At 39.7% G+C, this 244,539-nt stretch overlaps 26 protein-coding genes, 1 long non-coding RNA gene and 2 other non-coding genes across 44 annotated transcripts; 17 read left to right on the forward strand and 12 right to left on the reverse strand.

The window, feature by feature from the left end:
* The first annotated feature begins 11,470 nt into the window (after nucleotides 1-11,470).
* Nucleotides 11,471-59,761, forward strand: LOC108045064. Its single transcript, XM_017124245.2, has 6 exons — nucleotides 11,471-12,281; nucleotides 44,935-45,329; nucleotides 46,225-46,446; nucleotides 50,323-50,552; nucleotides 57,848-58,297; nucleotides 58,612-59,761. The coding sequence occupies exons 1-6, from the start codon at nucleotides 11,816-11,818 to the stop codon at nucleotides 58,628-58,630; spliced, it is 1,782 nt and encodes a 593-aa protein (XP_016979734.1). The 5' UTR covers nucleotides 11,471-11,815; the 3' UTR covers nucleotides 58,631-59,761.
* Nucleotides 52,068-55,606, forward strand: LOC108045061 (titin). The gene is made up of 3 exons (XM_017124241.2): nucleotides 52,068-52,290; nucleotides 52,351-55,422; nucleotides 55,514-55,606. The coding sequence occupies exon 2, from the start codon at nucleotides 52,553-52,555 to the stop codon at nucleotides 55,394-55,396; it is 2,844 nt and encodes a 947-aa protein (XP_016979730.1). The 5' UTR covers nucleotides 52,068-52,290; nucleotides 52,351-52,552; the 3' UTR covers nucleotides 55,397-55,422; nucleotides 55,514-55,606.
* On the forward strand, nucleotides 55,668-56,147 carry LOC108045065 (neural Wiskott-Aldrich syndrome protein). Its single transcript, XM_017124246.1, has one exon. It carries the CDS (start codon nucleotides 55,703-55,705, stop codon nucleotides 56,033-56,035), a length of 333 nt encoding a protein of 110 aa, XP_016979735.1. The 5' UTR covers nucleotides 55,668-55,702; the 3' UTR covers nucleotides 56,036-56,147.
* LOC108045062 lies at nucleotides 59,755-63,224 on the reverse strand. Of its 4 annotated transcripts, none has more exons than XM_017124242.2 (7): nucleotides 63,171-63,224; nucleotides 62,408-63,114; nucleotides 61,937-62,184; nucleotides 61,539-61,875; nucleotides 60,868-61,475; nucleotides 60,302-60,803; nucleotides 59,755-60,022 (listed from the first exon to the last, which is right to left on the reverse strand). In XM_017124242.2, the coding sequence occupies exons 1-7, from the start codon at nucleotides 63,191-63,193 to the stop codon at nucleotides 59,766-59,768; spliced, it is 2,682 nt and encodes an 893-aa protein (XP_016979731.1). In that variant the 5' UTR covers nucleotides 63,194-63,224; the 3' UTR covers nucleotides 59,755-59,765. The 4 variants fall into 4 exon arrangements, with proteins under 4 accessions (XP_016979731.1, XP_044313924.1, XP_016979732.1 ...); XM_044457989.1 differs by having other exon boundaries at nucleotides 60,868-61,480; nucleotides 61,933-62,184; XM_017124243.2 differs by lacking the exons at nucleotides 62,408-63,114; nucleotides 63,171-63,224 and having other exon boundaries at nucleotides 61,933-62,040.
* Nucleotides 63,225-64,738: 1,514 nt separating this feature from the next.
* LOC108045040 lies at nucleotides 64,739-65,875 on the forward strand. Its single transcript, XM_017124212.2, has one exon. The coding sequence runs from the start codon at nucleotides 64,821-64,823 to the stop codon at nucleotides 65,706-65,708; it is 888 nt and encodes a 295-aa protein (XP_016979701.2). The 5' UTR covers nucleotides 64,739-64,820; the 3' UTR covers nucleotides 65,709-65,875.
* A 352-nt stretch (nucleotides 65,876-66,227) lies between these two features.
* LOC108045042 (protein PYRICULARIA ORYZAE RESISTANCE 21) lies at nucleotides 66,228-67,252 on the forward strand. Its single transcript, XM_017124214.2, has one exon. It carries the CDS (start codon nucleotides 66,324-66,326, stop codon nucleotides 67,020-67,022), a length of 699 nt encoding a protein of 232 aa, XP_016979703.1. The 5' UTR covers nucleotides 66,228-66,323; the 3' UTR covers nucleotides 67,023-67,252.
* Nucleotides 67,253-74,893: 7,641 nt separating this feature from the next.
* LOC108045033 (adenosine deaminase 2) lies at nucleotides 74,894-76,996 on the forward strand. Its single transcript, XM_017124203.1, has 2 exons — nucleotides 74,894-75,948; nucleotides 76,274-76,996. The coding sequence occupies exons 1-2, from the start codon at nucleotides 74,959-74,961 to the stop codon at nucleotides 76,883-76,885; spliced, it is 1,602 nt and encodes a 533-aa protein (XP_016979692.1). The 5' UTR covers nucleotides 74,894-74,958; the 3' UTR covers nucleotides 76,886-76,996.
* A 1,788-nt stretch (nucleotides 76,997-78,784) lies between these two features.
* On the reverse strand, nucleotides 78,785-80,032 carry LOC108045023. The gene is made up of 4 exons (XM_017124195.1): nucleotides 79,934-80,032; nucleotides 79,253-79,408; nucleotides 79,029-79,196; nucleotides 78,785-78,970 (listed from the first exon to the last, which is right to left on the reverse strand). The coding sequence occupies exons 1-4, from the start codon at nucleotides 80,030-80,032 to the stop codon at nucleotides 78,785-78,787; spliced, it is 609 nt and encodes a 202-aa protein (XP_016979684.1).
* Nucleotides 80,033-90,481: 10,449 nt separating this feature from the next.
* Nucleotides 90,482-91,387, reverse strand: LOC108045038. Of its 2 annotated transcripts, none has more exons than XM_017124208.2 (2): nucleotides 91,086-91,387; nucleotides 90,482-91,030 (listed from the first exon to the last, which is right to left on the reverse strand). In XM_017124208.2, the coding sequence occupies exons 1-2, from the start codon at nucleotides 91,284-91,286 to the stop codon at nucleotides 90,563-90,565; spliced, it is 669 nt and encodes a 222-aa protein (XP_016979697.1). In that variant the 5' UTR covers nucleotides 91,287-91,387; the 3' UTR covers nucleotides 90,482-90,562. The 2 variants fall into 2 exon arrangements, with proteins under 2 accessions (XP_016979697.1, XP_016979698.1); XM_017124209.2 differs by having other exon boundaries at nucleotides 90,482-91,027; nucleotides 91,086-91,386.
* Nucleotides 91,388-96,806: 5,419 nt separating this feature from the next.
* LOC108045041 (kelch-like protein 4) lies at nucleotides 96,807-98,591 on the forward strand. Its single transcript, XM_017124213.1, has 2 exons — nucleotides 96,807-97,700; nucleotides 98,014-98,591. Exons 1-2 carry the CDS (start codon nucleotides 96,832-96,834, stop codon nucleotides 98,252-98,254), a joined length of 1,110 nt encoding a protein of 369 aa, XP_016979702.1. The 5' UTR covers nucleotides 96,807-96,831; the 3' UTR covers nucleotides 98,255-98,591.
* Nucleotides 98,592-108,736: 10,145 nt separating this feature from the next.
* On the reverse strand, nucleotides 108,737-109,849 carry LOC108045037 (lambda-crystallin). The gene is made up of 2 exons (XM_017124207.1): nucleotides 109,397-109,849; nucleotides 108,737-109,327 (listed from the first exon to the last, which is right to left on the reverse strand). Exons 1-2 carry the CDS (start codon nucleotides 109,805-109,807, stop codon nucleotides 108,791-108,793), a joined length of 948 nt encoding a protein of 315 aa, XP_016979696.1. The 5' UTR covers nucleotides 109,808-109,849; the 3' UTR covers nucleotides 108,737-108,790.
* Nucleotides 109,850-116,712: 6,863 nt separating this feature from the next.
* Nucleotides 116,713-119,572, reverse strand: LOC108045031. Its single transcript, XR_001769326.2, has 12 exons — nucleotides 119,422-119,572; nucleotides 119,157-119,210; nucleotides 118,903-118,958; nucleotides 118,667-118,720; nucleotides 118,431-118,482; nucleotides 118,203-118,257; nucleotides 117,952-118,011; nucleotides 117,719-117,778; nucleotides 117,446-117,492; nucleotides 117,201-117,255; nucleotides 116,961-117,024; nucleotides 116,713-116,775 (listed from the first exon to the last, which is right to left on the reverse strand). It is a non-coding gene; the product is annotated as an uncharacterized LOC108045031 (long non-coding RNA).
* On the reverse strand, nucleotides 118,788-118,869 carry LOC123037018. The gene has a single exon (XR_006417309.1). It is a non-coding gene; the product is annotated as a small nucleolar RNA Me28S-Cm3227 (small nucleolar RNA).
* LOC123037017 lies at nucleotides 119,032-119,113 on the reverse strand. The gene has a single exon (XR_006417308.1). It is a non-coding gene; the product is annotated as a small nucleolar RNA Me28S-Cm3227 (small nucleolar RNA).
* Nucleotides 119,573-119,998: 426 nt separating the features above from the next.
* LOC108045081 (rRNA N6-adenosine-methyltransferase ZCCHC4) lies at nucleotides 119,999-121,725 on the forward strand. The gene is made up of 3 exons (XM_017124271.2): nucleotides 119,999-120,460; nucleotides 120,509-120,697; nucleotides 120,759-121,725. Exons 1-3 carry the CDS (start codon nucleotides 120,069-120,071, stop codon nucleotides 121,486-121,488), a joined length of 1,311 nt encoding a protein of 436 aa, XP_016979760.1. The 5' UTR covers nucleotides 119,999-120,068; the 3' UTR covers nucleotides 121,489-121,725.
* Nucleotides 121,726-121,995: 270 nt separating this feature from the next.
* Nucleotides 121,996-122,603, reverse strand: LOC108045082 (protein transport protein Sec61 subunit beta). Its single transcript, XM_017124272.2, has 3 exons — nucleotides 122,468-122,603; nucleotides 122,200-122,411; nucleotides 121,996-122,126 (listed from the first exon to the last, which is right to left on the reverse strand). The coding sequence occupies exons 1-3, from the start codon at nucleotides 122,468-122,470 to the stop codon at nucleotides 122,039-122,041; spliced, it is 303 nt and encodes a 100-aa protein (XP_016979761.1). The 5' UTR covers nucleotides 122,471-122,603; the 3' UTR covers nucleotides 121,996-122,038.
* Nucleotides 122,604-123,451: 848 nt separating this feature from the next.
* Nucleotides 123,452-135,669, forward strand: LOC108045055 (titin). Of its 6 annotated transcripts, none has more exons than XM_044457442.1 (9): nucleotides 123,452-123,760; nucleotides 123,829-124,152; nucleotides 124,220-124,585; nucleotides 124,637-124,783; nucleotides 124,863-125,111; nucleotides 125,228-130,693; nucleotides 130,778-130,849; nucleotides 130,977-133,051; nucleotides 133,107-133,251. In XM_044457442.1, exons 1-9 carry the CDS (start codon nucleotides 123,712-123,714, stop codon nucleotides 133,146-133,148), a joined length of 8,790 nt encoding a protein of 2,929 aa, XP_044313377.1. In that variant the 5' UTR covers nucleotides 123,452-123,711; the 3' UTR covers nucleotides 133,149-133,251. The 6 variants fall into 6 exon arrangements, with proteins under 6 accessions (XP_044313377.1, XP_044313307.1, XP_044313362.1 ...); XM_044457372.1 differs by adding an exon at nucleotides 134,896-135,669 and having other exon boundaries at nucleotides 123,455-123,760; nucleotides 130,977-134,836; XM_044457427.1 differs by adding an exon at nucleotides 134,896-135,669 and having other exon boundaries at nucleotides 123,455-123,760; nucleotides 125,228-130,630; nucleotides 130,977-134,836.
* A 256-nt stretch (nucleotides 135,670-135,925) lies between these two features.
* On the forward strand, nucleotides 135,926-136,622 carry LOC108045073. Its single transcript, XM_017124261.1, has 2 exons — nucleotides 135,926-136,007; nucleotides 136,068-136,622. Exons 1-2 carry the CDS (start codon nucleotides 135,968-135,970, stop codon nucleotides 136,553-136,555), a joined length of 528 nt encoding a protein of 175 aa, XP_016979750.1. The 5' UTR covers nucleotides 135,926-135,967; the 3' UTR covers nucleotides 136,556-136,622.
* A 16-nt stretch (nucleotides 136,623-136,638) lies between these two features.
* Nucleotides 136,639-137,250, forward strand: LOC108045074. The gene is made up of 2 exons (XM_017124262.2): nucleotides 136,639-136,689; nucleotides 136,743-137,250. The coding sequence occupies exons 1-2, from the start codon at nucleotides 136,686-136,688 to the stop codon at nucleotides 137,246-137,248; spliced, it is 510 nt and encodes a 169-aa protein (XP_016979751.1). The 5' UTR covers nucleotides 136,639-136,685; the 3' UTR covers nucleotides 137,249-137,250.
* An 84-nt stretch (nucleotides 137,251-137,334) lies between these two features.
* Nucleotides 137,335-138,119, forward strand: LOC108045075. Its single transcript, XM_017124263.2, has 2 exons — nucleotides 137,335-137,515; nucleotides 137,573-138,119. The coding sequence occupies exons 1-2, from the start codon at nucleotides 137,482-137,484 to the stop codon at nucleotides 138,037-138,039; spliced, it is 501 nt and encodes a 166-aa protein (XP_016979752.1). The 5' UTR covers nucleotides 137,335-137,481; the 3' UTR covers nucleotides 138,040-138,119.
* A 166-nt stretch (nucleotides 138,120-138,285) lies between these two features.
* LOC108045071 (transformer-2 sex-determining protein) lies at nucleotides 138,286-140,817 on the forward strand. Of its 6 annotated transcripts, none has more exons than XM_017124255.2 (7): nucleotides 138,286-138,574; nucleotides 138,643-138,692; nucleotides 138,748-138,822; nucleotides 139,240-139,393; nucleotides 139,447-139,575; nucleotides 139,935-140,307; nucleotides 140,354-140,817. In XM_017124255.2, exons 1-7 carry the CDS (start codon nucleotides 138,572-138,574, stop codon nucleotides 140,368-140,370), a joined length of 801 nt encoding a protein of 266 aa, XP_016979744.1. In that variant the 5' UTR covers nucleotides 138,286-138,571; the 3' UTR covers nucleotides 140,371-140,817. The 6 variants fall into 6 exon arrangements, with proteins under 6 accessions (XP_016979744.1, XP_016979745.1, XP_016979743.1 ...); XM_017124256.2 differs by having other exon boundaries at nucleotides 138,287-138,574; nucleotides 139,240-139,387; nucleotides 140,372-140,817; XM_017124254.2 differs by having other exon boundaries at nucleotides 138,296-138,574; nucleotides 140,372-140,817.
* Nucleotides 140,818-140,979: 162 nt separating this feature from the next.
* Nucleotides 140,980-141,683, reverse strand: LOC108045076 (biogenesis of lysosome-related organelles complex 1 subunit 1). The gene is made up of 2 exons (XM_017124264.2): nucleotides 141,548-141,683; nucleotides 140,980-141,491 (listed from the first exon to the last, which is right to left on the reverse strand). The coding sequence occupies exons 1-2, from the start codon at nucleotides 141,606-141,608 to the stop codon at nucleotides 141,130-141,132; spliced, it is 423 nt and encodes a 140-aa protein (XP_016979753.1). The 5' UTR covers nucleotides 141,609-141,683; the 3' UTR covers nucleotides 140,980-141,129.
* Nucleotides 141,684-141,751: 68 nt separating this feature from the next.
* LOC108045068 (DNA-directed RNA polymerase I subunit RPA1) lies at nucleotides 141,752-147,389 on the forward strand. Its single transcript, XM_017124251.1, has 10 exons — nucleotides 141,752-142,179; nucleotides 142,235-142,598; nucleotides 142,662-144,027; nucleotides 144,091-144,584; nucleotides 144,650-144,935; nucleotides 145,002-145,929; nucleotides 145,992-146,196; nucleotides 146,258-146,375; nucleotides 146,431-146,530; nucleotides 146,594-147,389. The coding sequence occupies exons 1-10, from the start codon at nucleotides 141,837-141,839 to the stop codon at nucleotides 147,316-147,318; spliced, it is 4,929 nt and encodes a 1,642-aa protein (XP_016979740.1). The 5' UTR covers nucleotides 141,752-141,836; the 3' UTR covers nucleotides 147,319-147,389.
* A 606-nt stretch (nucleotides 147,390-147,995) lies between these two features.
* On the reverse strand, nucleotides 147,996-153,531 carry LOC108045030 (cocaine esterase). The gene is made up of 3 exons (XM_017124201.2): nucleotides 153,223-153,531; nucleotides 153,066-153,158; nucleotides 147,996-149,837 (listed from the first exon to the last, which is right to left on the reverse strand). Exons 1-3 carry the CDS (start codon nucleotides 153,340-153,342, stop codon nucleotides 147,996-147,998), a joined length of 2,055 nt encoding a protein of 684 aa, XP_016979690.1. The 5' UTR covers nucleotides 153,343-153,531.
* Nucleotides 153,532-161,466: 7,935 nt separating this feature from the next.
* On the reverse strand, nucleotides 161,467-231,706 carry LOC108045053 (exostosin-1). Its single transcript, XM_017124225.2, has 10 exons — nucleotides 230,212-231,706; nucleotides 197,895-198,047; nucleotides 187,756-187,830; nucleotides 187,465-187,591; nucleotides 185,594-185,713; nucleotides 163,984-164,087; nucleotides 163,766-163,916; nucleotides 163,377-163,703; nucleotides 162,994-163,310; nucleotides 161,467-162,642 (listed from the first exon to the last, which is right to left on the reverse strand). The coding sequence occupies exons 1-10, from the start codon at nucleotides 231,015-231,017 to the stop codon at nucleotides 162,534-162,536; spliced, it is 2,289 nt and encodes a 762-aa protein (XP_016979714.1). The 5' UTR covers nucleotides 231,018-231,706; the 3' UTR covers nucleotides 161,467-162,533.
* LOC108045054 (lamin-C) lies at nucleotides 173,739-179,048 on the forward strand. 2 transcript variants are annotated; one of them, XM_017124226.2, is made up of 4 exons: nucleotides 173,739-174,318; nucleotides 177,015-177,609; nucleotides 177,680-178,485; nucleotides 178,545-179,048. In XM_017124226.2, the coding sequence occupies exons 1-4, from the start codon at nucleotides 173,918-173,920 to the stop codon at nucleotides 178,663-178,665; spliced, it is 1,923 nt and encodes a 640-aa protein (XP_016979715.1). In that variant the 5' UTR covers nucleotides 173,739-173,917; the 3' UTR covers nucleotides 178,666-179,048. The 2 variants fall into 2 exon arrangements, with proteins under 2 accessions (XP_016979715.1, XP_016979716.1); XM_017124227.2 differs by having other exon boundaries at nucleotides 173,740-174,318; nucleotides 177,680-178,402.
* On the forward strand, nucleotides 205,497-207,499 carry LOC108045018. The gene is made up of 3 exons (XM_017124190.2): nucleotides 205,497-205,511; nucleotides 205,618-205,691; nucleotides 206,140-207,499. Exons 1-3 carry the CDS (start codon nucleotides 205,497-205,499, stop codon nucleotides 207,497-207,499), a joined length of 1,449 nt encoding a protein of 482 aa, XP_016979679.2.
* Nucleotides 212,832-214,576, forward strand: LOC108045017 (G-protein coupled receptor Mth-like). Its single transcript, XM_017124189.1, has 6 exons — nucleotides 212,832-213,329; nucleotides 213,388-213,535; nucleotides 213,599-213,775; nucleotides 213,843-214,076; nucleotides 214,134-214,317; nucleotides 214,378-214,576. The coding sequence occupies exons 1-6, from the start codon at nucleotides 212,832-212,834 to the stop codon at nucleotides 214,574-214,576; spliced, it is 1,440 nt and encodes a 479-aa protein (XP_016979678.1).
* A 9,753-nt stretch (nucleotides 231,707-241,459) lies between the features above and the next one.
* On the reverse strand, nucleotides 241,460-241,936 carry LOC108045022. Its single transcript, XM_017124194.1, has one exon. It carries the CDS (start codon nucleotides 241,934-241,936, stop codon nucleotides 241,460-241,462), a length of 477 nt encoding a protein of 158 aa, XP_016979683.1.
* Nucleotides 241,937-244,539: the final 2,603 nt, after the last annotated feature.

Raw genomic sequence — 244,539 nt, forward strand, 5'->3', positions numbered from 1 at the left:
TATAATAATATTATATAGAAACTTTTTGATAGTTATTTTATTAGTTTGTCCAGTAAATTTTTCTTTATATTATAATGCCTTCTGGTGGAGTGTTTTAAATAGGTCCCTTGACATTGTCGGTTTTTCTTTTAAATACTTATTATTAGGTTATGCATGACAGACACTCGACATGACAGATACAATTGCTTAACCACTCACTTCCCCTATATAGTATATGCCATTCAAAAACACCTTTTTCATTTGCCCCTTGCTGCTGTAAAATGTTTAAAAAAAAGCCAGCTGCCAGATTTTCAGGGGCTCTTCCCCCACATTTTTTTCATCCATAAAATAAAAACTAGCGTGTCTAATGAGCAATTCAGAAAGTTTTCATTTTCATTTTCTGCGCTCTTTGCTTTTTCCGCGCATTTTGCCTTTGGCTTTGCCATGCCATCTTCACCACACAGAACCGCACTTAGACCTTCTTAAGTGACAACTTGAGAGCCAGCAGGCGGGGATGAAAAAATTTCCACAGCTCCACCCACTCACCCATTCACCCACCCATTTTCCGAGTCTTAGCTAATAGGCCTTGGTCTTGGTGCAGCAGTTTCCTTCGCTGGCCGGGGCGAAAATAGTTTTCCGCGCTTCGCTGTTGTTGTCTCGAGTATTTGAGTGAGTGATTCACGTCAACTGAGGCATGATTCTATAGAACTAAATGAGTTGTCGCTCTTATTTTGTTTATTTTCAGTTTTTATTTTGTCTTTTTCTTGGGGGTGAAAGAGGCTGCGAGACGTTCTTCAGAAGGTGACACAGCGATGGCTCGAGTAAGCGGAAGAAGAGCTAATTTCCAACATAATAGAATAGCTTTTAAGTTCCGCAAAACGTTAAGTTATTATACACTTTATTTTATAAATTATTCAATACATTATACTTATAAACGAAGAAGATTATTATTATTAAATAACTATGTTTAATTTTAGCCACATAAATTTCTGGTGATATTCAATGAATGAAATTGTTTTTATACATATTTAAACTATTCAAACAATTTAACTAAAATTAAGTTATGTTATGAATGATATATTCAATGCCAAAAAGCCAAAAATAATTGCTTAACAGCTATATGTATGAATTTGCTTAATATTATGAAACTATTATTTATTTTTTAAGTTATAGAAATATTAGTTTTAGCTGCTTAAGTTATTTATATTTACATATGTATTTAACTAACCCTCATGCTTAAAAAGTTTCCCTCTGCCAACAGAATGCACTAGAACCAGTTTAATAATGTATATTCCCTTGGACTTGTTTAGCCTTAAAATATTTGCGCATAATTTGTAGCTGCAGCGTTTATTAAATATTTGCCATATTTTCCATTCGCCCCCCTGTTTTTCTCCCAAAGAACCGTTTGAATTACAAGCAGCGACAACTGCAGGAAAAGCATCTTGAAATATGCCATGGCAAAATCACGGCAATCGCGTAATTAGCAATTTTCCCAGCACTTTGTTGCCGTTGTTGTTTCTGTGCAAATTTCGAAGATATTTTTGTGTATGCACTTTATATTTAGCTCGGTTCGGGTGCCCTGTTCCCCCATTCTGCGTTCTCAGTTTGCCTTGGATTATACGAAATTTCTTGGAATTATGTGGGGCGACAAGTAAATTGAGCGCACAGGCGGCATCCCCTCTTTTTCGCTCCATCTCTGTCTCTATTCTCTATCGCACTCTCTCTTTTGGCCTTTCTTTCTTTCACCTGGCACATGTCGTCGATGAACAGTGACCTAAAACGTATAGTTTATTAAATAAATTAATACCAGATATATCATAGAAATATTCCCATTTTATACCCTTGCAGAGGGTATTATAATTTTGGTCAAAAGTGTGCAACGCAGTGAAAGAGACATCTCTGACCTTATAAAGTATATACGAGTATATTCTGATCTTGAGCGTCCTGAGTTGATATAAACATTTCCGTCTGTCCGTCTGTCCTTTTCTACGCGAACTAGTCTCTCAGTTTCGGTTCCGCCCGAAGTTAGCTTTTCTTTCTTATTACATAAATTAAAATCATAACCATTCAGTACTAATTATCTGAGAAAAAGCGTCTTCAAACAAATAGTGCTTTAATGTGCCAAATTAATTATATTTTATTTATTTTTAATATCTATTTCTTGGTAATTTTGAATGCTCTACAAATCTACAAATTTACTCTTTAAATCTATCCTGAATCGGTGGTGGTGTCGGTGGAGTTATCAGTGGCACTATCAGTGGTGTTATGAGTGAAGCCATCAGTGGAGTTATCAGTCTAGATATCAGTGGTGTTATCAGTAGAGACATCAGTGGTGCTATCAGTGGAGCTGTTCTCGGTGGAGCTTTCAGTGGAGCTGCTCTCGGTGGAGCCATCAGTGGAGCTTTTCGTGGAGCCGCTTTCGCCGGTAGAGCTCTCGTTGGAGTTGGATGGAGTTGTGGCATGTCCGGGAAGTGGGCGACGTATGTGACCTGGGTGACCTGGGCGAACTCGTTGACCCTTAGGACCTCCAGACCCTCCAAAAACTCCAGGACCTCCAAAACCTCCAGGACCTTCACGATCTCCAAGACCTCCACGACCTCCAAGACCTCCAAAACCAGGACTTGGAAAAACGCCAAGACCTCCACGACCTCCAGGACCTTCAAAACCTCCAGGACCTCCAAAACCTCCTGCACCTCCAAAACCTCCAGAACCTCCAAAACCTCCTGCACCTCCAAAACCTCCAAAACCTCCAAAACCTCCAGATCCTCCAAAAACTACAGGACCTCCAAAACCTCCCGGACCTTCACGACCTCCAAGAACTAAAATAATAGGACTTGGATATCCTCCGCGACCTCCGAAACTTCCAGGACCTCCAAAACCTCCAAGACCTCCAGGAACTCCAAAACCTCCAGCACCTCCAAAACCTCCATAACGGCCGGGACCGTATTGACCAAAGCCACTACGGCCAACGCCGAAGCCACCACCGAATCCACCACCATAACCGCCATCTCTTTGGGCCACGACCACTGCCACCAGGGCCATAAGGGCAATCGCAATGTAGGCACGCATTCTCAGACTTGTGCTCCAATCGCTACTGATGACAATTCAGTCTACGCCAAGCCCCTTTTATACCCAAAAACTTAAAACATCACAAAAATGCAGCCAAATCCTACACGAGAATCCCCATTACATCAGCTTCATCTGTGTGTTTAGCTGGAATCTCCGAAGAATGGAGAATTGGGGGTTGTCGAGCTCAACTCGATTTGTTCGCCTCTAATTATTCGTTTGCATATTGTTTTCATGCAGCGTGTGGCAACAGCTGGCCCATATTTGAATTAATTCTATTGTTTCTATTTTAATCTTAAATGTTTGAGTTTTAAATGACTGTAGAGCTTAAGGGGAAGATTTGCTGACATCTATTTTGAAAATAATTAATAATTTACCTTTATAAAAAAACAAGAAAAAAAAAAGTTTATTAAATTTATAAAATATCTACATTGTACTGCTATTTTCCTGAAATAAACTGTCAGTAAAACAGAACATTTTTTATATCAATTTTTTAACGTTCTCAAAATTTAGCAGAAACAAAACTAACAATGAATATGGAACTAATTGTTGGGAATACGAAGCCTTTTTATACCCTTTGTAGCATGTAACCTGCAACATGGACGAGCTGATGGTGTGTGCTGGTTCCGGCTGTATGATCGGTATAAAATGGGGTTCTATAAATCCTAGAGCTATTTGCTCACAAATACAAATAATAAAACCACGTCCGGATCTTAACATCTTATCTGAAATTTGGTAACGATAAAAATATAAATATTAAAAGTTAAAGAAACATTTAGTTAAACTGCAAGTTAGGAAACTAAAAAGAACGTTACATTTTTAAATGTTTCGCATTTGAAATGCATATTTCCATAAATATTCTGATTAGGAAGTCAGCATATTAATTCGAACATGTATTATAAATTATTTTGAATATTCTATTTCTTATTCCATATAGAAAAGCATTAATTGTAAAACCAAAGTAAATGTTCAATTGGTTTGTGGCCCTATTACCATTTTGAACCACTATGCCAGTCCTTGGAATTCCCTTCCTTTTCGTTGTCAGGTTTCCCTCGTTTTCCCCGCCGCTTTCCTTCCTGCTTTGGCTTCCTTCTCGGCCTGTGTCAACGGCAATTTTTGCATTTTAATTGCCTGACAGGCTAATTGCTGCCGTAGTTGTGGTAGTTGCTGTTGTTGTTTGTGCCGACTCGATTGTTGTTTCAGCACTTTGCCCGTTTTCTCAAGCAGCCCAAGGCTTAGCCTACCAATACGCCGGCCCATTCATTTGCCCAAGGATTGTGGATGTGTGAGCTTTGGCGAACAGCAAAAAACAAAACGCTGCCAAAGGAACACAGCATTGCTCTAATAATAAATGTTGTTTTGCCAACCAATCGGCCCCTGTCAGTGGCAAGTGCGATAAAATGCGTGCCGAAGGAACTGCAAAATTCCAGAATATCCTTTTTATTGTCCCTGACTTTCGCCGGAAGTCACGTGCGAGGCATCAGTGGCAGGCGGTGCCCCAGAAAGCTGCAAAATGATTTGGAACTATTTATTGAAAATTATCGTGTGAGTTCGTTCATTCCGCCGAATTACTTGTGGGGAAAATCTGAAAAATGTGTGTGTGTGTGGATGCTTGAAAATGGTTTGTGAAAATGTCACAAGAATGTAATAGCTGGAAAAAAAATCGTTTTTCGATTTGAAAGAAACGATTACGGAAACATCTGAAAATCAACAATGAGAAAATGTTTACTTTTAAATTTGTTGAAGATAAGTATGTTTGTTTTCTAAAATTCCTAACATATAATTTTTTAGTACTACAGAAGAGAGAAGTAAGTTAGTAAGTTAATGTTAAATTTAAATATTTTAAAATGGCCATTTAATTTGAGGTATATATGTAGGTAAAACGAATAAGTATGGTGAACAAATTACCACCAAATGTGGTTCAACGAACCATAAAAGCTTTTGTTTTGTGGCTTATAATGTTTCAAAAAAGGTCGCCGATCGCTTATCATATATTTTCCAAACAACTAGCGCGGAACCAACTTAATATAATTCATTGATGGAAATATTCAAAAATTCATAAAAATGGAACAACAAAAAGTCAGGCGAAAAGCGCATTATTTCGCGGATGGGTGGCAACATTAAATTCTTCGGCCATAATGAAGAGCCTGGGAATCGTTTTAATAACGGTAAATTTAATATCCTGGCACTGGCAAAAAGGTGTAGTGCATTAAAAGGTGCGTTAAAAGGCAAAGGAATGCCGTCTCTTTTACTCCTGGAGGACGTGAATTTTAATGAAATGACGACTGATTTAAAGGGCGGCCGACGCCGGAGGACGATGGGCGTGGCAACAGGTTTGAGTTACATTTTCATAGCATACTTTTTAGCTGCGCAAAAATGCGTTATGCATGAGCACTTGGTGAGTGCAGGAAAGCAGAAAGAAAGCCAGAAGCTGACACAGTTAGGCATAAAATTATGACAGACAGGCGGTTAAAGAGGCGGTGAAAAAAATAAAAAAAAAACTGAGGGAAAACCCGAGAGGAAATTCGAAAGCGAGCAGTCAAGGGTGCGTGGATGTGACTACATTTTAATGACTTTTCCCTGGCTCTTTAAATTCCCAACCCTCGCCACACCGTCCCCTTTCAAAATTTATGCAATTAATGTTGCGCAAATGTTTGGAAATGCAATTCTCCATTTGGCATGCACTTTGACACAGTCGTCCGCAGCAAAAACGCCAACGACTGGAACCGAATGGCAGGCGAATGCAGAACGGAGGACCCAAATTAGCTTTTCGTTTTCCACATTTTTCCTCCTCCTCCTCCTTCTTTTTTTTGGCGCTCACACAAAGTAGTCAAATGCCATCGGGCATGAGCCAAGGAATTGCCAAAGTGACAGTGAGAAACAACAACAACATGGCCAGGAGTTCGGGCCCGGATTGGATTAGACAGTCGCTACGTGACCCTGCGTTTTAATTAAGCGCAGCCGGAAAGTCGCCTCAAGTGGTGGCTGACTAAGTGGGTGGTTCAAGCCATGAAAAGTCCAACAGGGGTAAAAAAAATGTAGGCTTTGTCAACGGAGCGCTCAAGAAAAAAGGATTCCTCTATAAGGATCGTGCATTTTTATTTCAGCTATTCTAAATCTCAAACGTGGTCTAAAAAGTGTATTAAGAAGTTTGTAACCCAATGATGGAGACATTTTTGACGCTATAAAGTAATTATATTCTTGATTAGCATCGCTAAGCGAGTAGATGTAGCCATGTCCTTATTTTATATGTGTAAGCAGATCAAGCTACAGGAATAAATGTGTAAAATTTTAAGTCTTTTGTTCTAAATAAGGCAAAATACAACGGACAGCCAAAAGAATGACATTTTTGTGGAGCTAAGCCCTAAATTATCGATTTCTGGTTGATTTAGACAAATTTAGTTTTTGATCGATTTTATATTTTCTTTAAAGGGTTTTTTCGATCATAATTTTTTGCAATAATTGGTCAAAAATAAAAATTTATAATTTATAGTTTTATAACGAATTCAACAAGGTATGGCACTCTAACATTAGACCATTATATTCAAGGGTGTTGATAAACAAAAAACCGAAACAAGATTTAATTATTTCGGAATTGTGGCAAAAAAATTTTTTTTAACCATTTCTTTATTTTAACTAAGCCTAAGAACGACGCATAGCCAAAATAATGATTCTTTTCTTCAGTATTCGGAATCATTTATATATGAATAATTTATATTTCCAAAACCAAATACATTCACGGGGTTTCTTGTAAATTCTTGGGCAAAGTGCATTTATACTTCGATGGCTTGATTTACATTAAATACGTTTTGAATAAGTTATGATCCCAGGATGTGATTAGAAGGGAAACGTGACCAGACCAACCACAGATAATTCATAAACATAGAGCTTTCGGTTTGCACCAAACCAATTTCCACTTCATTTAGAATCAATTATAGGGAACCCAGAGATGCAATCAATAGCCAGAGGGGAATTTTCGGTTCCCTTTGTTCGCCTCATTATACCGCGTGCAAAATTAATTGATTCAAAGCGATGACAAAAGCCAACTGGTCTTTTAAATCGGTCCAACTGCAATCGCCGCATAATTACCGCCAAATATTAAATGCGTTTTCAGTGTCAAAACTGCAAGGGCAGTGGGAGCCCCAAAACCTAATTGAAATTATATAATTCGCGGTCAGACAATTGTGCAGCGACTAAAACAAAAAAAAAACACAGAGCAGCTCGCTGCTCTTTTACACAAATATGTATTTTTAATTGATTTTCAATGGATTTTTGCACAGGCAGCTAATGAAATCCAGCCACAGACAGACTGACCGAAAATAAATGTTATTCCATTTAATTTGCATTAAACTATATCAATGGGCTTCAGTTTGCTGGAAGTAAGTGTTGCGTCATCAGCACACAAAAATCAAATACAATTTTCTGGCATCATAAAAATATTAGCGGATATATTTGGCCAGCAGAGCAAAACAAACAAATCTGTAAATTTTATTTATTTATATCACATCTATATTTGCTTATGGTTGACCGACGCCGAAGAACATAAATTATGCGTTAAGCCTTTGGAAACTGACAAATTTTTGGCGTTGCACTGGATTAGGTCGACTTAAGGGAGAATGATTTGTGGAATTAGAACGAGTGCCAAAGCATTTTTAATGAACTCGGGCACTTCCTTTTTTTGGCTTTTACTTTCCCCTCTTACCACAATATTTTATCCCCTCAGCGGATGGCCAAATTTTTTGATAAATTATCTACATGACAGCATAGTATTAATATATTTCCTACAAAATGAATTAAAATCAGAGGTGCCAGTTAAATCTCTGCAGGTATAAAGTCTCTTGATAAGGTGTAGTTTAGTTTCAATGAATGTCCATTAAGAAGAACCATTTGTAAAGCAAAAATAGATCATTTACTAATGTGCAAATTGCAATTAGGATTGCCTCATGACAGCTGAATTTTGAGTGAACAACTAGCTTCCTATTCGAAATGCCAAGCAGGAATTGAGTCGAAAGTCGGGAGAATTGTGTGGGCCAAATTGCAAAGTGGTCCGAAAATCAGAAGACAGAAAATGCAGATGCATTGTGAGGTAAGCACAACAGCAACTTGCAACATGCAAATGTGTTGCTCATTGTGATTTGAGTGACAATGAGACATTGCAAGTATTTTGACTTTTCGATGACATTCTATGCTCCCCGTCATGCACCCTTTGTTGTTTGTTTTCAGTGGATTTATTTATAGCAAAAAAAATGAGTAAAAATAAGAATATATGTATGTTGGATGTTGGGTGGCAAACACATGCATAGTTTTTATGCAAATATGCCATCAAAGCACCCACGAATTTCCAGGAGGAAATGCATTCGACGTATGGCAGATGCATCAACAGTCGCTGGGTGTCATTTTGGTTCTTTGTGTTCGATTTTCAATAAAAGCAACAACGAACAGGTAAAGGTGGGCAAATATTCGGGCAAGTGTGCTCTATAGGGTATACGTATACGGATCCTGTTTGTCTGCACGTCTGCGTGTCTGTTTGGCAAATGCCAACTTTATTAGGAATTTTTGCCGTTTGCTGGCTCATGAGGCGAACCATCAACATTTTTGGGGCCACAGTCTGCATTTTCTCCCCAATCTGTCCACCGCTTTTTCCACTGTCTCTTCTGCTTCATGTATTTGGAATTTTACTTTGGCTGAATGGATTATATCCGTATTTGGCCGACAATCAAACACAAATGTCTTGTCTGTTCAGGTGGGAGGAAATGAGAGCCAAACTAGAAAGCTGGGAAAATCCCGAGAGAAGTGGAAAAAATGAACGAGAGAAAACTCATGCGCTGTGCAGAGGAAAATCGGAGAAAATTTCCCATTGTCTTCTTAGCAAAAGCATTCAAACCCGACTTTATTGAAATATATCAATATATTGTATTATAGTGCTTGTTGAAAAAGATAAAATATTATATTATAAAAGAAAATTTGTTTTTTTGGTAAAATGGCTTAAATGTTTATTTATATTTGTTAAAAACTGGCCTTCTTAAAAATTACTGGATCAACTCGTATATTCTTAAAAAACTGCTTAAGATTCGGAACCAATTACTATTTAAATCAGTTAGAAGCCTTTTTTATTAGTCGGTTTCTTCAGTTCATTGAGCAAATTGATCAACAAGTCCTAGTGAATAAAAGGGTTTTTACTTTACAAATTATATAACGTTAAATTGATTTACTATTAAAAAGTTAATACATTTTTTTCTGTTTGCCAATTGCCCTAGAATTAAGTGAAATCAAAAATGAAAATTGTAGCCGTCTTCCTTTGGTAATAAACATTACCCAAAACGGACATTAGCACCTCATTTGAATAAATTCTGTTAGGGCCTGTGTATTTGTGTATGACGCACTTAACTAATAGCCCGACGTTTAAAGCCCCATAAAAAGGCCCAAAGGGCAGCTAGACAACGACAACCTGGCATTGACCACGTCTAAGACAAATGGCGGACTGTCCGCTTATAATTGACCACAGGCGGTTTGAGACACGGCAAAGTGGGTGGGGAAACACATTACCATTGTGGTCGTCGTTCAAGTAGAATGGACAATTATTATTAACTGCAATAAATTTCACGCACGCACAATTTACATACACTTTGCAAAAGTGTGCACTTTAAATATTCGTTGGAAATAATTTAACCTATGATGTTTTTTGTAAGGTAAGAACAAGTCTTATCAAATATTTGCTTATGAATGTAAGACTTAATAAATATTTAAATAAAACATAATGGTTAACAGCTTATATCCCACATCTCAATTTTCTATTTCTCGAAGTCTCTATAAGTCAGACTTGTTTTGTTGTGTAAATATAGTTTAAATACACAAAAACTTTAATTTATATTTTAAAGTCTTTATAATTCGAAGTTCGAGTCAATTGTAACTATAGTTCTAAAATTATGTTATAACATACCAAATATTCACAAACTATATTAAGGATTCCCAAGACCCTGGGCAAAAATTTAAAAAAGTAAATTGTAATTTCGATAACGTGTTCTTTTTTTTGAGTACAGAAAAGTACTCGAGCGTATCGCAGGACACGATCTATAATGGACACAGGATACGGGCAGTCGGTCAGGACACGTACAACTCATTTAAGTGCAACATAATTGTGTGTGTCCAACTTTCGGGAAGCTCCCACCTGAAGAATCGTATTTCTCGGGATGGAGGATGGAACCGGGGGAATAATTGCTACCGGGGGCACATGTCAATGGCAATTACCGGGAGTGGGTTCAAGTGAAGTTCTGAAAGAATGATAGACCGCTGCTCGCTGACCAACCCCCACTCAGTAAATCGATAGTTGTTGCCGTTCTGTTGCCATTAGCGTGTTGTTTAATTGAATTGTAGCAATTAAAGAGCTTCAATTGGTTTTAATCGGAAATTGTTCTCATTGTTCAAACACAATAGTAATGTCGCACACACACTTTCGTTAATGGTCGTAGATTGAGATAGATATGTACGTGAATAGTCGGCATATACATAAGCCCGCCTCATTAACGCTGACATTCAGAAATGGCAGAAAGGAAATGTGCAATAAATGCTACTAAGCCTGTGGCAATCATCAACAACAACGGAGTGGAGCGAAACAGCAGCACACAAGCCACGGTAATCACAGGGGGTTAATCGCAGTCGGGGGTTAAGCCAACAATGGGAGTTCAACTAACGTTCGTCTGTAGAAATGTCAAGTGTTTTGCGTCAGTCAAATTCCGTACTTCTACGTGATGGTCGAGATGTTGTCTTAGTTTTGTACGTTTGAAGGTTAAAATCTATCAAAATATGATAAGTGCTTTTTATTTTAGATAATTTTAAGTAAACACAAAATTTTTATCAATTATATTTAATTTGTATTAAGCTTGCTAGTTAGCTCAATTAAAGATATAACTGGATATGTAAAAGTTTTCATGTTAGCATCAAGAACAGGGAAAATGTTTTTGCCAAAGAAATTTGGTATTAAGATGTTGATAATGGTCATGCTTTATCGCCTATTAAAAAAAAATAATATAATTACGCTGAAGCTTTTCCTGAATGACCCTTAATTATAATACCTTATATAGATATAATACAAATTAAATCCTTGAATAACAATATAACTTGCCATTAACAGGATCCTTAAAAGTTAACAGCAGGATTAACATGGACCCACTAAGAAACAATAAAAAAAAGTTCCCTAGGCAACAACAGTTAAATGGGAGCTCAACAGGCTGTTCCTTTCTTTTTGCTCTATTCCCAACAACAGTTGGATAGGAATTTCTCTCGCTCTCTTTCTTTCTCTGCCAAAAGGATGGTTAATTTTCTCCGGCTTTTGCGCTCTCTCCCACTGCAGGGTTTCCCCGCTCTGCGCTCTCCGCGGCTGATGTTTTCATTGCCTGCCGCAACATTTGCTCAGTCCGCAACGAACTCTCAACGCGGGCGGTTGTCTAACATCTGGGCATTGAATTCCACTCATTTTCCACAGTTTTCCGCACCATATCGAATTTGTTGAGCTTGCTGCGCGCCAAAAGTCCAAAAAGTGAAGAAAACGCAGAGCGTACAAAGTTGAAGAAACCAAAAATAAATATGTGAGTGTCGCGAGTGTGTGTGCATTTATTTTTAAGCGACGGCCCGAAGGCAAATGTGAAGTGTAAGCGGCCAAAGAAATAAAAAAAAGCGAGAAATATAAATTATATCAAAACAAAAATAGCTCCGCACCGGCGAAGGAGAGAGCGAGAAAGGGCGAGCGAATTAGCACGCAACATTTGACGAAATGGGAGCGACACCGAAAACAGACTTTCTGGCCCACTGGCTGCTGTTTATCCTCCTGGGCCTCGGCTCCATTCCCTCGAAAGTGGATGCCGTTAGTGCTTATGGCGCCTCCTTCATTTCCAACCCATCGATATACGCCTATAGTGTGGAGAATCAGCAGGAACAGCGCCAAAACAGGGACAACATCAAGTTTGCCGCTCAGAATGGCAATTTGAATTCCAATTTGAATCTGAATCGTAATTACTACTACACCGATGATCCCAACCCCATTCCCAATACGAATTTGAATGTTGATCCGACCGCGTCGCCGGCCACGCCCCCCGCTACACAGCCCGCCCCCCAGACGGGCTGCACCTTGGACCGGCTGGCCGTCTACAAGGTCGTCCTGCACACCTACTGGACCCGCGAACTCTTCCCGAAACATTATCCCGACTGGCGACCCACCGCCCAGTGGACCAAGACATTAGGTGAGTCCAACTAAAATATATTGGAATAAGGAAGATTTAAACTATAAGATCATGAAAAATATAAAAATAAGACCGGAATAATAAATCATTCAGGTTATCTCTTCAGTAAAAAAGATTTCAACTCTTTATGGAATGAATTTTGAATGGATTTAACAGATGCAAAGGAAAACAAGAAAGGAAAGCTAACTTCGGGCGGAGCCGAAGTTGAAATACCCTTGCAGAATATTCTGCAAATTATATTCTCCAAAATTATTCATATGATGCATTTTTAATACTCATAAAAAATCCCACCTTCCTAACTTTAAAAACACCAAAGTTATTTCATTTCCGATCAATCAGTTATATGGCAGCTATAGGATATAGTCGGCCGATCCTTATGAAATTTAATATGTCGAATTGATTGGGCAAAAATAAAACCCATAGAAAATCCCAACTTCCTAACTTTACAAACACCAAAGTTATGGCATTTCCGATCAATCAGTTATATGGCAGCTATAAGATATAGTCGGCCGATCCTTATGAAATTTGGTAGGTCGGATTGATTGGCCAAATATAAAACCCATAGAAAATTCCAACTTCCTAACTTTACAAACACCAAAGTTATGGCATTTCCGATCAATCAGTTATATAGCAGCTATAGGATATAGTCGGCCGATCCTTATGAAATTTGGTACGTCGCATTGATTGGCCAAATATAGAACCCACAGAAAGTCCCAACTTCCTAACTTAACAAACAGCAGAGTTATGGCATTTCCGATCAATCAGTTATATGGCAGCTATAGGATATAGTCGGCCGATCCCGGCCGTTCCGACTTATATACTGCGTGCAAAGGAAAGAAGGGTGTGTGCAAAGTTTCAACTCGATAGCTTTAAAACTGAGAGACTAGTTTGCGTAGAAACAGACAGACGGACAGACGGACAGACGGACAGACGGACAGACGGACAGACGGACATGGCTATATCAACTCAGGAGGTGATCCTGATCAAGAATATATATACTTTATAGGGTCGGAGATGTCTCCTTCACTGCGTTGCACACTTTTGACCAAAATTATAATACCCTCTGCAAGGGTATAATGATCATAGAAATAATGTTTATTATTCTCACTTAAAATATTTACTTCTAAAGAACAAAAAAAAAACATAATAAAATTTAAAAGATAATTATTGCATGGACTAAATGAGTAGTTAATTTCTGAATAATTGGCTAGGAAAAGAAAAATGTATAAAATTATAAGAGAAATGTGTAATTAGCTTTTTATTACAAATGTATAGTAAATACATTATATTTGTGGTGCTTGCGCTTTCAGCTACATTCAATTAATTTTCAATAGGAAACCTAGTTTTTAAAATTTGGTGATTCATATGCCAAACGATACCTTTAGTGTGCATCAATATTTGAATATTTTGATAAAATGTTTCCAATATTTATCACAAACTTTCACTTAATTGAAATTTTACCAAAGCAAAATATGCCAAACATTTTCCGCAATTTTAGTCTCTATAAATTCTTCCAAACACGCAAATCCATACCAAATTGGCACGATTCCCAGGCCAAAATGGGGCAAACACATTTTGGCCATCCATCTGCATCTCACTCTCTGGGCAAACATTGGGAATCTCACTCGGGTTATTACTCAATCGTAGAGATGACGATAAGAATCTCATAATTTGTGCCAGCGCAGCAAGCAGCAACAAATGCCCACAGACTAATTTGTCACAATGCCTTACCTCTCTCCCAATTTGTCAGACATGCATATATACATATATATAAACAGACATACATATGTATAGAAAATAAATCGAAAAGCAATTTCGCAGCAAGTTGGCTAAACATTTTCGGTTCGTTTTGGTATTTTGGGTTAAATCAGAGGGGGGTTGTTGGAAAATGCCTTTGGCCGCATTGGCATGTCGCTTGTCTTATCAATGTTTTTGCAGATTTAGCTGTCGATTTATAGCACACAAACACACATACACACATGGCAAGCACCCAGGATATTCAGACGACCCAGTGAGACAAGTAAATCTGACAGCTAAACAACCAAAGCTTGGCCCACATGCAGGGGCAAATAAAAAAGGATAAGCAGGAAGCAGAAAAGCGGCAGGAAGGAGCCTAAGAAATGCGATTTGTACGTGCTTATGCGCGATGTGCTGGTCTCAGCGCAAAACGAGAAATTGGATAAAGTTGTTCAATATGAAGAGGAGGGCAAAGGACCTGCCACACAGCTCATTCTTATCCCACGAAATCAAAACATCCAACTTTTGATGTTTTTCAAGTTTATCAGTGAATAATGCCTCCTTCATATACGTAATTACGGTTTTAACATCTTTCGGTGAAAGTTTATAACCGAGACCTATCCACTCTTTTGTTGTTTATAGTATCGTCTGGTTTATTTATAGTTTTTACTCTTGCAGCAGGCAGAGTGCCACAGTGCGTATGCGTGATTTATGAGAGCTCTGCACTTGTGTTTATGCTTGCATAAAATATTGCCAAGGAGTAGTCCTTGTACTTTATCGTACATACACTATGGTTTTACTATATTGTGGAAAAGTGTTCTGTTGCTCATCCACTTAAAATGCAGTACAGTTTATCTGGGAAAAGGAAAGCTAGGGAAAGAAATGTGCCCTTGAAACACTGTTGATGTAGACTGATATATTATTTCACCACGTTTGTTAGCAATCTTATCTTTAAGAATCTTTGTCTCATTTTATTATCTGTGCGTAATCTTTTATATATTTTCTTGCCGAAAGTTTTTACCATTTTAAATGTATTCTTTTACTTTTTTATTAAAAAAATATTTATTCAAAGGTCATTTTAAAGAAATGCATGTACACATGAGCTCTAGTTAAATGGCTGTTGTGAAAGCTGACTAGAATTTTAAAGTCTTATAAATGTATTTACCTAAAAAAAAAACCAGCTTATCAACTATTTAAATATATATGACACATTTTTGCTGAAATATATACGTACCGCATAAAATATAAAATAATGCCTCCGGACACAATATCCTTTCCAGAATTCCCGTATTCCTGCTACTCTTGTCACTTGCGTCTCAACTTGTTTCCCCTGATAGCCGTTTAGTCCTGGCCAGCGGCATATCCGAAGCTGGTCTGATATTCCTCTGGTCCGAGACCAGGACCTGGCTCAATCCGGAATGCCATTTGGCATTAAAATTCAAGCAGCAGCAAAGGGGGCAAATGGAAGGCAAGGCAAAAAAAAAGTGAGGAAAAAGCTTAGCAATGCACTTCGACTTGGGGCGGTGGAAAGTCGTAGTAACTGTGGATGTTCGTGGGGTGTGGTGGGGAAGCGGGGGCCAACGGCTTCCTGCCTGTCATATCCTGTTTATATATAATTTTCAGTGCGCAACTCTAACATCCGTTACATTTCAACTGGTTGGAGGCGGCAGAAAAAGAAGTTATACCGGCAAAAAAGGATATATATTCAGCTCCTTTTGTTTTTTGCTATCGAAGGAGGTTCGCAGCGCAAAATTTATTATGAATGTTCAAAAACAAGCAGCGACAGCAATTGCAGCGGGGGAAATGCATCGCTCGTCTTTTGTGCCAAGTCGCCCCCAATGTCCTGCCTTATCCTTCTCGCCCCCCGGCCCCCAATTCCCCTTCTCATTGCACTTCCCATTTCCCATTTCCCATTCGAGTTTGCTCCTCGGCGAGTTGTTAAATTTCATTTGCCGCTGCCCTGGCGACTCTTGTCGCTGTTTTTATCGCAAATTGAAACCGAAATAAAGTTCGCCTCCTGCTGAATATTTGTTTTAGTCCTGCCATTTTTTCCAGCCCGTTCTTTGTGCCTTGTCACAGTTTTTGTTTGGCCTGAAACGAAACACACTCGCCCAAAAGAACCATTTTCGCAACAGTTTTATGCTTTTTTGTTTGTAGTTTGGTTTGGTTTGGTTTCGGTTCGTCTCTGTTTTTGCCATTTTTATAGCTTGTCGAGGTTTTTGTTGAGTCAATTCTCGAGCGTTTTGCAAGCCAAAATGAAATGTTGCACTCTGGCAAGTTGCATTTGAAATGGCAGCCACGGAGAACGGCCTCGGGGCACTGAAATAAATTTAAGATTATTGTTGGAGTTTCCAAAACATTACCCTGATAATATCATCTTAATTGTTAAAGCAAAATAAATCACGTATAAGCGGTATAAAACGCTTGCTGAAAGAACTAAAAGATATGTACATTTTAATTTGTAGTCAAATAGATTTCCCAAATTGTAAAGTAAATTAAACTCCTCTTTGAATTTAAGAAAGAAGAATGGAATTTAAAACTGCTGTTTAATCATTAGATTTTTATACATATAAGAAACTAAATAGTTTTAAACAGAAACGCAACCGTTTCTCTCAGTGTCAGCATCTAGGGCTTATCATCCCGGGTTCACTTGTTTAGCTTGATGGCTTTTACTGGTTAGATTGCCGAAATTAATTGGGCTACAAACAAACGGGGAAGTTGATTGAATTCTGGAGCTGGCCGGAAGGTAAGTTGGAAAATCCCCCGCCACATTGATCCGTTGTCAATGCCACTTTACGACCCACCACCACCAATATCCAATCCCCCCGAAATGTTTGCAATTTGTGCTGCATAACTTGCGGCCCATTGTCCATTGTCCTTGGTCCATGGTCCATAGTCCTGCCATATCCCTGTGGCTCACGGCCCGTTAATTGCCACGTCCATTGGGGCAATTATCCTGGCTGCCGCTTTCGCCGCTGCCCATTTGTTTTTGACTGCGACGGCAAGACGTGCGTGCTTTTGTAGTTGGTGTTAAATACTTACGCCTGCGGCATTTTCACGCCTCGCATTTTATTGTTCCCGAACTCCCTGCCTAATTTTTGACTTTCTTTTCCCTCTACTGGCTAAATAAATTAACAAGAAACAAGCAGCGCATAAATGTTTGCTGCATACATTTAACATGAGCCAAGTACGTTTATCTGACGCATATTTTATGCATCCCCCACAGACAAAAAAACACCGAAATTCACAGGCAAACATCGAAAGGCCCTTGTGTCTGCACCTTTTTATTTTATTTTCAAACAAACTTTAAATGCTTGTAATTTTTTTCAAGCACATTGGGGAGCAGGAAGCATAAGGCGCATGTTCAGTCAGAAAATATCGTATAATAAAAATGGCAACTACAGAAGGGGGATTATGTCCCTGGAGGATTTTTCGGGGCTTGCAAATGTTTTGCTAATGGGAAAACCATGTAAGGAAAACGATTTTTTTATAAAAATGAATTATGCTTGACATTTCGATAAAGATCTTTTGATAAATATTAGTTTATACCAAAAGAAGTAGGATGAAAATATCGTTATAAGCCAAACCTCGTATCAAAAGCTGAAAAACGCCATGCAATGTTTTCCGAGAATATTGATAATAATATTCTAGTCGTTTTAAAAATCATAATGTGTGCCATTAATAATCCTTAAGTATCTGATACCGTGAACCCCATTAGGTAAACATTTTGTGACCCCAGATTACAGCTTAAAGCATTTCGGATTCGCTCATTGAATATTTTTTTTCGGCTTGAGAGTTTTTCGCTTATATTTAGAAGTATGGAGTCAGACATTAAGGATTCATAAGACAAAACAAGGAAAACTCCTGGCACAGCCGTATATCTTGAAGCTGCTGCTGACAACGCAATTTCCTTGTGTCTGCCGCTGTTTCTTAGCTGGAGCATAAGTACATTAATAATAAATGTAAATACTTTTTCTTATTTTACCTGCTTTTTTTTTGGGGCGGAGAATCCACTTTTTTCAGGGGTGGGCTTTAGAGAGTTTTCCGGCCACTTGCAGCTACTTAGTGCCGGCTAAAGCTTAAAGTGTTGTAATTAAAATAAAGCAATGCTCCCCAGATTCTGTATTTTTGTGTGTTTCCCCCTCTGTAAAACCAGAATTCCCGCTGGATGTAAAATGAGAAGCGGCATCTAAAATCACGGCAAACAAAATTTTCTTTGCTCACTTTCCCAGTTCAGCCGTTTTCCGTTTTTTCCCGCATTTACTTGCATGAATAAATTTTTGTATGTCCTTTATGTTCGTCCCGCTTCTGCCGCTTTCTATTCTTCCTTTATACACTTTGTGCCTTGTCAAATTCATATCATTATTCATTCATACATGATTAGACAACGCAACAGAACACGAGAAAAGACAAGAAAAGCGAGCCCAGGTTTTGTATTACACAGAGAGAGTGAAAGTTTTCCAACGCGGTGTTGCCGAGGGAAAGGAAAATGGGAAAATCGCTGAGTCGGGGGAAAAGCCTGAACCCACAGAGTCAGACAGGCGTGGCATTGGCAAATGGAAATTAATGAATGAAATTTGATATAATGTCAGCTTCTCCCTTACTTCTAGAGTTTCCAGCGATTTTTTAGATTTTTACTTTAACAACGTTTACACAATGTTAAATTCTGTTCCGTAAATTGCACTTAAACCAATTTTAATTGTTTATTCATCAGGCATTAAAATTGCATTAACTTTATATCTTCCACACCTTACCATTCACTTTACGCTGGTATTTAAAATAAATTAATTGAACGACGTATGCTATGGTTATACCCACAAAAAATGACAAAAATAGGGGCATTTTTCACGTGAGCTAATTACCAATAAATTGCACAATTTGTTTCAGGCTTTTATTACTTTTTTAAACAGCAATTGGATCAAAAATATTGTAAGGATATCCGAGTGAGATTAATTGAATTTAAATTAGCCACAGAAAAAACACAAATAATTCGTAACAACATAATCCTAATTGCCGATCGATTTGATATGTTTATGAAGTTTTATTTATAAATTAGATTTGAACCAGTTTGGCTCTAATTGTTTTCTTTTTAAAAAATAATAAAACGTGTAACGAAAAAAACACGAGAAGGGCTTACATTTTTAAATTGTAAATGCGCTTGAAAAACATGAGTAAATTGTATTGACTTTTTGCATTATGGAATTAATTGTCAAATAATAAACAGTTTTTATTTGAACGCAATACTCTTACGAAAAAATGGTCATACATGACAAACAAAAGAAATATGTTAGCTTCTGAAAAGTTGTGTTAAATGTATCTCCTAATAATAGTTCCATACAAATATTCATAGTAATTTCCATTAAAAATAATCGTTAAACGTTACAAAGTTAAGGTATATATTTATTGTATTCAACTTTTTGGTTCATCATAACCAAAAATCGCTCGACCTTTTTTACTACATATCTTTCCTGTCACATCGCAAGGTAATAAAAAACGGCAATTGGAAATTCCGGTGAAATGCATTCTCTGAACATTTACTCATTTACATATAGTTTGGCCTGCCAAACACAATATTTATGCCGCTTATTTATTTTATTGTGGCTGCATTTTTTTTTGCATTTGTCAGCATAAATGACTGCAATTTGATTTATGTTTGTTTTCAGCAGTGTGAACAAAATCAATATTATATATAAAGTTCAAAAAACGAAAAATTAAAACCGAATACAGCTGAAAAGTAGGCAACGGGAATTGGGGCAGCAAATCGAGATCCTAATTAACTGCGGCACATAAATCAGAGGAGGCCCGAAAGAAATCCGCTCATTAATAATGCATTTGCATGGAAATGTGTAAGCGATATGATCACAAAACCCTTCAACACAAATTTATGGTCTACGCAAACACAGAGAGTTTGAAAAAGTACCCTGTGGTTACATTTTCCAGCCACATCGAGAGTTATGTCTGTGGGGCAGCTAACTGCTAATGGCAGCCTAATTATGCCGAGAGTGGGTGGGGCAAAAGGGACTTCCTCTGTTGTAAAAGGGTTTCCCGTCTGGCTCGTAAATTTTCCCTCTTTTACCTGCAGCTTTAAGACGCGCACAGCCACACACACCTTTTTTGGTCTACATAAATCTTTGCCAGGTGGCTGAACCCTCCGCAGTTTTTCCGAACAGAGTTGTCTCTTTCCAGACAAGCGGCAGACAACATGCGTGCCACCTCCCCCCATCCACCATCCGCAACAACATTTTTCCGCTTCCCCCTTTTCCCCCGGAAAAAGCACCGAAATCGGAAACGCGTCGCACAAAACTTTGTTTGTCTGTATTTATGTCTGCGTAATGTGCCCAAAATCGTGGGTGCGCCTTTTCATAGGTGGGCGGGATTTTTGTTTGCGCTGGGCTCGTGAGTGTTTTACTTTTCTTGTTATTTGTCTGGGCTCTCCTTTGGGGGCTTCACCGAAAGTCTGGCGTCTCCCCAAAGAATGTGAACAAATTACAGACGCATTCTGTGATTTAAATCACTGGAAAGTAGGTATTTCAATTCTGGAGTTGAACTTTGAAATCATTAAGCAAGGAATGCGAGAAGCATGATGATGAGAAATGAGACATCTAGGGGTGAAATTGAATATAAATTATTGTACAATGACTGTTTAAATAAAGAAATAAAGATACAGTATGAACATACAATAAATTTAAATTTATTTAAATGTGCCACAAATGTCTCTAGTGAGATTAAATAAATTCTTTGTTGTGTGCAGTGTGGCACTTTAGCTTTCTCTATTAGAAATTCATAATTGTATATTATAAAGTACTTCACTAAATATTTCTCTGGCTCTTCTTTTAATGCGTTCCTAGCTTTAAATTCTACAGTTCGTTATTTTCCAGAAATAAAATATATTGTTTTATAATTTTGAATGCTTTTAAGCTAAATTAAACTAATTTAATGATAGAGTAACTCAATTTCATTATGCCACAAATATGATTCTCCTTAGTTCCAATGTTTTACCCAACATGTTATATTTATCTATTTTGTATGACAGGACAACACGAGTGTATTGTTATCCTTTTGATAGCATCTTTTCCCCCTTGGCAACGGACAACAAGCCCGAGGCCTTAATTAAGGACACCGACAAAACGAACCGAGCCCGAAAAACTGTAAAAGAAAAGGAAACAAATATTAAGATAGGGGAAAATTATGATTGAGACAAATTGTCGGCTACGTGACAAGTCCGCATAAATTTTCTCGCTTTCCGTTTGAGCGACTGTCAATAGGACATAAAACTCATTTAATTAAGCAATTTTATGAGTTCAAGACGAAGGCGAAGCCATCAAAACCGGTGGAGTAGGAAGTTTCGTGGATAGTGGAAGCAATTTATAAGGATTGCACCCCTGGGATGGGCCATATTTTTGTTTTGTGGCAAGTTAATGGCAAGCAAAATAAAGTTGGAGAAACTGAAACAAGGGGAAAGATCAAAGCTGCGGTTTCTCAAACAATTTTTTATTTTTATGGATGATCCAATTTTTATGGTCAATCAGGCGTATAATGAGATAAAGTCAATGAGATTTTCTCAAGGCGCAGGCGGTGACCGATAACCGATAGCTGATAGCCCATGGCCAAATAAACCGCCCGCTGATGCATTCGAAATGTGCCGGCAAAGAGAAAAATGAAGGGGGAATTACGCGTAAAGCGAGAAAATAAGCAGGAAAATGAGAGCCAGGAGGGTGTCAATCCGTGGAAAATTGTAAACAACGTTCAGAAAAGAAAACAATCAAGGGACGGAGGCCTGCCTTTTCCCTGGGGGCGTGCCACTGCAGGCAATCTGTCGCGACAAGGACCTTCAAGTGTTAATAAATGCGGCGGCACATCAACAAACAACCCAAGAACCGAACTGAACCCAAACAACTTCAAAGCCCTGAAACCAAATCCAATGAAATACAATTTTTTGTTGGAAAATTAAATATGAACCGTAAGCTTCTTGAAATAAAAATAATCCTGAAAGAAAGATTACAGGCTACCTTTACCGTAACCTAATTAGAGTTTCGGCGAGGGTGGAACTTTATTTCGGGGGTTAAGGAAGCTGATTTGGGGTTGTTTAAATAGGGGGATTGTTTTTATACCCTTGCAGAGGGTATTATAATTTCAGTCAAAAGTTTGCAACGCAGTGAAGGAGACATTTCCGACCCTATAAAGTATATATATTCTTGATCAGCATCACCAGGAGAGTCGATCTAGCCATGTCCGTCTGTCCGTCCGTCTGTCCGTCTGTCCGTCTGTCCGTCCGTCTGTCCGTCTGTCCGTCCGTCCGTTTCTACGCAAACTAGTCCCTCAGTTTTAAAGCTATCTGCTTGAAACTTTCCCAAAAGTTGTCTTTCTATTGCAGGTAGTATATAAGTCGGAACGAGCGGGATCGGGCCACTATATCATATAGCTGCCATATAACTGAACGATCGGAAATGCCATAACTTTGGTGTTTTTAAAGTTAGGAAGTTGGGATTTTCTATGAGTTTTATTTTTGGCCAATTAATCCGACCTACCGAATTTCATAAGGATCGGACGACTATATCCTATAGCCGCCATATAATTGATTGATCGGAAATGCCATAACTTTGGTGTTTGTAAAGTTATCAAGTTGGGATTTTCTATGGGTTTTATTTTTGGCCAATCAATCCGACCTACCAAATTTCACAACGAGCGGCCGACTATATCCTATAGCTGCCATATAACTGAACGATTGGAAATGCCATAACTTTGGTGTTTTTAAAGTTAGGAAGTTAGGACTTTTTATGAGTATTAAGAATACACCATATGAATAATTTTGAAGAATATAATTTACAGAATATTCTGCAAGGGTATATCAACTTCGGCTCCGTCCGAAGATAGCTTTCCTTTCTTGTTTAATAGAGGAATTACGGTTGAATAAAGAAAACAATCTTGGGGATATTAAACAACAAGTATAACAATTTTAAGAACTTATATTAAATAGCAAGAAGCGGTGTATTTTACAAAAAAACTGAGTGGTATAAAGATTTATGGTCTTAATTCCAAACAAAAATATTGTATATTTATTTAAAAATAGTGCTTCTACCGAAAAATCTTGAATTTTCTTATTTGCCTGGTTGAAGTTTCTTTTCGTGTTTCCTAGAAAATGTATTCCTAATTAGTCTTAAGCAAAAACACTGGAGAATTTCATTTCTAAGAAGCGCAAAATGCTTAGCCAACTTGTATACACCAGATTTGAGTATTTTTTTGGGCGGCAAGAGGATCAAGCACTCTCTTTTGCATATTTAAAAAGCGCAAGACAAAAGTTTAGGCCAATAAAACAAAGAAAAATACATGGAAAGCAACTTTGAAGCGCCAGAAAATTTGCTAAAGCGTTAAAAAATGTACTCTGCCCCCCTGACTCGATTCGCAGCCCAAAAAGTGTAGAATAAGTAACAAATAAAAACAAAAAAAAAAACTTGGCTAAGCGTAAATAAACCAAATATAAACTTTGGCTGCTGTTGGGTGGATGGTTTTGCCTGGCAGACAAACTTGCTCTCTACTTGGCTTTCTCTTCGCGAGTTTGCTTAGTAGCCGAAGACAACAAAAACAAGAAAATTCAACCATCCTACGGGGGGCACTTTCTCTAGTCTCTATTCTCAGTTCCCCACTGCGGTTGTTGTTGTCGTTTCGGTGTGAATAATGTTGCTGTTATTTATGCCTCAATGCGCCACGCCCTGAAAGAAATAAACCTAGAAGAAATTGCAATTTCCACGCCCAAGTTTCGGGCACTTTCACTTGACGATGTTCCCTTTTTCCCCCTCCGTCCCCCCTCCTCTAAGGATCCAAAGCAACCCCAAAATGTTGCTGCTTTTTATTAAAAGTTTCTTTCTTTTCCCCGGAACCCCCAAAAAAACCCCAGAACAATGGGCTCATTTTTTAAAGTGTTTTTTATTGTCGCGTTAACCGACCGCAACGACTTATTGGTAGAATGGGTAGAGTTTCGCCAACTTTTGCGTAAGTGTAAATTATTGTTAAGGTCAGAAAGTTTCGCAAAAGTTCAACACAGTTGGGTTAGTTACCAAGCAGACAGTAACTTTGGCTTAATTCCTTTAACTAAGTCCTCGAGCTGCATAATTTTTGAGAACATTTAACTTAATTAACAGCCGGGCCCAGACGGTCCGAAAGTGTTAATAAAAACGCCGCACTAACTTTCAATTAACGTCGACGAATATATAGGTATATGTATATGCAAGCCACGACCGACTTAACCGGCGGTTAACCCCAGTAAATGTGTAATAAACTTTCCTTATTGTTGTTGTTCTTTAAATAAAAATTTATGTGGCACTTCTGCGCTGCAGAAAAGCGAGCAGAAAAAGAACACTTTCACTTAAGCTGCCGCACTGTCCTCCTTACACTATATATCCTTTGGCCCCCTTCTCTCTTGACATTTGAAATATGCTGGAGCTGTTTATGAAAGTCGGGACGGGGAAATACCATTTCGGTTTCCTTCTGGACAGCAATTAAGTGAGCAGTCCCAACCCGAAAAAAACGAATAGAAAGCTGAAATAATATTTGTGCCAGAAAAAAGATGTACTTGGGGAAAAAACTTAGCTATAATATTTTACTAATTTTGAGAAGAAATCTTTTTTTTATTTTCGATGGTAAACCTTTTTTAAAATAAGTCATAATTTAAAAGGTTTCATGACTATTTAAAAAATTCCTTACAGATTGTTTACAGGGATAATTACAAAAAATAAATAAAGATTAAGTTTTTAAAATGAATAACACTTATATTATATACTATACTTATTTCTTTTATTTTTACTGCAAGTATGAATTTAATAATTACAAATGTTACCAATTAGATTTTTTTTTATTAAATTTCATTTAGTTTTTTAATTATTTCAGTGTGCATAGAAGAATAGCTATATAACTTATTTCATTTCAAATGCATTTTCCCATTGTATGCTGACTTAAGCTTTCTTTTGTAATAATCATTAAAACGAATTTTTTCTAGACTATTTCTATAGGGAGAATTATTCTTTAGAATTTTTAAAAGACAACCGAAGGCAAATGGACTTTGACTTTAAATTGCATTCTTTGAGTGCCTGTGTTTTATGGCTGGCATTGATGGGGGTCGTCGACCCACTTGATTTGTTACCGACAATTGAATGCCTTGCAAATCCTTGCACACTCAAAATAAGAATGAAAAGTCAACTAATGCCGGAGGGCGGAATCACCCTTTGGGAAACGGCACACAGTCATCAAATTTTAATGCCACTCATAATTTTTTCAGCCAACCAATGCGCAAAGGTTTTCCGCCGTCACTAACCGAGCCGCCAGGATAAATGTCAAATCAGCAAATATGGGGGTACAGTTATGCCAAAGGGAATTGAGGATTGAAAAGTGTTTTCCGGTGGTCCTTTAAAGGAAAGTTCAACAGAGATGTGGCAACAAGAGGTGAATGGATTAATCGCGGTTAACTTTATTATTAATTAATCGATTTTATAAGTAAATTCTGGATACAAATACAAAGACATATCCATCTTTTAATTGCTACAAATTTAGCCAACTAGCTCTTAAAACCATATATGTAGACACCGTAAATGGTTTTCCTCAACCAAAAAGATCGACTAATCGAATCAGTGACATGTTCACAGGTTGTAGGTTGCCATCTCTGATATGTGAACCACTTACATGGCACACAATCCTCGAGCATCATGTGCCACTTCGCTTTTCCAACCTTTTTTGCCGGGCTCCTTTTATTTGTGGCCAACTTTTGAGTGCGGAAGTTCCTCGAGGGTTAGACATACAAAACAACAATACGAAAAAAAGGGCCTAAAAAGGGTTGCTCTTATTGTTATCGATGGCATGCGAGTGGGTGGATGCGAGGAAGCTGGCTCCATTGAATTATGTGCACAACATGAAAACAAACAAACAAATAAAACAAGAAAGGAAAGCTAACTTCGGGCGGAGCCGAAGTTGATATACCCTTGCAGAATACTCTGTAAATTATATTCTCCAAAATTATTCATATGATGCATTCTTAATACTCATCAAAAATCCCAACTTCCTAACTTTAAAAACACCAAAGTTATGGCATTTCCAATCGTTCAGTTATATGGCAGCTATAGGATATAGTCGACCGATCCTTATGAAATTTGATAGGTCGGATTGATTGGCTAAAAATAAAACCCATAGAAAATCCCAACTTCCTAACTTAAGAAACACCAAAGTTATGGCATTTCCGATCGTTCAGTTATATGGCAGCTATAAGATATAGTCGGCCGATTCTCATGAAATTCGGTAGGTCAGATTGATTGGCCAAAAATAAAACCTATAGAAAATCTCAACTTCCTAACTTTACAAACACCAAAGTTATGGCATTTCCGATCGTTCAGTTATATGACAGCTATAGGATATAGTCGTCCGATCCCGGCCGTTCCGACTTATATACTGCGTGCAAAGGAAAGAAGGGTGTGTGCAAAGTTTCAATTCGATATCTTTAAAACTGAGAGACTAGTTCGCGTAGAAACAGACAGACGGACAGACAGACGGACAGACAGACGGACAGACGGACAGACGGACATGGCTATATCAACTCAGGAGGTGATCCTGATCAAGAATATATATACTTTATAGGGTCGGAGATGTCTCCTTCACTGCGTTGCACACTTTTGACCAAAATTATAATACCCTCTGCAAGGGTATAAAAATGAGGAGCTGAATTGATTGTTGCACTGCATACTCCACCTTTCTCCACGATTGGAGATCATAAATATTTATGGGGCCCTCTTTTCGTGGAACTGTGATAGGTATATAAATATCAGCAGCACCTTCTTTATAACAACAACCCAGTATCAGTGTGGTGTAGTTGAGCGTGAAACGCAGAATTTATTATGTTATCGCTTCACCGATTTACTTTATCGATTTCACAATCAGCAAGAATGGGGGCCGTGAAATATATTTTGCCAGCTCTGATGCCTGATGCTCCCCAGATAATTTGCAGCCCTCTTTTTAGGGCTTGTTTGCCTTGGCGTTTTGCGAACCACCTTCAGGCCATGTGGCAAATATTGTTATTTGTCTTAAAAATTTAAAGCCATCTCACAGTTGACTTTGATTCGAGCTAAGGGCACCTTACTTATCTGAATTTTGCATTTTTAATGAGCACTCTTAATGGTTAATGCTTTACTTTGATGTAGGTTATGCAAAGAGTTATGTTGATAGGCGATGGCTGTGCAAAATTCCGAAAGTTATAATCAGCTTATTTTTTGCAGAGAAAAAATATGTTCAAGAAAGATAATACTTTTTAAAATTACTAAAAAGAGATAATTTAAGTAATAGTTTAAGGTTTATTTATAAGAATATAAAATCATATATATAAAATAAATACTAACGATGTAAAATAAGTAGTATTGTATTTATTTTGCAGGTATTCTTTTGCATAAAATTTCCAAAAGAGGTATTTTAAATTAATTCAAAATTACTTAATTCCTTTAAGTACTATATGAACTAAAATGTAATTGTCTATTTTGTATACCTACTTTTTCCTCTGTGTAAATTATCCACTAATTCACTTGTTTCTGTTTGTTTTCATTTCAGGTAAGAATATCGAGAAAATTCCGTTTGCTGACCAGGATTCGGATGGGGATGTTTATTTATAACGCCATTAGGGTTGCATTCGATTCGAAGGGGGAGTTGGCAACCCTGGTCCCGTCACTGAATTGATAATAATTGGATTAGCGCTTCTTTTAGCGACGTGGACGTGGACGTGGAGGTACGTGAACCGTAGACGAAGGGCCCGAAGCCCGGCGGTTGGTTAATAGTGCCCAAAAGGCTTACGCCACGTTGGCCACGCATCGAAGCATCACTGTGATATATGGGTTGGCCTGCTCGAGGGGATGTCTGCCTGCAAAATATTTTGCAAAAATTTTCAGCACTTGCCATATTTTTCAATATTTCTGCCGAGAGTTGGGGGCGTTTTGCAGGGTGATGTGTGTATGGGTTGCGCTTCAGCAGTTTTACATTTTATATGGCCGGCATGGCGACCTAAATCGACTTAGCCTCCGCCCCCTCCCCCTTCCCCCATACTCTGTATATATGTTTCCCTCTCTGTCGGGCACTCGCACTTTGTGGCAGCAAGTTTATACGCCCTAAAGTATTCATCACTTAATTTCCACGTGCCGCTGCCATTTTCAAAATTTATGACTTTACTCTGCAGCTATCTATGGCCCTCCTATACATAATTCCCGGCTCCCCATTTTCCATGTTGACAACTTTCGCAGAGGGTGATGTTTGCCAGAGGGAAACCCCTTTTTCGGGCTACATTTTGCCGTTTGCCATCTGTCAGCGTCCCCAAATAGAATTATGTCAGCTAATTGAATTTGACGTCGACTTGACATGGATTTATTCACTAATGCAGTTGCCCCGGAACCAGCGGAATAATCAAATTTCAGCGGGAAATAGTTTCCATTTTTTTTGGTAGTTGTCGCTGGGGTAAGATTTTGCTGCAAAATTGCATTTGGTTTGCTTCAGGGAAGTTACATTGATTGGTGATTTAACAACTCAGTTATGGTGGATCAAACAATTATTCTATATTCAACATGTCATATAAAACATAAGTTTTAACTTTTATTGAAACCTCAATTTTTATTTGAAATTCTTATTGCCCTTAAAACGCTCTTAAATTGTGAAATTCCACATTCAATCACAGTTTAGCTTTTGTTCCAACAATTGATGGTGAATATTTTTTAAGCTCAATTTGAAATTAATCAATGGTTTTGGTTGCTTTTGATTGGAAACGGGATCACAGCTGTGCGGTCTGTCGGATTTTTAAAATATCATTTATCTTGCGGCCTTCTGGCCTTTTCCATAATGATCTTTCATTCACTTTTTGATTGATTTTGTGGTCACAGTACCACAATTGCTGTCTATAATTCGATGTTCCTTTTTGGTGGCCGACAGAGAAAGCTCTGTCTGGTGTCACTTTGTGCAAGTTTTAACAACCGCACGCATATCTGTGGCCAAAAATAATGAAGATTTTATGGTTTACGGGTTGTCGATTTCCAGCCCCTGCTAGTGGGGTTGTTCAGTAAATCCGCAAAATAAAAACCAAACTGGTTGCAATTGAATTCTCACCCCTTCGAATAGATAGCTGCACAAATTGTATACAATTATATTTCGGCTGCTATCTGAAATAAGCATGAAAATCTATTGGAACGTAACGAATTGTATCGAACGTGCCTAACTGTTAATGCGGTTATAATACGCCAGAGGATTATCATTGATTATGTGTGGGTGGGTGTGTTGTTTGGGCTTTGGGGGTGGCGTGTGGGAGGTGTGTGTGTGTGCGAACACGCCCTCCAGAAACAAAAATAACTGTTTGTGCGCGTCGAGCCAGACAGAACCAAAACGCACAAAATCCGACTTATACTACGTTTATGCGCTGATTGGATTTAATTTCATTTACCATTATCACTAATAGCAAAACAAATCTTAAATTTCATAAAGATTACGATTTCCAATCCAATAAATTATTCCCTTTATTTTATTTTCAAATGGTTTTAAAAAAGTTCCTCTTAACTTACATTTAAATAGGCTCTTACTTATATGTTTATTAACTTAATTAATAAAAAAAACTAAAAATCTTGATTTTTTAACGAATTTAAGCCATTCTTATTTAGTTTATGAATTGTTCCTAAACACATTTTTTCAGATAACAAATTATCTTTCCAAAATCTTCTTCGTATAAACATACGTAGTCAAAGTTATCTTTGGTAAATAAGCAGAATTAATGAAATGGTGCTTCACACCTTCTGACAGCTATTTGCTAAATGATTCCGCAAATTCAGCCCCGCATGAACACAGAAACATTTCGGATTCCAATCCCCCGCTTAACTTCGCTCTATCTGACTCTGTTCTGCCATTAAACTTTGTCGAGTGTATAGACATAATTTCAATTTTCATTTGCTATTAATGTCTCTCCTATAACTGCTTATGTGTATGTTATAGCTGTGCTTGTGCACAAATTGCCGCAGCGTTGTCTGGGAAATGGATCAGAAGGTGGTGGGTGAACTAGTGGGTGGGGATTCAAGAACTCGACCGAGCCCCTCGTTATATATGACTGCAAAATGCGGTATTGGCAAAATCCCAGGAGCGCGCTTTAGTTGATAGCACTGGTAAAATGGAAGCAGAAAAAACTAGTTACCACTCAGTTAGTAGATACATAGGGGCGATTGCGTTAAAGAGGGGGAAAAACAGAGGCGTGAAGGAGTGGCGAAAAATCCCATTTAGTTTCTACGAGTATCGTAAATGTTTTAATAAATGAAATATGCCAGAGAACAAGTTTGAAGTGATGAAATATACTGGAATTTCATTTTATCGCAAAACTCTGCTGAGCACTAAGCGAACAAAATTTTGTGCTGAAAAATATATTGCAAGAATATGTAGTTTAATTGGGATGTCTGATATCACAACTTCAGCTAGCTTTTAATGAATAAACCTTTGACTATGAAAGCAATATATTTTTGGTGATTTTTTAAGGCAAAGATATTGCTCAAACAAATTTTTAATAAAAGCTTTATTTAATACAAAGAACTTTCCGAAACAAATACAGCCAATTAATTAATTCATCTCTCAAATGAATTCCAAACTTTATGGTAAACAAGAAATGTCCATCTCTTGTAATTGGGCTAAACTCAAATAATTTGCACACAATTAGTTTTTAATTAAAAATAAATATTAAAATGTCCCCGAAACCCAAACTGCCTGCTCCAAGTCCAGGATTACATTCTTAGACCTGTGAAGAAACCGCACAATCTAAATTTCAAATCAAAATCAAATGAAAAAAAACAAAAATGAAGAAAAGGCGGAGAAAATCTCAACGGCAGGCCGTTAAGTAAACCAATCAAAGTGGAAGACGTCCAGGCCGCAAAAAAGAATTTAATAATAACGCAGGAGGGTCCCGTCGAGGAGTAGGCCATAAAATGCCAGGAAAATGCAAAACACAAACAGATTGAACTGGCCAGCCACATCCGGCAGCCTCCACGGGGTTTCCCTCCAGTTTTCCCCTGGCTTTTCCTTTTCCCCCCACCATCCAAAACGCCGGCTAGTTGTACTCTTCGTTGCGTGCTTAATTAAATGATCATCATTTGCGCGCAATCAACGCACAAATAAATTTTCAGCCGCCATCTCTGGGTTTTCCCAGTTTCCCAGCTTTCCCAGCTTTCCCGGCATCCTGGTCCTGACCCAAGGCGTTTGTTAGTTGTGTTTGTTTGGCGGGTTTCCGCTTGAAATTATACCCTGGCTACTGGGCCTTTGCCTGGCTGTTGTCTTAATTAATTCCTAATTTTCCTCTTCGGCTTTGACTCCTTTTTGCGTATTTAATTGAAAATTTCTTCAAAGAAATTCATGACCATTTCCATTGTTGGCTTGTTTATTGGGGGAAAGCTGGCTGCCAGCTGTTGGCCATTTGACAGACGACGCGTTTTATTCATTTGCATATTGCTTTGGCACTTTCTTGCCTTTTCTTATGGCTTTGTTTATGGGGCCGCCTTACGTTTCCGTTTTTATTGGCGTCCTGCCAATTGCTGGGCATAAATTTGATTATTTTTCGGGCCAAGATTACAACGACTTTCGCAGACCCTTGGGCTGTCAATTAGCGGGGCCAAAATGCTAATTAAATTTCCACTGCAGCCGCAACAATCAAATAAAATGCATAACGCATACGCCGCGTTGTCCGTGACGTTATGGTATCTGCATTAAATCCCCAGCGATATATAATTGATTTCTCAACTGCCAACCGGTTAACCAATCGATCTGCCATAAGTATATAATGTTTATCAGCTTTTGAGCGATTCCCTTACAGATTGCTTGGCAATGTCATTATAATTCGATTGTGAAAAATACTTAACCGTCCGCTGCATAATTGAATTTGCAGTGGCATCGAGTCCATTGCATTCGCACACACATATTCGTGTCACTTGTGCATCGGTCGGCTTATTAAGTGCTGCGAGTAGCTGCTCATGCAATTAACCCAATTCGGACAAATGAGTTTTACATGTTCGAATGCGGCCACGATATGCCGCAGTTCCCATCATTTGCAGTTGGCTGAAGGCTGTTGCCACTTCTCTGCGAATTTCCGCCACCGTTGTCAGCTTGACATTTATTCGACCATTTTGGCAGCCGAATTTCGATTATTTGAAATCTGTTGGGTTAAAGTTTTGATACCCTCTTTTGTGTGTTCTATAGTTGAAAAAAAAATAGTCTAAAATATTTATATTTTCTTTATCCCAGTTTTCGTTGTGAAAAGAATATTTCATTTCAACTTGTCAAACTTTCTTTATCTATCAACAGCATTGAGGTCTTCATGAAAAGAAATCGACACTCAGAAAGTTCTTTGTTTAAAAGTTGTATACTTTTTGTTTTCAAAACACAACCATTAAAATTAAACAAAAACACGGAAAAATCTGACAAAAGCCAAACTTGCCGACGACAAAAACCCAAAACATTTTCCCCAGCTAATTTTCAGTGTGTCTTTTGTTTTTATCCTTATTTCTGCAAGGCCTAACACGCTTTATTTAACACTCGCAACTCTGAGCCCAAATGAAATACCAAAAATATATGTACATAAGCTTGAATCGGCAAAAACAGTGAGTTGGGGAAACGCAAAGCGGCAAGCAAAACAAGTCATAAAGATAAAGGAAATTTATGGAGGCGGCAAGAGCTTTGAGGGAAAACAACAACTTGTGGGGGGAGGGGAGAAGGGGGGTATATAGGACAAAAGGATCCAGAAGCTGGATAGTAGGAAAATTAGGTTAACGATTTTTCACTCTCGGCTGCAGCCGCAGCAAAAACAAAGAATATGTTTCAGAAGCCAAAACGTAGTGGGGACTATCTGGTGTGTTTTTGTGACTGAGTTCTGCACAATTTACAGTTGTGCCGTTACAGTTTAAAGTTATGGCCCCGCCCTTTGTCCAAAATGTCGCCTTTATCGCTAAACGATGCCTAAGTGAGGCTTCAATTCGCTCCACCGCCCACCACTCCCCTCCCTCCCCCATTTTTCAGGACACATTAGCCGGAAACGACATCGATATCCCAGCCTTGGCATGTTCCCTTTTTTTGGGTTAATGGCCTCCCTTTTGCGCTTTCCATTTCACTTTAAAGGCTGCCTAAGTCCACAGTTTGCGGTTACTTAAGAAGTCCTTTTTCCCTCCGAAAGCCGCAGCAAAATTAACAATCCTTATAATAAATTCTTGGGGCAAGCAAGGCATTAAGAAATCGATGAAAAGATTTTTTTTTTGGCAGAGAAACATAAAATTAATTAAAATTAATTGCCGCAACATATTTGCTTTTGGTTTGCTTTCGGGTTTTTAAAACTTTCATTCCGGGGAATTTCGTACTTTTCTGCCGTTGTTGTTTGCCTTTTGGCTCGGATTCTGTACCAGCTTGTTACAAAAATATTTCAACAAGCTTTGCACACAAAATAAAACCCAAAATCGCACACAACAATAGCGAAGAGGTGAGTTCCTGAGCAGATGGTCGGTGTATGGTTATGGTGTTGTGACCTACTTGGAGGTGTGCGGCATATGTTGTGGGCCAGCTCTTTGTGTTCGGGCCAAGATGTGGCTGAAGGCTTAGATAAGCTTCCTGCCATGCCAGCCTGCCAGGTCCTCACATTCAGCCTGATGAAGTGAGGTTTCAGGGCCGACTCTGTTTGCTGAATTGTATTCCTGCCCAAAAGCCAGAAGTGAATCAGCTCGAGATTGGTTAAGTAATATTTATAGAAAAGAAGGGAATTCCGTGGAATTTAAGCTTCAGATATGCTGAGTAGTATTTAGGGGAATCAACTGATTTAAGGGGAATTTGGGAAACAGATTGGCAAACGGTCTCTTAAACACGCTCATGATTTTTAATATTCTTATTACTTGTTTAAAACGTAGAGAAATATTAACTTTTTATGGGCTAGGAAACCAAATTGTAGTTGCATAACATAAATATAAATCAAAATAACCTAAGCTAAACTTGATTGACAATATTATCTAAAAATGTTTAGCTTAGTCGCTATTTATAAAATTTAAAGTAGAGTTATTAATGGATTGAATAATGGTTTTATGATAATCAAAATGATATCTCTTGCTTGTGCTTAAAAATTATTACTTAATGGTATGTATACATTTGAAAACTGATTTGAAAACTTTTAAAGACCAAAATGGTTTTTTTATTCTTATTCTTCTGAAAGTCTTTTCTCCGACTTAAATTTAAAAATATGTATAGGTTTAGTTCTAGAATATTTAGAGAGCATTAGACTATCGTCTGATTTTGGCGTACCATATTTTCTATCCAACTCGCATCCCGTTTTCCATTTCCCCTTACTCGTTTGTGGTTTTTGCCTACCATATTGTTGATGTTATTTCTCTTTCATTTTTTCGTTATTGGAAATTGAATTCTGGTGCTGTTTTCCCTATATATTTTCTTTTTTTTGTGGTTTATGCAGCTTGCGGCTTGCTCAACCAACGCTCTGTTTTTGTAGTCGTTTCCACTGTTGTTTTGCATTTATATTTATTTCTTGTTTTGTTGCTTTCGGGTTGCTATTGGCGCAACTTTTGTGCGGCCTCAACCTCAACTTCGCTCTGTGAGCGGATCTCTGGTCAAGCATTTGCCTTCTAAAATAGTTTATGAAGTATGGCAAGTATTTCCATTTGCCAGTTTAACACAGTTGTAAATGTTTTAGCACAAAAAAAAGAATTAGGGTTGGAGGTTGGCGAGTGAAAAGGTAACTACTTGTGTCGACCTGTTTCGTCCTTTGGCATGTCTAGCATTCTGTTTGTATTGCCAATGGCTGTATGGTCTAGTAAATAACAACAAAGTCAGAAATTGCAGCTGCCTGTGTTGTTGTTGTCTGGCAGTGCATAAATATGCTAAAAATGTAAATATTGCAAGAAAAATATTGCACAAGTAAGTCACGAATCGTGCATGTGTATTTGCTTGGCTGCAAGTCCGTTTTCTTGTTGGCATTGCCCCCTTTTTTCATTTCGCTAGCACACCGGGCGTATGCGTAATATTTCACTCGCTTCGATGCATTGATAAATATGCAGATTGAAAGCAATTTCATTGCAATTTTATCGAAGCTTTAATTAAAAGACAATCAAGTCGTTGAAAAATATGAAATATGTGTAAACATTTTTAAAGCTAGATGTGAATAGCGAAATTTATGTATGTAAACTTGGCAACTGTGTCATGTTTTATGATTTTTATTTTTACTTATGGGCAAAATGTAATTTTCAGCTTAAATATGAAAAGCATACTCAAAGCTTGGGGGAAATTTTCGTAGGTAAACTTGGCTTCTGTGTTATGCTTTTTCTATTATTTTATTTTCTTTTTTGTGCGTGTCTCGAGGGCGCAACGTGTAAACAAAAGTTTAGACTTTAGTGCGATAAGCGCTCCCGTGTGCTCATGTGTGTGTGGGTTTCCTTCGGTGTATGTGTGCAGACGCTGACAGTTTACATGGCAGCAAAGTTTCAAGAGTTTAGCCAACAAAACTGCCAAAGGAATTACATAAACATTGCGGGAGGAGAAAGGTAAATGTGGAGAAAAGGCAGAAGGCAAAAGACAAGCCAAGCGGGCGCCTGATTACGAGTGAAAAACAAAAACAAATGCCGGAAAAAAAACACATGATTTGCCCCAGCCTGAGGTAAAAAGTCTGCCTTCAACTTTAGCAACTTTGATTAAAAATTCCACTAATAAACAAACAAACCAAAGAGTATTCTTTCCACGTCGCTGCTTGAGTCGTCAAGAGCGCCATCTATCGTTGAAGACTGGAAGATACACATGGGCTAAGGATTTCTGACGTATTCTTATAAATAAGCTAGATAAATCAAAACAAATGCATAATACATGTCCTTTATTATATTGTATTATATTATATTCTATTAATACTCTTTCATTTTAAATATTTAAATCATTTTTATAATTGCAATTCCATTTTGCCTAAAAAGTCCGCCATTATTAATAAAAATGTACTAAAAATGTTATTTATGAATTAACAAACATTAAAAAATTGCGTAACAGATTAGCTTTTACTTTTTTTGCAAGGTGTGTTATTATTCTATTGGTTTACAACTAATAATAAACTTACTTTTTAATCATCATAGATAACCAGAATCCTCGAACTGAACAACCTGCCAATTCCTTTTATTTTCCGAACAAAAACGATTTTTATAAAACACACAATCTCCATTCCTAACCGTTTCACCTCAATATGACAGAGAGGGGATTGGGGGACGGGTGGGGGGCCTTTGAAAAACTTTGTGAGCTCAATAAACATTGCGTTTACCGAAAAAAAACTTTGTTACTTTCTATATATATATTTATACCCGTTACTCGTAGAGTAAAAGGGTATATTGTATTCGTGCAAAAGTATGTAACAGCTAGAAGGAAGCGTTTCCGACCCTATAAAGTATATATATTCTTGATCAGGGTCACTAGCCGAGTCGATATAGCCATGTCCGTCTGTCCGTCTGTCCGTCTGTCCGTCTGTCTGTCCGTCTGTCTGTCTGTCTGTCTGTCCGTATGAACGCTGAGATCTCGGAAACTATAAAAGCTAGAAGATTGGCATTTTGCATGCAGATTCTAGGAGTTCCTACGCAGCGCAAGTTTGTTTCAAAATGGTGCCACGCCCCCTCTGACGCCCACAATCGCTTATATACGATTTTAAAAATTTAAATATTTCGGAAAAGTAAAAATGCAGTTTTATTGTGTTTATCAATACCTATCGAAATGTAGAAGAAATTTTTCAAATCGGACCATTCGTTAAAAAGTTATGCGTGATCAAAGTTTCTATCTCCATCTCCCTCGCACTCCCTTTACCTGAGTAACGGGTATCTGATAGTCGGGGCACCCGACTATAGCGTTCTCTCTTGTTTTTAGTTGCTGTTTGCACTGCACTTCTGTGTGTGGGTGCGTGCGCCTGTATGGGTGCCGCCATTTTGTTGTGTAAACTTGTTGGCGCTTCCAAAACTTTTTACCCAGCAACACACACACACTCACACCCACACGACCACACACGTAAGTCCCACGCTTCTGCAGCCATTTTGTAAATTTCATGTGCATTATATTTGCAAATTTGCGTTGTTTATTTATGCGCGGCAATGCGCAGAGCACAGCGAACACAGAACATACAACACACAGGCAGCACAACAAACACACGCACAGCCTCACACACACACACATACACGGCAAACAAGCTAACGCACACACCCACAAACGACTGGGGAGCGTTATTTGCTTGTTTGTGGTTGTGCATAATGCACGAGTATATTGTTGAACTTTGCTCTTTAATTGCAATTGCATTTTAAGCTGGAACAATACTCGAATTGTTTTATACGTCTCTCCATGTGTGTTTGGATGTAATGTGCCCCTAAATAAATTTATTAATTAAATAAAGTTGCTAATTAAAGTTGGTCCCAGCACGTATCCGCCATGATAGCCCCTCGCTTTTCCCACTTTCCTAATTGCATATTTAATGGGCAAAGCTTTGCGTTTGACTTATTGATTGGCTTTCGCATGTTGTTCATCGTTGTTGCTTGTTTTGGATTTGTCCAAGGGTTCAACTGCTAATTAATTTTCACTTTGTCGCAATGCGAGAAATGGAAAAGTGTAAAAGGTAAATTGCATTCGGGGTCGGATCAAATGGGATCAAGTCTGGAGTGGAGCCATTCTGCTCTTTCTGTTGGCATTGGAGTGCAAACTTGCATTTGTGCGGCTGCAATTTGCACTGATATGAGATCTCTAGGGTTTATTAATCAACTATTTTATTTACACAGGGAAAATACGGTGGCTTTATGGGTGGCTTTCAGTTTCCACTTTTTACAGAAACATATTCACATAAAACATGAAAACCAACTGGCCAACATTGCCACAAATATTACCTAATGGAAATACTCCTGTGAATTTCAATGTTTAAATGTTGTCTTGTAGCCACTGCCCTAATAAATCTTGGTGTAAATTAAATGAGAAAACATTATAGAATCATGTTTGTTAGAATTCCAATTTAACTGATATTAAACTTTCATTGTAGGAAGTTAAGTTCTTAAATTTTATTTAAATATTTATTGAGAAATTCCCCACTTCAAATTGGCTTAAAAATAAATTGCGGGCATATTGTGTTTCCTTTAACTCCACCGTAGCACAATCAAATTGGCTTTTTCCTGGCAATTTGATGATTGTGCCTTGGTATTTGTTTTACAATTTTGTTCAATTATTTTAATGCAACAAATGTGTTGACGACAACAGAAATTTCGAGTTAAATGTGGGACTTCAAGTGCCCGTGCATGTGCGTTCCATTTCAGTTTGTTTTTATGACTTTGGCTTATTTTCGTTTGCCGCTTTACGAGCCAAGCGGCGGGAAATGTGTCAGTGAAAAAGGGGGAAGTGGGTGGAATTGGGTGGAAATGGGGCGGAAGAGTGGGTGGCTGGGCATGAGTGACTTGTGAAATGTCGCTGACTTGCCGCAAGAAATCAATCAAAAACTGTGGCAAGTATAAAAGAAAAGGAAGCGAAAAAATAACAAAAGGCTCGGCACACGCGATGCTCATCAATTTGTGTGTCGTTCGGAGAGTGTCCTTGCATGCCCATCTGTGTGTGTGTGTGTGGGTGTGGGTGTGTGTGTGTGTGAAGGATGAGCTTCTGTCAGTGTATGTGCTAGCGTGGGTAATGTCTGGCTTTTGTGTTTGCTTAGTGCAGTGCAAACAAAGGACAATGCATTCAGTCCACAATCATTGGGCTCCTCCTCTTTTCCGATCTTTCTCCCATTCTCCTCCGTCTCCCTTTTCCTTCTTGCTATTGCTGTCTAACATGACTGACACACTTTTCATGCTACAATAAGCCATTATAATGAATGTAGCCAGAAAGTAAGCCAAAAACCCAACACACATTCCATTTCAGTCAGCCGGAGGAACAGGAAACAGGCAACAGGAAAAAAACATTTTGAAAATTGTTAAGGGGGCCAAAAAGTGGGAGGGTAATACCCTTAGGTGTTGAATGCAGGGAATTGTAAGGTGTATATATGCCATCTAACAAGCAGTCTAAATAGACATTAAGGATATCAGCCAAATCAATACTTACCCTGCACATTTTGAAGGTGGGATGACTCTGAAATCTTGAGTTATTTCGAGAGCACAGATTTTCGCCCAAGTCAAAGAAAAGAAAATTTTGTATTGTCAGTACTCCAAAGTAAAAAATAATCATCATGTTTGTTACTAAGTAAAGGTAAAAATAGCATTTATAAATGCAATGCTTTTGTATTTCAACAATTGTCACCCAAAAACAGAATGTTTATGCAGAGGATTCCTGTAAAATTAAAACTTCTTTAACATCTTTAACAAATAGAAGCCATTTGGTAGACAATCTGTTGACTAAAGACCCTGTTTATCTGAGGAATTTTCTAAAATTATCTTCCAAGTGGAGCATTGTCATCCCAATAAAGCTGGAAAATGGCAAGTAATTGGCACTGCAATTTGCCACAGTGAGGCATATGTCATAAGGACCATGTGGCCATAGACAAATGACAGATGGACCAGACAGATAAATAGGAGACCCAGTCGGAGGACAGCTGACTGGACAACTAAGTAAGCTAAGCAACCCTCATTTGTCACATGATTTTATAAACTGTTGTTGCTCTCCTCGGCATTGTGATGGGGCTCTTTACGCAGGCAAACAGGCATCTTGTTAGCTTGTTATGTTTTTGGTCAATTTCGTTTGTAATCCCCTTTGAGCCTCACACAAACATTCGCTGGCTCATTGTGAGGGCGTCAATAGGGAGGGGCGTGCAGGAGAATGGGGCCAAGTGACAAGTCTAATGCCGGGTTGCTTGTTTGCCGACATAATTGGCCAACTGATGGCTTCTGGCCCAGGCACATCTTGGCCTAATCCCGACATGTAGCTGCACGCATTAATTAACACAGATAAAGCTGAGGACCAACCACAAACTGCAACTAAAAATCCTTCAACCCAGCAGCCATTAAACTGAAAAGGAACCTAGAAAGCTGATAATGAAACCACACACTGGGGGAAGTGCCAAAGGATTTCGGAAGTTCTCAGTGAGAATGAGTGAAAATGTCCTGCCGATGGTAATAAGTATTATAGTTTAAAAGTGTAAAGTCCTTTCTATCTTTTGTAAATAACATTAAGTAATTTACTAAGCTCCCTATTGATTATATTACTTTCTATTGTTAAAAAAACTTAAATTATTAAATATTTGTATACTATGTGTATATTATTATAGTTAATAACATATAGGAATACGATCTTACTATCATATTATCCTACTATCTATCTGAATTATTAAATATTTGTATACTATGTGAATATTATTATAGTTAATAACATAAAGGAAAACGATTTCCACATTTATTACTAAACGATATTTTCTTGCTCATTGCTAAAGGCGATAGTTTTGTCTAACCTAAACCATCCTATCCCTGAACTTTCAAGACTTGTTTTTCTCTGCAAGGCTGCGGTTGCCTGAAGAACAAAAGTGGAAGGTGTTGTTGTTGGAGCCTGGCAATCTCCCACGTTCTCAGTGTTGATGCTAGTGCCTTAACGAAATCTAGGTTACCACATCACAGGCAACGTCAAGTTGACATTTTATCGGGAGTCGTGACTGCAAGTTCCACTGGCAAATATGACAGAAATTACTATTAACAGGCAGTCGCATTTGCAGCTGCAGTCGCTCATTCCACTTCCTTGAGCTTATTGAGCGCATGAGAAATTCAGCATTCTGCAGCCAGCATATGCGGCGTATGCGTAATGTCACTGTGGGTGGTGTGTGTTCATCCCAGGATGTGTCTTAAGGTTTCTGCAGCTCCTGACATGTGACAATGTCACAGATTTGCTACTCACTCCGCTTTAAAATATTAATGCTGCGCACACGCCATGTGAGCCAGCTAAAATTAGGTAAAATGCAAATATTTATTTAGGGTAAAATGATATTTGCGTGTGTATAAAGCAATGGAGATTTACCGCATACATTACGTATACGCAGGTGTGCGCTTCTATTATATTTTCATGTGGCTCACAATTTTTTTTTATTGCTGTAATGTATTTATAGCGTGTCTGTCGACGTTTCGGATTTCGCCATTTGCCTGGACTGACAAGCCAATTAAATTTGACATACATAATTAAGTGTGCTGCGTGAGTAGAAAGGCAAATAACAGACAATCGCCGGGAGTGGGAAAAATTAATTTTTAATTAGCGGCTTGCTCAATAGATTGAAATAGGATTTAAAGAGTGAGAATTAGGCCGGTTATGGATCTAATTCTAGAGCAAATGAGTGGTTGGAGTGGATATCAATCAAGCTCACTCTACACCACTCTGCTTTCTAATTAAAGTAATTCATCATCCTTAATGGAAATATTAGAGTACATTATAAATTTCATTTAAAATTAATTGCATCACTCCGGACAGATATATGTGGGCATTATTCATTTTCCCCCAGGAAAATTAAGCATTGATGAATTTCTGTTCTGGGGCCTGACTTGCCCGAGGCTCAACATTTAAGCATCGGATATAACCGTGGCCACACATATAGCATTCCATCAAACGGCACACGTGCTGACACACCCATTTTACTGGCTTTTCCCCATTTTCCTCCCCTTTTCCTCACTTGTCGTGTTCAGCTGCTGCGTTAATCCTTCTTCTTTTGGCTTATTTATGTGCACTTTCCTTCTCTTATTTGGTTTTTTTTTTGAGTTCTTTCCCTGTGTTTTCCGAGGCGAGAGAGACAATGCCTGTGTCGCCGGCGACTTAATGCCTCGACTATTAAATTCAAATTTATTGCCTATAATTAAATTTTTTCGTGGCGGAAATCGCAGGAAATTGAGCATCCAGCCAAACGAAAACAAGCGCCAAAAAACAAAAAAAAAATCGACGACTCGTAATTCATTTTTCGCACAGAAAAACCTGACAAAAGTCAATGTGTGTGCGTGTGTGGGAGATAGTGTGGGAAAAATGTGTCAGCTGTGCGTCATAAATTGAATGAAATGTGTGTCATATTGGTTGGATTTATACATTTATTAATACCTTTCCCCCGGAGCATATTTTTCTGCCAATTAAAAAGCAATACGCCAGCGGAGGGAAAAGTTTGCCATGACTCATGGCAGCAGCAGCAGCATTTGTTTTTGGCCAGCTGCCAGATTGCACTTTTTAGATATTATGTATCAATGTTGTTATGTTCGAGCAAGGTTGGCGATTTTCAATTATGATATGACCAGATACTGTAGAATATCACGGGCAAACATTCTCCTTTGCCAGGGGCCTAAGGGGCGTATGCGCAATGTCTTTTCATTCGAATGCTAACTGAAATTTATGGGGCATACGTGGCATGCATTTATATTACGTGCCGTGCCATGCCGTGAGTTCTGCTTGGCAGTAATTTCCGCCAGCTTCGTGGCTGTTTTTGGCTTTTAATGTGCATAATTAAGCATTAATTACGCCCCCGCCATTCATCGCAGTAACCCAGAAATGGCTGTTTTTACAGCGCCCATTTATCTGGCCACCCGAACTCCGCCCGGAGATGTGCGATATGCGGTCGTTTAAGGGGCACACGGACTACGGACCATGGACCATGGACCACCGACGACTGACCGCGCGTCACCATATCGGGAAACCATTTGCACAATTTAAGCATTTAATTGCAAATTTATTATGCTTATTCTGTGGCCATTCTGTAATTGATTGAGCGCTGCGCTCGGTTGGGTTTATATATATGTGCTTATATTTTGTGGATTTGTCTGCGAAAGGGAAAGCAGCTGAAGGTGAACAGCTGTGGTCGACTGACCTTTATTTGGTGTATAATAAAATCACATTTTCATGATTTCCTTCACACTTTTCGGCTTACAGTGGTAAATTTTTGATACAAACTAGTTGATGACATTCAACAACTTCTAAAAGCATTGGTTTTAATAAAAAATGTTTTGTAAAAATAATAATACACATTTTTAATATTTATTTTTGCTTTAATAAACTAATGAATTTAAAGTTTTCTACCAAACTTTCATCACACATAAGCAAAAAAAGAATTTTAATAGAAATTTGCTACTGCATTCAATTTTCTTATTGATATGGGTACTATGTATGCAAAATGTGCATATCGAAGCAAAACATGAAAACTCGTTTGGCATATTTGACACAGTTTCCCAAAGTCAATTTATTAGCTCGATTTCTCCGTTCACTGGCATGCTGGAAAATCTGCTAAAATCCCTAGAAACTTTTCCGAATTTCTCCTGCAGACTCCCTCGCACCTTTTGCGGCAAGTTTGTCGCAATCCATTGGACAGCATTGACCCGAGAGTCTGCTACAGAACTTGTCAATTACCCGGAGTGCCAGGCAGGTGGAGGAAAGTATGCCGGCGAATAAATAATATTTCATTTGACATAGTTTCCAGAAAAAAATGAAGAATGAAAACGCAATGCTGAGTGCCAGCGGCAATGTTGAAAAGGCAGAAATATGCTTTGTAGTTTAGTCTTTCATTAGTCGACATCGCCGTCATGGCTTGTTGTCAAAGAAGTCCGCCGTCTTACACTCGCAGCAAAACTTGTAAATTAAAAATGCGCCCACAGAGAGCGAGGAAAACTAATAAATAAGCTGGCGGCAGCAAAGCGGAAACGGAACGAAATGAAAAGCGCAAAAAGAAATATCTCAGAATGAAATGGCAGATGAAAGAAGACAAAGGGGAAAAAGTGGCACAAGTGGCATGTTGCAATGTTAATTGAAGACAAATAAGAGCCGGCGTTGGGCCGTTGATGTTGAGGTTACTCGATGAGGCCGAGATCCTGAGACCTGAGAAGAGGAGAATGCAAACAAAAAGCCGCAGCCACAACATCAAAGGCTACTGCAGCGGAGGAGACCCTAAATGGGATGGTGGTGCTTCCGCCGGTGGTTTTCTAGGTGGTGCGCGGTTGCCTCGTGGGCGGTTCTTGTGTGACAGTCTGCAAAGACCCAAATGACTTTGAGGCCCAACGCGAATTGGAGCGCAGCAGTTTTAAATTACTTGCGGCCAGCTGGGGTGAAAGCAAAGGGCAATAACTATAGCACGGAAGTTGGCTGGCTGAAAGGATGAGAGTAAACTTTATCCGGGAACTAATCAAATAGATGGAGCTCCTGCAAAGGGGATTATCAGGGAGAGTAAGTGTTTCGAAATAAGGTTAATTAAATCAGTTAGCTTATTTAATTTTTTAATTTTTATTATATAATAGGAAGTGTACAAATAAAATAATAAAGTGCTTAAAAGGTGGGATTATGTTTCTTTTTTTATTCAAAAGCGAAGGCTTATTAAATTTCAATTTTCAACCTATTAAAGTTTACAAAATACTTACATACAAAATACTTACTGAATTTTTGGGTTTTAGACTAAAAAAGGTTTTATACATTGGAAATTTATAAAAGTGATTACAATTTTAGTGCATATACACAATTATAATAATTTATAAAAGTAAAGTAAACATTCGCTTAAATATGTATGAAGCTCTTGATTTAAAGAGCTCGATTTCAACGTTTACAGCCAAATATTGGTTTCCTTTTCCTTGCCACCAAGTCCCCTTTCATTATTGCCACGCTTTTACATACGATTAAGTATTTTCCCAATTCTCCATTCCCATTTCCCATGGCAACCATTTAACGAGCAGCTCTTTGGCTGAAAAAGTGTCGCTTTAATTCGACGCCACTGCGTATACGTAATCTGCCACTTAAGTTGACACCATTTTCAAACAGTTGAAAAGCTCTGGGAAAATCTTCCGCGCGAAGTGAACGGGAAGTGACAACGAGCTGCTAAATTGCAAATATTTGCAAATTTTCAGCATTTCTTTCTGTTTGGTTTTGAAAGCTCATTAAATTTTAATGACCCGCCACTGATGAGCTCGGTTGTTCTGGTTCTTTTCGCCCGCAGGTCGCACCCACAATGCCAACTATGCACTGTACCACATCGGGCAGCCGGCGACGGCGGCTGTCAAACAGTTTGCGGAGTCGGGTCGAACGGATCTACTGGACAGCAGTGCCGGCGAGCAGCAGCAGATGCAGATGCAGACGGGCAAATCGCCGCCAGGTGGAACAAGCTCCGCCGCTAGTTTCAACGCCACATCGCCAGCCATCAATGGTGGCACCACCAGCACCACCGCCACCACCGAACGCAGTGTGTTCGACGAGTTTAGCATGCCGGCGATTCCATTGGGCGCCGGACGCAGTGAGGCAAAAGTGTTTGTCGACAGCAATCACAGTCTGGTCTCGCTGATGACACGCATTGTTCCCTCGCCGGATTGGTTTATCGGCGTCGACTCTTTCGAGGTGAGAGCAGAGCGGGGCGCACATAGAACATAAGGCCCAAAATCACGAAAATCACAGTGTCGAATTGGCATAGATACCAAGAAATCAATAGGCAGTGCCACCATCTCGATAGGCCCACAGAAATGGTATCAGAATATAGTGGCATAATGTTGTTTCCACATTCAAGCAAATACTAATAGGTTGAGATCATTGTCATCAAATTGTCATGCAATTTGGTTATACAAAAACCTTATTAACGGTATATAATATATATTTATAAAGCCATTCTTACTTTTGTATTGCTTTAACTATTTATTGTTTTTTCTTAATTAAGAAAATCGGACTTAAAAAGTGGGTCATTAATAAATTTTATAATCTATTAATCTTTAATAAAATCGGCAACTCAATTTAATAGTTTTTTTGTAAATCAAACTAAGGATTTTTCTGCCAAAACAAATCCATTTTAAATATATATTTATGCAAATTTTTGTCCATACCATCGGTTCATTTAAAGCCCAGTTAAAAGCGGTTTTTATCACCTATCAATCATCTATGAAACCTAGTTAATAGAGTCGCCTGAGGTTTACAAATTATTCAAAAAAATGATTCAATTTATTATCTGGTTTATAATTAATTGCTTGGTTATTGGATATTTTAATTCAACTCACTTCTTTGTGTTCATTTCTTGTCAAACAAAATTTAATTTAATTTTAAATTGCTAGTCGGGTATTTTAGCTTGAGGGCCTAGGCTCTTTTAACTAACAATTGTGTTTCCTGTAGTAGAATACAATCAGTACGTTTTGATGAGTAAATAATTATTTTAATTAATTTAAAAGAATGAATCATTTTCTTTTATGGTTTTTCCCTGTTAAAAATAAACTACAGAACACTTAAACCTCTCTTAAATTTCCTTTAGCTCTGCGTTGGTGGCTCCTGGATCGATACGGTGACCGTGGAGCTGGATCCCTTGGATGCGGGCACGGACAATGGCTTCACCTTCACGGCGCCCAACTGGCCAACAGCTCCTCAGGGCGTCATCTATCGGATCACCTCCCGTTATCCTGGCCATCCTGCGGGCAGCTTTTATTATCCGAAGAGCAAGCGATTGCCGCCCATCGCCACGTTTCAGTTTATCAAGGTGAGTGGACGGTCCGAAATGACTCCCTGCCCCCGGGAAAAAAAAAAGGTTAAACAAGTTAATTAACAGCAAATTAGCAGTCAAAATGCCTTTTTCCCCACCACTTCCATCCAGTCGAAAAACCCTAATGACTTTTTCCAAAAACAAAAAAAAATACAGAGCGAAAAAATCAAAGTGCTAATGAGCCATTAGCATTACAATGGCGTCAACAGCATCTACCACGCTCGCACACACATAAACAAACCAGCCACTTTTCTCGCCATGCAAACATGTGTAATGGCTGTGCGTGTTTTTTTTTTTCAACGTGTGTGTGCGTGTGTGTATGTGATTGTGAGAGGGTGTGCGTGCGAAGGGAAAATTCCCTGGGCTGCGTGTTAATGCGCTTTATAAATCAGTTCAGTTCGCAGCTTGAATCGAGAAAAAAAGAATGCTCGAATAACGAAAATGGGGAAAACAAAAAAATACCGGAAATAATGCTAATTACCTTATAATTATTTGGGCCAGAATTTTATGGCCGTGCAAAAATGTGTTAAGAGGAAATGTAAACAAATTAAAGCAGTTTGACAGTCACGGGCATTGAAATTAATATTGGAATAATTTTGTAGCATACATTTGGGGGTACTTTTATTATTGTATGTAAAACTATTGCAAATTGTTATTGAATTATAATTTATGGAATTAAAAATGACTGCTATGGAAATTGCCTCAAATTCAATGACATTATTAATTCCTTTGAAAATGGCATTATGACATTAGAAAATTCAGTTATGATAATTATTTGCAATTTAATATCGTTTTTATATGCATTTCATAATCGACTTTGGCCAATTTGCATCCAATAGGAAGTTATTGAATTATCCAAAAATTAATGACGATATTAGCTGAAATTTATTATTGAAATTAGTAGGAAGTTCTAAAATGCATTTAATAAATATATTTGCAACCTGAAAATTTGAATGAGTCTGAAGATATTTATTTATTTACCTATTTGGGGATGCAATAGATTTTAGTTTAGGATAAAATATTACTCTTATGAAAATGCAATTTGTAATAAACATTTCGAGCATTGATAGATATAGTTATACTTTCTTTAAAATTTAAAAAGATTTAAAATGTATATAAACATTAAAATTACATTAATAATCTTTTAAAGGAATATTCGACATAAGCTGCGACTTAACATAAGAGAAATTAATGCCAACTGATTTAATTCCCATATTACTAGTTAAAGCTTATCATGCGTATTGCGTATAATTTCACTTAGCACGCTGAAACATGTCCTGCATTATCCTTATAGAGGCACAAGCGTTTTTGCCATTGTTTTCAAGCGCTGCAATAAACATTATTCTGCACTCCTTAATAAATGCCAATCCATTAGGCCTGCCAGACACAAAGGACAAAGGCAGGACCTCCACCGTCGGGCAGTGCAACAAAGAACCCTCAACGGCAGTAAAAACGCCCCAATAGAGCGGGATGGGGATAAGGATAAGGATAAACACTGAGGAAGACGGAGCAGGACGGTTGGAATTCGAGCATTGTAATTATATTGCTGGACATCCAAGACATCCAGAAAGTGGCGCACTTACGGCTACAATGCCTTGGGTCGCTCATCAAAATTGCTTTTATGTGTGGCCGAAGGAAGCGCACATAAAATTTATGCCTCGGGCTCAACGTCCATTTCCCCCGTCCACCCCCCTCTTTACCCATCGCCAGATGTTTCGACTACGTTTGCATAGTTTATTTCATAGGGGCAGTTTATATATAGAACGGGGAATTGCTACGTGGACATGGGCGGGTGGGCGGTTGTCCGTGTGGGCGTGTCTGCCCACTGTACGTGCGGTCATTATTCTTTATTTGTTGGTGGTGCTCTGTGCTCTGTGCCGTTTGTTGCTGCAGCTCGTATTATTGTAACGCCTTTTTGACACTACTAATTTTAGTTTTATTTTCTAGGCTTTTCGGAGTGGGCGTGTGAGAGCGTCTACTGCGTTTGTGGGCGTTTTTGGTCGGGTATTTTGGCTGCCTGGTGGCCTTTGGCTTATCAATAAATAGTGGGCCATAGAATCTGGCAAAGCAATGTTATTATCAAGAGATAATTATGTCACTTTGGGCTTAACATATATTTACATGTATTTTTGTTAAAATTTGATTTCCCTTAGCAACGAATTTTGAATGAATATATAAAAGTTTGCTTTATCAATAAATAGTTGGCTTTTGATTTTAAGAAATAAGGTATTATTTTGAAAACATAAATTAATTTAATAGAACTCTTTAAGTTAAACTTTAATATATGTACTTCTATGTATCCCATTTTAAATTTAACTTCCATAGCAAATAACTTTTATGCATTTTCATGAATCAATTATAAAATCCAATTAGGGCTTGGGCAAAATTAAATTAAATCAACTAATTTGGTGTTTATTTTTGACTGGTCAGTCGACCGTGTTTGATTCTTATAAGCTTTCTGTAAAACTACTTGCCAAGGGCAATCAAAGTTCGCATTTGTGAAACTAAAACTCTGCCATTTCGTTTTTGTGCAAAACACCCAAGGCTGTCGACTTTTGTTTATGGCCAACAGAATGGAAAGTTATTTACTTATATGCGTTATTTTATGGCCAGCACATGTCTCAGTTCGTAGTGTAATTATGTGTTGATTTGCTTCCTTAGAATTGCCCCAACAGCTGGATGTAGTTGGTCATTAAATTCTTAAATTCTGGGGCCGAGACCGAATTGCTGGAATATTTGTGTGTCATTTAGTGAATGGCAAAAGGCACGTAATCTCGGCAGCCAGGAATGCTGAGGGTTTCGCTCGCCGTCTGGGTAATCCACAAGGAATTTCACAGTTTTTCCAGCCCCCCCACCCCCTTCCGCGCTCTAGCTTTTTTTTTTGTGTGTGTGCGCTGGATTATTGTGTATTTTAATGCCACAAAAGCAACACGCGGCTCTTCTGCATTGTTTTCTTTTTTTTCTGGACTTTTTTTTTGTTTGTATTTTTAGTGCCTAAGGTTTGCTGTTTTCGTTGTGGTTGTTGGCGCCGCTGTCGACGCATTTGCAGAATGTAGGTACCAAAAGGTAGACCAAGATAAGCCAGCCAAAAGCGAAGGGGACAACAATAACAATGCGTATTGTGTATAGAAAATGACAGCGGCCCAAACAAATAAATTAAAATGCGCGACAGCGCACCAAACAAAGTTTTTCATACCCTCGACATGTCTTTGAAAAGTTGGGTATACTCCCGTGGAGGATTTGTTGGGTAGGAGGTGGTGATAAGGCGGAAAGTTTTATTAAATATGTATTCTATTTATATGCTGTCCCTATAGGTTTTTTTCCGAGAATTGTTTATTTAAACGTCAGTTCCATTACTTTCTAACAGTATTATTACTCTTTTTGCACACTTAAACCATTGCTTTACTTTGTTATAAGAAAGATTAAATGTTTTTAGATCGAACCCGACCATTCCTATCGATTCAAAGTCAATCTATCTATTTTGGCATTCAATTAAATTTATATCTGTGCGCTGATCAGCTCATAGCATGTATGATTTATAGCAAATATTTGCTGCGAGATACGTGAAGTCTAAGCCAAATCAATACTTTCGCTTGGTACCCTCTCATTCCATGGGGATTCGTGGCCATTCCATACCGCTGCTGCTCCCTGTGGCTGTGTCAATATTTGCCACAAATTGAAATTAGCAGCGCGTTAAGAGCACCTGTACTCCCGGTCCTTGGGTGCCGTGTCCCCCTGCTCGGCATTCCACATCCTGTACACAGCATACAGTGTTGCTGATGCCGGGCACATAATCCCCGTAAATTAATATGCTGCACATGTGTCTGGACCCGGGGACTAACATTCCGAACCCACTCCACTCCCTATTTTCAGCTGAAGGAGTACGAGCTGAGCGAGGTGTTCAACATTGCCGAGGACGATCGCAAGTACGAGACGGTCCAGACCCAAACCCACCTGGATGCGGAGCACAACCACGTGGAGATGAACAACGAGCTGTCCGCCAGCATCGAACGGGAGCGACAGACGGAGCAGCAACAGTTGCAACAATTCGACGACGAGAGGCAGCGAATCCGGTCCCAGTTGTTGGCCAAAATGAATCCCAAGTAAGTGCTGCAAATGTGCCATAAGCTAAACTAGAAAAAAAGTAGAAAAATCAAATGAAAATGAACACAACGTTGTAGAAATGTAATTTAGCAAAGAGAAACTTTTAATAGGTGGAGGGGGGAGGGGGTGGTATACCTACGAAGATAGCACAACTAAAAGCCAACAAACTAAGCTTTCATTTGGTAAGGGAACTTTTTTTGGTAATTGCAATTGGCTTTATACAACATTCGAGTATTCATCTGGATTCAGAATTAGTTTCATAGTTTATAATTGAAGGTTTATAATATTTTTAATACAATAAAAGGACACACTTATTTGGGGAAAAGTTGCAATTTAATTAAAATAAATTAAATTATATTTTTACAATGAAATGGATGATTTTGCTTATAAGATAAGATATCACTTACTCATGCTATATTTTTCCTACTTGGCCTAATGACAACCTGATTTCTATTGGTTTTTTCTAATTAATCGTAGGAAAGATTATTGATAACGTTTTATCGGACATCTTAAATCTTGTTCAATAAACGTTTACTATTTGTAAGTTTATAACGTGAATAGTTCAAGGTGGCGGAAGCTCTAGGTCGAATTTTAAGCTTTGAAATTGGGTAAAAAATGACAGTGACAACGCGTTAAGTGAACTATAAACAAAACGTAAAAAAAAAGGTTATCTTATAATTATCGATTGACAAAAACAAATGATTTATCAATAGATATGGCTGAGTTCGGATATCAGCAACCTTTGGTTGGCTGTTTATACCCAAGAGGTTGAAACCGTTTTCATTAATGTCACAGCTAACGGCTCCAACAGTTTTAGGCCAAGAGTAAGCTTTAAATGCCACATTTCGTATACGTAATCTGTTTTGGAGTGCAGAAAGCGCTTCAATTGGCCCTATTTAACATATGCGTAAAGTGCTTTCCCCCTAACTCAAGACCAACTACTTTCAACACTCCGTGTGTACATATGCATTCACATATTTAAAGCAACGTGCCAAGCCCGGAGCTGTTGGAAAAACAAGCGAGTGGGTGGAAGGAAAACAGCTTTCTGGCACACTTCAAAGCACATTACACCACTTTGGAGGCGTCGGATGGGGCAGAGCTAAGGAAACTAAAGAGCCAAAGGAGAGTGGCCCGACTGGCACGTACCTGGGTAATGCTGCATCTTTAAAAAGCCGCCCTATTCCTTAGATCCCCGAAACTCCGGACGACGGGGCCAAACTACAACTAATCCCTGCTAACAGTTCCAGTCCCACATCCACATCCGCATCCCCTTTCCTCGGCTAGTTGTCTATTTTCGTGCCACTTTTGGCCAAAGCCGAAGCTGCTGGAGTGGATTTTGGCACCATTGGCACTGGTAACCTGCATATTTAATGACAATCCCCACCAGTCCGGGACGTGTTCGAGTGCCAAGGGCCTGCGAGGAGTGGGCGTTGTCGATTCGCCATTTTCCTGGCACTGTGACAGGGTCGAAGACAAAGGCCGGGGACCCCAGATACCAGATACGGCTGCCAAATGTGCGGAGTACTCGGGGCCAGTTTCGAAGTAATTACTATCTTATCGAATGCCCTGTCGCGGGTGGCCTATAAAAGTAGAAGAATTGCCGGCAATCGGGCAAAGAGTTAAGTGCCAGCAACATGTCCGGAATCCCACCAGCCACCTTTACGGTAATCGCTGGCAGTGCAGCCCACAATCAGCGACGCAAGAATCAGAATCAAAATCAACAGAAGAGTGCCACTAGTAAGCATGCGGAAATCACAGTCAAAAATTCGATCAAACATAAGCCTTAACAATTTCCAGAGACCGATACACAGACGGCGGGGTCGAAGACAAATAGTTGCCACATTGCTTAGATATAGTAACTATCTTATCTGTACAAGGATTTAACGCATGAAAATACATTTCCCATGACATAAACACCGTGTATAAATGGGCCGAACAAAGCGTTTGGGGTTTCAGTTAATGGGCACAACGAAAACGAGACGGAATAATCAGCGACAAAATGAAAACGACCATTGTGGAGGAGAGAAGTGTTAATGAAACGATAGAAACGATAGCCACGAGCAGTGGCACAATCCAGGAGACCATCGAGATAGTCAACATCGAGGGTTCTCCGGCACCGAAGCAACGCCATCATCATCACCATCACAGGCATCACCATCATCATCAGGAAAGACAGGAGAATGTGGAAGTTGTGGAGCGAGAGGAAGTGATTCTGGTGGAGAATGGAGCAAAGCCCCGAAAGCACCATCACCACCACAAGCAAAAGACTTCGCCACCTCCACCTTTGCCAGAGACCTCACCGCCATTCCTCACACCCACCGAGGAGGTGGGTTTCAATGTGGTTTGGGAACCCCAGGCCTTTTGGAACCAGCCCTCACCCAATCCCTCCACGGATCTTGATCTCTCACCCGAGAGGGATGTTGTGGACACAGAGGAGATATTGGACACTACATCTGCTTCAGATGAATTCACCACCGTGGTTTGGCAAACGGAGACAAAGGAAACGTTTAAGCAAACCCAAAACCACACTAGGGTGGTGGAAGAGGAAATCATAATTGAACAATTGGATCCTCCACCCTATGCACCTCCACAGCTTCAAGTGCAGACAGGATTCTTCCCGGGAGCTCAGCAGCCTCCTCTTTCTCCCATCGCAGAAGTGGTTCAAACAGATGTTTTTGTGGAATCAGTGGAACCTTCACTGCCCCCAACAGGTTATATTCCCAGAATGAATATTAATCCACCGGAAACTATTGTGGAGAATGTGCAAGTTGACTTTTCTGCACAGATTCAACAGGAACCGGAGTTTATTCCTCAACCAGGTTTTGTGGCTAGGATTGTGGGGAATATAGAAGGAGCCGTAGCATCCATTTCTACACAGGCCCCAGCTCCAAAAGGCTATTATCCTCGATCAGGATTAGTAGAGACTACTGTGGAGGACATAGAAGTTATAAAAGTAGATCCTCCTGTGCAGAATATTGTACAAATTGGCAACGTTCCTGGAGATGTGGTAGTGGAATCAGTTGTGGAAAATATTGAAGCGGATTCCCCCTTTCTTCTTCCACCCGGTGGTTTTGATGCTGAGGAGTCGATTGTGGAGAACATCGAAGTCTCGACAGAAGTCGACGACTCTCCATTTCTCCTTCCAGCTAATGGCTTTGATTCTGAGCCAGTCTGCGTGGAATCAATTGTTGAAAATATAGAAGTAATACCACCCGAACCTGTTTTACCAATTCCAGTACAAAATTCTGTTCCTGGAGGCTTTGTAGAAAGTATAGTGGAAAACATAGAGGTCATAAAAGAAGATGATCCTCCTTTCCTGCTTCCCGCTCAAAAAGAGTTTACTCCCCAGCCTGGCAATGTGGAATCCATTGTAGAAAATATGGAAATCACTACAGAAGTGGATCCTCCATTGCGACCACCAGCGCAGAGTGGTTATCTACCTAGATCTGGATTCGTGGAGTCTATTGTTGAGAGTATAGAAGTCACTGAAGAAGTTAATCCTCCCCAACCTCCAGTGCCAATTGGCCTGATCCCGCAAACAGGCTTAGTAGAATCGATTGTGGAAAACATAGAAGTCAAAGAAGAAGTGGATTCTCCTGTGCAATCCCCAATACAAATGAGTTTTCCTCGTCGATCGGGTTTTGTAAATTCAATAGTGGAAAATATAGAAGTCACGGAAGAAGTCACGGAAGAAGTTGAAACTCCAATAAGGCCACCACTCCCAATTGGTTTCCCTCCTCGCTCAGGTTTTGTAGAATCGATTGTGGAGAACATAGAAGTCACAGAATATAGTCCACCCTATCAATCCCCAGAGCCAATGGACATATTTCCGCAAACAGGTTATGTTGAAAATATTGTGGAGGACATTGAAATCACGCAACCGTCACAGCCAGTTTTTCAAAATGGTTATGCGCCTCAAACAGGCGTCGTGGAATCAATTGTGGAAGAGATAGAAGTCACTCCCGACCCTCCACTTCGATCAATAGTGACAACTAATTATATGCCACGCGCAAGTTTGGTTCAAGAGCTGGTTGTGGAGTCCCTGGAAGTAACGCCAACATCATCGCCTCCCCCCGAACAGTTTCCTTTTATTTCCAGAGAAAGTCTAATCGAAGTTGATGACTATGTGACGGTTGAGGAAGTCACCCCTTACAATACCGCTCCACACAGTCCCACAGTGGAAGTGGATAGATTTAGCGAAGACGAGGCTTATGTGGAGATTATTGACGTTACACCCGTTAATACACCACCAAGGAGTCTATCAATTCAAGGCCCTATTGAAGTGGGTTTCGTTCCCAGGCCAAGCTTAGCGGAAACGGCGGTTATTGTGGCTTCCCTGGAGGTTACTCCCACTCCCACACCTCCACCCAGTCCACCTCTGAAACTCAGAATACCACCATCGAATCTGGCACAAACGGAGGTGATTGTAGAGTCTGTGAATGTTACACCAGTTCCCTCACCTCCTCCCAAGCCACAAGTGAAACCACTTAATAGTTTCATTCTAACTGATCTGGTTATAGACGATCCTCAGTTTGTAGAAGTGGTGGAAAGAGAGGTGGTTGTGGAGTCCTCAAATAATGGGCAAGTGACTGAGGTCATAGAAGTAACCGAGGAAGTTATAGAACCTGCCACACCCATTGGAACTGTTTTAGTGGGTGTCGTTTCCGAGCAAAGTAACGACAAGTTTGGCAAGCGGTATTCCCTCAGTGCAGCTTTGACTCAAGAACAGCAACAGGAGCAGGGAATACAGGAAACGAATGAACCACCACCAATCCAAAAACGAGATATTGCAGCAGAACCACCGAAACGAAAATGCTGCCACTGCAAATGCGTCATTTCCTAAATCGGAGGTCAGGGGCTTTCCCCAAGGCAAGTGAAGGGGCCGTGAATCAGAGCCCATGCATATCATATCGTAATATAAAACATCATCTTATCAATAATCGGGTGTTTCTCTTATCAGCCTGGGAATGTAAGCTCCGCCTATCGCATATCTAATCAGCGGAAACAGAAGCCACCCAAAAAAAAATCACAGTAATTGATAGTTAATTACCAGCGGACACTCGAGGCAAAAGTGGAGATAAGAACGAAGAACTCAAGAAGCCAATCGACCCGAAGGTGCTGGTCAGTCAGTTTTTAGCCATCGGTCGAGATGCCACCGCCAGGACGTGGATACGGAGGACCGCCTCCCAGGGGACCCGGAATCGCCTACGGACCACCGCCCCCTCGTGTAAATGTCGGCATCAATATCGGCGGACCACCACGTCCACCGCCCATGGGCGTGGGCGTGGGCATTGGGTTTGCACCGCCACCAGTGGTGATTGCACCACCGCCGCCACCAGCTGTGATCATTGGAGCACCACCGCCACCGCCTGTGGTCATGATGCCACCGCCACGACCCACCGTTGTGGTGGGTGGTCAAGCGCCAGTGGCCACTGTATATGCCCAACCCCAGGGAGAGGTCCTCTGCTGCACGATTCTCTGATGGCGAATTCAGATCTGAAAAATAGGAAACCAAAAACTGTGCATCTAACTATATAGATTTATTAACTACGTTTGTACGCCTTAAATTATTAAAATAAAATAGTTTATTCATAGAAAAGGTGAACTCGGTTTTCAAATTAAATTTACTTCATTTTGGTAACCTAAAACAGGCGTAACATGTTTATTTTACCAAATGAATTTTCTGCCTTAAATTTGGCGTATAAAAGTAGTAATAAACCAATTTGCCAACCATAATTGTATGTTTCCACTGACTGCATTAAAATAATTACTTGTTCCCCTGATGTTTTCGCCATGTCAAATTTTATAATCATTGTATTCAGGCCTGACAATTGTCACGTCAATTATGCAGTATGGGCAAACCGAGTTTTTAAATTAATACCAAATGGCTTTCGCTTTTCAATTTGGAAAACCAATTCGCTTCGGCCTGATGAGCAATTTTCCCGTCACATGTCCGATAGCTGAGTCACAGCCATTTTCCTGAGCTGTGGAAATGCAAATTGCTCCTGAAACAACATTTACTTAATACATTTTGATGTGCTCATCTAACAGTAATTGCCGTGAACATGATCGAAGCAAATTGTCGCTAATAACTTCCATGTTCCCAGGAAGAAGAACTCGGCAGAAACTTCGTGCAAAGAAGGGAAAGGTATTTGAGAAGGGAGAGAAGCTGAAATGTTGTATGTAATTTCAATTTGGGAATTTTCCTCATTATTTTCGTTGGGCCCATGGCGCTCGGCGCCTTCTCTTGGGTCTTTCAATATTTTTGCCAATTTATTTGCGCTTTTCCTCCTCCGGGTTGCTCGTCAGTTGTGCTGTGCCTGTTCGTCTGCCTTTTGATTTTTTATTATTATTTGCGCGATTTTGCACGCGGCATACGCGCGGCATGTGTATGCAAATAAACGAAAAACTGCAGGAAACAAAACACGGAAGTTGCCCAGGAAGGAAGGCAGGAAGGAAGGAAGCCAGGCAGCGCCACAGCCAAACGTCGTGGATCCGCGAAGTTCTGGGGGGGAGGGGTTTTTTTTTGGGGGGATTGTGGTTCGCGCGTGGGTCCGCCAAAAGTCCTGAATTCCGGGTACTCCGGGTATCGGGAGCTGGGCCTTTTGGGCTCTGTGTCTGTCAGCCAGCAACACGGCACGAAGGCTGGCAAAAGGCAAATTTAAATTGAAATTTTCCACAGTTGATGTGCTGAAATAACAAACGTGAGCAGGCAACGTGCACACCTTTTTGGCGAAACGTAGGTGGAGATGGGGGGCACACGGGTCGTATGTGTAATGTGGCAGTCTTTTAGCGTCGGCAAGTAAAGCTACTAAGGCAAATCAGTAAAGCAGGGAATGTCAGGTTGGGTCTTAGCTTATAAAGTCTACGCTCCGCAAATAGAACCATTTGTGGAGATTAAAAAATTGTAATTCAAATAAGTGTGGTATGTTTTTAAGAAACATTTAGAGAAAATGAAATTCAAGAGTATATAAGTATTTTCTAATTTCTTTAAATTTAAATTGTATAACAACCAAAGGTACATTTTATTTTTGATAAATATGTATATTGATATAATATCTATGTAGTTCATAGGAATTTAAATTACATTATCTACCCAAAATGATGTTTATAATAATCTCAAAGCGTCATAAACCATATAATCAAGGGATTTTTATTAAATAAATTTCTTTAAAACAGTGATTTAATTAACCAACTAACCAGGTAGATTAAAATCACCTTCAGGACATACCATTTTATAAGCCCAAGCTCCGTGAACCGAACTCAATGAAACGTTGACCTTATCCACTTGCAGCTACAGCAACAACAATAGCCTGCAGCCGTCACCTGGTCAGGTGGTCAGCGTGGTGCCGAAGAACGACAAGCATGCGATCCTGCAGAGCATCGCCAGCAGCTATCGGCGTTCCACAGATGCCAGCAATTTAAACGGCTCCAACCCGACGGCCCCGCAGTCACTCCCCGCGGGTGGCAAGTCCCCTGGTGTCGGGGGTGTGGGTGTGGGTGGCGCTGGGGTGGGTGGTGCAACCCGCAGGCGGAGCTCGGCGCAGCGGCGTCGCGACTGCCGCGTAAGCCACTGGTCCGAGTGGACGGCCTGCAGCAAGAGCTGCGGCATCGGCGAGATGCACCGCTACCGCAAGGTCATTAAGCACGGCAAAAGGGGCGGACGGCCCTGCCCGGCGCTCCAGCAATCCAAGTGGTGCGGCTCCGAGCGCAATTGTCACGGGTCACAGACCTATTTTAATTGGTAAGTTTGGGGCACATTTCACTTGGAGAAATTATAACCAATCAATCCAGAAAAAAATTTAATTAAAAAGCTCACAAAAGTATACTGAAATTTAAAAACAAAACCATTAAACAATCAAAAAATCTTTTAGTACCTATATAATATTTTAATTTTGAATTTCACAATTAGTTCCTTTGTTTTGATTTCTGACTTAATTTCGGAGGTTATCAACTAGTTTTGCTACACCCACAACAAACTTTTCTTTCTCTGTACATTATGACTCACCCAACAACAATGATATAATTTAAATATGTATTTTTACAATTCGATTGCAGGTCCGATTCCGACACATGAACGAGCCACGTCGAGGAGGGTTCAGGCGATATAAATATAATTTTAATTTAAGGCGTAAGAATTGCTTTTTCTGTGTGAACAAGAAAGACCAGCAAGGCCATAAGGAGTGTGGATCATCCCGGAATGAGATTTTAATTTAAATTTAGATTATCATACGAAATTGATTTTAATGCTACCGGCAAATGCAGAGACATCAACGGAAAGTGAAATAAATTAGAGGTGACAATGGGGAAGACTACTGACAATATTAAAAAAATCAAGAAGATTTAGACAGAGGACAAAAATAATTGGATTGAAACATTTTTACGTTTATGTGTTCACATTGATTTATATTTCGCTTTTAGTTGCTTTAGCTCTAAATAATATGTAAAAAATCATCATAAAATATTACAAAAGGAAAAAAAAAAACAAAAACATTGAACAGTAGACGTACAAAGTTTAAAAGCAAATCAAAGTAAAAAAGAAGCGTGAACATTTGCATACCCAAACAAGGAAAAATGGAAACAAAACCAAATGAAAAACCAAACACAACACACTTGAACCTATATGCATGGAGCCAAAGTGTGTTGTTCAGCAACTAAGCTAATATTAGATGTAAATTAAGCTAACTAATAACATTAAATGGATTGCAATAAAAGTCAACCCCTGAAGGAAAACTCCCGAATTAACTAACAAAGGCAAAGTTCTGGAAACGAAAGAATCTATAACTTTAAATCGCAGCTTGTCAGTCATAATCAAAATTTTGCACACTTTATAATCGAATGAGTTCGAGAGTGTCATTTTGTGGTGGTAAAAAATATCAAGGGTTTTATGAAGTCAAATTCCTCAAAAATAAAACTCTGAGGAATGGAAATTGCATTTTAATATTCTTTAAATTTCAGACCAACCTTTCTGAAATATGATTTGTATTCAGCCTTCTTGAAAAATCCCTTACCAAAAACAAAAGTGTAATATAAACGCATTTATTCAGAATTTCGAACACGGATTCAACCAAAACATAACCAGTAAAGTAGTCAATAACACTTGTGTATGTATTAAATGAGAAAACAAGAAGAGCGTAAGCCATTTTGTAAATTAAATCCCAAGTTCCAAGGAGGACAACCAATAAATAACGCGATTCCAGCAATCCGATTCCTCAATGGGCTTTTCGGTAGTGGCACTTCACTAACGCGGGTAGCATTAGTTTCAGTACTCCCGACACCATGAGGCACAGTCCGGCGAAGCAGAAGGCAGCAGTGTAGTCCCCCGTATTGCCCACCATTTCTCCGGCCACCGAGGTGCCAAGAAAGACACCTAATCCCATGGCCAAGGAGGTGATCCCAAAGGCGTTGGTCAGCTTGGACAAGCCCAGATACTTCACATAAATTAGTCCTCGCAAGGTCGCAAATACAGCTAAAATTAGATAAGATAAGGGGTGTTTATAAATAGGATTAATTTATTATTTTCTTTGTGGAAATATCTAGCTTTTGCTTATATTAAATGAGCAAAGCGGTTAAATATAATTTAGAAAAGGTGGCGAAAAAGGCTTTGTTGGAACCTTTTCAGTTTTATATGGTAAGATATTTTCATATTTATTAAAATATATAAAAACCGTATCGCTGATGCAAGCTTACATTACTTCAAGGTCATTAGAATCCTTTTAAGGTAAGATAAAAAAACTTATGTACCCACCTGGTGCCACACCGTAGCAAATGCCGTATAGAAACTGGAACCAAATCAAGTCCTGACCATAGAAGGCGCTAATGAAGACGAAAGATCCGCCGAAAACCAGGCCGCCGCCACAGATGAAGGTGGTCCACGTACTCCGCTTAAAAGCCAGAAACCCACAAATGTTCCGTATCAAAAAGTTGGTGGCTCCGATTATGGGGCCAATTAACTGGGCATATTCACGGGGAATTGTGGTGCGTGCGCTCGAGTAAACGTAGGGAATATTGAAGCCCATCGGATACAGAAAAGCGGAAGCGACCAGCACCCGGAACTCGAAGTTTTTCATCAAATGATAGTCGAAGAGCTTGACCAGGGTGAGCATAACCCGGCTATTTCGCCAGCTCTTGGCATTTTGTTTCTTTGGGGGCACCTTTTCCCATCTCTGCATTCTGTGGTGACTGCTATGGTCGGATTGTTTTGTTTCTTCTACGTGAATTTTCTTAATACCATAGTTCACCTGCTGGGTCTATGGATAAGCAATGGGAGGGGGTGGTTCCTTTAAAATGCCTTTTTTAACAGATCCGACTTACATTCTTATCGGATCCCATCAGGATGATCTCCTTGCCCTCCAGTCGCTCCTTGCTGTGTGGCCTTTCGTATTCGGCGGGTCCTGTGTAGAAGAAATCATCCCGCTCCATGGGTGCAGGACGAATGAGCAGATTGTGCTCCTCTTCGCGCATTGACTTCTTGTGCCTCTTTCCACAGCAGTCGGTGCAGCAGGAACAGAACTTGGCGCATCGCCGCTTTTTGCGAGGCAGCTCATACATGCTCATGAAACTGCGACTCTTATTGGTCTGGGTGGATAGACGCAGGTAGTCGTGCACGTAGAAGTTGCCGTAATACTCATCCGAACTGGTCTCCAAGATATCCGGGTGGTGGTACAGTCCCACCTGGGTGGGAGCCACTTCCACAAAGCACATGACCATTGGCAGGATCAATAGCACCAGTCCGCTCTGCACCCGGACCATGTTCCTCCACCCGATGATGGGCACTAGCCAACTGTTGAGCAAAGTAAAGAGCACTATCCCAATGCCACCGCCACTGCAGCAGAAGCCGTGGGCCATCGGACGATACCGCTCGAAATAGTAGCCCACGATCAGCTGCGAACTCGCCCAGATCAGGCTCAACGACATGCCACCTGCGCTGGGTGTCTTGGGTTTTTAGTCATCTTCTAGCGGATCACCACTCAAAGTCAACCTACCAAGAACGCTGTAGAAGCAGATCAGCATAACCAGGTTCACGCTCCAGCCGGAGGCCATAATGGCGGATGAGGAGCATAGTACCCCGGCGATGCCAGCCTTCCGGAAACCAAACCGATTTATTAGCACCGCGGCGAATGCTCCACTGGTAAAGTAGCAGCCAATCTGGACACTGGCCACGAACAGCACCGCCGTCCTCTCCACGCCCAGATCCTTGGCCATAAATGGCAGTAGGATGCCCACGGTGAAGATCAGGCCATCGATGATTAGCTGGGCCAGGAATGACAGCACCATGATCACCCAGCCGAAACCGCCGTCTGGTGGTATCACCATGTAGATCTGGATGTGGCACAAGTGGGTCAGGGGCCTACCATTATGGGGATGCTATCCACTCACTTACAAAAACCATACCAGAGCCCAGTCGTCCTCCTGCACGGCTCAAAGTGAAGGACTCCTTGGAACCGATACTCCTACTCCCAGTGTCCCACATATCACTGTTTTTCCGCTTTTCGGCATCGTATTCGCTGAACGAATCCGGCGATTCCGTATCGGACACACCGAGAGTTTCCACTATGACGTCCTGTGGAACAAATTCCTTGTTTATGGCGTATGAGTCCTCCGAGTCGTATCGAGGGACCAAGGGAGCTCCTAGAAGAAGAAATTCATATAAATATGTTACAAAACTATTAGCATATACAATAGGTGTTAGCCTATTGGATCTAATAATAAATGAAAATAATTTTTTTTGAAGATTAGGAAAAACTTAAAATATATTAAATATAAGCAGAAATAAAATAATAAATAATAATAATAATTCGGGAACATATTTATCATATTGCAAATGCTCAAATCGATTCTTTCGATTACTTACTTTTTTTATAGAACTTTTGAGTTTTTGTGATCAGTGGTTCTTCCTTATAGTACAGATCTGAGGAGCTGGTGGATCTCTGGAGTGATAGGATCTCATTAATGGAGGCAAATTTCATAGAAGGGTCGTCCTCAAAGGAAGACTGGTGAAGGCTGCTGGGCGAAACATCCGATGACACCGAAGACAATCGATCGATGTGGGGTCTTGTGAATTTCGTGGGCTCTTTGGCAGGAGAAAGGTCCTTCTCATAAATGGGTTCTTCAAAGGGCACTTCGGATATCGGCTCAATGGGAGTAGACGTTGGGGGATTCTCTTTCGGCTGCGAACTTTTGGGATCTGTATCGCTTTCCTTCGCTCCTTTTGTTGGCTCCACCAAAATGTGGGGATAATTTCGGAGGGAAAATTTGGGTAAATCGTGAAGACTGGAACCCTCGTAAAACGAAGATAGATCTTCTTCATTCCACTGATCCTGATCGAGGGACGGAGATGATGTGCTCCAGTCCAGGATTTCCGTTCTTGATTCAGTGCCGACTGCCACATCGACCACTTGTGGTGCCGGTGTCCGTGCCTCATTTTCAAAGACCGACGAAGCTTGGACCAAGAGCTCTTGGCTGGACAGAGATCGGGATCTCAAACTTGTCTGGCCATTTCCATTTTGCTCGACTTGGGCGGGCTGCTCTTCATCTGAAGGCGATGTACTGCAGGGCAAGCTGAAAAAGAAAGGGATTCTGTTTAGGGGAAGTCAGGGAGGGGCTGACACACTCACCTCCGCCTACGATTCCTGCTCATTTTTCGACTCTGTCGCAGCGTGTTCCTGACATCTTTCACAAATCTCTCTGTGTCCCGAACCCAATCCACAGTGGCTGGCTACGTGTCTGGCTGCGATATGAGAAACCCCAGCGACGAGGTGGTTTCGTGGGATTCGGGGACTGTCGCCAGACATTAGCCGCTCCTGGCTACCAAATGCTGCCATGGATGCCATGTCTGCCAGGCAAGCGTGACAGACAGTTGGTGACCCCCGGTGCCTTCCATGCCCCAGAAGTTTCCTTCCTGCAACTGTTACTTTTTGCCATCTCCTTGCGAATCCCCCAACTGCTTCATCCCGATCCCAGCTCAATTCCACCCGCTTGCCTGTTTATTTTGGGGGGGCGGGCCAAAACAAAATTGCATCAGTGCAATTTCATTGATTGCAAGTAAATGAAATCATTCCGAAGTCGTCTGAGTTGCCTGAAAGTAGAGTGGGGTAAAGTGCATCTCAGCTTTAAGCAGGCGGCAACTTTATTGGCAGTCACTCAAAGGCAACAAAAGATGAAGTATTGGGGTCGACTTTATTCCCCCAGTTGATTAAATGGAAAGTGATGCCCCAGCTCAGCTGTTGAATTCGGGGCAGTCAAGTTATCCTTTATGAAACACAACGCCAGCAAAGTTGAACTAAGCCAGCCCTGCTCGTAATGTTCTCGCAAAATGAATAACAAACAGAATGCACTAATTAATTAGTGCACAGGCCCCTGAACAGCGAACTTTGGACCAAGCACTTGAGTTTTCCCCCCAGCGGATTTTCCACTTTTCCCGTGGGTCAGCTGCGATTGCACCGGCTATTTTTCCGGCCAACAACTCTATGCGCAAATTGTTTTTTTTTTCAAAAGGTTCGCTCGTACGTGCTCGTTTTTTATGGGCCGCGTTGTTTTTCCTATTTCTCTTTTTGTTTTTTTCCCTGAGCGCCTTGAAATCGAAACGGCCAAAAGATTGCGCTGCCAAATTGTTAACAGCAATTGACCCAATTTTATGGGGGGTCCTCATGCATGGCCTTTCTCGTTGCGAATCCAATGAAAATATCGGCGTAAAAGCGAAAAGTGCCCCGAGAACAGCAAGCAGCGACCAACGCTGCGTATACTTATTCTAGTGGATTTCTGTTGTTTTTTTAGGGGAGTGGGTTTTCTCCTCTTTTTTTTTTTATTCTGGGCTTTGTCGTTTGGCTGGCTGCGCTCTGTTTGCATTTAACTTGCAAACAAGCTGGGAAAAATACGAAAAGTGAAGGTTGGCATGTCTATTTTTTCTTTATTATTGTTCGCCGGCAAATCAAGACAACAGGGCAATACGCTGGCATCGAATGCATTCGCAATTAACTTCAGAATAAACAAGGAAAACCCATTTGGTCCGTGGCCCGAAAAGAGTTCAATTCGCGACAGCTTCCGAAAAATGCACTTACATATGAGATCCGTATCCAATTTCCAGCAGAGAAACCAGCCTCAGAAATGTGAAACAAAATAGAGCCCATCAAGGGGGCTTTGGTTTAGGCTTCCATCGACTTAAAGAGAAGTGCCCAGCTTTTTGGTCAGATCAAAGTTGAACGTTCGCCTGGAACAACCTAAATTTCGTTTCTCCCAAACTGCCTGAGTTCCGGCTCCGTTTAGTAATGTTTCTGGCCAAAAGTTCCACAGGCCTCCGTCCGCAGCTGCTGAATGAGGCAAAGGGGCTAATCAAGAGCCATTTTTCGGCCGTGACGCTGGTCAACCAACGTCATAAACATTCGGATGCGGACAAGGGGTTGCAGAGGAAGTGCCCCAAGCATACCAAGGAGGAGAAGGCGAAGAAGTGCGTCAAGTATGTCGCCGCCAACGCCTTGAAGCCCGAGTGTGTTCCGGTGGAGGCACTGAAGCCGCGCTACTACAGGCAACTCAATCCCTGCAAGACGGACAAGGAGCTGGCCGTGCAGCATCCCAAGTACTTGGGTGTCTACGGACGATGCGACATCCCCTACAAACCGGAGCCCTACTGCATGGATCCCTGCGACCTGGCCGAGCGGCTGGACGACAAGCACTACAAGCCCAGTAAAAGTCTGGACCGCGACTTCGACCAGTACTGGGTGGAGTGCTTCTTCCGCAAACAGAAGCGCTGCTGCCGCAAGGTTCCGCCGGAGCGCACCCAACGGGTGGAGTACACCAAGTGCGCCGCCATTCCCAAGAGGAAGCAGTGCTTCATGGTGAACCCAATGCCGTGCAAGCAGGAAGCGAAGGAGGGGCCCTGCCCCAAGTTCTCGCTCTGCAACTGCCCGCCCCCATTTCCCTCCACCAGTTGCAAGAAGCCCCTACGGATGGGTCGTTGTCGACGCCGGCAGTGCCAGTATCCCAGCTTCTCAGAGTGCCAGCACGAGGAGCTCAACACCCGCAGACCCGTCGAGTGCTTCTGCCTGGAGGTGCCACCGCTCTGCCTGGTCTACCGCTACGGTCTCCTGAATCGCCGTCTTCCCTGCGAACCCCCGAGAGGCGCGACCCCTGCGAATCCTAGAATCGTAGAAACGTGATGGCGGAGCAATTGTTTGGATTCGCTGGCCACAGAGATGGATACTACCCCTGTTCTTCCTCTCTTGATTATTTATTATTTATTCCCGGCAGACAAATCACCAGTCCCTTTTGGAGAGTCTCGAAATTTTGATGAAATAAATTGGGCCATATGATCATTTAAAGAAAATACTTGCGTTGCTTTAATGGGATGGGGGTTATAGTAAAAGAACTATATCTATATACCCAAAAATAAGGTATCTTTTATTTGCCTATGTATGTATATTAAGAGGTTTCTTCGATTTTTGAATAAAGAAAAGATTTTAAAATTTTCAAGTAAATGCAATGAATCCCACTGATAGCCAAATGAAGGACCATATTAGTTTATCCATTAGGCTATAGCAATATTCAGTAGGTCTTACATTTTCCAGTACACTCGAAATGTGCACTTCTGAACAATATAGGACAATATTGTGAGCTTACTCCAAAGCAGGCCTTGAGTCAAACATCCAGCTGTAGTACGGACTTTAACTTGGAATCCAGGTCAGTCGCACGCTGTAGTTCGAGTGGTGAACACGTGGAACACCTCTGCCCGCATTTTAGGTTTCCGTTCAAAATTCCAGTTAAATTCAGTTAGGATGGGGGTGTTGCAGAACGTTCACCGTTCACTGTTGATGCAACACAAAGTGGTTCCGCTAACGATCAAGCGGATGTACGATACGCAGATTAGGATCGCGATACGTAAGAAGCGGGTGGAGTTTCAGAAGGCCCTTTTAGCCCCGTGCCCCGAAAGCGGTTGCAAGCAGCCGCCCCTCATGTTACCCAAGCCCGAGTGCCAGGACGATCCCTGTGCCGACATGGAGCTGCCCATGGACCTGGAGCACTACACCCCGAGTGACAAGGCGAAGCGCAAGTACCAGCGCACCTGGTGCGAGTGCTACTTCATTCCCAAGGCGGCGGTTCAGGCCAAGAAGAAGTATCCAAATCGACCGAGGAGGCCATTGCGTTGCGTGGCAACCGAGGTGTTCGAGTGCCGCGACGAGGACATGAATCCACCGGACAAGAGTCGCCTGAAGCCCGAGAAGCTGATTGATGTGCCCCGGATCGGGGAGTGGCCCTGCTGCAAGATACCCGCTCCTGGATGCCCCAAGTCCAGGAATCCGCCCTCCTGCGACGCCGGACGAATCCCCTCCTGCTGCAAGAAGCGGCGCACCCAGTATCCCAGCTTCTCCGAGTGCATCAAGGTGGGCCTGCTCGACCCCATCCCGCCGTGCGAGTGCGAGAAGAAGGTCAACCTCTGCGATGTCTGGGCTTATTGGCGTCGGAAGCACCACTAAAGTAACCAAGGAAATCTAGATCTAAAACGAGTAGATGCCCCAAATCTGCGGTGAAAGTATGCGTATACAAAGTGACTCGCATGTATTACCATTCATACTTTGTTTATGGGTTAATTCATAAAGCACGGATCCGCTGGCATCACCAATTACATCAGCCTTTAATTTACTTTTATCGATATGTGATGCGATTTATTGTTTATTTAGATTAAATAATTTTCTAAATCTTCAAATATTGTTTCATCGTAGGCTTTTTTAATAACTACCCAGTTATTAAAGCCAAAGTTTAAGGGGTGTTACGAATAGTGGAATTAATGGCTGAAATCGTTATTTGAAGAGTAGGAAGAATTGATTATGATGGAATCGCCAACTCAATTTATTCGATAAAGAGTTTCCCCATTGCCACTAATCTTAGCTAAAGCTTAATCCTGTTAAAGGATCGCATTGAATGCGACTTTCAGGAATGCTTGATGGTTAATTCTTGGCTGCCGGCAAAGTCCTTGTATTGCAGTGCCACACCCCGACGTCCTAGTTTTTCCTCCCGCTTTTCCGCCCGCAGCTCTTTAGTTGGAGTGCTCTCCTGTGCAATTCCTAAAAGGGATTTGCATGCCGCTGAGATGTTTATCGCAAATTGTTGCCGTCGTCTGCGTCGTGGAGGATGTTGTGACGTTGTCGTCTGGCGGCGCACAAATGTCAACAGCACAAAGCTCTGACGTTTACATTGAAAGTCACTTTGGGCGCCAGGCAGACAAACAGACAAACAGCAGGATCCTGGGGGCCAAAAGAGAGCGATGGCTAATGAAAAGCGCCAACAAAATCCAATGCATTTTTATTTAAATGCAAATGTTTAGTCTGCCAGCAAGTGTTTAATTGTGGAGCACGGCATTGACAAGGAGGAGAGGTCCTGAAAGAACCTAGTACTCTGAACTCGAAGGTCTAAAACGTAGCTGAGAATTTGCCAAACAATCGTCCTCGCTGTTGTCCTGCCCAAAGTATGCCCCTGAGTGACATTTCGCACAAATGAAATGTATGGCTGAAAAGTTTTCTTTTTTGTGCCCAAACAAATAATTATAGCCTTGCGGAGGGTATTACAATTCTAGTGAGAAGTTTGCAACATCGTGAAAAAGACATTTTCGACCCTGTAAAGTAAACATAAATTTGTTTTACTTTGCAAAATAATCGATTGGATATGATTTTTGACAAATGTTGATGACTTATTAAATATTAATCACTATTTCCAAGGTTTTTTATAAAAAAAAAGTAGAAATAAAAGTTGATTTTCCGGATCTCCGGATTTCTTCATTTTTCATAAGGGGTTACATTGTCTTTTCTGGCGAAAAACCGACCAAAGTGAAATTTTTGACCTGTAAATGCCACTCGATTGGAAATTTTATAACGAATCCAATGAGGTATGGCATTCCAACATGTGACCATTATTTCCCAAGGTTTTGATCAAAAAACCGAAATAAAAGTGCATTTTTCCGGATCTCCGGATTTCGGCTTTTTTCATAAGGGGTTACATTGTCATTTTTGGCGAAAAACCCACCAAAATGAAATTTTTTAGCTGTGAATGCCACTCGATTGGAAATTTTATAACCAATTCAGCGAGGTATGGCATTCCAACATGTGACCATTATTTCCCAGGGTTTTGATCAAAAAACCGAGAAAAAAGGGGATTTTTCTGGATCTCCGGATTTCAGCATTTTTCATAAGGGGTTACATTATCTTTTTTTGCGAAAAATCGACCAAAATGAAATTTTTTAGCTGTGAATGCCAATCGATTGGAAATTTTATAACGATTTCAACGAGGTATGGCATTCCAACATGAGAGCATTATTTCCCAGGGTTTTGATCAAAAAACCAAAATAAAAGTGGATTTTTATGGATCCAAGGATTTCTAGAGCTTTGATCAAAATACTGAAACTAGAGTCGATTTATTCGGGTTTTGGCTACATAAACATATTTCTTAGCCAAAATAATGAATTTTTTGAGAGCGCGCTATAAGCTATTTTCGGTATGACTGCAAGGGTATTAAATCTCCGGCTTGCGCAATCTACGTTCACGTTTTATTATAAAAGTTGTTCCTGCCTTTTTTGTGCGAACTTGTGGCTTTTCGTGAGTAATAGATACCATGTTTCTGTGGGTATTTTTGTAATAGAATTTACTTGGATGTGTGGAAAGGCAAAGTGAGATATATGTCATCAAGAGTTATGCTGAAAATGTGGATCCAAACTTGGCGAATAGAATGCATTATATCCTATAAATGTGTAAGAATAGATATGCTTATGGCATAAAAGAAAACCAGGATTTGATTAAAAACTTGTTAGGTCAGTTACTTTTCCATTTAGAAAACATAAGAGTTGATTACCAACTAGACTAAAAACTCACCGTGCATTTCCAAGGTTATGATTCCACAGTAACAAGCTTCAAATTGGCTATTTCTCTCAGTTATACAAGGATATAGCCGATTATGCGCAGCTCCTGCCATTTTTCTCCGCAGTCGAATAGGCTTTATGCGTCCCCCTAGTCATGGAGATTATGATAAGGCTTTACGACTTTGGCTGTCCAGTAGCTGGCTGGATTAAAAGCTTTTTGTGGCATGGATGTGGGATATGGACTAGCAGGATATCGGGTAACAAAGTAAAGGGGTTTAGTATAGACCCCTAGGCAAGGCAAACAAACAAATTTAGTTATGACCAACAAAGTTGCAAGGCCCCTTTGCTTTACCGCTCCACCAATTAGCTGGACGACGATGCTGACCTTAATTACACGTGCACTTTTAGTGCAACCAGTGTGCAGTTCCTAATCCCCCCAATCCCCCCTAACACCCCATTTGTTGCAGTTTAGCCCGTAAGCTGGACATATATGCTTGTATGCAGTGCATATACATGTGTAGCCGCACCCACATAACCATAAATGTAAAATGCCACGGCTATGCCATTCCATTCCATTTTTGTTTCCTGTTTTTTTTTTGTATTTTACTCAGCTGGCTACACTTTACACACTTTGTTGGCTCCGTGTCCGGCTCTAAATGCTGCTGCTGGATTGTTAATATTATTTTATAATTTCGTTTTATTACTCCTACTCCGCCGTAGAGCGCTGTAAACATGTTGTCGTGTCGGTACCCCCGGTATCCTGGTCCCATTTGGGTAGTCAAAGTGCGCAGTTAAACGTTAAGCAGGCAATGAGGGCCAAACGTTGAATGCCGAACGGGGATTTTGACGGTCAGAGATGAAGACATTAAAACCCGACCCGCTGAACACCTAAAAGCATTTAAAAACCCAGCTCAGATAGCTTTAAGTTTTTGCTGGTTTCCCACAATATTTTTCAGACCAATTAATAATTCCTTGTGAATTCATTGAGCGGAGAAATCGTTTACCATCAGTGCAAAAACAAAACAGAAAATAAATCCAACGTAAAAATTGGTTTGCATACAACAGCTTATGGATGTGCACTTACATGGCACTTTGTGATTTTTGTTACCTTCGCCTTCACACACTTTTGATCAATCTTTATTCTCTGGCTTTGTTTTTTTTTCCAATGGCTTTGTTTAGCTTTAGTTCCTGAGCTAACTAATGTGAAAACCAGTGCAATAAGCTTTTGTGTGTTCTTTTCTTGTTTCTGCATGGCTTTGTTTTCTTTTTGCTTGTAGAAAAAATATTACTGGGTTTCAGTAGTTATTTTTAATAACACAAGCTCAACTTTTATTTCGTATACCGACTATTTGGTTTTTAAGCAAGGTTTAAGTTTATAAAAGAAATGTTGAAGTCTAATTTATTGAGGTTTAATTTTCAATGTTCCTAATTATTTTCCATAAAAGAAAAGTAGTACTTCACGTATATATTATCAAGGTTTAACTCTTCACTACTTATTTTTAATAACACAAACTCAACTTTTATGTCGTATACCGACTATTTAGTTTTTAAGCAAGGCTTAAGTCTGATTTTTAATAGAAAATAAATGTTATGCTGAGGTTTAGTTTATTGAGCTTTAATTTTCAATGTTCTTTATTATTTTCCATAAAAGAAAAACCCCAAATACCGACTGTTGTCAGTAAATTCATTATTTTTATTTTTCCAACACTTCAATCATTTCCCATAAAAAACAAACAAAAACTGTTGCCTACTTTGCGGCGGTGCTGTAAATTTCGTCTTTCATCAATCGCCTTGCCTATTGACATTTATTGAAGACGCAATTCTATTGACATAATTCAAATAGGCAACAACGTGCCGCGCAATTCAAACGCGACAAAATGCAAATTGCCTGGTGGGGAGGCTACGTGCTGGGCGAGAAGACAAATCAATTTAAAGGAGCACATTTTGAGGACCAGGAGTACGTACGAAGCCGAAATGATAATGAAGGCACACAAATTTCTGGCTCCATTGTGCGAGTGACAATGGGCCAAAGATAAAAATGACAGCCACAAGCTGGCGGCTAAGTCGGGATGAGATCTCCGGGGATGCTATTGTCTCAGGAGCGGACTGATGGCCGTCGGGTTGCCGGATTCCCGGATTCCCAGATTCCTTGGTTCCACCGACTGCCGGAATGGGTAATGCACACATTGTGGCAAAGAGTTTAAGCAGCTGTTGTCTGGCCGGCGTCTAACTGTCAGACTGCGGCTTATCGCCAGCGTTTTGACAATTTTCCGACTACCCAGTTGCTTTTTCGCCATTTTGCCATTTGCCATTTGGCATAGCGGCTGCCAGTTTAATTATGACATTTAATTTCGAGTTCATTGTTGGCAAATCTCTGGCTGCGCACAAAAGCATGCAACAGTTTTTTTTGCAACTGCTGCACAACCGGAAGTACATTTGTCGTCCACTGCACAAACCGGAAGTTGTATGTACACATGTACACATCACACAATCAGCGGCGGCTTGTATGCCAAAAATATTTTGCGGAAAAAACATTTTAGGCAAATCAGAAAATGCCATTTCATAAGTCCCTCTTGTGTGCGTTGAATTTCTTTGGCATTTTAAGTGGCTCAAGTTTTTCTAGAGATTAGGATTAATAATCTTAGTGTTCCACTTAAACGCAATCGGATTTTAGTTACATATTATTTTTATTTAGTGAATTCCTTAGCCTTAAATACGAAAATCAATCCAAATTTCAGAAAATGCGCAATTTACAAAATGCAAATCATAAACTTAGAAAGTGAAGAGCACTAATGGCAATACATTATTTTTTGGGGTAGGTCTGGGAACCATTAGTTCAGAGTTGGGCCGGATAATGAAGCCATTTTCGGCTAGGGTGCCGCTTTAAAATGCTATTTATGAAACATGTGCCGGCATTTATGCATATTAAATTAGTCAGCTTAGGCAAATAAACAGGCCAGAGGCCCACCGAACCCTTTTTTATGGTCCCGAGAACTGCGTCATATTCCCACACATTTCGCTTAATATTCAGAGGTTCAGCTGGCCCAAAAAAAAAAAACACCACACTCCAGTGGCAAAAGGGTGGGATAGGGATCCATATAATAGTTGTTTGGGGCAACTTAAAAACGCATGTTGGAACTTTTCAAGTGTGAATTGCTCTTCATTTTTGCAGCAGACAGACCCAATGGAAAAACTGGGCAAGCTGAAAGGAGCTGAACTGAAAAGGCGTTCGTTGCCTACTTTTCCCAGGCACTGTATCTGTACGCCTGCGAATGTGGGTGTGTGTGTGTGTGTGGGCTGGGTGTGAGACGCAGTTGTAACAAAAAGAAACATAAAATAAAATGGCAACGGCAGAAATGTTTTATAAAAATTTATATGAGCATAATTTGTAACTGCAGAAAAAAGAAAAACGCACACGCAGAAAGAAAAGATGGAAAAAGAGATGTTACAACGACGCCTCCTATGGGGCGTATGAGTGTTTTTGTGGGTGTGGGTGGTGGGCGGTGGGCGTGGTCCTGTCAGACAATGGAAACTGAAAATGGGCTGCAGATGTAGAAAATGAACATATTTTCGGCTGTGGTTGAGTAGAGCAGCTCGATTTGAATTGCCAAAAACGCTGCGGGTTTCTGGGTAATGGATGGAATGTATTCCTAGAAAATGAGCGCTCACCATTTAAGAAATTCTTTGGTTATATCTGGCACATAATGGAGAAAAATTTCTCATTGAAGATAATTTTGATTTGATTTCCGGCTTAATTTTCTCAGTTTTCATTATAACTTTAAAAAATATATCATTTAGACATAACAAATTATTTAAGCTTAAAGCCACCGGAATTGATAAATTTGTAAAATATTGAAAGTAAATAACACTTTCCTTTGTAAATACTATAAAGATTTGGAAACCACAGAAATAAAACAATTTTTGTACCACCAGTCAACCAATTTCTCAGCACACAAATAATTCACAAGAACAAGCAAACACCCACAAGTATTTTAGGTAAATTTATGTATTGATAGATTTATATCTTGTGTTTCTAGCCAGGCGGTCATGAATTCTAGAAAATCTAGGCCAACTTATGTATGTGTATAAATTTTGAATTGACATAAATTCCAATATTATAAACTCGAAGAAATTGTAGTAAGCTGCAATAAACAAAAATGCAAACTATTTGTTGGTTGCTCTGTCGAACGAAAGTGATCAACAGTAATTAAAGAGAAATTTGCAACCAATACTGTAGTTAGTGTTTATCAGTTTTCCTACTTTTTCCAACTGCTTTTCCAGCTTTGGCATGTGGCACACAATTAAGATGCAAATTGTTTTTGCACAAAATCAAATTTCCCTCTCCGGCAAACAACAACAGGCATATCAGTTTGCCACTTGCCGAACTCTTTTCGTTTTTCTATCTCTTTGTAGTTTTTGTTGCTAAGTGACAGATACAACAAAGACAACAACAACAATAACAACAACAGCAAAAGCAACAACAACAATAAAAGGAGTAGCAACAACGATTGTGGAAAATGCTTAAATGTCGTTCAAGTTTGCGAGTTAAGTGCACTACGTATGCAATCGACACATGTGTGCAACAAAACTCGTTAACACTTGAAAAGTTTCATGGGCCCGAGGGCAAGTCACACACACACGCACACATCAAACACACACACACACATACCAGTACTGAAAGGACATGTACGTGCGAGTATCTGTGTGAGAGCAAAGTAATGCTGCTGAAAAAACACTTAAGCAGAATGTTGTATATATTCTGTAACCAAGTGAGGCGCAGAGTTCAGTTTGCCTCCATTTAGTTCGTAAGATAAATCTTTGCAACAGTGTATGGTTGTGTGTGTGTTAGCCAGTAGATGGGTGTGCGGCTGTATGTGTGTGTGTGTGTGTTGGCCTTTGGGCATCTTGTAATCGTTTGGGTTGAGACCCGATTGACAAGAGGATGATGCCTGGAAAACAGCGTCCGGAATGCAAATCGTAAGCTCCTTCAAAGAAACTCCTTGCAAAATGCTTAAAAGGATCACTCAGCGGTGGCCAGTGCCTCTAAGAGTTTCCAAAGGAACTTAATATCTTAATAGCAAAATGGTAATTAAATAGCAGCACGGTGAGGAAGTTTTACGGGTTCAAAGACTTTAAATTATGAGAGCTTTAAAAAGGAACATAATATTTTACCGTTTGTGTAAATAACGTTTTAAAATTAGATAAATATTAATCTCTAAAATTTAGTTAAATAATAGACAAATATTATGTCTAAGTAATGTTAAGCTAAATTTTTTAATTTCTTCAAATTTCATTGAGTATAAAATAAATAAAATACAATTTTAAAAATCTTTTATGTTCAGTAGTATCTATAAAGAAGTTGTGATTTAGGGTATGATTTACAAAAAAGAACACCTTCCAAATTAAAAAAAATATTCAATGTTTTTTTAAACCCAACTCAAGATTTTTAATTTAAAAAATACATGCTTACTTCTTTGTATCTTTTTATTGATTTTACTGTCGTTCTTTTCAAATTCCAAAAAATGTAAAATATTCTTTTTAAATTAATAAAAAAGGCAGAGGAGATGGCGATCCGGTTGGGTCAAAGGTGGCGCCTCCCGAAGTGTGCCACGCCCGCAGTCGCCCACTTTCTGCACCAGCACCCCAATGAAATGACGGTGTTTGAAATGCTGGGCTCCACCAATCTGCGGCAGAGTTCGCCCGAGGACTACCGCATCCTGCGCGAGATCGTCAATTCCTTTGAGCGCTACTCCGGAGTGGGCAATGACATTCAATTGACCTTGGCCGAGCGCTCGGCCAACGAGCTGATCATGTGCGAGAAGAAGCGGGAGTACGAGAAGGGCATCATGGATCCCTCCAAATTCGCACCGGGTCACCACATCTTCCAGGTGCTGCACACGGTGAAGAAGTCGCCTCTCTTCCAGATGCTGAGCAAAATGCCCAAGGGAGCGGCCCTCAAGGTGCACGACACCTCCATGTGCAGCTCGAGATCGGTGATCGAGATGACCTACCGGGAGAACCTGTGGGTCTGCACCACCCAAGAGGGCTGCCGCGTGGAGGAGTTCCGATTCGCCAAGGAGAAGCCCAAGGACGTCAATCACGAGGGCGGCGCGTGGCAGCCCATGAAAAAGCTACGTGAAATGCGAGGCGAGGAAAACCTTAGGAAATATTTACGTGTGCGGTTTAGTATGTATCCACTGGCCAGTTTTACCACCAATGCCCACGCCTGGCGCCACATGATGGGCATCTTCGACCTGCTGGACGGACTGCTACAGTACGCCCCCCTGTGGGGCGACTACTTCTACAACGGCCTCAAGGAGTTCTATGCCGACGGAGTACAGTACCTGGAGATGAGATCGGTTCTCCCGCAGCTCTACTGTCTGGATGGCAGCCGACTGCCCAAGCGGGAAACGGTGCAAATCTACAAGGACACTCTGGAGCGGTTCAGGGAGGAGAATCCGGGATTTATTGGATGCAAGCTGATTTATGCCCCCATTCGGCATGTGCAACCGGAAGTGGTGGGGCAATATGTCAAGGAGTGCACTGAACTTAATGTAAGTTATAATTGAATTTACTATTTTAGATTTAGGCATCAAATAGACCATTTATTAGACCACTTTTCATATTTTCGTCTTTCAAAAACTATAACCAAGCAATACAATTATCTAGAAAATTATTACATGCCCTACAATTAAGGAATAATGACCTACAAGATGCTACTAGCCCACATATATTACGCATTTTTGTTGCCTTAGGTTGGCTTTTCTGTTTAGGCAGTATTACTTAATTTTAGGACAATTAATAATTTATTACAATTTTGTTAAAAGATAATAAAATATTAAAAAGTATATTAAACTTTGAAATTAAATGCCCTTTCAGAAAGAGTTTCCCGGCTTTGTGGTTGGCTTCGATCTGGTGGGTCAGGAGGACGTGGGCCACCCGCTGAGTAAATTCGCGGAGGAGCTGCTCAAGCTGCCCGATAACATCAACTTCTACTTCCACGCCGGCCAGACCAACTGGTACGGATCGCATGTGGACCAGAACCTGATAGATGCCATTCTGCTGGGCACCAAGAGGATCAGCCATGGCTACACGATCACCAAGCACCCGCTCCTCATGCGACTGGCCAAGTACCTGAACATTGCCCTCGAGGTTTGTCCAGTGTCCAATCAGGTGCTCCAACTGGGCTCCGACTACCGCAACCATCCGGCAGCCACCTTGATCGCCGAAAATGTGCCCATGGTGATCTCCTCTGGGAATCCGGCTTTCTGGCGGGCGGCTCCTCTCTCTCACGATTTCTACATGGCCTTCCTGGGCATCGCACCCATGAACGCGGATCTAAAGTTCCTCAAGCGAACCGCCAAGAACTCCATACGATACAGCTCCCTGAAGGACGAGGGCAAGGCCAAGGCCATGGAGAAGTGGAAGAAAATGTGGGACAAATGGATCAAGAAGATTGCCGAACAGAAGAAAAAGGAGGACAATAAATAATTTAAGAAAAAATGTTTCAAATTACTAAAAATTTGTTTTTCTAGCAAGCATGTAAAACGAAATTTAGTTTATTTTCTGTTGAAATATACTGGTATTGACTGAAAAATTAAATTATTTTGTTTTATTTTAAATAAAGGAAGGACTTAGTAACAAAAAAAAGGGCGTTCATGTATAAAAGCATTAAAACCTTTTTAAAAAATTTAGTTTTCTAAAGTATTAAAAAAGTTAACGTACGAAAAAGATATAATAGTTGACTAAAATAGTTGCACCTTAGAGTAAAGTGTTGTATTTCTCTAATGATTGTCTTGCATCGAAATAAATAATTTTTGCATATTATTTATTAAAAAAAAAGTTATCATGACATACAACTGATAATTAAGCAAAGTGCAGTGGCTTTCAGGTATCCACCAACTTTTCCATTTGCCCAAGAATATTGATGGAAATCGTACCTGAAATTGCGCAACATTGTTTTGAGGGGCCAAAAACTTTTCCACTCACGCACAGAGAAAAGCCCCAAAGTCAATGACCAATAGCTAAAAAGGGGGAAATCTTGGGGATAAACCTTGAGCTGCACTTTCAGTCGCACCGCAAATTGTTTGAGTTTCCGCTTCTTGATTATTTCAGGCAAACCAATAAGTTTCTGGCCAACTTTTTATTGCGTACTTCGCTGCGGGTGATCGGAGGGCGGTGAAAAGGGGGCGTGGAGCCGGGGGTCATGCAAATGTCACAGAACTAACACTTCCGGTTCCTATATGGTTTTGTGCTGCTGGTACTAATTTCATTGACTTCCATTTTCCGCACACACACACACACACACACACACATGGAAAAGTTGCTCGAGGGCGGGGAAGTTGGAAAAGTCTTCGATACGATCAAGAGAATAAACTTTCTGCCCTGCCTGCCATTGCTTATAATTAAAAACTTTATTATTTGTTTAACTTTGCCCGCAGCTGTTGCACATTTGACAGACAGAGATGGGAAAGTGTATAAGAAAATGGCGAAAACTTGTTTCCCAGCCACACAAGAATTACCAACAATTATCGAAAAAGTTTCGCTTCATTTATCGCCTGAAAGTCATTCACAATTTTCCCCCATTTTGTGTTTTTATTTTTTTTTTAACTGCCCGAGACATACTATTAATACAGTTTGACATACCTGCTTCTCAAAACTTTTTAACGATGCGAAAACACATTTATGCCAGAGCAGCCCCGACGCCGTCTAATTTGCAAATTCATGAATATAAAGTGGTCTCAAAATGCCAAACAAATTAATCAAATATGCAAATTCGCTTTTAAAAATGCGTAAAAAAAGATATTCGCAATGAGCTGGGAAGCTGTGCATCTGCCGGAAATAAGAGATATTGGTCCAAAGCAAAGTACAATGCAGGTGGGAAAATGCAAAGGTTTTGTTATAAAATCTATAAAAAAAAAAAAGAAATTGATCTTTAGACAGTTTTTATGGAAATATCTGTTTATCATGCTTAAAACATTTATTTTAAGCAAAGCCATAAAAAAAACAATAAGCTTAACATTAAAAGATCAGCCATCCATGGTAGAAATTAACGCAACTACGATGATCGTTCGACTGAAACTAATGTGGTAAAGTGAATTACAATTATATGAGCCATTGAACTTGAAAAACACAAAATACATAAAATCAGAAAACTAACTGTTATCAATAAAGCGTGCTGTAAAATTAATATCAATTTAATGGTTTTTAGTTACACAAATTTAAGATCAACTAAAAAGAATTGTAAAACGAGCAACGAAAATAGATCCAAGCCAAAATCAAAAACCTTATTCCCTGAACCTGATCGATGATATAGCTCTTTTCTTTTGATAACCTTACAAAACTGATAACCTTAAAACAAGCAGAAATAGTGAAAATATATTTCCGGGTTTAGACACCAGGTTTCGTTTTTCTTTTTATCTGTTCCATGGCTTCCATGTAAAATTTCGCAGTGCCTACAAATTCGCTGTGGGTAGAATTAACATCGGTGAATGTCAAACTGACTTGGTAGAAGCCTTGAGGAAACGGAGGAAATAGACTAGAATCCAGATATCCTCCTCGTGCGAATTTGTGTCCCTAAAAAAGAAAAAATAAACAGTAATCACTCAAATAAAGATCCCAGCTGTAGAAATACCGAAAAGGGGCAGGAATGATTGGCATTGGTAAAACTCTTAACCAGCTTCCAAAATATGACGCCATAGGGATAAAAGTTCTTTTTCCCCTCGCAAATGGTGAAGGACGCATCAATTAGGAATGGCTTCCACTGATTGCTGTAGTCCTTCTTCAAAACCTGCAGTCGAATCTGGAAAATAAAGAAGAGCATATCAGATAGTATTAAGAATTCAAGCAAAAACTTACATATGGGTTTAGCATAGGCACAGTCAAATATGAATCCATGGTCACCAAACCCGTACTCCAATTGATCGGCTTAACGTAGCATGAAATGTTTTTCACTCGCACCGGATCTCCATCGCACTCGACTTTCTTAAGCTTGTAATTTAACTCGGCCTCAGTCTAGCAGCCAAACAAAAACATTTTTTTATGTTCCTCCAAGTTAAAATTCATTGAAAAATCTTACCAATTGCCAAATGAAAGAAATGCCGAGTAGCACAAACCACACATTTCCCATTGTTATAACTGACTGCGATCGAATGCGAATTTATTAAAAGCATTTTATTGTCCATGTTGCTTAATCGATAAATAAACGTTTTTAAATTGCAAAAATAAATTACATTCAATTCAAAGTTTTATCTGTGAACTTTGTTATATATGTTTAAAATATTATAAAAGGTTTTAAGGTAAGTAACAAATCAAAAGGTATTTATGGGATGAAGTTAAACTTATTTTCCAAAAAAAAGTGGTATTTAAAAATGTCGCATTGCCGTCTCATATTTCTTTTGGTGGACACCCATGACACCCACATGAGTACAGATTCCTACATAGAGATAAATCCTGAATTGCCATAAATCCACAAATCCTTCCCGCCAGCCAGACCACACCACCTCATTTCATTCTAACCAATTTCCCTTACACTCTCACTCCTTCCCTGTTGCATTTTGATGTCTTGCTTTGGCAGCTGAAGTCCGAAATCATCATCATCATGATGATGAAGACTGGGATGATGACCAGGATGGGCATCAGGATTGGAATGAGGATGGCATCATGACCGTGGAGGCATAAAGCGCACTTAGTTTGCATACAAATGGCATTTGGAAATGTGCAAAAGGATTGCGCAAAAATCAACGCGACATGCCAAGCAGGACAAATAATGTGCATAAATTTATCCACAGATGGGTAGACCAGCAGCCAAAGATTGGACAGATTGGTGAGGGGAGTAAGGGAGTGGGGGGTGAAGAGGAGTAAAAGCAATAATAAAAAAGCAAACAAGTGCCGGTCAATATGTTGCACTGGACATGAGGATGTGTGTGTATGCGGATGATGCTCCCGATGATGATTAGATTACTGCATGCGAAACTGGAGATGAGATTCTGGAAGGGAACGAGGAGATGGTCACCTCCACATAATAACGCTTATGTGCTGGACATTAGCATTGCCGAAGGACAGGATATCGGATGATGAGGTGGCTGCTGTGTGGACCGACTGATTGGCATCGTCGCTTACACTTTTCTTGTTTGTCCAAAACAGCTCCCTCCCCTCTCATCCGCCCCCCCGTCTCAATTGATCAAAGTATCAAATATGCAGACAGACTGGAATTTTTCGTATCATCGTATGCCGGTGAAATTAGGAGCAAAAGTGGGGGTTTCATCCCATCAAAGCATCCCGAATGTCTACACATTTCTGACCTGACATCCTCTATATATGCGTGTTCTATGTTAATACATCGATCCTTTTGGTATGTGCTGAAGTCCTTTGAGGGAATAAATTAGGATACATAGTGTAGGTAAGGAATTCAGCTGGGTGTTAGAACACAAAGGTGGTTGAGAAAAAGAGCCAGACATTTCTCTTTGATTTTGCATTTATTTATATTTATTCCAAATGAGTGGATTTATATTATGATGCTGAATTTTGTTTAATTATAAATGAGAATGTATCAAATTCTTTTGAAGATGGCACACTTTGATAAAATGTCAGTTACAGAAATAAAGAGCAAGAAACGTTTCAATCAATTTATGACTTTGATTGAAAATATTTGTAATTTAGTTACCTTACCGGATGCAACAATGATGGTTCCATCGCGAGTAATTTAATCTAAGCTCGCTAAATTCCTGCTTATAAATGTAAAAGATTGGATAATCCTTGAACATTTAAGACAACACTCACTAAAAAATTCGTCAGGAAAAATTAACAGGCATCGCATTTATTTTACCTATTTTGACTAACCATTTCTGTACCAATTACAAAACGTATTTTACCTTAGCAGCAATTAAACCTTCTCAATTAGTGCATGAATGTTCTACTTAGAATATTGAATGTAAGTGCAAGGCATATTGTTAAGCTATTGTTCATTAGACGCTTTGTTGACTCTGAACAAAACTATAGTTTATAAACTCAAATTAAGAGCATATTAGCAAAAGTAGAGATAGTGAATATGAGATAAGAGTGCTTTTATATGGTAATTAGTCGAGGCACCAAACAGATTATTTATTTGGAAACCAAAATAATAAAATTGTAGATCGAAAGCCACAATCTTTTTGTAATAAATAAATTTTTTCAGATTTAAAGTGTTGCCAATTATATATCTCGATTTATTTAGATGACCTTTTATAATTACTTTTGGAAATAAATTTGTATTAAATTTTTGTTTGTTTCGTTTTCCTGTCAAAATCAGCGTATTTGTGTGCTTGAGATTAATTTGTTTAAATATTATGTTGAACGACAAGCGCAGTCTAATGTTCAAATGTTTTCTAATTAACCCCATAAAAGATGAAGCTTTAAAGATAAAACTTTAATTGAACAATTTATTGACAACACATATAATCGCTTTTAGTCCGGATATCAATTTAACAATTAATATAAATCGTTCTTACTCACAGACGGCACAGTTTCCATGGCTGCCAGTTCGTGAGTGTGTGCGTAAATAGTTTATTGTTTAAAGGGATCAACACGACCGCAAGCGTAAATACACACGCACAAACACAGGCGGTATAATTGCATTATATTTCACCATTTCCCAGCAATTTGCCTTTTGGCTGCTGTTGTCTGCTTCTGCTGAATGGCGCCATCTGCCGGCCGGGCTAATGAACACTCCTGCAGGTTAAAGTGGCAGGACAATGGAAGGACTCCAACCGATTGCGATCCCTATTCCGATTCCAGCTAACCAGCAATGTGAGCAAATTTGCAAATCATCAAATATAATTTCTAAACAAATTACACACGAGCAGCCGCAGCCCGAAAGTTGCCAATGCAATTTTCCATACAAATTGCACACACGCACATTTGCATAGAACGCACTTTGAGCCCATGTTCGAGTGTGTTTGTATATCTAGTGAACATTTACAAATTATGCTATAAATGTATCCTTGCACACAGCACTGGCAAACACAGAGGGACGAAGATGATTTGCCGCTGGCATCAATTTCACAGAAGGGTTTTTCGGGCGGGGAGTGTGTTTACCCCTGCAGTTGCATGCCCGTTTAGTGATAGCTATTTTGCCGCCTACTCCTGATTCTGATTCCGATTCCGATTCGGATACGGATCCTGTTCCCGGCCTGGCTAAATCATATGCAAATGCATGCGTATGACATTTGGGCTCGAATTTTATTGTCCGCTCTGGTTGCTAAATTATTTAGAGCCCGATTCCTGTTGCCATGGCGATCCAATGCGGGACTCGGGAGGAGATGCAGTCAGAGAAAAGTCCAACTTGCAGTTAAGGTTACATAATATTCACAGTCCGAAAATCAGACCAAAGCTTATCTTTTTAAAATGTCAGCAGAAAAGTTTCAAAATAGATTGGTGATTCATCACACACTATTAAATTCTTCTTTTGTGCAAGACCTAATCAGTCATTTCTTTTGTTGGACTATATATTTTCTAAGCGTTTACTCAAAACTTAAAAAAATATTTCTTTACATATCTTTTATTTATATTAAAAAGAGCTTTTACCGAACATTATAATTCTCAACAGATTATTTCATATAATTTTTATAGCGCACACCAATATCTTTAAATTTTTTTTGAAGAATTAAAAGTTGATTTGCATATCTGATAAGTCATATTTTGTCTTGATTATTTTCCTGAGTGCAAAAACGGCAACGGGTCATGCATTTTGAGCTCTGCCCACCCCCACAGACAACCGCATAATTTATGCAAAATGCGTGTGCGAGTGCGTGTGTGTGCGTGGGCGTAACTTTGTGTCTGTGTGTGTGGGAGTGTCACAGGTTTTAGTTGCTTTTTGGCATTGAAATCGAGCCGAGCTTTTTGGGCCTGTCTTTCAATTTGACATAAAACCTTTGCCGGATCCTTTTCGGCTCACGCATGACACTTTATGCAAAGTGCTCTTCTCTTCCTCTCCTCCTTTGCTCCTTTATCTCCTTATTGGTCTCCCTTTTTGGCCGTATTTCACGCCCTTTTGCCGCCACACATCAAAATAAACATAAGAAAATTTATTTTTACATATACATGTATATATTGCCCTTGCAGAATGTCTCCCGCAAATGAGCCACGCAAATTTTCTTTTCTTCTTTTTTTGCGGCTCTTTTATGTGCAGCCAAGCGTGTGTAAAAAAAAAACATAAAGGTCGCACAAAAGTTCATTAAATTTCAAATCCTTTTCTCATTTTTGGCGTGACAACAAAAGGATGTCAAATTTTGAAAGCCATATATAATCATTAAATTTAAGAGAGATATTATCGTATATTTAGAATTTTGTATTACAATGCATTCCTTCAAAAGAAAACCATTTACTTACAAGTTTTATTTCTTAAATGGCTTTAATTTCGTTAGCAAGTCATAATCATAACATACCAGCTAACAGCAATATCCTTTTTTTGTGCATGACATTTTGAAAAATTGGTGAGAATATTACTAAATTTGTTTAAATAAATATAAAATATAATCCCTATTTTAAGTGAACTTTAAAGTGCCTCCATTGAGAGCTCGGTCGTTAGTGAACTGACGTTGAGCAGATAAGCAAACAGATTTATGACTGCATTTAGAGGCAAGCATTCGCAGTAAGCAATTTCCCTTCAACTTTTGACTCTGGAGGGCTTTAAAAATTCAGAAGACAACACTCAATTCGTACGCCGTCATTCGTAATTAAAACGAACCACTCACGTACTTTTGGCAACCAGACAAACAGATCCAACGACTGTCAAAAGTCGCCTACGACTGTCCGTCCGTTCGTCTGTCCGTTTGTCCGTCCGTCCGTCTTTCCGTCCGAATCCTCAAATTGACAGCCAGCCGAAGGGAGTGGGATATACGTATGTGGGGCGAAAGAGATGGGCAGGCCGGACATGGACACACAATAATTTAGTACGTAATAGACACGACCCTGCCGAACCGGAGTCCGTTGTCCGTAGCCCGGAGTTGGACCATCAGACAGATGCTAGACAGCTCCGTTTGCAGCCCTAGACTTGTTCATTAACACAAAACATAAGCCGCCAGACAGACATGTGAATGATAAAGCACGGGCGAGTCGGCTAGATGGAGTGGGTGACGGCCAGATGGACGGGGATACTCATGGAGTGCGTCCAGATATCATAAATAGTGGAACTAGAGATGTCAGAAATGCATGAGCTACAAAAATCCCCAGAGGAAAGCAATACAATTTGCTTAACTTAACTGGGATCAATTGTGCTTTTATCTTGCTTTTATCACCTTAATTAATATACACTTTCAATTCATAAGAAGTAAAAATAGATAATTTCGGATAATTTGAAAATTATGACTTTATTCTTATAAAAGATTGTATTTTTTAGTAAATTTTTATAACTCAATTTCGTTATAAGTCAAACTACTACTAATAAAGTGTATTAATACAGGAAACACTAATCCTATTAATTAATGTCCACACAACTCTAACTAAATATGGCTTAACTGAAATTCTACATGCTTTGATGTAAGGAAACAAACAAAAAGTCGAAGAAATATCCCATTTTGTTAATTTGGAAGTCGAGTCTCGTACTCATCTCTAGCTCCCCACATATCACGCACTTGAACAAAAAATGGGTTTCACTGTTTCAGGCCTTCGAAAAGACCATAGTTCAAGTGCCATTAAAATCGAGTCTTGGCACTCGGGCATCTGCCAATGTCAAGAAGGGATGGGATGGGCATGGAAATGGGGTGAAGTGGAAGTTTGTGCAACAAATTAGTAGCAAAGTTGGCTCCAACACCGAAACCCACTCCTGCTTTTACTGCTACTGCTACTCCTACTCCTACTCCATTGTCGACTCGCACTGGGCAAATATCCGGCTGCGGAAATTGCAATGAGACACGTGATCATGGAGACTCCACTACATCCGCCGGCCAGACAAATAAATCTTCATTTTGACTTGAACTTTTGCGGCGGTTCGTCGGCCAAAACGAGAAGTTGGTAGCAAATTAACAGCTGTTGCGTAGCTGTGGTTCCGAGCTCTGAGTTTCCGAGCTCCTGAGTTCCTGAGTTCCTGGGTTTCTGCGGCTTCTCAGGTGATTTACGGCCGAGTTGAGACTCGGCCAACGGCGTCTGCATATTAATATGTGACTTGGCATTTTACTTTCTACGCCATGGAGCTTGCAATCAAATCCGACTCCTGCACTTTCCCCCAGACGTATTCCTTACCCCTGGACTTCCGGCGTTGGACTTGGACTCCTTTGCTCGCAGCACGTTTTTATTGTTGTGCCGTCCAATTTGTGACGAGTGAGTGCATATAATAAAGCAAATTATATTTTAGATTCAAATGCTATGCAGTCGAGCGGAAGCCGTCTCAAGAGCCGGGCCTCAAACGATATCGTGACTGGAGGCCCGGACTACGTATACGCCATGTTGTCTAGTTGGGCCAACGTGACCGTGGCCTTTGCGACTGCTCGTTGCGAAAAGTATGTTACAATTATTTTCATCAAAAAACATCAAGCGAATTCCACGTCGCACACCAGACAAAATGGTGGATTGCATTATGGTTTTTAAATATATAGATTTTAATATGTTTGTTTAGCTTGTCGTATACATTTTTTAGAAAAAATGTTTATTTTATTATATTAATGAATTTTTTTGTATTTTTGGAACACTATGTTATTCAACTATCATATTGAACTAAAAAAATTACCTTATTATTAGAATTCAAATTTATTTAATTTAAATTTATTTAAATTGATTCGGAAATAGTGATTTGTATTAACCGAATTAAATACAATTCTAAAGAATAAACTTTTTAAGCATTTCATTTAATTGCATTTCAATCAAGAATGATATTGTTATGGTCCCGATTCAAACTAAAATGAAATAATGAATTCAGTCACAGGACAGCAAGAATATTATTCCTTAATAATTTAATATAATCCTATTAGTTTAATTGGTCGCCAGGACATCATTTCGACAAGGTTTTTTGCCATTGCTACTGCTGTTGTTGTTTTTCTATGTTATGTACTACAACATGAAAGGCAAAAAGCTGAACAAAACAGGAGTGCACTTGAAATTGTTGATGGCCAAAGTGAGTCGACTTGTATGTGCGTCGAAATATCCTTTTTTCCCCAGCACTTTTCTCCCCCTTTCCGACGACGGTTGCATCCGCATGCTTAAAGTTTTGTTTCGGTTTTATCATTTTTTTTTGGTGTGTCAACTTTTCCCTTTGTTTTGCATTTTAGTTGCCCCAAGCCCCCAGAATCGGGAAAAGCATTTCGAAAATGTGGAAAAATGGAAACTTCTGCCCGGTCTGCAATGCTGACCGATGTCGACATCGTTGTTGGCCAGCCGCATGGCATAAAGAGCGACAGTCCGCAGGACATTTTATATTTAATTTACAGTATGACCGCACTTGGTCTCTGTCCGTCTATCTGTCTCATTTTACCGACTATCCCCCCTCTCTTTCCCCCATTTTATCCTTATATAACGTCATTCGTTCGCTGGCCGAGTGCATTTAATAGAGTGCAATGCGGCTTTCGAAATGCAGGGGTAAAGCCTTCGTGGCGATGATTTTCGCTCTCTGGTCTTTCCCGCATCACCCTATTTGTTTATTCTCGCCACACGGTCAGAAATTAATTTCTAATTCCCATTATGGTGGTCCAGTTTCCCGAAATCTACTAAATACGCCATCCATTAAGTAAACACATACATTTTTAAACGAAAATTGCATTAAATAAAGTTTCAAATAGGCTTTCGGCCATCCAAAGTGGGGATTATCGAATGGGGCGGTGGACAAGGGACAGTGGCTGGGGGGCGTGGCACAATCAGAGTGCCCAAGAGTTGCCACAACAACAACTGAAATAAACCCAACAAATTCGAATGGGAATTAAAAAGGAAAACTTAAAAAGGAAACATTCAGTAAAGTTCTTTTAATACTCTTCATAAGAATTACATTAAATATTTATACATATTTGGTAAAAGAATTTCAAGTAAGCAATTCATTGAGAAATTATACAAAATTATATAGTCATTTAATACTCTAATAAATTTATGATTTAATATTACTTACAACCCCAATCTTTAAAAATGTTTTAGAATTTTATTTCATCAACAACTAACATTCATTTTAAATTTTTCAGGGCATTAACCCAGTCAACTTGAATTGTTCCTGCAAAAACAAAGTTCCATTCTCAATTATTTTTGCCCTGTATCCACTCGACAATTTTTTTTTTTTTGAGTTCCTGAACTTGTGGGGATTTGAGCTCGGGGAGAGTTAAATGGGTGGTAGAGGGTCCAGGCCGAATTGATGCCGAGGATTGGATGAACTGAAGCCGTCCATGTCCATGGCCATTCAGTGTGCATTCGTCCACACTTTTATTGCTTTAATTGCGCACCGAAGCGCAACAAGAATCGACGAACATCGCTCTCACATCTAGGACACACATGTTGCTAATGAAGTTTTCTAACAACATTTCAACTCATGTCAGATCATAATCTGTTAATCTGCGAGGCCCGACCGTCGAGTCCCTTCCCACGGCCCAGGATTGCTGAAATGACATCAAAATAAAGTAGAACATGTCGAAGCTGAGGACAACTGTACCAAACACATCAATCCGCCTCCCCAGGACACTTGGGTCCTTTCACCCCACCTTTGACACAACAGAGAAAAGAGAAAGTTAATGAAAATGGATTTTTAGTTTGTCATCGGAGGACAGGGAGTCAATTAGGCCAATATTTCCAGGCCTATAATGACTCTTTTTCAAAGGATAAGTTAAGATTCAAAAGAATCTTAAGATTGTCAAGGGGCTAAATAAAAGGGTTGCTAGGCAACAAAAATAACTAAGAACCCTTAGAAATACGAAAATTAATAGGGATTAAAGCTTAGGTTGCATTTCAACAGTACAACATTAAAAACTTTCATAAGAATACAAATTTGTAAAAAAAATTATTTTTATTTTTTTCATTAAGAGAAAATTTGTGAAGCTTCATAATTTTTCACGACCAAGATTGATAAACATTTTCAAATGCGTTTGGAACTAATACGCTAATAGTTTGAAATACTAATTGAGGCTTTCCACTGTTTTCCCCACATTAGGATTTCCGAATTCATCGATTGCTTAAGCTTCCATCGAAACGTAGCGCATTAATAATATCCTTTAGCAAATATAAACACAAATACTAGCACTCACACACACACATCTGCAATTTGAGCAACATGTCAGAGCAAACAACAAACAACAACGACGCCACTGTCAATGGGAAAACTTCAGATGGGGTGGGAAAATTAAGGGGGTGCGCCTGTCGAATTTCTATTTGTTTATGCTTACGCCTCGATTGTGCTGAAAAATCAACAAGCCCATCGTCTAAGCGCCAAATGGGTGTGTATTTTAATTAAACCTGTTTTTCGAAGGCACTTATCAGATGCAGACGTCCCACTATCAGGTGCTAAAAATAAAACTAAACAATGAGAACGGGAAAAGCGGCAAAGAACAAAATTGAACCATATTGAACCCTATATAAGAAAAAACCAGTATTTGTATGTTAGTTTTGATACTATTTTAAATCATTTTCTTGTGCAAAAATTATGCGAAAAATCCTACTTTTAATGATTATATTATGAGAAGGATTAATTTCTAACAAGGTTTTATTTATAAGTAGCTGTTTTCTAAATTTAAAAAGTCTTTGCCATGATATTTCAGCGACTTTATTTAAAACTATAGTTTCTTATAAGAAATATCTTTACCATTTAATAACTAGTGAATCCAAATGTCTCAAAAATATAGTAAATTCTCAAGTCCTTTGCTTGCATACATGTAACTTAAAACTTTACTCTTTTTGAAATGACAAACATCGAATCGTACAAAAAATTTCTCTGTGTGGATCCAACAGTCCTTTCAGCTAGAAGCTAAAATGTTTTACTGTTAATGGACTTTCGATATTTGCAGGAAGTTATGGCAGCTTGATTTATGTCCATGGCCTTTACCTTCGGCTGCCAGGTAAGGTCGTTTAATTATTGAACAAGAGAGGGCAACCGAATGCTTGTCTGGCAATCAAATTTGAAATAGTCTGGCATAAAAAATGTAAGAAGATTTTCATTGGCATTCTGCCATTGCTATTACTTACTAACATCAAATAAAACTCGAGTTTACAGCACGGCACATAAAGTTGTTCAAATTGAGGGAAAATCGGGAAAACACAGAAATCAAAGTAAGCACCTAAGCAGCTTATGCAAAAGACAATCGAAACCCACCCTGTCTTCTATATCTTTTTTGCATTTTATTCTTATTTTACAACGCCAATAGCCAAAAAGTGTTAAACAAAATTTGCGTCTGGGCGTTTATTGAGTGGAACGAACGCCTCAGTTCGGGCTAAATGGAAAATGTAAAAATGTAACCAGGCAGTCGGAGAGTAAAAGCAAAAGTTTAAATTACTTTCTAGTAAAACTTTGATCCGAGACAAGAAAAATAGGCTAAAAGAAGAATGCAAGCGAGATTAATGCTTAAAGCGAAAAGGGTAGAATGCTGAATTGTTAAATAACTAATGCATGGCCAATGAACTTGCGAGCAAAACTTTTCGCATATATCTTTATATTCCATTTGGCCTGCTTTGACTTTCTTCAAATTATATAATGTTAAATACATTATTAAAAACCATTTGGAATAACGATTAATGATCATTTGAATTTAATAAATGCACTGCTTTTTAAAAATATAATACCTTTTTTCATAGTATAAAGCGTATAGCTTGATAGCGAAACAATTCGGTGTTATTATTAATCCAGGTGTAATTATCTTTAATGAAGCGATTTATAGTATTGGCGACCCTCTGACCCCCTCCTCGCCTCACTGATTACGAAATATATGGAGATACCCTGAAAAAACATCTAATTGTATTAAAAGATATTTTCAAAATATTCAACCAAATATTCCGTTTGTTGAAGAAAAGTATTTGAAAAGTTTGCTAAAATGTAAAAGTTGCTATTCAAATACTATTAGAAACATATTTATTATTGTTTCCCAGAATTTAATATTGGGTATTACCTTTACCTTTAAAAGATTTGGAATAGAATTAATTTTAAAACACAGCATGTTCAATATATCATAATTGTACAATTCATGTTTTATTCAAACTCTAGTCATTATTAAAAACTAAATATATATGCGTTTCCTGTTAATTGTAGGTGGGAGCCCGGTCGATGGAAGCAGCCTCCAGAATTACCTTCATGATCTTGTCCTTGGCGAACTCGGAGGCATCGGCGTTCAACTGGCGGAGTCGGTCGGCCACAAAGTCCCCAAAGATCTGCGACGTATCCTTTTGATTGCGAAGGGCGGTGGCTACCGCCTTGTTGACCATGTCCTCGTCGATGATGCTAATGGTCGACACCTCGCCCTCCCCTTCGCCCTCATCCTCCAGCCGCTGCTCGCCGCCGCCGGTCAAAGAGCAACTGGAGAACATGACCTGTTCCGGTTCGTAAAGGGCCAGGTTCTCGATGATCTGCTCGTAGTCCACGGACTGATCCGATTGCCTGATCTTTTCCTTCTTTACCGGGGGAGTTTTGGGCTGGGGCTTCACTTTGACTTTGTATGCGGCGCTGGAGCTGCTGGCGGTGGACCTGTGCGCGTCGTCCGTGTTCTTCTGCTTGGGTGATAATATCGGGTTATCGGGGGTTACCAACTGGCTTAGTGCAACCTACCAAATGGGGCTTGAGATCTAGGTGCTTCATGTGCTTCTTGGTCGCCGCATGGGCACGCAGATCGCTGATTTTGGTGTTCACGCAGCACTTGCAGAAGCGGCAGTGCGCCCGATAGGAGTCGTCCGGGTCCCGGCGCAACCACGCCCGGAACTCCTCCATTTGCAGCCACACGTCGCGTAGTTTCTGCTTGTAAATTTTCATTTTTCACCCAGATAAACGGCAAGAAACGCAATGAAAACTAATAAAAACGCAGCGCACAGCAACAATGTCAATGCAATAGTGATGACAATAACAATGCGCATAGAGACGCCTGCCGCCAGTGTTGCCAGTTTGCTGGCAGAAAAAAGCTGTTTCTAGCGGTACAGAAAAAAAGCTACGCTACGAAGGGCGAGAAAAGCTTTAAAAAAGCTGAAACGTCACTAAGCACTTGTGTGCTTTCGATGCTGCTGGATATATATTTATGCACTAATTAAGCATTTAATTAACTATTTGTTTTGGTAATCATGTATGGAGTGGAATATATCTATTATATTCAAAATTGTAATTTTGTTGCGCATATTTGTTTGTTAAAAGAGTAGGCTGAACAAATTATTTTAAACACAATATATACACAAAGTAAATTAATATTTATTAGTTTGCTTTATAGCTTTAAATATTTGACGGGAAAACAGTTGATCTGGCTTCACTGGCATAAATATATATCACTAGTATTTTAATACGATTAATACCAACTATCGGACGCCACGCTCGATCACTGACGATCGATCACGACTTATCGATAACAACAATTTGTTAAAAGGCGCGAAAAATGTATCCCTTTGAATAATAAAGTCCAATTTAGTCTCACATTATGCTTACACAACCAATCAGGTTTAAATCCCCGGTGGGGGAGATTCGTTCTTCTTTGTGCAATCGGACGTATATACCGTTTGTCCATTACCTTTTTAGTAAATATTTGCCAAGACTTATTTAATAATTTTTTTTGCTACTATAAACAGTGGTAATTTTTATGAAATCGAGATATCTTAAATATGTATATTTTAAATCCACTTAAAATTTTGTGTTCCCCATCCATTCACGCTTTGTTTTTTTTTTAAGCAAGTTAATCGAAACTCACCGCAATCCGAATTATTTTTGCAAGTCATCAAATGGGCAAAACCTCGCTTATCTGCTTATATCAAGGCCCGCCAAATGATGTCCTTTGTAGTGGGCCTTCCGGGCATTGGCAAATGACTGTCGAGCTGGCAGACAAACAAAACTCAACCACAGACAACCCACTCAAATGGAGTTGCCTCCTTTAAAAGTTCATTCGTTTGTAAATAATTTTTAGCCCTCGGCAAAATCGATACTTCGTTTAAGATTTTTGCATATAGTATGTATATGCGGCCATAGCAGGGCTCTGAAAATTTTGTCAAGCTGCGGAAAACTTTCAACGGCAGCCGTCGAGCGAAGTTATATGAGCAGCGTATGCCGATAATGCATAAGAGAAAAGTCGGAGGGCGAACGGAGAAATGGCATAAGAGAAATGGCAAGCAGAAGATGGGAGGTGGAGAAATGAAAGCATAAGCCAAATGGGGAAGTTTTGCTATTAAAGTTTTTCATCAGCGCCTATTTGCCGAGCTCTTGAAACTTGGCCCTAAACCCGTTTGGTGATGGGGTGAAGGGCAAATATTTGTCAGGCAATTAAATGTTTACTGTTTTTATTATATGCTTTTCTTTGCTCAACCCTCCTGTGCATTTTTATTGTGACAAAGGAGGCGGCAAAATGGGCTGGAGTCAGCTCTTCCGGCTAAAATTAATCATACGCCTCGTTGCCGCAGTGCAAACAACTCGCCAAAAGGCAAAAAGGGACCGGCTAAGCCGGTTGCAGCTTGCAACCCCGATGCGGTTAATATATTGGGTTCAGAGAGGCTTAATTATTTAGAGTAGCGATGGAAATGTGAGTACATTTATACAAAAACGAGGGTTAAGGTCTTAAAACCAAAATATATTCCCTTTTTTTATTTTGTTTTTAAAACGTAATATTTAAATTTTGAAACACATTCAATATTACTTTGTGGCGGCAAATAAATATGTTTTAAAACCCTCATTTGTCGATTTTTCTCTTACCAATCCATATTTATTTCGTATTAATTAATATACCACCTCCATCGCCATCCAGTCGATGGTAATGCGATTTGCTGCGAGCATTTGAAGCGATTCATTGAGGCGGCTCAACATATTATTGCCACTCACTCCAGAAGCCTCAAGTGGACTCCACAATGCCCCCCATTCTCGGATTCACTGTATATGCATGCAAATTAATTAACAACACTCGTTGGGGCCATAGTAAATTAATAATTTAGCCAGACATTACGCATACGACGCATCGACTGAGTGGCAGTAAAAAGCTGTCCAAAAACGCGGCGGAGATGGGCCAAGAGTCATTTTAATTACCACATAACAAGGCAGCGGGCCACAAATGGCAACTGGGAAATGGGAAATGCGAAATTCCCGAGCAGTGGAGTGAGTGAGCGGAAAGTGGAGAAGGGAAAGCATGTCACGCTAAATGGGAAATGTTGCGAATACGACCTGAGGGCACAAGTGCCTGAATGTGTGTGCGTTTTATGACATTGCCAATTTACAAAATTTCATAAATATAAATTGGTTTTAAATGTTAAAATAAAACAATTAAAATCGCCCCTGGTAAACAGCAAATTGAGCGCTTCAACCTGCGCCGAAAACGGTCATGGATAATATTTGCGAATTTAGCAAACATTCGAGGAGCTCTGAATAATTTAGGAGAAATTATGATTGCATTTCCCCCGAGAGAGAATGAGTGCAAATCGGAAATTAGTCAAACACAATCTATTCACATTTACATCGAAATTTTATCCAAATCACAACCGGGAAAATAGCTCAATTCAATCGACGCAAACAACATTTTTATTTAGTCATCAACAATTTTTTTTGTGGACAGTTGAAAAGCATTAAAAAATTGTTTATGGTTGTTACTGTTCTTGAACATTTCATCGGTTGGCGATAAAACAGCATGACAAATGAGGGGAATTCGTTGGCCATTTTCGTTTACACTGCCCCCATAAATTTCGCACTAATAAAACTGCGGAAAAGCGTGCTACAAAAAAGCAATTGGAAAGGCATCAAAAGCGAGTGCAATAAATACGACTTGAACAATATGGTGTAATTTTGTTTTGAGTCAGCAATCAATGTGGAGTTCTCGAAGCCCAGATGAAATCTTTGACTTTAAGTCGGAGCTATTAAATGGCGCCGCATAGCTAACAAATCGATATTTAATGACAAAGCTTAGTCACACCCACACCCACCCAAAAACACGCCCCCAGACTAACACCCGCACACTCAAACAAAGCAAGCACATACATCATTGTCAATGTCAAAGTGTCAAAGCAAACTTGCAGTGCACAAAGCTAACGGCGCATAGTTATTACACTGAAAGAAACTAAATTTGAAGCTGATCATATTTTTACGGTGATAAAATCAAAAAAGTGATTAAGAAACTATTCGTTATCCTAATACATTTTTTCAACTTAACTATTTAACTCTACGAAACTGTTCTTTTAATTAAATGTAATTATATTATTATTATTATACACAATGTTCATAATCAAAATATTTAAAACAATATTATAATCGTATTTCTTTACGCAACAACCTTTCCAAAAATCATGAATAACTATATTTTTCGGTGTATCTCGCAGTTCTCAATTCTCAGTTAAATTCATCTCATCGGGCCGACCCAAGTCAAGTGCAATAAACCCTCGAACCGACTGCAGAGTTTTGCATTTCGGCCACGCCCACATAATGCTCTTTCCGCTTTTAGCCCCCAGTTATGATGTTGCAGTAAGCAGCAAGTAAACTGCAATTTGCGAACAAAAACTTTGGATGCGACAAACTTTCCACCCATATGTCCCACTCCTTCAAGCCCTCAGTTTCTCTCTCTTTCTCGCGCTTTGTTTTTATCTCTCTCACTCCGCTTAGCGAACGGGCAACAATTTCAACTGACAAAGTCCGGCGATAAAAAAAGTGTTTAAGTACTTTAGTTGCGCTCCGAATGCATCGCACAAAAGTTTATTAAACAAACAGGTAACGATAAAACTGAATAGCAGAGAAAAAATAAGAGGGGAAAACCAGTATGATTCACTTCCTCGGCTTTTCTTTTTAACAGATGTTTCAATGAATAACAAATTTATAGTTATTGATGTTGTTGGGGCCACCAAGGTTCATAACTAACAAAAGAAAAGAGAAACAAATTTGTATTGTTGGTGACAGTGGAAAAATGTATTTAAAGACAAATAAGTTGAAAAGGGTATTAAGTGGGTTATTTGTTGGCGGAAAGAATGTTATTTAAAATGTAAAAGTAGCCTACTAAATATTACCAAAATAAAAAAATTGGCTACAAGATTTTTTGCTACCCTTTATTGCTAAATGGCTTTTGTCTGAAAAAATTAGTGGCTTGAAATTTTATTTTAAATAATCTATTGGAGCAGTTGGGTTTTCCGGTCTTATCCTAAAAAATAATTTTACAAAAGGTGTGGTTTTAAGTCTTTACAAGAAATACAATCGTTGTTTTCGCACTCTGATATTATTTTGAATAGAATTTACAAGAGATTTTGATGTCAATCCTAATAAAATAAATTGATTGCCTACCTGTGCGGGAAAGGCAATGATTTCCTAAGCCGTGTCCTTTTGAAAGCTTATCACACGGGGCATAGAAAATCCAAAACAATCGGGTGTCAAATTGACGAGTGGCTTGTCTAGTAATAAGACCCTCGACCCGCTCACCATTAACAATGTACAGTCATCGCTGAATTGCTGTTGTCCTCTAGACCCCTCCCCCCAACCCGGCTGCCACGCCCCCTCCGAAGATCCCCGCCCACCAATTGTGTGTACGCCGCTCGCATAATCAATTATGCGTCTGCAGTGCGTCCGAAGTTCTCTCTAAACTTGGCAATTTATTTGCACCGGAAACTCAACATAAATCAAACTAATTTCTCCAGGGATTTTTCAGCACAACTTCCAACGTGTCCCATTCGCTCTATCTCTGTCCCGCTCGCACTGTTGTTTTCACCGTCACGTGTTTAACTGCGTGGGAGGGAGCGGGACGGAAGGGAGGGAGGCGTAGCAAATTGAATTTGTCGCGCTGTGTTGCATAATTTGAGGCGCATTGTGCGTCTAATTGGCCAACGAAAGGAAAGGAAAAAGTGAAAGCCCCGAAGACATGCGGGAAAATCGAGGGATGCCCTTATTAGACAGGTTTGGTTCTATATTATCAACGGTATTGCATGGCTATAAATGTTTATTATGCGCGACGTCCCTATTCAACTGGGCTACATTGTATTTTCGCCGCTTGTTGACTTCGCTATTCGTGAACATCACTCATTTGCGTTATTTTAATGTCACTGCCAGGAGCACTGATGAAACGGATTTGGGAAATAAATGGATAGGATTGGGAAAAGGTTTTTTTTTCATCTTGTATTAGGTGTTTTACTTATACAGTTTAACAACCTTAAGCTTATATTTTCAAGTTGCCGTGATAGATTTTTAGAAAAGGACAACTACTTCATATTAAATAAGTATTTCTATCATAATCATTCCGGGCTCCTAATTAATTTGGATTAAAGTGAATCTAAATTAGATCATCTAGTTGGCTTTGGGCAAATTGTCTGTATTTTTTCCTTTTATACTCTTTATTATATTTAAAAACTGTCAAAATTCTAGGTCTTCCAAAATGGGAAAGCAAACATTTGTTAGTGAGGCTCATGAAGATGGACTACCAATGGAACCACAATTACCAGAGCTCAGCTTGCGTAATTTTCGAAACAGCAACCGAATGAAGCCTCTGGTGAAGTTCAGTCGTTTACCAAAACAAAAGGACATTCTGGAAACGCTCAAGGACTTCTGGAGGGAAAATAAGAACCCCGATTTCCTAGTGCAGATCGGAGAACACAATTTTCCCTGCCATCGTCTGATACTAATGGTCTACGTACTGCAAGTCAGACAGAATAGGGAAAAATTGGAGCTACGGTTACCAGAGGATTCGGTTAAACCGGAGGTCTTCGATCGACTTTATCGCTGGATGAATGATAGGGAACCTCTGCTGAAGCGTTCAAAAATTCTTGATCTGCTGACGGCGGCCTATTACCTAAAGTTAGATGAGTTGTCCAATCAGGTTTGGCATTGTTTGGATCAGGACACGTTATCCGGTGAACATCAGGCTATTCAGGTGGCCCAAGATGCACTGCACGCCAAGGATCTGCTCTTTTTGCACTACATGATGCTGCTGCGGATTCAACACTTCTTCCTCACTTTTGTTTCCTCAGTTGAATTCCTTGCTCTGCCCCTCAAAAGCCTGTGTTACCTGTTATCCTCGGATGAAATAATGGTTAACTCAGAGGCAGAGGTATTCTATGCCGCCATCCGTTGGCTGAATCACGAATGGCCCACTCGTCAGATTCATATGATGGAGGTGATGGATAAGGTGCGACTCTCCAGGATGCCCAATAAACTACTTCTGATGCTGGAGTCCCCGGTGGACGACATACGCGTGGACCGCATCATTCAGTCGCCGGAGTTGAAGACACGCATGGAGAAGGCCTGGTGGGTACACTAGAAAAAAATTTGTGTTGGTTATTAATATTAGGACCTATGATGTATCAGTTTATAATGATTATTCATAATTTTTTGATATTTAAGCAGGGTTTAACATTCTTTAAATTGGAATACGCAATTTAAAAAGAACTATATTTATTATTTTATTAATTTACTAGTGTTTTAATACATTTTATTCTAACATTAATTAGCTTCTCGCTTCGAAAACCCTACATTTTAAAAAACATTTTGCTGAGTGCATCAATTGATTTATCCTGCTAATTACTCCGACTGTCAATTAACTGCTGTACCTCCTCATTAGCTTGGACCAAGTGCTGGAGCAGTTCAACGACGGGAAGCGTGTGTACCGGCAGATTTATGAGATCTTTAACGTGACTTTTCCGCAGCCGCGAGGATTCATCTGTCACGATTTGGCAACCTACCACGAACCGAAACCCAATTCACCCGTCCAGGTGTTCAGCTACGCCGACTTCCTCAACTACCTGGGCGTCCTGCAGACGCTGCCTCCGAACACTTTGCAGCTCCTCCGAAATCAGCGCTGATGGCCCAGATGGCATCGAACCCGCCAGGATGCCTCCTTCCCCCCTCCCCCTCCTCCATGCTCCTGCCCGACGACCTTGATGATGATGATGTGGCTGTGCAAAATGACAGCGATCGTGCTGCGTGGCAGTTACACCAAATTTGCATTACCCGTGCAGGTGTTTTCGTGGGGCGTTGTTTCTGCATCCACTCCTCCACTGAACTTAGTGCCAGTCGCGTTTTAAAAGCGAGTTGATTGAAAAGTTTCACCAGCCAAAGCAATTGAAAGTGGTCTCCTAAAAAATATTTTACTTCTTTTTATATAGATTTAATAAAGTGTCATGTTTGAAATCTCTTGCTTAAAAAAATAATTTAAAACTGTTTTTAATATGTGCTTATAAAGTAACCAATAAAAATAAAAAGCTACAATTTAGTTAATAAATATTAAACCTATTTTATAACTGTTTTAAAATAATTACAATTCTAACCATTTTTAAATACTCTTTTAATGTTAATCTATATATTTTTTTGGAATATGTATTTTCCATTTACATAAATTACCTAGAATTTATCAAACACACTTCGCAATCAGAACTTTGTAGCAGTACAGAGGCAGTGGTTTTATAGAAAAGGGTATCATTAACTAGTAGAAAAACTTATTTTCACTTTAAGGCATTTATAAGCTTTAGAATGAATTCCAGGCTAAGAGTGAAAGTTGTGCATAATATTGTTAGCCCAAATACCTTTTTAAAGCCACACCCCTGCTTTCCATCTTATTACACTTTCCCAGTGATTTTCGAAACAATTTCCTCATCAGCGGTAACTGTGGACCACATTGCCAGCATCGTCGTAATCCCGGCCACATCACCTTGTTTCGGTTTGGAATGCTCGCGGCGGTGCTCCTGAACTGAGCTCTTCACACACACACACACACACCCGACGGAATTTTCCACCCACACTACCACTACCACAGTGCAACACACCAGGCGTCGCTGGGAAATTGAAAATGTTTGTTGCTGCGGCAAGAGTCTGCAAAGTTGGCAAATCGAGATTGCAGTTTGCTGTGACGATGATGATTGCCAGGAATGTTTCTGCCTGCCTTGCGGCTAATAACTGCAAGCAGCGTCCTAAAAGAAACATTTCCATAATTAACAATGTCGTGGCGGAATAAATGCATGGCAATCCGCTAAAGCTATTATAAAAACAAAAAAACAAATGAAAAAAAAAGGAAAACACAATTTCCTAATGTGCTCAACACTTTGAGGTTTACAAAAAATGTGTGTGCATGTGGGTGCAACCTGTTATTAAAATCATAAATCTGCATTAAGCGAGTCTGTGTGGGCAAACAAAACGGCTTTATCAGCTAGGCAACGCATTTTTCATACTTTTTTGCCACACATAAATTTATTTTAGGGGCTCGTTCGTCTCTTTTTTAATAAACTCTCGCTGAATTTCCACCCTAAGCTTCGTGCAGGGCTTATGTGCTGAAAGGCGTCCTTTAATTCATTTTCCATACACACTCACACACACACGACGACGACTAAAAAAACAGCGGAAAATGATTAAAAACCACTTTAATATATCTTCTTTGTCACTTCTGCTGGCTGAGAAGGAGAATAGGATGTGGATGGCAGGCTTACGAAGAGCCCTTGTTGACTGACAGTGGGGGCTTTAAGTTCTGCTACTCTGAAATTCGCAAAATAAAGGGTTAAGAAGTGCCAAAATAAATAAATGTAAGTTTAAGTAAATTTCAATTTTGTTTTATTTAAGTTCTTCGGTTAGCCCTTGGTCGGATATAATGATGTGCTTTTATGATTATAGATTGGTGGTTGTTGCGTCCCAATGCTTCTGGCCTCGCAGAGAAAAGCTCCCACTAAAGCCATAACGATGAATAAAAGCAGCGAAAACTGAAGACTCTTCATGTTTATGATGAACTGATCTCAGTCGCTTAAAAGCAGTCCATATTTATACCCGATTTTGGGTTTGGAAAGGTTTTTCCCAGTCGATGATAACCTCAGAGTACTAACAGTAAAGTCCAGAGGTGAGTTTCTGACTCATTAATCAAAAATTTTTTATATTCTTTTGAATTTTTTTTAATTGCCTTTAGAGATTATACAGAAATATATACAAATAGGTAAAAATTGCCATTAGAGATTATACAGAAATAATTACCTAAATGTATATACAAATAGGTAATCAAATATTATAAATAAATTGCGCTACAATTTAACATACAAGTAGAGAGTAAATGCCTTTCCATTCCTTTAATTTGCAGAACAATAAGAGTATTAATTTTAGTTGTAAACTATTACAATGCATTTTTATATGTACAATTCGAACAATAGGTACCCCCAATCTGTACTGAAAACTGCTGGCACAATTACCCAAACTTAAAGTCCTCTATTAACGTGAGATTCGGTAGTAGCAATACACCCCCATCGAGGAACGACTTGTATTGTAGCTATCGATTTTATAGTTGCTCATTTTGTGGGCAAAAAGAAATGGAAGAGTGAAGGATGAAAGAGACACAAAAAAAAGTTCAAAATTACAACGCATAGTTGCGGTCAATTGTTAGTGCAAAATGCCCCAAACAATTAGAAACCACAATTGCTGTTCTGGCCAAGGGAGAACTTTTCATTTTTCCCGGCAGGAGTGCAGGCTGCAGTTTCCTCCCCACCGACCCCCGACCCCTGACCCCTGACCCCCCGAAATACGGCAGCTGCAAATGCATTCCATTCTGAGGTTAATGCTCGCAGCCAAACGAAGGGCGAACCCCAAGGCCCCCCCCCACTTAACCCACTTCAGCCCGAGAGTTCGGTTTATAAACTTGCCCGGCCATTGCTGTCCTGACAGTACATTTGGCAAATTTTCTTTCTCCTCGGAGCTCAACTTTCCTGCAGCTGCAGTTTTCCACTCCGCTCCTTGGATCCTTCGTTCCTTGTCCCTCTGTCAAGTGAGGCGGACATAATGCGATTTTAATACAGATTTCGCCCGACTCCCCATTGGCCCCAAAGAAGAAGAAGCAGAGGAAGACTGAAGTCTGTCATGTTGCATGACACTCCCCATGGAGGTGAAATATGAGTGGTATCCATGTGGCTATGTGTGTATGTTATTTATAAGCCCTTAACTGTTTATTTGCTGGCCAAAACCGGACCGACGTGTGCCACTTTTCGGTCCAATCGGTTGATAACTGCGTATCCGGCAGGGCACTTAAGCCGCTTACCGCTTTTCCTCATTTTCCAAAAGTTTCCCCTGACTTTTGTGCAATTGAATAATTAGTTGGTAGATTTGAAAATTAAATGAGTGCAGGTCGGTCTGGTAACTGTGAAATGTTGCAACTTTTGCAATAGACATCTGTAGATGTTAATTAGCTTTTATTGGTTAATTAATAAGCACCTGAGGTATATTTATGAGTTTCCGCAATGTAACGAATAGTCTCGTTTCATTAGTTTTGTGTTTATTTGACTAGTTTTAAAGGTGTTAGGAAAATGTAACAATTATGTTGCAGAAATATATTCCATTTATTTCAATTATTCTTAGGTATGTATTTCGAGACTGTAGTTTACATTTATAAATGTAAAATTTAAAAAAAAAAAAAATTTTTAATTTGCAAATGGCAAAACAAATATAGCTCTATTCACTCTTGCTCATCATGTTATTATTTTCAATCTGAAATTAAATTTGAGATTAGTTTATATAGTATAGCTTAAGCTTTGATGAAAAATATAAATGTCATGTATAAATCAATTAAAATAGAGTTACAAAATTCGGCTTCTTTTTATGGAAAGGTAAGGACCTGTTCTTCAAAGTAAACTCCACGATAGTTAGCCCACTTTTTGCTGCTTTCATCAAACGGCTGTCGTACTCCACCTTCAACTCTTACGCCTTTGTTTTTTTGTGTGTCGACGGCTGAGCACTTTAGCACACCCAAAGCCGAACTCAAACGCCAACGGTATCTGTGTGGGTGGGCATCATGGGTGTATGGGTGTATGGTTGTACGGGTGTGTGTGGCTCATGCTTTTACAATCCTATTAAAGTATCAGACAATCTAATCAACGGCAGGCGGCAGCTCAAAAACCGCGCGTCCTGCACACGCGCTAAACGTTGCCAAAAAGCGAGGACCGCAGACAGGACGAAAGCTCAGCTTGGTGGGTGGTGGGTGGTGCGATGTGGGTGGCACAATGGGTGGCAGAGTGGGTGGTGGCAGATCCGCAATTGCTGACGCCATGGCTGCTTGTTGACAGCCCCCTACACCCACCATATACCCCAATTCCCAAGCACTTGGTCCACAACTAAACACGCAGATAGACAAGCAGATAGCAACAACAGCAATCACAAGAATGCCAACAATGGCACCAAACAACAATCGCATTACAAGGCAAAATGTCCAGTAAAACAGGCTGAGGCAGAGTCGACTATTTGATGGGTTTTGGGGGCTGGCTGCCAAGGGAAGAAATAGGGAAGATGGGATCCACTTTCTCGACCAGAGCAGATGGCGTGAGAACTGAATTTCACGTTGTAGGGAATGAGTTACGTGGTTGATTAAGAAATTAATAAAACATATTAGTTAAGACAAAAAATGACAGTGGTCTAAATAAAATTTATTGGGAAAAATCAACCTACAATTATTTATAATCCTGAATTTTGTTAAATTAAAAAGCTAATGGATCAATCTTTTTTAATATCTTTCACAGTTGATTTGTTTCAAGCCTTTACCTCCCTGAAAAAAAAAACTTTTTTAATTTATGTATATTGAACTGTATTTTTTATTTTAATCAAAAAGTTTTTTACCGAATTTTAAAATTATTGGATTGAATGAGTTGAGATTCTAAAAGTGGAATGTATGTGTAATATTTTGGGATGCTTATAGGAAGTTTCTTAAAATACAAGTTAAGTGTCCAACTCTGCCTCTTAATTGAACCAATTCCCAAACTATACTGACGGGTATAAGGTATAATTCTCCAGTCTGGTCAACTACGTACAAAAACGTATTTAAAGCTATCTGTAATTATTTAAATCGCCACCATTCCACCGAATTGTTCAAGGCTCACGCACCCATCTCCGACTGTGACTGTTGCTGTTGTAGTCGCATTGTTGGTTCGGTCTGCGTCAGTTTAATTTGAATACACTTAAGTGTGTTGCGGTGTGCCAGGGAGCCGTTACGAGAATTTCCAATTGAAAATCACTTCAAGTTTAATTTGATTGCCGCTCCGGCAGCTGAGAGAAGTGGTTAGCCTCCTCTGTCTCCGATTCTCGGGCCCCCATCTCTGTCCGAGTCGCATTTCCATTCCATTCTCTATAGATGTCTCTCGATTTTAATCACATTTCGGCCCGGCATTAATATTGATGAAAACTTGTTGTGTTCTGCATAATTTCTGAGGCATCAGTGAAAACAGCAACATGTTTCAGTCCCTTGCCCAAATAAGGGGAATACTCTTACTCGAATTTCCTTAAGTTTCGGTCGGTGAAGTTTCATTACTTGATTATTTCTGCGTGGGGGAGAAAGAAAAGGAGCTGGAAAAAAAATGCACGGCAAACGAAATTAAATCTCCAGGAGGCAAAGTCAACGAAAAAGGGCAAATGGAATGCGCCACGCAGACGAAACGAAACGATTCGAGGGCTGAGAATGTAATGCAATCAAGAAGCCAGAAAGGAGAGCCCCAAAAATCAGTTCACCAAGAATGCGGAATACCCTCTACGAGTCGGCTACTTCACCTCGCCTAAGCCAACATAAATTGAATTTTTCAGACTTTGGTTCTGCGGCAATAACAAAAGGCTTAACACTTTATTAACTTAATGCCCCCATCCATCTTAGGTGGTGGATGACCCCTGACAAAGTGTGGAGGGTACCTACGTGCCCGGTCATAATCATCTTTCCGCCACAACGATGATGAACCCATTATGCCGCCCACAGCACACATTCCAGGTGAGGGTAAAAAGAAGCAACAAAAATTGGATTTTCATTATTTACAGCATATTACACACACATCCTCCTGGTCCTTGGGTTCTCGGTTCTCGGGTCCTGTTGCCTGTGTATCGTGTATCCTGTATCGTGTACCGAGTATCGATAGGCATATGTGCCTATATATGCATCAAGTGGGTGGCCGGGCCTTTATTCCCATGCAACGTGGCGTATACGTATCAACAAATAAAAAAGCCCAGGATGAGAGTGAGATAGACAGACAGGCTGACAGGATGGACCCTTTGGGCTAGGAAATTAATTAAATTAAGTCAACGAAAAGTGAAACGCCAGACGCACATAGTGGGTGGATCCCCCCACACACACACACACTTGTGCATTTCCTGTTATCCTGCGAGCAGGAAGCCCTTGCCCGTAGGACACAGTCTTTGACATTCATCGCTCTCGCCCCCCTCATCACTTTCAGTTGCGATGCTGCCGCCATCCGCGATAAGCTCGCTTCGTTATAATCCTAATTAAATATTTAGGTTTACTCTATGGCTGTATTTACTCAGCTCCCCCATTCCTATCTCGTCCTGCTTTCTGTTTTTGCCCTCCTCGCTCGTCTTTATCTGATAAGCCCTTTTCTGGCTGGGCAAGGGTTAATTGCATTAGAGTTATGACAATTGCCAGCAAATTTGAGTTGGCGAAAAAAACGAAAAAGCAAATAAGAAATTTGATTGCGAAAATAAACTCAAATACACAACGAGACTAATTAGATACGACTTGTCCTACTTGCTGAAAACATTGAGAAGCGCAGAGAGAGGCGCATTTCAGGTACAGTTGTGCTTTGCGAAACAAACAAAGCAGTTTTCATCATTATTGTTCAAATGTACATTATTAAGTAAATAAAGAAATATAAGTTGGAAATTTTTACTCATTATTAAAGCACTATGTAACATTTCCCCACTCTAGATTTTGCAGTCTAGCCAGGATCAAACAATTCACCGATCTGGGAGAGCTCTAAAGCCCCTCAAATGGTATCTGTTTCCACATTCTACGAGTATTTTCCACTCCATCCCAATATACTCCTACCAATTTCTTGACCGTCTGACGTTTGCCGGCGCAGTTGAGACAGGGCGCAATTTGTTTTAATCAACAAAGTCAAAAAAGGGGCACGTAGATCTCCATTCTGTGAGAAATTAAATAAACTTTGTGTTGGCCAAACAATTTGCCCATCGTCCGCCTCCGAAGCGTCTGCGGTTTTGACCGCCGTTCCAGACACAAAAAAGCGAGGGATAACAAAAACGCTGACGGGCTTCCAGGACGAAGGACCTTCGCCGGGGACTCGGACGTGACTTTTGGACAAGGATAAAGGCGTGCAGCATGCACTCCTTTAAAGCGGTTTAATAATGCACCAAGTTCGAGGCAAGGACATTAATTTTCTTGAGCACACAAATTTGTCATAATGAACTCGAATACTTGGCCTCCTCGATTAGCCAAGGGCCCATAGTAACCGACCGAGTAATAACAATACGTTCGACAGATAAATGAAAATTCCAGCCCAAGAACATAAATTATTTCAAAGGCACTGATTTATTGGCTGACCACAACAAATGCCACAAACAAACGAAAGGAGATTAGGAAAACGAAAAACGTTTTGCAGACATTTTTAGAGTTTCTACAGACAAAAAGCTTGGCCATTTTATGATGCTCTTCTTTTAGTATTTATTTAAGATTTTTTTTTTAAATTACTTTATTTGGGTTAGAGCATTCTTATTTCGCTTAACTTTGATCTGTTGCTGTGCTTATTGTGTGTCCATTGTGTGTTATCAATAAAGCAAATTGAATTTGCTGCGGTGCAAAAAACGCCACTGAGGTCGATCAAGATAAATGTCAGTGGGAGAGCGATGCCACAAATTGCGGGGCCAAGAAAATGGGAAATTGCCTCGAAGACAGTTTGAAGCTCCCGGCGATTGTTTGCTGTTGTTTGCCATTGTTTGCGATGGTTTGTTTTGTGATTTTTGGGTCGCACATTTGAGATGTCGGAGTTAAATGAATCGCCCCGGATTGTTTTGTCTTTTGGCCCCCAACGATGATAAATGAAAGAGGTTAGCTGATGATTTAAGGATCCCTTCTCCTTGTTCTCACCCGCATCCGAGGCTTTGACATCTTCATTCGCCTCACAACCTGCTTATTTATTTATCATCCTCACATACTTTGAATGTAATGAATCAAATCGAATCGAATGGGATCGACTAGGTTCGGTTCGAATCAACTTTGTACGCTCCGAGGCGTAAATGTTTTATGGAATGATTTATTATTCGGGGCTCTATCTGTCTGCCGGCTGCGGGGGCGTGGCCCTGCCCCCGGGCCATAAAACATGGCCCCTTATTTGTTGCCACTCCTGCTGGTCCTATTTGCCCCCGAAGGTCCGAGGGAACACGTCAAATCGATTGTTAACAACTGAGCTAACAAGAACAAATGTCGTTGGGATTGAAAAATTGTTATTTCTTTGTCTACGTGGTGTTTTTTGTTTTTAGGTTTTTGGTTTATTTGTAAGGTGAGGAAAAGCGAAGCCAGCGTGGATATAATTAATGATGCTGCGGCGACAAAGAAATCGGAGTTTTTCTTTGTGTCCGGAATTTAATTAGTGGTCGAGCAAATCCCTTTGAACTTGGTGGTGGCCAAACTTGATTGGAACGAATTCAAATGCCTTCCAACATCCTTTAGTGGTTTTTCCTGCCAATTCCCCCCATCTCAAACTCTCTTGAAATTAATTACTTTGATTGCGCTGGCGTTAATTACATGCATCCATCCACCTCTTGATTTTACATCGCTTACTCTCTGGCAAAAAAACACACAAATGAAATTGGGCATAAAACAATGCATTTCCGCTTTACCCCGACACATGGCTTCCTTCCGTTTCCGCTTTAGCGCCATTTTGCCATCACCCACCCACCGAGTTCAATAAACAGCAGGTCCTAACGTCTGGTTCAGACCAGGAATAAAGACAAAAAAAGAAGGAGTAGTGAGCCAAAGTAAAGCAAAGAGGACATTGAAATTGTTGCCTGCTTTATGTTGTCATTCCATTAATTATCGTTCGTTATTTTAACTTTTAGCAGCACCCCCACATCGCCATTGTGCACTGTCTGCACTTTACAAATACATACGTTCACCTCATAACGTTGGCCAACTCTTTTTGCCTTTTGTCATCTTTTTTTCGAATGTAATTTTTTGTCAACGCCTTTTGTTTGCACATTAAATGGCATGGCTGGCCAGCGCCATGTGCAATTGTCCCGCGCTCCACCTTCCCCTTCCCCTTCCCCTTCCCCTCTATGAAATTCCAATGGCTGATGGCCTGGGTAATGAATTACTAGCCACATGCTTTTTGTCCACCGCCCGCTGACTCGCAACAATGACATTGCAGTTTTTAGCCGACGCCGCCGCTGCCGGCGGCATCAACAATTTCAGGGCCGCAGACGATTCAGGATCCTCCACGGGAGCCTACCCCAAAAAATCCAGCACCCACAAAGGACCACTGCAGACTGGCTGAAATTATGCGACTTTAATTGTTATATGGCCATGGCCACTCTTTTAAATACTTGGCATTGAAATATGGCCGACGGTCTGCTGGGCTAGCATTTTAATTAAGAAGGCTTCGGAAAGTCGAATACCATCAGATAAAGAGTTTTATTAAATTGAAAATCATTAATACTTCATCAAATAAAATTAAATTGGTTACATAAATGTAAAAAATAAGCTGAATTGGACAGGGTAGATGTATGTTTCTCAGCATAGACCATAATAATACATAATAAATTAATTGTATAATTTTATGCAATATATAGTATTTATGTACGTTTTAAAGAAGCTAAGTTGCATAATTTGATATTTCAAAAAATACAAACTTACATTTGGTAATTATTTCAAATTGATTGATAGAAAAAATTTATTGTCCTAATTTTTCTATACTCTTACTTGTTCCTTTTTTCAGCAAACGATTTTATTTTATTATTATTTATTATTTATTATTTTAAAAACAAACTTTGGAATACTTGAATCCCCTTGGGGCAAATGTTTATCTTGTCTGAAACGTCTGACTTTTTTTAAACACTTAATTTTTGGTTTTATACATTTTCAAGATGGCTTTTATTATTAATATACAGCCTTCTTCTTTACTAAAATGAAAAGGTAATGGATTATTTTTAATCACTATCAAGCATTTTCACTCAAGCAAAAACCCGCTAAATCGTGATATTTAAAGCAATTGCTAAAGAGCTGCCAACAAGCCGCAGTGAAAACAAATCCGGCGCTCAAATAGAGATTTTTCACTTAAGCAGCTCTTAGTCCGGGGAGAATTCAGCAGCGCCCGAAATGAAAAATGAGTTAAGGCCGCCAGCATTCATCAGGCCAAGTGCCGAAACGGGGGAAAATTGTAATGGGAAAACTAAGAAAAGCGTCGAGGGCGAGGATGCCGATGCGGAAATGTGACACGTTGTACTTGAATGCTCCGCTTGGAAAAGCGTTTCCGGTTGCCGCAAAAATTAATTTCATTAATGCACGAAACTGGAGAAGCGAGGAGACGGAAAATGACACAGACCCATTTAGTTGATTCGCAGTTTATTCAGGGTACATCACAAACCCAGCAATTAATTTCCTATTCAAAGTGCTTTTTTAGTTTGGCCAGCTGGGTGAGGAACTCATCGCGGGTGGCGCGTCTCTCCTCCAGATTTTCCAGCGGCACCAACTGCTCACACTGCCTGGCAATCTCCTCCAGAGTCACTCGATCCTCCTGAGTATTTGGGGTTTCTCCATAGGTGGCACTTACGGCAGAGATTTCGCCGCCAAATCGCTGGAAATAATCAGCCACGCCACCAGGAGCATTTAGATGGGCCGTCTCCAGGGATCCGAGGAGGGCATAGCGCAATCCCAATCCCTGACTCAGCACTCGATCCACATCCGCCACGCTGAGTATGCCGGAACCCACCAAGCGCCACACTTCGTTTAGGATGGCATACTGAATCCGGTTGGTGGCAAAGCCCTGGATCTCTTTTTTTAGGGTCACCGGACGTTGGCCCAGGCTGAGCATCAGGTTGTGAGTTCGCTCAACGGATTCAGAGGAAGTCCAGGGAGCGGGGACAATCTCCACCAGGGGTATGAAGTACGGGGGATTCAGTGGATGGGCCACCAGCATCTGTTTAAGGAAGGGGAAATTCATATATATAATATTCCAGTGAAAGGAAAAGACTTTTCCCTGACCCACCTGTTGCCTCCTCTTGAATCCCTCGCTATATAGCGATGGCATAAAGGTGCTCGTGGAACTGGCCACAACGGTCTGCTCCTCCAGCAGCTCATCCAACTGGGAGTACAGAGACTTCTTCAGCTGAAGAACCTCGGGAACACACTCCTGTATGTGCACTGCCTCTCTGGTCAGTTCCTCCAGCCGATTGGTGACCTCGATGAGGGCGAATTGCTCGGAAGCCCGCAAATCGCCCCTCAACGAACCCTTCTCCTCCAGACTGTGCAGATCCTTGTCCAGCTCCTGCAGAGCCATGGACAACTGGCTCTCCAGAATGTCATACAACTGGACTCTATAGCCAGCTGCGGCGAAGAGCATCGCCCAGGCCCTGCCAATCAATCCACTGCCCACAATCCCAATCTTCTGGCTACTCATTTCGAACTGTGCAATGCGAGCGGACTGGAAGACCGACTTAGTACTTCGAATCTGAATGGGAACTGCAGATTTATCGCCCTCGGTTCAAGTTCAGCCAGCAATCACATCAGTCATGCGACATTATGGTTCTCTATTGATAATGAATTGTTTATTTATGAAACTACACTGCGGGAAAGGGTTAAAGGGGGAAATAATCATTATTAATTATTTTGAACTAATAAAATTAGAATACACAAAATTATTATCAGGAAATCCCTTAAGGAATAAACTTCCTAAGCATTTTTATTTTTAGATTAGCGTTTTTTAAATATCTGTCGCACTTAATACTCAAACTTTTAGCTTAATAATAGAATTAATAGCCCGCTTATTCTAAGTGTTAGCTAAATTGTTTTCAAATAAAAAAACAATTAAATGCATTTTTGCATTTAAAATTCAAATACTTCCTGTGAAAGCTAAGTACACACACTTTTCCTTACAATCACTTGACATTTAAGACCCTCCGACTATTTTATGACCAAGTTTGAATTTAGAACACAGAACTTTTACATAAGCACAATTCATTAAAGTCTTGACCAATTTACTTATTATTTTTCTTTACAATTTAATGTTCAAGTTCAAGCTCTGAGCACCTTCCACCTCTCCTTTTATAGTCTCATTAAATTTAATTGCTTATCAACTTCAAAGGCCCTGAAAATTTCTCAGCAGCTTATTAATTGATAATCCCATATTTTGTGATTTATTAAGGCTTAAGCTTTCACTTTCGGCTTCTCAGGCGATAAGGATGGGCTGTTGTATAGGGGATACACTCGAATGTGTGTGTACATGTAAGAGGCGGTAGTGTGACATTCCGGCCAGCTGACAAAAGCCTGCATGTAATACTTTTATGCATATTTCGCGCATATTTTTCTGACATTGTAAGTGGCTGAGGCTGCCAGCAATAAATTATTGAATAAGCACTGCCAACAACAACAAGAAGAACAACAACTACAACAGAAGCCGGAAGAGACAGCAACAGAGGCGGAGAAAGAGATGGAGGGAATGGAGTTCTGGGACGGAGTCTCGTTTTCATATGTAAACCACATTAATCATACGCCCCGTTTGCGTTTTCATTTACGCCACTGACATATGAAAAAAATGTGAACGAATGAATAACAACAGCAATAACAGGAGCAGAAGAATCAGAGTCGGAATCGGAATCGGAAAAGCGGTAGGGAAAACTGAATATACGAGTATATCCCCAGACGAAACTGTTAGGCAGCCGGGTTAAATCAGCCATGAAATGCCATCTACACTATGGCAAGCCATAAAAATAATTCAACAAAGGCCAGCCAGAAATATTTATACACAGAGTGCGTTCGCATTGAGAGATTCGCATTTCACTTCATTGCATTTAAATGCTTGTTAATAAAAACGGAAAATGTAAAATGGAAATCAATGCCAGATGCAAAGGGAGAGTTGTTGAAAGCGTTTACGTTTACGTTTACGTTTACGTTTACGTTTACGCTCAAAATTGCTGGTTTCCCCTTCCTTTGGCCAAGGACTCAATGGAGAGGAAGGAAAAACGTAAAAAATTAATCCGAATTTCGATACGCCAATTACACGCCATATTTTATTTATTTGCCATTTATTGCTATTTATTTTAAATTTCAAAGGAACAGCGCTGTCTTCATTCTCCCTTTTTATTTGCATGCTATTTTGATATATTGTTTAATTAATGATATTATTTTCCTACCACATTACTTGTTAGCTATCTAAATCAATGTAAAGATTTTCCATTATTTATGCCATCTCCAGGTGGTCTGAAATCGAAACTAATCTAATTAGAAATCCTGGGTCACCTTTAAGCCATGGTAACCTCTTTTCGGCTGCACCTACCACCGCCAATCAAATGCGGTCAACTGTGACAGAAGCAGAAATCAAAATCACCAACAAAAAAATAAAAACAGCTGCAACATCAGCAGCCGTAAAAAAAAGCAACCTCAAAATCAATTAATTTTATTGGCCATCTTCTCGTGCCCTGAAAAACTGTCCGTGTGCGGAAAACTGAAATGTCATTGTGGTGAAAAACTATTTCCCAAACAGATCGCAATTCCCCGTTTATTTCGACCTTTTTCGGGCTGTCACTTTCGGTGAGGGTATTATGGTTTAGCATCTACAACGAGTTTGTAATAAATTAAAACACTTTAAAGCGATTAGTTTGGGTATCCCCATATCTGAAATGCAAACGAAAAAAAGCGATTAATAAAAATAGCTATTCAAATGCTAAGGGTCTAATAGAATTCATATTGTATTGAAACTAGTATTAGTTTTTTGTTTTAGGACTGCCAAACTATGAAGATAGTTAAAAAAGAATTTAATAATACATTTAATTAGAGAAATACTTAAGGTGAGAGATAAATCCTATTAATCCAATAAATAAAGTGATATAAGTTTATACCTTTCATAACTTATTTATTACCTTTCCTCTGACTTAAATGAATCAATTTGATGCTATCAGGTATATTTCTCTAAGCTTTTCTGAATCGAGTGTTCTTTAAGGGTATTGAAACTTCGTTGACCAAAAGCAGAGCCACTTTTCCCTCTTTTTTATATTGTTTGTCATTGGGCAGAATCTAAATCTGAGTCTATCTCGTCTCTGACATTGACAAAAGTGCAAAGGATTAAAAGTTGTACACGGGGCCGAACAAAAGCCATTGAGAGGTAACCACATAGATACACACGGCTGTACACCCTGGTTTTTTTTTTGTATTTTGTGTTTTTTTTTCCAGCCGCACTGAGGAATTGAAGTCACGTAGTTTGTGTGCAAATTTTTTGCTCCTCCGTTCACAGGGGGAAATTGTTCGTGTCCGTGTTCCATGTCCATGTCCGTGTTCGGAGTGGTCCCTTTTTTGATTTGGTTATGTTGCTAAATTTAATTCTTGTTTAGCCGCCGCACTCGCACTCGCACTCTGTGATTAAATTTTGCCCCCGACACTTACGTGATTTCAATGCGTAATTTATGCCAATAAACCCGTAGTCTAGGCCATATGGACGACTGGCCGACCCGAAACCCGGAGTCTGACAAACTTTTAATTAGTTTAGTGTCACTCGAAGGGCCCGCATCCCATTGAATTTGTAGGGTATTTGTTTTGAAGAGGTGCCAAGTAGCAAACACACTCTGGGATTCTGAGATTTTGAGATCCAGAGATTGCGAGATCCCAGAGATAACCGCTCAACGCTCACGTGTTAATGTCTGTTTGCTCGCCTCAAAATGGTTGAATGCCATGTGTGTCGTGTGTCGTTTCCTCTGGCTTAGATTCTAATCGGCCTCCGCTGCCTTGGCCACACTTGTCACCCGGCCACACAGATCCGTCCTTTGGTCCTTTGGTCCGTAAGTCCTCCGACCCGAATGCCCACCGCCACCCCCAATTTTGCCATCCAATTAACTTGATGTCGTCGCAGTTCTCAGTTGCGAGGTGAAAAGTTGCAGCCAAATCAAATGTGCCAAAGCATGGAGAAGTCGCGTGACTGTCAACAAAGCGAAATCTCTGCCAGTGTAAGTCCTGACAAAAAGCGGCAAAAGTTTGCTTTTGAATACTCTTAGCAGGACACGGAATGTTGCAAGAGAGCGCTCGAATCCCACGAGGGGAATCATCAAAGGATTCACCTTTTAAAGGCGTTATTTCACATGGGTAACCCAGATACCGAGGAGCATAGCAAAGCAGTTCAACGAATCATGTAATAAAAATTAAGTTCATTATTTAAATCTACTTTTTAAAGCATTTGTAATTTAAAAAAATTTGCTATTTTTAATACCTCAATATCACATGAAGTAACTCAAAAGAAATATTAAAAAAAGTTAGTGATTTCCTATGGTAAATATTGGACAATGTAAAATTATATATTACATATTCATTAAGTTTTTATTTGACTTTTAAAATCACAATGATTTTTTATCATTTAAACCAAATCCCATCAAAACTCTACCAAAAATTCTCCAACAATAGTCCTCAAAGGATAACCAATCTGGAATCCTAATTACCCTACAAATAGGGCATACGGCTTTCAATATTTTGCGGAAATAAATACTTCTCCCTCATTTCTTTTGCCTTTATTTGTTCTTCTGGCTCTTTGGCGTTCGTTTGCTGGCTTTCAGCCCAATTTAATAGTTTTTCGATTTGTTGAAAAGCGAATGCCAAAGCACAGAAAATAAATTGTCACTGAAATGCCGGCCAACTTAAGCAGCTGGCCCGCTCCTCGCCAGTTAACCGCAAAAACCAGGGCCAGAGGGCCACAAGACAGAGCCCAGAACCAAGACAGGCAGAAAGGCAAAGTTTCCTGCAGGAGCCACTCGGAGCGGAGCGGCGACAGACTCCTTGGCCTTATCTTTATCAGTTTCGGGAGTGGAAAAGCGCAGCGATGTCCTTGTCGTCACATATCGAGTGCAAAAAGTTCGACGACTTGGCAGCGTCCGACGACGACACCCAGAACTTCCTGCCAGCCTTTAGTAAACTACGGAGAACACTGCGAAAAAGTTCGTTTACATTGCTCAAAAATGTAATAATCACAAAGCATTTCAAAAATATTTAAGATGTGACTAAGTATGTATAAAAAGTTTTGATAATATTTTTTATATCCAAAAAACCATCAACTCAGAAAAATAATTTTGCACCTTTTTATACCCTTGCAGAGGGTATTATAATTTTGGTCAAAAGTGTGCAACGCAGTGAAGGAGACATCTCCGACCCTATAAAGTATATATATTTTTGATCAGGATCACCTCCTGAGTTGATATAGCCATGTCCGTCTGTCCGTCTGTCCGTCTGTCTGTCCGTCTGTCTGTTTCTACGCGAACTAGTCTCTCAGTTTTAAAGATATCGAATTGAAACTTTGCACACACCCTTCTTTCCTTTGCACGCAGTATATAAGTCGGAACGGCCGGGATCGGCCGACTATATCCTATAGCTGCCATATAACTGATTGATCGGAAATGCCATAACTCTGCTGTTTGTTAGGTTAGGAAGTTGGGACTTTCTATGGGTTTTATATTTGGCCAATCAATCCGACGTACCAAATTTCATAAGGATCGGCCGACTATATCTTATAGCTGCCATATAACTGATTGATCGGAAATGCCATAACTTTGGTGTTTGTAAAGTTAGGAAGTTGGGATTTTCTATGGGTTTTATATTTGGCCAATCAATCCGACGTACCAAATTTCATAAGGATCGGCCGACTATATCTTATAGCTGCCATATAACTGATTGATCGGAAATGCCATAACTTTGGTGTTTGTAAAGTTAGGAAGTTGGGATTTTCTATGGGTTTTATATTTGGCCAATCAATCAGACGTACCAAATTTCATAAGGATCGGCCGACTATATCTTATAGCTGCCATATAACTGATTGATCGGAAATGCCATAACTTTGGTGTTTGTTAAGTTAGGAAGTTGGGATTTTCTATGGGTTTTATTTTTGCCTAATCAATCCGACATATTAAATTTCATAAGGATCGGCCGACTATATTCTATAACTGCCATATAACTGAACGATTGGAAATGCCATAACTTTGGTGTTTTTAAAGTTAGGAAGTTGGGATTTTTTATGAGTATTAAGAATGCATTATGAATGATTTTGGAGAATATAATTTGCAGAATATTCTGCAAGGGTATTTCAACTTCGGCTCCGCCCGAAGTTAGCTTTCCTTTCTTGTTTTTCATCATAAAGATTTATAAGTATTCAATACAATAACTATTTACATTTATTTAGTTAAATTTAATGTATTTTATTTTATATTAGTTATTATTTTACTTTAAATAATTCTATATAACTCAAATAAAAATCTCAAATATATTTATGAAATATTTTATTTTCCAAATGTTTCTTAAATTTAAAATAACCTTTACTTCGTTATTCTTAATTAATTTTTTAAGTATTTCAGAAAACATTATTTTAAAATTGTTAAGTGAAAATTGATTTTTCTACTGCACACAAAACCAGCCATCGAAAACACTCTTTCCTGAAGTCACAAGTAAAGTTGTAAATAACTTTAGCTTGAAGGGGAAATGGAAAATTCTCAATTGAATTCATTGCGTTTTGATTGCACACCCTCCTTACAACCGAGATAATTATCAACTTAATAAAAAACCAACTAACTGTCATTTAAAATGCCCCATAAAATCGCATAAAAGCGCATAAAGTGCATTGCACACATCATCGTAGCTGTAGTCGTAACTTGTTGTAAATATAGTATGCTCATGCTCAACATGCACTCAATGAATGAAATGTGTGCACAATGTTGAAAATAGTTGTGACACCGCCCCCCGTTTTCTCTGAAATGGGGGTGTTCCATCTTATTGTTCATGGTGTTGTTGCTTATACGGCTGGCAGGGCATGAAGCTCGTAACACTTTTGAAAAATAAATATTTTGCAAACTCGTTAATTTTGCATCTTATTTAAACACACTTTTGTAAAAAATTTAAGTGTATACCATACACTTGCAGCAACATAAAATAATAATAAATAAACATTTTTACACGAAATGATGTTTGCTTATTTAATGTGCCCGATTGAAGAATATATGTTTACCTACAATTTATCAAAAAGCATATTTTTCAAATGGGCTTAAATATATATGAACAAACAAAAAAAATAGTTGCCCGCGTAATTTTAAATTTATATTTAATTTTATATCAACCAGCTTTTGCTAAGATCTCAACGGCGTTGCCACATCTTAAACACATCCGCTTAGGTTTAGGTACGCCAGATGGCGCAACACAAAATGCTAAACTCAAGGCATTAGATGGCGCTAAAATTGGTTTATCATATTTTAAATTCCCATATAAAGTTGTTTGTTTCATTTGATTGAATATATTAAAAACTTTGCCAATAAAGAACCCCAAAACCCCCAATTAAATACATTTTCATTTAGATACTATAAGCTTTTATTTGTCAAAATAGTTTCAGATTTATACATTTCCGGGAACAGCCTGTAAAGAAGATAATAAAACAAACAAATTAATACAAATTCAATGAAGACAAATATTTAATTTTTGACATGAGTTATCAGTTGGGGAAATGACTTTCAAACAGCATGGTGTTTCTCAGTTAAAAAACCACGGACGGTATTTTCATCATTTCAAACAACTGTAAATACAGTTTTAAGTCTAGTTACCTTTTGATTCGATCAACATAGAACCGCCAAAAATCAGATTATAAATGCGATGTTTTAAAGCATTCTGTAAAAAGAAAATACAAATTAGTAATGGAAATGTACATGCTTAAAATCTCATTTTTGAAATGATTTATCAGTTGGGGAAATGACATTCAAGCAGCATGGTGTTACTCAGTCTAAAACCACGGACGGTATTTTCATCATTTCAAAAAAATCGAAATATATTTATTCATTAATTACCTTTATAACTGCAGGCTTAATAACAAAGATCAGGCTGACCACTTTTAAGAGAAATCTGAAAACAAATTAAAAGCAAATTAGTTTATATTGATATTAAAGTATAACAAAACCCATTTTTGAAATAATTTATCAGTTGGGGAAAGAAGACATAAAATGTCAGCATGGTTTATTCTTTGAAAAAATTCCACGGACGGAAAATTTCATCATTTCAAATATTTAAGATAAAAAACTAAGAGTATATTCACCTTATAGTTGGAGCAATGAAATCGTTTTAGAAACATTCCAGAAAGACCTGTAATTAAAATAGTTTTCGTTATAGCCAGTCTGTCTTCTTAAAATTTGAACAATCAATTCTATTTGTAAAGCGTTTGATGTCAGACAGGGAAAGTGAACAGCATGGTTGTTTTAGGGTTCTACTCAGAAGAGGGAATCCTGAGATAGGATATTATCATCATAGCAAACGCTTTTCAATTAAAATTTGTTTTCAAAACAAAATCAGACGAAATGTATATGCTTACCTTACAGCTGCACATCTATGTAGACGTTTTTGATATCGAATTACAACTGCAGGACTTGATCTAAAATAATTGAAAATATATATATTTTAAATTGATTTAATGAAAGGTCAGAAAAAAATAATTGAAAGCTTAATCAGCTTCAAAAAGTTTGTAACATGTTTGTTTCTAATGAACTATACTAGAAGTAACATCATAGAACCATTAAAAATATAGTATTTGAAATATAAACGTACCTTAGTTAACTGATGATATAAACACGACGATAAACAGTCATTCAACCATAAACGGCTAATCTAAAAATATACAAAAAAATTAATTGTAGGCATAAAATTGTATTCATTTTTACTAGCAATAATCTGCTTTAGTTAGAAGTATCAGTAATATTTCTCCGCATTTTCTACTCAGTAGAACGAAAGTTAATAGATAAAAGGTATTCATCATATAAACTATTGCAGCAAATTAAAAAATTGTGCATAAATCTCACCTTGATTGGCTGGATAAGATCATTTAAGCATAGTTATCAGAATGTCATGTCAAAACTGCAAAAGAGAAAATAAATTAACGAATCTGAATGCAAAAATTAAATTTTTTTAAATAAGAATTAAGTTCAGTTGCAAAAATTGCAGCCATTTAGATTTAATCACAAAAGTCGTACGGTAATTACATTCATCAAAAAAAAAAATATACACAAAACAAAGACACATTTCTTTACCTTGTCTGAAAGCGATTGGTTTCTGTCCGTTTTCTATCCATCAGAAAGAATTCTAAAAATAAGAAAGAAATTTAAATTATTAAAAAGCACCAATAAAACAACATTCTATTGATGAAAAGGATAATCAGTTACTATTAAATAGCAGCCATGGGGTTTAATATCACGGAAATCAAACGGTAATTTCTTGTCATCAATTAAATTTTATTTTTAGTAATTATATTTGAAATAAAACTTACCACATAGTGAGAGAACTTTATTTTGAAGTAGATCCACGAGTTACCAGCAAAATGCTAAAAATAAAGAAAACTTAGGTTAGGTTTTCATCGCCATTTTCTTTTTAACTAAAATATTAATTTAAATGTTTCAGAATCCTTTTGGTTTAATTTTAAGTTGTGAATCAACAGCACTTTGTTCAGATTGAACTTATCATCAGGAAATCTGGTTTAAATAAAGATTTATATAATTAAATTACCTCAATCACACATTCCAGACTACTTCATAAAATGGCGGCGTCATTATACGGTAGAGCTAAAAATAAAAAATAGAAATACTGTGGTTAATATCGACATAAATTCGGATTAAACCTCGGAGTAAACTTAATATTTTCTCAGAATCCTTTTGGTTTAATTTTAAGTTGTGAATCAACAGCACTTTGTTCAGATTGAACTTATCATCAGAAAAAATTAAAAACTATTAATGAAGTAAGAGCGAGAGGAGATTACATACCTATGGAGGGCAATGCCGGTTCTCTCTCTCTCTCTGGCCACGTGTTTTTCAAATCTAGAACAAAGTAAAGAAAGAAAAGGTTAATTTTTTGGCTTACACATTGCATTTAATATACATTCTAGTTAATTTATTTAGTTTATCAGTTGGCCGTTCTTATTCTTTCTACAGGAAGAGTGCCAAATCTTGCGACCTAGCACTCGACTCTTCAGAAAAAGAACATTCATCAAAAAACAACGAAAAAACAAGAAAAACACATTTCGCTTACTTTTAATCCATTGTTTGCGCTTGCATCCGACTGTTTTATTAACTCTTCTTCACTTTAAAAAATAAAACCTTTAGTTGGCTTTGCTCTGACGTCATCATTTAAAACTTTTTCTTCGCCACGCTACTGCTCCAAATTTTTTAGAAAAGAAATAATGAGCGTCTGCTTGTTGCTTTTATAGATTTTTTGGTTTTAAGAGTGACCAGGGAAAGCAAATGGATTTATCTCTTAATTTATCGATTTAGTATCGATTGGAATTTGTTTCGTTCAATTCTGGCGTTGCCAAATAGTCAAATTAACATGGAATAAAAATGTTTTAATATTAATTAACTAAAATAAATAATAATAATAATATAAATAAACTAATATACTGAAAATATCAGTGTAACTTGAAGTCTTTAACAACATTTACGTGTATTTTTATAGGAAAAACAGTGAGCCAATAATATAAGTATAACCAATTTTTTATCTGTAATGTCAAAAAACATAATTTTTTATTAATTATTTCTAGTTTTTAAGAATATATTATTTTTTTGAGCAATATTTTTTTTAATTCTTTTCAAAATTTCACCTTACAGAGACAGCACTGTATTTCTCTTCTTCTTCCACGGTTTGTTTACTACTTTGACGAAAATAAACGTTTTTGCAGAATGTTTGAAAATAAAGGCGAAAAATTACTGCTCGAAATAGAGGAGTATGACGCTGATCCCGAAAATCAGCATCCCCGCTGCGACCATGGACCCACGGTTTTATTCTACCGGGAATCTCAGCTTCCAATTGAGGGTTATTTCGCCTGCTCAGCTCACAGGGACTCAAAACTTTGCAATTTTCACCTGCCGGCGGATCAGTGGAAGGGTCATAGCCTTGGAAACTTAAATCCAGAAAAGGACTATCCCTCACCATCCGGGAAATTACCGATTTCCGCTTCCGATCCCACATTAAGCCTAACTGCGCTATCCCAGGACAAAGTTAATGCCCAGTATTTCTTTGATGAAGCTGCTCTAAACTTCCTGGCGAATCAGTGCAAAAATATAGGAGCTAGGTGAGTGAATGTACTAATTTCTCGAATCTTTCACTAACCTTCAATTAGCAAGATAATCTGCATGGGAGCACCACGATTACATTTCCACCTCCGCCAAAAACTGAAAAGTTTTCTACTGGATCTTGATGAGCGATTTGCAGACTATCTAGGACCTGAGGAGTTCTGCCTCTACAACATGTGCAATAATCACTTCTTCTACAATCGCAAGCCCTTTGAAAAGTTCCTGGAAGGTACCAGGTAATATATATCAACCCATTAGTATTGGTGGCTCTAATTTGGATGGTATCCCAAATTGCAGTTCGGATCAACTGCTGATTGTAACGGATCCACCCTTTGGTTGTCGCACTGAACTGATTTCCCACACCCTGCGCAGCCTAAGAAAACTCCACAACAGAATCAATCAGTTGCCCTCCACACCACTATCCATATTCTGGATATACCCCTACTATTCAGCTAATCACATCAGACAGGAAATGCCGGAGATGGAAATGTGCGACTACAGAATAAATTACACCAATCACCTGAGATACACGAATGTGGGTAAACAGAGTCGGTTTTGCGGATCACCCGTGCGAATGTTCACCAATGTGCCACTGAAATTGCTTCAATTGCCCGCGGAGGAGGGCTATAAGTACTGCCAAAAGTGTGAGTTACACACAGCCAAGGAGAACCTCCACTGCAATCGCTGCGGGAAATGTGCCTCGGTGAATGGTCAATCATATAGGCACTGTCAGTTCTGCGATGTCTGTGTGAAACCCAACTATGTGCACTGCATAAATTGCAGGAGATGCACTCAAAGAGAGGGGCACAACTGCTCCTTCTATCAAACCAAACAACACTGCTGGCTGTGTGGTCACAAGGGCCACATCGAAACCAGTTGCCTTAATTTCCGAAATAGAAAGTCGAAGCACTCCAAGGGCTGTTTGTTGTGCGGCAAACAAAATCACAGGGAACGGAGATGCACACACCGCACAAAGTACTTCAGGGAAAATCATTTTATGAACGAAACAACTATCCAGTCTGTCTAATCCCCATATTTTGTTAAAGCACTGCCAATAAAATCAACAAATATTTTTTGTTTTATAAGAAATGTATTTGTTTTGAGCACTTGTTGAATGGATTTATATACAGTTTGATTGTAAAGGTACTGAGTTCCATTTACTTTGTGTATTTTTTGATAAATCATTGATTTATCAAACACCCACTTCCAAATGCAAAACAAAACATTTGTTTAATACAAAATTTATTTGTTCTTAACACTTTTCGTTGAATGTCTTACAAATTTTGAATTGCAACGGCTGCGCGCGGAATTTCTGATGCACATGACCACGATAAATTGTGGAATGGATTCCCAGCCCAACAAGCGGGTGGAAAAAGTACGATTAATTTTGAAAATATGCATTACGCTTAAACACGTCTTTAACTTAAGCTTAGGTATAATTAATTTCATGCGGAAAACACCAATGCCTCAACAAGCGGAATGGGTCTCTTGTTATCTTGCCGCGAAAGAAATGGTGACGTCGACAGTGCTCACGTTCGTTGAGGTGAAAGTATTTTATTGGCTACGAATTGAATGGCTTAAGAACGATTGTATTTGCCCCAGATGTGCAGCATGAAGACGGAAGCGATGAAGAGCAGCGACATGACCAGCACGGGCACGGGTCCACTGTGGGATAACGCAGGGGTAAAGAGTGTCATAAGTAGGGGGCCTTTAAAAATAGTTAGTTAGCAGTACTTACACCTTGATTCCGGGCGAGTCGTCCGTGTAGAAGCGCCACATGCCACCAGTTCCAGCTCCGCCGGGTGCACGGCTTCGGGCCGCCGTGGTGCTGCTGGTGGTTTTTCGCTGCTTCAGGGTGCTGCCGCCTCCGGATCCGGCGCTACGTGGCGCCGACAATTTGCTGGGCGAGCGCGATCCGCTGCCCACGGACGTTGAACTTGCAGGAGCGGGCTGTGAATACGTTTTCAATTAGTCGGGGCCACTAATTGCTTCTCAGTTTAACTCACCATTTTAGGCTATTTGTTTTTCTGCACCGACCGATCTGGAAAATGTGAGCAGGCGAAGTGGAATCTGAATCTTGTGAAACTGACGTGCTCGCCTCGGCTTCGTGTGGCTTCGTCTTTTTTCGTTCCACGTCACTTTGGTGGTGACACTGCGGGCGATAGGTCGTGTGTCAGGGCTGACAGCTATCGCGTTTTTAGACAGCTGGGGATGGGACACTCAAATATCGGTTCATTTAAAATTTATTATGAGCTACTTAAAAATAATTAAATTACTTTTTGTGTTTATGTTACTGGCAAAGTGTATTTTATGTGTTTTTGATGGTGAAGCTATGAGTGTTTGTTAAAAGCAAATGGAATAAAAACGTTTGATGAGCCTTTTTAATTTGGTCTAAGGTTTCTTCAAGTTAAAACCTAGAATTTTGTGAATTTATTGCATGAATTTATTAAGCGACTTTAACAGGCTTTGAATGTTTATAAACTGACTGTATTTGAAAGTATTAATTTATTCGTCTGTGTCTTTGATTAATTAAGTATACATGCAATAAATTAAACGCCTCAATTCTTTCTATTGGATGTTCAATTGAAGTATTGAATTATTTATCTGTGTCTTCTATTATTGCAATAAATTTGAGGCTCTGATTTTAGTTACCATTAAGCAACATAGTTTACTATTTTTAAAGTCAATGAATAATATTAAGAGCAGTTTTAGGTATCAAATATATAATTATAGTTAGAAAATAAAATGCTTGACTCAGTTGTTTCTAATATCGATAGCAACGATGGTAACTGTGTGATTGTGGTATTTTTAGGATTTACTGCCGGGCAAGCGCAGTAAACTTGGCGCACATTAAGCAAATATTAACTTAATTAATAGTAATTAACAGTAATTAGAAACGTCCTACTTTATAAGATTAAGTAAATATTGTACTAGTCACTGAAAAAACTAGAGCACAAATTGAAGAACGCCCAACGGGCACACCGAAGCGCGGGCTCGACACACGCTTTGGCATTTTCGCACTTCGGCACTACGTTCACGTTAATTGCAGCGGCATCATTTTTGCTTGATTTCGAAGGGTTTTTTTTTGTGGTGAAAAAAGAGACATAAGTGCTTGGCTTGGTGCTTCTTATGGGTATATATCCGGTACCCCCAAGACTCCGATAAGTTTATCATAGTTCGCGGAGTCCCTTTGATGAAACGGGGTGCAGCCGAGAAATCGCAAATTGTCCGACGCACATGAAAGTGTAACATGGAGGACATCGAATATCTAGACGAGTACAAAGACTTGGTGCTGCCAGGTGCGTTTTCCCTTAGAATGCTATAAATATGCATGTGTACTATCTGTGTGTAATTTGTGTGTTTGCAGGGATCAAAACCAGTGCTCCGCCAGCTTCCTCGGCCGGCGTCTCCCGTCCGCGTCGCATTTCGTCAGACTCGAGCAACTCGTCGTCGATCGATGCGGACATCTTCCAAAAGCTCTTTCACGGCAAGTACAATGACGACGACGACCTGCTTGACGAGACTTCCGGCTCTAAGTCCAAGGACCGGCGTCGCCGCTCCCCATCCCCATACTCCTCCAGTGACGTTTCCAACGATGCCCTTGAAACCCTGTTCTGCCGGAATATTTTCAAGTCGAAGCCAAACAAGCGGCGCGAACGCTACGAGTCCTTCGATTCGGTGGACGATTTGGGTGGGTATCCTTAATGCCCCATTAAACACACATTCCCAAAATTACATGATGCTATTCCCAATCCCAGGTGCGGCCCTGATGCGTCCCTCGCAGAGGTTGACTGTACCCAAGCCTAGTACTTCCCAGGCAGGTGCCAGAAAATCACTCGGTGAAGCCCCACACAGGAGCGGCAGCAACAGCAGCAGTGGCAACTTTGGCAAGTCAACCAGCAACAAACCACTGCCTGCTTCCCCAAGTAAAACTGCTGCTAACCCTAGTCTAAGTGCTAAGAACAAGAATCCCAGCTCTTTAGTCTCAAAGCCATCGGACTCCATAAATGGGAGTGGCCTGTCATCCGCCAAAAACAAGACAGTGACCATAATAAAGGCCCAAAAGACAAATCTAACGCCTTCGCAGCACGAACCCAAAACAGATCCTTTGAGTAAGAACTGCAGTAAGTTATACCACAGCCATTTTAATACCTAATCCTTTATAATATCTATAGCGTTGGGGGACTACGATGGGGATTCAGAAAGCGACTCATCGTACGAGTACGAATCGGACTTCTACGGCGATCGCGACTCAGAGGACGAGGACGCCGAACCGGTCATCGACATTTCAACGGACACGAGCAGGACCACATCGGTGGCGGGTAAGTTAGCGCTAATAACTAGTTGATACTGCCAACCCTCTGATAATATTCATCATATGTAAAAACACAAACCGTGTAGACACCGTGACACCTGTTGTTTCCGACGACGAGAGCCAGGAGCCGCAGAGTAAACAGAATGACCATCCTGAGAATGATCAGGAGTCGGTACTGAGCGGTGTCTTTGAGCGCCTGCAGTCGTACTTGAATAATCTCAGTTGCGCCGAGGCGCCTCCAATTTATAAGAAACAGAGTAGTGCTAGGAAATCCCGCTCCAATGAAAAGAAACCTTCCTCCGAACAGGTTAAGCATGCTAATGAGCGATCAGCGGGTAAGTGTGCACCGATGTCCATTGGGGCGTCCATTCTTCGACCATGAGCGCCTCCGTGAACCCCTAAACCTGCCACGCCCTTACATTTGTAACTCTTTCTGCTTTTTGTTTCACAGCCAGTGACAAAGAAAAAGCGGAGGAAAAGGAGCAGGAGGAATATCTGGGGCCACTGGAGGCCAGCAGCAGTGCCAAATCCTCGGCCAGCAAGGCCAGCAGCAGTGCCAAATCCTCGGCCAGCAAGAACAGCGACAGTCGGAAGCTGAGTGCCGTGGATAAGACCGTCACGCTCGAGGCGGTGGAGCGCATGAGCCTTGACCTGGCCGAACAGATCTTAGAGATCGATGTGGAGCGTTCTAACGAGTTCGAAAAGCGCTCCGGCTCCAAAACGCGCAGCAGATCTAGATCTAAGAACCCAGCGGATCCCAGCACGTCCTCTAGCCTAAGCAAGAGCCATGTGCGCAAGCTTACCTACTCGAGCGAACGGTTGGAAACCTGTGAGCCCTCAGGGTCCAAGCTGCGGCGGTCAAAGAGCGAATCTTTTCCAAAACGAGGACGCTCCCGAGGGCAAAAGAATCGTAAAAGTCGAGCTGCAACCACTGAGGAAAAGATGGCTAATGTGTCGGAAGGGGAGCGAGACACGGTCAAAAGAAAACGCGGAAGGCCCCGCAAATATTTTCCAAATGAGACGCCAAAAGCTGAGTCTAGTAAAAATTCAAGCGAAAACTTGGATAAGGATTCTCTTTTATCAAAAACTAGCGAACAGAAAGCGGAAAAGGAGACGGTTAATCTGGAAGAGCATGATGAACTAAATACAGAATTAGATACAGCCAAAGAGTTATCAGGAGGTGATAACACTACCCAGAATGATATTAGCATGACTTCATGTCCGCACAAATCGGATCTCAAAAGTGCTCCGGACAGGGATGTGCAGCTGGATAAAGAGTCTGAGCAAAATCCCGAAAAAGAAGCGCTTGGTTTACTGGACACATCAACGGATACCTTTGATACGGCAGAGGATCACAACGAAATGATCGAAGATAAGGATTTAATTTTAGGAGAAGAGGAAACTCAAAAGGATTCTACCGTTGAAGCTACTAGGCAACCCAATCACGATGTAATAAAGGAATTGGATAAAATACAAAATGCAATTGAAGCTACTGTTGAAATCGAAATACCGACTGTGCTCACCCATGCAAATGAGGTTACTGGAATCATTATTGAAGAAAGCGATTCCCAGTTGGCTGAGGATATTAAGTTGGCTGAAGAGATTTTGGCGGCTGAAGTGGGCAAAAGAATTGAAGTAACTGAGGTATCAGAGGCAGTAGAAGGTGGACAAAATCCTGTAACTGAAATTGTCAAGGAGCTAGAGCAGGAAACTATTTCAGAAGTCGTAGGAATTGCTGAAGAAGACAGTCAACCCAAAGAAATAGATCCAGTTGAAAAACTTCCTTTAGACATTAAAGAATGTCCAGTTCAAAAACAGACTCCAGTTAAAGAACCACCTTCTTCTGAAGAACAGTTTTCTACGGAAAAACCGCTTTCTACTGAAGAACCACCCTCTACTGAAGAACCACCCTCTAATGAAGAACCACCCTCTACTGAGGAACCGCCTACTACTGAAGAACCACCCTCTACTCAAGGACCACCTTCAACTGAAGAACCACCCTCTACTAAAGAACCACCTTCTACTGAAGATGAGCAACCTGCTGAAGTCGAGCCACCTACTGAAGAGCAGTCTCTTGCTAAAGACCTGTCTCCTGCTAAAGAGCAGATATCCATTCAAGAGCCAAAACCTGCTGCAAAAGAAACAGGTCAAGAACCTGAAAAAGATTCCTTGCCTTGTTCCGAAGTTCCTCTTAGCCAAGTAACAACTACCAAGAAACGAAATAATTCTTCGCCAGCTAATACGCCCAAGAAATCGAGGGAGCTGGAATTTAAGGAAAGTTCGATTTCCAGAAGGGCTCTCAGGTCCGATAAAACAACTCCTATTAACCAACGGGAAAGTCGCTCCAAGCGGCCGCTGAAGACCGAACTCACTCAACTTATGGATGAGACATCGAGGCGAAGTAGTCCAAGATTGGGCAGATCTCCAGCGGAAAGTCACTCTTCCCAAGAACGCTCGCCGGTGGAAAAGAAAGTTATAACTTCCAAGTTGGTCAAGGAAAAGTTAACCACTGAAAATGTCAATGCGTTAGAAGACAAATCGTTTCCATCTGATACTGAAACTAAGGATGTAAATCAAGCTACAAAATCTGAAGGTGCTCCAGTTGAAGATGCTTCCGAAGTGGCAAAAATGCCTAGCTCCACGGATACTGAAATGGAAAAGTCGATGGGAGAGCCATCAAAGTCGAAAAAATCCAGAAGGACTCGTGGATCAGGAAGGAATAAATATACTGCAGATTTAAACGAAGAGCTTCGTTCTACTTCAAAGTGTGCTGAAGAATATTCGACCTCAAGCGAGACAGAGCAGAAAGACGAAAAGGAGGAAAACCAACCACCTTCAGACCGACCAGTAAATGTTTCCAAAATGGCAGAACAGCCAAGCTCTAGTGAGGCTGAAATGGAAAAGGTGATGGGTAAGCCATCAAAATCGAAACAATCCTTAAGGAGTCGTGGAGCAGGAAGGAATAAATATACTGCAGATTTAAACGAAGAGCTTCGTTCTACTTCAAAGTGTGCTGAAGAATTTTCAACCTCAAGCGAGTCGGAGCAGAAAGACGAAAAGGGGGAAAACCTTCACACTTCAGACCCACCTGTAAATGATAGCAAATCCCTTTTAGAAAACTCCGAATTGGAAGAGATTGATACAGAACATGTTGAGAAAAACTCGTTCAGTCCCAGGAAACTCCGTAGACCGTTAAAGGAAAAAGAAAAAGTTCAAGGCAAAACCGCCACCGACCATAAAGGCGCTGAAACTGAAGAGAATCCTTCCACAACAAGCAGTACGGAAACTGATGTAAAGTCAGAAATTCCGCAATCTGTTTCTGTCAACAATAAAGAGGAGCGAAACTCTGGCAGATTGAGTCGCAGAGACAAGGCGACTATTGATGCGGCCAAGTCCCAAAAGCACGAATCGCCTTCTGCCAAATCTCATTCTTCTAGTGAAAAAGTACTTTCGAAGGAAAGGCCTTCCAAAAAGGATCAGACCAAAGAAAAGTCATTGAAGGCATTAGAGCCAGATGCCAACAAAACCGTCATGGAAAGAAAGCGAAAATCGACAAAAGAGGAAAAGGAAACAGAAAAAAAAGAAGAAACAGAAAAAAAGGAAGAACCTGAAAACAAAGAAGAAGAATCTGACAGTGACAGCCAACCAAATGTCAATTCCAATGAAAAAGAACCAGATCCTGAGCAAAATTTGACTGAAGGCGAATCAATTAACAACATACAAAAGCAAGAGACTAAATTGGATATAATGGAAGCCGTTTCGAGCAGCACCACTGACCATACAGAAACTAAAATTGAGGAGAATCCTTTCTCGACAAGCAGCATCCTAACTGATGTTAAGTCAGTAACTTCGCAAAGTGATTCTGTTAACAACAAAGAGGAGCGAAGCTCTGGCAGACCGATTCGCAGAGACAAGGCGACTAAAACTCAAAAGCACGATTCGTCTTCTACCAAATCAGGAATTAAATTGGATAAAATGGAAGACTTTATTTCCAGTCCGAACTCAGAACCAATTTCAAAAGACTTGACACAAGATTCAGCCAAGAAGGATGAAAAGAAATACAATGAGCAGATTTCTGAATCTGATAAAGAACTGGGTTTAGATTTAAATACGGAAGCAGATAAACTAACATCTTCTGCTGAAAAGGACTCTGACACAATTTCGAAAGACTCGGCAAAGGATATTTCTAAGGCCAAGGTTTCAAAACAAATATCCAAGAGCAGGGGTAAAAAAGATAATAAGAAACCCAAGGAGAACATTTCTAATGATAATCAAGAGGCAAAAACAGTTCAACCTACTTCTTCAACAGAAAAGGACTCGATAGAGTTGGAAGATAAGCCCAAAGTCTCTGGAATAGAAAGCGGAAGAATCAGAAAACGTAGACAAGCTGTTACCGTTGAGGATCCAGAAGACGATAACGCCATTCTAAATACTGAACTAGACAAAAAAGATACCCCTGCCGGTTTAATTTCTAGTGAGCGGGAACCCTCACCATTAGTTTTTGAAACCGAACACCGTTCTCCTAAAACAAAAATACCAACGAAAACGTACCTACTGAGTACAAGAAACCAAGTACCCTCCATGTCCACTTTTGACACTTTAAAAAATGTTCAAAAACTAAGCGAATCAAAAATCACATTATCAAACATAACACCACCAGAACTAGCTACCGAACCAAATTCAGAAATTTCGGAGACTATTTCTACGATTACATCTACATCTGAAGATTTTCCAACAATCTCTACAGCAAACAGTGATCAAACCAAAAAGATAACTCCAGCTAAAGGATCTTCCAAATCCAAACGTAACGTCCCAAAGGAAACTGCGAAGTCGGAAAACAACTCGGAGAAAAGTCCCAAAGCCGTTGCCGAATCCTTGACCTCTACAAACCAAAGAGAACTAAATACTCCCTCAGTCTCCTGCCGCAAGCTTCGCGTTTTGATAAAGAGAACTCCCACTTCCAATTGGCCTAAAAGCACACAGAAATCTTCCGTCTTGAAAAAATCTCCAATTAAAATAAAGCGTTTTAGGAAAATTCTTGAAAGAATAGAAAAAACTCCATCTCCAGAGAAATGTGATATTGATCCGGCCATTTCTTCTGTTAACAATAATCCTGAGACTAATCCTGTTCCAGATTCGGTTCCCGTTACTGTTTCTGAGTCGGATAATGTTCCTGAACCTCAGCAAATCCTAAATAAAGAAGTTCCTAAGAAATCTGCTAACGACACTGAGAATGAACCAAAGGGTATACTAACAGATCCGAAAAAAGTATCTGAAGACAAAGAAATTTCTGCCGACGGTGATAAAGCTATCACTAAGTTTTCTTCTGAGGACGTCTTAGCAAAAGAGACAGCAGATGTGCTTCCTAACAATGAAACACTGGAGTCCAATTCATTAACTCATGCGCCTTTAGAGAATAGTACATTAAAAGAGGCAAATACAAAAGACGAAACGCCAAAAGAGCATAGCCCGAAAGAGGAAAAACTAGAAAAAGAAACACCAAGAGAAGGAACATCAGGAGATCAAAAGCCAGATAAGGAAACCTTAATCGAGGAATCAGCTCCCTCGGCGGAATTAGTTTCCTCAGCGGAATCAGCCCCGTCAGCGGAATTAGCTCTCTTAGCGGAATCAGCTTCCTCAGCGGATTCAGCTTCCTCAGATGAATTAGCTCCCTCGGCGGAATCAGCTCCTTCTGTGGATTCAGCTCCTTCAGCCGAATCCTTAAAGGAGGATTCTGAAAATGACCTGGAAAAGAAGATAACTAATGTAGAATCGGTTGACCCTCAAGAGCCCGCTCAAAGCCCAATACCAGACTCAACGGAAACAACTAGTGTCACGGACGAAGCCGAAGCCAGTACGTCAAGCATGGTGAAGCGCACCTTGCGCAAGCGGGAAGCGGATTCCTCACAACCAGATGGTTAATAGCTTGCCCAATCTTTTCATTTCATCGTCGTATCAGTATGGGAACCCTTCTAATGTATCTTTTCTTTTTCTCCTTTAGAAGCGGCCAAACGAAAGCAACTGCAGCAAAGGGAGAAGTCGGCCACGGAGAGGCAGGACCATGCTAAACCAGGTAAACATTATTTATATTGTTTATCAGTATCATAATAGCTTCATGATTTTGAAATAGCAGCTAATTAATTGTCGTCGAATAACTTGAACTTTAATGTTATATGAAACATTTTTAACTTTAATTTCAGTTCGCCGTCGTCACCTACTGGATGAAGAAGAGCCTCCTACTCTTAAACGTTCCAAAATTGAATCGGAGGCGAAATCCAATGTGAAAGGCAAATTCATCTCTATTATAGGTAATGAAACCATCATGTCGTCAACGACAGCACCTATAAAAGAAACCAGAAGCGAAACATCACCAGCTGTTACAAAGTCGGCAGTGAAGACACCAAAACAAGAATTGGTCACGAAACATATCATAGTAGCAACACCTGCCAGGAAGCAGTTGAACCCAGAAAGTCCAAGTCCGGCGACCAAGAAGCCTATGGTGCAGACACTACTGAGTTCTACTCTCAGTCTGCAGAAACCATCATCGGGAGACGATGTATCTTCTACTTCCACTAGAAAAACACAAAACAAGTCGGAAACAGAAAAGAACAGAGCGAGCGATCAGCCGATCCTAGGGAGCTCTATTGTGGTCACTAGGAAATCCTTGCCAGCCACTAAGAAAAATGAATCTCTCAAGGAGGAGGGCTCGTCGGCTGCTCCACGAAAAGTTAACATATCTGTTTCCGTGGTGCCTTCCAAGGAAGCAGCTGCAGAAGCATCGAAATCACCTGCCGCCACTCCTGAAACTTCACCCATTTTGCCTCGAAAGGCACAGCTGGAGACGAAGAAGATGGCCAGAAAATCTGAGGTCATTAAGAAAGTGGAGGCCAATAAGAAGGATGATGTCACTAAGAAAGTGGAGGCGAATAAGAAAGTTGAAGTCTTTCAAAAGGATGACGTCATTAAAAAAGCCGAGGCCAGTAAGAAAGTGGTTAGTGAGAAGGATGAGGTCATTAAGAAAGTTGAGGCCAATAAAAAAGCAGAGGCCAAGAAAAAGGCCGTATTAAATGATTCCCTAGATTTGGAGAGAGCTACTGAACCATCAAAGAAATCTGTTACTTCAGTTGTAAGAGGCCGAAAACAAAATTCACAGTCGGAGGCTCCAAAGAAACCCGAAAGCAGGAAGTCACAGGGATTGCACACAGAATCTAATCCTCGTAAAGCTGCGCCTCAAGCTAACCGATCCAAAAAATTTCAAGCCTTAAAATCTGAAGTAGCTGCGTTAGATTTGAATGACCCGAAACCACTTCCGCAAACAGATGTCACACAACAAACTGGAATGCAAATATCGACAGATGCTTCTAAAGCTGTTGTGGTCGGAGAAATTGCCAGGGATGTCAAAGCCGAGGAAATCGGGGCAACCGATAGGGGCCGCGGAGCAGCCAAAAGAGCCAAACAGGAGCAGCGAAAGTCGAGGGGCAAGCCTGGACTTTCCGAAACTACATCTGACTCAAGGGATTCCTCCCGCGACGACAGTGCTCGTAAGTCCCGCACGGATAAACAAGATCAAAATGTGTCAGTGACCCACCGCCAGTTTGCACTCGGCAAATCGGTTCACATGACTCGAGCTACCAGCAGCAATAGATCATTGGCTGCTACGCCAGCTCCCATGTCCGGAAGGCAGAGGAATGCTTCCAAGGACCGCTTTTCACCCTTTTCAGAGCAAAAACAAGAGCCTAAGGAATCCCAGTCCTTGCGTGGCAGACAAATTAGGCGCGTGCCAGTCGCACCAAAAAGAAAGGCAGTGGAAGTTGAAGAGGCAATAGAAGGAGTTAATCCGAAGCGACCAAGAGAGCTGCAGGGAGAGGATATGCAACATCAAGAAGATCCTGGCCAAGAGATCCTGCCCGTGGCTTTCCCAGTTAAAATAACAGCTGCCAGTTTGGCTTCTTCAGAAGAGCCTCTCGCAGTTCCTTCTACAGTTGAAGACGCTCCCCCGAAAGCTAAGCTACGCAAACTTTGCGTTAAAATCAATCGACGAATCTTCAACAATTGGCTATCGAAGACACGAGAGAAGAACCAAGAGAAACAAGACGCCCCTCAAAAATTACCGTCACCTCCTCCACTACCGGAAGCATCATCGGAAACGGATTCTGCGGCGGAGTCAATGTCAGAATCAATGTTGCCTCCTCAGACAGAGCCGGCGGCTGTGTTTAAGGCAGTGCCTGAATCCCAGCCTGAACCTAATCCTCCAACTACAGCCCCTGAATTGCCAGTAAGAAAAAGCTCAACTCTGCTCGCTCCCAAATCAGCTCATGTTCCATCGGCAGCTCCTGCTCTCCTTTCCGATTCTGCAGAAGTCCTGCCGGTAGTTCCAGTACCAGTCAAGGCAATCACGAAGACAGCTATATATCCACTGACTGAACAACATCTTTCCGACAAGGCACCGTTGCTGGACAGTGCGCAGAAGTTGGAAAACCAGCGAAGAGTGCAGATGTTTCACGCCAAGTCAATGCCACTTCCAGTGCCAATTCCAGAGGTGAAGTCAGAGCCAGAAGATGCTCCCCCGGAGATTGTGGAAGAAGATCCCTTTTCGGTATTGCCTACGGTTGCTGCAGCGGAAGAAGCACCTCAACCACTGCCGGTAATTGAAACCATTGGTCCTCCAGCTATTCAAAGCAACAACTTGGCAACGGTTTCCTCTGGCGCGAGTGTTTCCCATTCGATTCCCTCGGCCAGTGCCCCTAGCAATAATCCCAATGGCATTGGCCAAACCAAGATGTTCTCCTTCCTATACCCGAAGCGCTATAAGCGATCCTATGACGACGTGGGCCTGGACTTCTGCTGCCCAAATCTGGACGGACCGATGCGAGCCATTGATTTTACGCGTTTGCATTCGACGGCTGAGGTACCGGTGTTGGAAGTGCCACAGTTCCTGGTCATCACCACCAAGTTTATCTCCAAGGCGGACAAGAATATTCCAAGCAAGGTGCGAGCTAAGCTGGAATTGCTGGGCAGAAATAAGGTACAAGATTCCAGAGAGCCAGTTGCTTCGGTTTCCAATCTGGCTTCTGGAGAAGATGTTCCCGCCAACGCTCTGGATGGTTCAGTTACTCCAGCGCCTACTTCGATAATACAAAGTTTTCCTCCTGCTCCTCCTGGCGACTTGAGCCTACCTTCTCCTGCTGTCCCACCGATTCCAGCTCCCTCTAGTATTCCAATTGCTCTATCCAACCCCACTCCTGCAGAGGTTTCATCTCCAGCTATCTTGGATTCCCTAACCAAACAGTTGCCCCGTGGCACTACGCTGACCAAGAAGGTTCTGCATCCAGGGGCAACCCTCCCGCCAACAGCCAGCACTTCAATGCTGGCCACCCTGCCGCCGTCGCTCATCCAGTTGCCACCGATCTGTCCCACGGACAAGCAGCGCGTGGAGTTGCAGACGCGAGTGCAGGTGTTTGATATGGTGCTCCAGGCACTTAGCCGGCGAGTTTCCAACTTGACACTGGCTGAGAGACAGCGCACCATCGAGGAGATCGTCAGGACCAGCTCGGTGATGGCCATCGACGTGGATGTGGGTACCAAGCTATTGGAGAACTACGTGCGTTACTTGAACAAGGCCACCAACACGATAACGCCTTTGCCGCCGGTCCGGTTCAACTCGGTTATCACGCCGATGACTTCCGTCGGTGCTGCAGTAGAAAATCCTTCGAGTTCAGTGGCAGCTAGCAGTTCGCCACTTTCCAAAAACGTCGTTAGCTCCACCATGGCCTCCGTTACGCCAACGCAGGCCACCAAGAAGACAACGCAGCATGCTCAGCAGCGCAGTTCGCTCCCCGCCAGCGTTCCCCTTTTCGATGCCGAGAAAAACATCATTGGCTTTCAGTGTCCCAACCCGAAAGCGAAAACCGCAACACCGACTTCAGGTCGAAATGCCCTTCCCGCTGCTACCAGCACTCCACTGGGACCCTCAACATCCTCAGCAGCAGCGGCAGCTAATTTGGCGCCACGAAACGTCTCGATGGGAGCCAAGAAAAAAACAGGAGAAGACCCAAGCCAGGTAGCAATATTTTGCAAATAGCAAGTCTGCATTTTTAAAAACCATTCTTTACCCATTAGATTGTGAACTTGAAGACAACTGTTTCAATGACCATACCGTCACCAAAAGTAGTCGCCAAAAAGAGGGCCGTTCCTGGCACTATGTTGTCGATTAATCCGCCAACACCTGTGCAAAAACCGGTGCTATGCAAGAAGAAGACCACGCCGGTAAGGACAGCCACCCAGACCAAGACGATACCATCACCAGCTACGTCATCACCAGCCACGCGATCGCCGGCTACGCGATTCCCCGCTTCGCGAGCACCAACTGCGCAAGCTTCAGCTAAGCCAAAGGCGACACCAAGTACAACTCCAGGTGTCGCTCCCGTTGCCAAATCCTTAGCTCCCGCCGGAATGAGTCTCAGTAGTACCAGCAATCCGAATGTGTTTATCATCAATCAGGCCTCGCAGCCGGAGGAGAGCATCCTGCCCGACACGAACAATACCGTGGCGCCCATGGAGGCGGAGATCAAGGGCGAACTGGACGATTCTTCGGAAATTATTATCTAGTGGGGTGAAGACTATAATCTAGATGGAAAGTATTCTAAGTTACTTTAACACAGTTAATTAAGCAGAGTTAATTATTTCGTTGAACGCAAGAACAGAATTATATAATTCTATTATGAAGAATTTGTTAAACCTTTCGCACCATCCGGTAATTTTTCAAAAAATAAATGGATCAATATTGTAACCACTTTTCGTTTTTGTAGTGTATAGGTGCATATTTATATGTATATTATAACTTAACAAATTAATATAGTAACCACTTAAATGCTTGGTTATGAAAAAACTATATACATATTTTTTTGAGAAAATGGCGTTGAGAAGGGAAAAAAACTGTATATTTTTGTAGAAACGCGCTTTTAAAATAAATGGAAATTCAATCATTTTATTAAAAATCATGCATAATTTTTTTGCAAAGTTTTTTGAAAATCATAGTTGCATTGATGTTTTACGTTGCGCCAAAAAGCTTTTATCACAGCTTTTTAAGTTTGTGGCGAAATGGCAAAGCTGTTATGAAATATAAACAAGTTGTTGTGTATAAAAGAAGTTCAGGGGAAGAACCATATTTATTAAATACAAGATATCTGAGATGACAACATCTAACGAAGAAGCTATGAACACACCCAACAGTAAGTTTAAATAGGTTTTTGTGATAAATTGCATATTATAATAATAACTTTCTTTTGAAGGTGCCTATCCCGACTTGGAAAAGCGATTGGAGACGTATATGCGAAGAGTTTTCTGCCTTAAAGGAATCGAGACAACGAATGAGTATGATCCTCTGGAAGTGGAATATTTTGGGCTTCTCAGCCTAACAGATGTTCGGGCTCCCCGGCGTAAGTTGTGGTACATGTACTATGCAACAAGTGATCAGTTGGATCAAACTGTGGATCGAATTCATCGTAAATATGGCCAAAAGAACATGTACGAATTGTTTAGAAAGCCAGTATATTCTGGAGCCGGAATGCGATCCCGGGTTAAAAACCACTTTGGAGCTCTGAAGTGGTATGCAAAAGGAAATGTTTTGGAAGCTCCTCCCGACAGCCCATACAATGATGAGAAGGTGGTAAACACAATAGCAGATTTGTACCAGGCCGAACGAAGAAAATACTATGATTTTCTAGTATCTAGGAACAATGTATATAAGACATGGACCTATGTACATCTTAATGCATAACAGATGCTACTGTTATTATTACATAAGTTTTTTTCTACAGAGCTATAAAAACAAGACTGCAAATTAATGCTCACCAGTGTTCTGTTAAAGTTTGTTTGGGTTGGTAGTGACAATAACCGCATGATTTTCAATGGGTAAAGCTTATGAGTCACTGAAGATTTGAATGATTGTTAATGTTTAATTATAGCTGGAAATAGACCTGAACAAAAATTGGAAGATAAATTGGAAAAGTACTGTCGTCGTCTATTTTACATGCAGCCTGTATCAGAACCCACTCCGTTGGATCCTTCTGCGATGGAGTACTTTGGAGTCTTTAGTGTTAAAGATCCCCAGGCCACCGACCGAAAACTTTGGTACATTTATTATTGCTTGCGTCCTGAAATTTCAGGTGCGGTGGAAAAGGTACGCCAGAAATTTGGCAGGAAGAATGTGTATGAGATATATCAAAAGCTCACATTTAGCGGAGTGGGTTTTCATAAAATCGTTAAAGATTATTTCTGCCATCTAAAGTGGATAAGTAGAGGTAACCTGTTGGAAGCCCCTCCAATTAGCTATTATAACGATGAGAAGGTCGTGAAAACAGTTTCAGAATTGCATGATAAAGAGCAAAGAAGGCTGTTTGACTATATAATGGATCAGCACGATTGGTTTAAGCGTTATAATGATCAAAAACCACGTCCTGAACGGCATTAAATATGTAAATAAATAAAATTAAAAGCTTTGTGCTTATCGATAACCAGCAGAGTTGCTTTGAAAAGCTACATACATATATTTTCTATATTGTGAAATTGAACATCGTAAACAAAACAAAAGCTATTTATTACGGGAGAGTTGAAATATTATTTTTTGGCTATTTAAGCAGAGTGCGTGAGTAATTAGTTCTCATATAGAAGAAAGAAGCAAGAGCTACCTTATTGTAAAATAAAATGACAACCAACGTAATAAAAGACAAAAACTCAGGTAAATTATCATATATTATAGTCGGACACAGATGATGATTAATACTTGCTTTTGCAGGAACTGATTACGATCTGGAAGAGGAAATCGACTCTCATTTGAGGCACATTTTCTACATTAAACCAAAAGAATCCGCAACATGTAATCCATACATTGTGGAGTTCTTTGGCGTCCTCAGTTTAAATGATCTGAGGGCTCCAGAGCGTAAGCTGTGGGTCATATACTATTGCAAACAGCCGGAACTGGACAAAACCGTTGATGAGATCCACCAGAAGTATGGCAAGAAGAATATGTTCGACCTGTATCGGACGCCGGTATTCAGTGGAGCTGCTCTACGGGCTGCGGTAAAGAAGCATTTCTCGGAACTCAAGTGGTTTACGACGGGAAATCTGCTGGAGGCACCTCCCAAAAGTCACTTCAACGACGAGCGAGTGGTCAAAACCATAACGGATCTGCACCACTTGGAACAGCAGAGGCTGTATAACTATGTGATGGTGAAAAATATGTGGTTTGCGCGATATAAATAATGTTTATCGACTAACCCTGTGATATAGATTTAAAATGACTAAAATAAATGTGGCCTTAAAGGTATTAGCAGAACCAGAAAGTGAGTTCTTTGTTTACCGAAACCTGTAATATTAATAGGAATTTGAAAGCGTAATAAAGGTCAAAATTTTCTTTGCATGAAATCAACAACAACTTGGATTAAATTGAAAACGAACAATTAGCTAATCTTAGAGGTAGAAATTATTTAAAAATTGTTAATAAAATTATTATTTTAAAATGGTTTTGACCTGATCATAGCTCATATAGTTTTAAGTCAGTTTTAAAAAATTGAAAAACTATTTGAACTAACGTTTTTTGATTGTGTTCGAATTAAAGTACAAAGGCCAACAAGGGTTAAAAGACTTATCGATAACACGTCCTCGTCTATCGTCACCCCAGCCGAAGCGTGCGTCTTCTCAAACGCAGACAGAATAAATAACATTAACCAAGCCAACATTTAATTAATAAACACTGTCTGGCTGTGCAATATAGCAGGGAATCAAACCCTTAAAGATGGTGAGTGCCTTAAACTAGATTATTGCAAAGTGCAAACCCAATAACAATACGTTTTTTCGCCACAAAAGTCCTCGCGTTCCTCCGAAGAGCGAAACTATTTACCACGCAAATTTGACAGGTAAGCAAAACATTATTTACATTAAAAGACCAAGTGTTGAGAATTTTAATTGTAGCAATAGCTACAACCACAAACGGTCGGCGTCATCCTCATCAGCCAGGACAACTTCCTCCGGACACAAGGACCGCCGGTAAATGTGTACACACAGATGCATGTGTGCCCCCCTACACGATAATTTTTGACACCGAGCATCGAGTAGTCTGGCAGTTTAGAAAAGTATTCAATTGTCATTTACGGCCTTTCATTTGGATTCGCCTTTCATCAGAGAAGGTCCTTGCTCTAGCCAAAAACTAATTCAAAAAAGACAGCGGATTTCCTTTATTTTTGGAAGAAAACTACCTCGCTATGTAAGAAACCAATCCGCAGCACTAATTTGTTTTGCTCGCCCGACAGCCGAAGAATAGGTCCGAAATAGATCGAATTGAATTGAATTAAGCAATAGAAATTGTCAAGCCACACAAAATACACAATTTTCAACCTGTCAGTTAGCAAGACCTGCAAGAACGAACAGCAAATCTAATTTCATTCCATTCTACACAAAATCAAGGTTGGACTTCGATTACTATGTCGGCCGTCGCCAACAGCGCTCCGGCTCTCTACGGCGTTCCCGTTCGCGTTCCGTCTCTGGGTCGCCGGGTCCGGCACCTCGCCATCATTCCGGACGCACATCCCGAGATCGCCAGCGAATGCACAAGGCACGCGTAAGTGTTTCTGCCCTCTACTACAGCCTAATTAGAAGGTTTTTTTCTACCAGGAACACCCACAAGCAAGTCGCTGCATTGGAGTTTTCGGTCTGAACACCAACACCACGCAGCACAAGGTGCGCGAGCTTTTTAACAAGTACGGACCCATCGAGCGAATCCAGATGGTCATCGACGCTCATGTAAGAAATTTTCTCAGTCATCGTAAAGATACCTCCTGCCAGAATGCAGTTGAACATACTAATCGGCTTGAAGTCTTGCAGTTTTGTTCTCGTTTTCGGCTAGATTAAAGTAGACAGCGATTGTGAGCTTTTGTGTACTCCAAACTATAAGCTAAAGGCTTGCTGTCACATCCACGTATAAATTTTAACTATTTTTTTGTGGCTTACCGGGCCATAGTTAATAATTCAAAGTAACTTGCCCAAAGAGTATATTTTATACTACAGTTCAAGTTTTTTATTCATTCAAAATTCTCCTCTAAATCAAATTAATATATTTTTTTTTTTAACACAAATAATTTTCTAAATCTAATACTGTACAGACACATCGTTCGCGGGGCTTCTGCTTCATTTACTTTGAGAATCTCGACGATGCCCGTGTGGCCAAGGACGCCTGTTCTGGCATTGAGGTGGATGATCGTCGCATTCGCGTTGACTACTCTATAACCCAACGCGCCCACACACCCACTCCAGGTGTCTACATGGGTCGTCCATCGCGCAGTGGACACTCAGGCCGCTCCCGCTCGCCCCGGGCAGGCGGGCGCCGTCGGGACCGCTCTGTCTCACCGAATGACAACTATCGTCAGCGCAATAACTACCGTAGCGATCGCTATGACCGCAGCAACCGCACCAGTTCTAGTCGCATCCGCTACAATCGCAGCAGAAGCTACAGCCGCTCACGTTCTCCCCAAACTCGTAAGTAAAAGCTTCGATAATCTTCACGAATCACGAATTTATCCAGTATATATTTCCAAATAAGGGCGTATCCCAACGCGCTATTAGTGACCCCTGCAGGTAATGGGGCCACTTCCTTAACTCGTGCTCCTATATCGGCCCTGCTGGATTCTGTAAAACGGCCTGCGGAGGAGCATACGACTGAAATATTGTGTTTTTGGTGAAACCATCCCATCTATGGCATTTGGTTGGCGAGCAGCTCACAACTAGACTAATTTCCAAATTCATCATCCACCCAAAAACAGATTCTTATTATAATTATTCGTTAACGATTACTGTTGCTGTACAAAAACGTAGTTTGTAAATATCAAATCAATTACCATCATTACATACAGATGTCCGCATAGATTGTGATATGTATTTTAAAGGAACCGCAGCAAACTGATAATGATAACAAAACTAAACTAATTTTAATTATAATTGTAATTGTGCAGCAAGTACAAAATAAAATTGAAATTGTACAGAAATCGAGATAGGTGCTTCTATTTGCTATGGTTGTTAGCCTTAATTGCTAGCAGTACAGAAGGCACAAGGCATGGGTTTTAGCTTTATAAAATGTTTTGGCTAATAAAATTAAGTAGAGATCAGCAAAAAACTACTTAACAAAATTCAATTTTAAAACAAAAAGTGCCATTTCAGTTAAGATAATTCTGGCTACTCTTAATTTTCATTTTATTTAATTGTAGACTAACTGATTAAGCGCTCGTTTGTATACGAGTAGAATACAATAATTCCAATTATGAATCATCTGACAAAATGCTTTGAGAAGAAACCTATAAATTCTCATGTGGCATTTGCTGAGGCTGAAGTCGAGGCCTCCACAGGAGGACCTGTAGCCTGGGCCGCTCGCGAGGCTTTGTAGGCCAGCTCCAGGCTCTGATTTATTACATGCATGTCCCCCTCAATGCTGCGTGCCCAGTTCTCCACATCTCCCAGCTCCTTTAAGGCACTGCTAAAGTTGTCGATGAGCTGCAGCCACTGGTGCGTCTGTTTGGCGAAGTTGGTGGCACCCATGTGCAGTTGCTTGGCCTCCGCGTCCAGACGCTTTTGGTTCAAGTAGGCCTGCGCCACGCCTACATTAAGGGTGTCCACCAGGGATTGGGTTAGCTCATTGGAGGCTTCTATGGCCTCTTTGCGTCGCACCTCTGGAAAGACAGTTTATATTTACTTTTTAAGCTAGGTTCCTAAACAAACTCCATACCCTGCTCTTGTTTCCGCTTCACCTGCTCCTTGTGGTGCTCCTTAACCATGGAAGTTAGCATGTTTTTGCTTTTAAAAACAAACGCCAATAAAAAACAATTTTTGTCAACACAAAGCAGACCAGCTGTTTCGCTAGAGATGCGCCCTCCACGGTCGAAAAGAATTTTCGATAGGCCAGTTTATTGTTATAATCGGTGTGGTTTCACCTCTAATAGCCACACACGTGCGATCTCGTTGCGCTAGGATTTGTATTTGATTTAAGACTAGAAACGTGAATTAAATCGGTCAAAATGGGTTCCAGGCGGCCGATAAACGTGCACATGTTCCCCTCGGATCTTGAGTTTGCCGTGTTCACCGACCAGGAAATCCACAAGCTGAGCGTGGTGAAGGTGATCACGGGCATTACGTTCGATGCACTGGGACATGCGATGCCCGGTGGTCTGTACGACATCCGGATGGGCTCCTACGGCCGGTGCATGGATCCCTGTGGTACCTGCCTCAAGATGCAGGAATGTCCCGGACACATGGGCCACATCGAACTGGCCACGCCCGTCTACAATCCTTTCTTCATCAAGCTGGTGCAGCGTCTGCTCTGCATTTTCTGCCTGCATTGCTACAAGCTACAGATGAAGGGTAACCAAAGTATATAGCTCACTTTCATCAGTAGTTAACAGCTCCTATTTTTCAGACCACGAATGCGAGATCATCATGCTGCAATTGCGCCTTATCGATGCGGGCTACATTATCGAGGCGCAGGATCTGGAGATCTTCAAGTCAGAAATTGTATGTCAGAACTCCGATGAACTGGTGACCCTGAAAAACGGCGACATGGTCCATCCCAACATTGCAGCCATGTACAAGCTGCTGGAAAAGAACGAAAATAACTCCGGCAACTCCACTAAGACGAGCTGCTCCCTGCGGACAGCTATTACCCATACTGCATTGCAGCGGGCGGGCAAAAAGTGCAGGCACTGCAACAAATCAATGCGATTTGTGCGTTACATGCATCGCAGGCTGGTTTTCTACGTCACAATGGCGGATCTCAAGGAGCGGTAAGATGAAACATCTTTTACTTTAGTAAAGTTTGAAAACTGAAGATTTTTTTCTTTCAAAAGCGTTGGAGGTGTCCTTGAAAGCGGAGGTCAGAACAAGGTTATCTTTGCCGACGAATGCCGTCGATATCTGCGCCAGATTTACAACAATTACCCTGAGCTGTTGAAGCTTCTAGTTCCAGTTCTGGGGCTGACAAACACTGATGCTTTGCAGGGCGATCGATCGCCCGTGGATCTATTCTTTATGGATACAATTCCGGTGACACCACCTCGCGCTCGTCCCATGAACATGATCGGAGATATGCTGAAGGGCAATCCCCAGACGGACATCTACATCCACATCATCGAGAACAACCATGTGTTGAATGTGGTAATCAAGTACATGAAAGGCAGCCAGGAGAAGCTCACGGAGGAGGCTAAGGCCGCTTATCAGAACCTAAAGGGCGACACATCCCATGAGAAGCTTTATAACGCTTGGCTGGCCCTACAAACTTCTGTGGATGTCCTCCTCGACGTAAACATGTCCCGAGAAATGAAGTCTGCCGAAGGATTGAAGCAAATTATTGAAAAGAAGGATGGCCTCATTCGTAAGCATATGATGGGCAAACGAGTGAACTACGCTGCGCGCACTGTCATCACTCCGGATCCTAATATAAACGTTGATGAGATCGGTATACCTGACATATTTGCCAGGAAATTATCTTATCCCGTGCCCGTGACGGAGTGGAATGTTACGGAGCTGAGAAAAATGGTGTGCAACGGACCGGACGTGCACCCCGGAGCGAACTACATCCAGGATAAGAACGGATTTACCACCTACATACCCGCCGATAATGCGGTCAAGCGGGAGAGCTTGGCCAAGTTGCTTTTGTCGAATCCAAAAGATGGCGTTAAGATCGTCCATAGGCACGTGCTCAATGGAGATGTCCTCCTACTCAACCGGCAGCCCTCGCTGCATAAGCCATCCATCATGGCTCACAAGGCTCGCATCCTGCAAGGGGAGAAGACCTTCCGACTGCACTACTCCAACTGCAAGGCCTACAACGCCGATTTCGATGGTGATGAAATGAACGCCCACTATCCGCAGAGTGAGGTGGCCAGGGCAGAAGCATACAACCTAGTGAATGTGGCCAGCAACTATCTGGTGCCTAAAGATGGCACCCCGTTGGGTGGACTTATTCAGGATCATGTCATTTCGGGTGTGAAGCTCTCGATTCGTGGAAGGTTCTTCAACCGCGAGGACTACCAGCAGCTGGTGTATCAGGGACTGTCGCACCACATAAGGGATGTCAAGCTACTCCCACCGGCTATATTAAAACCAGTGAACCTTTGGTCCGGAAAGCAGGTCTTGTCCACCATTATTATTAACCTTATTCCCGACGGCTTTGAAAGAATTAATCTGGATTCCTTCGCCAAGATTGGTGGAAAGGTAAGTTAGTTTTTTGGAGTGTATTTTGTTTCACATATTTATGTTTCTATCAATCCTTTGCAGAATTGGAATGTAAACCGTCCACGACCAGCAATTTGTGGCACAAATCCTCAGGAAAACGAGCTCAGCGAGAGCCAAGTGCAAATTAGAAAGGGTGAACTACTTGTTGGAGTTCTTGATAAACAGCAGTATGGAGCCACGACTTTCGGTTTGATCCATTGCATGTACGAGCTGTATGGCGGCGAAGTTTCCACCCGTCTGCTCACTTCCTTTACCAAGGTATTCACCTTCTTCCTGCAACTGGAAGGCTTTACTTTGGGCGTCAAGGATATTCTAGTGACAGGCGAGGCGGACAAAAAGAGAAGAAAAATCATCCGTGAGTCCCGCAGTGTGGGAAACAGCGCAGTGGCTGCAGCTTTGGAATTAGAAGATGACCCACCGCACGATGAATTGGTTGAGAAAATGGAGGAGGCCTATATGAAGGACACAAAGTTCCGAGTGATTTTGGATCGCAAATATAAATCGGTTTTGGATGGCTACACAAATGAAATAAATAAGTATGTTTATATTGGTTTCATATATAATCCAACCATGACAAACTATTTTTTTTACCTTTATTTAGAACTTGCCTGCCTGGTGGTTTAATTACCAAGTTCCCTTCAAACAATCTGCAACTGATGGTTCTTTCCGGTGCCAAGGGATCCATGGTAAACACTATGCAAATCTCCTGTCTGCTGGGACAGATTGAGTTGGAAGGAAAGCGACCACCGTTGATGATATCCGGCAAATCGCTGCCTAGTTTTACTTCATTTGAGACCTCACCCAAGTCGGGAGGGTTCATCGATGGACGCTTCATGACGGGCATTCAGCCACAGGACTTTTTCTTCCATTGCATGGCAGGTCGTGAAGTGAGTTTCGAATAATTTTAAAACAAGAATTTATCTGTATTTACTATTTCCTATATTTTATTTTAGGGTCTTATTGATACTGCTGTTAAAACCTCTCGCTCCGGTTACCTGCAGCGCTGTCTCATAAAACATTTGGAGGGCTTGAGTGTCCATTATGATCTCACAGTCCGCGACAGTGACAACAGTGTGGTGCAGTTCCTCTACGGCGAAGATGGTCTGGATATCCTGAAGTCCAAGTTTTTCAACGATAAATTCTGTGCTGATTTCCTCACCCAGAATGCCACGGCTATTCTGCGGCCCAGTCAACTGCGGTTGATGAAGGACGAGGAGGATCTGGCCAAGGTGCGGCGCCACGAAAAGCACATACGCAGTTGGCAGAAAAAGAAGCCAACCAAGCTGCGTGCCGCTTTCACACACTTCTCAGAGGAGCTGCGCGAGGAGGTAGAGGTGAAGAGACCGAATGAGATAAACGCCAAGACAGGTCGCCGTCGCTTCGATGAGGGTCTGCTTAAGCTGTGGAAAAAGGCGGATGCCGAGGACAAGGCTTTGTATCGCAAGAAGTATGCCCGCTGTCCGGATCCCGCGGTAGCCGTCTACAAGCAGGATGTTTACTACGGTAGTGTCTCGGAGCGGACGCAGAAACTGATCGATGATTATGCTCGGAGGAAGCCAGTACACAAGGAGACCATAGCGGACATTATGCGGGTGAAGACCATTAAAGCATTGGCATCACCTGGCGAACCTGTGGGTCTAATAGCCGCCCAATCGATAGGTGAACCTTCCACACAGATGACACTGAATACCTTCCATTTTGCGGGTCGTGGTGAGATGAACGTTACCCTGGGTATTCCCCGACTTCGAGAGATCCTCATGCTGGCCTCTTCGAACATAAAGACGCCCTCGATGGATATTCCCATAAAGCCTGGTCAGCAGCAGCAGGCCGAGAAGCTGCGCATAAATCTTAATTCTGTGACTCTGGCAAATCTTTTGGAGTGTAAGTGGTTAAATTCCCGGTTTTTGCATAAACTTGTATTAAATAGCAAATCCTTTATGTAGCTGTCCACATCAGTACCAGATTAACTCTTGAACCGGAGCGAGCGTATGAGTATGAAATGCGCTTCCAATTCTTGCCAAGAGAGGTCTACAAGGAGGATTACGGTGTGCGACCCAAACGTATCATCAAATACATGCACCAAACCTTCATCAAGCAACTGATTCGGGCCATTTTAAAAGTATCCAACGCATTGAAGACGACGAAAATGTAAGAATAATAATATGCAGATGAAGTATTTTTTTAATCATTAATTTGTTTACAATTCCAGAGTTGTAATAGACGACAAAAAAGACACTGAAAAAGAGGATGATGATTTGGACAATGCAGATGATGTGGGTGGTCGAAAAGCAATGGATAATAATGATGATGATTCATCGGACGATGACGTGAGTTAAGCTAAACATTATTTTAATCTTTATTTAATTGGGTTTTTATCTAAAGGGCGATGACGATGCGACTGGTGTGAAACTAAAGCAACGCAAAACCGATGAGAAGGACTACGATGACCCAGATGATGTTGATGAGCTCCATGATGCCAATGGTAAACTAATATTTTTATTTTTTATTTATGTAAGCGTTTATAATGAGTTTAATTGATTTTCAGACGACGACGAAGAGGCGGAGGATCAGGTAGACGACGAAAAGGCCGAGAACGATGATGAGAACGATGGCGACGACAAGTCGGTTGAAAGGCTGCTCAGCAATGAAATGGTTAAGGCCTATTCTTATGACAAAGAGAGTCATTTGTGGTGCCAGGTCAAATTAAACTTAAGTGTGCGCTACCAGAAGCCCGATTTGACCTCAATCATCCGCGAGTTGGCGGGTAAGAGTGTGGTTCACCAGGTGCAGCATATTAAGCGGGCCATTATCTACAAGGGCAATGATGATGAGCAGCTGGTCAAGACCGATGGCATTAATATTGGCGAGATGTTCCAGCACAACAAGATTCTCGACCTCAATCGCCTGTACTCCAACGACATCCATGCGATTGCCAGAACGTACGGCATTGAGGCAGCATCCCAAGTGATTGTTAAGGAAGTGAGCAACGTTTTCAAGGTCTACGGCATCACCGTGGATCGCCGGCATCTTTCGCTAATCGCGGATTACATGACCTTCGACGGAACCTTCCAGCCTCTGTCGAGAAAGGGTATGGAGCACTCCTCGTCGCCTTTGCAGCAGATGTCCTTCGAGTCCAGTTTGCAGTTCCTAAGGAGCGCCACCGGGTTCGGCAGATCGGATGAGCTGAACTCCCCGTCTGGTCGATTAATGGTTGGTCTACCGGTGCGAAATGGTACAGGTGCCTTTGAGTTGTTGACGAAAATTGATTAATATGTACGCTTTTGTAAAAATATAAGTTACAAGTTTTTAAATAAAAACCATAGATTAATGTTTGAAAACTATTGAAAAACTAATTGACTAATTGACTTTATAACAACCCCTTAATATTTTTAGTGTAAAATTTGTCTTTATTTAATTACGTACAAGTGTAAACATTTAGAGTAAAAATACGTATACGAAACTATAATTAACATTTTTGGTTGCTTTCAGAACTTATCACAAGTCAACTGGTATTGCCAGTTCCTAACAGCCACACTCGGCTCGAATTTGCCGGCGACAGGGTCCAGGAGTTCCTCAACAGTTCCAGGTGGAGCTCCACTTCCCGATCCTGTTCCTGCTCTTGCTGCTCGTCCATTTCTGGTGGATGCCCCTGCTCCGAATCCAGCTCCGGCTCCAGTTCCTGCTCCTCCATTAGAGTGGGCAACCTTGAAATCGTACGGCTGCATTTGCCTTGGACGTCTTGCACGCTGATTATTGAGAATCTGGTCTCGTCGCTCCCCTCCAGGATTACCTCCACCATTTCCAGATTCTGCTCCTCCGCTTCCTTCCTCTGCCCGTTTCGTTGCACGACCACCTTTGCGCCAGGACTCGACATTGGCAATGCCCGAGGTCGACGGCCCCTCGTCCTTCCGGCCCCCAAAGATGGTCGTCCAACGAAACCACTTATGTCATAAGCTGTAGCAATCCGAAGCCGATGATGCACTGCGTCGTCTCATTGGATTCGGGTCTCTTTTGAGCAGATAAACGCAGAGACAGAGGCAGGCAAGGAGTAGGCACACCAGTCCCAACATGGCGTAGAATCCCTGTCGGTAGCGAGCTGCATCGGCACTCGCTTCTAGGAGTCGCACTCGCTGACCAAGAGCTCCGCCTCGTAAATCCTCCTCTCTTTCCAGTGGGAGTAGCACCTGCCAGAATCCGTAAACCCTCTCCAAGTGATTGGAGAAACCCGAATCCTGTTGATTGCGGGCCGTGTACGAATTGGAAGGTATTGCTCTATAGGTATCGTGGCGGTTGCTACGCGATAAACTCCTATCCGTTCCTGGAGCCCCCGTTTCCCCCCTGAGTAGCTTCTCCACCTCCGCTTCATCCACTGATCCTGCTTGTGGAGTCTTCGTCTGCTCTCCCAGACTATAGACGAATGGGTTCTCTTTGTTATAGGGCAACCAGCCATCGAAGATCCTTCCTGGCGTGGGATTGCCATTCTTTATAAAATTGGCAAAGGCTCCTCTGAGTTTCCGGCAGAGTTGCTCCTCCTCGCCACTGAATCTTCGACGGGCTATCTGCTGAAACAGACTTGGACCCAGGAGCAAGGGCAGATCGGAGCTGTGGGAGGCTCCTCCGAAAAGATTCCTCCTGCCACGCATGTCCATCGAGTGGGATTGGTCGAATACATAAGCGTAGCTAGTGCTTCCATTTAGCATATCCAAAAGACGAAAGAAGGGTAATTCGTAGAGGGATTCGGAGAGCAGCCGTTGCATTCCACCCAGAAGATGGGTGACGCCCTCTCCCTTCCCATTGAAGTATCTCCATCTAATGGCTGCCAATTGGGCGGAGCTCTCCTCCCCCGCAGAATCCATAGCTCGCATCACATTTGGCAATAAAGTGTGATTTATGTACTTCTGGAGCGCCAGCTGACCCTCCCTGGCCACATCCAGCCAGTAGTCCTGCAGGAAGGCGCCTTCATTGGAAGTGATGCCCAGCAGAACGGGAGGGAGTGTTTCATTTTGAAGTCGTTGCTCGAATGTAAGTCCTTCCGGTAGAATCACTCCCAGCTGGGAGCTTCCATTGCCATGGTTGTACACACTTTCGTAGGCGCGGAGCAGGTCCTCTCGACTCTTTCGCCTCAGACAACCCATCAACTGGCGCCGTTGTGCCTCCTCGAACTGACAGCCCAATTTCTTGACCAGCTCCTGGCCCGTTTCTACCACTCGCTTTTGGTGATTCCGACCCAAAGTTCGCATTATGGGACCGGGTGACATGAGCACTAGCTGCTTTATTATGTGGGACTCCTCCAAAGCCGCAGCCAGTGCCATTGGTGCTCCTCCACTTCCATGACCCAAAAGTGTTATGTGATCCGGATTGCCCCCGAAAGCAGCTGCATTCCTTTGAATCCACCGCAATGCCATTTGGACATCACTTAGGCCATAATTTCCAGGGACATGGCGATGCTGCTCTCCCAGACTCAGCCATCCGTAAATGTTACTTCGGTACTGGACACTGACCACCACAATGCCCTCTCCAGCCAGGTCCAAGCCATTGATGCGATTTCTGGGCCAATCGTAGGCGAACTCCTCACCCGTGACAATAACAACGATGGGCAGTTTGCCATATCGCAGCCCCGACTCCGGGGTCCAGATGTTCAGATACAGGCAGTCCTCGTCTGTGCTCACTGATCTGGGAATACCGCCATCCGAACTCTCGTCGTAGATGGTGTTCGAGAGCTGTGGGCAAATGGGCTGCATGGCAGTGGCCTGGAGGGTGCGATTAAAGCTGGAACTCGGCTTGGCGGGCTGGGGAATAAATTCACAAACAGATAATTGTTTAAATCATTGGTAACGAATCGATCAATGAAACCTTAGTAATTAAATACAAATTATAAGTCATTTCCCAGGGATAAAGTTGGAATGTCATACATCGTTGAATTTGTTGTAAAATTTAAAATCAAGTGGCATTCATAGCTCAAAAAATTAATTTTAGTCGATTTTTCGAAAAAAAAAACCTAGAGATCCCGAAAAATGCACTTTTATTTCGCTTTTTTGATCAAAACCCTGGAAAATAATGGGCACATGTTGGAATGCCATACCTCGATGAATTGGTAATGAAATTTCCAATCGAGTGGCATTCTCAGCTAAAAAATTTCATTTTGGTCGGTTTTTCGCCAAAAATGACAATGTAACCCCTTATGAAAAAAGCCGAAATCCGGAGAACCGGAAAAATCAACTTTTTTCTTGGTTTTTCGATCAAAACCCTGGGAAATAATGGGCACATGTTGGAATGCCATACCTCGCTGAATTGGTAATGAAATTTCCAATCGAGTGGCATTCTCAGCTAAAAAATTTCATTTTGGTCGGTTTTTCGCCAAAAATGACAATGTAACCCCTTATGAAAAAAGCCGAAATCCGGAGATCCGGAAAAATCAACTTCTTTCTCAGTTTTTTGATCAAAACCCTGGGAAATAATGGGCACATGTTGGAATGGCATACCTTGTTGAATTTGTTATAAAATTTCCAATCGAGTGGCATTCACAGCAAAAAATTTTTTTTTGGTCGGTTTTTCGCCAAAAATGACAATGTAACCCCTTATAAAAAGCCGAAATCCGGAGATCCGGAAAAATCAACTTTTTCTCAGTTTTTTGATCAAAACCCTGGGAAATAATGGTCACATGTTGGAATGCCATACCTCGCTGAATTGGTAATGAAATTTCCAATCGAGTGGCATTCTCAGCTAAAAATTTCATTTTGGTCGGTTTTTCGCCAAAAATGACAATGTAACCCCTTATGAAAAAAGCCGAAATCCGGAGATCCGGAAAAATCAACTTTTTTCTCAGTTTTTTGATCAAAACCCTGGGAAATAATGGGCACATGTTGGAATGCCATACCTCGATGAATTGGTAATGAAATTTCCAATCGAGTGGCATTCTCAGCTAAAAAATTTCATTTTGGTCGGTTTTTCGCCAAAAATGACAATGTAACCCCTTATGAAAAAAGCCGAAATCCGGAGAACCGGAAAAATCAACTTTTTTCTTGGTTTTTCGATCAAAACCCTGGGAAATAATGGGCACATGTTGGAATGCCATACCTCGCTGAATTGGTAATGAAATTTCCAATCGAGTGGCATTCTCAGCTAAAAAATTTCATTTTGGTCGGTTTTTCGCCAAAAATGACAATGTAACCCCTTATGAAAAAAGCCGAAATCCGGAGATCCGGAAAAATCAACTTCTTTCTCAGTTTTTTGATCAAAACCCTGGGAAATAATGGGCACATGTTGGAATGGCATACCTTGTTGAATTTGTTATAAAATTTCCAATCGAGTGGCATTCACAGCAAAAAATTTTTTTTTGGTCGGTTTTTCGCCAAAAATGACAATGTAACCCCTTATAAAAAAGCCGAAATCCGGAGATCCGGAAAAATCAACTTTTTTCTCAGTTTTTTGATCAAAACCCTGGGAAATAATGGTCACATGTTGGAATGCCATACCTCGCTGAATTGGTAATGAAATTTCCAATCGAGTGGCATTCTCAGCTAAAAAATTTCATTTTGGTCGGTTTTTCGCCAAAAATGACAATGTAACCCCTTATGAAAAAAGCCGAAATCCGGAGATCCGGAAAAATCAACTTTTTTCTCAGTTTTTTGATCAAAACCCTGGGAAATAATGGTCACATGTTGGAATGCCATACCTCGCTGAATTGGTAATGAAATTTCCAATCGAGTGGCATTCTCAGCTAAAAAATTTCATTTTGGTCGGTTTTTCGCCAAAAATGACAATGTAACCCCTTATGAAAAAAGCCGAAATCCGGAGATCCGGAAAAATCAACTTTTTCTCAGTTTTTTGATCAAAACCCTGGGAAATAATGGGCACATGTTGGAATGGCATACCTTGTTGAATTTGTTATAAAATTTCCAATCGAGTGGCATTCACAGCAAAAAATTTTTTTTTGGTCGGTTTTTCGCCAAAAATGACAATGTAACCCCTTATAAAAAAGCCGAAATCCGGAGATCCGGAAAAATCAACTTTTTTCTCAGTTTTTTGATCAAAACCCTGGGAAATAATGGTCACATGTTGGAATGCCATACCTCGCTGAATTGGTAATGAAATTTCCAATCGAGTGGCATTCTCAGCTAAAAATTTCATTTTGGTCGGTTTTTCGCCAAAAATGACAATGTAACCCCTTATGAAAAAAGCCGAAATCCGGAGATCCGGAAAAATCAACTTTTTTCTCAGTTTTTTGATCAAAACCCTGGGAAATAATGGGCACATGTTGGAATGCCATACCTCGATGAATTGGTAATGAAATTTCCAATCGAGTGGCATTCTCAGCTAAAAATTTCATTTTGGTCGGTTTTTCGCCAAAAATGACAATGTAACCCCTTATGAAAAAAGCCGAAATCCGGAGAACCGGAAAAATCAACTTTTTTCTTGGTTTTTCGATCAAAACCCTGGGAAATAATGGGCACATGTTGGAATGCCATACCTCGCTGAATTGGTAATGAAATTTCCAATCGAGTGGCATTCTCAGCCAAAAAATTTCATTTTGGTCGGTTTTTCGCCAAAAATGACAATGTAACCCCTTATGAAAAAAGCCGAAATCCGGAGATCCGGAAAAATCAACTTTTTTCTCGGTGTTTTGATCAAAACCCTGGAAAATAATGGTCACATGTTGGAATGTTATACCTTGTTGAATTCGTTATAAAATTTCCAATCGAGTGGCATTCTCAGCTAAAAAATTTCATTTTGGTCGGTTTTTCGCCAAAAATGACAATGAAACCCCTTATGAAAAAAGCCGAAATCCGGAGATCCGGAAAAATCTACTTTTTTCTCGGGTTTTTGATCAAAACCCTCGGAAATAATGGTCTAATGTTGGAAGGTCATACCTCGCTGAATTCGTTATAAAATTTCCAATCGATTGAGGGTCGGAATTTAAATAATTTTATTAAGGCTTCCAAATCATAGTTCTTTAAGTATAATACTCTTCATTGCTTAAACAAATGTTTAAATATTGAGAAAAATGCGAAACTTACAGCGAATCGAAGTTCGTTGAGAGGTGCCTGTGCATAGGGAATACCCAAAAAAGCGTAGACAGCGCCACGTGTTCCATCCGGAAAGACCTTGAGCTGAAAGCAACGGACCGAATTCAGTTCCTTAAAGTCCTTAAGACCTAGTTTATTCCGGTCTCACCCCAATAAGGTCTCCCTGCTCCAACTTGATGTGCGTCTGTTGGCCCCAACAAAATTGCGAAGGGTGAATCAGAAGCGGGATTAGCCAGAAAAACTGTTGAATCCTTAATGCATTCCACATGATTGCCAGTTGCGACACTTTTTAACTCTCACTTTTAGCACATAACTTTTGCATAGTCCATGGCGCATTTAAGCGTATTTATTAATTATAGTTCGCAGTTTTTCGAAAACACAATATGTGTGAATGTTTTACCAAAATTGGTATTTTTAGCCTGCAACTTTTCGTTCGTTCGACGTTGAAATTGAAACTGAGCCACAAAAAAAAAAGAACACACACCACGAATAAAGTTGGCTGGCCTGGGTCGGTGAGCTAACAAAAATTTCTGCTAGAATTATTTCAATTGTTTTCTGGTGTCATTACGGTCGCTGTAGCTTTTGTTGCTGCGGTGCGCAGCGAATCATTCATGCATCCATAGATCAAAACGCCAGCGACACCACCACCATGCCATACATACCATCTATTCCAGCAGCAACAATGAGTGTAGAAAGTAGGGGCGTGTTGGGGGGTTGTTTATAGAGCCATGGTAACGGCCTCAACTATATGTGGATCTGGACCCTAAAACCCAAGAGGCAGCCCTCTCGAATGAGTCCAATCGAGGGCGGAATTTGTGGTTACCGAAATTGGTTGGCGGTGTACATAAATGCAATGTCTATAAATTTCGCGTTTAACAGGAACTCTAGCTATTTGTTCAGTAAACGTTTATTGATTAAAATTCTCCTTTAAATAATTCACAAAATAAACTTTAACTAATTTAATAAAGAGATCACGCTAATTACTCATTAAGAATTATGTCAATTTAAGTGCTGGACAAGAGAACTTTGTAGGTTGTGCCTCGTCATTTCGTGGAATTAGACTGAACTCAACTTTCATGTGTAAGTTTAATTTAATAGTCTTGAGAGAATGTATAATATAGACTCAAATTGGACAGCTTTCAATTAAATGCTTTTGCAAAAAAGTCTTCTCAGAAACACATTATCTAGGGTGATCCGGAAATGCTTTGGGAATGAGTTTATATCCTTAAGTTATAAGTAGTCCAGAAATAAAAAGACTTGCATCGATTCTTATCGATTCTCCTAACAATAAAAAAATGTTTTTTGCTGCTTTGTGTATAGTATTATTATATCATTTATTTTCCAAATAACTATTATTTAAATGCAGAAGTTATAGTTCCTCCCTTGTTCTTGTTTTTCATTGAATTCCGCACTGCTGTTAATGTCAAACATAAATTTTTCTCTGCTTCACAACTCTCTTTCTCTTTCCCTCCCTCATTCCATCTCACTCCCACTGGCAAATGAAGTTGTCGTTGGGTTTTTGGGGTCTGCAGCAGATAATGTACCATAATGCTGCCGTAATTCCTCCACTCGACCAATATGGTGTTGCTGGTGGTGGTTGGATGGATGGATCCGATTCCGAACCCGAATCCGATGTTGTTTTTGAGAGTCGGTGACTCTGTTCGTCGGGGCGGAGTTCCGGTCTGCGAAGTTCGGCGGTGATCGCTATATGTTGACTGCCGACTGCCGGAATGCCTGCAATTAACGTGGATGTGCATGTGGTCATAGAGATGTTCCAGCATCATGTCCCCACATTTATGTATTTTAATTAGTTTAAAATGTAATTTGTTTGTTGACCCGCGCGGATTACGAGGACAGAATCGTCTTTACCAGCCGTAAATCTGGTGGATCTGCAAAGCACTGACCAAAAATATCAGCAAATATTTCTGAAAATACTGGAAAGTTTAAAATATCACCATAATACTTAAAATATGAAAGCTAAATAAAATTACAATCAATGTGTGGTCAACCAAATAAACAAATATGGGTTGAAAAAACTTTTAGTATTAAATCAATTAAATAGTAGCCTTCAAAATTTAATTCGGAGATTGGACTAATAGATCGCAATTAAACCGTGGACATTGTCGATATTTTTTAAACACTGGCTACATATATTATCCAAAAACAATATAAAAGCAATTTATTCAAAATGTTCTCGGTGTGATTTCTGGTTTTGGTGGCCGCCTGTATCTTTGCTAGACCGACGCACATAATTTTCAGTTAATTATGAAACCCAAAGTGCACATTTAAATGGTCGCTCCACTGAAGCAGCCTGTTCCCAAAATCCCCCGTTTGTCTTTCGGTCTGGCCAATAGCAAGTTAATCAATTTATGCCTGCGAACGTCGGCGGTTCGCAGTTTGGTTTTGTGCGGGTAGCGGTTCAATTATAATAAATGGCAGCGACGGCCTAGTTTGGTCAGCATGCACATGTGTGTGTTGGCCAGTTGGCTGTAAACAAATTAGCCTGACCGGGTGCTGTGAAAATAATGGCAAAGGTTGATGGCTATAAGTGTGGCAGGTGAAATTTTGTTAATTGTGCATCGAAAATTTTGGAAATAAAAGCACGATAAGTTTCATTTACTGCAGGATGCGTAGAAAATGATATGTTTTTACTACTCTCTACTCTCTTTACTATTTAAATTATAAAAAAAATTAATTTAGGGCTTAGCAAGTAAAAGGCATAATTAATTTCAAAGCTGAAAGGCATTAATACGCTTCAGACAAATGTTGATTTTAAGTAAATATGATTTAAATGACCCAGTTAGTATTTAGAGCATTGCTATAAATCAATTCATATTAGCAGACTTTTCTTGGGGCCAATAAATTCCAACTTCCATATCACCTCCTTTAGTTCACTTGGTCTTTGCACCTGGTTCTTTCTCTTTTCCTGACTTGGACAAAGGCCTACAGCTTGTTGTGACATTTAAATGTTGATACTACTTTTTGCCTAAGTCCAATAAATTCGTCATAAAAACGCTTGACACAAAACTTGCCGTCAACACTTGTAACCGACGACCTTAAATGGAAATACAAATTGTACTGAAATTTATATAAATATTTGTGGAGTGCATATTGGGAAATTTTGGCAGCTGCACTCTAAGTAGAACAAGAGCAACAACAAGGACACTTCAGGCAGAAACCCTCAAGTCGCCGAAAGTTTGGCCTTTGTTGCATTTCCGTAATGAAAATATTTATGATTTTTGGAGCCGAGTTGATTGTTTACATATTGCCAAAGCATATTGAAAACTTCTTTATTAAATTTTACTTCAATAAAAGCCAATTGTTTCTTGTTGCCATCGCTGTGATTTTGTTTTCTTTTTTTTCGAGAATGCTTTCTATATGTATTTGTATATACAAAATGCCTGGCAAAGTTTTTAGTTTTCTGTCAGAGCGAGCTGCGTACATTTCCCCCACTTCCCCCCTTTGGAATTTTCCTGGATGGAAAATCTGAGGGATGTGGGTTGCTGCCTGATTGCTATAGCTTCTGTTTCAGCTCCTGCTGATACGATGCTAGAGGTTGACTGCCTCACCAATTCAAATGCTGTTTCATATTTTGATATTTTTGCTAAACAATGGCATCAGATGTCGTCGTCGTTGCTTTTGGCATATCTCTGCAAATATTTGTTGCATGTTCGTATACAAAATCGTTTAGTTAACGAGTCGTAAACACTTGTGATAGAATTCGACCAGACTTTTGTGCAATGCATTTATGCATAAATTTCTTTCATGGCTAAATCCCATTAGGTGGACTTGAATTCGACAGGCACTTTTTGACACGAATTAAATAAATTCAGGTATCCAATTTAGGGTGGAATTTCAATTCTATGGCAATATAACTAGAGCAAAGAAAATTGTTGTGGTAACCTTAAGCAAAACCTTGTATATCAAATTTGAAACAAAAATTTGAAAATACCTATTGACTTAAAGGCCTTAAAAAATGTCAAAATTGTACTATGCACACACTGAATATATTTGTACAAACTGTTTAAATAAACGTTAAGATATTTTTTATAGCATCTAGCCATATAAATCGAAATATTATACTAAAAATTACTGGAGGACTTACGTAATTTAAACCTTACAAACTTAAATCAAACAACAATTTGTAAACTGTAAAGGCATTTAATGCAGGCAAACTTAAGTTTAAGCATTTTGCCTCAACTTCCTGAACATGTTGCTTGTGGTTTTAATTAATTAGAAATGTTTGAAATATTTGTGTTCTAATAACGCGCTCAAACCCTTAAATAAATTTGAAATGCATTGGAATTTTGTGGTAGCTACAGCAATAACACTCAACTTGGCCGTGGTAATTACGTAATTAGTAAAAACAACAAACACAAAGAGTGAGCGGGCAATTTGCGTAAAGTATTTAACAAAACAATGCATAGAAGTTGCCTGCGTTGGCAGTTGCTTTAAGCCTAATTTAACGGTTCCGCAGACAAACAGCGCGAATTGCGAACAGCGGCAGCCATTTTGTTTAGGCCCCTAACCGCACACACAAGTTGGCAGTACTTAACGGTGAAAGGGGGCGGGGGAACACGGAACATGGCCCACTTTCTAATTAATGCAAAATATTGCAGCTGCAAAAAGAAACTAGCATATGTGTTGCCTACTTTTAGGCTGTCCCATGTAAGGTTGCTGCCTGTTTTTTTGGAGGGCATTTGGGTGGAGTGGTTTGTTGTGGGGGCGTGGCACTCTGGCGGTTTCTTTGTTGCCTGCACAAAGCATCACTCACACACTCGCAAAAGTGGGGTAGTTGCAGCAACTGCGACATCAGCAACATGCAACAACAACCTTGGCAATGTCAACAGCAGGCATCCTGGCGGAAGCGAGTGACCGCCGCCAGGGGTCGCTTCTGTGCTGCTAAATTAAATCCTGAAAAAATTGTTGCTCCATTTAGTGTACAAACAGCTAGAATATGGTCATATAAATACAGAAAAACTTTAAAAATCGTATTCACAATGACCTTTATGAAGGAAAAATGGTGTCTTGATTACCTAAGCAAAAGATTTCTTTTGGATTACTTTTGAAATTTAATAAAATTAATCATGTTAATATTTCTTTTCTTGCACCTTTTTATTTGTTGGTCGTGTAAGTAATTTTACCGGTTATTTGTGATACCCAGAATGAGGCAACCTTGCTTACCTTTGCAACTCCATCTACATTTGTTATATTTGTTATTATTTGTTAGTTAAAAAGCTTGAAAGTATATGACATTTAAGATCCAGAACTCCCAACAGCAAAATGTGACTTTTAAATGAACGCTAAAAGCATTCCATAATCGATTTAATTATAAGAGACCAGCAATATCGATGCCATAATTGCCAGTTGGTAAGTGCTTCGTCACCACGCTGCAAAAAGGCATGCAAGCCGCGAAATTTCATTGCAGACTTGAGGAGGCTGTGCAGTTTATAAATTTCCCAGGCCATCTAAGATGTAGTAGTTTTCCTTTTAGTTTGGCAAACCAGATACATGGCGACGCATTTTACGGCAACGAAATTTTCGGCTTGCTCAGAAGTTTTCCGCTAATTCTTTGGACAAACTTTGGCACCATCGTCTTTAGATGGGGTTACCCCTTGCACCTTGTTTAATTGAAAATGCATTAGCAGGTTAATTTAGAAGAGAGAGAGACGAAATTGGTTTGAGTTTCAGTTTAATTTTTATTCAAAAATCACATTTGTTGTTTTTTATATATATAGATACATATATATAATATTTCTGCTGCGATGTTTTGCCAATAATTAATGGTTTAGGCTTACTAGGTTTCCGCTTTCATGGGTTTATTTATGTAATTTACATTTATTCATGTGTGTGTTGGTATGTGGTGTGGTGTTGGTGTAGGTGTATGCCTTAAGCTTTAACAATCATTACTAGGCAATAGTTTTAAGCACATTCACTATATATATTGGTTTAAATTTACTTGCTGTTTAACATCGATTCATTTTGGTTTCTGTACAAATTTAAAGTATTATTTACCGTGGACAAACAAAAGGGGAGAGAAAAATAAATATTTTCAAGAACAGTTTGCATTTACATTATTTTTTTTAACAACATGCTGCAATCATCTCATATTTGCCAATGAAAATGTACTGAAACAAAATGACATATCATTTTATTTGACAGCTGACAGGCGTGAGTTTTAAGGAGATTTCAATTGAATTAATGGACATTACGCAATGATTTTATGGGCCAGGTGTGAAGATCTATCTCAGAGTATCAATCTTAAGCTCAGATATGTTTTAATTGAAGCATAGCCAACACACAGATATCAGTAGGTTGAGCTCTACAAAATGATATATCGTTACATGTACTTTGGTAGAATATATTTGACATAATAAATGGTAGTATTTTATATCTTTGCATTTTCCAAACACTTTTTCTTCACACTTTATTGTCGTTTTTGTCAAGCCATTCTGCGTAAATTATCTTTCGTGCTGCAAGTTTAAGATTAACAAAAGTGTTGCTCCAGATATTCAGTTCAAAAGTAAAATTTCTAAATAATGCATTGGATATGGCTTTTAACCTTTGGATCGATTTAACAATATTAATATTATTAATAATGCTTCACCCTTTTAGGTTTTTGCCCATTCCTTTGTCTGCCATTTATGCAAAGCTTAAATCTGCATATGATGGAATGCATTTATTTTATTGAATAACCCATCGGAATAATAAGTGAATGAAGAATTCTCTGTGGAGTTTTTTCACATGGCTTGTCCAGTTAAATGTGGCAAAATAATTGATTATGCACAATTATCCCTATAACGCAAATGAAATAAATGAAAAAATGTGAGGGAAGTGGATGAATTCCAGGATAAGTGCGGAGGAAAACGGGGTTAAAAGTCTACATATATGTAGTAATGAGAGCACATGCAATTTTCAATCGTATCACAACATCCATATTCGTATTTCAATGTTATTCTCATTTCATTAAGATTGGTTGGTTTTTCAGGTTTTTATATTTTGTTTTTGCGCTGCTTCATGTTAATGTTAATGCAATAAATTTGATTACTGATTCGCAGGCTGCAATAATTATTTTATTGTTATTAATTAATGGCTTTTGCAATCGTTTTGTGTTTGTGTTTGGCCTTCTTTTTTCTCCGTTTTTGTTTTCCTTTCGTTTTTGTGTGGGCGGGGCGGGATCAAGGAGCCTTTTCAATATTTTTGGTCAAGTTGTTTTGTATTGTTATGTTTGTTTGTTTTTGTCTTGGTTAAGTTTTTCCACTATGTTTACCTTTTTTAAATCTGTATAAAAAGTGCAACTGTCTGTTTTAGTGTTTTCGTTTACCTTGTTTTTGTTGTGTCAAATACAAATTCACAAATACAATTATATACGAGTTATAATACAAATATCCTTTACACACAGATACAAAAAATAAAACGCACTGTACAAAATTTGATCTCTTTCGATTTCAGCTTTTCAGCTGCCTATATGTATACGTATGTTGATGTCGCAGTGTATGTGAGTGTACTGTGTGTGTGTGTGTGTGTGTGTGTGCAATGTGCATATCCTTCGCCTTGGGCCACACACATTCCGGAATATGCATATCCATATAGCTGGCATTTTTGATTATTATTATTCGTAGTCAACGGCAAAAATGTTTGTTTGAAATGTTTGATTTATGTGCATGCTGATAGGGAACATTTCATTGCATTTGTCGTCTCTGTCCGTCCGTCCGTCTGACCGTCCGTCTCTGTCTGCTCGCTGGCACAGTCATGTTTTGACATGCACAGCATCCATTCATATTCGTATATATTCATATTGCCGATAAGCATATTTGACTGATAAATGCTAAACAATTTCGCTGTTTGGCAGTCAAGAGTTTCGAGAGTTTGGGTAACATTCTATGTTGGCATCAATCTATTCCACCATAGTGTGTTCTTGGGTTCTTAAGTAAAAGTTTGCTGGGAGGGATAAAAATAAAAAAGGATAAAAGAGTGAATTAAAAAGAGCTAATTTAAGAGACTTTTACAGAAAAGTTCCCCCTTAAACAATTTTGAAATCTAAAAGCTTTAGCATACTTCGAGGTGCCATTTAAAGTGATGTAATCAAATGGCCTGAATAAAACAAAACAAAAAAACAAAATAATTAATAAACAACTTTTACAAAGTAATGTAATTGCATCTTGTAAACTTTTCTGAAAAAATATAAAAATGACAACAAAGTATAGCTAATTCAAAATAATTTACCAATTAAGATCCCACAAATATTTAAATGCTTATGTTAATTCCAAACTCATTTGATATGTTGAAGCATAGTTATTGCTTTCAGCTCTTATTGCCCTTCGCACTTGGAAATTGATATTGCCAAGAAAAAAAGTAAGTCAAAGTCAAATAAAAAACAAAAAGGATCAAATTCATCTGCAATCGTGTATATTTGTTGTAAAAAATAGGTATAGACTTTAGCTTAGTATATGTATAGAATTTCCTTGTGTTAGCTTAAACTAAAAACGCTCCTTGTAAGGGGAGCCTCTGCTTTTGATATGCGCGAGTGATTAAAAAGTTGATTGCATATTGGTAATTGATTTACGTACTTCAATAAATGGCCACGTTAAGAACTAAAAGCTGCGTTGTTCAAATAAAAAATTGCACATAACAAATTGGAAATGGAAAGCTACTTAAACGTTAAACTTAGCATTAGTTAATTGCTTCTCCTCTACGGATTTTGTGCACATATTGATGAATGGCCTGGAAAGAGTTCGATTCGGTCTCCGGAGTTTGCTGCTGCTGCAGTTCCGAAATGGCCACGGATAATCAGAAGATACAGTCGGATAGTTATCTGTACGGAATTAGAGGAGCCTCGAGTTGGAATTTAAAACTGAAAAGGAGACGACTTTGCCATGTCCACACACGTTCACATTGATAAATCACTAACTATACACGGAGAGTTACAACAAGGACATACAAACATTTACACATACAAAACTCAACTCACACAGTACAAAAAATCGGCTACTTATGTTCCTATACATATATCAATTTACATATGTATTCATATATAGAAAATTTGCTAAGCGCAGCTAATTTGAAATTAGCAAAAAAGATGGCAAAATCATTTGCTTCGCTTGCAGTTAACTAGGCTAATTCACATAATCGTATTTAGAGTCTATATATACACATTGCATATACATATTACTGCAATGGATGTCGGATGCTTACATCGATGTACACATACATACATTTACAAACGCCCGTTGGCTCCTAACTAATTTCTTTCCTTTCGCTACTAATAATAATTAACATAGTTCTTGCATCGCTTGGCCAGCGTCAAAAAACAGCATTTCATCTAAACTTATGTGTGGCTTGTGTGTTTGTCTGTGTTCGTATTGGTATTGGTATTGGTATTGGTATTGCTGTGGGTGTGTGGTGTATATGTATTCAGTACTCTTAACGCTTGTAGCTATTGCCAGGATGCACATATCGCTAGCTGCCGACCAACTCGATCTGGCGATATTTCTTGCGCAAATTGGAAACTGGATCACGATACAGCATGGGATCCATGCGCAAATTGGAACGTATCAGCGGCATATAGCTGAAAAGATAATAGAAAGGGGAAATTCAAATAAAATTGGTAACAAAAAAAGATAATTTTTCGAGAACTAAACTTAAAGATCTGCCTGTCGCTATTAATTATCTTTAGTTGTCAGAATAGAAATTAATAGGTTTTGGTATTAAAGAATATTAGTGGAAACTAAACTATCCTTTTTTTATTAAATTATTTAGATAGGTAAGAGGATAGGAAAAGTAGCACAATAGTTTGTTCTAGTTTAGTAAGTTGAAGATTAAATTGAATAATACTTAAAGGAATATTCCAAAGACTTCTCTAACTTCCGAAATAAATGTTACTTTGGACTTAATTTACTTTCCCTGACGTGAAACTCACCCAAAGACCGCCGCGAAGGTATTCAAGCAGCTCTGGCGCTGGATGAAGTGATCGGGATCGTTCCAGGGCGAGCGGCCCGTCTCCCGATCCTTGTAGCCCTTGCGCTGCGTCACCTTGATCGGCGGCTTCCTGGTCACGTGCGAGACGAGCAGGTTCATTAGGATGTCCTCGCAGTTGGAGGACTGCTGTACAGTCTTAAGTAGCAGCAACGACAGCCAGTTGGTGTACAAGTAGTTGTAGTAGCGGTGGTAGAAGGCCGCCCCAGTTAGCACAATCGAATAGTAGTTCGTCCACTTGGACGTATAGCCCCAGGCATTCTGCAAGAATAAGAGTATAAATTGCTTTTAAGAATCTGCTAAATAAACCTCCGCAGACCAACCCACCTTGGAATCATCCCAGAAGTGGGCTCTGGCCGGATAGCCAACGATGCGCTCGGGAAAATCCCGCCACACCGTGTAAGCAAAGTCCAGTTCGTCCGTATTGAGTATGGCATCTTCATCCAGGGACAGCACGGCATCCGTCTGAATCTCTTCGTAGGGCAGGAATCGTTGTGATATGCTCGGTCGTCCCTCAGTCGTCTGGCTTGTGGGTCCAGCTCCCTGGCTTCTCGAGCTGCCCCCCAATGAAATCACGTGCAGGGGTATGTGGTTGGTGGGGGGCCAGCGCTTCTTCAACGGCAGCGGTCGATCGGCTGCCCAAAGGACGAGGATCTGAAGGTTGGGTAAATGGGCTAATAAATATCTCCAGATGGCTAACATATATGTGAACTCACCCGTTCCACGAACTGGCTCTTCGTGATGGTCCTGACTAGCTTGTAGAGCGCTGCATTTGGACCCAAAGCGGCGCCAATCTGAACGTAGATAACCGCCGTGTAGTTGTGACGCGGCTCCGCACCCATTGAGTTCAGCAGAAACGGCATGTACCTGCAGGTGGTAGTAATCGATTGAGCAACAAGGTTGCAGGTTGTATAACAAGATATATGGGACCAACCTTGAACTGTCGGCGAAGGTGGGCAACGTGAGCAGGGCGCCCGGCGAGCTGTTCCACACCAGACTGCTCCGCACCGGATAATCCGGCAGTCGTTCGCGTATGATCTGCAAGATACGGATGGGTGGTAAGTGCCTGGGTTAACGCTTGTTTAATGGTTTGTCGATACGCTCAAGTGCTGATTGCCAATTGATTGCCTAATGAGGAGGGCAGCGGGGTGCAAAACGGGCTGAGCTGAATTTCGAGTGCATTTCAAGGAGCGGCCCAAATTGCGTTTTGAATGGCCCGTTCTGCCCTCATCGGACTATTCCCATCTATTCGGTTTGTCCTCCGCTGAGTGTGATAATTCAATGGGCCTCAGTTGTTGCCTAATTTTCCGCTCGGCGCAGATGGTGCCCAACCACTTTAACTCTATGCAGATATACAACGTTGGCCAAAAAAGCAGCTCTAAAAGTGAAATACTTGAGTTGCAAACAACTGGTAATCCTAAAGAGTTATTGCTTTTAGTAGTTACGCGTTTAAATAAATAAAATAATGTTGAATTATACGACAATCGTCTACGTAAATTATTATTAAAGTACTCTAAATCAACTGTATAGCTGACTTTTAGACTTCGCGCTTTTCATATAATAAATGTACTTTTGGCACGACTTTAGTTTTTAAGTATGTTTGAAATATTTGATGAATAGTATGTTATCTAACATAAATTAAGCTAAACATTTTCAAAAAGCACCATTTTACTAATTATCTAATTTAAACCATTCTACAAATCTTTTGGCTTTTCTATTTGAATAACTAAAATACAAAACAGTGTTACCTAAATTAAAAAAAAACAATCAGCTCTATCTCAAAACTATTAATCCGGGCTTAGCTGTGTATAAATCCATGCATATATGCATTGCGAGGGGCTTTTCCGCAGTTTCCGTTGCGCAGCGGAAGTCGCACTGCAACCTCCATGGGCGGAAGTGCCCCTCTGTCCCCCTCTCACCTGCAAAGTGTTGGACAAAGGCAGAAAGATAAGGGAGGGGAGGGGAGCGGAGGCGGTGTAGCTCGCGTGCCATTAACGCGGCGTTAATTTGTCGCTCAAAGTGTGAGCGCGCCTTAAAGTATGCCATGCCAAATTAGTTAGACATCTCGGGTGCGGTTAACTTGCCAAGTCCTCCTCCATTTTCCATTTGGCACTGTTTTGGCTCCCAGTTTGCTTTTGAGTTAGGGTTGAATGCAATTATAATTGCACAGCCTGACCCCAACTAAGAGCTTAGTGGTGTTGGGCGGCAAGTGGGCGGTGTTCGAGTTGAGTTATGCAAGTGCAGGTGCAGCCACGTGCACCTGACAGAAAACAGAAGACAGAGCGTTATGCAAGTGCCACCCACTATCCACCAGCCCCCGTTTGCCACCATTCACCACCCCCTTAAAACACTCCCACCTGGGCGCTCAGTTCATTCGTGTTATTTCTGTCTGGCACGCTCCGCTTTTGTGCGTGTGGTTAGTGGAATTTGAATGCAGGGACGATCATCTCCCGCCGGAATCCATCCCACTACCACTACCATTCGGGCCAAAAGACATAATGAGACGTTTGGGGAGCGGCATCTACAATTAGATGCAATTACGGCTGATGGATCGACAGTTGGCTATCCTTTGAGTACAACGCAGGCCTGCCCTACATCTTGGAAAACTAATATATTCGTTGATTGTCTATAATTTATTTAAGAAATGCTGTAACTCTTCTCACTATTTAGTATAGTATATATAGTAATATACTATATAATCTAATGATTTCTGGAGGTCTTTACAAGAAAGCATCATTTTTAAGTTCCTCGTTTTACATGAATACTTTATTTTATTCTTTAGAAAATATACAAAAATTTCATAGATGGCAATTTTAAATTTGGCCAGTATGTAGAGCATATTTTAAGAATGTCTTAAACTTTTTAAAGCCTCAAGGCTTTTTCGATATGCAAATTTAATTATAAGCAATTCAAAATAAATTGGATCCCAAACGATTTGTATTACGATGATAAACTTGGAAATGCAGACTTTTTAAAAGTGTTATGCGCCAGAATATGTCAGGGGCCATCATTCAAGAGTATAAAACTATCTAAGCTTTTTGCCATCCCCCTGCAGCTTGTGCAACTATCAATATTCATAAGCTTAATCTAAAGCCAGGGCATCCTAACTTCGTTGGGGGATTTTGAGTTTTATTTTTTTGCCATCGTTTTGTTTACATCCATCATGGTCCTTCGCCCCGCTCGTTAAGCGCCAAAATGCAGGTGAGGGTGAGGGTGTGGGTGCGGGAGCAAACTAACACAAACTAGGATTTGGCTGCATTCTGCAGGTCCTGCCGATCCTTGGCTCCTTGTCTGGCTGCCAACGTGTCTCAAGTGCCTGCTTTATATTTTGTAATTATAATTCCTTCTTCGGCGCTTCCCCATTTTTGCATAATCAACGCTCAACTAACGCGGGAAGCGTGTTTGTTTATCCTTTCTTTGGCCCGCTCTGTGTGCGTATCTGTGTGTGTACCATGCGCCACTGTGTGCGTGGGTTTTTGTTGGTCCTGCGACATAATTAAGTCAATCTCATGCTGTTGACGCTGCCAGCATAATTGAGAGCGAGAGGCAGCTAACAGGGGCCGACAGACAGAGATGGCCTGGCCCACGCCTGCGATTCAATTATGCACTATGCACACTGCATATATGTTTAGGCCTGGCCCAGACGGCCGACTCGAACCCTCTTCGCCCACATTTTAATTGGCCAACAAAGTGCATTTAATTGGCTTAGATCCATGTTGCACAGCAAGAATTTTTAAGTTGCTCACAAAACTACAGTACAACATCTGTATGGGTTATTTTCTTTATCGTGTTTATCAAACCTAACAAATTTGCAGATGAGAAAAGCAGTCGCAAATCAAGATTTTTTCAAAATATAAACCTTATATAAACTTTATGTCTCAAGAACTAGTAACCTATTTGGTTAACAAACAGTATTCAATGATTGGTTGCTTAAAAAATTATTTTAAACAAGAAAGGAAAGCAAACTTCGGGCGGAGCCGAAGTTGATATACCCTTGCAGAATATTCTGTAAATTATATTCTCCAAAATTATTTATATGATGCATTCTTAATACTCATAAAAAATCCCAACTTCCCAACTTTAAAAACACCAAAGTTATGGCATTTCCAATCGTTCAGTTATATGGCAGCTACAAGATATAGTCGGCCGATCCTTATGAAATTTGGTAGGTCGGATTGATTGGCGAAAAATTAAACCCATAGATAATCCCAACTTTCTAACTTTACAAACACCAAAGTTATGGCATTTCCGATCAATCAGTTATATGGCGGCTATAGGATATAGTCGCCCGATCCTTATAAAATTTGATAGTTCAGACTGATTGGCCAAAAATAAAACCCATAGAAAATCCCAACTTCCTAACTTTACAAACACCAAAGTTATGGCTTTTCCGATCGTTCAGTTATATGGCAGCTATATGATATAGTGGCCCGATCTGGCTCGTTCCGACTTATATACTACCTGCAATAGAAAGACAACTTTTGGGAAAGTTTCAAGCAGATAGCTTTAAAACTGAGGGACTAGTTTGCGTAGAAACGGACGGACAGACGGACAGACGGACGGACAGACGGACATGGCTAGATCGACTCTCCTGGTGATGCTGATCAAGAATATATATACTTTATAGGGTCGGAAATGTCTCCTTCACTGCGTTGCAAACTTTTGACTGAAATTATAATACCCTCTGCAAGGGTATAAAAATGCTTTATAATGCAACTTTTTGTGATTGCATAACTCGCAAGTTAAGGAAGCCTCACTGTAATCCTATTTGCTTGGCTACACATGTCAGGGGTCTCTTGTTCAGCTGCTGGTTTTTCTTTTCTATCATTCGTGGCTGCCAGGCAACATTTGGATGTCAGCCAGGAGACTTATCGCAGCAGAAGGACCAAAAGCAGCAGCAACAATCGCTGTTGGCACTACTTAAGGAGCATAAGTGAGGCGGTCGGAAGGGGAAGCCAACCAGAACTTCATTTCCGTTTCACATCAGCATAGATGTGTGCGTTTGCGATGATTAAGTTGCCGACTGAGGTAACTGCAGGCAGCTGGAGGCCCTGGACTCAATAGAGTGGATAATGTAGGCAAATAAAACAGGTGAATGCATATCTGGCCTTAAAACATTTGGCTTAAAGACAGAATTTAAAATGTTTGCCTGCCGCCGCCAACCACAAAGCAAATCATTTTCTCTTGGCTTGGCTGAAATTCCATTAAAAGTTGACTCAATGCATTTACCCATATAAAATATATGCAGTATTCAGTATGCATGTCTGGCGAAATTTGCTTAAATTAATTGCAAGAATTTCCTTTGGCCTATGCAACTCAAAAATTCTTTTTCGCCTCTTTACATGTATTTTTTTGTCGATCAGGTTTTTCATGCTAGCGAACTTGTAAGGGAATTTGTATTAAAGTTTTTGGCAAGGAGTTTCTAAAGAAGTTTGTGGCGAAATAAGAATACAGATTAATGAAAGACAATGCTTGAAGGTTGTGGAAAAAAGAAATATTTTGTAAAATAGTTTCTAATTGAAGAATTTTCTTTGCCTAAGACGTTTGTTGCCAAATGGGATTACAGCATAAAGAAATGTTATAAATACAAATACAAAATATGGTTTTTGAATTTCATATGTTCCCCTATAATTTGTAGCTGCTTTCAAATGTGTTTTCTCTAATCAGCTTTACAAGAAACATTTCTGCAGCTTATATTAAAGCGTACATGTTTACAAATAGAATTCTGTTTGTGATACCATTGCTGAAGTTTTCGCTTCCTGTTCTTTAGCGTAATAAGAAAATGTCGGTTTCTTTTCTCCGCATACTATTTTTCTTAGCATACTTCGGGGGGCCAACAACTTCCTGTAGATGTGTGTGTGGGCGTGGGTGGGTGAGTCAGAGAGTGGGCGTGGCAAGATGGTTAAAAGTTCCAAGCTGTGCAAAGGCAGCTGCATACATAAAATAAACTCTTTCGTTGGCCAGGCCAAAGGATGCACTCCGTGTCACCCAAAACACTCAACATCAAAAAAAAAAAAAACTACAAGATATAGAGAACAAGACGAACTCCGTCGAAGACAAACACTAAATTAACTTATGCAAGTAGCTAAAGGAGTCGTGAATACATAGATAACAAGAAAGGAAAGCTAACTTCGGGCGGAGCCGAAGTTGATATACCCTTGCAGAATTCTCTATAATAATATTCTCCAAAATTATTCCTATGATGCATTCTTAATACTCATAAAAAATCCAAACTTCCTAACTTTAAAAACACCAAAGTTATGGCATTTCGAATCGTTCAGTTATATGGCAGCTATAGGATATAGTCGGCCGATCCTTATGAAATTTGGTAGGTCGGATTGATTGGCCAAATATAAAACCTGTAGAAAATCTTAACTTTCTAACTTTACAAACACCAAAGTTATGGCATTTCCAATCGTTCAGTTATATGGCAGCTATAGGATATAGTCGGCCGATCCTTATGAAATTTGGTAGGTCGAATTGATTGGCCAAATATAAAACCCATTGAAAATCCCAGCTTCCTAACTTTACAAACACCAGAGTTATGGCATTTCCGATCAATCAGTTATATGGCAGCTATAGGATATAGTCGGCCGATCCCTATGAAATTTGGTACGTCGGATTGATTGGCCAAATATAATACCCATAGAGAGTCCCAACTTCCTAACTTAACAAACAGCAGAGTTATGGCATTTCCGATCATTCAGTTATATGGCAGCTATAGGATATAGTCGGCCGATCCCGGCCGTTCCGACTTATATACTGCGTGCAAAGGAAAGAAGGGTGTGTGCAAAGTTTCAATTCGATAGCTTTAAAACTGAGAGACTAGTTTGCGTAGAAACAGACAGACGGACAGACGGACAGACGGACATGGCTATATCAACTCAGGAGGTGATCCTGATCAAGAATATATATACTTTATAGGGTCGGAGATGCCTCCTTCACTGCGTTGCACACTTTTGACCAAAATTATAATACCCTCTGCAAGGGTATAAAAATGGCAAGGAAGCAAAAAATTTATGTAAATGCCTGCCAGCAACTTTTTCTTATAACTTTCTTTGCTTAAAAATTAACAAACGTCGAACCGGCAAAAGAATGTAGAAACAACAAAATAAAACAAAAATATTTTCCAAAAGCAGAGTGCTTAAATTTAAGGCTTGACAACATGGCGTATGAGTAACAATTTGATTTCCTTCTTTATTTCCATAAAAACTACGATTTTGTACTCAATTATAAAGAAGTCAAGAAATATTCAAAACAAAAATTTGAAATTGATAAATAACTAAGGATAAAAAAATATTTTCCCTGCTGGTAAAAAAATTTAAAAATTGAAGCACGTTCACCGAAACGCAAACAATTTTACTCTGTGCGGTTTTTGGCTTATGACAATTAAACAAACACACCAACAAATCGCTAAACCAATTTCAAACTGAATTCATTTTATATTACTTTTTTTCTTTGTTTTTGCGTTGTTTTATATCCGCCGGTCGGACGTGTTTTTGTACAAAAATTTATCGATCTAAACTTGTTGACCAATGTTAATTAAGTGCGACTTCAGGGGCGGAAGGGGTTTTTGGGGTTCTAGGGGACTATATTCGATGATGAGTAAATTTATCGGCTGGACAATTCTTTGGCTTTGTTATTGGATTAGCGAAAAATATATTTTCAATGATTTTATGGGGAGAATGGAAAGTCAAACACTTTAGTATGCAGTGTAACTATTATACGGATTTAAAATAGTTTTTTTAAATGTACAATAAAAGCTTTTGCCTAGTAATTTGTTGTATTTTAGCATTGTAAACTTTTTCCCCTGCTTAAAGTGTGAAATCAATTTAACAATCTTAAAATCTTGGAAACTTACTACTTACTTAAAGTTCTTCAAATTACGCTTAAATATTCAATGATTTTTTCATCACCTCTTCAGCTTAATCGCCAAGATTTTCGCTCTTGGCGTTCATTCATCTTATAACGTCATTTGCCATGACTCCAAACTTTAAGCTGACGATGATGTCATTATTGTTGGCAAACTTCGGAGCTGTCGAAACAACGCAAATAAGCAACAACAACGGCGGACAGCTGAAGTTATGAAGCTGCTTTGACAAATTCGAAAAACAAGCAAAACGAAAGAAACCAAAAAAAAAAAAGACAACAAATACAAACAAGTTTTGACGGCGGCCAAAAAGAGAAGCTAACTTTAATTTTGTTTGATTTCAGTTTATATTAGTATCTGCATGTTTTATTCAACGATAGGCGCAGCAGGGCAATATAGGCTGACAAATGTAACAAAAAGCAAATAAATACCAAATAAATATTTGTTCGCAAAGTTTGCTCAAATTAAGAGCCCTGCGGGGGTACTTGTTTGTTTGCTTGTCATTCTTTATTTGAGGTTAATCGATACTTATTGTGTTCAAAAGGAGGGCCTGAATATTTCATACCCTGAAGATATGATAAAAGAACTCGCAAGTGCTTTTGGCAAATAAGTTGTACCTTAAAGGAAATTTAATAAGATATATCTATAGAAAAGGAGCCTAGTTTAGCTTAATTTCGCAAAATCATTATTACTTTTTCTTTACCAGCATTTCTTAATGGAGCTGTACAATGTATAGTAAAAGTAGTTTTAAATAAGGCATTCTTGGAAATGTATTTAATGAAAGCTTTTTAGAAAATTACAGTTTTCTAGAAATAAACTTTTCTGGAAAACGAACTAAAGGAAAACCAACTTCAGAGTATTTAATTAATGCAAGCTATTATTTTCCATAAGCAACCATTCCAATAAGCGAATTTCCCAAAGGGCAATGGAATAATTCTTATCAATTTGTAATCTTAATCCCGAGCCATTCATCAGCAGACAAATTGCTAGAATACTTTCAAAAGCAAAAAAAAACAGAATAAGAGTCGAAACAAACAAAGTCCAAATAAGGGAAGTAGCAACATCATTTAACATCTGGTTAGGCTTTAACGCTCGTTTTTGTCCACACAATTGGGCACATTAATTAATTCTAATTAGCTTACGCGCAGAGCTTACAAACGGATCATAAGTATAATTATAATTTTGAACGAGGGAAGCAGAGAGCTAGGAAAAAAAAATTATTTAAATGCTCGTTCATGATTAAAAATAATTCGGTGACGTCACAAAAAAGCAGCTACGTTTTGGAGGTCAGTGGTATATACTCGTTTTATTTGCTCGATTTTTTTCCCGCCCTCTGTTTGTTACTTTGCTGTTTTTTTTCGCTTGGCTGACACTGGGGCGATGACGTCACGGGCGTCGTGAATATTGCATGTTAAGTTTACATATTTTCTCCCAGCGTGTGAGCGAATTCAGAGCTCTACATTTCTCTCACTCTCAGGGGGAAAATAAAAAAATTGTTTGCCGGCTATTTGCATTTGCAAATAGAAGCTAGAGAAAAGGCATAGTAAAAGAGAAACGCTCTCGCAGTCTCCCACTTTTTAACTGGTTATTTATTATTATGACTGGTGGGTTCTCCAAAAAGCGATCCAGAGAAGTCAATGTCAATAAATATTTCACTTATGACAAGTTGACATTGCGCCAAACCATTTTCCACCACCCACTACTCTCAGCCGTATTTCATAATTTTGGACAAGCCACTGGGCCATAATTGACCCTCCGCTGATCGATAAACTCGAGTGACACATTGTGCATACGAGCTGTGGGCCAAATGGAACGGAATTGATGATGTGGGCGTCCATTGTGGTCGATTTTCATGTGTCGCAATCACTATTAAGGGCCATTAATTTATGCGGCCAGCCAAAGTCTAACAAATCATAATGAAAATGTGTGGCTAGCAGGCAGGAAAAAGAAAATATTCTTTGCAAAAAATTGGTAAATTGTCAAGTCTTCTTTTATACTCAAGGCAAAAATGGTTTTTCAATTTTCACACATTCGTTATAAATATTAATAGTTTCACATAATTTAGTTGATGCTTTTCTTGAGGTCAGGCAAAGTATATATGAATAAATAAACTTATCGAAAATGTTCATGTCTTCCAATCAAGAATTTCCTAGTTTTTGTTTTTCTGTTTTTTTTTTAAACTTATTGCTTATGTTTAAAAATACTCCATTTTCTTTTCTAATACCATCTCTAATTTTATAGCACTTGCTGTTCATTAACCTTGGACAACTCAAAGAAGATTCATTAAAGATTTGGAATGCATCGCTGGGATTCCACATAAAACTACAGTGAAACTTCTTAAACTAAAACTAATGTTTCAAGAATGTTTTATTTTAACAAGTTTTATAAACCAACCAGTTTTTTGTGGTCAAAGCAGGCCTAGTGAATATTGAAAATTACTCAGCCACAATAAGATTTCAAAAAATACAAGCTATTAGAAATTATTTTGGACAGTTCAAGCTAACGAAGTTTTGCTGTAAAAAGAGTTTTTGGGACCTGCGAACGGTAAAAGTTGGGAGCGTTTGAGGCGATTTCTATTTAGAGCTCCAGAAACACAAACAGCTGTACATAGGAAAGCCCAACAACGCTTACGAATACGAATGTGAAAAAGAATGTGGTGGAAGGCGAAAAACAATAATAATAAAGCCAAAAGGTGAGAGCGGAAAAAATAGAGAGAGCGCATCGCCTGATTCGTGTGGTGTTTTTTTTTTATGACCGCCACTGCCGCTGCCGCCGACGACGACGACTAATTTTGTCGATGATGGCCGCTCGGTTCGAGTCAAAGTTTCAGTCAATTTCTAGCAGTCAAGACAAGCGGTCGCACAAGCAAAATACAAGCTCCAAACGGCTGGAAAAAATATCAAAAGAGATTATTGGAGAGGATTACGTACTTAAAGAAGTAGCAGTCGCACTCGCACCTCGCAAAACCCAACAAACACAGACACAGAAAACTGCAACCATGTCAGCACGCCGCGTCACACTGAACACACGCGTTTCGCGCGCCTCCACCTCCACGCCGGTGGGTGGGGCATCGACCTCGTCAAGGCTGGGCGCCACCTCGCCCACCTCCCCCACGCGCACCACCCGCATCCAGGAGAAGGAGGAGCTGCAGCACCTGAACGATCGTCTCGCCTGCTACATCGATCGCATGCGCAACCTGGAGAACGAGAACAACCGCCTCACCCAGGAGCTGAATCTCGCCCAGGATACCGTTAATAGGGAGACCTCCAATCTGAAGGCGGTCTATGAAAAGGAACTGGCCGCCGCCCGAAAGCTGCTCGATGAGACGGCCAAGGAGAAGGCCAAGTTGGAGATCGATATCAAGCGTCTGTGGGAGGAGAACGACGACTTGAAGCCGAGGTAAAGGTCTAAGATGGGTGGGTTCGGATTGGTAACAGCGTATTATCAGCCGGTGATGTCATAGTACTCAGACCCGTCACTGAATCAAAACACAGGGAGAAAAAACGAAAACAAAAACAAGTACAGTCAATCCTGCTTAAAAAATTCAAAATAGGAAGACATTTATTTTTAGAATTTTATGCTTTGATTTCTTTTCTTAAAACAAAGTACAGTCGGACTATCTGTAAAAAGGTAAAGCTAGAAAGAATATCATAGTTTTTTAGATTGAAGAAAACTTTTTAAAAATGACTTTTGTTTCGATTTAGGAACTGTTCTTTAAATGTATAATCGAGTTCAACTTTAAGGGAATTATTTTTTTAATACTTATACATAATACTTTATTTTGCACAGAAACCAGTCATAGCTATAAAGAAATGTGAGTTATACAAGTTAGAAGATAAAGTTATGGGTAAACAAATGGAAGCTGATTAGGAAACCCTTAAAAAAACTGCAATTATAAAAAAAATACAATACGATTTCAATAGGCAACTGCGGATACAGTTAAGTTTTACAAGCTAGAACTTATTTAACAAACATAGAAATGTATAATATTATATATTTCTGTGCTTGTGAAATAAGATTATAAATGTTTGTATTCATTTTGAAACATTTTTCATTTAATTTTCGTATCTCAATTGTATTCGAACTTAAGTTTATTTTCTTTATACGTAGTGAGAGACAGAGAAGGGGAGAGACTGAGAGCGAGCGAGGCCGGTGATGTCATGCCAAAAGCACATTTTGAAAGCCACGCACATGGGAACTCTCTCTCGCTATCTCCATCGCACTTGTTTATTTTTTGCATTTACACTTCCAGAATGCCCTAGCCATTTTTATGCAAATGTTAAATTCCCAGCTAATGAGTAACCAAAAAAAAAAACAATAACAATAATAGCGCTTTAAATCTCAATGAAGGTTACAAGACTATGATGTCATGGCACGCAGTTACAGATCCATATGTAATACCAGTTTCTGGTGTGATGTCAACAAAAGTTGGGTGCTTAGTTTTCCATTTTCGAGATTTCCGTTTCGCGTCGTTTACGTTATCAGGCAATATTTATTTTTGGTATTTATTGCGCGATGCGGCCCGAAGCTTTTTAATTCATAATAGCCCCGGTTGGTTGTTTGTGTTTTGGTACGTGTTAACCAAGTTAAGAGCTTGGCTAAAAGGTAGATGCCTAAAAGTTGGGCAAACTGGAATTTTCAGCGTTTTGAGGTGTGTATAAAGAGTTAGGAAAACGAAAAAAATAACAAAGGAAAAGTTATATGATTAGATGCTACGATAAGATTGCGACAGAAAGATGGAAATTCAAGATGGTTCAGATACAAAAGATTCAAACAGATATAAAATAAATATAAATTTGTTTTAATGTGTTTAGCAAACATATAGCATTTGGTTTGCCATAAGGTTATCAAACATTTTCTACAAAAAGGTTTTACAAATTTCTCTGTTTTTTCTTGGCAATACAATTAAATTAGGTCAGCGGAAGGAATTGGGGAAAAATAAATGGGTCTTCAGCACGCACACCCAAAAAACAAAACACAAAAATATGTGGAGAAAGGAAAACTAGAACACAAACAAAAAAGCAACCTTGAATCTATTTCGTTTTCCGTTTTTATTCCCCCAGTTTTACACAACTTTTCTTGATTAGCTACGAAAACTGTTTACATTTACTGGGTACAACAGCAAAAACGGAAAGAAAACCGCTAAAACAGAATGTGAGGTTCAGATTCAACAGAAATAAGCTTTCAAATAAGGTAACATCATTTTCGCTAAAAGGCGGTAGACTATTTCCATAATTAAAATAACTTTTTTTTCATTCAAAGTCAAAGCATGCAAAACCAAATATGCCATAGTTGAATGCATGGCTCTTTTGTTGTTACTCAGTATAAAGAATTATTTAAAACGTGCCCTCCACGCGAGCGCCGATTGACAACCGAAATTATTTTGAGAAAATATTCAGGGATTATTTACGGAATTTTCATAGCTATTTTTTATAACGAGTTTGTTTTCAGCTAAATAGAATTCTAAATAGAAAAAAATCGCTTTGAACGGGTAGGCGGTCATAAATAAAAAGGGGGCAGAGGGGAAGTGCTCAGAAATAGCCGGGCTACTTTATGCTAATGGCATGTGACGACTTCTCCCAAGGCAAACTAAAACCTCGAAATGTTTAAATATTTGATTCTCCTATGGAGGATCGTTGAACGAGTTTCCAAGCGGCGTTACGAATTTAAATAAACAAAATGAATAATACATTTGCGAGATAAAGAGAGCGGCATTTTGGCTCTTGGAAAAATATATGAGGCGAAATGTGACTCAGTTAAAATGATATAGATAAGTGACGTCATCAACTGAGCACATGCAGATAAAAGGCATTGCACTTAAGCAAAAAATTACGTCTCATATAAATAGCTCACTTCTTTATAGTACATTAGTTATAGCCGGGTTGTTTTTGCAAACTTAAAGTTGCTGTAATGCTAGAACTCCTTGGGAATTTTAGAGCAATGGTAATGTTATTTTATGTGCATACTTACACCTTAAAAAAATATAAATTTTTGTTTGATAGGATTCTTTTGTTATAATTCTTTGAATTTATAATTGGTATTTAAATTCGAAAGTTTTGAAATGCATTTTATAATTTTATAATTTTAAATTTCAGACTTGAAAAGAAGACAAAGGAGGCAACAGTGGCCGAGAACAATGCCCGCCTGTATGAAACTCGCTACAATGACATCAATGGCAAGTACAACCAGGCTCTGGCCGATCGCAAGAAGTTCGAGGATCAGTCCAAGGAACTGGCATTGGAGAACGATCGCCTGCGTCGCCAATTGGATGATCTTCGCAAGCAGCTGGAGGCGGAGACCTTGGCCCGCGTGGATTTGGAGAACCAGAACCAGAGCCTGCGCGAGGAGCTGGCCTTCAAGGATCAGGTGCACACCCAGGAGCTCACAGAGACCCGTTCCCGTCGCCAGATCGAGATCAGTGAGATCGACGGCAGACTTTCGCGCCAATACGAGGCCAAGTTGCAGCAATCGCTCCAGGAACTGCGTGATCAATACGAGGGTCAAATGCGCGCCAATCGCGAGGAAATCGAGCTTCTGTACGACAATGAGATCCAGAACCTTAAGGCCGCCGCCAACAGGGCAGCCCAGGGATCCGCTCATGCCACCGAGGAAGTACGTCTTATGCGCACCAAGATCGATGGCTTGAACGCCAAGCTGCAGGATCTCGAGAACACCAATGCTGGATTGAATGTGAGTATTGAAGAATATTTTATACAAATCGCAAGTTACTTATTAATTTTGGGATTTATCTTTCCGTTAGTCTCGCATTCGGGAGCTGGAGAACCTTTTGGACACCGAACGTCAACGTCACAACCAGTACATCGCCTCGTTGGAGGCCGAGTTGCAGCGCATGCGCGACGAGATGGCCCACCAGTTGCAGGAGTACCAGGATCTGATGGACATCAAGGTATCGCTGGACCTCGAGATTGCCGCCTACGACAAGTTGCTGTGCGGTGAGGAGCGTCGCCTGAACATCGAGTCACCCGGACGTCCGACTACCGATTCCGGGGTCTCCAGCAATGGCACCCATTTGACCGCCAGCTCCAGCTCGCGATCCGGAAGGGTTACGCCCAGTGGACGTCGCTCGGCCACGCCCGGAATCTCGGGTTCCAGTGCCGTGAAGCGTCGCCGCACCGTGATCGATGAGAGCGAGGATCGCACTCTGTCGGAGTACTCGGTGAATGCCGCTGCCAAGGGCGATCTGGAGATCATCGAGGCGGACGTGGAGGGACGCTTCATCAAGCTGCACAACAAGGGAACCGAGGAGATCAATCTGACCGGCTGGCAGCTAACCCGTATCGCTGGCGACGAGGAGCTGGCCTTCAAGTTCTCGCGAGGATCCAAGGTGCTGGGTGGTGCCAGTGTCACCATTTGGTCTGTGGATGCCGGAACCCCCCATGATCCCCCCAACAACCTGGTGATGAAGAAGAAGTGGCCGGTGGCCAACTCGATGCGATCGGTGCTGGCCAATGCCGACAAAGAGGTGAGAGTCTTGTCCATATACAACACGTGCGGCACTTGCGACATCTGCCGCCACTGCAGACACCTCGAGTTCGTGCTCGACCAGTACGATATGCCCCTACAATCTAATTGGGATTATAACCTTAATTTTTCTTCTTTTTCAGGATGTTGCCAGCTACGACCGTGTCCGTGCTAACGTTTCCAGCCACACCTCGCGGCATCGCAGTAGCGGCACGCCCAGCACGGGCTTTACCCTCGGTTCCGGAGCTGGCTCCACTGGCGTGAGGAGTCTCTTCTCCCTGCTCTTCTAAACTCGAATCGGATTGGATTGAATTGAATTGGATTGGAAACACCGCTTCAAGACAGCCAGCCAGCCAGCACACAACTCACCGCAGAGACTCACAGACTCCGAGCTGCACATTCACACCACACAGATCTGATATATAGATGCCTATCACATATCATGCAACATGTGACTTATGTACAACAAAACAACCTTTGTTCAACCTTCTTAATGTTAAATGTTTAAGTGCCCTTAGTTCATGTCTTCGACTCTATGCGTTTCCTATGCTTAAGTAAGATTTTTTCACTTTACACTTTCTGTAATTTATGATGAGAACATGCATTTTGGTAAAAATAAAAAAAACACAAATATATGTTGAAAGTAAGTGGCAAGAAAATCAATTAATGAGCAAGTTTTCCGAGCTCGGTTTTGTTGGTCCTCATTGCCAAGGGAAGCCAAATCAGCTTAGGCCAAAAGGGGGATTTGTGCGTGGAAAACTTCTTGCGTTGCTGTCGCGGCATTTTCCACTATCTCAGGTCCGAGACCAGGCCATAATGGACAGGTAAGTGGAGGAAATTAACTACAACAAGTCGGGGGACTTGTCCCTGCAGCTGGGAGCCAAACTATGGGCTAAAACCGAATGAGGTCAACGAAAAAGTTTCGCAACTTTACAACTAGAAAATAAATTAGGTTGGATCACCGGCAAGGTCGAACAAACTGAAGCTGAAGTTTGCAATGGACCAAATATACTGCCAAAGGCATTTGCATTTAAACTAATAAATGACTAGGCTATAAAATAGTAAATTTAGTTTGCTATATTCTTTCGAGAATGTAATATTAAATTAAATTTGTTGAAATATAATGTGTATGTTATAAGAAATGATAGCACATAAGAAATTCAAATCAGAAATAAATATTCAATACAATGTTTCGCTTCACTTATATAAAAAGTTATACTTTGTTTCTTTGTCAATAATAAATATTATTGTGTCCACATATACTAAGATATATAGTTCATTCAATAGCATATTATTTCCCCTAGATATTGTTTGAATTTTATTAAATGAGGTTGAGTAACTCTGTTTTTCTGTTTTTTTAAGATATCTACTCCCTATTCATTCCACTGTGCATTCTGCATCTAGCGGCTTACTCCACAGGAATTAACATCAGCAGGAAGAAGATCCCTTCACTTGCTGTCGCCAAAGCCAAATAGGGTTATCTATTGCTCAGCTATTTCTTGCAGTGCATGAGCAGCCACTAAGGCAACTTAGCGGCGCTTGAGTGAGTGCACGATTCAATGGAATGGACGCGAAAGAAAGGCGGCGGAGAAAGGTGAAAGCGAGTGGGAGGGCAGAGGAGCGTAGGCGGGCAGACAGTTGACTTCAAAGTAGTTTGCCTGGGAAAAGTTTTTTCCTCCTTGGCGCACGTTTGCATGCGCATAATAGGATTAGTCAAAGTAATAAGTTGTTTTTCCTTCCCTACTTTGAGCTGCTGATGCTACCTAGATTCCTGCTGCTCACCGGAGCAGGATTGTTGCTGTTTTCCTTGGCCAGGCTAGTGGGCGTGGCCAGTGCTTTGAAATGCAAATCTCGACGAGACAAAAAAGAGACAGCCAGGTGAAGAAAAAGTTTTTTTTCGACAGCTGCCTGCTCGTATGCAACACATTTTGTTGCATCAAATCCAAAACCGCAAAAGCCCAAAAAAATATAAAAATACCATAAACATATACACAAAATGAGTGTACTTATTATACGGAACAATTATAACTTAGGTCTCATATTATCAATTTTCCCCTTTAAACAATTTATAACTATAGTTTAATTTTGATTTTAAATTATGTTTAAATTGAAATCTAAATTTGTTTTAATTTTTAGTCTTTAAATTATAACAAAGCAACTATTCTACCTAAAATATTGTATAATTAAGTTATTTTAAAGGGAAAAGGAACATTTTGAGAAGAATTCCATGTAGCACTTTAAATTTAGTATTAATATTCTGTTGTTAATCCGTTACTATTTTCTTTTCCCTATGTGCACACTCATATGCAAAACATTTCGAGCCCAACACAAGCTTGTGGCTTATTGTGGTTTATTTTGTTGTTCTGTGAATTTTTGCGACCATTTTCGAAGTTTTCCCTGCTTCCGCTTTTTGCCTCCCTGTGCAACTTAAGTGCATGCCCCACGCTTATCGGTCACATCCATTCGCCCCAATTCACACACACTCGAGCACACAGAGAAAGACTTTTGGGGCTTAGGCCAAGATTTTGGGCCAACTCTGGGCCGGCACTAAGTTCGGTAAGTGGACTTTGAGTGACCTTTTTGTGGGGATCCTGTGGCCATTCGGTTTTCGGCCTGGCCCACACAGATTGGGCTGGTAGCGGATGGTTAGTCGAAAGTTCAACACACAATAAAATTATGCAAATCTTGGGATCAGCCGCATACGATTGCCACTCGTCCATATACAGACACATTCATACTATCCGACCTACGCACTTAGTTTCCTTCGGAAGGATGTGGCAAAAGTTTGGTTGCGGTCTTACTCCGGGTTCAATTTTTGATTTATTAATTGAAATAATTGGTGCAGATGGCAGGGGTTCCCAGTGAGTGGCGAAATTGCCCAAGAAATTGATTTGAGCTTTAAAATATAAATGTCTTAGTGGATTATTCTATGATTCGTGGGCCTACATTTTAGGATTAAAAGGCTGAAACCATGTTTATGATTGTTATGGGAGCAAATGTTTGAGAAAAATATAACTTACATGATTTGTTTTCCAGTTTAATGATTAAAGATCGCTATTCACGAATAAAGTACAATTACAATGTCAATAAAATGAGTGATAAATGAGAAAAAAAGACAATTAAAACATTTTAATCTGATTTTTCGTAACCTCTACTGGTATCAATATGAAAAGTTTTTGTTCTGCAAGCAACTTTCAATTCATAGTTTTTCGGTAACACCTAATTGGTTCAACCAAGCCAAAACACTTTATTATAAAATTTACGTTTTATGACTTGTTTAAAGAGAAGTCACTTTCGAATAAAGGGTATTGTCATCCAAAACACAGAGACAGGATGTGAGTGCGTGGCAAAAGGGAAGAGAGGGCTTGGCTGAAGCGTCTAACAACCCAAATAACTGCTTAATTTGTTTTTCCTCCGACCCGTCCTATGGAAACCCCCTCCTGAAAATCACCTTTGCTATTTGCTTGCACAGCAGCAACAATAACAGCAACAAAAGCAACATTGGGAGATGAGGGTAAACAAAGGCTAACCTGAACCCAAACTCAAACTCAACTCGAACCTAAAACCCCAAAAACCCCTAAAACCGTCAGCTGGCTGTTAGTTTGTTGACTTTAATGGACCAGTTTTGCAGGAGGCGAAAGGAGTGTGCCAAAAGGATACACCAGAAAAACTGACACCGCCTGGTCACATGCGGTTCAACGCCCAGACTGAGGAGATTTTCCAGCAGGGCCAGTTAAGGCAGCAGAAATTATTTGAGCGTTCTGGGCTTGTTTATGCCTAAATCAATTTGCTGCATGAACGGGTCTTAAGTGTAAGCGAAGGGAAAAGGATTCCCCCAAGGACCCCTCCCTGCCTCCCTTCCTCCTGACCCATTCATATTCATACGTGTCCCGGACTAAAGGATTATTAGGAACTTTCCACTCCAAAAGTGAGACGTGAGTGGCCTGCTTTAGAGGTCTGAGGCCTGTGTGGTTTGCAGCAAGGCGGAAAAAATGTGCAAAATTAATAAAAACAAATTATAAAGGCATTTCTACAGAGCCCTGCAAAACCGGAATTTATGCTGTTTATAAATATTCTGGAATTGTTTTTGCCTGTGGCATCTACACATCAAGTATTTGGCTCAGTCCCGGAACTCTTTCACATATTAAAGCCGCAAAGGCGGCGGGTGAATGTAAGAAGAGCGGAGGGGGAGACAAACATGATGTTGACCCTTGTGGAGCTGCATTCTTGGCCATATGCAAAATGTGGGTCAAATAAGCCAGAAAGGATTGCGCGCAGAGCCATTACGTGATGCACGTGCCACACCTCGGCAGGTGGGCGTGGTCCAATGTCTCTGTCTGCCCTTTTTTCCTCCCTCCTGTCGAAAATGCCACAATTCATAATTTTAATCGCGACCCATAAATCAAATGTGCGCCACAAAAATGCAGGCGAAAACGAAAATTCCTGCGCAAAAAAATCGTGTTGCATACTTTGTGGCGCGCTTTAAGTTTGATAGGAAAATAATGTAGGGAAAGGGCAAAATAGTCATAGATGTCTATGCAATAATTGCTCTCAAGGGGATTAAAAACGACAGTCAGATTTTATATACCGAAAAGTGCAATGATTTTTAGGTACCCTTGAGGTTGGACAAATAATAAGATATATCTCTGATAAATAAAGTAAATTAAAGTACAAAAAACTAGCTGATATAGCTTAAGAAATGTAAGTTTTAAATAATGTAAGTGTAAGTTTATTATATTTTACTTATTACCTATTAAAATATATTGATAAATGTTTTGAACACAATTATTTTGTAAGCATTCATGTGCAAAAAGTCTGTGTTAATTGAGAATTTCGTCATAAATCTAAAGCCTGAAGTCTTTTCCCCATTTATTTTGACCCTTGTGTGCTGCAGGTCGATCAAAACACAATTAACTTTGAGTGTTAAACGAACCAGCATCTGCCCCACACGCCAGCCAATAATAATAATTACAGAGCTGGGCAAATTAGTTAGTCAAGAACGAGAAGCAGAGAGGGAGGGGGAGGGGGGGACTCCTTTCACTTCCCGTCACATAAATCAAACTAAACTCCCTATGCATGTCCTTTGTTGACCATGTTCTGGTCGATTGTGGACCAAGTCGTTAATTGCCTCGGCAAACTTCCACCGCCTTCGTCCTTTCGGGGGCGGTCACAAGGTACTGGAAAAATATTTGTGTTTAATTTGGTTACACACATTTTGGTTGCTGTAACTGCAAATTGATTATTACTAGCTCAAACGCAGGCAAATGAACGAGGTTGGATGGCCAGAGGGGTTAAAGGGGCGCAAGCCGGAGAATCGTGGCAATGGAGCCGCAATCTGCACAACTCTCGGCTCCGCATTTCCCTTGCCGCTCCATTGGGCTGCGGTTTTTGTCAACGAGCGGAGCGACAGTCTCGTCGACATTGCAATGTTGTCGGTCGTCATGGGTTAACATGGCTAGGTTGTTGTACAAGGGTGTGTGGACACAGAGAGAAAATGCTAAGGCATAACGGGAATATCTTTAAAGTTTTGGGGTTCTGTTATTCAATTTTTGGCATCTAACTTTAGGCTAGAATATGTATTGATTCGTTTAATATTCTAACATAACAATCTTCCCGAAGAATGTTAATGAATAATTACTTTGAACGGTCATTGATTTGTAGTAATTTTTAAATTAAAATCTGTATTTTCTGATTTTAGGTAACCAAATATTTAGTAAAGTTTATAAAACACAATTAACAATGTACATTTAGACTTCCTACATTATGTTTTGAAAACACATGCTATCCTATCTCTCAACAATGAAGTTTTAAATGCAGTCCTTTTTGTCTCAGTGAGTGCGCATGCAAAAGTTTCGCCGCAAAACGCGAATCTCGATGCGAGCTGGGAGACTCCGGTTTCAGTTGGCAGGTTCAGCTTCCTAGGCCCTTTCTCCTGGTCGCTGGTTCCCCCATTTCCCTTAATTTCTCCGCTTCTCCCCCTGATGATTACACAAAATTGAATGCCCGTGCATCCTCCTTTCCGTGGATGTGTCTACATCTCTGCACGATTCTCCGTCCCTCACTGTGTGTCAATTTGAGTGTTGAAAAGTGGTCTCCAGTGGCGGCGGTTTAGTTTGCTTTTCGCGTCTCCCAATCTCCCAATCTCGCCCTTTCGCCATTTCTCCGCTGGTCCTCTGACTCTATGGAGAAACGCGAATTTCTGCTTGCCATTTGTGTGCAGATAACTTTGTTGTTCGCTGTTTGTTGGTTTTCGATTGCATGTGCGAGAATGTGGGGAATGCGTGTGTTTTATTCATACACTCCCACATCGCCAGCCCTCTCATTTTGCCAAGCCCAACCCCAGGCTTTCGGTGGGTGTATCGCCTAAATGTACACCAAATTCAAATTCAATAGCTAACGGAGAACTTTTGCTACTTAAGAAGCAAAAGTATCTGGCAGATACTCTTAAGAGGCTTGGACTGTAGTTTTCTTTTGCAAATCAAAAGCCCAATACATTCTGTGCAGAAAGTTTTTACAGGCTTCTTTCTTATAATAAAAATTTTAAGATTTTTAAAACCTTTTGATAGGCCTGCTGATATCCAGGTTAGAAATACCTTTTGTTCAATTGGAATTTTGCTGTCATTACTTCTTGATAAAAAAGCTAATAACTTTAAATGCCAACGAAAAATCAACAACTAACCAATCACTATTATTTTGTATTCATAAAAAATATGCTGTATTTAGTTAAACAATTTTAGTTTGTCTTATACTTAAATTCCCACAGCTATATAAGTCCACAAAAATTTCATTCCACTTCCATAGTGCAACAAAGAATTTAGTTTTAAGGGAAATATTCACACATCGTAAATTTAAGTAAGGGTAAAGTTCGGTACGCCTAATTACAGCACGCACTGTGCCGAACCCTAGGACACGAGAACAAGTTGTTGCATAGTTCCATCGACCAAGTTGCTGGTAGTTCCCTGCCCAAAACCCCACCTCAGAGTCGCTAAGTAGAGCAAAGAACATTCTCGTTACTTGTTTCTTGTCGATTGAGCGAACCAACAAAAGCCGCAACAACTTGCGAAGTAAGTTCGAGTCGCTATTCCGAAGCCCTCGCAAACCCGGCAAAGTTGCAAGCCACCCAAGTTATCAGCCGCAAATAGGCGGCGTCTACATATGCAAATGTTCCCCGAGGGGAAAACTCAGGACTCACCTCGAATGTTGTGAAGACGATTTTCTCGATGGAGCCAAAGTAGCGTTCCCACAGGACCTGAGTCTGTTGGCGGAGTGCGAAGATGCGTTCCGCCGATATGGAGCGCACGATATCGGGTACCTATGGAGAGATGGAGAAGGGGGGATAAGAGATGGTTATACCCGGCGTATACGTAATCCCAGCTTAATAGATGCAGCTCATCCCGCCACCTGAGCCACAATGCATTAATTTACAATGCACAGCTTAATTGGTTAAAGGATTTCAGCCACCCACGGGTGCCATCCATCATAATTGCAGGGCAGGAGTGGTAGTGGTTGGCCGGAACAGGAGTGATGGCGATGGTGGCCCCACTAAATTCAAACAGTTTAAAGAGTTTGCCCAGCCAGTCGAGTCGAGTTTCGAGTCCGTGCTCAAGTTTCCTGCTCAAGTTAACTTAATTAATTGCATTTCCTGCCAATAAACTACAAAGGCAAACATGCCAATGGACGGGGACAGGAAGTGCAGGAGGAAAAAGAGAGCGAGGAGCAGGAAAAGGACTCGGTGGACAGGGAAGGGAAATATCAAGGGCAGGGCAATTGGCAAACATTGCGCTAGGACTTTGTCGCGAATGAAGTGCGACAGTAGCAGAAAGTTCACAGAAAAGAATTTTAACACAAACCTCGAGAGATGTTAGGTCACATAAATGTCTTTAAAACTATGCTATGATTGTCTTACTTTTTTGGCGTATACAAATAAATTTTACAATTTAGTTTTATCATATATTACGTTAAGAACTTTGAACTGTAATTTTGAAATAATAAGTACATTTATCTTAAAGGTCAATTTAAATGTTCATGGCCATGTTTAAGATTAAATAATATTTTAAATGAATTAACAAGGTCCAAAGGAAAATATTTCTTAGTGTAAAATCAGGCGTCAGAGCGTAAGGAAAAGGACACTGGCAGGCAGGCAAACAAGTGCAGCTCACGCACACACAGAAGGAGTGTCCAGGAGCTTTCTCTTCGGAGGAACACGAAAAGGTGCGGACACTTGGACAAAGAGCTGCGAACCACTCACCTGGCTCTGATTGGGAAATCTTCGCCACAAACAGAGGCAAGCAGTGGGTTAAGTGCAAGAATGTGGACAATCCTAATGGAGGAGCCAAAGTCCGATAAGCCCTGAGTGGGATTCTTGGTGCTGGTGCTTTCCGATTCCTCTTACAGCGAATTAACTGGGGTTTGGCTTGTAGTCCTGGTTTCACAGATACCCAGTTTCGGGGTAATAAGTATCGGTTATATTTTGAACGATGAAAAATACGTTTTTAAGAAAGAAAAAATTTCGAACTTAAAATTAAATAGGGTTTACAATAATAGGGTTTACAAAACGAACCACATTTCCTTCAAATTGATTATGTTGAAATGCTTGTAATGACATTTTTCCTGCTCGCCAAAAACTTTTAAGTTATTTTCTTTTCCAATCAACTTGCAGGCCAAGGACGTACTTCTGAGCACCGGCTAACAGGTGCACAAATCTTGCGAGGTCTTGGCAGAATATTCATCAATGGCAAATGGCCGGACATTTGGAGAGGCCAATAAAAAGTGCAACAAATATTTGCGACGCTCTAAAGTGACAGCTTTCTGGGTTGTATTTATAAGGTTCACCGCCCAAACAGCCAGCCAACCCACCACCCTGCGCACATAAACAATGAAAACTTTACTTTTTTTTTTAGACAGGGGGCAAATGAAATCGCTTTGGCCAAACGACTCCAAAAGTGGCACACGAACTGCCACAGAACGCTGCGCTTTCAGTATTTCATATAAAGGCCATTTAATATCCCAACTATATAGTATGCCCATCCTCAGATATCAATAAATATGTATGCCCCGGCTCACCTGCAGCAGGAGGCGCTCATCGGCCCAAATGGCGGCCTGCTTCCAATCGATTTTCGATTCAAACGGCAACACCCAGGCATTGGACAATAGTACGGGAATGCAACCGGCCTGCAAGGCTTCGAGGAATCTGCAAAAAAAAGAAGGGACGAACAACCAAAAAACAACCATGATGAAAAAATGGCATTGTGAAATGTAAAATGAAAATTGTTTTTTATGTTTTCCACCCATTTTTTTTTTTATTACTCTTCTCCCCTTTTTTTTTGTTTTTGTGGGTTTTTTGTTTGTGCTTACCTAAAGGAACCCAAACGACGTCCGCGCGGCACCAAGCAGAACGTGGAATTTTGCAGTAAGGTCTCGTAGTCGTACCTGCAATGGAGGAGGAACAGGGAGAGGAAATGAGTGAGAAAGAGCGGGCAGAACATGTAAATTAGTGAGAGCCATGGCATTGCATAATGGGATTCTGGAGCAATTAATCGAACAAAGGCGCCGGGCGACGAAAATGCGACCCCAAGGAGATGCAGACATCCGTTGTGAACAGTGGCGGATTCAGGATTTGGTTGTGTGGAGGGGGGTTTTAATACCACATCTTTCATTACATTTAGGGGGTTTGAACCCCCGAATACCTACCCTGGATCCGCCCATGGTTGTGAGCTTATCGACATTACAATATGATAATGGGTGGCGAGTGGAGGTGTATAAACGAATTTGGTGCACAAGGAAGTAAAGTATTGCAAATCATTCAAATGGGTTGAGAAAGGGCATAGTTCACATATTCAGGTTAACATTAAGCTGAATATATTTCGAAATTAGTGTTCACTAGCTTTTCAAAAAAAGACGCTATTTATAGTTAATATATCAATTTAATATCGAAATAAAGGAAAATTACACGTGATCTTGTAATAAAATAATAACTTTTGATAATTTACTTAACCTAACAACTCCAACTTTCCCCAAAATTTAAAGTTTTCTACTTAGTACATTTTGATTTCTTGTATTTGAACCACAACCACAGTTTCCTAAGACTCAGTTGGGTTTTAGGTACATTAAAGTAATTATCTTTCCGGTTTGGGGATTAATTTCCATCAGCCAGATAACATTTCTTTTAATTTCTCAGAGATTACTTGCTTTTTCTCTCTTGCCATCGTTGTGTTGCTAAGCAATTGAATCGGTTTCATTCAACTCGTTCTGCTTTGCTCTTTGATATTTGGCAAAAATTCCTGTAATTCCAGCTTAATGCTCAACAGGGCGTATGCTTAGCATTTGCTCACATTACTCATACGCCGTGTTATCCGACTACGCAAAGCGTTGAAAAGCGGAAGGTAGTGAAGGGGGTGCTTTCGAGCTGTGACCGCAGTGCGCGTTTTGTGTGGCCACTTTAATCTTTAATTCCAAAATCAAAGCCACCAAATGCATCAAACTGCCATAATACGTATACGCCATGTACGCCAAACATTGATTCAGGTGGGTGAGAGGATGTGGATGTGTATTGTCCGCAGGGGCTGGTGGTTTTAGAAGGACGGGAATTAGGAGGTGCTTTTGAGGTTGGGCAGCGGCATTGGTGTGCTGGCAGTTTACAAGTTAAGTTGCGCGTAAAATTACATGTAGTTGGGCATGTACTGCCCTCCGGGCAACTCCCACAGCCCTCACTATCATCCGCCAACCCCCCGCAATCCTGCCCCTCTCTCCATGAAACTCCCCTAAATGGTCAGCAATTTGAGCTCGGTACATTCGCGTTTTAAAAGCAGAATCAGCAAAAAAAATTTATTAGGAAACTGCATGCGCAGCTTTTTGGACATTGACAACGCACCGCAAGCTAGAGGGAGACGGCTAGCTGGCATTAGAAAGAGAGAGGGAGAGGCAGCCTGCAACAGTCGTAGACTTTGCTATGAATAATCTTGAGCAAACAACATAAATTGCATGTTGGCTTGCTTCTGACATTTTGGCGAGAGTTGAAAAATTACACTGCCAAATGCATAGGCAGGCGCAACTAGAGCCATGGACTTAAAAAAAAGGAAGAAATGAGGAGAGAAGAAAAACGAGGGGATGATAAAGTTCAGAAAACATAACATTATGCAATTCACCTAAGCAAAATATTGTAGTTAAAAGGAAAACATTGAGAAGTTATTATTTATTAACTACGAGATACTTTTTATTTCAAAGTGACATTCGTCTAAAAACTTGTGGTTTTGATTCTCTAAAAATCTGCGTTATTTTAATTTAATTGATATAAATCGCACGACTTTGTCATTTAGCTGCATTCAAATCTAATTCGAAAATCAAAATTAAAATATTTAATTTTTTTTAAAAGCTTGAAGGGTATTTAAACTTCGACTCGCCTCAAGCTACGTCAAGAATAAATAACACTTATATGGCAAAATAAACACTAATCGAATAATTTCATGAGCCTATTCAAACTTGTTCCAAAAATAGCTTTAGCAAATATATAAAGCGATTTCATGCAGAAAATACTCTTAAATTTCGTTTGTTCAGTTTATTTCTCCTACAGCTATTTGGGTTGAATGGGTCATTTGCCTGAGTTTGCCTGCTCTAAAAGAAATAAAAGACAGCGTGCACTTTTTATTGCATTTAATTTATGTGAACAGTTCCTTTTTTTTGTGCTTTCGCGTTGAGAGGGGCGTGGTTTTTGGCCTAACTAATTAGACAACATTATGCATACAAACTTGGTTTAACATTCGTGTACATATGTCGTAACATTCGCAGCTCCTTATGCAGGTCACTGCACTGGCTTATATATGGAATCCTGGCAGGACCCTTTCCCCGCGCTTTCTGTTCCCTTGTTAGCTACTTGTTTAAGCAATTAAGAGCCGCCAACATGCAACGTTGTTGTTGTTTAGACAGCAGCTTAGTTCTCCCGGCGAACTCTTCTTGCCGCCCCAAACTTTAATTAAATGATTTTTAGCTTTCAGCCAAGTTGGGCGAACAGTTCTCTTCGGTTCAGTTGAGTTCGGTTCTGTAGGGCTCTGAGTTCCGGGCACCCCAACATCATGTGAACAAAACTTTTGCTATTTACACGCGTTTGTTGTCAAAAGTTGTTGCCACTGCCACTTCTGTTTCTAAAACAGAGATGTTTAAGCTGCAAAAGCGAAAAGCTCGGCCACTTCATTAGGCATTATACAGATGACTGGGAATTAACAGGCAGAATGCAGCAGTAATTAATATGGCTTTTGATTTTTCCTCATTTGCATTATTTAGTAGTATTAACTGCTTTCCTGGATATTGGCCAAGGTGGAGCTCTTTGTAAACGCTTAAAACTTGCGTGCCATATTTAAAAGTTTTGTATTTTTAAACCGTATTTCATTCAGTTTCGCAGTTGCGTGTTTTATTTCAAGTTAGGATCGTTTCTGCAACCTTGAAGAACTTTTTTTTTAATATTTGAAGGATAAGTATGCTGCAGTAATTAATAATAAGGCAACTTGTTATTCATATACATTTTTATAAAAAGTTCTTGATTTAAAAGATAGGTTCAATTGTGCTATAGTTGATTCCAAAGTGATTTCTCTAAATTCCTATTTAAAGTGTAAAAAGTCTTTATATAAAATGTTGTTTTATAAAACCAATTGATAATAGGCTATGGTTATTTCAAAGTTTTTTCTTTTTAATAGAGATTTTCTTTTTTCCTGGTAAAAAAAGTTTCCCACTCGTAATTGGTTTTCTTTCCAAGGAAGCAAATCTTTGGTAAATTTATGAACAATTCCGAGAAAGCAACAAGTTATGAGTTTTTATTATATTGCTTCTTTTCTCAAAGCCTTGGAAAACTTTGCTCAATAAGAATTCCAGCACATACCCGGCAATTACTTAGTCAGAGTTAAATCGATCGAATGTCCCACCTGTTGCCTGCGTTTTGCCAGAGATTCGAGGGGGGGAGGTGAACGTTTTACGGGGGAACGGAGGAAAGCCACAAAGTAAGTCACTTCAGTTCATGTCAATTGCTTGAGCCTAGGCCAGCAGAAAATTAACATAAGCAACTTGCAGGGGGCGGTAGCCCCAGAAGCTCGCAGCAGGTATATAATTTAAGTGGTTTCCAGCTGTCAAAGGTTACCCTCCTGCCTGCCGGTGGTTTCATTTTCCTGTGCTTTGTGGATTTTTTCCCGGAGCTGTTTGTTGTTCGGGGAATTCTGGTTCTAGGGCTGATTGAGTGACTGACAAACTGACTGACGGCGGTAGAGTCGAAATGAGGTTGTGATTTCCCATTTAGTCTCATCATTTGGGCTTTGCCTTTGACAGGTAGAGCATCTACCTTTGGTTTTTCCCTGCCGTCAGGAATGTAATCCACCTTTTGTAGTTTTCCGCATATCGGTTCTTGAGCTCTTGTGGGTGTTTTTTTTTTGCCTGCCAAGTACTTTTGTATCGTTCTTTTGTATTTCAGATTCCGTCTTGTCATCTTGGCTTTTTGCCAAGAACTTTTATAATTCAGCCTCGGTGGCGTATACGCAACATTTAGTTAATTGCTGAAAGTGAACTAAACGCAGCATTTCGCCTATGGCTGGAATGGCCTGTCAGCTGCAGCGAAATGCAAAATTAATTAAAAAGATCCTAAAAACAGCAAAAGTGAGCGCAAAAAGCAGCGCAGAAGAAAAAAAAAACCTATAAATGAGTAAAAAGATGTGGGCAAAATGTCAGGACAGAACCCAAGTTGGCAAAAAAGTTTTCGCGAAAGATGGCAAGAGACTGCGATGAATTTCAATGAAAATTAAATTTTTCAAAAACAGCATTTGGAATAAAGAGAATTTGGAAAGCATTTCGAATGCGCTGCAAGTCCCCAGAAAGCAAAGAACAAAGTGCAGCACAAACAAAAATCAAACAGAAGGAGCAGATAGAAAAAGGCATCCACCCACACGCAGCAAAATGGAGAAAAAGAGGGTGAAAAACGAAGCTGTAAAAGTTGCCGTTGCCATTGTTTGGTCAAAAAGCAGTAGATGCAATGGGAAAAAAAATGATAAGAACCAGTAGCGCAGGAATGGCTACAGAGAAAAAACCAAAAAAAAAATAACATCTTTAATTTTGATTAGAAATTATATTCTTTGGAAATTTTAACAATGCTGCTTTAAAGTTTTTTCTATTAAAGATTTTATTTGTATAAGCAAGAAAACAACATTAAGCAAATTTTTAACAGTTACTAAATCTGATTGCTAATTAAGCGTTAAACGCTTTTATTTATTTAACTATATAACACAAATATTAAAAAAGCTTTTATTTATTTAACTATACTACACAAATATGCAAGTGTTTTTATTTTAGATTTCCAGGAACATTCGAAATAATAAACTATACATCTCTTAAATAGACTGTACATTTTGATTAAGCAAAACAGGACTGCCTAATGGGCAAATAAATATTTTAAAACACAATGTCTACATATATAATATATTTACAAATTAAATAAATATTTGTTCTTAAATTTTTTTTGCTCTCTGCACAGCAAAGGCAGCATAAGCATAAAAATAAGTGGAGATGGCAGCGAAACATTAAACATGGCGCATTAGTTACAAGTGCAAAGCTCGCGTCAAGCGCTGTCGAGAGACCAACCAACGTCCTCGTTCCATCCCCTTTCTGCTGGCCATTCTCCTGGCCATTTCCCCAGCTTTCTTTGTGACCATCGTGGTAGTCGCTTGTCGCCAGCTTGTGATAATGGCTCATAATGAAAGCAGCGGCAGCAGCAGAGAAGCATAACCGCATGAAGACGCCGTGCAATTGCGAATGCAGCTCACACAAAATGCGTGTGGGAATTGCGCAAAGGAAAAGGTTTTCTCCCTTCTAAATTCAGGGTGTGTCGGTCAAAATACATAAAAAACAAATGCATTTACGATTATTACAAAAACTCTGAAGCATTGTTATAGCCGCATTAGAAATGGGTGCTAACCATGAGTTAAGGTAAAATATAAATTAAGGGGAAATGATTGATAAAAGCTTTCTACTTTAAAAACTAATTCTTGCTATTTTCTTTTTAGATAAATCAAGTTTAACAAAAATTAATAGTATTCATTCATTTTTAAGTAAATAGAAAAGGTAAGAGTTATGTATTTACTAATTTTAAAGATGTGAATATAAAGCAGTGTTTTTAATATAAACCAATAAATCTGAGCCATATTACAAATTAATCATAAGAAATTGGCGTATAAAGCTCAAGAAATTAATAAAAATTCACTGATTCTTTTCGTACATCAACGCCATATCGTCGCTTAAATTAAAAGTACCTCAGAGCAATGTCTGGTTATTATTTTCTAGGGCTCATGGCAGGTCCTTATGCCCAGCACATTACAGCAATGGCCGGCAATTACTTGGCACGTTTTTTGGGGCAACTTTCACCGACACACACACAGCGATATAGTAGCAAAGGGGAAATAGAAGAAAGTACTCAAAGAAATTGCCATTGCAGGACTGAGCAGCGCTCGCTGGTTACTTGCTCTTCCTCGAAAGCCGGCGCCTTGGGTTCCTTTTGCTCCTGCGCCTGCAAGTGTGTCGCCTTTTTAAAGTGATTTATGTGGAAATCTGAGATTAACGTGGAAAGTGGCAACCAGTAAAAGGAGGAAGAGGAGGGCACCTCGAACAGGTGCAACGGCAGCTGCACCTTGCACCGAACCAAAGTTTCCACTCGCCCTCCTTTCGTCCTGCATGTTGTTGATAATGATGATGCTGGCATGAAAATTTATTACTTGGGAAATTACATTATGAAAAATGCATAAAGCCGGATCCAGGGGGAGTTAAAAAAGGGGGCAAGCAGACATTGGGGTCCTTTAATGAGTTCGCATTCTTCGTTTTCATATGTTTAAATTAGTTTGCATGTTCGACGAGGGCTGCCTTTCACATTAACTGTAATGGGGTCGAAGAGGATGTGCTTAAGTCTGGTAATTGCTGATTTTAATAAGGCCCAAAGTGGGGAATTACATATTCACCTGCTTAATAAGTTTATTTTAAAGACTATGCGGATTTGATTTTTGTAGTAGTTTAAAGATACACATAAGGATTATTTATAAATAATTGCTTAAAGTATTATTATGACCAATAAAACAAATTTCAAATCTGAATGCTGAATTTAAAATGTAAGTTTTTCTTATGCCATCTATTTATATTTGAAAATGTATAAATATTTAGGGCTAACTAGATTTAAAGGTACGCCCGGCACATAGCTCTATTTTACATTTATTTTCCCATCGACATTTTTCCCAATCTTTCTTATGCTGCGCACATATGAAAATATAAATATTTGGTGATGCCAAGCCAAAATTGAGTTTCCCAGGAGACCTTGAACTCCTGAAAAGCTCCCTTTCAAAGCTACACACACTCACACGCAACTACGCACATTAACACACCCACAAATAAGTTTCGAAAATTGCGTATTGAAAAATGGCCAACCAAAAAAAACTTTATAAATTGTTAAGCTCAAATTAAAGGCCCACAAAAAGTTGAAAGTTGCCTCGGGACAACCTTGAGGCACTGGGGTGGTTACGTGTGGCTGCAACAGTTGGCGTGGCCTGGCCGCAACGTGGCGTATACGTAATTTCGTCGCGTCTGCTGTTAGCGGCAACAAAAAAAGAACAGGCAAAAAACACATACAAAATTACACAGCCAAAAAGAAAATGAGGAACAAGTTTTACTTCCAAGGACATTTACATGGCGTCTCATTATTTGCCACAGTTGCTTCTTTTGGCTGACTTCAAAAATAGGCAAAGTCTGACAAACAAGCAAAACCGCATATTTCAGCACTGAGAAAATAAAGGTCAAGTTTTAAGGTCCACAGAAAATTAAAAAAAAATCCAATCAACTACAAACTATAAAAAATATATATTTTATTTGTTTCTAAATTAAATTTATATATTCAATAAAGTCATTATATTTGATGTTTTTTCTAACACTTTTTCCACCGTGAATAAAAAAGTTCTTTAAGTAGTTCCAACCGCAAAGCCAAAAAAGAAGCCAAAACTGGATAAAATCGTTGACCTCGTATCAGAAACCACTAAGTAAAAAAATAAAGTAGAACTGGCGTTGTGTGGCTTGTTTTTGCCCATCATCATCACCATTATCATCATCGGCGGCGGCTCATCAACCTACGTCCTCCATTTCCCGCGGCCGTGCTGCATATGGTGCATGACATCGTCATCGGCGGCAAAAGCCATTGACGCCTTAGGCTCATTACAACAGCAACAAAGGACGAGCCCGAAAATCGTCCGCAAAACGACAGTGGCAGCAACAAAAAAAAATTTCATTAAAAGCAGCTCAAGGTTTTTGAATGCAGTTGGAAAAGTTTTTTTTTTCGAAGGCAGGCTGTGGTGAAGGGTGAGTTGAAGTAATAACAATACTTTTTAATGGATTTTGCGTTGGGGAATATGGCTGTATTTTTTATATATATTTGTATAAACATGATTGAGGAGCTGGAGAAATTAAGTGAGAGCTTAAATGTCCCTTGAATTAGTCCAAGTTATGAGTAGTAAAATAAAGGTACTTAAGAGTCTGCTTAAATTATTATATATAAAATGTTATTGCATTCTTTAAAAGAAAAACTACACATGTTTAATTTGAATGAAAAGATGATTTTAATAAATGTAAATGATGGATCTAAAAATTGATACATTAATCCTTGGTATCCCAAAGAACCTCAATTTGATGCTTCGCTGACCACTATCCCCCCCGAATCTCCTTTTGCTTTGCGTCCATCGAAAACGAGAAAAGTTTACTAAGTCATTGTCAAATTGAATGGATTTCGGATTCTGGCTTCAGATTTGCTTGGGATTTCCTTCTGCAATACCCTCATCACTATGTATATTAACACCGGCAACAACAACAATGCGCATTTTGCATATTAATGCCGAGGAAAACTCATCAAAAATACAGAAGCTCAACTCACCCAAAGAACTTTGGCGCCCACGCGCATTCATGAGCTTTTAGAGATTGAGTGCAAAAAATCGCTGATGCTATTCAAGGGTATTATGCAATTTTCTCAAAATATATACATATACATATATAGTTAGACCAAACACATGTTGGAAGACGGAGAGAGAAAGGAAGATGGCAAAAGATATATCTGACAGGTGCATTAACGAAGTTTCCAGACAACGAAGGCCCCTTGATAAAAAATGATGTGAGTGGGAAAGCAATTTGCTTGATTATGTAGAACAGTGCAGGGAGTTGAGGGAAGAATAGGGATGAAGTCGGGAAAAGAGGGGGCATAAATCGCTGACGCTTGACGCCAAAGCAGATTTGTCGCATAAGTCATGTCAAATTACGAGGGAGGAAAAGGGACAGACAGAAGGCGGGCGAAAAAGAAGGCTTGCCGCCAAAAGTGACGGAGAAAATCTGAAAAAATTGCATTCAATTAAAGGTAAAAGGATTGAGTTGAAGTGTTCCTTGTTTAACGAGAATTTGCGGGAAACCTCGATATTACGATCGTTGTTAAATTTTTGTTAAATTTTTTGTGAAATATACAACTTTATCAAAGGTGTATTTAACTTATATAATTTTATAACTTCGATCAGCAGCTTACGGTAAAAAAATTTAACTTTTGAACCCATATTTTATTATACCTTTTACTTTATTTTTATTTAACAACTATAAAACTGATCTGATTTTCTGTTTGGAAGAATTATTTAGATTTCGCGTTTAACTTTCTTGAATCTTAATTCAGTTAGCAAAATTTTGCAACAACTTAAATTCTAAGATAAAACATTCAATTTGGGTAGGAAACATTAAGAAAAATTGAAAATATGGACACTTTGATTGAAAGTATTCTTTGAGAATCGCACTACAACATGTTATTTTGAATAACATTTTTTTAAACCTATTACCAAACAACATAACATTTAACTATAGTCGACAAAAGGAAAACAAGTCTGTGTGGTTAACTTTTACTTTGTATGAGATTTATGTCCACAGCTTGAACAATGGAATGAAATCGTCACATTGATGTATGTATGTAAAGAGTTCATTCCTGTCAGCCATTTCTATAACTTCATTTGCACCATTAATTTGGCGAACGTAAACGACCCAAGTTCGTTCCTAGAAACATCTCAAATCGTCTGACCATGATTGAAAAGTCACCGCCCTGTGTGCCCGATCCTGAATTTTTCGACTTCGGCGTTAAGCAAAATCCATTGGCATTGCAAATGCCTTTGGCCCAAGTGTCGTGCCATTTAAATGAGCTTGTCAAGTCGGATTTCAGCACATTAATCACCACGAACATCCGACAGATACATAAATTGAAGATATACAAAGAGGGTGCAAAGGGGGCGGTCCCTAGACTCCGGTTAATGGCCAAAAGGATGGGGCGTGGCGGCTATTGGCACGATGGCGGAGGCTAAACAAATTACTTGCGGACCCAATGACAGCTAGAAACAATTTCTGGCCACTTCGCCGGCGACAATCATCGTCATCTGGGACTTTATTGGACGGAGAACGGGGGCGCCATCTCCACTTACCTGTCGTACTCGCGGTTGTCCTCGTCGCAGCGATTATCCTGCAGCTCCCGCCAACTCTTCCCGTGGCGACAGGTGGTGACCAGGACCATGTCGCGTCCGTTGTGCAAATGGAAGAGCGAGTTCCGCGTTTCCGAGCCAATTCCGTGCACGTAGCTGAAAAATCAAGAGAAACGGTGTTCTTATTGCTGAAAGTTTAAAGGAATTTAAAGCTAGCCATTCGGCGAGAAGTTCATTTTATGTGCTATAAAATTAATTATAGCCACCTTTTTTTATAGATTTCAAGATTAACTATAACGCTAGTTTACTATTTTGGCTGTTTGTCGAGATCAACATTTGTTAAATTAACAAAAACATATAAATAACGTTGTTTATATTTATTTCGTGAAAACTATCGTAAGTTTCACTAAGTTATGGAAAGTGTTTTAAGTTGTAACCTACAAGTAAAAAGGCAATTAAAGTTTAAATTTAGCATTTAATTGCCTTTGTTTGCAGTAGATGTGTCTATCTGAAAAAGGCCGTTGCTGTCACTATTGTAACCAAGCTTTATGGCCGACTATAACAGAGATTGCCACCGTATTTCCCACTCCCCGACCGCTTCACCTAAGCTTCGATTTTATTCGAGCGCTTGGAGTTGTTGTCTTACATCGCAATCGCAATCGGGAAATGCTTACACAAACACAAAAGCGAATGTGGCAGTGGCAGTTGGATTAAACTGCTCCGATTGCTCAGTTGGCATAAACAGCGGCGTCAAAATCAATTGCAATAAACCAACCGCAGGGAAGGAGAGTACGATGGGATCATTCCGCTTAGATACGGCCAGAAATCTGAGCTGACCGTCGGCAGAGCGGCAATTGAAACAAAAGATGAACATTGCGACAGCGACACTAACAATGGCAGGCTCCACACACACACACATACACACTCGCTCACGCACAACCACAAACAGAAGAGCACCCACACAAACATACTCGGCCACGGACAGTAAACGCTTTCAAGTGTATGGCTAAGCAAAATGGCAGCAGAAACTGTGCACTTAGAGAAACTATGGTTCATTGGAAGTACTATTACAAATTTTAATGGTTAATATCTTCTAATAATATGTATCAAACAATTAAATTGATTTTTAAATTGAACTCGCTATAAGAAATAATTAAATTAATTTCAAAGGGTTAATTTTATTTTTAACATTTAATTTAAAACATATTATCAAAACCATTTTTTTTTCAAATAAGACTATTTTAAAATAAAACTACGAATGTTTAAAAATAAACACTATTAAGGCAAGAAAATAAACATTACTTTTATTAAATGTTTGGGTATTAATATGACCTAGCTTACAAATTCTTCCTGAAAAGGTGCGAGATGAATACTAATTCAACTTTAAGGGCTTTAATTTAAAATGTTTGTTTTTTTTAAGTGCTTTAAGGAAGCTTTCGCATCAGCAGTCGAGCAGAAAAGGAGAAGCTTCTGGTAAAGGAAAAAAACGAAGAGAAGCCAGTGAGCAGGATAGGGCTGTGTGGTTGTGTGTATGTGCAATTTCCTTCTGCTTGGCTTGCAGTTGAGCAAATTTCATACACAATGAGCCACGGCAGTTGCTCCACTTCACCTCTGCACCACCGAACTATCCATCCAGCCAAAAAAACTAAGCCAAGCCAAACCAAACCAAACTCGGCCACACAGCAGATTGGGCAGCGCTGATTTCCGTTGTCCGACAACTGGGAGTAGTATCCTTACTCCTTGCAGAAGGCACGGAACGTCTGCCTCCGGTCCTGGACTCCAAGGACGAAAGGAGGACAAGGGAAACGTGGCAGCTAAGCCATAAGTTATTTGATTTAATCAGCGTGTCGTTGCCGCTGGCGAATTCTGAGGTTACGGCTCCAGAATCGAAATGAAACAAAATGTGTGCGTATCAATGGGCAGGGTAAACCAAAAGCCACCACAATAAAGGCCACGAAAAAAAAATTGGGTCACTTCGGTTGGAATAGATTTATTTGCTTAAAGCATATCGATAAAAATTCATATAAATAAAAATATTTCAGGGAGAAAAATTAATATGATTCGAAAATTAACCTAAAGGGAAAAATTGTTGGTAAATATTTACACAAACATATTAAAAAATGGGAAACTGCTAGCAAAAAGAATTATTAATTATGTGGTAAGTTGACAATTATAAAATATATGAAAGAATGTTAAATAATAATAATAATAAATAAAATAGCAACACTATAGATACCTTACAAAATTTAAGTTATTTTCTTATTTCTAATATATTTAAAAGCCCATTCAAATTCTTTTTTTTTCCCAAAAGTCAATTACTTCAAATAATCCCACAAAGAAGTGCATTTCCCCAGAAAAAACCTAAATCTTTTCAAATTCCATCAATTCATTTGAAAATCAAATTGAAAACCAATTTGCCGCCATGAGACACGCTAATGATACGAATAAATTGATACAACAATTTATTTGTCAATTTATTTCCATAACAAATTTGATTGAATATGACAGCCGTCCGTGGCAGCAACAACAAGCCATCATCAATGGCCATGCAAGTAATTTGAAGGCCCGAAAAAAATGGCAAGGGACGAGGATTTTATGGGGCATCAGGGATTCCGCAGATACTCGCTTTTTGTAGAGCGTCGTGTAAATTAATTTAGGACGCTGGCAGATGTACAAAGCGCAGAGACAGAGAAAGATGGCAGCCACATTAATATAAATTAAGTACATGGCCTGGCAAAAGCGACTAAAAAAATGCTTTCAGCGCCCATTACGAACCGGCTATGGTCTGTTCTAATCTAATTTATGCCCTAAATGGCTCACTGGCCCGGAGTATCCGAGTATCCAGAGGTAGAAAAGGTCTGATTCAAAGTAGAATTAAAAGAACACATTACGTTGAGCCAACTGGGAAGAATTCAAGACTGTTATAGAGACACAAATAGCAAATAAACAAAAAGTCAGGAAAACATTTTACCTTTAAACATTCTTAAAGACTAAAGAACCCAAAAAATAAATAATGATTTTTCAAAATATTATATGTAGTTGTTTTGCCATATGTAAAGTTAAGGTTAAACAAAGCCAAAAACGGAACCATGGTTAAAATATATACAAAATATTCATACAAATCATATTCAATTAAATCATTTTAAAAAGAAACCCCAGAAAAAAAGATAGGAAGAAAAATGGTTCGTTTTAAAAGCTCAAAATTCACGACAATTACTACGCACCACCCTAAAAAAATATCTCTATTAAATTGAAGTATTTAACACTTTCCATATTGACTTATGGTTTTACTTTAATCTGCTGCCCTTTATTCGTAGCAATTGATAAAATGGTTTTCACCGGGGGAAAAAACTGTCCATTCATAGCAAAAGAATACCCCGAAATGGGTCAATTAAATATTGATTGGGCCGGGCTGCAAGCCACAACCGAAAAAAAAGGAAGCCGGTCGGGCAAAGGACCCAAAAGCCATTTGGAGGGTTGTCATCGCCAGTGCGGCTCCAATGACAATAAAGTGCAATAACCAGACACAGGGACCATTGAACCGGGTCCTAGTGGAGTCCTGCTCCTGACCACTAATCCAAACATAATCTAAAATAATTGAGTATGCCCAGGACGCGAAGCTTTTTTCGACCCACACGCAACCACCACCCGTCCACTCTGAATAATTTATGCGCGCATTAAATAAGCTTAAAATGTGTGCGGGCCATGCTTTTTCTTTTAGTGTGCGAATAGAGAGTGGGGCTATCTGTGCCGCCCGCGGCCATTGTCTGCCACACTTCGGCTTACATGGGTTAATGCCTGGAACGGGACCCTTGTGCGTTGCCAAGAGGCTATGGCTTATGACATAAGTTTATGTTTTTCTCCACAGCACAGACCCTGTGCGAGTTGTCGCCTTCGCGGCCAAATCGCCTGGGGCTATGCAGCATTTGCTCCGACCGAAGCTTATCTATGCAACTTCAAAGCTTTTGTGATGGCCCAGTCACATTCACATGAGCTCACAATCCATGGATGGTGAGCTGAGAAAACGTGGCGTATGCGCAATATCTCCAGCTCCTTCTTTTGTGTTTCGAGCATAAAATGGTGTCGCAAAACTGCAACGAGAGCAGAGCAGTTCGGGAGCATCAAAAAAAAAAAAGAGGTATAAACCGGAACAACAGAAGCGCCCCTGGCTTTAAATCAGTGCAGCCAACAACAACAGCAACAAGGACATAAGTATACTGCTGAGACTCCAGCAAAATGCGGAAAAACGACGAAAAGTTGAAGGGGCTTCAACTAGCGGACGTCAGGTAAATGCATTTTTACTCTCGCAAAATAAATGTAAATATAATATTAAGTGCAGCAGCATCAGCAGCAGCAACAACATCATCAATATCAACAAATTGGTTTACACAAGAAAAATAACAACAGAAAATGGGCAGGACATGAAAATAAATATATTTTTAACGGGGAATGAGTCATGCACGTGGACAAGTATATGAAAATGTTATAAAGGTTTCAAGAAAATATTAAATTTAAAGATATTCTTCAATTTTTAATGTCCTTATATTTATAGTTAATAAATTTCCAACACTATTCTTTAAGGGTTTTCTTCTTTACATTGACTTTTCCTGTCCCATTTTCCAACCCTTCTTTATTGAACTGCATCAACGTCAGCTCTTTGGTGCCATCTGTAAATCTGACCACGGCCCTAGCCCCTTTTGTCCTCTGTTGGATGTTTAATGTAAGCGACTATCGATCCGTATCAATCAGGGTCCGATTCTCCGGTCTGTTTCCATTGCTCGTCAAAGTTATTGCAGCAGGCAATGCTTTTGTTATCCTTCGAGCCCTGGTTATCTGGCCAAAAGAGTGTCTATCCTGAGACCCGAAATGCGAGTGTTATCAACGTTTTAAAGACAAGTCGAGGGGGCGAGATGGAAAAATCTGTGGCACCGAAGCAAAATTCGAGCTCATACAATTTGCAGTTAGCTCTCGCCTTATGCTTGGCCAACTGATACAGGATACAGGATACAGGCAGCACCATCCCAGGACCCCTCCACATCCTCATATTCCCTGCAGCCATTTGTCTGCACGTTAAAAAATATTGATCGAATTGGTCAACGATTTTTGTGTTTTCATAGGCAAATCAATTTAGAAATTTAACATTGAAGAATAATATTTATACCAAAACTAACATAAGAGTACACTCAAATATTGATACCACCTAATTTTCAAGATAGTTTTAAGGAAAAGTTAAGCTGTTATTCAGCAGCAATGGTATCAATATTTTCAAAAAATCTACTTTAATAATTTTAAGCAAAAAACGATTTTAAATTTAAAGAACATTTTTATATAACTCAATGAAGGCTGTTATTAATTACACAGAAAACGATTTGTAAGAAATCAAACATTTTTTAATTACTTTCGGCATTTTAACATATTTCTTAAGAGATTTAATTGTTTCAATTTGTTTACCTTGTTTTTAACTTATCTTTATTTATATTGATTTCATATGTAGCTAAAAGATTCGCCTTTTCTCTTTGTGTGCATGTGTGCTGGTTGATTGTTGTTGCGGCTTGTTTGGTTTTATTGTGTTTATATTTGGCTTAGGGCATCAATTTGCTTTTATGCAAGGACGACTACAACGACAAGGAGTTCAGGACTCCGGCTGTAAGCTAGCATTATCAGCAAAGTCAGGCTAGGCAGCAATAACACAAATATGTCTATATAAGTGTGCATGTGGAGCATGTACAATGTTCATGTGGAGATGGCAAGGGGCATATTGCATTAGCTGCTACTGCCACAATGTTGCATCGATTACATAATCCATTTACACAAATGGCATTTTAAATACATTATTGACTGAAGCGTGGAGCGCGTATTGAACAAGGCTTCAGCCCGTTCAACGATGCGTATGCGTAATGTGCCGACAACCAAAGAGTCGAGCAAACGCAATTGATGTGTTGTGGGCGGTAATATATATTCATATTAATGTACCCCCGCCTCGTTCTATTTAACAGATGTTTAATTAGTGCACAAATGCAATTATTGCAACTTGATAAGCTCGTAAAGGGCAAACGAAACCGGCTTAAAATGGCTTAAGACATTGGCTTACATTTCTAAAGGTTAATATACTAATAACTAGCCTTGTTAGAGCTCAGATAACACATCGTTTAATTAAACACCTTTGAAGTCTACTGATACGACAAAGTCGTTAATGATTTGATTATTTTCAGGCCCAAACAGAGTATTTATTGAAATAAATATATAGCTTATCCGAGAATTAAATTCAATTCTATGAGCTCTTCTAACGTTATGGTTCATGTCAATTTCATAAACTAATATTTGTCTGCAGCAGCTTTGAATAAAATACTCAATTTATTTAGTGTAATTAGAGAACTATTTTATTAGATGGAGAGCAATATTTATTTAGCTCAAACAATCAAGAGAGAGTCAAAGCTAAAATATATTTGAAATTAATTGAAAACAGTTGAAAATATTTGTCATGGCCTATTTGGCCTTTACAAATACAAATTTAAATCGCCAATAAATTCCAGAAAACTATAGCAATTTCCTCTTATTACCACTCGACTCCAGCAAAAATAAATATTTCAATAAATATTTTTGCAGTTGACACAAGTCTCTTGATAATGAGGCATTTGACTTTGAAGTGGCGCCACCTGCCGCAGAGATATATGCGTTCGAGTGGAGCACTTTGATCAAACAGAAAAAATATCTCAACAAACATCAACAGCATTACCATAACCATCATTAAAATGATGATGATGGGCAGAAAAGTGCATACACGCCACAAAGTCATTTACCAAACCGAATCGTTTGGCACGTTTCGGCCCACAGATGGTTATATATACATGTATATATCGCATGAGGATGATGATGATGATGAGGATGCCATATATTGTGAGGCAATGCCTGGCATCGATAAATTGAAGTGCAGGCAACAAAGCACAGGCCGAAAACACTCATTAATAAATATTAAGTCATAATTAAACAGTTGCACTGGTGCCTGGTGCAACTCAAAGCTTTGATGAAAATTAAGAAATATTTAAAACATATTGAAAAACTTCACGCCACCCGGTAGGCAGCTGCAAAATGCATGCGAAATCAAGCAGCAAGAAAATGCACACGGAAACTGAAACCGAATAGAAATGGAGAGTAGAAGTCGAGGGGATAGCGATACAACAAAAAAATAAATAACGCAAAAAAAAGGCAAAATAAAGGAAGGAAAAACCAAGCAGCCAGACAAAACCACAGGCACTAAAGATACCGAAAAGTAATGGAACTAATTGCTCGACGAAAGGCGGCCAGCCTATCAGTCAAAACCCATTGTTCCCCACGAAAGTGAAAATGCCAATGCCAAGCTCAAAGCCAACGAGCTCCAATAATTGGAGCAACTGCAACTGGCAACTTGCAACCTGCAACCAGCAACTTGCAACAAGCAAAGTGGCAACTACACTAGTATATAAAAGCAAGTGCTTGGCGCGCAGGCGCTGACAGTTGAAATTCGCCAGCAGCCACGAAACGAGCTCTTAATTTGAAAATCTGCATCCACCCATTTGCTGAAATATTCAAATCGAGCGGTGGGAATATTCAAGAGTATTTGCCAACATGAGGAAGCATTGCGTAAGTAAGACCGAAATGGATTACCGAGGAAGTGTTACACATCAGCTAATTGACATTGTCAACCGATTTACATCCGGTTGGATTGGGATTACTTCAACTCTCGTAGATCAATTGGATTTGGCTGCTGTTGCTGCTGAAGCTGATTTTGATCAGAGGCGAACAGCAGGCAGAAGATCACAGGTGAGTGGAGTCTCTAAAAAAGGGAATCAATCGGTAGAAAATCGATTTTTTAACTATTGAAATAGATAAATGGATAGAATAAGCAAGCATGAAGTGCATAATGTTGAAGAAAAGATGAACATGTTTGAAACTGGAACTTTTAAAAATGTTTTACCTATAAGGATGTAAAGCCTTTGGCGGCACACCATTAGGGACCTAAAGAGATTGTATAAGAAAAAAAAACACAAACTAAGTGATAAGTTTCTTTAAACAAATAAGAAAATAATTAATGTATTTTCAGACATAAAACTTTCGACAAACAAAAAGGTACATGCTCTCACTATGCAACCACATTTTAAGTCTTTCATCGAACCTCTAATCCTTTCTTACACATTTAATGATCGTCATAAACAGCTAAAAGAAAATGCAACACATAAATCCCCAACTTTTACTTTCACTTTCTCCGCAGAATCCAGCGACGTTTCATGTGGCAAGAGATGAACAACTCGGTGATGGGCGGCGTGCTGGGACGTATGTTCAATGGAGCCCGGGCGATGAAGTCAATGTTCACGGATTTCATGCCGAGCACGGCGGGGTATAACCAAAAGTCCACCATGGACTTCCTGCCCACGGAGATGACGCGAGTGAAGTACATCATCCGCAATCCGCACAACAACAAGCCCATGAAGATCATCAAGATGCGACCATCGGCAAAGAAGGTTATCAAACTGAGGAGGCCCCTGCCGAAACCCACTGTCACGGAGTCCTCGGTGATGATCACCCACACCGTGCACGGTGATCATCGCATGAGGCAGCTGGAAAAGGAGCAGGAACTCATAGCCGAGGGAAAAGCACCCATGACCAGCGATGAGGCCATAATGGAGAAGTACTTCAAGAAGCGACCTCGAGGTGGATCCTCCAACGAAGTGATCTCTGGCAAGATCATGGAGTACCAGAGCTGGAAACCCGTCTACAAGACGGGTGAATCGCCCTCCTCTTTTGTGACTGTGAAACCCCAAGCCCTAACCCATCTGCACACCGATATATCCAGTGGAAACCATGAGCTCCTGCCAAAGCCCGAAAAGCTGGTGAGCTACGAGTATGACAGGGAAGAGGAGGAGGAGGCGGAGAATGAGGTGGCCAAGCAAATGGGTCACCGGTACGAGGTCACCGAGCACACAGCTGAGGGCAGTGGTGAAGTGGACTCGGTGGAGGCGGTGGCCTCCATGGAGAGTGGTTTTGTGCCCAGTCAGGGAATGACTTTTAGGTCTCATCCCGTAGCACCACCCCCACCACCACAACCACAACATGTTCCAAGGCCCAGACATCGCAGCCCGCCCAGTACCACATCTTCCCCCATCACCACCACAGAGGCACCCAATTATCCCGCCTCGTTTCTGAAGAAATTCCGCGAAAGGGAGGCCACCACCACCCGCAGACCCCGTAAACATCACAACAAAGAGATCTATGTGATCCGCGAGGGCGAGGACAGCTCGGAGGGCAACACCACACCGCCCTCCTTCGCGATGAGCAGTTTGAGGGCTCGTCTCCAGGATCAGCAGCGCCACCAGAAGCAGCAGCACAAACAGCAGCTGGAGGAGGAGGAGCTGGAGGCCGCCCTCGTGGATGCGATGCACGGCGAGAAGTGGCCATCGGAGGTGGCCCACAGTGGCTTCCAGCTGTCCAGTCCCATTGGACCCAGTGCCGTGGCCTTCGAGCAACCGCTGGCCAAGGCGCCAAGGGGTCAATACAAGCGCCAGACGCGCGATAATATCCGGCAACGCGGATCCGTCAAGTTCGGGGATAAACCCAACTACGATGAAGTCTGAGGAACCACGAATCGTAACCAGTGAGCAACCAAAGAGCCAAAGGCTGCAGGAGAACAAATATTAACTTAATTCATCAGTTTCTGTGACATATACAACTTCCCCCTTTAAAATGCAATGCAATTTTTGGCTTTTATTTAATTTATGACAAAACAAACATTTTATTTAGTACAAAAATGTACAAGTCAAAATTGTAACAAGTTATATTTAAAACTAGCATATGACAACACAATTTGTTACAAGTAAATTAACAAAATAAACTAGGAAAACTTAATTCAAATTAATTGCATTTTATAACTTGAGTTTCTTGTATGGTGAAAACATGTTAAACTTCCAACACATTTGAAAAACGATATATATAAAGGTAACGAAGTTTTAAACCGCTTAAAATAATTGTTAAAATCGGATTTTATGCGGTGGTTTCAAAAAAATTATAATAAGTCGGAAAAATGCACTTATTACGTTTGCTTTTCTCTACGTAGATTTGCCTGTTAACCACATTTGAACTTGGTTTAATTGGATTATTTAAGATTTACGTTTAGCGTTTTTCGACAAGTAAAAGCCAGCCGAAACATTTGAACAACAATTTCCCATTGAGTTGCAATTCATTCGCGGGACGGAGTCAATGCACCCGTGGCACGCAATAATATGCAGCATGCCGCAACGGACATAAAACTCTGGAAATATTTTGACTTTTAATTAATGCCAGTTAGCGATTTTCCCTTGGTCGTCTGTGTGTGTGTGTGTGTTATCGCATTCCGCTTAGCAGCTTGCATTTGACAACTAATTTAAAAAGTTTACATGGCCGACAGCCTTGGGGTCTGAAATCGAGAGCATTGCGGCGAAGTGGGTTAAACCTGCTATAAATTCCAGAACAAAAGCCATAAGACACACTGTGCGACAGAGGCGGGGATAGAGCAAACGAGAGAGAAAGCCAGATAGAGGGGAGAACAAAGAAAAGCGCATTTCCACTTTGAGTGCGGTTTTTAATCAACTAAAGCAGCGCCAACAACAAACTGCAACGGAATTAAAAAACTCAGAATGCCCACTAAAACCCAAGGAAAGGAAAAGGGATGGAAAGCAAAGAGAAAACGCGATAAACTTTAAATGAAACGACATGTCGGCTTAACTGGCGAGGGAAAATGCAGGGAAATGCAGGGAAACGCAGGAAAACTGGGGAGCCTACAGATTGGAATTGCCGATAGCCAACAATGCAATGAAAATAAGATAAGAGAATTCTAGATTGCAGAATGGACTGGCGAAAAACGAAGTGGGAAAGGAATTATCCGAGTTGAATTTACAGCGATATATATTGCGGTAGATTAATCTGTAAAGATGAAGACATCATCGATACAATTTTCCTTTTAAATTTCAGTTTAGAATCTAAAAATGTGTGACATTGTGGGACTTTATTAAAAAAGTTACAAAATTTTAATTCATTATTAAAATCATTGAGATCAACAGCAGTTAGGTTTATATATTTTAACACTGACATTGGTTTTATATTTCAAATTGCAAATCAATTTCAGGAAACAATGGAATTTTAACCATAAATTAATTATTTAGAAGGAGAAAAATTAATCTTTCAGAAGCCATTAAAATTATTTTCTTGAAAATGCCAAGCTAACCAAAGTTTTCCTCTCTATTTAGCACAGTTTCTTTGCTATAAACTTTTCCAAACTTTCTGTTATCAAGAATTTAGATGCTTTATGGACTTTCAATACTTGAGAAAGATTTTTGCACAAAATAAAATTTTCTCTCTTAAAAATATGATTGCAAGTCTACAGGAAATTCAAATTTGCCAGCGAAAAGCGGAATCAAGATATATTCACCTAAAGAGCAGGTGAGCAGCAAACAATAACAAATTGTATGTGTGGTAGGCCACGCCCCCGGGCGAAGTCTCACCTACGCCCACGAAAACGACAAACGAAAGTTGGCAAGTTGAATTTGCCTTTTTTCAAGGACATTATTGGGACATGGCTGGGCTGGATTCTTTTTGTGCATATTTAGGAGGGGTTCGAAGTCAGGGCCCATGTCGACCTGTACACCTGTCCAATGGCAGGAAACGTGTCCCTGCCACCCAGTGCCCCATGTCCCCTGTCCCCTGCCACGCCCCCTAATCCCGCCCTGAAGGCTGTCCCACTGTCGAGTGCACCAAATACAAATTAGAATTTAAATGAACAATGCAACCAGAGCGGAAGTTTCTGCGAGTGTGAGTGGATTTCTATTTAGGTGTGTGGGTATTAGTGGGTGTAAGTTCAATACACAGGGGAAAAATCACAGGCCTATGCGGAAAATAATGGTTTTCATATATTAAAATGTGTGCTACTTTGATATCTTAAAAATTATTTATAACATCATATTTGGACACGGCTTGATAAACTTTGTACAGCTTTAAATCTATATTGCTCAAAGTCTATTTTGGTCAAGTCTAAGATGTGATATACAGGTTCATTTATAGATCCAGCTCTTATTTTCTCTCAGTGCAGAGAGTACAGTATATGTGAGGACGACATTATGGGTGACATTGCACGTAGAGCGCGTGGGCCAGCAACATCCACAACAACTCCTGGCAATATCCATAATGTCATACAGTTTGGCGCGTACTTTTTTGCCACTTTTCCCCCCCCCTCAGACTTTTCACCCAACTTCGCTTCTTCTTTTCCCCATCTTCAACGTGCTTTTTGGGGTATTTCGTGGAAACTGAAAATAAGAGCATGCAAAAAGTTTCGAGATTTTTGCACTGAAGGCGATGTCAAACTGGGTCGGTTCAACTCAACGGCGAAATGTCAAACGGATTAATGGAATTTCCCCACGATAATACATTTTCGGAAAAGTGCAGTCAATGTTTAAATGAAAGAAAGGAAATGGAAAACGATCAGCGGTATAAATTAAATTAAAATACACATTCAATTCGAGTTGTCAAAGAAATTAATGGAGTTTTAACCAAAAATGGTATTAAATGGTAGATCAGAGGATTGCAAAAGAAAAAACTATACTTAAAGAATATTTTCAATCAACAGTTTTATTAAAAAATGGACGTGTTAGTCAAATGAACATAATTTATCCAATAATTTGTAAACCGCTGCATTCCTTGCGGTGTAATAATAATTGTTAAAACTTATAAAATAAGTCTTAACTAGTCTTAAAATAAAATCATATTAAAAATAAGATTTAATTTTTTTTTGGTGTTTTTAAAAATGTTCAATTAGGTCAACCAAATTCAAGACCACAAACGATAGGCTCACTGTTACACATTTAAAATTAAGGGTATGGCAAACAGAACGCAAATCGATTACGCAAGGCGACTACGAACGACAATCCTTTCGGCCATTCATATTGAAACGGCACTTTTCGGGGATTCTTTTACAGCGCAACCGACCAAGTCAATTAAATATTGAAAGAGCGTTTAAATTGTTGCCCGGTTAACTGGCGAAATGGTTAAACATGGGCTGGTTGCACTCGCCACTCATTCATTAATTTTCCTCGCACCTTCTGGCGACCTGCTGCTGTCAAAGTTGAATTTATTAAAGCGAAATTCTTTTAATTAAAAACGTGACAGGTGAAAAATGGGCAGTTTTTGTGTGCGCAGGAGGCGGTGCACATCAAACTGAATCGTGTCCAAATTATATTAATTATGAATTTGGACAATTCGGCTGAAGCCAATTTGACTGTGTCCTCAAAGCGAGCATTGAACTCGCAATCAACGAAGCCAGCATATATAGTATAGCACAAGCTGATTCATTTGGCGTGGAAAACAGTTTGTTTGCTTTCTGGAAACCCCCCCTTATACACAGACAGAAATAAAGGGGGTGGTTGGATGGCTGATGGAAAGGATGGCGGGTAACAACGATAGCTCGCTGGCATCGTTTAGCGTCAGGTTTCGAAGTGCGAAATGTTCCCAGCTCGCTAAAAAATTAAATATTCAAATATAGCAGTTGCCACAGCTCACAGGAAAAACCAAGAACTGGGGGAAAAGCAAAAAGGACCAAAGGAGCGGGGGCGGAAAAGGAGCCGTTTAGTTTGGGATCCAGAGCTCTCGAACTAAAGGGGGACACGAGCAGTTGCACACATCCATATGCATATGGAGGAGGCGACAAAAGTGTTCCAGTTGATATCGGTTCCAATTTTTAAAAGAGACCCGAAATATATGTACCTATTTATACAAGAAGCTAATATAGTTACCCTATTATTTTATTTTCTCAAAAAATGTATTTGTATACTTGGATTCGAAACTAATTTCCACCGAATTTGGTGAGAAAACTAACAACAACACATTTGTTTTTATATATGCGGTTTTACGGCATTCGTAATAGCAAATATATCTGAAACGTTCGAGTGGAATGCTTAAACGTCATTCATATTACAGAATGTTTCTTATAAATCAGCGACCGGAATGGTTCTATTTAATAAGCATAGAATAGTGTTTTGCCGGCTCAGTAGCAGATAAGCTCTGGAAGAAGCCGACTTATAGACAGTATAACCCTTCGTAGAGCTTCGGCATAAAACCTCTGCTCATGTTTATCAGCTTTGCCGCGCTGTTTGGACACTGTTGAAGTATACACAGCAAAAAAATTTTAAAGAAGGGTTGGAAATTAAATTATTTTTTATAATTGGGAAATGTTTAATTTATAATTTTGTTATGGAAAAATTTTAAATGATTTAGTATTAAGGGATTAAGGGACGTTATTGTAACAATCATTTAAGCTATGATAGATAAAGGGCAAAGGAAAATATTTAGAGCTTAAAGCTAAATATTTTTCAATTCATATTGGCGATAACCTTCCGGATGAGGGCAACTTAACTTCTTAAAATGTTTTATATGAATTAAACTTTTTCGTTTTCATTTATTGTTTGCGTAAAGTTTTTTGGGCAGTACAATCAGTAAAAACAATCATCGCATTCACGCATTGCCGATCGTTTTTTAATCTTAAAATTGAATCTATGACTCATTAATATTTTGATGCTGTTCCCAGAACTTTTGGAACGGCTCAGTCATAAAAGAAACGCCGTTGGATCCACATATTATATTTCTGTACTAGTGAACGTACAATTTTTTATTTGGAGTTTAAAAGTATGTAGCTAGATGGAATCCATTGTTCCTAAAGTCGTTAATAATTTATGAAAAAAGGGTTCAAAAAATAAGTACGCTGAAGATTTGTATTTTGTTCTTCGGTTTGATAAAATTCCGATACCTTTATATGACGGAAGAATACGTGGATCGCTGAAAATGCAATTGAATCAATTGTAAAGAACAGAATACAATTGCTTTATTACTAAACTTTCAAAAGTGATAAAGATTACATCATACTATTTTTAGGTTTTTTTGCTGAAAATGCGAATACGTTTGGGATCGTTCGTCACAGCTCTTTTGCTGATAATGGAAACAACAAATGCGGAAATCGAAGGTTGTGATTTCTTCGACACTGTGGATCTTTCGTCAGCCCAGAAGCTCTCGACTGGTTCATATCTGTATAAGGATATACGTATTCCCAAAAATTTGACGGGTGAATATGACTACAAACTTCTGGCAAACGGCACAAAGGAGAAGGTTACAGTCCATACAAGAGGATGTGTATGCCAACTAAGTCCCTGCGTCAGGTTTTGCTGTCCTCCCAACCAGATAATGGAAAATGGCGTGTGCCACGATGACATGACAAAGAAGGAGCTGGATGAACTCGATCCTTACCTGAACGTGACTCTCGACAACAAGTCGGTGGTCAGAAAGAACTTTAAGACCGACCTAATCGTGCAGTCGGATTGGCCCATGGCCTGTGACCATTTATTCTACCTAGACAACAGGGAAAAAGAGGATGAGTACACACTTTTCGAGGTTTTTCTTAATAAATATGCCTTATGACTCCTGATTAATCCGCTTTGTCTTCCCGAAGAATGGAACCATGCTACGCCACTTTGACAACGTGTTCTTAAACAAGCGAGAATACTGCCTCCAGCATATGAGGTTAGACGACGGCAGTATTCGAATTGCGCCCCACATCTGCATGGCTCCCAAAACTTCAAGAACAGGACAGACTCTGGGTAAACTAAAGTATACAAAAAGCTTTATTGATTTCAACATTTATATTTTCTTTCTTTACACAGTGATGATAATATCCATGATATGTCTTGTTCTCACGATCAGCATGTACCTATTTTTTAAAGAACTAAGGACCTTACTAGACAAGAGCTTCATCTGCTACATGATCTGTCTCTTCATGGTTTACTTTTTCCAACTTCTAGACTTGTGGGACTTATCGCAGGGCTTTTGCATGACAGCCGGTTAGTTCTGTGATAATACCATTTGATAATAGCATTTGATAATACCATTTCCTGATACCTTACCCAGCTTTCATGGGCTACTTTTTCGTCATGGCCTCGTTCCTCTGGCTTTCTGTCATCAGCCTGCACATCTGGTTAAGGTTAGGCCACTACTACTTTGAGCACTGCTTCCCGGCTTACTCCTTATACGCCTGGGGTATGGCGTTGGTCTTGACCGAAGTTACTTTAATAGCACATACGATCGTAGAAAACAAGGATTGGAATCCCCGTGTGGGCTTCGCAGACCGGTGCTGGATCAATAGTGGGTTCTTGTTTTCGACTTTGTGAGCACTTATGCAGCTTCCGATCTCACCCACAGCTAAAGATTGGTCTGCCATGATCTACTTCTATGGACCGATTCTAATATTAGTTGCGTTCAACATTATTATGTTTATTCTGACGACTATTCGTATAAATGAAATAAAAAGGGAGTTAAAGTTATTTTTGTCCCATCAAGGAGACATTCCATCAAGGTACCGAAAGCTCAAATCGACCAAATCAAGGTGTATATAATTGTAATTCAAGTATGAAAATATTTTATAAATTCATTCCTTATTCCACAGTTTCATATTTTTTCTGTGGCTCTTTATCATGATGGGACTGTCGTGGAGTTTGGAAATAATTTCCTATTTGGTGGATGACAACAAACTTTGGAGCCAAATTTTACTGGTGGCCGATTATTTAAATTGGTGCCAGGGTACGATCATATTTATACTTTTTATTTTAAATGCCAGCAAGCTTGATCATTTTAAAAAGCGGTAAGTAATCAGCGATTCTGCAAATAGTTCCAGTAACCAGCTCTTATTTTTGTATCTTCCTTAACAGCAATACAACACATCGTCATATAGAATTAGAGATGTGTGAAGGAAATGTAGAAATACCGGCTAATATAGAATATATCCAAAAATTCCATTAAGATATATTCTAATCAACTATTTATAATCAACTCCATGTCCGGCTTCTCAGAAATGTTTCACGTCTAAGTAAGACAAACGGATCTTTCGATCACCTCTCAAAAAACATTTTCTACGCAGGACTATACCAGACATATTATACAAAAAAGTTTTTAATGAATATATATAAAGTAAAGTAAAATATTATAAATTACCATGTACTTATTTGCTTGACGCATTGTTGCATTAATATTTTTAGTAGCTTACATTTAAGATCTTTCTTGAGACTTCCTATAAACTATGTTTTGCAAACGCAACCGCTAAATAAAGTATGTTTTTCAAGACCAACTGTTTTTAAACACAACTTAATAAGTTAATTCTCGGCAAAGCAAAACGCTTACGCCAACTTTGTCGGCTGGCAATCATGTGCCAGTACAGCTTCTATTCCAGCTTGGGCTCCAGCTCCAGATACAGCTGCAGTTCAGCAGTTGCACGGCTCTGCAGCTCGAGTTTATGGCTGAAACTAGTGCAGTTAAAAGCCCCGCGGGCGAGTGCCACCAGAATGAAGATGTGTGGGTGTTGCCAAGTTTATACGGGGGCGTTATGTGTGTGTGTGTGTGTGTGTGTGTTGGCCGTTGAAGTGTAATCAACAGCACGGCGGCAATTACGGCAGACACTTGTATGGGTGAGAGTAGTCCTGGCTGAAAACCCCCTCCCCCCCACCTTTTGCCCTCCTTCCCACATAGGCATAAAAGTTGGCGGTGGATAACGCAGCACAATTTGCCAAACTGCACTGAGCGGATTTAGAGCAAACTGCTGAAATGCCGAGGAGGAAAATGTGGATAAACCTCTCACATCAGTGCATTCGCCCCTGCTTTGGGAATTTCATCCTGGGAGTAAAACTAGAATCTCGTTTAAATGTGTGCGCATTATAATTTTAATGAATATTACATTTCACGTCACGAATTGAATTCGTATCTCGGAAAAAAAAAACATCCAGCTGCACTAGATTCGCCCTCACGGAAATGGAACCATCAGGTGGAAATATTTAGGGTGGAGTTTCATGAATTCATGGCAAACTTTTAATATTGCAATTGATTGGGGAGTTCGAGTGGCTATTGGATCATTTAAGCCACGATGGAGCTCAACTATTAACAAACCAGTACATATTTTCGTTGAGAACTCGTTGTTTAACTTGTACTCTTTAAAGTTTAGAAAGTGCTCATTTATTCTCAAGTTAAAATCTTGATATTTCACTCGAATTTTGCTATCGCAGAATCGATTCACCTTTTCTACTTATTCGAATGCATTGATTTTAATAGCCTCTAAATGCGGAAAGAGGAGTTCATCCAGCAACACCGATTGGCTGGCTGCTCATATCGATAACCAAACACAAACAGAAAGTTTCCTGGTCGATGGAGGGAGAGCCATTCAATTTTTATACCCTTGCAGAGGGTATTATAATTTTGGTCAAAAGTGTGCAACGCAGTGAAGGAGACATCTCCGACCCTATAAAGTATATATATTCTTGATCAGGATCACCTCCTGAGTTGATATAGCCATGTCCGTCTGTCCGTCTGTCCGTCTGTCCGTCTGTCCGTCCGTCCGTCTGTCCGTCTGTCCGTCTGTCCGTCTGTCTGTCCGTCTGTCTGTTTCTACGCAAACTAGTCTCTCAGTTTTAAAGCTATCGAGTTGAAACTTTGCACACACCCTTCTTTCCTTTGCACGCAGTATATATGTCGGAACGGCCGGGATCGGCCGACTATATCCTATAGCTGCCATATAACTGATTGATCGGAAATGCCATAACTTTGGTGTTTGTAAAGTTAGGAAGCTGGGATTTTCTATGGGTTTTATAGTTGGCCAATCAATCCGACCTACCAAATTTCATAAGGATCGGAGGGCTATATCCTATAGCCGCCATATAACTGATTAATCGGAAATGCCATAACTTTGATGTTTGTAAAGTTAGGAAGCTGGGATTTTCTATGGGTTTTATAGTTGGCCAATCAATCCGACCTACCAAATTTCATAAGGATCGGAGGACTATATCCTTTAACCGCCATATAACTGATTAATCGGAAATGCCATAACTTTGGTGTTTGTTAAGTTAGGAAGTTGGGATTTTCTATGGGTTTTATATTTGGCCAATCAATCCGACCTATCAAATTTCATAAGGATCGGCCGACTATATCCTATAGCTGCCATATAACTGATTGATCGAAAATGCCATATCTTTGGTTTTTGTTAAGTTAGGAAGTTGGGATTTTCTATGGGTTTTATTTTTAGCCAATCAATCCGACCTATCAAATTTCATAAGGATCGGCCGACTATATCCTATAGCTGCCATATAACTGAACGATTGGAAATGCCATAACTTTGGTGTTTTTAAAGTTAGGAAGTTTGGATTTTGTATGAGTATTAAGAATGCATCATATGAATAATTTTGGAGAATATAATTTACAGAGTATTCTGCAAGGGTATATCAACTTCGGCTCCGCCCGAAGTTAGCTTTCCTTTCTTGTTATTAAATAACTTCATGCATGGCAAGTGCTTTGCTGCGAAAGGATTCGGTTCTCTAGTCGATGTGAGGATGGGGATGAGGATGCGGATGAGGATTGGGATGAGAACGTGGATGTCGTCCTGTCGCCGCTCGATGGCTCTGTCAATACCAGTCGTAGCATCTGGGCGGCTGGAGTGGTTCTGGGGGGCGTGGCAGGGGGATTTTTATTGATACGCCTCGATGCCAGGCTCCAAATCGCATATTATCGCGTCGTGTGTGTGTGGGGGCTATGTGGGTCTGGGGCGTATCCTGCCATGTCCTGCGCCTGCATTGATCATTAATCTTTGCAAGCTGCCAACGTGTTCGCCTTTTTCGGACCTCAATTGCCTGGCGAGTGTGAGTGTGTGCATGAAATGGCGGATGAAGTCCATTAGAAAACTATTGAAGCACATTTTGTCGATTGCAGCCAGCAGTCGAGCAGAGCCAAACTCCATATCCTGGCCATGTGGCAGGATGTGGCAGCTGCCGCAATTGAATGCTCTCCCCGACTCTAAACCTCTCGAACCCCAACCCCCCCAACCCCGTAACCCCTCGGGCGAAACCGAAAAAGAGATTTAAAGCGAACAGCAAGAACCAGACTTTCAATTAACCGAAGAAAGAAGTGCAATTTGTTGGCCTAATCGAGGCTTCTTTGTATCGAGAACCAATATAATGCTGCCAATTGATGAATATTGGTCCTTTTGAATTCAAGAATTGAACAGATTTACTATTTTAACTTTATATTGGAGAAGAGGGCAAACCTGGTGGAATACATATATAAGAACTATATAATACTAGCTTTTGTGCACATTTTTAAAACCAAATACACAGAAAGAGATAATACTTAACAAAAATTAAATATTCCAAAAATAAAATTAAAGAGAATGTTCATGTAAAAAAGTTGGATTTGAATTTATATTCTTGAAATAACTAAGAACCTTAAGGCTTTAAGAAAAAAAACCCATTTGTCCATATTCTTCGAGATTATTATGCTCTTTAAATACTTTTTTTTATTAATCAACATTTTTTATATTTCAATTAGCTGCAAAATCTCAAGCTCTGAGCTAGCAAAAGCAAGAAACAAACAAAAATAGAAAATAAATAAAGTATGAAAAGGGTCCAGATGCTCAACCGCAAATAAAGTTCTTTGAGTATTAAACAAAATAAATAAAATGCAATTTAATATGAAAGAAATAAAAAAAGGGAAAACATACATCAACAATTTGCGCTTCTGCTCTTTTTTTTTTGCGCTGGCTTATTTTCCATTTTGCCCTTTTATGGCATTTGCTGCCTTCTTTTGTTGGTATTTTGCTTAATTATCCACATGAAAAGTCCTTCACAAATTCCATGGGGCAGCGCGAAAAGATGGAGGAGAAAAAGCGTAAAATGAAATTACATTAACAGTGGAATAAAAGTGGAAATATGTTAGAAATGCGAGCGGTCCAGAAGTGAACGTCAAGTGCCAAAATGAAGCTAACTTTGAAGAGATTTTCGCCTCGAGGTGGATGGCATAGAGATTTCTGTGGGAAAAAAGCAAAGGAGTGCGAATTCCAGTGGCAGATTTGGTATTTGAAAGTGGCCATTACAAAAGTTTCATGTTTTTTGAAGTTAATGCTAAGTCAGTTAGGTCCGATCAAGTTTTGTTGCTGTTTGTATATAGCTTGATAGCATAGCAATGTGGTTTTTAGAATATTTGAAATACATTTCGTGCGCCATATTATATAGAGATTATATAAAAATATTTAAGAAGTATAAAGTGTTTTAGTTTATTGGTTAAGAAACACAGATACAATGATTTCCATATCGAAATTTTTATTGGTAGTCTTTTGGAGATTTGTTCTAACAGTGCATTGCCTAATAAGTTTATAAACAAAATACTTGCGCTCAATTAATTTCAGTCGTTAGCAGCAGACACCAACCGACTGACCTGATATCAAAGCCATCTCCACTAACCCGCCGTCTGGCATTTCACCCCAAAGTTCAAATGCAAACGCTGCCCACAAAGATCCGGGAAAAAGGTTCAAATAACCCAAATACATTTTTTGCACTTATTTAGAAATACTCCTTCGGCTTTTCCCTATTGACAAGAGTATTTATTTTTATTTCGGTTTCGTTCTTTTTGGGGCTTCTCTTTTATGCAGTTCATTTGCCAACTGAAAAAGAAGAGGGGCTAAATAAATGGCAAAGAAGGAACAAATTTAATTAAATCAAATATATATAGTATATGTGTGTATGTTTGTATGCGTGGGATGCTGGCTTTTTAATTTGATTATATGTTTGCGCTTCTGTTTTTTTTTATGTATGTATTTTCCTTTCGGCATATGGTTTTTGTTGCTTCAGAAAGCAAAAGACAAATGTTGGGGGAATAAGAGAAAAAACACGCAAAACTGGAACGAGTGTAAATTCAATTAAAAAACGCTTTTCAAATATTCATTATAAGGGGGCGTGTAGCATGGTGAGCGGAAGCAGGGGAAAGTTGGTTAATTAGCGCCTGGAAGTATGCTGGGGTTTTTTCCCTTCAATTTTTTTTTTAGGCGCAAAAAGGCCGCATGTACGCCTGCTTGCATAATAATAATAATCATGCCACGAAGAACAGGACATGCATGCCACCGTACACTGGGGATGAAGTCACAATAACTTAATTCCCTTTAGAAATATTTTTTGTTTTTAAAATATTTTTTATAATACATTGCCACGAGTCCAAAGCAATTTCAAAATAGAAAACAAACAAAATACTTTATAAATTAGTTTAAAAAGAGAGATAAATGTATACCAGTTTGATAAGAGCTCTGAATAATATACCTAATTCATAAAGTACTATATCAAACATTTTGATATATTTATTTTATAAAAGTATAAGAACATTCAAAGTGAATAGTATTATATTTATATTTACTTCAAAAAATACGATATTTAAATGTTTGGTTAATTCTATAAAAGTATAAAAACATTTAAAGTTGATAAGAGCTCTGAATAATATATTTAATTAAAACAATTTTTGGGTTACATTATAAAAGTACAAACACATTTGAAGTGATCTCCAAGCACCAAAGATTTATGTATCACCTAAATTTAGGTAAGACAATTTATCAACGCAATTTTTTAAGTTTATAGCCCTTTTTTGGGTAATATTTTTTTGCTGTGCATCGACCCCATTCAACCCTCAAAAGAGTGCTTTATGTGAAAAAGTTCTAGCTCCAAAAAAGCGCTCAAAAAGCGTGGAAATTTGATTGTTGTTGTCGGCTGCGGCTGCTGTGGCATGATGAAGTGTCATGAAATTTAATCAATTTATTTGAAACGTGAGCAGATTCTATGGCACTTTGCCTGTGCTCTTGATGTTGTTGCTGGGCAATAAATAACATCAGCGTCGTCTGTCGGTCGCTCAACTAAAAATTGTAACAGAGCAAAAGTGCCAAAGTAAATAACAAACAATGAAAATGCAATAACAACAGGGTCCAAATGGAAACAAAGGCAAAAGGGAAGAGAAAGGAAGTGCGGAGAAATATCGCAAATAAAGTTTCATTGTTTAGCAACCGGGAATAACCGCACGCCACACACAGATACTCACAAATACATACACAATACCAAACCCACACAAACACATGACGTGACGCTTCTTTTGGGCCAAAACAATTTGAAGTGAAAAAGAGAAAACTGAAAGGGAAATAAAGTCTACATTTCAGCAACGAAGTTTGGATGAGCTTGCATGGTGGACATTACTAAGCTGGATTTTTTGGGGATTTACTTGGCACAACATTGTAAAATTTCTCATAGTGAGCAAGCCCTCAAATGTCTAGTGCTTATTTTTATATTTTAACAGCTGTGAAATTAAAACAATATAGAACCGGTTGGTGTTGGTAATCAGCAACAAAGAGAGTACAAATATTTATGGAGGGAAAACAAATGTAAAACAAAAATATTAAAATGCTTAATATGTATTCTTGAGAAATAATTTTACTTAGAACTCAATAATTAAGATTATTAATTTATAGAAAATATTTTATTCTTAAAATAATTTTAGAACACAAATCTAAGCAACCCTATTTAATACAAATCCTTAAACTGATATGAAACCTAACCAGCTCAGGTGTTTTTCTAACGTTTCATAATTTAGCACAAGATCGCAAAACAAAAGGTTATATCTACTTACAGGGTAAGGCATACGGAAAAGCCAACACCTCTCGCCCCCTTTTCGGCTGGTCCTTTGGAAAATCCTTTACAAACTCCTCCGCCAAGCACGTACGCAGACCAGAAGAGGCGAGATGGCCTCCCCGAGAAACACCCATTTGTCAGGACCCCATCCAGGAGTTATACACCCATTTTGGCTCCTCTTCGGAGAACGTTTTGTGCCATTATTGTTGGCATAACTCCGAAACAGGATGAAGGGCGGTCGGGAAGGGGCCATAGAGAACGTTTATAAATTTATTGTTTTCTACGACGCGTGTACTCAAGTGTTGCTGCGTGTTTTTGGCAACAAATTTGTTTCAACAACCATGGCGGTGGTGGAATAAAGGGAAATTCGGGGCGGCAAAAGCCCATTCAACTCGTTGCGGTGACGCATTTTATCATAATTACATTAACACGCCCCCGACTCTTCATTTTTAGCGCCCATAAATTTAAAACAGATCCCCTAAAGTAGGCAAAGTCAAAAAATCTTTAAAGCCAACTTTAAGCCGCAACTTTGTCGTGCTGCAAAATAATGGAAAAAACAAATAAATAAATGCACTGCAGCAGAGGCAACAACAACTCGGTTATGCATGTTTTCGTGTAGTTGTTGTTGTTGTTGGTTGAAAAGTGCACACATGACATATTATTTCAACAATGCGAGTGTATGTGTATGGATGCCAGAGACACAGACGTTTTTACTATACTACTGCAGCTGTTTTAAAATAATGGGACTACTGAACTGCATATACCTAAAAAAAAAAATTATTCAAAAATGTTGGGAGCTTAAATAAAATCCAAAGGGATTTCCAAATAATTCTTCATGCTAGAGGTCCTTAAAAAAAGTGTTGCATACCTAAAGCAACTGAATAATTTATTATAAAAATCAGAAAGTTATTTTATTAATTAAACTATGCAGGTTAAACAGATATTTACATTATTCGTGGGTCTTTAAAAAGAGATATAATATAAATATTATTATATTTGTACTAGATATCAGAATAGTTCATAAAAGTTCAGTGTTTATGTTTTCCATTTCGGCTTACGAAATCCGTTTCGCGCCATATGCGCATTTAGCACGGACCGAACCGCAAAACCAAGAGGCCGAGAGGCAAGTCAAGCCAAGTGAAAGGGCCAACACACACAGTGGGCTATATAGGCATAATTAAAAATATTTTTGCAGCCGTTTTGCAGCCCGTAGAGAGAAAGATGAAGGGGACCAGAGACCGTCACATATTTAGGCCAAACTTTCTGCAATCCTGGCCCAAACATCTGGTGGCCATATCCACACACGCTCACCCACTTTCCACTCTATCATGACTCATTACAAAATTAAATTAAAATTAAATGTTTTTTGTATTTCATTAACGCCGTGCCATCCTTATGTGGAATAATAATCGCAAAATGAAATACGAAATATGTGGAATTGCAGCGGGATGAGTGGGTGAATTGTTTGGTGGTTCTAGTGGTTTCCCCGATCTCTTCCTGCCACTGTTGCACTGTATCTTCTTTTTGGCGCCACTCAATTGAGCGCAATACAATTATAATTTGTTTTGAGTGCCCAGAATGTTGTTTTTTTATATACTCTTCGAATGAATGCTCAAAGTTGGGACTAAAAGATTTTTGTGGAAACCAACTTTTGCGGGATATGTGTTTGAGAATGTTAATTCAGTTAAATTAAGTTGGTACTGTTTTAAGAGAAAGCGTTCATAATATAGTTACGTTGCATGTTTAGAACTTTTGTTATTTTAGGTATGATTATACTTACATAAAATGGTTTGTATAATATGATAAATAAATATTGAACAGTGTAAAACTTTAATAACTTTTATAACTCAATATTATTCTTAAAAATACTACCTTTTAAAATGATTTATAGCGCTGCTAATATCTACCACATAACAAAGCTGTAAATAGGAACAAATGTGTGCAATGAAAACACTTTTACTGGGAATAAAATGGCCATACCGCAAAATCCATTTTATGAGCACAATTTCCTTGAAAAATTCAAGTTCATCCATTGTTTTTGGCTAAATAAATTTAAGGGATTTTCGTTTTCCTCTTTCGCGCCATCTATTTATCGCCAAATCATTTTGTGAAGTTAATTTGACGCAGCTCGCTTGGCAGCCGAAAACATTGAACATAAAAATTATTTATGGTCATCAAGTTGCCATACAGTTTTATTGACTTTTATTTGGCACACAAACACGCACACTTGGCTAACCTTAAGCCCGAGAGTAAAACGAAATCTGCATAAAGTTAGTCGAGAGAGTGTGGGGGTGGACGATCAGTAAGCGGAGAAGACGAAAAAATGCCAACTAATGTCACTTAGTGGATGTCAGTGGATGGGTTCCGCTGAACGCTGAAATTCGAGACAATTTAGGAACAGTTTTTAAATTGCTCGCGGCTGTCGCAAATCTGAAATGAGATGGACGCGGCATTCCAGTGCGATAACCTCCCCGAGCCGAGGGTTCATTGATAATGAGTTTCTCAAGAAGGCGGGTAAAAGCGGGGGGTTGCAATGGGCGATGGGCGATGGGCGGGTCAGACGAGATTGTGGCGGTTCCATGGCGGATAGTATTTCACACGTTCGGGGGTATACCACCATCCCTGTTTTGGCCGGCTCGGCACGTGCCGTCAATAAAGCTGAAAATCGCATAAACTGTTTGAGCCGCTTACACGTCATAAGTAGAGAGTACTTGGGCGAGGTCTGTGGGCCTCTTTCCCTGTTTCCCTCTTTCCCGCTTTTCCTCTTTCCCCGATGAGGTTACTCGGTGGCCCGCCCTCATCTTCCTCCCCAGCACTCGTCTGGTTATTGGCATCTTTAAGGTCAACTCGTCGGCATAGATTTAGTGCTTGTGGTTCGAGGAACTGTGGGGATATTGAAACCAGATGCCCATGGAATGTATTTTATAATGCTCTGGTTTATGGGCTTGATTCAGGTGTGGCGTGAATATAAGCATTTTAAACCATTTCATATTCAACTCAAACAGGATTATTACCAGTGGTGATTTACCAACAAATTCTTTTAAACAAGATGTCTGGCTTTAAATTAATATTATTATTAAATGCATTTCTTTAATGCATTTACTTTAAAACGCAACTTTTTCGATTCCAGGAACAAATTAAAAATTAAAATTGAATGCAATACAATTAAGTGAAAATAATAATTGAATCATACTGAGCGATGGAAATTAATTGATAAATAATTAAAATGCATCATTTAAACATTTAAATGAGCAGATTGAATTTTCGACATGCAAGGATTGGTATGCCACTGAATTAAAAACATAGGAGTTTAAGAAGAATGGTTTCTTATACTAGCTATTTTCCTCTAATTTTTTTTTCAGAGAAGTACCCAAACACTCAGGTGCATGTTGCAATTTTCTTGGTTTTGATTAGATTTTGCAGCAACCCAAAATTTCCCCAAGGCCAAAGTCGAGATCGAATTGTGATTTTGTTAAAAATTAATTAAGTTTAAAGCTAGCACCAAGCTGAAAGCTAATTTTAACCCACAGAAAAGGCGAATCGAATCGAATTGCAATGAAATAAAACCGAATGCGAACCGCAGCGAATTGATTTGAGCGATTTGCGGAGGTGGTGGTATGAGTTCGCTGGAAAAGTGGCAGCAAAAAATGTTTGCCTGTAAAATGCAATTGCAATTTGGCATGGCCAACTACGCATGCTGTGCAATAACATCCAACAGCCAACCGACATCTAAATCCACATCCAGGGCCAAATCCCCAACCAAATGAAACTCAAAGCTAACTAAACCAGCAAAAACCAGAAGCCAACATCCCTCAGAGCGATGGATGGACATGTGCAGCGAATTCCAAATGTCAGAAGTCCTGGATATATATATACATATAGGAAAATGGAGATGGAGATGTTTGCGCCGAGTCGATCGAAAAAGCTTTGGACAAAAAAAAAACAAAACAGTCTGCAGCCAGTTCGGAAAAAGTAATACTAAATAATTGCCCGATGAGGAGTGAGTTGCAGTCGTCCTCGTTTCTCTGCTAATTGGAGGAAACCAAATTATGAGCACAACTTGCCGGGCCCTTCAAGGTGAATTGCTTGCCGGCAGCAGGGTGAAGTTTTTCCTCTAATTGCGGAAAGTCACTCATAAAAAGCCCCATCAAGTTTCTGTTAAGCGGCAAGCAATTGTCACAAAAAGTCAGCCAAGTTATAGATAGCGGATGGGTATGTACCCCCATATGTATGTCTTACTACACATGCCGAGCATATGAAATTCGCACACCATCAACTGCGATATGAAAGGTTAATAAAACCAAGCCAAGAACGTGCGAAACGAAGGCGTTGGCACCTGGCAAAAGGTTTCACTTGGTTATTTTCATGGGGTGGATGAAAAAGTTTTCTTTTCGCAGAGCATGCAAGTTGATTTCGCCCTCCGGGGATGCCCCAAGAAATTGACGCTAAATTTTTAAGTCAATTTGGGGTGCCACAGAAATTGCGCTGTTCTTTGCTCATTAGATGTTTAAGGGAAGTGCTGGGATTTTTTTGGATGTTGTATCATTGTTTTTAAGGAACTGTGAGTAGTGTGTTAAAATTGAATTAGAGCTCTCGGCACAGGTTAAAAGCCAATAAAATAAATGGAAGCTAAGAGAGTTTTTTTAATTATATTATATACATCAATTAATTTAATACTAAGCAATAAAAAACCTTTTTGATATGGTTTCAACAATTCAGCCACAAATCAGAAGGTTTTAAAATAGCAAATTTAAAAATTGGCTGACGCATGATTATCATTTAAATAAAAGAATTTTATATTAAAAAGCGTAATGGCGTTCATTATATTTTCCCAAAAGTTTGCAGACATCGTCAATTGTTTGGACGCCGAATATTTCATTCCATTTCATTTTGAATAAGTTGAAAACCATTTTTAATGATTTTCACATAATTAAAAAAGTTGAGAAGAGAATTTTGAGATGGCCAAACTTCATTCGGTTTTCAAATTAGCTGTCAAAAGCTTTGCAGACTTTATCGATTAGTTAGCTTAATCAGCATCAATGATTGATAATGGTCAAGTTATTTATTTTGCTTTATTGATGATCTCATTGGAACCTGTTTGGGCAGTGATTATATCCCCGAATCTCAGACAATTTCTCGGCAGCGAAAGCCAGAGACCACAGCCCCAAAGAAGAATGTCAAACGCAGACTGCCAACCGCAGATTAACTCTGACCCCAGAAAACACACTTTCCCTCTCTGCCACTCCCCTTTCGCTTATTTTCCCCGCCCCTTTCGCTTATGTTTTTTCCCCACTTTTCCCACAATTCACACACGGAGTTCGAGCGAGAGCGAGCTGCAATTAAACAGGAAAAGAAAACTTTCCCAACAGTTTCCCAGGGAAGCGAAGCCGAAAAGGATGTCCAGGCAACTGGGTATGTAAATGTGGGTGGTGTGGTGCGGGTGGTTTCGGGTGGTTCGGGGTGGCGGGCGGCCTTGGGATATGTGGCTAGTTTGGTAAGACTTCTTTCCGTCTGTTCAGCTCGACAATATTGGTACACAATAAAAAATTAATCAAGTAAATATTTCAAAATAGGTATAGTGATTTGTAATATAAATCGATTCATTTCTTAAACAACTGTAACATAACATTAGTCTTCAATAGTTGGCATATTTGCTATTCAACCCGATTTAAATATGTATATTTGTCCTGACATAAGTTCTTAAAAAAATATAAATCGGATCCTTGGAAATATAAATTTGTTTTATATAGTCGTGGAATATTACGTAAACAAATACATATGATGTATTTAAGTCTAGTTCCATTCGAAATTAAGTAAAGTTTACTAAAATATAACTAGAGATATTCAATATTTTTGAAAATATAGGAGTGTAATATTTTATGTTCGGATTATTATAAAATGTACTATTGTTAAATAACTTTTTTCAGTGCGCTTCTTGGTGTTTGGACGCATAATTGTAAAGTGGCCTGGTACGTGTCGTTCCTTTCGCTTTTAATTGTATGTGTAAAGTGAAGTGGGGTTGGGGGTGGAGTCACACCCACTCCCCACCCCCTTTTTCATCAGCCCTCCAGAGAGTGCGTAGTTGTGTATGTATGTGTTGTTAACAACTTTAACATCACTTTGGCGTACCCTCGAACGTACTCATCCGACTTTGCCATGTTTGTTGATTTTACTCGTGCTGCTGTTATTTTCCTTGTATACTAAAGCATAACCCTAGTGCACATCAGGAATATAAATTATTTTAAAATTCCAACAGTTTTGAAGTATTCTCTGATGCTGTTCAATTTGAATTGATGAATAATTCTTAAGGTTCTGGTTTCGGACAAGTGTTTAATGGTTTTCATCGTACCTCTCGCATATTAAGTTTTTAATAAAAATTTGTTGAATCATTAATTTTTGATTAGTAAACAATCTGATTCAAAAGAAAAATGTTATACACATTCAGTCAGTTAGTTATTTAGTGGCAACTTTATAAAATAAAGTAAAACACCATTGCTCTTAAGTAACCCTATTCAAAGGAAATCATTAAGGCGAATCTTTATCACACATGAACAGTATTGTAACTTACGAAAACATTGCTATATGTGTAATTTTTAAAGTGCCATTCTGGTCCTTTCCCCACATACTTGTACAATATTAATTGCCTGAGTGTTAATTGCTGTTGGCCAGGCACTTAACTTAATGAAACCTTGTCCTCAAGGAATTTCCATAGTTATATTTGAAGTTGTTCTTCGCTATCGAAGCATTGGGGGCGAAAATCAATTTTAAATTAGGGCACAATGAGCTCATGTCGCCACGAGGATATCAGGTGATATAGTGGGTCCCAACCTTAGACGCTTGTCTACCGCCCACCCACATTTACAAACCCACACCCACAGGGGCAAAGGTCAGATAACACAGGCTTCTTGCACTAGGAAAAATGTTTACTTTGTGAGAAGTTTTATTTCATTTTTAAAAATTAATAGAAATAATAAGTGGAAATATCAAAATAAGTAATAAGTAATTATAAAATGGTTAATAATTCGACAAACAAAAATTAATGTAAAATATACATATATGCTACGATTTATGTGCGATATTTAGATATTCCAAATGCGTTACTACCACAGGATATCCTGTAAAATTGATATTTTCCCTGTATCCTGATGCCTGCTATTGAATCGAGTTTCATGTCAAAGGAAGCGTCATCCCAGTCCTTGTTGTTGCTTTTGCTGTCTCTTTTGTTGTTGTGGGCGGTAGAAGCGAGTAAACAACAATAAAGCGGCGACAAACAAAAGAGTAGCAACAGCAAAAAAAGGATCCAGGACACCAAGGGGACAAGGCCCCAAAAACAGGAGGAACTTGGAATATGGGAGGACATGACGAATGACGCGTTGCTAGACAATTTTTCAATTTGAATGGCCCCACGGCAGAAAAAAAAGAACCAGGCCTGAAACTAGAATAGTGAAACGTTTCGGATTTCGATTGGGTTTTCGCATTTGCTCCTCTGGCTTCATACAGTTTTTTGTGGGGAGCCCAGAGGATTGGCAGCGATAGATGCAACCTGCAATTTGCCGCCTGACTAAGCCAGACGACTGGTTCAAATGGGGGTTATTTCAATTGGTAGCGAATTTAAGACTGGTCTGTATTGTTCCGCCTATGACTGCTCTCTGAGCGTTCGAAAATCAAGCAAGAGTTGCATAGTTTATTGCTTAACCTAAAACAGTCAGTTGTTTTCCTTGTTTTTAAGTATTTAAGATCCAGGATTATCCAAAGATATAAAACTCTTTAAAACTCTTACTCCTCTTAAAAGCATGACAGTTGCTTTTAAAGAAATTACTTTTTCAAGTCTCATACACTCGAAAGCATTAATCCGCTTCACTGAATTCAGTTTTGTTTTTACAGGGATATTATTTCTGTCACCTTATGACTCCGCGGCAGAAAGGTTTGTCAAATAAAATTATTGTTTAAAGTATTTATTTAACTTCTAGGTCACACTTGTTATAATTGGTATGAATAAATACTTTGTGAACCTCATAAAGCTATTTTATACTGTCACTGATAAGCCCAGAATTTGTGATAGAAGCTATTCGTCAACCTAAAAAAAACTAAGAGCTGGCCCCAAAATCCATCATATACACATTTTTATATAACTCAAGACCGACACTGGCGCCTAACTTTGTATATTCAAATTTCTATTCCCACTCCAAACAATGCCTTTTGAATAATTCCCTTAAATAAATACATTCATTTTCCTCTCAATGCTAGCAGATAATCAAAAAGGTTAAGTATGTAATGTATTCAAGTAGTCCATCGACTATAAAAATTATAAGCTTTTTATATTCAAATTATTTACATTTTGTATACACATTTTCGTGGGAAAAACACGAATGATTCATTCAAATATCTCCTATAAGATTTATATTAGCACTCTTAAAATACATTTTCTTATAGATTCATTCACTTTTACTTTTTCTATTAGCTCTGTTGGTAAGAACTGATGTAAATTAAGATCAACGCTGGCCCACTTCTTTTTTAACCTATCTTATCTCCAAAATAAACAAGATAAAGAGTATGTGGAAAGCAACATATTAAAAAATATATTATTTCTTCGCTCTACAATTAAAATTTATGTTTACATTCTATCATTTCTTGTAAACACGCCTATTTCGAAGAACTGCAGAAGATTCGCTTGAGATTAGACATGAAATACAGTAGATTCCGACTTTCTGCTTTCAGATTAGTAAGCAAAAATACACTTCTCTTCGATTCATAGGCTTGTGAGGTTTATTTATAAAAACCTAAATATATTAATAACGTTATTAACTCACCGCTTGCCCTTGAAGGCCAGCAGATACTTCTTGTTGGCGGGGAAGTTGTTGGACTGCACGGAGCCAGTGGCGCCGGCTCTCAGCGGGAATTGTTTATGGAAGAGCGGGATGCTGACGTCGAATCCGTGTCGCACTTGGAGCACTCCCATGCTGGCCTTGGCCAAAATAGCCTCGCCCGCATCGAAACCCAAGGAGCTCTCCGCGTAATCCGGCCAGGTGCCCGAATACAGATTGAAGATGATGTGGTTCCTACCGTTATTCCAATGCGGCAATCTCGCCAATCTGGATGGGACATTGCGCACATAATCCTCGGATAGCGAGTCCCGATCCAGGGTATCGATACCGAGCACAAAAAGACAGGCGGCCGTGGGATCGCTGGTGTGATACCTTGATTCCTGGATGGCAGTGAGTATCTTTTGATAGTTGGCCGAAGTGGGCGGTGCGGCGCCCAGGGAGTTCAGGGGTTCCGGTGGATAGATATAGACCAAAAAGCGATCGTAGCAGCGTGTAAAATCGAAACAGGTCTCCATGCGGCAGTCGGGTTTACGTGGAATGGCGACCTGGTACTTTGGGTTATCCGAGCTCTTCGATTGATTACCCTGCAGGAGCTTAAGTTCCTGCATTTCCGGGGAGCCCATAAAACTAGGTAACTGCTCGTGGGGTTGGACGCCACCATCTTTGGCCGATTCGTGTTGGGCTCTACGGGGTCTCAAGGGCGAAACTTTCAGGCGATATCCTCCAAAATAGGCGTAGGCCAAAAAAGCGCAGGAGACAAAAACCAGTATATAACGCTTTTTGGCCTGCATTTTGTGGGTTTAGTAAATCCAAATTCTTTAAATCCTCAATAATTTTGATATTTTATTTAATTATTTATTTATTTATAATTTTGTTTGGAACTTTTACTTTTCCTGGGAGGCTGCTTGTGTGTGTGTGAGTGGGAGCGGGGGTTCCGACAACAACAACAACAACACAAATTTACACTAGTTGTCGCGCATTTTCGTTTTTGGTTTATTTATTTGGCCGCTGCTTTCTTTTCATCGACTGATAAACATGGCCAGAACTTGTTGTTATTTTACACACACCGCGGCGGCATAAACACATGTATATATTCACATTTCGTTCATTATCTTTTATGATTTCTCATTTCCTGGCGCGTTTAACGATTCGCGGGGGGGAAGGCGGGGACGGCAGGGTTCGATCCTCGCTCTCTGCGAGGAAATGCATCGCGCACACACATTTGGCTCAGTTCTTCACATCATTTTCATTTAGTTTCAGCATTTGTTTTGCGCTTTTAAACAACAGAAACATTAAACAAACACACACAAAACATTTCTAGCAGCTAAAAAATCAGACGGCGGCCGCGAGTTGAGCAACACTGGCCGGGCGGCATTTTACAACATCGAAAGAGAGCCGTGAAGAGAGAGAGCGGGCGGTAGGGTTGCCAGCTCTGGCAATGAGCGTTAGTGTTTGAAATATAAACAAAATTAATTGTTAACTATTTAATTTAAGTCAATGCCGTTTTGGTTGCTATCTAAGCGCTGTTTAATTTATTTTTGATATTTTGCCTTCACTTATCAATGCACCAAGTCCTTTTTTTGCCAATAATATTCTATTTTTCTCTGTTGATAACGAATAAAGTGCAGAAAAATGCCCGTCTGTACGTTTTGATAGCTCGGCGTGTACTGGCCAACTTATCACACTGAGTTTTTCCACAAGGACTCCGCTGGAATACACCAGTTTATTGGAAAATTCAAGCATGCGCAGTTTGGCGCGACTTGGTTTATGAAGTGCTGAAAGGTGGCAACGCCGTTTTAACAGCTGTCCACTTTAATTCAAATTTAAATTTTTTTCTTTCTATAAATCCCTAAATGAGGGGGAGTTTTGAAAGGGGGTTGGTTTAGGGATTTGGAGATTTAATCCCCCGAGCGTAATATGTTTACGAAATGTAATTACCACTACAATAACTATTGCAAACAACTTGCTACACCGGTGCATCATAATAATTATTGTTTGGCTTGAAATTAATTACATTTTCGGCAGCCCACACGTCACGTTTCTCGCATTGTAGATTTGCCAAATGTCACCCAAAGGTGAAATTATGCCTGTATTAATTATTTGCCAAACTAATTACACCGCCAATTATGCATTTCCATGGAAAAAATAATAATCACTTTTCGTTTAATTGAAATAATAGTCATAGACCCATATTTTGCATAACTTTTTTAAACATTTAAACTTCCATTCGCTTTACGAAGTTAAATTATATTAAGAACTATATTTGTTTGATTATAGAATTTAAATAAATTAGCTATTTAAACCATATTAATTTAAATTTTTACAATACAAAACTAACTGTAACATTAGAATTAATGGCTAGCTTTTTTTTCCGTGCACAAAGAGTAGCTTAGTAAAATAATTGCGTGTTAAATTAAAAAAAAAAAAACCAAAAATAAATAAACTGTTTTTGTGGAGTGGACATTTTCGCATCCGCATCCTTGCGTCCGGTTGTGCGCTTTTTTGGCCAAGCGCGCAATTTCCCGTTACAAACGCGTTTAGGCTGGAATTTCAATTATGCACAGGAATGCCACTCCCCCTTGGCCCCTTCTTCTTCTTCCTGTGCACTTCCTGCGCTGCGGCCGCAATTATGATGCTCCCGCTTAGATAGAAAACTCCTCCGAAAACGAAATATGCCAGGCATCTGTGCGTCCCGCGCTGGAAAAACTCCTGCCAACTCCCCCTGATTAGGTCCTTTCTCTCCCTCCTGTTTATGTCCTTATAAGCAGCTCAACTCATTTCGGTGAAGAGCTAATAAAAGCAACACATGAAGAAAACATAACATTAACATATGTATGATTTTGTCATTTATAATTATTAAACTTTTTCCCAATAACAAATTTATGTGCTTTAAATTAAATGAACTAAAACCATTTATTTAGTGTGCAATTTAAAAAAGAAAACTATTTAAAGTAAAACATATTGTTAAAATCACAGTAAATTTCAATAAAAGACGATTTTTTTATGTTGAGATGCATTGGGAAATGTTGACATCCAGGAGTGCATTAAGTATATTCAAATGCAGCGAAATCTACCTGAAGAGGCTGCCAGTAAGACACTCTTGCTGTTTCTAATAAAATTAATTGCAAGTTATAATATGGAGTGAAACAATTTTAATTTTAATAGGAACTTTCAGAGGTGAAAATTCTGAAGTAATCATACTTGCACGGTTTTTACACCTTAGAAAACTTGTCTAGATTAAATGCTGAGGACATTCCTCTCAAGAGACTTTGAGACTTTTCCACACATTTTCGCATACACCACATATATCACGGACGCAACCTGGCGACCTTGCCATTCTAGCCGTGCAAATTGCTCGTCTTCCGCCGTCAGTGCACACGACCCACTTGATGGCCATGCATCTCGTTTCCGTTTCCGGCGTGCCTCTAATTAAGTGTCAGTCGTGCGGGTCCTGCCGTTGTCCTTCCACCCGTCCCTCCCATTTAATATTCACTCTTTTGTGAGATTATTGGGTTTGCTCACACACCAATTTTCTTCTTTTTTTTTTGTATTTTTTGCTAAATCACGAACGACGCCCCCATTCAAAGTTAATCAATCATGCACATGCTGCATAATTTGACTTCCTAAAGGGGACTTTTAGGTGTCTGCCAGCTGGGAACTCCGTTCTATCTATCTGTATCTCCCCCTCTTCCCAAGTGGAAACTTTGATGGATATTCTGCTTCTGTTGTTTTTCCTGTCCCATGCTAATGAAACAATTTTCGATTTAGTCTTGGCCAGTGGTGTCCGCTCAACCTCTTTTAATGCCCTCGATGGAGACATTCATAAAATTGTCAAATTAATTTTGTTACACTTTTAAGTGGAGTTTTTATTAAAAGAATGTTTTTTATTATAAACACAAAGAAAAAATAATTATATTATATATGAGAATGTATCTACTAGTATTTTAAAAATAATAAAACTGTCTCGATATTAAATCAATTTTATGAATGGTTTTCAAATTTATGACTTTTAAAATAAAACAAAGTTTTATTTTGTAATATACATATTGAGTATTAAGGTTGATAAAAACCTATTAATATTCTACATTTTATTAATTCAATTCCAATTTTATCCATTGACATTAATTACAAAAAACTGATCCCAATTTATTACTAAAAAATACTTTTAAAATATTATTTTCTTTCGGTCGACTTTTTTTTAAAGATCTACCAGGGACTACTAAAACTTCCTTAACACTAAACTGAAAAATTAGTACATTATTTTTCTCTGTGCGCCAACTTTGAGCTGCCATGCTATCAAGTGCACGACCACACGACAATCAACTGGCTCAGTTAAAGTTTAAGTTCTGGCGTTGTTGCTTCTGCTCCCGCTTTATCATCATCGTCTTCATCAAAATAGTAACCGGAAAAAATAACAACTGAAACAGCAGCAACAAGGGCAACATAAATTCATTAGCCACAAGTCAAAGTGTTGGGCGAAAGGAGGGAGTTATACTTCCGCCAGTTTAAGTACCCACCGAAATTTATGACGTCACTTTTAGTTGCCACCTCGAGTTTATGGATGCTGAAGATGTTAAAGATGCTGAAGACGCTGAAGAATGCCAACCGCAGTCTTCACAAAACTTTATTACAGATTTTTTAACGAGCTTGTTGGGAAAAGGCACACGGAAAGCTTATGGGGTTGTGAAAATGAAGTTGAGTGATATGAACGTGGGCTACACTAAATGGTTAAAGGAAATGTCCATCTGCAGTTCTGCGAGTCAATACAGGCAGTGCTGATCCGATTTAACATTATATTTAGTACAAATAATTTTCCCTTGCATACTTCAGCGTTTAAACAGTCAGACTTTAATTTGCTTACATATTTAGGTACAAAAGAAACAAAACAAATTAAGTTTTACATCAGATAAAAGAACCTACAAGCGATTAAAGTAATAACAAAATCTTTACATTCTTTAAGGCGATTTAGAGTCCTTCCAAAAATCCTGAATATTTATTTCTGAGTTTAAACAATGTTAAAGAACAGTCTTGCATGTTACATCTATGCTTTTTCTGTGTCCTAAAATGGCAAAGGAAAACACAAGAAAGGACAGCTTGCCCCAGGGATATCCTTCGAATCGTCAGCCACAAAACACATATTCGAATGAAGTGGAAAGCTCCTTGGCATTATAAAGTGGCCATATTATGTGCTGGTTTTGTCTTTTTACGACTGGGATGTGAACGATTATGGGTGCGGAGGTGTTAACCCATTCTCCTTGGCAAACGTAACACCGCAGTTGCAATATCGATATGCACAAACACACGGCGACTCAGAAAGAGCAGATGCCATATCTTGTCAGATTTGCATGGCGGAGGTGAACATGACAGGCCCGACGTCGATGCCTGCAGGACGTGCCAAGGATAACGCCAGCCCACACACTCATCCACTCACCCAAATACACACGCACTGAGTTCGTAACTCTGCTTGACACTGCAGCTAAACACAGGAAAAGATGGCTGAGCTTTGCTTTGGTAATAAAAAACATTTTTATAATAAAACAAATGTATAAAAAATAGAACGAATTTAATGATTGAGGGCTCCTTGGTTAAGAGCGAATGGAAATAAATGAATTTCAACCAATTTATCAAATAAGTATCCTTAATAATAAGTTAAAATTAATGATTGTGAACAACTATGGTTAAATACAATGTAAATTGAATAAATTTCAATCGGTTCATCAAATAATTAACTTTAATATTTTTTAAATTTTTAATAGGCACTGTTTTTATTTCATACCTATAATTTCCAACTAAAATAGTGATTAAGCTTAAGAATTAAATAATACAAGGCAATAAATATTTTGATTTTTTTTGATTACAGTTTAACATTCTAATAATCATGATAATTTTTTGCAATGTGTATAAATCGTTGGGCAACGTTGAGCTTTAAGCAGAAATGATTATTAAGCTGGTGCCTCTAACAAGGGGAATGGGTGTTGAAGGGCAGTGTCTTGGTCAGTTTACAAATCCAATCAACGTTGCGTATACTTGATATGCAAACAGGAGGAAAGGAAACTTCCCCGCTACAACTGCTGCTTTTCCTCGTTTCATTTTTGCTACTGCTACTACTGCTGCTTCAGCCAAATTAGTTTAGCAAACATCAAACAGGAGTTGCTAAGGCAAAAGCAGAAGCTGCAGCCAATCAAAGCAACAAGCTTGAAACGAAGAAGAAAAGTGTTTGACTTTGGCTTTCAATATAACGCATACGCCACGTGGCAAACCCGAAAAAAACATAAAAATGTGCGGCTGTGTGTTGGAATAATTCAATTTATTTAGCAAGCGAGAAATAAGCAAAGCAAATAAAAGGCAAAAAAATAAATATTTTTTGCTGATGTTTGTCTCTGATTTTGATATATAAATGTACAGACATATGTGCAGGCGAAAGGAAACTCACAATTTCAGTTTCAGTGAGCAAACATTTTATGCATAATCCTTGAGCATAAGGACCCGCTTTTGCTCTTTCCCTGCCAAGTGAGCCGGAAAATGTGTTATTTTATGCGTAACGCAATTTTGAGAGGCAATTTCCCAAACTTTTACTGCACTTCCAGGGGAGTTTTATTTCCCTGAGTGGGCACTGATTTCAAGGTCACCCCCTTTTACGTGAATCCATATGGATTTATTGCCAGAATTTCATAAATGTACTTAAATATTTGGTAACTTTAATCCCCCTGATTTTCCCTTACCTTCTGGCAGCTTATATATATCAACCGCAAAATGATCAAAAGAACGATTAGCCACCCAAAATGCCACAGGCGAAATTCATCTAAAGCCTTGAACAACCAAAAGGAAATGCAGCCAGGATAAATTAAATTTCAGCACAAATAATTGCTTTAATTTGTTGCTTTGCCTACATTTTAATTGAATTGGAAGCCAAAACGGATATTTTAAATGATAAAACATAAAGGAATTAACGAATTATTTCCGTCATTTATGTAAATTAAGTTTGTTAACACAAATAAATGGCTGTCGTGTTTATTTAATTAATGCGGATGTTTAGATTTGTGCTGAAAAGATATCACAGCTAATTTGTCTGATTTAAAGATTTTAAATATACAGGAATAAATTGCTTATAATCACATGGAAACACTATTTCTACTCTTAAAAATATATTTTTCTTTTAACACTAAAATGCTTTAAACCATATTTTACTGTCTGCTCAATTCAATTAAGCTTTGTGAATTGAATAACGCGACTGGGTACACAGAAAATGTAATCATAAATTTTGTGCGAAATTCATAGGCCATCCTCCCAAAACCCCAACCCAATCTCTCCGGCCACTTTCCGATACTCTTGGCCAGATAAACATTTGTCCTGGGCAAGTGAGACTCCTCGGTTGCTGCAACATATTGCATTTTAATGGGAATTTCGTTTTCATTGTCAACACTTCTGTGAATTATGAGGCGGCGGGTGTGGAAAGTAAACCGGCTAAAGGACACCGAGTCGTAAATTCTGGCTCGAGATTAGAACTGCAAGTGAAGTTGAACGAGATGAGCTCCTGGCTGCTCATCCATGCCACTGCCAGCCAGGACATTTGACACTTTTCTGGCTTAATGAGGCAGGAAGCTCCGTCTTGACTGTGGATCCTTGGATGCTGGGATGCAGGGATCCCGGGTCCTTGGCTCCCTGTTTCTCCATTGTCTTCTGGCCGCACATTTGCGGACGACGTGTGTCAACGCATTGTGCGGTGTAAATTGCTTGCTGCCATCAAGCATTCAACCAACCTCCCACATCTTTCCCGCTCCTGCCCATCATCTGGCTAACCAATGCAGCACTTGTGAGCCCGCCCTCACCACCTCTTCACTCCTTCGTCACCGCTGTCTTCACTACTTCGTCACCCCTTCGAGCCATTCAAGCCGCCGCCCTGCGTTGACAAGTTGTGTGCATAAATTGCAACTGCCTGGGCTTGTATACAAAACATGTGAAGGATGCGATGCTGCTGCTGCTACTTCAAAACACTAAAAAAAAAATTATCAATAGTAACGATAATTTAGTAAGGATTTTGTTGAGAACCAAAGAGGAGTAATACGCATTCTTGGACCCATTCGTTATGGTAAGTAGGTTTTTCTTCCGTTTATTACGTTTTCTTAGCTTTAAACTTACACTTAGCTTACCATGAAGCCGATAAAATGGACCTTAGTTTAAGTAGTATAGTAGATATTTTCGAGGAAAGTAATATATATATATACCAAGGAAATACCACATTTCTATGTTCAAAGATAATTTAATTATATGTAAAGGAAAGCCTTTTAAAAGATCAAAATTAAATTTATTTTATTAATTGGTTACTTTAAAAGTTATTTTCGATTACATAGAATATGTTATTCATTTTAGTTGTATTCAGACATCTGTTATCTTTTTATTTTAGTGATGAAAACTTAATTATTTTTGTTTATCATTTATCTGTTTCCCACAGTGCTGTCCTGATATCGCTGCTCCTGACTATGCATGAGAACGAGTGTATCCTTGATGTTTTAGGATTTTATTTGCTGGCTTAATAAAGGCATCAGGCAGCAAGTACCAAGCTGCAAGTACCAGGCCGAAAACCGGCCTGAAGTTTCAATGCACTCGCTCACCTCTGCCCCTTCCCCTTTGCCATCTTGCCTCCGTGCCCCAGGATAATATGTGTGCGAATGTTTGTGGTGCTCCCTCACTTCCGGTTTGGCAATGTTGCATGATGCAGCTTAAATTGCTGCCTCAATTACACATGTCTCGGTATCTGGGTATCTCGGCATCTCGGTATCTCAGAGTCTGAGGGTTTTTGAGGGTCTGAGTACGCCTGTGTGCGTTTGCAGGGTCAATGCTGCCTGACAGCCGGCACAGCACTTCAACTTTAATGCGATTTTAAAGATGCGCACAGCGCCGAGAGCATTCAGGAAACGGGTAACTAACTAATGATGAGATCGTGACACGAATGGCTTATTATATTATTTTTTCTTTAATTTTGGCAGCTTCAAATTGCAAGCAATTAACCTTCAAGAAGTATAATTTACTTTGATCGACTTACAAATAAATATAACAGCATTTATCGATTGCCAAACTTTCTTAAACGTTCTTTGGGTATAGTTTTAAACACATTTATGTCGAAGATTATAATAAATAAATATGTAAGACTAAAAGAATGTCCTGAAATTCTGCTAGAATGGAAATAAAAAAGTTTTTTTAATTAACATAATTTGATGTGCAAACTTTAGATCGTTATTAATGCCATAATGAACCTAAATCAAAATGTATCTGCGCACAACGAAATTCATAAAACCAAAACTAAGGCGATAATTCTCTAAAATTTTAATGAATCTCTAACCAACAAATTCACAAAATCTTTTTCCTCTCTCTCTCCAAAATCTAACCAACCCCCGAAAACCCCCTGTTCTGCCCAAACAAATGCAAATTTGCAGGAATAGAATGCATTTTTAGATGCGCTGGCCATTTGTTTTGTGTCCTGACTTAATTAACGCTGACTTACTCATGTTGCCAGGACTCGTGCACCCCGAACCCCGCGATTCCCGCTCCTTTTAGCCCCCCAGGGCTCCTCCATAAGCCGCTTGCTGGCATTGTTGCTGTCTTTTGTTGATAATTACTTTTGATAACTTGGCTCTCTCACTTAGTGAGTCTGTCTCTTGTTGTCCTCTTTTTCCCCTTTTCGACTAGTTTTCCCTGCGTTTTCCCCATATTCCCTTTATCACGCGGTTTTTCGGGTTGTTTTATAGTTGTTGCTGGCGGTTTTTGCAACCGGCTTGCATATGGCTCCATTGCAGAGCTTATCAACAAGCTTTCGCATAAGCTTTAGTTTTAGTTCCCGTCCGAAAGGGCACTCTCCCCTTCGCGCCTCTGGCAACTGACTGGGCTAAGTGCTCCATAAGCCTTGAGGTAGGTCAAGTAAAAAATTTCAACCAGGCTCGAAAAGAGCAGCAACAACAACAGCAACACCAACTGCTGTGAATAATGCAATTACCATGGAGTTTAGCTGCGATGCAAGACCATGAAATATTAACGTAGAGATGAACGAAGGGTTAAAGCTGCTAGTGATACGGCATTTAAAGTTGGAGGTATTTTTTTTTTGCCATTAATAAGTCATAAGATACTAATCGTTAAGTTTTATTTAATATTTAATAAGCAGAGAAATGTTTGCCTATTAGTGATCGATATAGTTTTATTCAAGAATATTCAGATTGCATTACAAATTCAGGGATAATATTTTACAAGCTTGATGTGCGTTGAACTAATAAAGTTACAGTTTAATAAATACAAGAAAAATCACCTATTAAAACATTTTAAGTTAAAAATCGCAAGTTATAAAGTGAAAGTTCCGTAAAAATTGTCATTCGATTGTTGATCGGAAAATTCGTTTTGCTGAGCTCCATATGTAGATTTTTGCATTTTGGTTGGCTTAGGAAGTGTTTGGCCCAATAATATTTGCCACTCTATTTACATATTGTAACGCACCCAATTTTCTTCCCTTTCCCCCAATTTTCCCAACTTACCCCCCTGAATTTTTGCGTCCACTGTTTGGCATGCAAATGTGTGTGTCTGTGCATAATGTGCACATGTTGTTGTCGTTGTTTCTGGTTGTTTCTGTCTCGCACATTTGCTTTTATTGCATTCCTTTTTTCGCACGCACGAGGCCTCAAGTTTTTAGCTCGTACTCCTCTTCTAAATGTCAGCTGTCAAATATATATGCCCGTACCCATCTTGTATCTATATACATACATAGATACACTATCTACCATGAGTACACTAAAACCAAAACATAGAAGTTTGAACTTAAATGAGATGCAAACGGTGTTATAAGTCATTTGATAGGCCATGCTGATTTAAAAGTGTTTTTCAATCAATTTAATTTGTACTAATTGAATGCTTCTGTTTAAAATGAGAATAAAAAAAATTAAACACCTTTTTCTAATAAAATTCAAGTCACGGGTAGGAGCTGAACTCTTAAGCTAAAGCTCAACGCCATGTATGAGGAGTACCTAAACAAAAACTTTTTTTTTTTTTTTTTTTTTTTTTTCTTTGCCGGAGTTTGACAGACGCATATGTTTGGCGCTGCAATTGCTCTGGTAGTTTCCAATCCTTTATTGAAGAATAATAACAGCTAAAAGAATAAATCCCAAATCGTCCAGCGGTGGTGATGATTATGATAATGCAATAACAGTTGAGTTGGTGGCCATATACTGATATAAAAATAAGTAAGCAACGTCTAGTAGATGCTATCGCCAGTACACATATGGGGACGGCGATGCCAGTGATTGGGATTCTTAAACTCCACCAATTGGCTCAAATCAAAACCAGCTGGCACTATAGTCGGCCCTTTAACGCCCTTCAAGAGGGGCGATACCTTCGGAGCTGGTTGCACTGGCTTATTCGGGAAGGGAGACACATACTCCTTCACAGAGTTGTTATCTTTCAGAGAAGCCTCAGTGGTCTTTTCTGGCTCCTTCTGCTCAGACTTCAAGTTACTATCATCCATATGTTTAGGAGAATCCTTGTCGAAATAGGCCTCCAGGGCCACAGAAAACTTCCGCAAGCGGGAACACTTGAGCTGGTCAGGACCCTGCTGTGACCCGAACCAAATCTTGGTGAAGGCATACTTCTGCATAGCCGCAGTGTGGCGATTGATGGTCAGGTGCTCCTTCAGGACCGGTTGATCCAGGTTGAAGAGGTCCTTGCTGGGCATCTTCGAAAAACAAAATTTTTAAAGGCAATATACCATTTTTCTTCATACTATTTTTCTTTTTGTGTATATATAGAAATATTTACTATGCATATTTTGATACGTAAGTCGGTTACTTTTGCTAGTGTCCTTGAAACGGGCAAGTGTGTGTGTTGTGTCTGTTGCCAAGTGTGTGTGGACAGCTGTTAAAGTGACAACATCGCGTTGAAAATTTATGCGATTGCTTATAAATCGGATTTATTTTGATATGCAGGCCAGTGATTCATTGATGATACCGGCAAGTTCCAGAATCGAGTTTAGACCACTCGCATAATTAAATTTAATCGTGTGCTACATTTTATTAGCCTGGTTAACTGACTCAAGCTGAGAGACATGACGAATAAAAAGTTATTTTTATTCATTCTAATTATTATTCAAAAAGAGGAACATCTCATTGGTATGTTGAGCAAAAGCACAATTAATCCCAAAAAAACATAAAACCACAAAATAAATAGTAACCATTTAAAACTGGCGTATAATCCAATCAAAAGATGTCTGACCCATATTTTCATAATGAAAATAAAAAGCCCCACTTAGCTTGATTTCCCACACAAGCCACTTAATCACAATGGAAACAAGTTGATGGATATCAGACCAATTATTCAAATCATTAACATAATTCCGATTATTCGTATGAATCCATAAGACCGGACCAAAAAAATGCAAATCAAAAGGTCATTGAATCACCCACAAAAGCGTACAGAAACTGGAGTCGCCCCGATAGACATCATTTGTATGGCTTGCCCATAATCAACAAATAAATAATTAACAAATTTTGATTGAAAATGTCAAATTGCTATAGCCCTGAGCTAAATCCGTGGCGCTGAAGACCCACAAGCCAAAAAATGAGTATAAAATACAAAATAAATTTGCATAAAAGCGGCGATAAAAGAGAGCGCCAAAACCATTTGTCAAAGTAGCGCCCAAGAGACTACCCCTCCCTTTCTTTTTTGTCCCTCTCTTCGCATGCAAATGAGGGGGAGGGAGGGGGTGGAGAAAGGGGAAGAGGAGGAGGTGGTGATAGCGTGCTAATTTGCGAAGGCAGAGTCAAAATAGAGCCATAAATATGGCAAATGTTTGAAGTTGTTTCCTTTCCTTCCGGACCACCTCTCTCTCTCTGTCTCTTTCTGCGGTCCTTATACCCCTCTCTTTTGGCAACCCGTATACCCCGCTCTTTCTTTCATTGGCCATCATTAAGCCAACAATGTATAATTATACATTTATCACTTTTTTCGGTAAACCAAACTGATGGCTTGAAGCGGTCTCTCACCTTGAGCTTTTTACATTGATTTCAATTCCAAGCCAAAAAACAATTCAGAAAACTCGTCCACCATCTCGATATCATCAAATTCGAAATTCGTGCCGTAACAATAAAAGTAAAAATAACACAAAAAAAAAGTAGTTCACTAAACTGTTATTACATCTGCGATTCATAGAAAGACCATGGTGAAAGGTGGTAGGGGGAAGCGAATTGAAAGTGGAACGAACGGATGTCCAACAAATAAAGCATTCGCACTGTGGGCCCGCAAAGAAAACTTTGGACCTGTCCAAATGGGGCGTCAGAACTTAAGGCTATGCTTACGTGAGGAAATTCTTAAGCTTCTGAAGAATTCACTTTTTTCTTAAAATCCACTAGGTTAACTCAGTGCATCAACCCAGCTGTGAATGTTTAATTGGCTCTCAAGTGCAGCTTAAATTTGCATTTAAATATGATGACCTTAATTAGAAGCCATTTCAGCTGTTTTAAGTTTTATATTTATAAGGCTATATATTAAAATTGTTTAAAGATTTAATTTCATCTTCATAAAAATTTAGATATTTCACAACATTAAAAATCTCAAATTTGCTTGACAATTTTAATATTCTACATATTCACAATTTATGTGCCCCTTAGATTGTCATAAGTAAAAGTTATTATAAAATATTGTATGACAATCAAATTTAATTGCAGCTATATAAAACCAAGCTTATTGTGGTCGAAACTATGCTTAAAATGAACATTGAGGAAGCTCAAGAAACTCAAAGCTAGCAAAAGTATAAAGTTAAAAATCATAATTAGGTTTATTAAATCAACAACCTGCTTCCCACATTTATTAGCCCATTTAATTTTGGGTTTACCCACTTCCATGTTTCTCAAGAGCCGAGTTTCCCCATTTATTAGCCACTCCAACCGACATTGAACAAACAAATAAATGGAAATTCAATTAACTATATCTAAATCAGCCACGAAGCTTGCCCAACTTTTCCACTGTATATCCCCAGATAGGTGAGGCCGAATTGCAGTTCGAATCCCAATCCTACAGCTCTCGATAACGAGTGGTTATGGCGCTGCCTTATCCAAAAATACAAAAATCCAAAAGGGTGCCCGAAACACAACGTAATGCTCCTCTTACTTCCTCGAATGCGAGCACATACTTACACAAACCCGAGCTGCTTTCAATTTGCACAAAACTCCACATAAATTACATAAGTTGACCATAAAAACCGAAGAAACGGAGCATTTGCAGGAGAAGAAGCGGCAGAATGGGTGAGGTAAGTGCACCTTTTCGGAGCAGCTTTTGGAAACT

This window comes from Drosophila rhopaloa, unplaced genomic scaffold (assembly GCF_018152115.1).
Source record: "Drosophila rhopaloa isolate 14029-0021.01 unplaced genomic scaffold, ASM1815211v1 contig_115, whole genome shotgun sequence".
In the NCBI taxonomy this organism is placed as follows: Eukaryota; Metazoa; Arthropoda; class Insecta; order Diptera; family Drosophilidae; genus Drosophila; species Drosophila rhopaloa.

Coding starts and splice junctions, on each gene's coding strand:
- LOC108045064 (XM_017124245.2), top strand. CDS start 11,816: ATGGGAGCGACACCGAAAACAGACTTTCTGGCCCACTGGCTGCTGTTT. Junction 12,282..44,934: donor CCAGTGGACCAAGACATTAG/GTGAGTCCAACT, acceptor TTTCGCCCGCAG/GTCGCACCCACAATGCCAAC. Junction 50,553..57,847: donor TTGGCCAAAATGAATCCCAA/GTAAGTGCTGCA, acceptor ATCCACTTGCAG/CTACAGCAACAACAATAGCC.
- LOC108045061 (XM_017124241.2), top strand. CDS start 52,553: ATGAAAACGACCATTGTGGAGGAGAGAAGTGTTAATGAAACGATAGAA.
- LOC108045065 (XM_017124246.1), top strand. CDS start 55,703: ATGCCACCGCCAGGACGTGGATACGGAGGACCGCCTCCCAGGGGACCC.
- LOC108045062 (XM_044457989.1), bottom strand. CDS start 63,193: ATGAGCAGGAATCGTAGGCGGAG. Junction 62,185..62,407: donor TCAAAAGTTCTATAAAAAAA/GTAAGTAATCGA, acceptor TTCTTCTTCTAG/GAGCTCCCTTGGTCCCTCGA. Junction 61,481..61,538: donor CTGCTTCTACAGCGTTCTTG/GTAGGTTGACTT, acceptor CAAGACACCCAG/CGCAGGTGGCATGTCGTTGA.
- LOC108045040 (XM_017124212.2), top strand. CDS start 64,821: ATGTTTCTGGCCAAAAGTTCCACAGGCCTCCGTCCGCAGCTGCTGAAT.
- LOC108045042 (XM_017124214.2), top strand. CDS start 66,324: ATGGGGGTGTTGCAGAACGTTCACCGTTCACTGTTGATGCAACACAAA.
- LOC108045033 (XM_017124203.1), top strand. CDS start 74,959: ATGGCGATCCGGTTGGGTCAAAGGTGGCGCCTCCCGAAGTGTGCCACG. Junction 75,949..76,273: donor AGGAGTGCACTGAACTTAAT/GTAAGTTATAAT, acceptor ATGCCCTTTCAG/AAAGAGTTTCCCGGCTTTGT.
- LOC108045023 (XM_017124195.1), bottom strand. CDS start 80,032: ATGCCCATCCTGGTCATCATCCCAGTCTTCATCATCATGATGATGATG. Junction 79,409..79,933: donor CAAAATGCAACAGGGAAGGA/GTGAGAGTGTAA, acceptor TTTGGCTGCTAG/ACTGAGGCCGAGTTAAATTA. Junction 79,197..79,252: donor TGCCTATGCTAAACCCATAT/GTAAGTTTTTGC, acceptor TTTATTTTCCAG/ATTCGACTGCAGGTTTTGAA.
- LOC108045038 (XM_017124208.2), bottom strand. CDS start 91,286: ATGAAAATTTACAAGCAGAAACTACGCGACGTGTGGCTGCAAATGGAG. Junction 91,031..91,085: donor TAGATCTCAAGCCCCATTTG/GTAGGTTGCACT, acceptor TTATCACCCAAG/CAGAAGAACACGGACGACGC.
- LOC108045041 (XM_017124213.1), top strand. CDS start 96,832: ATGGGAAAGCAAACATTTGTTAGTGAGGCTCATGAAGATGGACTACCA. Junction 97,701..98,013: donor ACACGCATGGAGAAGGCCTG/GTGGGTACACTA, acceptor CCTCCTCATTAG/CTTGGACCAAGTGCTGGAGC.
- LOC108045037 (XM_017124207.1), bottom strand. CDS start 109,807: ATGAGTAGCCAGAAGATTGGGATTGTGGGCAGTGGATTGATTGGCAGG. Junction 109,328..109,396: donor GATTCAAGAGGAGGCAACAG/GTGGGTCAGGGA, acceptor TTCCTTAAACAG/ATGCTGGTGGCCCATCCACT.
- LOC108045081 (XM_017124271.2), top strand. CDS start 120,069: ATGTTTGAAAATAAAGGCGAAAAATTACTGCTCGAAATAGAGGAGTAT. Junction 120,461..120,508: donor TGCAAAAATATAGGAGCTAG/GTGAGTGAATGT, acceptor ACCTTCAATTAG/CAAGATAATCTGCATGGGAG. Junction 120,698..120,758: donor AAGTTCCTGGAAGGTACCAG/GTAATATATATC, acceptor CCCAAATTGCAG/TTCGGATCAACTGCTGATTG.
- LOC108045082 (XM_017124272.2), bottom strand. Junction 122,127..122,199: donor GACTCGCCCGGAATCAAGGT/GTAAGTACTGCT, acceptor GTTATCCCACAG/TGGACCCGTGCCCGTGCTGG.
- LOC108045055 (XM_044457372.1), top strand. CDS start 123,712: ATGGAGGACATCGAATATCTAGACGAGTACAAAGACTTGGTGCTGCCA. Junction 124,586..124,636: donor TCCTTTGAGTAAGAACTGCA/GTAAGTTATACC, acceptor TAATATCTATAG/CGTTGGGGGACTACGATGGG. Junction 134,837..134,895: donor CAGGAGAAGACCCAAGCCAG/GTAGCAATATTT, acceptor TTTACCCATTAG/ATTGTGAACTTGAAGACAAC.
- LOC108045073 (XM_017124261.1), top strand. CDS start 135,968: ATGACAACATCTAACGAAGAAGCTATGAACACACCCAACA. Junction 136,008..136,067: donor AGCTATGAACACACCCAACA/GTAAGTTTAAAT, acceptor TTTCTTTTGAAG/GTGCCTATCCCGACTTGGAA.
- LOC108045075 (XM_017124263.2), top strand. CDS start 137,482: ATGACAACCAACGTAATAAAAGACAAAAACTCAG. Junction 137,516..137,572: donor AATAAAAGACAAAAACTCAG/GTAAATTATCAT, acceptor TTGCTTTTGCAG/GAACTGATTACGATCTGGAA.
- LOC108045071 (XM_017124254.2), top strand. Junction 139,394..139,446: donor AGCGAATGCACAAGGCACGC/GTAAGTGTTTCT, acceptor TTTTTCTACCAG/GAACACCCACAAGCAAGTCG. Junction 139,576..139,934: donor AGATGGTCATCGACGCTCAT/GTAAGAAATTTT, acceptor AATACTGTACAG/ACACATCGTTCGCGGGGCTT.
- LOC108045076 (XM_017124264.2), bottom strand. CDS start 141,608: ATGCTAACTTCCATGGTTAAGGAGCACCACAAGGAGCAGGTGAAGCGG. Junction 141,492..141,547: donor GAAGCGGAAACAAGAGCAGG/GTATGGAGTTTG, acceptor CTGTCTTTCCAG/AGGTGCGACGCAAAGAGGCC.
- LOC108045068 (XM_017124251.1), top strand. CDS start 141,837: ATGGGTTCCAGGCGGCCGATAAACGTGCACATGTTCCCCTCGGATCTT. Junction 144,028..144,090: donor TCGCCAAGATTGGTGGAAAG/GTAAGTTAGTTT, acceptor AATCCTTTGCAG/AATTGGAATGTAAACCGTCC. Junction 146,376..146,430: donor ATGATTCATCGGACGATGAC/GTGAGTTAAGCT, acceptor TTTTATCTAAAG/GGCGATGACGATGCGACTGG.
- LOC108045030 (XM_017124201.2), bottom strand. CDS start 153,342: ATGTGGAATGCATTAAGGATTCAACAGTTTTTCTGGCTAATCCCGCTT. Junction 153,159..153,222: donor AGCAGGGAGACCTTATTGGG/GTGAGACCGGAA, acceptor CGTTGCTTTCAG/CTCAAGGTCTTTCCGGATGG. Junction 149,838..153,065: donor TCAACGAACTTCGATTCGCT/GTAAGTTTCGCA, acceptor TTTATTCCCCAG/CCCGCCAAGCCGAGTTCCAG.
- LOC108045054 (XM_017124226.2), top strand. CDS start 173,918: ATGTCAGCACGCCGCGTCACACTGAACACACGCGTTTCGCGCGCCTCC. Junction 177,610..177,679: donor ACACCAATGCTGGATTGAAT/GTGAGTATTGAA, acceptor TCTTTCCGTTAG/TCTCGCATTCGGGAGCTGGA. Junction 178,486..178,544: donor CTCGAGTTCGTGCTCGACCA/GTACGATATGCC, acceptor CTTCTTTTTCAG/GATGTTGCCAGCTACGACCG.
- LOC108045018 (XM_017124190.2), top strand. Junction 205,692..206,139: donor CAGCAGGCAGAAGATCACAG/GTGAGTGGAGTC, acceptor CTTTCTCCGCAG/AATCCAGCGACGTTTCATGT.
- LOC108045017 (XM_017124189.1), top strand. CDS start 212,832: ATGCGAATACGTTTGGGATCGTTCGTCACAGCTCTTTTGCTGATAATG. Junction 213,776..213,842: donor GGGCTTTTGCATGACAGCCG/GTTAGTTCTGTG, acceptor TACCTTACCCAG/CTTTCATGGGCTACTTTTTC. Junction 214,318..214,377: donor CTCAAATCGACCAAATCAAG/GTGTATATAATT, acceptor CTTATTCCACAG/TTTCATATTTTTTCTGTGGC.
- LOC108045053 (XM_017124225.2), bottom strand. CDS start 231,017: ATGCAGGCCAAAAAGCGTTATATACTGGTTTTTGTCTCCTGCGCTTTT. Junction 185,714..187,464: donor ATGAGCGCCTCCTGCTGCAG/GTGAGCCGGGGC, acceptor ATCTCTCCATAG/GTACCCGATATCGTGCGCTC. Junction 163,917..163,983: donor ACCTTCGCCGACAGTTCAAG/GTTGGTCCCATA, acceptor TACCACCTGCAG/GTACATGCCGTTTCTGCTGA.
- LOC108045022 (XM_017124194.1), bottom strand. CDS start 241,936: ATGCCCAGCAAGGACCTCTTCAACCTGGATCAACCGGTCCTGAAGGAG.